The 288,358-nt window shown below is 34.7% G+C and overlaps 3 protein-coding genes and 1 pseudogene across 8 annotated transcripts; 3 read left to right on the top strand and 1 right to left on the bottom strand.

Moving 5' to 3' along the window:
- The first annotated feature begins 16,020 nt into the window (after positions 1–16,020).
- LOC124358120 lies at positions 16,021–44,827 on the top strand (annotated as a pseudogene).
- A 7,563-nt stretch (positions 44,828–52,390) lies between these two features.
- Positions 52,391–62,720, bottom strand: LOC124356700. Its single transcript, XM_046807862.1, has 7 exons — positions 62,361–62,720; positions 58,357–58,413; positions 56,390–56,449; positions 55,335–55,718; positions 55,039–55,257; positions 54,625–54,955; positions 52,391–53,464 (listed from the first exon to the last, which is right to left on the bottom strand). Exons 1-7 carry the CDS (start codon positions 62,478–62,480, stop codon positions 53,379–53,381), a joined length of 1,257 nt encoding a protein of 418 aa, XP_046663818.1. The 5' UTR covers positions 62,481–62,720; the 3' UTR covers positions 52,391–53,378.
- A 26,932-nt stretch (positions 62,721–89,652) lies between these two features.
- On the top strand, positions 89,653–116,661 carry LOC124356699 (sphingosine-1-phosphate phosphatase 1-like). 2 transcript variants are annotated; one of them, XM_046807860.1, is made up of 6 exons: positions 89,653–90,488; positions 94,700–94,863; positions 98,123–98,212; positions 102,256–102,428; positions 106,884–107,020; positions 111,310–116,661. In XM_046807860.1, the coding sequence occupies exons 1-6, from the start codon at positions 89,984–89,986 to the stop codon at positions 111,564–111,566; spliced, it is 1,326 nt and encodes a 441-aa protein (XP_046663816.1). In that variant the 5' UTR covers positions 89,653–89,983; the 3' UTR covers positions 111,567–116,661. The 2 variants fall into 2 exon arrangements, with proteins under 2 accessions (XP_046663816.1, XP_046663817.1); XM_046807861.1 differs by lacking the exon at positions 89,653–90,488 and adding an exon at positions 90,531–90,715.
- A 6,963-nt stretch (positions 116,662–123,624) lies between these two features.
- LOC124356698 (calphotin-like) lies at positions 123,625–276,318 on the top strand. Of its 5 annotated transcripts, none has more exons than XM_046807859.1 (9): positions 123,625–123,775; positions 208,094–208,288; positions 230,655–230,972; positions 267,090–267,152; positions 269,275–269,607; positions 269,839–270,039; positions 270,612–270,725; positions 272,120–272,194; positions 275,411–276,318. In XM_046807859.1, exons 2-9 carry the CDS (start codon positions 208,106–208,108, stop codon positions 275,462–275,464), a joined length of 1,341 nt encoding a protein of 446 aa, XP_046663815.1. In that variant the 5' UTR covers positions 123,625–123,775; positions 208,094–208,105; the 3' UTR covers positions 275,465–276,318. The 5 variants fall into 5 exon arrangements, with proteins under 5 accessions (XP_046663815.1, XP_046663810.1, XP_046663811.1 ...); XM_046807854.1 differs by having other exon boundaries at positions 269,272–269,607; XM_046807855.1 differs by lacking the exon at positions 123,625–123,775 and adding an exon at positions 166,089–166,225 and having other exon boundaries at positions 269,272–269,607.
- The last annotated feature ends 12,040 nt before the right edge of the window (positions 276,319–288,358 follow it).

The raw sequence follows: 288,358 nt of genomic DNA, 5'->3' as shown, positions 1-288,358 counted from the left end.
GCACCACAACAAGTGTCCTTCCCATTTTGTAACTTTGCTATCATTCCAACTTCCATTCGAAATTTATAACCAGATGTTACCAGAAATAAATAAATGCGTCCTGTACTATTATTAGCTAATTGCTATGGAAGAAATGTTATATTGTGGGTACTGCCGTCGTAGTTGTCCGGTCTATGAGTCAAGGCTTCGTCACATCTAAGTTTTTATCAAATGATTATTTTATTAAATGGCTGAGCGTCAGCGAAGGCTGAAAAATATCTTTCTGTATGTCTGACTGTAATCTGTATGCGTCCAGAAGATATCACGAAACCGAACTGACCTATAGACATGGAATGAGCGTTAGCAAATACTTTTACATTGTTTTTATGGGTAATCATGATGGCAACGAAATTATTGTAGAATTAATAAGTGTAAACTAGGTGAGTACGATCATATGAGATTTAAACGTGTAATATATTAACAAATGTAGATTATTCATACAGAAAAAAAAGTCCTCCTCCGTAGACTAGGAAATACAGTCACGGCTCTCTAACTGGGAGATCACGGGTTCAAATCTCGGGGAGGTCCAATCATGATAGGAGTAACAGCCACAGTGTCCAAAAACAAGCCAGCATAGCAAAAGCTGAGGCTTAAAAAAGAGAATTAAAAAAAAAAAATATAAAAAGTGAAAGTCAATGTTTCAAGTCGCTGTCAACATATGATTTCAATGCACTCTTGCGATGAAGTATCTTCCGTACATCATCGGAACAATTATTATTTAAACTCTGCTATGTAAACCTTTCTTCCTGAACAAAAATTTGTTTGATAATGTGGCCAGAGATCTCGATAAAGGTCATCTAAAGGCTTGAATTTGGCATAAACTTCATCTCTACATATACAAGAATGTGTTCTTTGATGATTCATGTCCAACCACGGAATTTGGTCTGAGTGCCAACAACAGACAATCAACAAGTAGGCTGACCCAATTTCTTTTTTTTCATGCCAGGGAAGGGGGAATGTGAACATTTCTTTTCTGTATGATGTGTGTCTATACGATCGTAGGACATCCCGAGAATTGAATGAGCAATAGGCTTGAAATTTTGCATGAAACATCACCGAAGCCTTTTATGTGACCTTGTCATATCAAGATCCATTCATAAATACATATTCTGTACAGGCCAGTGACTTATAGTTAGTATCAACTCTGGATCTTAATATAAACTAAAAAGGAATGTCTTTGGTAAACATGGATAATGTCAAGTACTGTAAAAGATCTTCATAAAAAGTTCCCATTAAACCCTTTTAAATTTGCTTTCACTCTAGTATCTGCTTTGTCTACAATCATATTCAGTATTAATTTTAGGTAATTATATAATGCATAAACTTATTAAATTTGTGTATGTTCTGTCCAATAAAGTCTCAGTTTTTATTATTGGATGGAACTTATCAAAATTTGCCTCATCACCAAAGACGATATGTATTACAATTTGTTTATTTTATAAAATGTGCAGCTGTGTAGATAGGACTTGAACCAGCATTTAATTTAACGAAGATGATTATTGGCTCTAACTTAGATGCCTTAACAGATTCTTTGCTCGGAAGTGAAGCCGGGTAAAGAACTCTGGGGTCCACTGCAATCAGCGAGTTAAATAGATTTTGACAATTTTCTCTACTAAAAGAAATGGTAAATTACTAAAATGAGGTAAAATTGCAAAATTGTTTTTTAGCATTTTTAATTTAGTGAAATTCTGTGTTCCTCTTAACAAAATCGGTTAATTAATATATAACCTTTACTATTTGTTATGAATATTTTCTAAAAATTAAGTATCGTATTGTAAAAAACTTCGTAACATGTACTTTACGATATAAAGTTTACGTCGAAAAAGTTGATCTAGTTACTTCTGTGAACGACCTTTTTTATCTTGGAAATGGTCTAGAAATGTTATTAGAGGTACAATTTTTGTCCGTTTCAAATAAATACTAAACCTTTTTCCTTGAATATAAATGAAGCTAATTTAACTTTTGTAAGAGTTAAATAATATACGAACCGCTCATTTTGAAAGTATCGTTATAGAATAGCTCCAGGTAAGGTTCCGCGAATTATCTTGTTCACATTATTCTTCTGCAGTTACACGAAAGAACATTTCAAAGATAAACCAAGAGAAGAATTTCATAACTTGCAACTTCTTTGAATTGTTAAAGAGTTTTTTACTGACCTTAATTTCATTTGATAGTTTTAACTGAGAATAGCTAAAAGTGTATTAAACATCAGTAGTGTAGTTAATTGCACAAAAAATTAAAGTTAGATTTTCTTTTAGATGTATTTTATCTGTTCAGTTTTCTTCTTAATACTTTGAAAGCTAATTTTAGCTAAATCAGACTTATATTTTCAAAGTCAATGTTTGTGTAACCAAACGTCCACATAGGATGTTCAAGTGGAATAATACAACGCCAAGTTATACTTTTATATAAGATGTATAGAACATTTTATAATGGAAACATCTGTTTACCTGGATTTTCACCATTTATATTATTTGGTGGATAGTATTCTTTAATATAACAAACTTCAAATGATTATACACATTGTACAAAAGGTAAAGATGCACAAAAATCAATTATAGAACGTTATAACCCTATAAGTACATATTTACAAAATTGCTTGTAAGAATTCAATAATTAAATATATTTTATTTTATTTATATGGTATTGCAGGGTGTAAAATTTGAAATTTTAAAAATACATTTATTACATATTTGAACATTTTGTCTTAAATACGCAGTTGAATTACTTTTTTAAATTTGTATGTATGATGTCGCCACGATTGAATATGTAAAATAAACAAAGAAGTCAAAATTTTAAGAGCTTTTACGAATTTTTCTATTTTTCTTTTCTAAAAAGTACGGTTATTCCACTTTTTAGTTAGATCATTACGAGTTCTTCATCTTGATGATTGCGCGCCTAACTGTTTAAATGAAATTATTACGCTACGCTTATGAATATCGCCATAGACGATTTACTAGTGGTCGACAATATCAAATTCGTTGTTGGGGCTAACCAGACTGAAGGAATAAAGCCTCAGGGACCACCGATTTCTACACAGCTGCACTAGATCCCATGGGGTTCGGTGGATTGTAATTAAAACTGCCCAAATGTCTCTGAAACAATCTGTCACAGGATATTTTCTGAGCGCTTTTGAAACCAAGAGAATAGAGATGCTCGGCCAAAACCATTTTCCACTCAACCATACCACATCTCATAGGGGGTTCGTGAATTTAAACCTCAATTAGCTCATGCCTTCTGTGAAACGATAGGCTATATACTCGTAATTGGCTTCGTGAGCTCGTTTGGTAACAATATAGTAGAAACCTAAGGCTTGCTAGGGTACTAAGGATTTTATCTGAAGTTGGCATAACTTTATCCTACTTGGATAAATGTTGACTCACGGCACCCTTTGAATCAAGAAGAGAAATGGAGTTCCAGCACCATAAATGGGTTTCACATACAACTGCGCTGCAAAATGTATGACTGCTTTAATTCGTCCCAAAATAGGTTTTGACTTTCAATGAGACAGACGTTTACACTACTTCATATTCAGCATCTTCACCGGAAGCTCATCTTCCAGAGTTTTGGAAGCTCAAATGAAATCGTCAACCGAATAAAACGCTTTGGATGCCAAAAGTAGTTAGAGATGATTTTGAACTGAATTTGATTGTTTAAATTTCACTTCCAGAGATCCTCTTGATCAGTCTGACACAAAGTTGTCACGGTAGATTTTGGAGTGTGGAAGTTGTCCCAGTCAATAGTTTCATAATTTGTGAAGGCCCATGTATATAAAACTCATTCACGAACTCCAATTAGTGCTGATGATGACTCGGCGATTGTTGATGTGTAGCAGACGGGTCCCCACAGGAAACAACACACCCGAAGAATTAATCCAATTTCAATACTGAAGTGCCCCTAGATTTATTTAAATATGTAAATTGATCCATAATTTAATCACTGCACTGCATTATTCGTCACGCAATTTTAACAAATTTAAAATTTTAATTTGAGTGTCTGCAAATTTTTGGGTTTGGAGGGAACAGTCCGACTCTCATTTTTAGTACTCCATCAGAGATTAGGTATATAACACATTCACCAACTCCAATTAATGCTGATGATGACTCGGTGATTGTCGACGTGCAGCAGTCGGGTCCCCACAGGAAACAACACACCCGAAGAATTAATCCAATTTCAATACTGAAGTGCCCCTAGATTTATTTAAATATGTAAATTTATCCGTACTTTAATCACTGTACTGCATTATTTTTCACGCAATTTTAACAAATTTAAAATTTAATATTGAGTGTCTGCAAACTTTGGGGATAGGAGGGAACAGTCTGGCTCTCCTTCTTAAACACTCCATCAAAGAATCGGTGTAGACACCTGCTTTGATGGATGATAAATTCATGCTGGAGGTCATTGCAATATTATCGCATGTGCTTATCTTGCTCACTGGAAATCAGAAATATGTATAAAGATTAATTCGATCACATGGTGGTACATTGAGGTATCGCTTTAATATAATTTTAATATCTACTGTATTGTTCAATATTGTAATTTAAGCTTAACTATATGATAAACGTTACGAAACACCTCTCACTTTAAGTCATTTGTCTTTCCATTCTTCCTAGGTTTTATGCGTTATTCCATTCAAAACAGTGCTTAGAGAAAGTTGTCCCGCCTGCCACTCTATCTCCTTGACTTTGAGATATGAAGGCGCAGAATCCACTGAGAGAATAAATCTTAGACTATCAGTCTCGGAATCTTGAGAGGTCCAGGATTAATGTGGGATTCAGCAAATCTTACTTTTAGAATATTTACATGGTTTTATTTCACGTGTCACAAGTTTTGTAACATTTCTAACACTGAATGTTTTATAAGCTTACAGAGAATCTCTTGAAATGCATGACTCAACATTATTACAGTATATGGAAATATGAATAAAAATAATTTTTATAAAATACTAGCTGTTTCCCGCGGCTTCGCACGCTCTTCGTAAGCTTTGCCCATATATGTGAACTTCTGGTTTAATTGAATTATTTTTACAACGCCGATGTAGAGTTTGCCTTATTGCCACGATCAGGAAAATCTGTCAAAAGTTAATGGTTTTATATTTGTATCCATACATGTACTTTATTATAAAGTGGTCTTCTATTCAAGTTTTAAGTTCAATAAATAATTTATTTTTAAGACAAATGTACACCATCTTAGCGCCTTCAAATACTTTTTGGCTACTTAATATACGTAATTGTGTCTTGATTGCAGTTTATAACTTGCAGGCGCTTTCAAAACTTTTATGTTCGCAGCACTGCCTGGTGGCAAGTTACATCAATTGGCATACAATATAAACCTTCTCCATGGAAAAATACATGTACATACAAATTTTCATAATGATCGGTCAAATAGTTCATGATTCCATAAAGGACAAACACACAAACATTCATTTTTATGTATACAGATAGATAAATTTCCCGAAATTTACTTAAAAGTTTTAGCTGACTACTAAATCAGGATGTTGATAAATATTTATAAATTTACAAATTTGTGTCTGAATTACTATTTACTTTTAGGAGCAATGTTTAGTAGGTTAATGCTCCTACAACAAGCATGTTCCTACAAACATCCTTTATGCTGTCTTCAATTCCACTGACAGTTTTTTTTAGTCGGTGAATAAGTTGTGTTATATACAATTTTATAACATTGTATCAATACACCACAAAGAATGTCAAGTAATTGTACTTATTTTGTGTCTAGTATTATTTATTTATTCTGGGATTTTCTCGTAAGAACTATCCAAACTCTCAGCCAAATCCCATTAATTAACATGCATCATCAGTTCGATGTTACTTATAAACAAATTAAGCGTTGTGCCAAATTTGAAACCTATAACTCAGTTCGTTATTGATATATCGTACGGACAGACAGATAGACAGGATTAAATTTTTGCAGCCCCTTGAGTGAAAAGACAATTCGCTAACGCCCAAACAATCATATTCGATTTTTATTGTAAATATTACTTAGAGATATCTGTACATAGTAATAATAACACAACTAAAATTCAATACCTACATTTTAATTTTTCATTAATGTTTTGTAACTGAGCCACATTAAGACCACTTTGACGCAGTACCTGGACTGAATGTGTCTCACATACCAACTGGTAAACAATAAGAGAGACATGGTAAAACCAGCTATTGGTATTTCCAAGATTTCCTAATGGCCTTCAGTCAGACAAAGCAAAACCTTTTAAAATGCTATATTAATCATGGTTGCTGATGTTTTTTGATTATTTAATAACGTTTTATGATTTTGTGTCCTAAGTTCTCAACATAGCTAGTGAGTAAATGTTTTACCTGTTTTACAGTAACTTTAAGTGTAATTTAAACAGTGGAAATTTTATAAAAAATTCAAACTTTACTTGGCCACCATTAACTTTACTTAGGTAGAGTAACGTTAGAGACGTCTAGTTTACGCCATTTTTCATCTTTTTATAATACTTTTAAAATTTGCTAAGAATTCCTATTTAAACCATTTAACTTACCCCCAAAATAGTTTTGGGGGAGTCAAAAATTGTCAAAAAAAACTCCTCAGTTGGTCATATAAACAACTCCTGAAGTAAATCACTCCATCTCTATTCATAAAATTATAAATAAGGGGGTGGGACTTTTAAGACACCCTCTTTCACTTTCATATATGTATCATATTTCTGGAAGAAAGCAAACCAGAAAAAATCTTTTAAATATTGTAAAATGACTTGTTTTTTGAAAAAATTTTATAAGTGTGGTATGCCAAAGTTTGTAAGAAATCTTCAAATTTGAACCCTCTCAAATTAAAAATAGTTCAGACTTAAATTTGACATTGAGTAAATCAAAATTACAACGAATTATTCTCAGAAAATATTTGTCATTGGATTAAACAGATTCCCTACGGCTGAGGTAACATTTTGTAACCTTGCAAAATGTTTGATACTTTTTTCCAGAAATTTAACAAAGTTTTAATGATTCAAGACTTTAAAATTTAACGTGTTGAACCACGATTGGCCCCCACTAAACTCTTACCTAACGTCATTAATCTCTATGAATTTAAATTGGCGCGAGAATATAAATCAACTTGAGTGACCGCTATATATATATATATATGCTCTTATCAAAAATTGTTTATGGAAATATAATTTTATACTAAGACTACTGATACTCACATAAAAGTAATATAAATTTTAAATAAAACAATTAATTCTTATATAGGTGTTAAGGAACGTGGAGTAAAATAAGAGCTCCTTTTTATTAGTTTTTTTTTTTTAACAAAGTAATACAATTGCATTTGTATTACTTAAATAAATTTTACATTTCCTCCTGGGTGGAATTGATTAAGTAAAGTAATTTATTACAAATTATTAATTCATGATGTCATACATCATAGCTATCTCGTACATCGGAGTCATGTAGAACTCTCGGTTGCCTCTGTGAGACAACGCCAACTTTACCTAAGTGTTATCTGATATCCTACAACTAATGATGTCGTTTTTCACCGGCAAACTGCACAACTTTGCCCGTTAGTATTCTTGACGTTTCGCTCGTTTTCCCATTATTTTCATATTACGAAACTTTCTATTAAACATACTAAATTGAAAGGCGAGTATATTACTAATACGAGGGACCGATAATTTCTTGTATGAACACGTAATATATAAGATAATCGTTTACAAAGTGTGATAAAATTATGTTACACTAGGACTAGGCAGTGTCCTGCTGGAATTCACAATGACCACAGTTTTGAAATCAATTTACGAAACAGTTTTTTTTTTTTATAATTATTACAGATTACTAATATTTTTTAGTATTTAATATAACGAATTTCTGAAATCAATTAAAAAATTCAATATTACCTTTTATTTCCGTAATTAATAAAATTGTACATTTCTGAAATTAATCATAAGTCTCGGTACCATTTGAAATCTACAAGTACATTTCTAATCTGGAAATTGCACTAAGAGATCATGAATTTTTAATGAATAAGAGTTATAAGTTTGTTGTTGAAACCATGTGCAGGAGAGGAGCCTATAGCTATAATACGTTTATTACTACTCTAGTATTTTATAATTCAATATTATTTATTTCGAAAACTGTCTTTTCAAGAAGGACATAAACTGTTAAAGGATTTTGAAGCCCTTGTGGATTTATTTTTTATATAAAATATGGATGATATAAAACTTTCAAGATAGTCTACTCCAGTAATAAACATTTCTACATTAGAATGTTCAGCGCAATTTCTAGATTAGAAATGTAGGTGAAATCTAAGTAAGTTTATACAATAACAGAAAACCCCGTGTTCTTGTTAAAATTTTCTGGTTCCCAGAACCCTTCAACAAAAACATACTAATTGAAAAAACAAACAAAAAGAACCCAAACCAAGAATTAAAACACATTACAAAAAAGAATTTTAACAAATAAATACCATAAACAACAAGATTCCAATCAGGTGTATGTAGAATATTTGCAAATGTTTACATATAGCTGAAAATTTATATAAAAGAAAATATAGAGAATAACCTTCATTGTGGCATACCTTTAGTGTTCATTCACCCATCTGGTTACCTTGATTTTCAAATTAGTTTATGTGTAATTTCAACATTTCTTAAATTGACCAGATTATTAATTTGGTTGGAATTTGAGTCTAAATGGTTAATTCCTTTTAAGTGGAGGCAATTCTCTAATTTATTTTTATTGTGTTGAATACAGTAGTATGTGCAGATAATATTCATAATTTATATATATATATATATATATATATAATATTATATATATATATATATAAAATTATGAATATTTTATATATATATATATATAAAATACTCAAATGACAATAAAATAGCAAATATAACATAAGCGGCATTTGCGTCCTAAATTATTAAATATTACAAATACAATTTCAAGAAGGTAATATTTAGTTTGATATTTCATTTAACTACTTGGAATGAAGTTGTTAAAAAACTGATTTATTACCATACAGCACACAATATAAGTTCATTAGCGGTAGATTTAAGAATCGTACGATAGATGCTTTTGCCAAGCTGCAATGGAAAATGATTCATTAAATGTAACAATTCAAATGTAATGATTCAAACAGATATTAAAAGTGCTAATAAACGGTTAAGTAATAGTGGTGACGTAAACGATGGAGCAGGAAAAGATACATTTTTCACATCTCGCAGGATGACATGTCGTAACGGAAGCGACCGGCCATGTTTTATCAGTCGTTCCTGTTGCTCTGAAAGTTTACATTAGTTTGCATGAAACTTGATATACCTGTATCTTTAGATTCCTGGTGTCATAAGATTATTTGCGATATAATAACTCAATTGATTATATTAATGACATATGTATTAAATAAGTCAAATGAATAATATGGTATAGAATAATATAAAACATATATGTAAATTCTTCGTAACTCATGTGCCTGCTGAGTGAGAGAGAAACGTGTACACTGAAAGATATACAGGACGTCTCGTAACTCTCTGGACAAATGTATATTACGCCATTGCTCAGGTAAGGACAAACATATTTCACCATGTGAACATGGGTCTTTGATGCTTAGTATCTCATTTGTCTCTGTGTATGTTTTTATAAAAAAATATCTGAAAAAGTAATAAACGAAATAATACCAAATTTGGATTAAATGTTTACAATAACAAGGCTAGTTACTGAAAAAATGTAATGAAATTATCTTTAGTATTTTCAAAATGGCGATCATTAATACTTTTAAATTTTGAATATCTTAAAAACTAGCATTTTCCCTCAAGTATTACAAGAATAACACTTTTAGAGGGGATTTTCACAAATCTAATAACACTAAAGTTATTTAAATGGAATGATAAATCACTCATTTTGAGCAGATTTACTGTGACAAGACATGCCCAACATTGAGAGCTGCCGTTTCACCAGTTTTTGTATAGTCTGCTATTCACTGAGAACCTCAATGTGGGCCTTGTCTTGTTACAGTAAATCTGCTCTAAATCAGTTATCTATTATTCCATTTAAATAATTTTTAGTGTCATTAGATTTGTGATAAGATTTTCTATAAAACCGTTATTGCTGCGTGGTACACTTTTGTCCAGAGAATTACAGGACACCCTTGTATAATACATTTTCCTTGTAAGTTTTTGGTAGATGCACAAGAGAGCCTAAATAAACATATTGACTTTGAGGCACAGAGAGGTTTTATTTTCTGCAGTGCCTTTTGTCCTTTTTATCAACTCATAAAATATAACTAATCCGAAGTTACTCTAACCACCATAACTTGTTGTAATTTTATCTATGTCTTGATTGTGGGCAGGTTAATGAAGGGTATTTGTAGTTTGGATATCGCTAAAAGACAATCTAATATGAATGTTAAAAAAACTTAACTAATCAGAAGGTACTCCAGTCACCGTGACATGTAACTATAGAGACATGTCTATCTTGAAGGTTGACAGGTTCATGAAGGGTATTTTTAGTTTTGATATCGCTAAAAGACAATCTAATATGAATGTTAAAAAACTTAACTAATCAGAAGGTACTCCAGTCACCGTGACATGTAACTATAGAGCCATGTCTATCTTGAAGGTTGACAGGTTCATGAAGGGTATTTTTAGTTTTGATATCGCTAAAAGACAATCTAATATGAATGTTAAAAAACTTAACTAATCAGAAGGTACTCCAGTCACCGTGACATGTAACTATAGAGCCATGTCTATCTTGAAGGTTGACAGGTTCATGAAGGGTATTTTTAGTTTTGATATCGCTAAAAGACAATCTAATATGAATGTTAAAAAACTTAACTAATCAGAAGGTACTCCAGTCACCGTGACATGTAACTATAGAGCCATGTCTATCTTGAAGGTTGACAGGTTCATGAAGGGTATTTTTAGTTTTGATATCGCTAAAAGACAATCTAATATGAATGTTAAAAAACTTAACTAATCAGAAGGTACTCCAGTCACCGTGACATGTAACTATAGAGCCATGTCTATCTTGAAGGTTGACAGGTTCATGAAGGGTATTTTTAGTTTTGATATCGCTAAAAGACAATCTAATATGAATGTTAAAAAACTTAACTAATCAGAAGGTACTCCAGTCACCGTGACATGTAACTATAGAGCCATGTCTATCTTGAAGGTTGACAGGTTCATGAAGGGTATTTTTAGTTTTGATATCGCTAAAAGACAATCTAATATGAATGTTAAAAAACTTAACTAATCAGAAGGTACTCCAGTCACCGTGACATGTAACTATAGAGCCATGTCTATCTTGAAGGTTGACAGGTTCATGAAGGGTATTTTTAGTTTTGATATCGCTAAAAGACAATCTAATATGAATGTTAAAAAACTTAACTAATCAGAAGGTACTCCAGTCACCGTGACATGTAACTATAGAGCCATGTCTATCTTGAAGGTTGACAGGTTCATGAAAGGTATTTTTAGTTTGGATACCGCTATAAGACAAGCTAATATGATTGTTAAAAAAACGTGACTAATCAGAAAATACTCCAGCCACCATAACATGTACACGTTGAATATAGGTTCCTCTCCTATACAAATAAAAATTAGATGTGCTTTGCCCTTCCTTGTTGTTTTTCATTGATATTTAAATTACGAGACATTTTTACCGAACCTTTCAAAAGTCCCATCACTTGTGCAATACTAGTAAGTATGCATTGTGTTTGTCTTTATGGTTTATTTTAATATTTAAGAAGCTTTCATTAATAAAATATTAGCCCCAAAGATATCTACAGGAAATATCCTGTTAGTTAGTGTTTATTATAACTTTTTTAAATATTTTATTTTAAAATTATGATCAATTCAAATGACACTCGCCAAAATATTAGGGACAGTTCCCACATACTAGACTATACTCTTGAGTCTACATTGACATTCAGTGGTCATCTAGTCATCTTTACAAATCTCATAATATCTGGGTACCCGTCTTAAAGGTACAAAACACCAGTTATTTCTCTGCTTGAATGGGGGCAAAAAAATAACTTGACAAATAAACGCTTCAAGATGTAGCAAAGAACAAACTAACCCCATTTAACTTATCCGGGACAGGGAGCTGTTACTTTGCCGCAAAAGATCAAAGAGAATGTTTAGAGAGGTTTACAGCAAAGTTACACAGTTTGAAGAGTATTTGAGTGCCGCAGTGTTTGGATGATTTGAATATTATCAGGTGAAAGTTTCATAGGCGTTATGTTCCTGTAATACAAAGACTGGGTAGCCTACGTATATAATTCGTTTAAACTTAGCTTGGCTTTCAACTTTTCTTTTATAATACTAATGTGTTGAAATAAATTTAAGGAGTATAACAGCTGAGATATGACTTTTATTTAGTAGGCTACTAGCTGTTTCCCGCTGCTTTGCACCCTTTTCGTAAGCTTTCCCCGTGTAAGTGAACTGGTTTAATTGAATTATATTTACAACGCCGATGTAGAGTTTGCCTTGTTGCCACGATCAAGAAAATATGTTTATGTTTATAGCCATTGTGCACGTACATGCACTTTATTATAAAGTGGTCTAACACTCAAACTTTAAGTTCAATCAGAAATGTATCTTAAAGACAAATATACATAATAACTTAGCGCCTTCAAATAGTGTTTGGCTATGTAATATACGCAACTGTCTCGTAATTGCAGTTTATAGTGTACAGGCACTTTGAAACCTTTTATGTTTTGCAGCGCCGCTTGGTGGTGAGTTACATCAATGGGCATAGCTTATAAACCTTCTCCGTGGAAAAATACATATACATAAAACTTTTCATAATGGTCTGTCTAATATTTTGCGATTCCATAAAGGACAAATACACAAACATTCAATATATATATATATATATATATATATATATATATATATATATATATATATAGATTATAACCTTAACTAAAATGAACGGAATGAAACTGGAAAAATGAAGAGGCATCGTTCAGGAAAGCTGTTTACTGACATAATATTATAAGTACATGTCTAGTATTATGTAAAAATGCTAATTATTTCATAATGCAAAACTGAGAATTTTTAAATTACTGTTATCAATGTATATTTAAAATATTTATTTTCTTGAAAATGTTCGATTTGTTACTATTTGTATGATGATTACCGAACTCGGTTTATAAAATAAAGTATAAGGTACGTAATTTAATTAAAGAATATATTGTTGTAAGCTATGTTTTACCTATGTATTCTAAAACTTATAAAATGTATTTAAAATCTATTCCGAGTCTTTTGAGGCATCGTATCGTATCATTATAATAACAAGTATCATTTTAATTTATCTATAATGATATTTTTTTGTATAATAACGCTGTGTACAGTATTTTACCAAGCTATGTTAAAACTAAGAAGCCCCCTCTAACACTTAACCTGGGGACCAACAGCTTTAATGGTGACTTCCGAACCACCACCAATGGCCGGGCAGGCGGGTTGCTTGCAAGGACAGGATCGCTCAGCGATCACCCATCAAGCAGCAGCCACGCTCGACGTTGCTTGATTTTATTTTATCTTGCGATAACCGACGTACCCACTACACTTCACCATTGGCAACTCATATTATGTAGCTTGATTTAACGATTTCATTCATATACAAGAAGCATGAGCCGATTGGGAGTGCCGATGGCCGAGTGGTCTAAGACGTTGGACTTTGAGTCTGAGTTAGAGAAAGCGCAGGTTCGAATCCTGTCTGTGACCGTTGCACTTTTTATCAGTACCATCGACCTTGTACTGTATCGACTCTCCCCCTTATTCTGTTTGATGATAAGATCCTCGCACAGGCCAGTGGGCCATGAGGACGGGCACAGAATAAGGCATAAAAGGAGGATCGGCTTCTCCTTTTTTATTTAACCTTTTAGTGCCAAGCATAATTTGTTACAGTTATACTGAAAGTGCCAGGCCTTCACACACCTGTCTGTACCAAGATTGCCAGCCACTTTTGGCCAAAAATTACTCATTTTCTTTAAAAAACTCTAACTGGACCATTTTTTAAGATAAATCCCTATTTCTTTTTTTATATTACTCCTAGATAATTGTATTTTTTCAAAATTATAATTAATTATACAACCAAATTTGTTTTATTTATTTTTTTAAGGTAAAAATACTTAGTAAAAAAATAAAAAGAATATATATTTTTTGAGTTTGACTTGAAATACAGTACAGAAAAAATCACATTAGCACAACATTAGGTACATGACTCAATTCCTCATTTAATTCTGAACAAAATCTCAAAATTTGAAAATGCTAACTTAAAAAAACATGTAAAATTTTACTTACCAGGAAAATATTCCATTTTGTGAATTAAATGTCAACTAATGTTTCTGGTTACTATAACAATATTAGTTAGTCAACCTTGCAAATATTTTCACTTTTCATTATCGTATCTTGTTTTTTGAAAGAATAAAAATTAATTGTTCACTTATAAACACTAAAAATAACAAGTAACTATTTACATATATGTACACATAGAAAAATCATAAACAAAAAACTCAGCAGAAGTGTGAAGGGTAACACTTTTTGTGCACCCCTCTCTTGCACTTAACACACATATACAAGGATTTTTTTCTTTTTCCTTCTCCTTTAGGGCTCTCAACACTACAAACACAACAGTTTTTTTGCTTGTTTTTTTTACTTTTTTAAAAAATTAAAAAAGTAAAATTAAAGTAAATTAAAAAAAATTAAGTTAAACAAAGTAATAATTGGAAAGATTGTTTTATTGTGATTCCAAAAACACTACTGATATGTTTATTTTAATTACTAAATATATTTTTAATCTTTTTTTTACAAAACGTCCTAAAAATAGGACGCTGGCAATCTATGCATAAACTGCCGACGTCCTAAAAATAGGACGCTGGCAATCTTCATACAATTATCCAACGTCCTAATTTTAGGACGTTGGCACTAAAAGGGTTTTAAAAAAAAAAAAAAAAAAAAAAAAAAAAAAAACACACACACATTATATTGCCTGTAAAATAGCTTACGCTTGATCCATGATTTTCAATTACCATAATATATTAATAACCAGCTGTAGTGAAATGACCGTGGGTTTACCTCATACCAACAATGATAAATCTCAAACTCTTTTATGCCATTATTTTTTATCACAGCGTTATTGGATATGTCTAATTTTAAAGATACGAGTATGATTAGGAAGTATCCAAAGTCTTTAGTTTTTTGAATTGTTATGTTCTTTTTTAATATTCAAACTATAAAGTTTAAAAAGGATAGAATTTTTTTCTAAATAACCTATAAAAATATCGAACAAACTAAAAATCATTTGGATGCATATTAATTATATGTTTCAAATTACACCTCTTCCACAATACTACGACTAAAATAAGGTCACAAAAGTGCATGAGGTTTAAAATTCCTCTTATAATAAATAAATAAAAATGTCTTTATTGGTCGAGCGTTTATCAAAGTACAAACTCTGCTTTTCATGACAACTCCTGTCAAAGTGTACAAAATGCATCATACATAGATCACACAATAATAGACTATAATTACGAGTAACATTTATCAACTAAATATGCCCTAAATAACACTTTTCTTACATTTTAAGAGGCTGAGGTTTTTTATTGCAGTAGGCAGAGCATTATATTTTTTTGGTCCAAAGTGTCTAAATGCCTTTTTCCCTGTCTCTAAACTTGTCCTCGGTAGGTTTAATAGACCATCCTGTCGAGTACAGCGCTGACTCACCTCGTGCCTAAAAACCAGCTTTCTCCTAAGATATTCTGGCCTTCCCGTCTGAAGAACCTTATGAATCAGCTTAACGGTTTGAAGATGGGAGCAACCCTCTAACGACATCACCTCAGCACTTAATCGGTACTCGCTTATGTGATTAAACTTCCTCAAACCGTAAACAAATCTCAGTACCCTATTCTGTAAGCGGGTGAGAACCATCACGTTTTCCCGTGTTAAACAAAAAGCAAAGGTTGGAAGGGCATATGTCATTACAAGCCACCACTTGTAATATGTTATTACTTATGGGGTTACAAGCCACCAGTAAGTAGCCTACATACGACTTAAGGAAAAGATTATATTTAAAATACGTATGTTGAAACCTTTACCTATAAGGATGTAAAATATACAAAATAAAAATATTATGAACAAAATTATCTATTTTACATGCAATTGACTAAGGTGAGAATTTCACACATATATTTACGTTATAGAACCGGAACCGGACACAGGATGTCATTTTTTAGATAACAGCAGATAACCTAAAAGGTAATTTTGACACGGTTCAAGATTAGAACGTTGTCAGATCAAATATTTTGGCAGCTGTCAAACAGCGTGGAGCCGCCTCGGTAGATAGCGTAGGAGTGTAGAGATAGTAGCCTATGTGTCACTATTGAGCTAATATTTGGACGTGTCAGCTTTCTAAGTAAATTTTAATAAGAGTAGATAAAAAGCTAAACAATGTGGTTAGTGTCACATCGTGCTCATCCCGATGAGGAACCTCCCCCAATATTAATTAACCTTGGACCAATCAGGCAACTCAAATATTTACTCTCAAGATTGGTTTTCATCTCCCACGCTAAAAACATACTTTTTTATTGGATACAGCTATTTTGTATCATTTACTCATAGGCTTTTTCACTTTAGGAGATTCTGTCCCCGGCAGGCATTTTTTCTTCAGGTAATTGTAATGAGTTTGTCAATAACGATTGCCAAAGAGTGGATTGTTTAAAAATGGAAGGATCACAATCTTTGCCAAAGCTTCCGACATTAACATACATTAAAAACGATATTTTGAATCAGCTACTGCCATTAATACTACGGAGTAATAGTCTTTGTAATTGAAAAAACATGGAACCACTTCTTATCGGGCAGATTATTGCGAACGTGCTTGCCATCAACAGCACCTATGCAATGGGGAAAGTTGGCGTTTTTTTTCAAAATCAGAAGCGATTGTTTCAATATAATCTTTAGTAAGTTCAAGGTATACACGCTTTCTTCATAACTAACCAGATGGCTTGGCATACTTCTTTTATTATTTTCCTGTGCAGTGGAAATCCCAACTCTGAAGGAATAATGCAGGTCGGTTAAAGGTGCATCCGCTCGCTAGATACCTGAAAAAAATAGTTTAGTAGGAGTATGGTGATTTATGAATATTTTAAAAACAAAAAACTATTATACCGGTGCATTTGGACATTAACCTGGACAATGAAACAACAGCTGAAATTTGGCGATTTTCTACCAAATGAAACGGATTTGTTCGTAAGAGTCCTCTTGTCAGAGAGTATATTTGTAAATGAATTCAATATGCCACATTTCCCTAAGCGCAGTGTTTACATATTTTCAAAGGTCTGGACGATATAATCTTGTGACACGACGCCAAATTATTATAGTATTAATAGTATGTGAGACTGGTGTCTTGCATTTCAACATGGATTTCCTGACATTTAAAGCGAAACAAAACTATTCCTCCTACAATAAGATGCTTCGCCACACAGATGTTTTATAATATCCTAAATCACGGTCGTTGTCCTCGGTGGCTTTTTTTATATTTTGAGTGTGTTGTATTGGATGGTATACCTACCATCTTCACCAAATTTGAGCCTGTTTATTTGAAATCCAGGTTGATGTTTCTTTTGTCCAAATGCATTGGTCTACATTTATATTTTAATTGTTTCAGGAAAAGAAGTAATAAAGAGATGGGGCAATCTTCGGGGACGCATTCTCGAAGTCGAAGAAGAAACTAGCAGAGTGTAAGAAAAGTGGAGCTGGTGCCCATAATATTAAAGAAATACATCTACGCTGACCAGATGCAATTTTTAAATAAATTATACCAGTCAAGGGAAGTTTGCAGAAAGTTTAGAAGTTAGGACAGACAACAATGAAGACAAAGCTGATAATAATCTACCCGAAGCCCAACTACCCCCCAAGAAGCCTACCTTTACGGAGCACAAACCACGAGAAAACAAAAGACGTCGTCAGCCCTGATGAGGTTGAACTAAAAATGATCAAAGCATTAGAAGAACAAAGTCCTCATATTTCTTTTATTCAAGGTCTTTTTCCCCATTTGCACAAGTTCGATGACAGTGAAATTCTTGAATTCCAAATGGGTGTTTTGGAAGTAATTAATAAAATAAACAATAAACGCAAACACACTGCTCAACCTCAACTACTTCCCCCGCAAACATCTTCCTATTATCCGAACTACTATCCCTTTCCACAGTATCAATCATGTCGCACTTCCCCAATTGTCTTATCCCAACCAATTCAGCGTAAATAACAGACAGCTTCCAATCACAGCAACCCCACAACCACCCCAAATCCATCAATCCCCAAATTCATCAATTCCACGAAAATCGAAATCAAATAAATCCACAAAATCCCAGTAAAAGTGATTCAAACCACCAGCTTGAACATCAACAACAAAACCACTGCACAATACTACCAAGATTTTGGCCACACGTCAGCAACCACATCTCCAGAGAAACTATCCATCGGCGAGCCCTTCCCCAGCCGAATCTCCGTATTCAGAAGCCAGTTATGACTTTAATTAATTAGTTACATCAAGTCTTTATCATATTTAAAGTATTCGGTTTCAATAGGTAACATGTAAAAAAATTTAAGTTAATATTCAAAAAATAACTTGTGTGTTTATTTGTTTTCTACAATTTATTGAATCGCTATTTGTACCCCAAAACTCGCAAACTGTAGAGTCCTTGTGATGCGTTTTGAAACATTTTAAAATGATATCTAAAAAAATTGCACTTTTCAATACCTACTTACCTAAAATTTGTTTCCAAAATCAGTTCCAAAATCATAGATAAAAAATGCTCAGAATCTTGGACTTTCTTGTTTTGTTGTTGTAAGAATCTTTTTGGTTTTATTTATTATAGATTTATAAATAAATGTTACAAAAAATATGTAATCACTAATTTTCAGTACATTTGGAAATATCAATGAAAAGTGTCAGGTATATATATATATATATATATATATATATATATATATATATATTAAGTTACTACTTACCCTCAATGTTTAGAGCAAGCCTTTCTCTTGAAGGAACAGAGTTTCTCATTTTAGTATTCTGACGTTGGATTTCATTTTTCCAACTTATCATGGAGTTTGTCAAAGGATTCAATGGACATTCTGAAAAAGTTAAAAAAACTTACAACTATCAAGCCTTAGTTCTTCAAAAAGAGTGTAAAAATGTTCCCGTGTATTCTCTGCTTTGATTGATAGGATGAATCCAAACACTTGCGCTTAATTCTACGTCGCTTAATACGGCGATACAAAACCCACATAGCAACTACTCGTTTAGGATTCATTATTATGAAATAAACTCGTGCCACGACAATAGAGCAACTGATTCTTTGACCGGTAAAGTTCGGTATGCTGTCGATAAAAAGTCGGTCGATTTTTTACCGACCGTCAAAAATCGGTGTGTATGCAACTAGCCTTAATAATACAGTAACATTTGTAACGGATGTGTAAACATCCAACTCTCAAATATTCATTCTTAATTCACTCTTAGTGTAATGCTCATAATTCAAATAATTTATTCGTTTCTACAATAGAAGAAGTCTTTCAGTTGAGTCCGGTAGAATCCAAAACTAACATCGACCTATGGTATACAGTATAGTATTAGTAAACAAAGTTTGCGGCTGAAGGGCCGATGTTTTCTTTAAATTTGCTACTTTTAGCATCAATTCATAATTTATTGAACCCGACATTTGAAAATATAATTAAAATTAAACTATCTGTATATAAATACTAACCAATCCATGAAATGGAAACCTGCATATAAAATTAGTTGAAGATGGTTCAACAAATGCAATCAAAGCAGCGTTCCGTAGACACAAAGAGAAAAACTTAGTCGAGTTAAATTTGAGCAATGTTTACGCTTAATGGAGGTACATGTTTGTATCCGGGATTTAAAAATAATTATAGCAGTTGATAATAGAGATGTAGCCTCGAAAACTGTTTGATATAAATATACAATAATAAACTTCATAACACCTTTTGATAGATTTTATTTTGTAATGTACATTTCGAATTCAACGAATTCATCATCATGAAGTAAAAAAAGTACTTCATTTACCTTAACCAACAGGAACTTGGTGTTGAATTCGAAAGGTAAATTGTACAAAATGAAATTAATTAAAATTTTTAAAAGGTTTATTATTGTATATTTATAGCAGTTGAATCTTTCGTCGTTGCGCTCTTGTTCAAATATCTATGTATACACGGCATTTTCGCTCTCCGAGTCTTTTGGATCTAGAAATATCGTAGATTACTATTATTCTCTTTTTTATAGCATATGCTATACTAAGTTTTTGACGATGGGAGGATTGTGATGGAACAGAATTTTTCCGGACTTGACATCGTCAGTGATACAAAAAGAATCAGTAAAACTACGTTTCGAGATCTGCTATCTGATCTCTTCCTCAGGTTGCAGTTCTCGAAACGTAGTGTTGCAAATTTGTTAGTATCATTGAACGATAAGCATACTCCACCAATCTTCTAACGGAATTCTCAGCACTTGTACCGTATGGACGAAACAAATTTGGTTGGATACCGCTGAGGTTGTAGTAATGAATAATCGATTTTAAAAGTTTACTTATATGTTTAATTGTGGCAAATAAACATAAAAGCAGCACTTCTAAATGTATAAATAATAAATAGTGATAAAGAACTAAATGATATCATGGGTGTTCCAATGTTCTAATGGTTCCACTATTCAATGGGAATTTTGCATACGAACTTAATAATTATTAAGACTTTAGAATCGACTCACGAGTGCGGGCGTCAGCATCTTGGTTCGACATTGCAGCTGTAGTCGGAAAAAAGTGAATATTTGTAGATTAGAAGTCTAAAAACGAAGTTGAAATAAGGGACTGGCAGTTAAATCAGAGACTCGGTTGAACTCGCGGACAAGGCGCGCGAGATGTTTCCCGGCACAGGGAACGGCAGCTACAAAGTTCACGAGAGAAAAAAAATTAATTCGCGTCCCAATTAGGTTATTAATCCGCCAAGAATTTAGTTCCAAGAACATCGGATGTAACTTATATTAGCCAATAACGAGTAACAAGGTTGAGAAAATATGTATTATATCAAATAAGACTAAATAACGGTACACACTGAAGATTAAGGTGAATTTAATTTAGACCCCTCCATGTGCATGGCCCACATGCCGTATACCCCGCAATAAGCTGATCTGCCCGGCTCGTGCCACGGTGTCTAGTTACTGGGCCGCTATTAGCTTATCACTGGCCGGCCCCTTTTGTGCGTTACCGAGGAAGTGGGCCGGGCAAGACATTTGTCCCCTCTAAGGCCCGCTCCGCTTTGTCGGCGTATAACGTATCAGGTATTAGATTACACAACTCACCGATACACCTGGTCTGGACCACCCTCATTGCTACTCGCGATGAATGGCTTATTACGTAAATGCACTTGTATTGCTGCATAAACAGAATTATTGTAATAATAATTTTGATTACGAAGACAATTAAACATTGTATGGTAATCGTAAGAAAGAAATTACTTTTTATGGTAGCGGTATATAAAATTTGCCATACATTATTCCATATAGATCCCTTTCAAACGTACAATTTCTACATTCACTCATTCTCATTAATTCGAATTGTCTCACTTCAACACCTGGTCAGTCTGCCAAGGTCATGGTCGCACTGAAAAATCTGTATGTATGTATGTATGTGTTAATTTACATTGTATGTTTCAAAGTAACCGTTGAAGTTTAAATTTAAAATGTTTAACTTATTTTATATTTAATGACCTATCATTTGAACATTTTTTTCATAAAAGTGGTGCAATATTATAAACCTTTTGTTTAATAACAAGCCTAAGCTTAAAAGGGCAAGTATTCTAAACAAAGTATTCACAAAGTACTCTACAAAGTATTCTAAACTTGGATATGATGAAGCCAACGACATGTTTATGTATTAAAGTAACACAGTGAAAAATTATGTTACATCTTTTTAATCGAGTTACAAAAAAATACACTTCTTATAAGTTTATAAACAAGATGAGGGTTTTTCAAAATTAACAATGAATTTTATAATACTTAAATTTTTAGATAGTGCCCAAAAGGACAGGACAATATTTTTATTAATTTTTTAACATAATTGTACAGCTACTATCCAGTCAAGACCCCATAAACAAAGACAGGTTTTAGACTAGAATAACACAGCATTGCCCATTACTATTATTAAGGTAGCAGTACGCCACACCACGTGTCGCTTAACAGGTTTTGCTAAATTTATAAATCACGACATTCTCGAGATGTCCTTCGGACAGAACATCAGACAGAAAAGAATTTTTACAGCCCTAGGCAGTTAGAAGAGAAAATCTGCAGCCTACCGAGTAATAGACATCAATAAAGCTCAGTCAAATCCAATGAACCTTCATGGAACTAATTGTGATCTGTGTAGAAATGAAGTTTCATGGAAAATGTAATTCTATGTATGGAATCGGTCTACGTATACATCCTGCGGATAGCTGTACATTGTGTATGTAAAAAATGTTCTTAGTTCAATTTATTTTTAACGCATCCAGCGGAAAGATATGACAGACAAATAGGAAGATAGTCATGCATAAGATGAATTTTACCAGAACCATTAGTAATAGCTAAGCAAAACAGTTTATAGCCCAATTCAATTTTGCCATATCTCTTAGTAATAGCTGAGCTGAGCAAAACAGTTTATAGCCCAATTCAATTTTACCATATCTCTTAGTAATAGCTAAGCAAAACAGTTTATAGCCCAATTCAATTTTACCATATCTCTTAGTAATAGCTAAAACAGTTTATAGCCCAATTCAATTTTACCATATCTCTTAGTAATAGCTGAGCAAAACAGTTTATAGCCCAATTCAATTTTACCATATCTCTTAGTAATAGCTAAGCAAAACAGTTTATAGCCCAATTCAATTTTACCATACCTCTTAGTGCTAAGCAAAACAGTTTATAGCCCAATTCAATTTTACCATACCTCTTAGTGCTAAGCAAAACAGTTTATAGTCCAAATTCAATCTTGAGATATCACCTTGGCAAGCTTTTGCTAACGCTCAGCCAAATCCCATAGAATAAAATGCACGATCATTGAACTTTACTTTGTATTTAGACAAATAAACGGATACAATGGAGTATAGATGAACCCAATAGACTGTAAGTATTAATGTAAGTATTAAGTATTAATGTACTTAGGTAAGTATTATCAACCAATCCACCAAACGTCATATTTCAATATGATTGAGTCCAGTCTTCATATAAATTTGTTTATTCAATGATTTTCTCGTTGACATACGGATTACCCAAAAAAACCAATGTAGAAATGTTAGTTAACGCTCAGCCAAATCCCATGGAATGACATCTAGATCTACCATTATGGAACTATAGCTCATGATGTACATCAATATAAAGTGGTTGTTTAGCAGAAATGAATGCTAAAGAGAAAATCTGGTATCAGTTATTATAATACAAAATTCTTATTTTTAGGTTGGGCTTTGGACCTCACTTGATGTAAATCTTACATTACACTTTAAAACAATGTACATATTGAGCTTTGCTTACGTTAAAATTTTTGCCGAACTTCTATTAAACCATCCTATATTGGATGTGAAATGTCACTGACTACCTTAAAAACTATTTCATAAGTCCAGTATTCATTTACTACGTTTAACATTCAAAACTTGAGCCAAGACAAGAATATTAAACCATCTAGAACAGGACCTACATTGTAAATGTTTCAAAACTTTAAACCAGCATAACGTTTTTAAGAGTGAACCCTTTGAGGTCGGATTTGCGGCATTGTAATCTACGAATAAAGACCTTTAATTTGATGTACAACTCGACCCATGCTCTCATTTAAGATTTCTTTCTGACTCCTTGCGGGCCATCCCCCTGACATGACAAAAATATGGTAGTTTACTTAAAAAATTACATTTATAGGTGCAGTAATGATGTGTAAATGAAGATATATTGTTTTATCTGTAATCGTTCGGGAATTATCAAGCCCTTGCGAGAGTTTTTTTTACACTCTGTATAAATAAATTACTATGCAAAATATCAGTTCGTTTTCGAATTATCGTGCGTAGAGACATACAGACATGACACTTACCCAGCCCCTCGAGTGATAGCTTTGCTTACGCTCAATCAATAAACTTATAACTATAAACAGCAGTTTGAATGAACAATACAAACATTGACAATTTGTGAGTGGGTTAAACAATGAGTTGGAAAGTGGTGTTGTGTGTAACAGTTCCAGTTGTGAGCACGTCTCTAGTGATATATGGCTCAGTGTTTAAGTTGTAAATATTGACCCTTGCCGCCTCACCCTTTGACAACAAGGGTGTCTGACATAAACACCGGTGGAGGGAGTGGGGCACTGGGCGACAATAAACAACTGTCCCAGTGTCATAAATCAAACTTTAGTTGCGGGCGTGACTCAGGCCAGACTGTAGGCTGGAGTCTCAACTCACCTCTTTCTCGAAGACAAGGGAAGCGTTGTTTGCATAGTGAAGAAATTAACCACGCGTCGCATTCCTTAGAACAGTATTGTAAATCATATTTCTCAAATGTATCACGTCTTTAGTGATGTTACTGTTATTCCAATCATAGTTGTTATAATCCCATTTTCGTAATTATTACAGTCTATCTTACTGAAACCGTCTTACTTTACGGATGAAAACTTCAAAATCTTCCAGTGTATAAGTTTATTTCCAGACGTTCACATAAAGTGATAAAATATATATTAAAAGATACATTAGGAGATATTTATTGTGAATATGTTATTTAGAATTAAGCACTTTATGGGTAGATAACTCATTTATCCTGACATTCTATGAGCAAATATTTTCGATCCTATCCTGTAAGTTATGTATATGTGTTTTCCACAGTCGTACTCGTACTGGCCCACAGTTTCACATATTTTTTATAATAAAAGTCAGTAACCTACTTCGTTTAAAGAACGAAATGATTTATTATGAAGGTGCCCTGTAATATTTTTCAAATGTACGTAAGTTTATGTCAGGTTTGTATTATTTAAGTGTACATGCTTAAGACAATCACAGGTTAAGAGACAAACTTATATTGCGCGTATCGGAACATTCTGGTTCCAGTGAACAATATTTCTGACGCTACGCCTGAGTTTGCGTTGTTACCTCGATCAAGAAAATATATACATTGGTCTCAGAAACCTACTTTGGTATAAAAAAAAAAAAAAAAAAAAAAAAAAAACTGTTTATTTCCAGCCCTTGTAATCTACTACCAATCTAAGATATTTCCATTGAGCATCTACTCCCAGTAAAAACGGGAAATACTTACTAAGTTCGAGCAACAGTTCAAAAATATTTTGTTTTAATAGATTTTGAGTTATGTGTCTTGTTTTTTTTTGGACTATACTCAAGGAAGACGCCCAGTTGTAAGTAGGCCTACCTTATGTGCAAGCATTCACAACTTTGTTCATTAACGTGGATTTTATATCATTGTTTTAATAGTATTTCCAAAAACAACTTTAGATAAAGTATTTCAAATGCATTTTTTGTTTTTAATTCGTCACTGGCGCAATCTTGTAATAAAAGTTATAGGGCAACTTTGTCTTTTTTTCTGCATTATACTACTGATCAAGGAGTGTGTACTTAAATTATTGAAATTAATTAAAAGAGAATGTCTAATGTAATCGACTGTTCTGTGTAAACATTGTTTATTATTTTCAATTTGTTTACATTTACAGTGAATATATTCCCTAAAGAATAACAAATATTTTAACGCCGTTTTTAATTACAGCGATTAGGTAAGTACTTATCTACCTTACTAAATGTCCTAAAACATTAAATGTTCAGAATTTGTTACCGAAGACTCCCTTTGAAGCAGTCGGCAAGAACTATGCTAGATGAAAGTTCTCTAGACTGTCCTTTTGGACTAATGTACCAATTACAGCTCTAAATTTTCTAATAACGGTTTACAGTTTGTAAAGAAAACACGTAGTGTCATTGTTAATGTAATTTTAACTGTAAATTTTTATTAAATATTAATAATTAGATCTAAAATGTTACAATCTAGCTTTTATTATAAATTTATAAACTGCTATAAATCACATCTTAGTTCACTTTTGACAGAAGTATGCTTCTCTGATCTGTGATATAGGTATATATTTTCTTCATCAGGAAACAAGGAAAACGCAAGTATGGAACAAAACATACAACGAAATTACAATTAAATTACAATGGTTATAAGTACAAACTTTTTGAAGTATTTTCTTACGCAATTGGCCATAAGGCAAACTCAACATTGGCGTCGTAAATATAATTCACTCGAACCATAAATATTCAATTTTCTTTAACGAACTTCAGCCTAAACAATAAAGAAATATTCAAAGCGTCAACATCTGTTTAGTGTCAGTTACATTTTGATAATGAAAAATAAATATTATTTATTTCAATTATATATATACAATAGCCACATATGCAATATCCTTATAGCTATTTTGACATGCTATAAAACTAAACAAAATACAATCAATTTCAGTACAAAGGAAAACAACTTTAAACAAGAATATTAGGCTAAATAAAAATTAATAAATTAAAATAATGCTCTGTACAAGTTCAGATATCTAACCAAACAAAAGAATGTTTTTTATAAGAATACAAAATTAAATGGTTTGTTTTATAATAACTCAACAAACTTTGTCAATTTGGGATTTAAAATCACCAACTATGTTATTAAACACATCTACCTCCTGCTTAAATAAATTTAAAAGGCTTTAAAAAATGAAAAATTATACTGTTGGACTCTGTTAAATGTGGGGACAAAAACTCTATTAAATTTATGGACGCAAGTTGCTTCTAGGAACAAACAACTGGATCTTATTTAAAAGAACGTAACTGTCTATTGAACCATGAATAATCTTGTAAATAAACGTAAGACCAGATTTGTTCCTTTTGGATGTAAGTGTATCAAATGAAAACCTTCTTTTAAGAATCGCCATTGAAAGGTCTCAGTCACAAGGAAAGTTAAATTGTTTGTAATATAAATATCGAAGGAATTTGTCTTGGCCTTGTTCAAGTGCTGTTTATTATCGTTATCTTTCCATATTCTGAAGTGTTCCGGGAAACTTTTCCGATCTTACTCTTGATACAAACCTTTCTTAGGCTTCAAAGAATATTTCAAAAAAATAATTAGCTAAATTGGTCCTTTCTAGATTAACGATTCAGCACGATTCACACATTCAGCAATTTATTTTTATATTTATAAGAAGATTAAATCATTTGTATAGCTCCATAAAAATGCGCACAAAGGTTTTATACATGTGTTTTTATTCCATCTCATTTATTGATTCATCAATGTTTAATGTGTTGACTAATGAATTTGGAAAAATTGTTGACTGATAGTACAATTCAAACTAAACGGTATTACATAAAATACTTTCGAAACCAATAAAGACCATTTAATATAAACCAGATGGAAAGTCTATGTATGAAACAAAAATCACAGAAAGGCTAATAATATATTTATGTCATGAGGAACAAGATTGAGTGAATAAGTTGAGGTACAACAAAACCAATAATCGTATCCTTTGTTGTCACATGAGGCAGTTCAGAGGCATATACCGCGCGTATTTAAGTCTATGCGAAGCTCATTATACAGTATCTGCATTGGGTTTTCATCCTAATAACATTAAAAATTGTTAAGTGTGTTAAGTGCTACCTTTTTTTTTGCTTTCAAGCGTGTAAACTATTTAACCGATTGTCCTGAAATTTTAGATGGACAGTCTTAAGGTTCCTGGTATGAATATATTATCTATTATTTCGAGAATCCTTCCGGGCTACGCCCCACTGATCTCTAAGGTAGAGAAAAATTTCATCTTGGCCTCTAAAGTAAAGAAATGTTAACGAATGAAAATGAATAATAATGAAAGAGCCTGGATAGTGTAGTCAACTGTTTTGTTTATACATATTATTATGACGGCACAACCATATATTTAATTATTTTAACCACTATTTTCTATTATCTGTTTTCATGTGTAGTGTGAAAGCATACAGTAATCTGGATAGTAACAACACTTCTTATTTCAATATTTTCTGTAACTTTCCATTGAGCACAGAGTAAGAAAATATCCAGATAATAAAATTAAAAGTTTTAGTAAAAATATACTTTTTACAGTACATTTTTAACAAATATCAAGTATTAGATATAAAAGAAAAAGTTATTATCTAACTTTTACTATAATTTTTAAGATTAATTTTAACCCACCTTACCTGTCTTTTAACAGAAGTAGGCTTATGAGATTTGTGTATGTATATAGATTTTCTTGATCGGGAAACAAAGCAAAATCAACTATGGAACAAAAAATACTAAGACCGAATTAATTGTAATGGCCATAAATATACACCTTTTGACAAAGTTTCTTGATCTGCGAAACCCGATCTTGCGTGCGAAACCGAGGGTAACTGCTAGCCATAAATATAATATTTTTTAATCCTGTTAGAATACGTTTCTTATTGCATTATTCATAGACTTATTATCAACCAGAAAAAAAGTGGTGATGCACAACATTACTAATCGATCTGTACAATACTAATGAAAAAACTCACAAAGACAAGACTCTACCGCAATGCGATACAATCTTAAACTATTAATTTTTGGACGAAATAAGAGCTATAAATAATAATAAGGATCAAAATCAAAGCATTTCCTTGTAGTAAGAAACATTCTAGTCAGAGTGCACTTATGATGCATCAATATCTGTCCAATGTTATAAATGTTATTGCAACTTACTTCCTATAAGAGAACGAGACTACCTCAACAGCATCGATTGCTTTTTATGCTCCCTGAATTATGACCGAAGCAAGCCAAGGGTTTACGACTGACCCAAATCAACTACTGACCCACTTACCGTGTTTCCGAACTTGCAACAAAAACGACTGTTCGGGAGATTTATTGAGGTATTGATGACGAAGGCCCCACTTCCAACCCCATCAAAACTCAGTTTTCAAAACATGTCTAACCCCGTTCTCCTGCCATAAATTGTTGGGGCTGGAGCTAGTTAGTAGAACTGTCCGGCTACAACAATAGCTTGCTTTCTGCAAAAGTGAATTCCTCCAACGCGTCATGTAAGGGACGGGTTCGTTCCGTTGTCGTTTTTATGTTGGTAAAAGTACAATACAGATATATTGCATCTGTGCCTTTTTTAAATCAAAACATATTAATGTATTGGTGTAAGACAGTCGGCTGTTTACTTTTTAAACGTATATATAATACCATCTAAATAGTGATATAATTTGTTTTCATTTTAAAATCATAAATATAACATCAGTGTTGAAATAAAATCAAAAAAACTTTTAAACATCTGGTAATAGGAATAATATAAATGAGGAACAAAATAATTCAGAATAATTCTATAATTAAGACTATAAAATAATTATATGCATTATGAAGGAAATGTTTAGGTATTAAACAAAAATAATAAGATTAAAATATTTTTAGAAGTGACAAAAAATAATTAAATTGGTAGATTTAAAAGTTAAATTATTTTTTTTATTTCAAAAAGGTTTTCTTTAGAAATTTGGTGATTTCTCCGAGATGACATACTATAGAAACCTATACAAGATTGAAAGGATGGTAGGATTTCGGAAATTTGCATTGTTGTTTTTAAACAAAATGTATAACGATTTTGGATTTTGAAATCTGTCCTGGAAACTTAGTGTTATACTTTTTGTAACAGACAACTATGTCAAATGTCCGAATCCTATTTTCTGTTCAAACCTTCCACTATCAATAACAAACTTTGAACAAAGAGTATACAAAATTGGTCCACGAAGAATACAGTAATATTTTCTGTTATCTTATGTAACATGAACTAGGTTCATTTTCTTTCACAAGACAATATCAGATATGCATGCAGCTGGAGTCACTGTTGCTTGTTTGACCGTGGTCCGTTGGCTTTGTTATGCAAAACACTCAAGTTAGTTTGGGACTGATTCTGAATACAGAACCAGAATCAGTTTACAAAGATACGTAAGGTATACGTAATTTGGCGCTTTCAATTTGGTGCAGGTTTAATGTTTACCAGTGTTTAATTGTGTTACAGAATTTGTATTCCGGTCTCTCAGAATACGTTGGGCAACTTGCTGAAAAATGTCTCACTTATCGTTACAGCTTTTATTTATAAGAAATGAGAAATTGAGAATCCACTGTACAAGTATTTCTGAAGCGTGTAACCGTCTCTGGTGAGCAATATAGATATAATTCTTCCTTTTGACACAGATTTTACTCGGACCTATAATTGTTACAATTTCCAACAAACTACCATTAGCTATAAGAGAACTACCAATTAATTAAGGATTTCAACTTGGCTTAAGACAAAAGCTTTTTACTCTGTTGACGCGTACATGAAGTGCAACATGTTTGATCTGTTACAAAATACATCTGGTTAATGTAACTAGATTAGGCATATAAATTAGTTTTTATGTCAAATGTTTTTTTATGACGAAGCTTATTGTAACTGAAAATGTTATTTAATGGCCAATAAAGATCTTGAATCTTGATCAGCAAATAGCTCTTTCCTGAAGTTCTCGGCAAGTTATAAGAGGTGCTTAAATAATTAAAGAAAATTAAGAAACTTGATTTTGGCTTTAACAATTTAAGGCTCTTCCTGGAATTGTTTGGAGAGTGTTTGTACATAGCGACTAATAAATTTCACTTTCATTACAAATACCGTAACTAGGATAAAACATTATATATATATATATATATATATATATATATATATATATATAGGGTGGAAAAAAAGTATGGAAACGCTTTTCCACTAATTTTGTAATGGCATCACTTATACAAATTAAATTTTGTACATCACCACTTGTATTAAAACCTAGTTATTGAGACCATTGGGGACATTTTTAAAACAATTTCAGGGGGGACGGCCCGTGAGGAATCGGACGAAAATTCTTAAATGTAAGCATAGGCCGAGTGTTGGTCTCAAATTAAAGGTCTAGTAAAGAAAACTCATTACCGCAAACCGCACTTAAAAAGGTTGCTGAACCCTATCCAGAGTAACGGCCGTTTGAATTTCATAAGTAACGTTTTGATTAATTAGTAATTTCTTCTTTCTCCGCAATTTTCATTCACAGTCTTCAAGTAAACTGTTCTGACTGAAAATGACACTTTATGGAACACAATTATCCAAAAGAATTTAAATTAAAAAATTATCTATGTATTACAAAAAATACCAGACCTTTTAAATGAGTGCTCAAACTGCTCTCCGAACACTTGTTGCAATGAGCTAGTCTATTATAAAAACCTACTGCGTCATATTTTGAAGCATCTCAGGTTGTAATTCTTCTTGGCTTCTTCAAATAAAGCGATTTATCAGCTCCTCAATGTTGGCTTGTTTTAGTTTTATACACATTATCTTTTAAGAATCCCCCCACAAAAAGAAATCTAGTGATTAAGATCCGGTGACCTAGCGGCCACTCAACGGTACCCCCTGCGACCAATCCAACGTTAGGAAACATCTTCATCGTAACCAGATTGCGCACTCCGCAAATAGTAATGGGGCGGTGCTGACCATCTTGCTGAAACCATACTGCATTAAAATTTGCCCCAAGAAGACAACCGCACTGCTGGCAAAATGTTAATTGTCAACATATTTCGCCTGTTAGAATTTCCATCTATCACAAACGGTCCTACAATGTATAGGGTTTTATTATTCCATTCCACATATTCACATTTCTGAGGCCCTTGTGGTGTTGGCCTTCTAATCATCCAGTGGGTGTATTATGGTCGGCCCAGTAACGGCATTATGCCAATTTAACTTGTCCTTTAAACAAAGAATGTAGCTTCATCTGAAACAAATATCGAACTTAAAAAAATATGAATTTCGTCACACTTTCTCATTATTAATTTCGCAAAAATTCAGAGTCCTTCTATCAAAATCATCCTCTGCATAGTTCTTGGGTTAGGGTTTACTTTAAACAGGGTGATACTTGTTTTTGTGTAAAACATTCAACACTGAGGTAATGGCCTCATATCAAGATCTTCTGCAGCCACTCTGGCCGAGTGCTGGGATTTATTCAACAAATGTTTGAGTACATCCAAAGATTTTTGTCATTTGTTGCCGATTTAGGCCTGCACCTCTTTCGCGATCTTGGACTGTTTCTAGTTTCTTCAAATCTTTTTATTGTCTTAAAACACAGTTGACTTACTACTTGGGGGGTCTATCAAAAAAAGTTCAAGAAACAAATGCGCTGTTTCTTCATAGGACGAACTAGATATCCATACGCGACTGCCACAACCCTAACCCGCCCCTCACCCCACACCCGCTCACCCCCCTGTACGCCCCCCTGCCCCCCCCCAACCCCCCACACCCGATGGACTCCAACACCTACCCGGCCCCGACCGGAACCTCCCCCACTCCCCCCCCCCCCCCCTCCAACACCCTTACCCCCCCCTCCACCACCTCCCCGACACGCGCTTTGCCATAACCACCCCGTAACCTACCGTCTGCCTCACAACCACGAGGCGCCCATAACATCAACTCGGACCCTCCGTAGTACGCCCCCGTAACCCACGCGCCATACCCCCCACCCCCTCCCAACCCCCCGCCTCCCCCAAAACCCCACCCATCCCCCCCGCCGCCCCCCTCGCATCCGCACCGCCCCGCCCCACCCCCCCCCCCCCGCTGGCCGCGACCCCCTACTCAGCATCACTCCCCCCCCCCCCCCCCCTAAAACCCCCACCCCGCCCCACACAACCGCCCCGGCCCCTCCCCTCACCCCCCATCAAACCCCCCCCCCCCCCCCCAACCCTCTCCCTCCCGCCTGCCGACCCCCACCCCCCCGCCCCCAAACCTCCCCCACACCACCCCCCCCCACCCCCACACCCCTATAACCGCCCCCCCCCCCCCCCCTCCCACCCCCCCCCCCGCCCCCCCCCCCAGCCCGCCCTTTCCACACCCACCCCCCCCCCCCACCCCCCCCTCTCCCGCCCCCACCACCCCCCCCCCCCCCCTCCCCCCCCCACCCCCCCCCACACCCGCCCCCCCCCACCCCCTCCCCCCCCCCCCACCCCCCCCCCCCCCCCCCCCCCCCCCGCTTACCACCCCCCACCCCCCGCCCCCCCCACCCCCCCCCCCCCCCCCCACCCCCCCCCCCCACCCCCCGCCCCTTTATATATTTTTTTAGCCCCCCTGTGCCCACCCCCCCCCACCCCCCCCCCACCCCCCCCCCCCCCCGCCCCCCCTTCACGCATCATAAGCAGCGTGTATTTCTCCTCAAAACTCACTAAGTGACATTGCATTTCTAAAACTAGTAGTAGAAATAAAATGTAAACACTTAAGTAAAAAAAATTTATAACTAACGCAGTACCTTCTAGTGAAGACTTTCACAACTGTTTTATCTTACTGGAAAATTATAACGTAGACTAAATACCTAAGTCAAGCTGATATTAAAAATACAAAACTGTGTAGTTTTTGCTGTGAACAGTACTCTGGGTTTTTTGTATCGCCTAAACCAGTTTAAGGTTTTTTGCCTGAGATAAAAGGGCTAGAGGGACTGAGACCTTGACCTCAAATGTTGATAAGATTACGGTGGATTATAGAAATACACCCTCAGATTCTTAGAAGACAAGACAGGAAAAACCCCTATTTCTACTAGCTTTATCCAACAAATGGTAGAGGGTAAAAAAAAATAATTTTTTTTGTAGGAAATTGTTTTCTCAAATTTACATAACCGACATTTAAAACATACTACTGAAAGTAAATTAGTTACTTCACAAGATAAAATTAACTATTTTTCTTTTGTCATAGAAATTCCCATTAACGGCTCGTACCTCTGATAGGGTCAACCTTTTTAAGTGCGGTTTGCGGTAATGAAAGTTTGTCTCTTTACTAAGACCTTTAATTAGATACCAAACTCGGCCTAAGCTTACATATTTCTAAGATTTTTCGTCCCGACTCCTCACGGGCCGCCGTCCCCCTGAAAGATAAAATGTTCCCCACTGGTCTCAAAAACTAGGTTCTTAATTTTCAATTTGGTGATGTACAAAATTTAATTTGTATATAGTAAGCCATACAAAATTAGTGAAAAGCGTTTCCATACAGTTTTTTTCCACCCTGTATAATATACAGAGTGTCCGACGAAGAGGTTTAAACGTTTGATTTTATATTATTTGGCCATTTCAGCGCCGAACATTTTCAAACTCTACACAATTGATAAAGTAGGTTTTAAAAATATTCTGTGAAAATTAATGCCCCCTAACAATTGTAGAAATGAAATGGTGACATACTAAAAATTTTACCATTTTGCTTTCTATAAAAATTCGATTCTTGAATTACTTCCTTTGATTACTGCGTTGCGGTTTTAATGAACAGTTGTTTAATAACGACATTGTTGAAAACAGCTGTTTGATTGAAGAATATTGCTTGTGCTATAAAAATATAACCTAACCTCCTCCATTACAGTTTTACTGATGTTGAAGTTCGAGAAATAGCTTTTAATGTTGAACAAAAAGTTAAGTGTTGTGAGTGTTGGATTGGTCGTGGAAGTGATTTTTTTAGATTGGCCATCCTGTTCCCCAGGTTTTACTGTGTGTGATTTCTTTCTATGGGGTTACTTAAAGGAACAAGTTTATACTCGTAACTTCAATAATGATGAGGAATTACAACAATCAATAGAAGAGGAACTTCTCTGGATACCGCAGAATTTCTTGTAAGAACTTACGATTTATTTCTTAAGCGCTGTTATCAGTGTGTCGCTCTGGATGGATTAGAGTTCGAATAATTTTGGATTGTAATTGTAAGTTTTTTTATATGCTATGTTCTAATTTTTTTATTGAAATGCTTTATTTCTCTAGAATATGACAATAAATTATTTTACAAAACCAAAAATACTGTTTTTAAAGTTTAGTTTTTTAAATAGCACCAATTTGTTTCAACAATTGCTAGAGAGCTGAAGTTTTCACATAATATTTTTAAAATCTATTTAATGAGTTGTTTGAAAAATGTTCGGTGCATAATAAATGGGCAATTAATATAAAATCAAACGTTTAAACCTTTTAGTTGGACACCACCTTTGTCCAGAGAGTTACGGGACACTCTGTATATATGAATACATACCAAACGTTTGTTTCTTTAAATGAGCTATTTTATGTTTTGACTAACCGCATAAAAAATGTTCAGTGATCAATGTTGTAATAAATATTTTGACTTTGACTAATTTCTCAACCCCTTTGCTCGAATGACGAGTTACGCACATGTGCGTCTGCGCGACAGTAATCGTAACGTCAGTAGTGTATTGATCAAGAATGTTAGTAGAACCTAAATTTCTTGTGTTAAACATGGGAAACATGAATATAAAACAAGGCGGAAAATTAATAGACGAGGACACAGTATTCTCAAGGGAACTAGATTTTTATTTATCCTTACGTCTATACGGAAAAAGAAGTCAAAGAAGAACACTAAAAATGTTGGGGTACAGAAAATATCTATAGGTACAGATAAAATGTAACAATTTAAGTGCGCACATTCGCATAGTATTTTGTTTACAAAGAAGGTGTAATCAACTTCAAAACATTTTGCGAGCACCAAAAATATAATAATTATTTATTAATAAATATTCTCAATAATTAATACAAACCATCGATTCAATTTACTAACAAACGGAGAAAAATCGTAGGAAATAGTGATGTTTAAACGAGATCAAAACAAAACTTGGTACCAGAACGAAGAAGTAGTTTCTTTGTCATTAACCCCGTTGTTTATCACTTCCACGGGTAACTCTGAATCAACCCTTGGTAACCCGGCACGATAAAGCGACAGGGGGTGGGCTTTGACACTGATGAATCCCTAGCTTACAACCAATACAAGTAAGCGGCTATCAATGTGTTTTATCACTTGCAAAGCCAAGCCCTGTATGGGAGAATGATAGCCCGCCATTTCCTCCTCTGAGGGCTCTTTATTTCTTTCCTTTGTAGAGGTAGACTTTATTGCAGCAAACACGTCCATTACTTGGTCTAAGGGCTTCAAATGAAATTGCCTTTTTGTGAATGAAATTAGTTCATAAAGTATGTGATAAAGGTTACTATTTACTTTATAACTATATTAAAACACATGTTTCTAGGACGGTTTTATATATATATATATATATATATATATATATATATATATATATGTGTGTGTGTGTGTGTGTGTGTGTGTGTGTGTGTGTGTGTGTGTGTGTGTGTGTGTAACACATTATTCTTCATATGATACTTTTTATTTATTATTTGTCATTATCAATGGCTGAGCGTTAGCAAAGTCTATCTCACGAAGGGACTGGAAAAATTTCACTTCTGCCTGTCTGTCTTTCCGTATTACTTAATACAAACTCAAGAACGAACTGGCCTACCGTTTTGAAATTTTGCATGAAGATTTATTTCTATATAGGTAACATCCAGTTCAAGGATGGTGCATGTGCCTTCATTGCATTTGAGTAAGCGTTATTGAAAATGTTTACATTAATCTTACGAGTAACCATGATGGCAACGGAATTTTAGAACAAATAAATTTGTAAACAAATTGAGTATAATCATGTGACATTGTAACATGTGCCATAATAACGCTTAATTATCAGAATGACATAAACAACTTCAGCGATGCCTATTGCATGACGCGTGGTGCAACGTACTCCCTACTTTGTAATAGATTAGTAAATAGTTAGATTTCTACAATTTGCTTGTTATGTCACGTATATTTACTCCTAGTTGTTTTAGGGTTTAAGATCTTTAAGGAATACAAAGAATAGAAGGAATATTGCAATTAGTATGAATCGCTATAGTGAAAGTAGCATACAATTTTAAGTAAATTTAAATGTATTTGAAACACACTCTCACGTGTCAGTATATACGCTACTGAGTGCATCTATATTACAACTGCAGGAAAAATGACAAATTATAAAAAAAAAATAAAAATTAATATATTTTAGAGTTTGATGAAATAAATGTATTTAGTTTTCATCTCCTCTGCAAAATTCCAATACCTCACCTTTCGAATTTTAGTAACGGATCTTCATTGGAGGGTGCGCCCCTCTCCCCCTCGCCCCGCAAGAACGTACCTTCCCCGCAAGTATGCTACGAACCATTCATTGCTCAAACTATTTGGCACCATGGTGTGAAAATAAATGTCACCAAGGTATAATTTTAGCACATTCAATCTGGAACCAAGGTTAAAATGGAAAGGTGGAGTTATAAACAACCTATACAAAAAAAACGATGTGAACTCGTAAGCAAAGCAGACCTACAGCTTTGGTTTTTCCTTTAGTCTATATGGTAATTTAAGACTAAGTCTTTCATTTATTCAAATAAAATTAAAAAATCTACAAAAAAGAGTTAACGAACATCGACAATCTTTACGGATCAATATTCAACGCCTCCGATACGTACGTTTTAGGCCTATGACTGAAGGGCTGAAGGAGGTTAAATCTGGCATCAACACATTCTACCTACAGGGAATCCACATAGTTAAACTTTATTTCACTATTCATTATTGCGGATGTCAGACATTAACACCCCACCCTGTCTCTTTTTCTCATATGAGTAATATACTATAGTACGATACATATTGTACGCCTGGCAGTATGGATAGTTACCGCACTATACTTCCCCCACCATGCGGCGTTGCCACATTGTCATATCAGCTGATTCTCAGTGTAAGGCAACGCCACGATATCTCGCTTCATTCCGGTTGTCTACATCCGATTTGTTTTTTGGTGTTCGATTATTTTGCATGTTATATTTTTTTCTCATGTTCTTTTCACGTATTGATTTAGGTCGTGAAAGTAAAGGATTCTGTAAGACAGATCAATCGATTGTTGAATTCAATCGATTATCCAATCACTCGTTATTCTTCCATTTTAACGCCACGACCCAGACTCACATTGATATAGTATTTTCTAAATTGAATAATTTTTTATTGGGGGAAACATCTTTAGTACACGTTTGTAATTACAAACTGCATTAAAACGCGTTAGATATTAATGGAATTAATCACGAACAAGTCGGATGTCGTTGAACATTCGTGAACAAGTTAATGTTTCCTTTATTTCCATGTTCGCCGAAAATATTTGAGTGTTCGGTACTTGGGCCACTCGACGCTGTTCTCAAGGAGAGCGCCACTGACAATGGCCGGATTTCTCTCAACCACTTGTGTTGTCGCTCCACTTCCTTTGTCTTGGCTTCTCGCTGTCTTCACTCCGTCTTGTTCAACTTTCTTTATACCGCTGAGCTCTGTAATGTTGATAACGAATTATTACATTTACAACAAAACGTAATTCTTTACAGCAATAACGGGTTGTGAAATATTCCGTTTGGAAAAATGTGCAATGCTGTGATATACAAATGAAAATTGGTATTTTTTACAGTCACTTTCATTTGCCTTAACCATTTTTTAGGTACTATTATTTTTAAACAAAGCCACATATGGACAGACATTCACGAAGTGATAGGACACTCCTTATTGGATGCTCTAGTGAATCTTTTTGTTTCTTTTGTGTCTACCACTATTTCCTGAAGTTGTGCCAACCTCTTGCAAAAACCCTGCATATTGTACCTCTATTTTTGGCCACAGAATGATTTGGTCGTTCATATAATATAATTATAAACTATACGTCACCTGTTGAAAATGAGAGTATAAGAAATGTACGGTTCCAAATAATAGCATCAATAAGTACTATTTCTGGTTTTTATTTAATATTTGATGAATGATACGAGTAATATAAAACACAACTGAAATATTTCAACTTTTCTCCTTTTACTTCTTCTCTTGCACGCTATAACAATTTTACAACGTGAGCGCAAATTCGTGTTTGTCTTAGAAACAAAACATGTGTTTGATGAAATGTCAATCACGTGTTATCAATAACAATCTCAGCTCTTCTTATTCTATAGTATAGGAGCTAGCAACGTTTTCGAGAGAGAATTTCAGGTCAGCTGAAATTTCGATATGCTGTCTTTCTTGCTCTTTCGGTTGGAGTCCGGGCTATCTGGCTGGCGGTAGTGGTTGCGTTTATTAATGCGCATCTTACCTGCACAGGTAAAAATCCTGGAGCGCTTCGGCAAATGGACAACATGGCGTCAGTCTAAAGTCACATGTTTGTGTTGTGTTTGTGTTATTTGTGATGTTTATTTATTAATTTTTGAAGTGCTTTTTTTTAATTACAGAAACACATTTCATTTTACCACTGGCGATTGTAGCGAAATTAATAAATAAACATCACAAATAACACAAACACAACACAAACATGTGACTTTAGACTGACGCCATGTTGTCCTTTTGCCGAAGCGCTCCAGGATTTTTACCTGTGCAAGTAAGATGCGCATTAATAAACGCAACCACTACCGCCAGCCAGATAGCCCCGGACTCCAACCAAAAGAGCAAGAAAGACAGCATATCAAAATTTCAGCTGACCTGAAATTCTTGTTTTAGAAACGTTGCTAGCTCCCGTACTACTTCGTATGGCATCCAATGTTATTTGCATGTAAGATTGTTATACTGACTGCCGTAACCCACTATTTCAATTGAAATTTATAGTTTTATATACGTATTTTTAATGAAGAATAAAGCGAATCATACAAAGAGCTGTTGAAATCGGTTTAACATTTCCCCCACATTTTATATCGCATAATGCCAAATACTGGCCCAATCGGTGTTTTTTAGATGTAAAATTAAAGATAATTCTTCAATGTACTATATATATATGTCTTCTCTCGGTAACCAAAATTTCCCCACAGCATTCATTTTATTGCTCGATCTGCCATTACACAGCCAAGAAGGAGGTCTTGATTTGCTTATGTTTTATCCTAGTTACGGTATTTGTAATGTAAGTTACAATGAAAGTAAAGTTTGTCCGTCGCAATGTACAAACACTCTCCAAAACAATTCTAGGAAGAGTCTCAAATTGTTAAAGCCAAAATCAAGTTCCTCAATTTTCTTTAATTATTTAAGCAGCTCTAATAACTTTCCGAGAACTTTAGGAAAGAGCTATTTTCTGATCAAGATTCAAGATCTTTATTGGCCATTAAATAACATTTTCAGTTACAATAAGCTTCGTCATGACAAAACATTTGACATAAAAACTAATTTATATGCCTAATCTAGTTACATTAACCAGATGTATTTTGTAACAGATCAAACATGTTGCACTTCATGTACTCGTCAACAGAGTAAAAAGCTTTTGTCTTAAGCCAAGTTGAAATCCTTAATTTAAACTTATTAATTGGTAGTTCTCTTATAGCTAATGGTAGTTTGTTGGAAATTGTAACAATTATAGGTCCGAGTAAAATCTGTGTCAAAAGGAAGAATTATACCTATATTGCTCACCAGAGACGGTTACACGCTTCAGAAATACTTGTATAGTGGATTCTCAATTTCTCATTTCTTATAAATAAAAGCTGTAACGATAAGTGAGACATTTTTCAGCAAGTTGCCCAACGTTTTCTGAGAGACCGGAATACAAATTCTGTAACACAATTAAAAACTGGTAAACATTAAACCTGCACCAAATTGAAAGCGCCAAATTACGTATACCTTACGTATCTTTGTAAACTGATTCTGGCTCTGTATTCAGAATCAGTCCCAAACTAACTTGAGTGTTTTGCATAACAAAGCCAACGGACCACGGTCAAACAAGCAACAGTGACTCCAGCTGCATGCATATCTGATATTGTCTTGTGAAAGAAAATGAACCTAGTTCATGTTACATAAGATAACAGAAAATATTACTGTCTTCTTCGTGGACCAATTTTGTATACTCTTTGTTTAAAGTTTGTTATTGACAGTGGAAGGTTTGAACAGAAAATAGGATTCGGACATTTGACATAGTTGTCTGTTACAAAAAGTATAACACTAAGTTTCCAGGATAGATTTCAACCATCTAAAACCGTTATACATTTTGTAAAATACAACAATAGCAAATTTCCGACATCCTACTATCCTTACAATCTTGTATAGTTTTCTATAGTATGTCATCTCGTAGAAATCATCAAATTTCCAAAGAAAACGTTTTTGAAATAAAAAAATAATTTAACTTTTAAATCTACCAATTTAATTATTTTTTGTCACTTATTATTTTTGTTTAATACCTAAACATTTCCTTCATAATGCATATAATTATTTTATAGTCTTAATTATAGAATTATTCTGAATTATTTTGTTCCTCATTTATATTATTTCTATTACCAGATGTTTAAAAGATGTTTTGAGTTTATTTCAACACTGATGTTATATTTATGATTTTAAAATGAAAACAAATTATATCACTATTTAGATGGTATTTCAAAGATTATAAAATCTTTTTCAAACTATTTTCTATGTATAACGAGTATCAAAAGGTAAGTACCTATAACAAGTGTACATACTGACAGTTATTACATGCCCCATAAGACAACTTTAATTCATAATCTAGTTGCAAACATCGGCTAATCAAGATATACGAGCTTAAAACCATCTCTGTATATAAAAGGCAAAATCATCACTCTCTTATCAGAATTCTCCAACTTCCCGATATATCGAAGTTTGGAATTTGGCAAACGTATGCCTCGTGACTTAAATGGAAAACTAAAGCATTTTCATAAAGATCAACTTTCTAGAAGATTGTAATTAGGTTGCAACTCATAGTTGCATATTTTATTTTTCATTTATGCCCTAGACACTTACGTGTGTTACGATTTTAACAGAAAATAAAAGATTTGTGATGATCGATCATACACTCATAGGGGTTAAAATGGTACTTAAACCTCTAGAAGAACTATACTTTTGTTTTGCAACTTCCCAATGTCCTACTACGATGAAATTTGATTCTTATTTTTTTTTATTTGAGAGCATGCCTGTCAACAGAGCAAGAAAAGATTTTTCGTGCGGATCAATCACCCATAGTGGCCGAGATAGGGTTACAACCCCTAGAAGAACTACATTTTTGTTTTTTTTTTTCTTTCCTGATGTCCCACAAGGATGAAATTTGACATACACGTGCTTTTTGCTGTCAACAGACTAATAAAATCATTTTCTTTAACATCAACCACTCACAAGAGCATAAAAGTGTTGTAATCCTAAAGAACCTTATTTTGTTTTTCCTATTTTTTTGTACTTCCCAGTGTCCTAGAAAGGTGGAATTTGACATAGATGTGTCTTACGCTCGTAACAGTCCGGAAAGTACTTTAGACCGGAAGTAGTAGAAGTAATCTCTTTTTTTCCAAAGAAGACTTTCGCGTGTATATGGGGTTTTCTTGTTCTTTTTTTCGAAGCAACACACATTACCAAAAATACCTTAGACCAGAAGTAGACCTCTCAGACCAACGCATGTATATATTTTCTTGATCGTGGTAGCAAGGTAAATTCTACTGTGGCGAGCAAAATTTAATTGATTCGAACAAGAAATACTTCTTAACGCGCTATTTATGAAACAACACAAATGATACTATGACACCGGATATCACTTAGACGGGAAGTAGATTAAAATGGCCAAAAGTAGACGCTTTTTAATTGAACAATATTTTTCAGACCTATGTATCTTTAAATATTTTTTTATAGGCACATGAAATACTTCAGACCAGATCTACAATGACTAAATGAACACATTTTTGGTTCATTAAAAAGTAGATTTTTTAGCCCCACGTTTGTTTTGAACCCTTTACCAATGGATTGTTAAATAATATGTACCTTAAACATATCAACTTGCAATTCAAAATTATACTACATCGTAAGTGCTTTCACTAAGATTTCTACAGATTATTCCTGATATACTCTGATCTAAAATAGTTCAAGTGTTACTGAACGTTTTGGAGCTCAATTCTCAAATTTTATGAGACGTTACAGAGAAATTTGTATATTTTATTGGTATTTATAAAACTATGTTACCCTCCGACGTCAGGACCCCAAAACATTGCTCTTTAGCCTTAAATTTCAGTCCATTGAAAAAGGATATCTCTATTACGTACATGTTATTCAATAGGAAATCGCGTGCAAAGTTGCGGGTAACTGCTAGTCAGTAATAAAAACAAAAGAAATTTGTTTTGAATAGAAATAAAAATACTGTTGAAACAAAGAAGAAAACTATAAACATTGTCCGGTAAACTTGTCAGTGTTTTATTTATTTCTATTCTTAATCTTTTGTTTTATATTGAATTGACAGTTCAAGTTTTATATTTTGAAAATCAATATTGACAGTGTCAACAATATGAGGAATATCGTGCACGCGTTGTGGCGTTGTAGAGATATGCTAATGCATTTTATTAATCAGTATTGCTAATATTATTATAATAATTGAGTATGCTAAAGTAGACTACGATTTCACCGATTTGAATTAATGAAACTATATTGACCTTATGTTATAATAAATGTAAGTACTACCTAATGACCATGATTTTATTACAAAACATTGATGTTATTCCAACGGTACATTATCATAATGCACGCTTTTCGTACTATTAAATCTCTTAATACAAAAGTAATTTATTAATATAATATGTACTCATGCTATCCCAATAATCTAACACAGACAGAATTTTATCTTATGGTAACACGAATGTATAGAAAAACTATCATGGTTTTGCGTAATGCAACAAATAGGACAAAACTGATATTATTGCCACTGCCAGTAGAACTCTGGATTATGGAACCTTCTTAGATGGTTTCATAATCAAGCGTACTTCCTACACTGGGTTTGGCAAAATTCGATGTGCCACATAAATCTGGTCAACTCTATGGATGTCTAGAAACGGTTCAAAGGTGACCGGAAATATTGTGGTAAAAGGGTTGATCGAAAGGTCTACTTTACTTCGGAGGTTGACTGTGGGAAGGTTGACTGTGGGAAGGTTGACTGTGGGAGTGGGTGGGAATCCCTAATTTTAAAGAGAATATTGGCTCTCACAGGCTCCCTTGATCGTTTTGACTGGAGGAAGCTGGACAGAGCTAGCCTTCTCCACCCTTCATCCAAGGTACGATGATTGAGATAGTCCCCATTATTCCTCCTCAAGTGACCTCGACATGGATCCCAATCCCTAACCCCAACCTTCACTCAGCATAAATACGTGGTATTTCAGAAGAGGAACACGGGTCCTTTTAGGATTAATTTAAATTAGAGGTTTCTCATCTCTTTTTGTCCAAAGAAGACTTTCACGTATATATATATGCTTTTTTTGTATTTGTTTTTTCGAAGTAAGGCAAATTCTACTGAGGCGTGCGAATTTAATTGATTCGAACAATAAATACTTCTTCAAGCGCTAAATATGTAACAAGGCAATTGATACTATGGCACTGGATATCACTTAGACGGCATGTAGATCTCTAACCCTAACCTCATTCATCATAAATACATGGTATTTCTGAAGCAGCGCATGGGTCCTTTCAGGACTAATTTCAATTAAAGGTTTCTCATCTCTTTTTGTCCAAAGAAGACTTTCGCGCGTATGTTTTTTGTTTTTTTTTTCTTTTTTGAAGCAACACTATTACATTATCAAAAATACCTTTGAGCAGAAGTAGACCTCTCAGACTAATGCATAATATCGTTATTAGGTGGCTAATTTCAATTAGAGGTTTTTCATCGTCCTAAGGGGACAGCAGTTAATAAATTTGGAAAATTTTAGCAGACTGTAAATTTAACAGAACAACTCCATTACTGGGTTAGATCGCCATTCAAGAATCAGTCAGGTCAATCAGAGAGAGTAAAAATAGACGCATGCCTGAGCAGAGCCAACTGCCCGGATGCCTTTGTGCATAGCTGCGGGCTTCATTCTTCTCCCCACTGGAGACCCGCTGGGAGCCAGCCAACTGCGAGTGTCGCTAGCGGTGAAGTATGGGGCTGTTGACAACCTGAGGGGAGGGCCTCACTCTCGGGTCTCCAGTCCGTCTAATTGGAGAGTGATTTATATCGCTTTTCAGGAAAAATATATGTAGTCTAATTTATTATTTGGCTAAAATTTGTCTAAAGGGGCCAATCAAATCTTTTTATTTATAGTCAAAAATTAGCACTACTCCACTGTGAGCCCGTCACTTTAAAATGGTATTGAAATTACTGTGTATGTCCCAACAAATTTATTTAAAAAAAAGTGTTATTCCACACTCTTTTTATATATCTACGTGTCAAAAGAAATCGAAAACTATTCTTATAAAAAATAGTGAAAAGACCATTCGAAATATCGGAACTTATTATTGATTAAGTGGTTGATACCCCTCTTAACCACAAGTCTCACACTATAAGCTTATTGATTCAAAACTAATTAAAAACCGAATCTAACTGATAGTCGAATTTCGTTAAATGCTTTGATTGTTGGCAAATTAACGCAGAGATCTGAAGAAATACTACCTATTTATTGAAATAACCAAACCCTGACTTAACTTTGTGTAACGTGTCTATAGTAGGGTTATCTTCTATAAACCAATTACAACTATTTTTGTTTTAGTATAAGAGCGATCAATTGTGTTCTGAACTAATAACCCTTTATTCTAAGAATGCACAAGTTCCAATGGAATTCAATAATTAAACTCAGTATAAAATTAACTGTAATTTTAATAAAAATATGAAATCAATAATACAGCAACGCCAAGCTATCTTTCTTTTACTTTCAATTTATTCTCAATTAAATCTTATTTATAACCCATCAAAAGTTCACAAGTCCAGTCTTAAAATTAACAATCAATCAATCATTCAATAATTGTGTCCTTCAAGTTCTCAGTGCTAATTTTTTTAAACACAAACTCAAAATAAAAATCTTCATTAAACTTCAAAATAAAATAATCTTCTTCAAATATAAAATGAAACAAATAATAAAATAATACTTCTTCTCAAAATAACAAATCAAACAAATTAAGATAATATTAATATTTAATATATGAACAATGACAATGTCCAACCAGTTAAACTCAAAATTATATCAATTTCAAACTACTTAGTTTCTCTAAATTTCCAATTTACAAATTATTGAATTATCCAGAATTATCCGCTTGGCTTTGAAGGTTAAATTTAGGAACTTGTTAAAATATCTATAGAATCTCAGAACATTAAATGAATTTTCTTTTTTAGTAGGCTATTCCTGATTAAACCAAATTGAACAGGAAAATATCATCAAGTAATTTTCTATTTCAATATTAAATTCTAACTTTCACAGTACCTCACACATCTGCTGAAGACTTCACCAAGTAACCAAAAAGACTATTATAGATTAATTAATTTTAACTTGAGACTTTAAATTTTGAAAAGAAATTTTAATCTTAAACTCAACCTTCTTCCCGAAAAATCAATACGGCAAGAGTAGGCTATCACTTCTACACGTACTTCTCTCTCTGAGCACAGAGCAAAGAATCCCTTGAAAACGTGGTTGAATCCACCGGAAGGATCTAGAAGTCCCTCCCACCATCTAATCAACCTAACATTGGCCAATCAAAATTGAGCAAACACAATGTCTGAACTGGATGGTACCTATCCAACCCAGACCTGTAACCTATGCTCAATACCTAGATACAAAAGGAAGCTTCTAGCATTCCTCGAACCCGAATTGACAAGAAATTCAGCACTGCTGGAAGGCTCACAATCTTACAATTCACTTATTATATTAATTTACAATTCTCTTAATAAAAATATAAAGATTCCTATAAATAATTAAATAAATATAGGAAGCATCCTATACTTTGAAAGCTCATCCTATTTGCACACTTCTGATATAATTACCTAATTAAATTTCAAAATACAATTTTGAAGTTGAATCCTCCTCAGGATCTCCATTAAGGGTCATCTCGATCATCCCTCGGTCTTGTCAATCGTAAGCCCTTTTTAAAAGGGCTACGTACTAAGGAAACGCATCTAACTTGGCTGTTCGAGCAAGTAGGACGAGCTATAACGATCTTACTATTTCAAAACCATTTATTATACCTTTTGGATCGTTTGCCACTTTATTTATGTACTATAAAAACGTATGTTGCATTATATTTTCTCTTTTCTCTTTATATTATCTCTAACTTTATCACCTTTTTATTTACTTCATATTGATGTATGATTAATAGATTTTTCCATACAATTTACTACAATCTAAAATACTTTTAACAAAAAACTGCGTAAGCTGATCAGAGCTAATATTTTTTTATTTTGGATCGTATGAAGGTCTATTACGGACCCGTTTACTACAGTATTTTAGCGCGTATTATTTGATGGATTACGAAAAGGCCACGCTTAAACAAGGATTCAAATTTGGGTCTGTAAGGTGACAATCTGAGACCCTGATCATCTAGTTATTAACGACTACAGATCATATGTCAATAAAGTGGAACCCCGTTATAGAAGAAGAGGCAAGACATGAAATCACTCCATTTGTTATTCTTGTTCTTTTGATCCATAACGATTCAATTGATATTGATATTGATAGTTTGATCTTTGGAGCTTTATAGGCTACGATTTAGTTAAATTTTGTTCTTTGTTGTTGGTTTCTTTACGCCAATTCCCTTTTAAGTCTTATTTTGCCTCATGGGCCATTGAACTCTGCAAGGATCTTACCAAAGAGAGAAGAAGAATCGTCAGAGTACAAGGTCGATAGTCCTGATAAAAAGCCCAACGAATTAATTCGTTAGTAATACTCGCCGTTGAGTTTATCATTGTTAAATATGGATTAAGTTTGAACAAATTATAAATTAATAGACCAATTATAAGTAGACTATAGTTCGTCAAACCTCAATTTTATTATTTTTTATCGATTGATGCTCCCTGCAAATATAAACGTTTTTCGATATTTCTATGTGCATCGCTGTTGACACTTAGAAAGCATGTTGAGAAGACCGGTATCTAGTGATTTCCATAACGAATATCGCACAGACGTCTAGACATCATGATGAGAGGGGAACAGAACCCCCTCCCCTTCACCCCCAAGTTCCTGTATTGTACAGCACTCCGGTGCAAACCCCAGCATCATTATATTAAACTCGTACGAGAGATAAGGCCTGTTCTGAAAGTATAACACGATAATGGTTGTAGTTTGTTCGGCGACGAAAACAATAGCTATTTGACTGTCCAAACAACAGGCGGAACAACTGCCCCTGGTATTGCTGTTTGTCTGTCTGTTACTCGATAACTGTCCACGATAACTATCATGAAAGCGTTCAACAACTCGGCGATAAAACAAACTTGATAAAAAAACCAATCAAACGTGCTCAGTTATCTTTTGCATTGTGCAATCTCTCGTTGCGTTGGTACAGCGTTTTGCCATTTCATTCCGGACTCAGTTACTTCCGTTAAGTGATTTCCTAATTTTTTATCACTATAAAATATGTGGTGAAATGGTACAAAGCTTAACAATAAGCATTAGGGACATTATACATAGGTTTATCCATTATTATAAAAGTAATCTGTAACAAAGCAATTCACAAAACTCGAACAAAAAGAACTGTTCAGATTGTTTTTTTACCTTTCTTAGAGTTAGACGGTCTACATTGCGTGTTAAACCACAACTAATTGTAGCTAGTGATTTAAATCGCTAAATAATTAGTGTTATTCACCATAATGACGAACAATGAAAATCTGTGTTTAAAGTTTGTTATTGACGATGAAAGGTTTGAAAAGATAAATAATTTTCGGAAATTTTCCATCGTAATAGGTTATAAAAGGTATAATACAACGTTTCGAGCATTGGAATCTATCCTCTTCGTCAGGTGGGTATGTATATCCTAAAATCAGCTTTTGGGTATGTGCGATCCCTTTTTCCCCTTCTTTACTTTTTTATGCTCTTTATTTTTGTAGGTACCTCCCCCACTTGACGAAGAGGATAGGTTCCAGTCCTCGAAACGTTGTGTTATACCTTTTATAACCTATAACAATGGAAAATGTCCGAAATCCATTTATCCTTTTAATGGACATGTTACTTATCTGTCTCCACATGTCCTGTTTTAGCGGCTAAAATTTCGAGCTTTATACTCAGACATTGCTTATTATTTTAACTCTTAACCTCGAGACCTGAACAAAGATCCGATGCATAGTACACCAAAACCATGGAAAAGTATTAAAATTCCAAGATTATATTTTTAACAAAAAGACATGACAGATATATGTATTTTGCCATCACGAAGATGGAACAAACTAAATTTTAAGTCAAGTCTGATATGTATCTGCATGTATGTTTTTATAGTGTAGCCTACTTAAAATATAATAGCTGAATAAGAGAAACCATTAATAAACGAAATCAAATGTATTGAAATGAGTAAAATAATTTATCCTGCATTCATAAAAATCAATAGACCCATTAACATTGTACATACATTTTCTAATTGTGAAATTGAATAAATACAAAGATATTTATTTGTACTACAATTCAAAACCAAAATTGTGAGCCGTAAGTGATAAATCATTGAGGCATGAATGTACAAAGATTAAAATTCCAGTGCCCATCGACACTCCTCGATTTTCTACATCTGCAGCATATTCATTGGTTGAGCGTCAGCGAAGCCTATTATTTAGAGACTGGAAAACTTTAATTTTTGTCCCCACGGTCCCCGGTTTACTGTCCCCACGGTTCTCGAAAGTAAAATGACCTACAGACTTGCATTTTTTATAGGCAACATCATACTAAATGATTTGGATTATGGTGCACGTCACACCATAGGTTTGGCTGAGCATTAGTGAATATTTTTATATTGGCTTTATGGATAACCGTGTAATACATATATTTGGGTACTTTGGGATTATACCGACCACACCAGTATGAAGAACACAAAAATATAAATTTATAGAAACAAACATGATAGAACGAAAAAAACTCTTTAATTACAAAATTACAAACTTACAACGCTTATCAATTGTTAATGGGGTCAGATTCCGTTATATGCCCCCAACGCTTAAACTTTTTTCAATGAACTTAGAACGTTATAAAACGATGTAGTTGAGTAACAGAACTAACATTCCATCAATCAACAAGCATTTCCAGGTATTTTGATCGGTATCGTTGTCGCTGTTATCTTATCTTTCTCGAGAATCCCGATTACTGTAGGCCGCGTGGCATCACATGATTATTTAAGTTTTTTGCACGGTACATAATTGCCTTTCCATTACAATTCAATTTATATTTTTCATCAGCCCCTCTAGAATTTGATATTTTACTGATAGGTACTATCTCGAAGGATGTTTTTCTTTCGTTTCCTTCGGTGCTGCCCCGCGCTGATAGCCGGAGGCACTCGCATTTTGGGTAGCGGAGTGTGATCAAGAATAAAAACAAGTTTTGTGTGTTTTTTTTTTTGTTTTTCAATAAAGGGTTTAGTTTTTGTTTGGTAATGTTTGTCTTTGTTGAATTTTTGTGTTTGGAGAAATGTAGGGGTAAAACACGGAAGTACAACAAAGCGACGCACCACCTGAACGGACTCTACAATCACGTTATCTACTAGACCGCTAGACTTTGACCTCTGTCTGAAGATGGGAAGGGGTTTGCGATAAGACAATTCCTGTTTTATATTGACCGGAAATATTGTTCTACGCTAATCTAGTAATCAGTAGAAGCAAAATGTCAAAAAATAACGATTAATGTCTGGGTGTGGTCGGTACAATCCCAAAGTAGGCTACCTATATATTTGTAAGGATAAATTTGTAACTAATACAATTATTTTAATATATGAAAATTACCATATGTAGCCTAACTACCCCAACACATACAACATGATCTTTTGGTGACTTGCTGTGTAGACTTTTATTGTTTAACCATAGCTATGTGACCCAACGTAATGATCTAAATGTGAATTTCTAGATATCTAAGATATCTCGAGAAAGATTTCTTCTTGTGTTACAGATTTTTTTGTATCACTGAACAATTGCAAATGGCTGGAAAAATCCTGTTTCCTTAATTTCATCTAGACATTAATATTGATGGAATTTCAATTCTACATATATAAGAATACGTTGTATGATGATGCATGGCCAATCATGGAAATTGGCTGAGAGTTGTTGAAGTCTATTATTCAGTAGGTAGGCACAATTTGTCTTTTATCTGAATGAAGAAATACACAAAAATATGTTCTGTTTGATTGTATGTCTTTCTTCAAAACATCTATAAAATAAGATGAGCAATACATTTTAAATTCTGCATGCAACCTTAGAGAAGCCTGTTATGTGACACTGTGGCAAACTCTTACCTTTCATCTTTTAAAATTCACTATTATAAATTTTATGTGCTTTTTAAATGAAATTATGAATGTTTCTAAATTCAAAATATATTATATACCTCTTTTAGTCCATTTTTAAAACCTTTTAAAATCGAATCACGAAAACTCACCATAAATGACAATGAGTCATTTATCTTAATGGCAGTAAGTATGCAACTTTATTGTACTTTACATTTCTGTATTTATTTATTTTCATTGTATATCTAAACAATGTCAGAAGTTATGTCAACTTAAAGATTAAAATCTAATGATTTTTAAATGATTTCATCCTGTTTTGATACGATTGCCTATTTTAGTATTAACAATTTTGTTGTTGTTTGTATTTGAAGCAGTGTTAAAAGCGGAAAAATAACAGACCTGAGAAATTTTTTCTAAAATGAAACCATTATTAATGTGTTCAATACATTCTAGGTCAATATAAAAACATTAAAATTGAATTGAAGAATTTTAATGAGCTAAGAGATCGGTAAACTAATGAATTCCTGTTTTAGCTCTTGTTTCATAAACATCGTTGATTAAAAAAAAAGAAAACATTCTTTATAGTGTTTATTCTAATTTCTTTTCTAATAATTTTTTTTTTTTTCAAGAAATTTCATGAAAAAAGCGTCATATTTTCTGATATCTATAAAAGCTCTCACAGCTTTTAAACGATAACAATAAAACAAGAATATAATTGATTGAAAAGTAAAACAAAAAGTAAGTAAAGTGATAAACACTTTTTCCACATAATTAACATTGTAAATATTGACAGTAAATAACACTTACGTAAATAAAAGTAAATATAAGTCCGTATCTTTAAAACAATAATGTTCAAATCGTACGTTACAGTTATAGCTATCAACGAAAACTATCTCATTGAAAAATAATACTATATTTAATATGTGCAATAAACTAATTATTTGTATTTTTTATAAAATAATTAATGGTGTGTATTCAAAATTTGTATTTTGTGCAAAAACTGAATAGTTTTATATAAAGACTGAAATAAACGTTGTCATATATAAAAAAGCAAAGCAATTATGTTTATTGTATCTAAACATATTTCGATATTTGAAAATATTTAAGACACTAAGAAAGTATTGGCTGATTCACATGTAACTATTTAAAGTTTCTTTAAAAGAATAACGCTGTATTACACCATACCTTTGCGTGAATATGCATAAAATATGATGTGAAACACTCATGTAAGAAAGCTAGTGGCAGCATAAATAATGCTTAAACATCCAATTTTATAAAACATCTTTATTTCAACTTCCTAAAACAAAATAAATAAAGAGTATATAAAAAACTTCCAATTCTCATAATGGTACACCTATTATAATAGTAACATTGAAGGATAAATTGTTACTAAAATGTACACAACACATTGAAAATTATTTTATAATGACTAGAAACACTGACAATTAGGATAAAAGTACAAGCTTAAATTAAATACAACGTAATAATAAAATAGTAAACATTCAGTAATAGTAACTTAAATTTAAGTAATGACTCTAGGTTTTAGTAATACTGTAACACAGTATTACTTGTTTATACAATCCCCATTACAGTAACGATTTGTTGTACAGATTTTAATTTATTTTGTCTTTTGGCAATTTTTATGGATACTAATTGTTACGAAAGCATTCACAAATGTTACAGCTACAACATAAAAATCCACAAATACAAGAATTTAGATGTTTCACAGTAGTTATTGTACAAAGGATTCAAATATTTTGCAATTCAAAAATAAAAACAAATTTATTTTACCACGCACAAAACAATTTATCCTTTGTCATCGTAATTTGCATTACAACTATTTTTATTATCATTTATATGCGGAGTAAAATTATTCTTAATATTAGCGTTGATTACAAAGAAATATTAAAGATTTGGAATACTTTCATTGTTATTGATGAAACTGTTTGAACTTCGTGTAAATATGTTTGTTTAATTGAAAAACTAATTTTAAAATATATTTCTTCACACCACCTGCTATCCGCGATTAAGTACTAAAGTACTTTATGCAAAATACTTCTCTATAATTTGCCCAACACACTCGTCAAGTAGGCGATAGTTGTGTAATTTAACGTTAATCCAGGGGATGAATTAGAGCTACCCATATACAGATTTGGATCTAACGTATGGACTTGGATTTTTCGGTACTAATATGCTAATTTTATATAAATATGTCAACGATGAATGCAAAAATGTGGACAGTCCCGGTTTATTTAGTCTTGAAGAAGGCTGGTTGTATCTGAAAAGATGTGTCTGGAATCTGCACGTTCTGCAACCAGCCTGATCGCTGGTGGGTAAACTGGAACAAAAACGTCATCTCAAAAAGAGTACAACCAAATGTATACCAATTCATACATTGAGCAAAATTAATGTAATAAATAAAAAAAAAATGTCAGAAAAGGGCTTCAGGATGAAGTTTACTTTGATAACTATCCCTTATCCTACCCACTCAATGAGCTATTGGGGGTGATTTTCTGCAAGGTGTAACATGTCAAACTTTGTATCTGATAATATATGGCATTGGGATATATCCTGCCTGGACCTTAGTTCTAGACCAGTAATGTCCATTTCCTTCCATACTGATCCTTACTCATATTTTGCTTTTATAACAACCTTCACAGGCTGAGTCAGACTACAGCCTAAATAAGGACACCAGCCTGTCACCAAAAAGTGTAAGAAGAGGTAGTTAGTAGGATATTTGACATTTACCATCGTTATTTGTTGCAAGAAATTATAACACTAAATTATATACAAGAAAAGTTGTCGCCATATAATGATTTGTGCTTGGTTAACCTTATGTATTGTCTTTTTACATCTAAGAATGTTCCTCTGAATCCTAAAAAAATACAGGCTCCAGAATCGGCTAACATCTGAAAATGTCTAATAGTAAATTTCATTTAGCATAACTGCATTCATTGCATAGAAAGATAAAACAGGATAATGGGATATTCTTGCAATGGGCATCAATAAAATTACTATCCCACTTTCGCCTGTGTTGGTGTGATGTGTGATTGTGATCCTCGTACTCGTGACTTGTGCTCGGGACTTTCATTCTGTGCAGTTACAATGACTGGACTAGACTCCAAACAGCTTTTGGGTATGTTTGAACCCTTTTCTTCTTTCTGTTCTTTATTTTTATATTTTTGTAGCTCCCCCACCTGACAAAGAAGATAGATTCTTCATCGAAACGTTTTGTTATACCTTTTGTAATATATAACGCTCGCAAATGTCCGCAATCCTGTTATCCTTTCAAACCTTGTCACCAATAACAAATTTCAAACAAAGAACTGATGAATAAATATCCAATAAAAACGTTATAAAACCAAACTAAAAATGTTGGTGAAGTACCACTAACTAATGTGCATAATATCAAGTGTATCTATTTTCAGGCTCTCTAGTTGTTAATTATTCTTCAATTCCATTAAAGCGTTAGTTGTCTAGCTAATCGAGTATACTAACCTCTATAAATATTAGGAGTCACTAAGTCTTCGTCTATCAGTTTCGTGTGAGGCAGCGAGAGCCGGTGACGCCACCTCCAGGTAAGGCTGAGGGTCAAAACTAGGAACACGATGACTGCTGCTGCCACCCCCACCACGAGCTGGGTCCCTGGGTCTGGCGACTGTGTCAGACTGACGTGTTGTCCGTGGTGTGTCAGAGTGACGTGTTGTCCGAGCCCTAGAGTGGTCACGTGACTCGAGAGGACACTGGAGTCCTCAGTGTGGACGAGGTGTGTGTCTACAACTAAAGGCTCACTTTCGCCTTCGTGAGATCCTGGACTGAGTAAGGCCACCTAAAAGGAGTATTCTTGTTAAAATGTTTGATATCATTCTTTAAGTTTTAAAACTGCTTTACTTTGTATCAACCAACTTTTACCTGTACTCGGTAGATGGCATCGGGCCGCAAGGACAGAGTGGCGCATGAGGAGTTGGTGAGGAGGTTCCCCCGCAGAATCCCCTCCCACAGCTGCCACGTGACCAGGTACATCAGGGAGTTCGTGGCTGCCTCTCTGGCCAGCCAGCAGATCCGGGTTATCGCCAGAGGAAACTGCTGAGTCATCGATTCCACCCTTAGGTTCCACGATGATGTCACGTTCTGTAATATTGTTAATAAGTTTAACTGTGTTCCTTACTTGCATACTTAATCATCGATAAGACATCTGTGATCATCACCTGAGGTAATGGTGTCTCTGAAGTTTCCGTACTCGCAACGATCATCTTATCGTCCAAGCCTAAACTGCGGAGTACGGCTTCCAACTGGACAATGGGTGACTCGGGTGGCGGACTGTACACCTTGGTGAGTCCCTGCCATTGGACCTCCAGCACCCGCACTGACTCCAGATCCAAGTCCGGAGGTATGGGGGCGCTGGAATCCAGGGTCTGCAGCAGCTGAGTCCAAGGTCGCCCGCTCTGCTGACCCATCACCACGTACACGGCAGCAGTACTTGGCCACGACACGTGTGAGTCACTCAGCAGCAGCGCCTCTTCGTTCTGGGGCAACTCAGCGCTTGAGCGGCTCAGCAGTGGGAAGCGGCAAGCTTCCTTACAACCCACACCCTGAAAAACCATGATCATTGAATTAACATTAACATAGGGGTAAAGAGTGTACTTTTCACTAATGCAGTGGTGTATTTAAAAAGTAAGCTCAGTTATTTTGCTCAATATCATACATCACTTAGAACAACAAAACTAAAAGTCAATAACGCTACGACATGTACTTCTTGAAATAGTGATATTGTCTGTCTATCGTTCCATGTGATAGAAAGGTCCTACAGACTTAAAATAAGTACAAAAGTTCGTCTTAGTACAAAGTAAGGTCACAATTTTGGGTTACAAAGATCAAAATCTAAGGTAATAACAAAACTGACATTTTTACATTCTTTGTTTGAAGTTTCATTTTGACGATGGAAGGGTTGTAGAGTGAACAGAATAATTGTTTGTATCACTGAACGATGGCAAATGCCCGGAAAACTCCTATTTCCTTGATTTTTATATTAGCTGTATGTGTAACTACGATGGTAATGAGAACTCACATTAACTGACATCACATCACATGACATTTAATCATACGGAATAGTAAGAATTAAGTGATGATTTTACTTTGTAGGATTGGTTGGTAACACTTTCGTAACGTTCTAGCGGGTACTTTGATACTACGTTACATCGATTTGTTGTGTTATATAATAATCGCAATTATTTTAAATAAATTAACCAAACTGCAAACTCACACAGTGCTTCTGGTTACAAGGCGATCTGTCCCGTAGCAACACCTCACAGGTCTCCCAACACTGAAAACACATTAAATCGTATTTTACATAACTTAAAATACTCGTACATACATAAAATCTACGTTGGTATAAATGTCTTGCTCGTTACTTGAAACTATATCAGAACACATAGGGACAGTATAAATGCATCAGTCTCTTTATAGCACTTTTTGTATCTGAGATGGCTCATGTTTATAAGTTATTTACCCTTTTAAGACAAATTAAATTATATTACATGAGTCACCACTATAAAACATTCTTGTTATAAATGCAGCCAAATGAACTGCAGTAATTTCAATTTATAAAACTCACTGAGGATTATAAGCACGCTTTCCAATAAGAAAACAAAATGAGTAATCAATATTAAGACTTACTAGTATAAAAGGCTCTCGCACCTACTAAAAGATAAACCGCTCGCAAAGAAACCTGCGCAGAATCAAATATCTGAGCAGCCACGCGCAGGAGGGCCCCCCTCCAGTGGTGGGAAGTGGGATAAACATCTCCTCGTCTCTGTTTTATCATATGTGTGGATCGTGTCTCGCTCGCGCCATTTTGTTTACGTTACAGCTACTTTTATATATTCTATTAGTATATTGTATTTTTGTGTGTAGGCCTATACAAGCATACAATATTGATTGGAAAGACTTATATAGCCATAAATGTATCTAGGGAGCTTGCATTTTGGTGTAAGATTAACCTCTAAGTGGCAGTGGTCAGGTCAGGTCAGGGGATAGAGCAAGCGGGCGAGTGCCGAGCAGTGGTGGGGGAGATACTGGGAGAGAGCGGCATCACATCGGCGGAGGGCTTTATTAACCCACCCAATGTCTTTTTGTAAGTGGGTTACCTATAGTAGTTCTACTTGATGTTAGGGGCTTTTATACGGCAAGTTTCCGAAAATCAAATGAGAACAATGCGATTGAGTAATAACGAAACAAAAATATTAAAATAATTGACTGCGTTTCAAATTGAAGCATTTAAAGTTGCTGGGGTGTTCATAAAGTTCTATTCTACCATGAACAGTATCAATTAGTTTTTTAATAATGCTACAGAAATATTTGTAGTACTATTAAGCCTACTTTGAATTGATAATGCCAGTAAACTACACTACATTATGTACATATAATACGTATGTTATGTTTTCACCTTTTTTAAGGAGAGGCCCTTTAGACATTATTCTGCCCGTCCTCATGGGCCACTGGCCCGTGCGAGGATCTTATCAAACAGAAAAAGGGGGGACTTTCGATCAAAAGTCCGACGTCTAAGACCGCTCGCCATGACTTCCTTAGCACATGTTCTAAAATAATTGTTTTTAAACTTTACACACTCAGTTTTAAATTCACCATAAACATTTAAATCTACTAAGTTAAATCAACAAACGGGGTGTAAAAAAGAAATGGTTTAAATTGTTTCATATTTGTTTTTCAACGCTACTGGGCGTGTTGTGCCAGATAGTGCCATAGGCAACAGAACCGAAGAGAGTAAAATGCACTGCTGTGTTGACATCGTGCCAGAGGTGAGCCAGGAGTGGGGAATAAGTTGTGACAACAAAAATAGCTTTTGGTTAACGAGAGCAAGTTGAAAGATTGGAGGAATGGGCTAGAATTGGCACATGGGACCCGGTTCACCTTTTTACGCATCTTATTCACAACTAGAAAATTAACTTTACACAATATGTGACATCTTTGAATTTATTATTAGACATTTTTAACAGGTTTATATTTTTTATAAAATAGTTTTTAATCGTATAAATTGTAGCTTCCTTTATAAACTTTAAATCCATTTGCTATTATTTCTAAACTGTGTCATATTATTAACTGATTATTGTGTCATAAAATATCCTCCTTAGTTTTTTTGGATAAGTTAGTATTCCTTATTATGTTTTGTGTTTTTATATGAGTGTGTGTTAACATTAAAATGTTTATACTAACCTGTGTGCAATTGAAGGAAGACCGGCAGACCTGGTCTGAAGTGATAGTAATTTGAATCTGAAACAGGATTTTTCATGTTAGTATTCCTAACTATAGTGATAAAGGAAACAATGTTATAAATAAATTTACTTTATCAAGTCCTAGGACTAAAAATTCATTATTTATATTTGTTTCTAAGCAGTTTTTTAACTCATTCTTAAAATACTTATCACCAAAGTCTTGCACATAACTGATTACATAAATAAATCTGTCTGTCCGTCCTGTAGATGGTTCCAAATTCAATGTGGGGGAATATGTTATTTACTTGCACATTATTAATCGAAATTCATTCAAATTCACTGAGAGTGGGTGGAAACGCGTCTAATAAATTCACACTATTACTATTAGCTGTTTATATTCCCAAAATTATACAGTTTGAAAGCAAACCAATCCCCCGTAAAAATGCTCAAGCCCTGTTTCCTCATTTGGTTGCAACTATAAATTTGATAAAACAGTCAATTTATAGGTATTGTTTTCAAACTTGGAAAATTAAAAAAAGTAATTTCAAATTTTCTCATTAATGAAACCAATCATCAAGTCACTTAAGTAACAATCTCTAAACCGAACTTTAGAGATTATGTCTGTACAAAATTCGTTAGAGATAGTGGATAACAGGTTTACAGAGTTTTTCCCAGAAAAACAGAAACGCAAAGTTTCGTAAGCTAGTATCTACTGTCTTCTCCAGGTGTAAATCAACGTTAAGCATGAAAAAAGAGTACACATTTCAAACAAATAGAAATGGATCCACCAAAGTCAGGGGTCACAACGAAAACGCTGCACGTTAAAACCATAAACTTTCACTTGTAATCCAGCACCAAATCAGAAGAAACACAAACGAAAATTTACGACAAGGACACGTTTACCGGTGAAACACGTTGATACACAAATCAAAGCAGACTAGTCTCAGTTTATAATGGGAAGGTAAGTGTGTCCATATACAATGCCGTACACAGATTATGCCCAATTACAACTTTAGTAGCTTTTATTGGCTGAGCGTTAGCGAAGCCTATAACTCGAGTGGGTAGAACAATTTCATTTTTTTCTTTCTGTCTGACTTTCCGCACGATATCTCGAAAAAACTTACTTATAGACTTGAAATTTTGAATGAAACCACTACTGAGTTCCATGATGTTGCATGTCTCAACATGGGATTTGGCTGAGCGTCAGCTAGTATTTTTACATTAGTCTTATCAGTAACCATGATGGCAACAAGAAAATAGCAGAATGAATAAATGTTTAACACTCTGAATACCCTCATATGGGATTTAACATTTTTATCCACATAATAAAAAGAAAAAACCCATAGCATCATAGCTCGCCTTTTATTATATTAACACCGCTATGAAACCTAACCAAATGAACAAAAATTAGAAAGTGACGTGTTGTAAGATATCTTGACGAAGATTTTATCTGTATAATTTACATTTTGTATGAAACTACATTTCTAAATGAACAAGAATACGTCCTATGATGGCGTACGTCCAACCACGAAATTCGGATAAGCGTAATTTTTGAGTCAATTTCTTTTCTGTATGAGTGTCTGTCTGTCTATATGCCACCAAGACATCTCTATAATGAAATGAGCAAAATGTTCGCAATATTGCAGGCGTTATAAGCGAAGCCTGTTACGCGACAGGTAATGTGGCGTACTTCTACGTTCTATAATACTAAATATGTTAATTGCATAGCTCCAAATAAGGCCGTTCTAGCTTTCGTTGTATTTTCTTAGTTGCAATATCTCATAAAATAGGCATTTAATTTACTAAACATTTTATAAAATAAAATAATTGTTTAACTAATAAAAACAAATGGAGTTAAATACTTTGAGGAATTGCTATGGAGTGTTTTATAAATTTATTTTGTTGTTATATTGCTCTGCGTTTTAGCTTTAATGCGTTCTTAGGGTATCAGTTTTGTTTACAGATTTTATCAACAGAATAAGGAGATGATCATTATTGATCATAACTTTTCTGGTTACAGACTGAATTTATACCTGCACCTGCCATCTCTAACTAGGACTCAATAGTCCGGGGTAAGGACCTAGTACAGACACTTTATAAGGGCAAAACCTAGGATTTCGTACTCTTGATATAGTTATGTATTACAAAAAATATAACACAAAATATAACAATGAACAGTGACCTATTATCTTTTCAAATCATTTATCGCCAACAATAAACTTTAATCTAGAACACAATCTAGTTTATTTGCCGGAATAAAGGAATTTTCCTTAAGAAAGGATCCGTTCGTCTGCCGCGAAAAAAAATTGTGAAGGTAAAAATGGAAGGGTTACGAAAGGGTTAAATAACAGGAAAGGGTTAAAATCACAGTTTTCAGTCTCTTTCAGTGTCAAGTTGGTTAATTCAGATTTAGTTAGTTAGTAGTATCTACGGTTAGTTTAAATGTATCAAGCTAAAAAGTACAACTTTTGTAAAATATAACTCTTATTATGTTTAATTCTGTATTTTTATTAGACCACCAAGAAACTAATTTACAGTTTTTAGCAAAGGTTCACTATTTCAGTAATGTATTAAAGCTAGTTTTGTTGCTATGTTTTAACCGTGTATATATGTATTCTAATTAAATAATTAAGACACTGAATAAAACAAAGAATTACTTGTGGCAAGGATTAAAATCCAGACTCATTGTTTAGAGAATTAAATGCGTAACACAAACCCGTAATCCCTAAAGCAGTATTTATGATGCATAAATTAAAATTTGTTCATGCCCCACTCTATTAGTTTTGCATGTTTAGTTTCAAACCAACTACTCTCTGAAAGGAAAACACCTTAGGCGAATGTATGTTGAACTGCATCACTTAAAACTTGAGAAAAACATGAACATTTTAAAGCCAAAACCAAGAAGTTGGGATAAAGTTGAGATCGTATTATTCCCTAAGGAGTATAAGAAGTGTACATTATAAGTGACTTTGCTAAACATTATACTCTCACAAGAAAGCCACTTAACTTGAACTGTCTGCCTGTTCGTCCCTGCGACCTTTTGACTCCTAAAGACTTCAAACTTAGAACATAATTTTGGGTTCAGAAGGCAGCAAAGTTGATAAGAACTACTAAACAAATGCCGTGTTACATTTTGTTAGGTTATGTACTTCGACATTCCACGGCTTCTTAAATTAATTATCGGTTTGAAGTTGTAATTTTACTGAAGACGTAAACAAACCAATGCAACGTTTTCACCAGTATATTTCTTTTGTGAAATTGTAGAATCTAAAAAATACTTTTCCTGTAATTTCGAGATGAACCATATGAAATCATAACATTTCTATTGTTATTAGAGGTGACTTTATGTAAAAGATATAATTTATTAAACGCAGTAGTTGTGTACCATAAATGTATATAATAATATTTTACATATCTAAGTCTAACGTGTTAAAGAATTACTCTCCTCTGATATATGTAACCTATTATGATAATAAAAAGTGAAAATATTTACGCAACAAAAATATGTAAATAACGAAGATTAAATTTGATGACTTAAATAGACTTTATGGTTTTAATTGAGAACTTCGGTTTATTGTGGAACTTAATTGCCAGTAAAATTCAGTACTTCAAGAGTAATATAAAAAACCGTCAACCCCCTCCCATAATGTTTACAATAAGCCTAACCTGATGATTTAGCCTTGCTCGATTTTAACTTCCATATCGTGTTGTACCCTTCAACTGGAGTTTAATTCAAAATATTTTCTAAGCGACAAACTGTTGGATGATTCACCTTTTTGGTAGGTTAAATATTATTCATAGCGGTGATTCAAACAAAATCTGGTAAAGATTAAGTTATAACAAATATGAATAATTTTTGCCACAGTATTTTTATTTTTTTAATTAGGCATTTAACTCCCAATACTTAAATAGGTTATTCATAAGATGTAGAATTCGTCGCTGATTGTCTTAACCTTTAGTTTATAGGTTTAATTCACAGGTGAAATATGCTAAAATTTAATTTACCTTATATAAACAAGTAGCCCTGCAGTGAGCAAGTCTGATAGGAGAGTCCAGGTCTATATTGCTGTTAACCACCGTCCAGTTGAGAATAACCACAAACAAACAATTTAAACTCCTGCTCATTTCACTACCGATAAAATATCGTCATTTTAGAAATTAACTAATAATTTGAACTTGTAATATATTACATGTGTTCTACAATATTATACCTACAAATTTTTTAAAACCATGATCTGAGAACCACTTAAACACTATTTATCTCGCGCCAAGAGAGTATTGCAGCGCGGCGGAACACCAGCTGATACTGAACTGACGAGAAACGGCGGAACGCCGGAACGGACTGTTCCTGTCCCAACCCTCAGCAGACTGTCTCTGAGTTAGTTTCAGACTAACCGCTAGACAGCAGCACCGCCCGTGTCGATTGTAACAATAGAGAAGGCGGAGCTTGTTCACAAAATCCCATATGCAACCCTACCCCTTTATTCACTGGCCACTTACGAAAGAGACTAAAATAAAGTAGAGGGGGCCGTGAATTCTCAGAACGCTGTTGAAATTATTTTCATTGAAGGCAAAATTTACTACGTTTTTCTATTGAAATACCACAGATCCTTGGGCAACAGGAAAATTTTAAAACTCATTGAGGCTTTTAAAATATTTTTTACCAAATATTTACTAACTGAAACCTTATTATATAAACGCTTACAGGCCTATATTAAAAACTGCTTGATTACTACCTGCATAATTCAATATTGTTTTATATATCGAGTATTATTTTGTGTTTTGATTATTTTGCAATTTCTCAAAATATGCTTCAATTTAAATCGTTAGGATTGTTCACATCAGAAAAACGTTTGTGCTATTAAGTTCCAGGAACAAACTGACCTGCTGGACACACCAGGAAGAGTCCCGGTGCTTCTTCCTGTTACTTGGATGCCCCATTCTTCCTGAACATTATGTGTTATTATTAAAATATTTTTTATCATGCATCATAGAATGACAAAGCATATAAATAAACATACTTATTCAACTAAAATACACAATATGCATTACAAATGCTTTATTTTAATACTGAATAGCACAGTATGGTAAATTCATTACTCCCATAAAAATATGACTGAACACATTACCATAAATAAAGCAATAGTAAATCATATAACCTACAAAACACGTATCACAAATCCATGTAACATCCTTTTTGAGTCATAGACTTGGGCGAAGTGAATAAAATGAGACTAGACTCCAATCAGATGTTTTGCGAGAGTAGACCCACTGTTACTTGAATAAAAGGGAGACTACACTACTCACGTGTTTTGCAAGTGCAGACTCAGTTTATTGTATAAAAGTGAAACTAGATTCCACTCGTGTGGCTGCAAGTGCAGATTCCCTGTTTATTATATAACAGTGAGACTAGGTTCCACTTAAGTGTTTGCAAGTGCAGACTCAGTTTATTGTATAAAAGTGAGACTAGATTCCACTCGTGTGGCTGCAAGTGCAGATTCACTGTTTATTATATAAAAGTGAGACTAGATTCCACTCGTGTGGCTGCAAGTGCAGATTCACTGTTTATTATATAAAAGTGAGACTAAGTTTTAATTAGGTGTTTGCAAATGGAGACTCAGTTTATTGTATAAAAGTGTGACTAGATTCCACTTAGATGTATGCAAGTGTAGATTCAATGTACGTTGAATATAAACTGAGACTAGACTCCAATCAGGTATTTTACAAGTGTAGACTCAATGTTTGTTGGTATAAAAGTGAGACTAGATTTCACTCAGGTGTTGTGGAATGATGATGATCATTATAGCATCTTAGATGCTTACCAAGAAACTTTTCGTCCTTCTGGCCTTTAATGATATGTCAAAATTTTCCCAGAATCGTTTTAAATATACACCTGGCACACTCGCCGGTGGGAAATTTGTTTGGCAGTTGTTGGTATTACCCTCGGGGAGAGAATGTCTGTAGTGTTGGTATCGCTCAGTTGCCATTGTTTACTTGTGGAGAGTATTTTCGTGTTTCCGCAAGTTAACTTTCTAGATTTTATAAAATGGCAATTAGTTAACAAAGATCGAACATTAAATACTGTTTCTAGCTTCAAAAGTCACCTAGTGAGGCTCTTGAGTTTTTTTTATTTATGCTGACTTAGATGAGGTGATGAATAAAAGTGAAGTTTATGAATGACTCAAACGTTTTTGTGAAGTTCGTATAATCACTGAAGATGTGCCTCGTAGTGGACGACCTTCAACTGCAACCAACGATGACCCCTTGTACAAGTAGACTATCTGTACCAGCAAATTGAAGAAACTAACGAGACTAACGATTGAAGAAATCGCATTTGAGGTAAATTACATTGCCATTTGATCATGCATCGAATTTGTTTGCGAAATAGTTCCAAAAATGTTAACTGATAACTAAAGAGAAATCGAATGTTGCTAGCTGGTGAGTTAATTAATATGGACGATGCAGATCCGGATTTTCTTAAATGTAACTGGTGACGGAGCGTGGTGTTTCCTCACCACTTAAACAAAACGTTAGTTCTCTAAATGGAAAACGAAATAATTTCCAAGGAAAGAAAAATGTCGCTTAGACAAAAGCAAGGAGAAAGGTTATGTGGAAGTATTTTTTTACAATAATTTTGATTTAATTCATAACTAGTTCATTCCAGAATGACAAACAGTGATCAAGATGCTAGATAAAATAATAAGGAAGCGATAAATAGGCGGGAAAATTATATTTGCTTCAAGACAACGCCCTTGCAATTTGTTAGTGCGTAATTATCTATCCAAGAACAGTGTTGCCAACCTAGAAAATCCATCCTACTCGCCTAACCTTGCGCCAGGCGATTTTTTCCTGTCCCGTAGATGAATATGTTGTTGAAGAGAAAACGATTTTCAGACGCTGGAGCTGTTAAGGAAATTGCGACGAAAAAATTGAAGAAGTTTCAAATAATGATTTCCAAAAGAGTTTTTAACAGCTGTATGAACTTTGGAGCAAAACAGATTGTATTTTTTTAAACTTTATTCAATATATATATATATATATATATATATATATATATATATATATATATATATATATATATCTAATTCCACAAACTTCTTGACTCATGTGTATGTATTTATAGTGAATAAATTTAATAAAGTTAAGTAAAGTAAAGACGTCTTATTTTACCAGGCGAAATTAGGGCTAAGGAGCCCTCTCTAACACTTAACCAGGGGACCAACGTTTAAAGGTGACTTCAGAACCACCACCAATGGTCGGACAGGCGGGCTGCTTGCAAGGACAGGATCGCTCAGCGGTCACCCATCCAAGCAGCAGCCACGCTCGACGTTGCTTAATCCGGTTATCTTGTGATAGCCAATAGCCAATAGCCAAGTATTTATTGCGGAGACAAATAGTACATTTGTATAGCAAACGTCAAGTATCTAATAATTTTGACACACATGTTACATCGAACTCTCATTCATACATACATTTTGACACTCACTCTGCTCCATTCATCGCCAATTTTTACCCACCTCAATTCGAGAGCAAGTCTTCTGATTGTGCGGTCTCCCAGTTATATGTCATAAACTCGTTCACGCTATAAAAAGCGTTGGACACTAAACAGCGTTTCAAACGAGTTTTAAATTTTTTATGCGTAGGTGAATTTTTAATTTCATCTGGCAAGCTGTTGATGAGATGAACTCCTGCTTGTGAGGGCAAACGTTCATGAACTACCGTCCTGTGTCTCCTAGTTCGGTAGTTTTCTCTGCCTCTTGTCTCGTACGAGTGAACATCCCGTCCGTTGGTCAAGGTGCATTTAAGCATACAATATGACGTCGTTTCTAAAATGTAGAGACTTGGCAGAGTCAATAGTTGCAATCTTTTGAAAGCTGGCCTGCACGACTCTCTTAATTTTAATTTTGCAATGATGCGTATCGCTCGTTTTTGAAGCTTGAACGCTCTTAAAAATTGGTTACTTGCACATGCACCCCACAGCACTAGTCCATAGTTGAGATGTGGGTAGATCAAGCCATAATAAGCCGTCATCATAACCTGAATAGGGCAGTATTTAGCTAGAGACCTCAGCACATAAATGCCTGAGGCTAATTTGGAGCAAACGTAATCGATATGAAAATTCCATGTCAAACCTTGATCAAGGTAAATTCCAAGGAATTTCGAGGAACAGACCTCTTCTAATATGGCCTCATCCAACACGATGGCCGGGCCATATTCGCAGTCTGTCGAGCGCAAAGAAAAATTTATAACATTGTATTTTGAAGAATTTGTTTTTAGATTGAGGCTATGAAAATGTTGCACACAACTGTTTACTGCAACAAAGGTGTTTTGTTCTAAAACTGATTTTGTTGTTTCATTAAAACATAGAGTCGTATCATCCACATACTGCACGATTCTTCCGTGTGGTAGTGATGAATCTATGTCATTGACATAGAGCAGGAACAGAATAGGGCTGAGAATTGATCCTTGAGGGACTCCATAAATAATTTTCATTGAATTAGAAACATGGTTTGAAATTTGGACAACTTGAGATCTGTGGCTTAAAAATGAACTAAGCCACAAGAGCGGCACGCCTCGAATGCCATGGGACCCCAATTTGTCAAGCAGCGTAAGATGGTCAACACAATCGAATGCTTTAGATAGATCGAGAAACACCCTTAACGTGTGATTTCGACTCTCTAGCCCCTCTACAATCGTCTCAACAAGACTCACAATTGCGTCTATCGTTGATTTGCCCTTTCTGAATCCAAATTGTTCATTTGAGAGCTGATTGTATTTGTTAAGAAACTGAAGCATTCGTAATAAAAAAAGCTTTTCGAATATTTTGCTTATTACAGGCAAAATCGAGACAGGCCGATAACTATTGATGAGTGTGGGATCGTCTTTTTTGAAAATAGGGATTACTTTTGAGATTTTTAGGAGCGAGGGGAAAACTCCTGTGCGAAATGACAGATTAACTAATACAGTCAAAGGCCTCACAATATGCTTAGAGCACTGCTTGATGAGCCACATTGACATTAAATTAGTATCATTGGACTTTTTCGATGGAAGCTGCTGAATGATTCTATCCACCTCTTCCTCAACGACAGGTGTTAAGACCATTGAGGTTACTGGACTTTGTCTTTGAATAGGTTTTACTTGATGTGATGACGGACGAGGGCCCTGCTCACAGGCTACATTAGCAAAAAATTTGTTAAATTCATTTGCCACCTCAATCTCATCATCCACAATTCGATCCCCAATTTTAATTTGGAATTTTTTCGAATCTTTGACTTTATTGTTAATAATGCCCCAAATGGTTTTTGAAATGTTTTTGGAAGACTTTATCGAATTTAATGTATCATATGATTTTGCCGCTTGAATAACTTTTCTATAAATCTTTTTATAGTTACGGAAAAAAACTTTAAAGTTATTGTCTTTTGTGTTTCTGTTAATTTCGGAAAAAAATTTAAGTTTTTCTCTCGAAATCAGGATGCCTTTGGTAATCCAATTATTTTTCATGTTTTTATGACAAACTTTGACAGTTTTTGTAGGGCAGCAGACATTAAGATGAAAATTAAGACAATTGTCGAAAATTTTGAAAAGCTGCTCTACAGATTGAGAAGAATTTAAAAATTTCCACTTTTCTTTTGCAAGTGAAGCATTGAGGATGGCGATATTTTCTGGCCTTGTGTCTCTTACTGTTTTAACAATTTTGGGCTCGCGTTTGAATTTCTTCCCGCTGATTATAGCTTCTTGACCATAGTGGTCTGAAATCGCTGTATTAACCACAGACACTGCGACATTGGGAAGGTTGGAAATGATATTATCGATAGCCGATTGTGACGTTGCTGTTATTCTTGTGGGGGTTTTTTATTAATAATTCAAGATCAAAAGACCTTAGCAAGTCGGCTAGACGTTTGGTGGATTGGTGGTTGTTGTCCAAAGCGTTAATATTGAAATCGCCCATCAGGACGAAGTCAAGGTCATGGTGAGTCAGGTCCATCAACAAGGATTCTAATTTTGAAAAAAAAATATGTCTTCGTTTCCACTGGGAGACCTATAGATGCCGATGACGACCAATTTTGAATTTTGGGTTTGAAGTTTAATGCCGGCTGCTTCAAAATGTTTATCTTCCGTTTCTTTCATCGTATACGTAACTGAAGTGAAACTTTGTTTCAAAAAAATTGCAACACCCCCACCTTTAGAATAATGACGGCAATATGAATTGGCCAATTTAAAATTTTGAATTTTGCATAGCTCAATGTTTTTATTGTTAAAACCGTTTTCGGTTACAACAAGTAGATCTGTCTTTAGATCTTCACACATGAGCTGGATTTCTTCCAATTTATTCGTTGCGAATTGGGCGTTTTGGTGGAGCAGCCTTAATACAAATTGATTTTGAAATTTTGTATTTGTTTCGCCAATTTGGATTGAGTGTATCAACTTTGCTCGTCGCCTTGAAATGGGGTCCCTAAAAAACATGAGGAACTTCCGTCATCAGAGAGTGGGTCTGCTGTTGTCGTGATGGTGTTTGGAGGTTGGAAGCCTCCGATGGAGGAGTCTGCAGGTCAGCTGGACTTGGGCTCAGCATGTCCAGTTCTGGCGGCAGCGAACGTGGCGCTTGAGTCGATTTTTGTCCTCCATCGGATCGAACGCAAGTCAACAGCAGACGCGCGAGGACTTTCTTCCCACGAAACGTAAGATGCATCCCATGCCTTGTAAAATGCTGTCTTGAGATGCCAGCGAAATCGAAAAAGTCGACACGGGGATGTCTCTCACATAGCTCCTCGATATATGCATTTACCAGGAGAATGCGCTGGTTGATAGGATGGCATGGTGGCAAGTCATGGCGGTGCGGAAGGGAAGCGATAATAATCCTAGAGGAAGACCCCAAAAGGTTCACCAAGCGTCCTTCAAGATGCTCGTAGATGACTTTATCACCTCCCTCCGCCACATCGTTGGTGGCGGCGATTAATATAACACAGGATCCCGAAGATAATGTACCACCGGATCCAACCGTTAGCAAGCCAGCTCCTGGTTTGCAAAACCCCAGAACTTTAGTTGATGGTTGCACCAAGGCTCCAAGGATTCCTGCCAGGTGACGGCCGTGGCTATCGCTTTCTATCTGGATGACAGGGTAACTGAGGGACTCCTTACTGTCCGTATCCACCGCAGGAGTTGTTCTCGTAGAGACTTGAGCTAAGCAATTAGCTTGAGATCCGGACTTTCTCTTTTTCTTCCTATTTTTCCTTTTCTTGATTTGAACAGATTTTGTATGCTCTTTATTCATTTCTGATTTTAACTCCCGCGAGTCGATTGCCAACGGCTCAAACCTGTTGCTGACCGATATTGTGCGGCCTCCACCAACGACAGTCGTCCACGTATTCTCGACAGTAGTTCCTCCACACTCATAGGACTTGACTGCGGCTCGCAAACTCCGCACCTCAGCCTCAAGAACCTCGATGGTAGTTCTCAGACTATCGACGACACTACGAATCGCAGAGCAGTTTTCTTTCACGCATATTGCAGATTCTGAAAAGTCACATTGCACGGCGCAGTCAGTCGTGGGTGCACACTTCGATACCTCAAGGCGTGATTTCGGGGCAAAGAGTTGGTCCGTAAACTGCATCAGCCGTATGTCTGACTCGATGGAGTGGTCGAGTACAAGTTCCTCTTCCAATCGCGTCACCTCGTCCTTAAGATTGGCATTTTCTGCCATCAAGGTTGCTGACACGTGCGAGGTGAGTGGGGTCGAGAAGCAAACGGACGGCGCGGACGACACGGCAGACAGAGTCATCGAGGCATCCTCCTTCGGAAAGCCTGCGGGAGACGCGTGCAGCCCGAAAATCTCCTGGGACGCAGGAGTCTCCACATACAGCTCTAGCGACTCAGTCGGCAACGGATCGTCAACGACAAGCGCGGGTGGTGCGACAGATGATAAGTGATAAGTGTTGTACCCGCTACACAGCGCCATTGGCAAAAATTTAATGTTTGCAGCTTAAATTATACAAATATTTGACCTCACAAGAATTTCTAAAAACAGTTTGTAACATACAATAATTATGTAATAACTTGTTTTTTATATCATGCTGGTTTACAATGAATGGTTTACCAACGACAGTCGTCCACGTATTCTCGACAGTAGTTCCTCCACACTCATAGGACTTGACTGCGGCTCGCAAACTCCGCACCCCAGGCTCAAGAACCTCGATGGTAGTTCTCAGACTATCGACGACACTACGAATCGCAGAGCAGTTTTCTTTCACGCATATTGCAGATTCTGAAAAGTCACATTGCACGGCGCAGTCAGTCGTGGGTGCACACTTCGATACCTCAAGGCGTGATTTCGGGGCAAAGAGTTGGTCCGTAAACTGCATCAGCCGTATGTCTGACTCGATGGAGTGGTCGAGTACACGTTTGAGTTCCTCTTCCAATCGCGTCACCTCGTCCTTAAGATTGGCATTTTCTGCCATCAAGGTTGCTGACACGTGCGAGGTGAGTGGGGTCGAGAAGCAAACGGACGGCGCGGACGACACGGCAGACAGAGTCATCGAGGCATCCTCCTTCGGAAAGCCTGCGGGAGACGCGTGCAGCCCGAAAATCTCCTGGGACGCAGGAGTCTCCACATACAGCTCTAGCGACTCAGTCGGCAACGGATCGTCAACGACAAGCGCGGGTGGTGCGACAGATGATAAGTGATAAGTGTTGTACCCGCTACACAGCGCCATTGGCAAAAATTTAATGTTTGCAGCTTAAATTATACAAATATTTGACCTCACAAGAATTTCTAAAAACAGTTTGTAACATACAATAATTATGTAATAACTTGTTTTTTATATCATGCTGGTTTACAATGAAAATGCTGAAACTGTACAAACTAGAGAAGCAAATACTAAAATAGGTACCAACCTAACCTAGGTTAGGTTTTATATTTATCTTAACTCAATCGGAAACATTTGTGCGTTCTGATTTCAAACTTCGCTCCAGTGGTTCTTAATAGTTGAGGTACTCAATTGGCTGAGCGTTAGCAAAGCCTATCACTCGAGAGGCTGGAAATATTTTTTTATTTTCATATCTGTATGTCAGTCCGCACAATATCTCGAAAACAATCTGACCTGTAGACTTGAAAGTTTCCATGAAATTTCATTTCTGTTTAAGCAACATTGATTTAAATAATGGCGCTTGTCACTTGTTACCAAATATTTTTACACTGGTATTATGGCATGCTTTAAAAATATTTACTATATCAAATGATTTAAAAGGAAAACAAACATTAATATAATTTAAATAACGTTCGTATTATAGTTTTGACTTTACGTACAGTAATGTACGTGATATGTATTAAATGTTTAATTAATTTATGTTACTTGATGAAGGATTTAAGATGAAATTTAATACTATTTTATCCATTTACAGACATTAAAAATGATTTTGTTAGCACACACACAAAAACACACTAATACAGAAGATTATTTCAATTCACTCATATACACTAATACAATTTATATATGAATTTAACATATAAAAAGACATTCACTCACATATAAGAAGAATTTTGGAACATTACATAATATTTGAACTATTAGTTAATATTATCAAACTATGTTTATTTGAAACTATCCTTATTTACATTCCAATTTGAGAACTTAACACACACACACACACGTCACACAATTAGTAAACTTATTAGTTTCACGGATCAGTCGTAAGTAATAATGTTAATGTGTTTGAATCAATACTGGAGGAATGCTAAGATTAGAACTTTTGAAAAAGAAACTAAAGATTCACCATGATGCAAAGTCAAATCCCTTATTCTTAATTCATATTGCAAAACATTAAACTCTTAAATTTCAATACTAAAAATGCATTGAAAATTGGATACATTATATCATAATATGACCAATCACTTTGATAATGGTAACTATAACAATATTACACATGAATTTTATATTTAAAAAATAACTTCATTGCGTAACTTGGGATATTTTAAAATTTATTCAAAGACTCTTCAGTTTTCATTAGTTTGATTTTAAGATAGTTTAATTTTATTAAGTGACTGAGATGTTCTTCAATGTACTGGAGTATTACTGATTATCTTAAAGAGTTCAACATGCGAAAAAGGTACGACTACACATCAAGATACTGAAGAGCTTCAAGAACTTTACTCACGTAAAATACTCGAACAATCAGCTACCAATGATGTAAATTATTTAAATTATGATTATGGCGATATATAATAAAATGTGATATAATTTGACCATGGAAATTTTAGCCAAGTAAACTGTAAAATGTATACGACTAAAATGTGGTGAGTAATGAACATATTATCGTTCCTTAGAATAATCAATTTATTTAATATGATTCATTAATCGATTAATTGAAGAATATCTCCAAATCTTATCACCAATATTTATTGCTTATCAAGATTGATTTTATTACAGGATAAAAGACTTCGAATAGCCGAACAACACCAATGGTAATTGTTTATACACCACGAGCTAAGGCGATAGAAAACACGAAAATTTAAAATGGCTATTTTATTGTCACAATTTAAATTAATTCTTTGTTTAATATTTTTTATTGGTGATGAAAAGTTTGAAAGGATAATAGAATTTAGGACATTTGTCATCGTTATATGTTACAAAATGTATAAAAAAACGTGTTATAAATTACGTGTTATACATTTTGTAACATACACGTTTTATACATTTTGAAGTTATACGAAGTTCGTTCAAACTAACCTATAAACGTTTTGAACTTACACTGATTCACTATAGAGCACTGTTCACCTTTATAAAGGAGTGTTAAAGTATTTAGAATAAACCATGCTAATAGACATAACACCCAATAACACGTTGCAAATATAACAAATTAACCGTACGTTTGAAACGTTCAACTCATATCCTTATGTTAAGTATGGTACAACCAGGTACAACCGATGCAGGTTGCTTTGTAATTTGTATATACAGTAGTACACGATCTTCACTGGGAGAAGCGCTAGTTGTCATCAGTCCTATACACGGTTGCCAGGTAGTTTTAGTTAGTACGGTGCCAGGTCTTTTACACTACTAATCGTTGACTCAACGATTCTTTCTGAGAAAATAACAAATAAGACAGAGTCATTTAGTCTACAGCTCGTTGAGACAACGACCCTATTTTGGATATTTTAAGATTTTCTACATAGGTCCGTTGTGACAACGACCCAGTAAAATGAATGAAAAGGGTCAATTTACTCAACTGGGTTCGTAGCAACAACGCCACTTTTGCCTGTTTAGTTGAATATTTCAAAGATGGGTCGTTGTCTCAACGACCCCTAAAATTATATTAAATGCTTATATTGAGAGAACCAGGTCATTTACTCAACCATTCTTTGTGTCAACGGACCAAAATGGAGAAATGTATAAGCAATGTGAAGAAGGGTCGTACGTAGCGACAACAACCCATTTTTCAACTAAATGGATAAAATATAGTAAGAGGGTCGTTGAGACAACGACCTACTTTAAACTGTTCAGAGGTTCTTTTAGTCTACTAGGGTCTATGTGTCAACTGCGTGCTGCCGGACAATGTGGCGAGATGTTGCCGGCGCCAACAGTCGTACGGCGCTGAATGTTGCGCTCGTATTGATGTAGCGTACATTATTCTCTTGCCACTATACATTTACAAATGTTATAATTTGTATTTTATGTATTGTTATGTTTTGTATTTATTTTTAAAACTATATTAATATAAACCCCTTTTATTACAGATATACTTTATAAGCAGTAATGATAACACATTACCAAGTAAGAGAGATAAAAATGGAATACAAATAAATATAAAAAATGGAAATTGTAACGATAAATAGCAATTCTAAATATCAAGAATATAGATCAAATTAATAATAGTAGATAAAAATTACATATAATTTTTGAAAGCAATCAGTAATTATTTAGCTTATATAAAATGAATTATTAAAAAACGTAAATGTTCATAATTTAAAAACTTACATTACATGCTTTACGAATTAGTTTGATTCTCTATATAAAGTATACAATTCATGTCAAATAAATATATCATTTTGTTAAATTAGTTTATTTGTAATATTTAAATAAATAAATAGAATTTTAGTGCTGTTCACAGCAAAATTGTTCTTTTATTTTTTCGTTCACTCCTCTTCTAATTTCAATACGTTATTAACTCTATCTATATCTCTTAATTTATGAATAATTTACTTTGTGGATTGAATAAAGTTGATAATTGAAGTTTTGTAAATGCTTCTAATGCCTGCACGGAATATTGATATATACATGTTCATACACATTTATGCTTATTAATAATGTTTTGAGGTGAAAAAGAAGTCATGAAGAGTTTCTTTTAGAGGATTAAGATTTAATATATTAAGATATAATCGTATCTAGTAGTCTAAGGAGAATCTTAACTGTAAGAATAGGTTAAGTAGCTACATCATTTAACCATTCTTCATTGTAGAAAATGAATTAAATGAGGAGAATTACATATCGAACTATGCCGACAAAACGTGTCGCCAATACATCTTTTAAAAAGGAGAATTGAAAATAATCCCTATAAAGTTATATGCTAAATGTATGAGAATGTGACTAAAAATGAATTATGGAAGCTAAAAATATGTTTAAAAGTTACGTCATAAAAACTTCTTTTTCCGTTTCAAACCACCATATAGAAATCATGTGGTAAAAATGTTATTATAATTTTTAAAATGCCCTTCTAGCATTTTGTTATTCTTCTTTGCTAGTTTGTGATTCTCTAGCATTAAGCTCTTAAAATTATGATTCGATGTAATCCCTGGGGTTTATTATTTGGTTTGTCAGTTTATAGTTAAATTAAAAGATATAAATACTAAATACTATTTATTATTTTCAAATCACCTGAGATCTAACCATATACTTAGTCTAAAGAACAAATAATTAAAGAATTACGACATGTTTTATATATTACCGTTCCAGCTTTAATTAAGGGCTCTGTACTACAAGAGTCCACTGCAAAAGGGCTATGGACTTAGACCTCAGTATTCTACCCATTGACCTGAAATTATTTATTAACAATTCATTAATAGTGGAATCTTTGAAAACTGTGTGAAGCAAAGCAAAATTTCAATTATTTTAATAGTGCAAATAGAAATGTTTCACTTCCGACTTCAGAATTCTAAAAATCTTTTACTTTCACATGTAATTAGTGTAAAATGAATTTATAACGTGGAATTTTCTTTCATAACACCATTTATGTCGGAAATGCCTGCTTTGCCATTAAAAAGGATGTATAAGTGACGCATCTGTCATGCGAGCAAAATTGCGTGTGAATCTAAGGGTATCAGTGAGGGTAGCTAGTGTTACATGCAACCAATTGTACTCATATGAGGAGTCGGGGGAAAAACGATGAAGGTGCAGTTTTTTTACAATTTGAGTTAGACACGGGAAGTTGTAGGTTGAAGGCAATAGAATGTTGTTAACGAGACTTTGGCGCTAAAACAGTGAGGGTGCAAAGATATTAGCAGTTGAAAATATCCATGCAAGCGGGAATAATGATAAACGTGGTCGGCTCAGGCGCTAGTAACGATGAACGTTCCATCTCACTGCTCCCCACTCCACCTCCTCTATCAGCTGTTTATTGTTTCTGCAGACGATCCTGATGTGGACAGGAAACTCCAGTAGCCGGTGCTTGCCATTATAGTGTGTTTAGCTGTATTTTTGCTTGGTTTTCATTGTGGGAGGCAGTTGTTTAAATGTGCGTATGAGTGCCAGTTTAAAACTGAGTGGTGTGCTGAGTTGTTTATAGTTAACCCTTAATGGATGAAGAAGGTGCTGTTCCGGACAAAACAAAAGCTAAAAAAGGCAGAGTCTAGGAAGAGTGAGCGTTGCTACAAGAAAATGAGGAACCATACCCATGAAAAACAGGTGAAAACTGTAATTGTAAGGTATTTTGTTTGCTTTAGTAATACAACTGAAGACGAACGTAAGAAGATTATTTTGGACTTTAATGGCCTAGAAAATCGAGATAGCCAAAACATTCATTTAAAGCGTTTAATTACTTGCAATTTAGTGAAGCAAAGAAGAAGAAACAGGACAGACGCAAAAAAACATAAACTTCACTCTTACGCATATCGTTATAAATTACGTGTGACACGTGATAACGAAATGATCGAGGTTCCTGTGTGCTACAAAGGGTTTCTTGCTATGCCCCAAGGCTCCTACAGACGATACAGCAACAACTGACCGAATTCGGGAAAGTATTACCCAGATAAACGAGGTAAACACTTGAATAGGCCTCACACCTTGCCGGAGGAAGTTAACCCAATAAGATCCATGAACACATTCAGTCTCTCAGGGAGAGAAAGGCTCATTATTCTCTCAAAAAGACTAAACAATATCTATTTGCCTGATGAATTAAACATTACTAAGCTTCATGAATTGTATAATGGAAAAGTATCACCGAATTTTCCAGCCTCTATGATACTTATCGCAAGATTTTTGGGACAAACTACAATTTTTCTTTTGGTTATCCCCGTTCGGATACTTGTAGGTCGTTGTGATGGGTTAAATGCCGAGATAGAGATAGTAAAAAAAAGAACTAATGAAAAGTAATTGCCCTAAACGTTGCTGACCTTAATAAAAAATTGTGTGAAGTTCAACGTGATCTAGAGTTACATAAAAGAAAAGGCGATACATTTATATGAACGAAAGAAAAACTGCAGAATAAGGTGCTCAAAACTTGCAGAGGAGGAAGCTATCACACGCTAGATTATCAGAAAAACTTATCAGTTTCCAAATATTGCGACAAATACTATGTATTATAAGAGGCAACTTACTGTGCATTTATTCAACATTCATATCCTGTCTACAGGTGATTCTTTTCTTTTATGTTTATGACCAAACAGTTGCTAAGAGAGTCTCAAATGATGTTACATACTTGCTTCATAATTTCATACTTGAACAACTCTCTCCCAGCGTAAAAACTCTTCACATATTTTGTGATTCGTGCGCTGGACAGAACAAGAACAGTACTCTACTTCAATACCTTCACTACATTTTCACTACATCAAACGTTTAAAATCCGTGACTTTAACATTCCCAGAGCGATGACATTTCGTACATGGAATGCGACCGCAACATGACTTTAATTCCAAAGAAACAAATTGCGGAATTGCCTAAAGACACTTACAAACATAATAAGAGAGGCTAGGGCTAAACGAAGTTCCGTTCAGAGTCATGGAGTGTGAGCGCACTATGTTTAAGGATTGGGACCCACCTTCTTCAAAACCAATAATGAATATGCAAAAAAACTTGCTATGCGAACGCACCCTATAAAAGGAGCTGAAAGTTGAAACGGATCACTTCAGAACGATAAGTCACAGGTCCTCCTATAACGGATACTGGGAATCTTCCATTTTCATTGCTACAAAGAGGACTTTGAAGAAGAAAACAGAAGAAGAAGCAGAAGCTTTGTCTACAGGAGAGTTCTTTCTGCCGAGCAATGCCTATGATGCAAGGCTCCTACTTCCAGAGGCCAATGGAGAGATTTGCAGGTAATACTTCACATTACTAGGCATATTAATGTGCTTATTTTTATGTTTTATAACGTAGAAATAACTTATGCAATCGTACATCCTGACCCAAATTTACAAAAAAGCAAACGAGCCATAGAATACTCCTGAACACTGTGGGTTTGAAAACTAAAATAAAACTTTTTAAATGAGTTTTGTGATTTAACTTTTCATCATTTTCAAAATTAACTCCTATACGATATAAACTTGTGTTTGCACAAATATGTTCCTTTTACAGGACCTAACTCCGTTCCTGACAGTACTGAAGCGAGAGAGTTCTACCGTAACTTGCCCCACGGAAACGTGATTGACGAAGACGAATGAAGTTGATGTCTGATGAAAAGCAGTTTAGGGACTATTAAAATAAGTTTTTTCATTTATAAAAACTGTAATGTTAACTTTGAAACATGAACTAAGTACTCAATAAAAGGCTATTAGATTGTAATCTGTTGTTAATATTTTCCTGCTAAATTGATGCACCTTCATCATTTTATCCGCAAAAATTATTGTACCTTCATAATTTTTTTCCCATTAAAAAAGTAACAAATTTTTACTAAAAAATTTAATTAAAAGATTACGTTTTTAAAACATTAAAATGATGTACTTACTTCTTATAAGTATCTAATATTGGTGATAATAACTAATTATTACAATTTTTACATCTATCAGAATAGATTTCCTGAAGAGTTCTAAAATCAATATATCATTTTCCTGAGATTCAAAGAACATTACACCTTCATTCGGGGGTTTCCCCTCCGACTCCTCATATTTTAATAACAGCCACTAAACGTGAAATTGTTAAAAGATAACTAGCATAAATAACAAATAAAATATATTAATTGACAACAACAATTAACATTAAGTATTGAGTATTGATACAATTGTATCACTTAAATTATTTGAAAAAATGCAGTAATAAGTATTGAGCCTTCTTAAACCGTTACATACATATGCGGTTATTTTAGTAATTGAGCAGGTGAAAAACACGTTTTGGTGTGTATAATTTAGTCAGTAGGTTTTTATTTCAGTCAATGCAATTTAGTAATACAAATAAAGCGAATTTCTCTCTCATCAACTACGAAGTAGACAAATATCTGGCTATATCTCGCCCATACCCGTTATTCGACCAGCTTCCCGAACGTTAAAATATTAATTTTAGAAGTACGGTTTTCAATCAATATTTTTCTAATTACATTCTCTTTAAATTAGATCATGTTACTTCCCTTGATACACTCGTCATTTCCATACACAATCACCAAAATGTTAAAATTTGTACGTTTAAAAGTTATAATTTTAATGTTTTGTACTTTAAATTATTTTATTTTTTTACGAATTGAAAAACACTACATATATACAGCATGTTCAGCATATTTTATGAAAAATGTTTTAAATATAACTAAACCTATAGTATTATGTAAAGAAAAGAAGTTAGAAAAATGGCTAGAAGACGAAAATATCCCTCAATAACATAAAATTTAAAATTATTACCTTTAACACCAGTTTTAACTTACTCTCTGCAGTTCCCTCGACAGTAGTAAAAAAGTTGACTAAATAGATACACATTTCAAATATTTTTGTTTTTAATGTTGCAATGTTAAAGGCGTTTTAAACAAATAACTTTTCCTTTCTTAAAAATTTTACTGTTAATAACTATATAAACTAATTATTGTCAGATAGTACATATAAATTATTTTTATTTCAATATTTAATCGAAAATAACAAGTGTTTGTTTATAAAAAAAAGCTCATGCTAATGGCTAGTTTGTGAAAATGCTTATGTCTGCAGTTTGGAAAGTATGTATTAAACAGAGGTACACATTAATTTAATACTAACAAGTAATCCGTTATACTTTTCAAAATAGACTCTGTTATCATTCGCAAACAATATTGTAAATAACATGACAATAATACATCGACTTAAGAGAAAAATTCCTGACAGATGATCCATATTTTTTAGAATTAGTACCCATAATTAAATGGCAGTACCATTACAACCAAAATTTTATATAGTCTGGTAGGCATGTCAGTACTTATAACGATTATACAGCTACTATGTACCACTTGTTCATTACAGAATATACATTTGGCTTCGTTTGGTAGTCTAAATTTTTCAAGTGGTCCCAGAAGAAATAGTCTAGAGGATTTGAAGTTAGGAGATCTTGCTGGCCATTCCACAGTTCCCCTTCGACCTATCCACCTTCTTCGGAAAGTATTGTCAAAATATTGTCGCACATTCCGGCCATAATGTGGAGGTGCACCATCTTGTTTGTAACCAAATGTTGCCGGGTCTCCTGTCCAAACATGTGCAGGCATAGTCTGATTGACAAGCATTTCTAAATATTTTCAGTGTTTAAATTTCCATCAATTATGAACGTTTCAACTAACGTGGTGTTAATTTGATTATTCCTGCCAAAATACAACATTTTTACGGATATTATATTATGTATGAGCTTCAATATACCAATGTGGATTTACATCGGACCAATACCGAAAGTTATGCCTATTTACAGTACGATTGCTTATGAATGTGGCCTCATCACTAAACAATATTCTGTTTAGTAGTTCCCGGTTCCGTGTCTAGTTTATTCATCATATTTGCAACAAAACTCACTCACGATCAAAGTCATCTTCAAAGTCAAGCTCTTGTAATAATTGAACTTTAAAAGGTTTTTTTTATTCCCGACGAGGATTTGTTTTTTGCAACATTATGCTGTTCCCAAAAGATAAATGGGGATTTTCTACGTAATATTGCATTACATCTAATCTTTTAAAACTTCATGAATTGTGGGGAGCCTATCTGAACTTGGCCAGTTTTTAAACACCATGTGCCTCATTCAAGCGGTGTACTATCCTCGCCACTTCACACTTTGTAATAGGAATGATGCGGTCTGGAAACTCATCACTGAATAGGTTTACAACATCACTATATGATCTCAAACGATCTCATCATCAAAACAGTCACCCTCTATATCAAACTCTGAAAATTCTATGCTGATAGAAATAAAACAAACACCTACAATAAATAGGTCTAAGTTGACGTGGGTTCGTTATTTTAAGGATAACATCCCAAACGTAGTGTTGAAATGTGAAATATAAACAGCTGAGCATTGATGGACAGCTGAGCGTACGTTGGCAGTGCTTGCGATTGCATTTTGTAATGTTGTGTTGTGTGTCGATGTGGTATTGAATAAAATGTCTTTAACAATTATTGATATTCTGGTCGTTGGTGACATGACTGACAGCCAGATAACATACAGAAAGAAATTTTTACATCCCCCTGACATACAGAAATCAGTGTGCCAGTCAGGATACAACTAAATGACAGGATACAATGACGCTCAGCCGAAAAGCATGAGTATACATGCGCCGAAATGGAGCTCCTTCTTGTCTATGTATAAATGAAGATTCATATAAAATTTAAAGCATACAAAAAATATATTTTTAGAAATATCATGCGGATGGATAGGGTACTTGTTGTTACCATGGCACATCTAAAAAATTTCACATGACTGTACACAGTTTGCTTACAAATTTATTTCTTCAGCGATTTTTCCCGTCACTGTACGGTTAACCGCAATAGCAATTTAAAAGTAATCGCTATAAATCAATAACCATATTTAAGTCAATTCGTTTTCGATATATTGTGTGGTCATACAGACATACAGAAATTACATTTTTCGTCTTTCTTAGATGAGTGGCTTCGGCACTCTCAATCGAATTCCTCATAGTGCATGTTTGGAGCTTTAGTTGTCAAAATCTAGTATTAGTGTTTTCATTATAACTTTAATTTGAACGTTGGGTAACGTGGTTTGATTAACCATTTAATAATAATTAGAAACCTCAACTTGTTTCCGACAGAAGTAGAAATATGAATGACAGTTACATTAATTTCAGTTTATGTACATAATTGAAATATATTTTGAATACATAAGCAAGAAATGGGAATCATAACCAGAAATGTATGTCTTAAAATAATATTTCTTATATTTTATAAATACAACTGTTACCAGACTTTAAATCTAGTTCAATAATATACACGTATAATAAACAAAATATTTACATATAATACTTATACAAAGTATTTAGGTACCCTTATACCAGATTTTAGGACTAAACTCGGCACAGACGCAGCGCCTTCATGCCTACCGGGCCAGAAGTTGACTGATTGACCCTGTTTCGTTTTTAAATTGCTTGTTTGGGACGGAGGGGCGTTGAGACAACGATCAGTTGAGTAAACGCCCTAGAATGTCTTATTTTGAGGTTAGATGCATTATAGGGTCTTTGCGTCCAACGACCCCTTCATGCATATATTTCAACTTATTCTGAAACTAGGTTGTTGATTCTACGAACCTTTTTCTACTTTTCAACTTTTAATTTATATTTGGGCCGATGATACAAAGATCCGTAGTGTAAACGGCCCAATTTAATGAATTAGATAAAAAATATGGAAAAAAAGGTGTCGTTGTGTCAACGAACCCATTTGTAGTTCTATCCTTATATTCTGCATATGGGGTCGTTGTGACAAAGAACCTTTTGATTGAAATTTTAGTTTTCTTTGTAAATCGGGTCGTTGTCACAACGCTTCTTAGAGTAAAAGACCCTCTTTTATTTGTTATTTTTTCAGAAAGGGTCGTTGAGTCAACGATTAGTAGTGTAAAAGACCCAACACTAATATTGCCAAATATAAAAATAGGGTCGTTGAGACAACGATTCGTAGAGTAAAAGAGCTGCCCCCGTTAGTACCGTTAGAAAGCGCTGCTTTATCATCAATTGCTGTGAAATGTTACGTTATAAAATAACTGTAAATAAACTCTAATGACTTAATGTGGCCTATTTAAAGATTTATATAATAGATAAAATTACATTTTTCACTTTCGCTTTCATTGTCTTATTTTAAAATAACGAAACAAAAAAATATAAACTACCTTATGTATGTGAACATCTCGTTCTTGAAAAAATATCATAACCTAAATACTATTTCGTAGTATTCCTTTAGTATAGCAAGTACACAAGGTTATTTATTACTATTATTTGAAAGCTACTTAGTCTTATGTGACCAGGTGACTAATTTTATATATATATATATATATATATATATATATATATATATATATATATATATATATAGTATTTCACTTATTTAAATGAAAAACGAAGATATAAATCTGCTATATTTCGTGGGATTTGATGCCCGCATCTTCAGGAAGCAAAATACAAATATCAAAAGAACAACGACTGACAAAACAGTTTTACCTAGTGTTTTCTAGTCCGCTATTTTCTTCGAATTGTTTGTTCAAAAGTTTTATTTAAGTGTTTTTAATTATTGTTTTTAACTTTTTACCGTGTTTAGATTGTATTTGTTTGATTAATTCACAAGATTCGTTCACACAAGAAATTTGATGTTCAATTCAAATATTGTAAACAAAGGCTTAACCTAAAATGTTTTTAAACCTACTCCTACCGCTATGACAGCCAGCCAGGCTAATGAATTGTTCCCGCTCGGACAAAGTTCGACGTTAGACATGAATGAAATGCTAACTGTTCCTCTTCCCCGATAACAACAACGACTTCGTGAATCCAAAAAAGCGACATATTACTAAAACTGCAAATGCTTCTCCACCTCCTAAGAAGTACTACCTCGATGTGAGTGAGATTCATTCAAAAAACCAATTCAAGATACTTGAACCAACCCATACCAATGTTGCAGATCATAGCTACTGTCTTCCTTCCTCACAACAAGGACATGAAATGGAACAAGGATCTCCTGATGATATAAAGAAAAATAAATCACGATCTAAGATCCCACCAATATTTTTGCGTGACGTAAATAACCACCAAGAAATAATAAAAGGATATTAAGTGTAATGTAATATCAAGTTTCACAACTGAAATCAAAGCTAAATCGATCAAGATAAACCTAACAGAAATAAATGACTACAGGAAACTAACTAACTTTTATGAAACAAATCAAGTAAAGTTTTTTCACGTTTAAACCTTCCCAGGACAAAAACCTTGAAGTGATCATTCGTAATGTTCCCTACTCTCTAACTGACGAAGAAATCAATCAAGAGTTATGTGACATGGGTTACCCGACCATTAAAGTATCAAGATTGTTCAACAAAAACAAAAGTCCAATGCCACTCTGTTTTGTAGAGCTGGAGAATTCGGAAAGTGGTCGTGATATTATGAACCTTGAACAATTGTTTCACGCCATAGTTAAAGTGGAAATTAAAAGGAAGTCAAAAAACATCCCTACAGTGTCTGAGATGCCAAGACTTTGGTCACACAAAAAACTTCTGCAAACTGGACCCTCGCTGTGTGCGGTGCTCGGGATCCCATCTCTATTCAGACTGCCCGTCAGTAAAGAAACCAAACCAGTGTGTGTTAACTGCGGCGAGGAACATACTTCAAATTACAGGAGGTGTAAATACTACCAGGCATCAAGCAGAAATTGACCGGTCGCAAGAAATCCTCCGTAGGGAACGACCAAGAATCTCGTCCACAAGTTACAACGACACGACCCCGAAAACTCAACGAACCTAGGGAAAACTCAACCAAAATCAATCTCCACCTCGATCTCCATTGAAATATGAACTCCCCCAGCTATGCTGAGGTGGCTCATCCGTCGTACATTCCTTCAACTGCAAACTCCGTAGAGGATCCACAATCTCTGGAAGCAGGTAACATCTCAGGTCTTGATGAAATAATAAGCAATGTAGTAAAAATACTCATACCCCAGTTGAAAAAGGTTATTCAGCAGGTTATTGCTTCTTTCTTTTAAAAATGCCCGTGACTAACAATCAGGCCCCAACTCTCTTTAAAAACTTAATTGTTCTCAATTGGAATGCCAATGGCTTGAAAGACAAAAAACATCTCTTTACAGATTTCCTAGTAAGACATAATATAGACGTTGCATGTGTCACTGAAACTCACTTCCTGCCCAATGATAAATTTAAAATAAGTGGCTATTCTATTTACAGACAGGACCGAGTGGCCTCCTCATGCCTCTGGGGGTGTCCGCAATTTTGATCAAAAGAAACATAAAACACCACGAATTTCTTGCTCCCCAGTTACAAAGTTTAGAAGCTGTTTCCATAAAAATAATTTTACAAAATGGACTCAACTTTTCATTAGTATCAGCATACTTACCTCCTAACAAACGTTTTGTTGATGAAGATTTTAATAGGATTCTCTATAATAATAGTCCTACTATTTTAATGGGAGATCTAAACAGTAAAAACACTTTATGGTGATGTCGCACTAATAACCCAAAGGGTAAATAAATTGAATGACTACTTGATGGCGTACAACTATTAATATATCTGCTCCTGTAGAACCAACATTTTATCCGTGGCAGAGAAACCAGCAACCTGACATATTAGATATTGTTTTTGTTTAATAATTTCAATGAACCGATAGTACAGCAAACCTTATGCGAGTTAACGTCTGACCACTTACCAGTAATTGTAACTTTTTCAATTAAACCCGATTTTACCAATCCTCCATTGAAACTAATAAATGGTAAAGTTGACTGGGCTGTATTTCATAACGAATTAGAAACTAATATTATCTTGCCGAATTGTTTACAGTCTTTCTCGAAGATATTGACAACTGTGTACTACAATTCACTGAGCTGATTAAAAATTCGGTAAAAAAGCAGTCGCAAAACAATCACAAACCATGGTTTTGTCCTAATCGCCCTCCGCAAAGAATTCTTAATTTAATTAAAGAAAAACATGTTTTTAGGAGACGGTGGCAGAGACACAGGCATCCAGAAGATCGCATGCAGCTTAACAGGCTCATCAGGAAAATAAAATCAGAATTAGATATTTTCAAAATTAATGACTATCAGAAATATTTGAGTGAAATAAACCCAGGCGATAGTTCAATGTGGCTGGCAACCAAAAGAATTCTCAGAACGCCTTCTACGATCCCTCCCCTTCAACAAGGCCAGGAGACGTACCAGAGTGACTCTGAAAAATGTGAGGTTTTTGCGAATTATTTTGAAAATTGCTTTTTCCCCTAACCCTAACTGTTAATTTGCAAACTGAAGATGAAGTCAACAGGTTTTTAAATAGCACAATCTTATCTGCTGAGCTTCCCACTCAGTATATCTCAACATCTGAAATTAGAAATGTTATCCAATACCTACCGTTGAGGAAAGCTCCTGGGTATGACTTGATAACAAACTTAATATTAAAAGGAACTCTCCGCCAACAGCCCATCAGCTATTAAAAACTTTATTTAATGCATGCCTACACGTTGGTTACTTTCCTAAATCATGGAAACATGCTGAAGTTATTGTTATCCACAAGCCCGGTAAGCCTGTTAGAAATCCCTCTAGTTACAGACCCATCAGCCTACTACCCACTCTGGCAAAAGTATTTGAAAAGCTAATACAGAAGAGACTATGCAGATTCATTGAAGATGCTCAATGTATTCCTCCCCACCAATTCGGTTTTTAGGGCAAAACATTCTACTACGCAGCAACTTGCGAGGTTAACACAAACAATAGTGCAAGGGTTTGAAAATAAAAGACACTCTGCTGCTGCTTTGTTTCTGGATGTTGCTCAGCCTTTGACAAAGTATGCACAAAGGCCTTCTGTATAAGCTATTTCAAACTGGACTTCCAAATTACTTGCAAAACATCATCGAATCATTTTTTAGAAAACCGGACTTTTTCAGTAAAAATAAATTCTACTCATTCCACTGTTCGACAGATCCGGGCTGGTGTGCCACAAGGCTCAATTTTAGGACCTATCCTGTTTAATATGTTCATGGCATGACCTACCCATTCCAGCTCATTCTACGCTTGCTCTTTTCGCTGATGACACTGCCTTGATTTCCCAACATCAAGACATTGACACAGCAGTGACATGCTTCAGACTGATACAGACCTACTGTTGGATTGGTTCGTTAATTGGAAAATCGCACTTAACCCTCTAAAATGTGAAGCGAAAATATTTTCGCTAAGAAAATTCAATCCCTTAAGGAATATAGAAATTCAAGATAACATCATACCATGGAATGAAAATGACAGAACTGTTAAATATTGGGGTGTCTTATTAGACTCTAAACTTACTTATAAACAGCACATAAATTCAAAATTAAATCAAGCAAACACAAGATTGGCACAAATGTACCCAATTATCAATAAAGAAGATCATCTCTTAAACTTAAATGCGCTCTTTTAATCTACCAAGGAATATTCAAGGTACCCCTCTTAACTTATGCTTGTCCAGTTTGGGGTCCTTGCCTCCATAAATCAAAAAATGAACAAACTTCAAGTATTCCAAAACAAGTTTTTGAGAATAGCAACAAATTCTCCATGGTTTGTTAGAAACCGACAGATTCATAATGAATTAGAAATTCCGACCATCTGTGACTACATCCGAAAAACTAAGTGCTACATTTCTAGAAACTCTGGACCAATCAACAGGTGCTGTCCATTTTTAACATTGGCCAAAGAACTGTCAACAGAAGACTGAAAGCACGTCTTGTTCAAGACATTTTATTATAATTTTGAAACTTCTCACTTTCAAACTATTTTTTTTTTTTATTTTTTTTTTTTTTTTTTTTTTTTTTTTTTTTTTTTTTTTTTTTTTTTCCTTACATTGTTTGTCAAGTACTAATTTTTATATTGTTTATTTTCTGTTAACTGTATTATGTTATAGGGTGTCTCCATTGGAGCAAACCCACTAAATGTTAATATTTCTATGTTCTTCTGTTCTCTATGATTCAAACTTCTGTGTATTAATTATTTACTTGTAGTAATTGAACCAGAAATAAAGCTTTTGAAAAAAAAAAAAAAAAAAAAAAAAAAAGAACAACAAGAAACACAACAAATAGGAAGAATATAACCAAAAATGTAAATACGCAACTAAAACATTCAAAGACCCAGCTGTTATATCATTAATGGCACAGAAGAAAATTTTGAAAAGTTAATTTTATCTTAAATTTAAATCATTTGGGTATTTAGATTATAGAAGTAACTGATGGGCTTTTAATTTTAATCTATTTAAATTTTCTTCAGCACAAGGGAAGACCTTACTAATTCCTTTAAGCTCATAACACTCTTTAATTTTATCTTTTTTTGTGCTCAGCAGCATGTTTGGTTATATTTGGTTATGTATATATTTAAGGTTATATACTTGCTAACTACTGACATGACAGTAACATTCGCATCGCACTTAGTGGTTCGGATCATCTGGCTTATCCGGATAAGCCGGTCTCCTTCACTGCCGCGACCCAGTGCCACAGGTCCACCCATACCTGTCATCGTGTGAACGAGTAAGGATTCTCTTGCAAAGAAGTGAACTAGTAGAGGAAGAAATAACACATCACACAGTTAATGTACATAATGTATCATACATAACATTTAGTGTATTGTTTCCGGGATATGGTAAATGTAAATGTTGAGGGGTTCCTGGTATAACCATCCAAATCCACTTTTGCTAAAATTGAGATTTCCACCCACATGCTAGCAGAATTTTAGATGTACAAGAGCCAAACCACCTATGTATGTATCTACAGCAATAAAAAATTGAGAGCCAAAAGCTGAACCCAACTCCTTTTTATCTCTAATTAGAAGAAGTGAAACAAGCCAGGTTGTCTTATTATGATCTAAATCCCATTTAGGTTGTTTTACCTCTAGAAGAAAGATTGCTTCTATCTAGCCTAGTTCAGTGTACTTAGTTCATTCGTGGAAAGTTATTAGTTTATTGCTAAAATTAACCATTCTGGGTTAATGAGTGCACTAGCTAGGCGCAATGAAGTGTCTAATAAGTTAATTGATTAAAACATAAACAAACGGAATGTGAGTAAAATGAGTGCCAATAAGTTGGACGTTGGCAATGGAAAACAGTCTGGATAAGTTTAGGTGAGTTTTTATTGGGCAATCAACCTTTGCAAAATAGCTCTACGGAGGTGACTTACATACACTGTAAATCATAAACCTGAGAGTAATAGGCCTAAAAGAAAAGCAGATGTACTTCAATCTAAGGTTACTGAGGAAAATATGCATAGTTCATAAGACAGTGATTCAGACTTGGTATACGATTCAGATGCAGATTCAGAGTATTTGCCGACAAACGAGGAGTCTGATAAAGGAAACAAGATTTTAAAACTATCGAGTCACAGAAATGTGATTAATAGAAGGAAGTTCAGAAGGAATTTACTGTAAATTATTCTATTAAAGTTAGATTTACCTGGAATACAGCTTTTATTTGTTTGTGTTAATCACAATAGAGGTTTTTCTGGAATGATATAAAGTTTGTTCGTGCTTTTCTAAAAAGTTTCCAAATTGTGACTAGGGTGGTTTTATTAGGAACCCCTAAATATATGTATCTTAGCAAATTTACTTCAACCATGATCGGGATAAGTATGCCTGATGGGTCTTTAGCAAGAAGCAACCCAAATCCTCATCAGATACCCCATTCTCATATTAACGTAGATTCCAAAATTCCCGACTCACAAGTAAATAACAATCCACGACAGATTATGTCAATATATTTTAGATATTTTTAAAACCAACTAATAAATTTTACCTAGTAACTAATAAATTCTATTCAACATAAACTTACTATTTTTGTGTTTAATGTGATTAACAGGACAGCAACGTTAAATTCTGTCAAACTTTGAGGCTGCATTGATTATCCGAAAGCCTGTTTTGTTTTTGCAAAAATGCAGAACAAACAAAAAAGGTAATATCATTGGTCTGGTACAGTTACAGTTCTGTTGGAACGTTCTAGGTTTCAGATGTTTGATTTTTTTGTTACCGGTGGATTGGTGTGACTGTGACTGTCAGGATGTGATCTCAGTGATAGTTACTCACTGCCCTAATTCAAAATATTGAAGGATATCATTATAGATAACACAAATAACTTGTTTTTAATATTCACAATTCTATATCAATTTGTGAATTGTGATAACGATTGATTATTTTATAGTAATGTTGTCCTAGCCTCTACTCATATGTTCATAACATATCACAAGTTTTCCTCTGAAATAGATGTAGGTGTCAGTTCTAACAAATTGGTGATTTGATCTACCCTAGTTTATAATTGTTTACGGGAGTGATAAATCCAGTGATTATGGTGTATGTTTGGGGACTCATTGAATACTTAAAGGATCCAAGTTTGGTCTTGCGTTTCCAGAGGTATTTTGGTGTGTATAGTGTTTCAGAGGCAAGAGAAAGAAAGAACAAATTTCAGTCTAAAGTTGTTCCTGGAGTTCAGAATAACATAGTTGATGGATTAGATACTAATGTCATTCACCTCAAACAAAGGACTTCAAGTAACAGCAAGACCTTTAAAAATAATAAGCCTTGTGTGTCTGTAAAGTCTAAAGAGAATACATCAGAGGTAAATGGTGGTATTAATTCATCAAACTTGGCTGATGATACATTTTCATCTGAATCAGATGTAGAAGCATTGCCTTATGTGATCACCATAAAATTCTGGTATTATTTGTTTTTGTTTGGAACATATCTCGGTGATGAAGTTTTCTATGCATCTTTCATCCCTTTTTGGTTTTGGAATATTGATGGTGCTGTGGGAAGAAGAATCGTAATGGTGTGGACTATTATCATGTATATAGGTACAGTATGCTTAGTAAACTTAGTTGATATTATTTGTAAACAACCCTCTTTCAGTTTTATTAGTATCACACTGGAAGCTACAATTCAACAAGAGTGGCCCAAGCTAGATCCAAAATATACGTACAATGCTTGAGCCAAGGGAATAGAATGGTGAACATTGATGAAGTGGATATATTACTTATTACAGTAGATTTACATCCAATGTACCAATTGAGAGAAAGGACAGGTAAATATTTACTTTAGCCACTTCATATTATTTAATTTGGGTAGACTTTAATTAACGGCCTACACTCGTTACTCGATTGTTATTAACAAATGGATTGATTGTTTTTATTCAAATGAATAATTCAATATTACAATTTTTAAACATATGATTTCAACTTAGTTATCATAATTTTTAACGTAAGCAAAAACAGCAAGTAACTAATTGTTGGAGAATTTAAAAATAGCGATCAGTATGAGGAAATTATGTGAGATATTTCGGTACTTTGGGATTATACCGACCACACCAGTATGAAGAACACAAAAATAGAAATTTATAGAAACAAACATGATAGAACGAAAAAACAACTCTTCAATTACAAAATTACAAACTTACAAGCATTTCCAGGTATTGTGATCGGTATTGTTGTCGCTGTTATCTTATCTTTCTCGAGAATCCTGATTACGGCAGGCCGCGCGCGGCATCACGTGATTTGCACGGTACATCATTGCCTTTCCATTACAATTCAATTTATATTTCTGATTAGCCCCTCTAGAATTTGATATTTTACTGATAGGTACTATCTCGAGGGATGTTTTTATTTCGTCGACATCAGCGCGGGGCAGCACCGAAGGTGCTGTCGAAGCCCGCGCTGATGGCCGGAGGCACTCGCATTTTGGGTGGCGGAATGTGATCAAGAATAAAAACAAGTTTTGAGTGTTTTTTTAATAAAAAGTTTAGTTTGGTAAATGTTTGTTTTTGTTGAATTTTTGTGTTTGGAGAAATGTAGAGGTAAAACACGGAAGTACAACAAAGCGATGCACCAGCTGAACGGGCGGCGAGACTCTGCAATCACGTTATCTACTAGACGCTCGACTTTGACCTCTGTCTGAGGATGGGGAGGTGTTTGCGATAAGACAATTCCTGTTTTATATTGACGAAATATTGTTCTACGCTAATCTAGTAATCAGTAGAAACGAAATGTGAAATAACGATTCATGTCTGGGTGTGGTCGGTATAATCCCAAAGTACCGATATTTCTGTATACACATTTGGGTTTGGTTGCTGGTAACACATGGGGAGAATTCGGGTAGGGTACGATAAGCGGACCCGGTTTTTTATATCGAAAAATATAGTCATCGATACCTAATATTCGCATCTCAAATCCTAGACTATCAATTGATATAAAAGTACCTATTATAATAGTCCTCAATAACAATCATGTTTTAAATTAAAATATGAATTAAATATTTACAGTGATCAAACAAATTATTATAACCAAAATTAAGAAAACTGAAGACGACCATATTTACTCCTCTCACAGTTACAGTTGTTTCTTTCCCACAAATTTCACATAATGGGTTTTTCGGTACGAGTCCAACATGTTGAAGCCACGAAAAAGCAACGTCGTGTAGTTTTCTAAGATTGACAGCCATTTTTAATAATCAGAATTCCTTATGTAAAATTGAAATATTATCCTACGTGTATTATTTTAGAGTGTTTATAGTTGTTGATATAGATTATTTGTTAATAGTTCAAAATAATTAATCAGTATCGATTGATTAAATCGATGGTTATGATTAAGTAATATCGTTTGCCAATTTCGATATAAAAAACCGGGTCCGCTTATCGTACCCTACCCGAGAATTCTTTCCTCCATTTCACTAAAGTGGTTACTTATTGATATCATGCTGGGCAAGTTATAAATAGGTCATTGTAAGGTTTCTTTGATATCTAAGTCTAGGCCATAGTTGATTTTTTTGTTTTGTAATGTTATTGTAAAATTTATGTTTTCAAAATTGTAATGTACGAGATTATTCTTGTTACGGTAATTTATTATAACTTATTGTGTACCATTTTTACGTACATCAAAGTTGGATGATATATCGAATTGCTCAATAATAGCAATCAAATAACCAGTGTAGGCCGCTTATTAAAATCTCCCCGAGAATACTTTCCTTCATTTCACAAAAGCAGTTGCTCACTGCTATCCGGGTAAACTGTAAGTATTGAAGAATTATAACGTTTTTCTGATATGTAGGCCATAGTTGGTTTGTTATTATGTTATTGTTAAATTTATGTTATTAAAATAGTAATGTATTATTCTTTATTTTAATGTATTATAACTACTGTTAAATACAATTATTATGCAATATCGAAGTTTCGTAACATATCGAATCGTTTGATAATAACAATTGAATTATGAGTGTAGGCCGCTTATTAAAACCTCCCGGTACTCTCTGATTAAACGGGGGCTACCTATTCAAAGCACGCTGCGGCTGTTGTGTTGATTTAGAAACCTAAATCGCCTAACCTAACTGTTAGTATTTATTTTGTAACTGCCCACCCAAAGTTGCTAAATCTCGTTTATTATTGGTGGCCTCCGTTTAATCCGAAAGTACCAGCCTCCCCTTTATTTTTTCAAAAATAAACTGCTTATAAACTAATTTACTAAATAAAGAACAAAAAACAAGAAAATTAGGAAAGCCCTACAATTTGTTTGAAAAACCTTTTTAAAGGAACTGATAGTTGAATTGGGTGATAGTAATGCCTCTGGCCATCGTCGTAGGGCAGCACCTTGGCGTTGTATGAAAATCATCGGCTGCAGTATAATAAGTGATCACCAACCTAATCGAATCATGATTATAGAATCATTGATATTCATAACTACCTAAAATACTGAAAACAAAATGTCGTACCAAATTAAGTAATAGGTATTTAAAATAACTATAGGTCTGCTCGGTTTTAAATCAACGATTAACAAAATTGGTCAATGCTATCTATATTTATAAAATATTTAAAAAAAAACAATAACTTTCACTTACCATAATACTAGTTTCTATTTATATTTTTCTGGATAAACATCCAAACTCCTTGTGAAAATAAAAACACACATACATCGCCATTTGTCAAACACCAAACATGATTTTACTTTGAATTAATTAAGAATACTTCACAAATTTATATGCAATAGTCTGTGGTTTGTCAGCACCTAAAAATTCTTTCTAGGATTGAACTATTTAAACAAAATTTGTTTAATGTCGGGTAATGTGGCTAAAGTAAATATTATCCAAAAGAAATATATGGATATAATTAATGAATATCTTAGTAACCCCTTAGTTGTAGACATCGGCCTAGATGTAATTCACCAAATAAGTGGATCTTTTTTAATGAGGATAGTACCTCATCTAGGCATAATTTACTACATTTGGTTCTACATAAACTAACTTCAAATTTTGTGTCATTTACTACTTCTATTCTTACATTTAATTAATGTTTTGTAAGGAAAATGGCAGCCATATAATGTATTAGTGCAATAAGCGTAACATATCATTAATACAAGCAAATTAAGATAATTATCGTATCACAAAAAACCTTTTAGATGTTCATACTTGCTGTATCAATTTAAAGTAAAATAAAAATGTGTCTTATTTTACCAGGTGAAGTTAGGGCTAAGAAGCCCTAATTAAACGTTAGTATTGGGCATTAGGAGGTTATTTAATTAAACAGTTAAGTTTAATTTAAACAGCTGCTAAATTAATTAATTTTAAATTTGGCAGAAACTAAATTATACATCCCACAATTAAAAATTTAGTTATATTCATAATAAAAAGGTACAACACGCTTATGATAGAAAATTAAATTCTTATATTACGTTATCCTTCAAATTCGCTAAGTGGCATCTGGCCGCAATTGTGTCTAGGAGCAAACCCACAGGAAAGTCCGCCATTGTGTACTGTTGTGATTGTATATCGTACCTACTTAATTTAGGCCTACTTATTTTCTTGGTTGCAGGCCAAGATACAAAGGACATGGCATGTTGGCCTCACCCCACTAGCTCTCCTGTGTTTTGTCTCCAGAAAAAATTATGACTGGAACACGGACCGTCCTCGACTCGTGCAATGGGTGGAAATCGTGCCTAAGCCACCATAAGAAAGTCCGCCAATGGGTATAGTTGTGATTGTGTTGTCACCTCTAATGTAGGCCTACTTATTTTCTTGGTTGCAGGCCAAGGTATAAAGGACGTGGTGTGTTGGCCTCGGCCCACAAGTCCCCCTGTGTTTCGCCTCCAGAAAAAGTGGTCTCTGGAACACGGAATGCCCTCGACACATGCAATGGTCGGAATCGCCATTCCCTTCTCTGTCATCATCTACACCATGACTAGGTATCAGGTAAATCACCCCACTACATTTTGCATTTTTTGTTTTATTCATGTAGTGTTGTGTACTATCAAACTTCTGATTGCAATCATGATTCATAATGTATCTACTATATAAGGCGAGGGTTCCCAAATGATAGTACACAAACAAACGGATAGTCAAAACACCTTTAATAAAATACAGAATTCACCCCTTATTTCAATAAATTGGTTTTCATACTAATACATCATTAATCTTGAAGATTGATTATATTCAATTTGTAAATATCACTTATTTGAAAATCACAAATAAACCAATAATATACTTTTTGGTTTGTGAGGTCTTATGAAAGCAAGGCTGTCTTCATCTGACGTTTCACAAGAAAAAGATGTGTAGTGAAGTGTCTGATGACATCATTGCTGTCAAAAGGCCTCAATAATTAAAAGGTAAAATTATTATCATTTGCTTGTAATTTTCATTAAGTGGTATTTACAAATTTACTACAATATTGAGAGATCTTATAAAAATGAATAACATTTTTACAATAATAGATAGGTCAGTACTCAGTAACAGAATAGGTGGGTTAATTTACTTTTAAATTTACTTTCTCTATGTTATATACATTGTATCAAGATCAGTGAGTATCGTCCTGGCCCATCTCCATATGATACTGTCAACCTACACTGTCAGGCGTGATTAGTCCATCTCTCTTTTTTATGTAATTTTCAGTCCCAGTTTCTGTCTTGAGTTAACTAAGTACACTCTGTCAACTATGATGAGTGCAGTCTTAACACATAAAATACAACCTAACGGATCTATACTGTAAGTTATTTACAATTTCATGAAAGTTTGCTACTGAAACTAGTGTTTACCAAATTATCAAATGTATTCAATGTTTAGGAGCCCTATCTATAAATAAACCCTTTGAGTGCCAAAAGCTGATTTAGTTGGCCGAAATGTAATTATGAGAAGTAACTAATAAGTTAATAAAAGTACAAGTAAAGTGTCAAATTAACACTAGTATTCGTGAAAAGTGCACGTGGCTGATTAGATCGGCTTTTAAATATTTATTATTCTGTTACTAAATGTTGACATGGCATGGCATTTTTAATCCTATTTAATGAATTGTGTAGAGTTTGAAAATGTTCAGTGCATAAATGGGCAAGTAATATAAAATCAAGCATTTAAACCCCTTTCTGGGACATCCGGTATACTAATGTACACAAAATACTACATTTTCCCCTTTACATTTTGAATGAAACTATTACTATAGTTATCATAATAGCTCATTTTAAAGGTCTTTATAAAAAAGACCAGTAATTTACTATTATTACTAAATTACTTTTTTATTGTTTACAATGAAATATTTTTGTAATATTTTAGATTTTGCCAGTTGTTTTTGGTTAGCGTTTTATAAATATAGCCTTCCAACTCATAAAATAAATAGCAGTTACAAATTTTATTATTTGAATTAAATCACTTAAAATTGTGGCCAAGACTAAGTAACTACAGAACTCTCTAAAACCATTAGATACTTATTTTTTATCGTATTTTCACTGGTAATGCCTGTTCTGCACTTAATATTCATCACAAAAGCTTTTTGTACCTTGTACATGTATTCATAAATAGCAAAATATCTTTTAAAATATGTCTTATAAAACGTTTAAGGTTGTTTTTTTTTTTTTCATATCACATGACAATTTGTGAGGCTACATCAAAATGAGAGTTTGATTTTAGGCTGAAAGCTGTATAACTATGTTTTTAATCACTGTAGTATGATGTTGTAAGCATACAGGAAATGCTCCAACACCTACTTCCTGTACATGCACAAACCATATACTGTAATCACACACAACAGATATCTCACTGATGATAAGACATGTCTCTCCCTAGGTCTGACTGTCCCTGTATCTTGGCTGTTTGTAAATTTGAGTATTCATAATAGACTGACCTTTCCTTAAATAAAAAGGCAGTAAATACTGTTACTTAAAATTCTTTTTATTATCTTGCTGTAAGATGGTCAATTATTAATAATCTTAATTTCAAATTGGTTTATTTAATTTTTATAACAATAAACACTGATCCTCCATAACACATATTTAAAAATCATAATATTAAATATTGTTGTAAACGAACTGTAAACTTTTTTATGTTAATCATTTTACATTCAGATAGAAATAGTAATAAACGTAGATGCAATTATGTTTTAATTTTTTTAGTTCTAGGTCCCATCAAAGCAAAATATGAAAGTGAATTAATTGAGTCCAAAGAAATATCAGCTGGCTTGTTTCAACATCGCAAAGTGCGACATTGTGTAAATTTTGTATATGGATGAATACAACATTTAGCTCTCTATCTCAAATCATGTGTGTATTATTTATGGCCAGCCCAATATTTTAGATTCATTTTCAGATGAAAACAAAAAGTCAGCCTAAATATTTTAATTGATGACTACATTTATTTATTACATTAAACACACAGTGTTCTGCTGCAATTAAATATATATATATATATATATATATATATATATATATGGAATTAACCCTTCCCACTAATAGTTAAAGTTATTTAGGATGTTGATTAATGATGAGAGAGAGAGGGGAGGGGAGAGAAAGTTAATCATATTCCTGCGTATAATGTATCTATGGTGGGAAGGATAAATTCAATATGAGTGTTGAGTTCTGCATCATTTCACCTTCTACTTGATGGCATCGGAAATATAATTCACTCGAACCAGAAGTATTCATACATGTACAAGTTGTGTCCATACAATGGTTTTGATATCTTGTAAGAGTCTCAGATGGTTATAAGATGTTTAATTTACATAAATAGTTACGTAGTGAGTTTATTTAGATTGTCGTATTTATTAATATATGTATGTAAATTAATGTAACTTTTAGGTTTATCTCATTCAGTAATTAATTTTAAGTAATTATTTTTAATGCAAAATTCAATAAGATATTAAATCTTGTATATTAAGGTTTCGAGATTCTTAATTTCTAGTTTTGAAAGTATTATATTCACATATTAACCAATAAAGAGTAGACACTCATCATTGTATTTGTTTACCTAAATTCATAACACATCTTCAGTTTGATAATTCAAGATGGCAGACAGCCAAATATGAAATATACCTTTCTCACATAATTCAGGGGTACATTTACTGAAAACAGTGCATGGATGTATATAACCAACAGGACATACACCAATGAGCATACATATGCTCAAAGCACACCTCTATGGCATTCTGACCTGTATTCTATTTCTATTGATCTGTATTGTTGTGTTCCAGTATCCAGTAGCATTGGGCCTAGCAGTTGCCGTCACATGGTGTGCGATCATTTCACTCAGTCGAATCTATCTCGGCATGCATTCCGTACTGGTGAGTAATACAGGGCTAATAGCCGTACTGGTGAGTAATACAGGGCTAGTAGCAGTGAAAACGTTTGAAGTGCAGCTTGATAAATTTTTATCTGAGGATAAGTTAAATTGATCAAAGAATCCTCTCACCTTATGCAGCCAAGTGTTGATAAACTCTTCCACTACATCATCGTAAGACAAGGACCTTTCACCAAATTCTGCTGTAGTTGAGTGAACCAGTAACAGTCACTAGGTATGAGATCAAGACTGTGAGTGTAATTTACAACACATCCAAATTGTTGCACAAGACGATGTGCCAATAGTTTGTTTTATGTTCATCAATTACAATTTCTGACATCCATCAAGAACATAGTTTTCTCTTTCCTGAATGATTAGAAATAGGTTTGTAAAGAATAGTTTATTTCACTTCAGAACTCATCTTTTGCGAATCTTAAAGAGTCTGGTCGAAATTTAGTGTGGAGAAATTTCCTTCCACTTGTTGTGTCAATTTATAATGAATATTAGACACCCTGGTCTCTCTCATTATTCAGAACCTGTACTTTTTCTTTCTTAACCCTGAATCTCTCTGAGTTCAAAATCACACTGAACATTCTTCTAAAATCTATGTTTTTTTTTATATAACAGCAATCAAAAAGAGTGTACATACAAAGAAAATTACTCATGAAAGTATTATCTTCATAATATATGCTTTATATTCAGTTTTTAGAATATATTAGTAATAAGAGAAAAAGGAAACAAGCATTGATTTACATAAAACAGTGTTTGCAGCAAGAATACTTTATAGTAAAGAATACACTCAAAATTTGTGTATGTGTGTAGTGTTTTAATTTATCTTTCTAGTACCATCTATTGTCTAACAAAATAATATTTTAGTGCCATTACTATGAGAAGTCAGAAAATTATTCGAAAATATTTTTATTTAATGAAATGTTTTGTTTTGGGGCTATTACAGTCCCAGGCTGTAAAATTATTATTTTAAATTATGACATTCAAATTAACATACATTTTTAGTACTTTGAATATTTATGTTTTGTTTCTTGTTCATAGAAGATCCAAAAATGTAGTCTTAAAACATTTAAAAAATTTTGTTTTGCATTACAAATCTTACGTTTTGAGGTAATACAAGATCCTTTTATGTTAAGGTAAACATATAAAAGTCTGATAAATACAAGATTTGATCAGATTAAGCTATTTTGTCCTGAAAGACTCATTTCAGCCCTCAAATACCACATCTGGCAATAAACAGTTATTTTGTAGGTGGGGTTCCAATTATCCCAGCAATTTTCTTCTTGGGACAATTAGACCCTCCAGGAAGTGATAACTGTCCCGTGCTCAGATCACAAGTGATGTGGTACGGAGAATACTGATCATGAATGCCCCAGACACATATCCCCGTGCCCCTCTAGCCTGGATATTTTTGTTGCCCTCCTGTTCAGAAACTGACAAACTTTACAGTCAGGATACTAACATTGAGCAGTTAACTAGATTGATATCTGCCAAGGTCCTCTCAATTTGTCTGTCTGTTGTTACTAGTTTGTCACTCACTAGTCAGTAGACTCGCTGTGAGCCTTTTTGTGACTTAGTATTTTATATGCCCTTATTAATTATCTTTCAACTAAGTTATCTAGAGTGATTTATCTTCTCAGACGGCTTACACTCTATGTTAATACAAATTATATGAGAACAGCTTATTTTGCCTTTTTTCAATCCATTATAAGGTACGGACTAGTAGTGTGCGGCAATGCAAGTAAAATTAATAACATTCTTATCCTTAACAAAAAATCTATAAGAATTATTACTAACTCACAGCCACTTGAACATTGTAGACCTCTTTTCACTATTTGTAAAATTCAGACCATAATAAACGTGTATCTTTTTTATCTTATGAAATATATCATTCAAAATCCTCAATTAGTAAAGCCTAACAGTATAAAACACTCCCACAATACCAGGAATAAAAATGCTGCATCTATTAATTTTAATAGATTGATCAAAACTCGTGAAAGCCATTCTGTTATTGCACTGAGGGTGTACAACCATTTGTTACCCTTAGTCCAAAAGTACAATAAAAAAATATTTTTGAATAAATATTACTTATGGCTGTTAGATAACCCATTTTATGCACTGGACGAGTTCTTCCGATTAAAAGACATTTTATTTTAAATTCCCCAATGCCACTGACTGTATTTGAGTATTGTGGTTTATGTTTGCATAACTTCAGATATAATTAATCTAAGTTTTATAACTGACTTGTCTATATTCATAATGAAAGCTGTAATGAGCTGTCAATGATCTTTATTTTATGGCAATAAAAAATGTTGATTGATTGATTAATATTAAGCTATTCTTTGCTGTTACTGCTCTTCTCATAAAATAATATAAGTGCACCTGTATTCGACATGGCACCTAATTTCAACACCTTCCGAGATTTAGTTTTGAAACAAGTTGAATATTGGAAAATTGTCAGTAATTATTTTAATATTCCATTTTTGTCTCTGGTCGTTCATATTTTTTTTAAATTTTTGACATGTTTCTTTACATTGCCATATTCATTTAAAAAATAGGCTTGCAGTGTTATATAAATTACTGGAAAGGAAACCATAAGATTGTTATGTTTTAATTTTGTTATCATTGCAAATTAATGAAAATTCTGGCAGCCAAAACTCATAATAGAAAGTGTACAGAGGGAAAATTCTTAGTGACAAATAAAATGCTGACGATGTCTGGGCGATATAACGTGGTGAACATCTGCATTTAAACCAAAAATTCAAGACGAAATACTTTCATGAAATTAATTCCAGGCAATAAAATTTAGCTAACAACGCTCAATTTCAAGAAAGGCAAGAACAAAGTAACACTCATTGACCACACAAAGGCAATATAATTTTTATAGGCAGGTAGCAAGAACAAGAGAGGCGAGAAATAAGCAACAAAGTTTTCACCATCGATGAGTACTACCAAGGATAACCTAGATTATCTTTTATTCTACCTAGTGAGAAATATTAGGCCTCGTTTTCAATTTTGTGCTATACTACAGTAAAAATTAATGTATTTTTTCTCTTTTTACAAGGGCTTGGATAAATTTGTTTGGACAAAAAAATAAAAGAAACAAAAGTTGACATGAATTTCATCAAGAAAAGAAAACAAACTTCTACTTAAGTCTGGAAAATCATGTTAAAAAATAACAATTAAAAAAACAACCTGATGGCCGAATATCAAACCTGGACATGTTAATGGGTTCTTTCTGGACATTTGCCATCGTCCAGTGATACAAAAAATCAGTAACACTACGTTTTGAGATCTGCAATCTGATCTCTTCTTCAGGTAAATAACTAACCTAACACATAATTACAAACTAGGTTTAAAATAAACAAATCGTTCCAGAGCGTTGTGACACGCGTAAGTCAGGAATCACAACCACCATGTTGTGTGTCAACTTCACTAACTCTAAAACATGCACTTAATAAAAAACTAAACACAACACTAATTATCAAAACTTAACAACAGAATACAAGTCACAATAGGCCTGCATTTGCCGACTAACCATCCATGGCTGTCCAGAGCCCAATAACAAATAACGATCACAGCAGAAGCAAGATGGTGGCAAAAAAAGGAACGATCAGATTGCAGATTTCAAAACGTAGTGTTACTGATTTATTTGTATCACTGAACATTGGCAAATGTCTGGGAAGATCCTGTTTCCTTTACAATCCTTCCATCGTCAAAAACAAACTTCAAGTAGAGAATGAATGGGTTAATAGTAAATGATTATGTTTAAAAAAGTACATACCACCCATGAATTTAAGTAGAACAAACAAAGTATTTAGCTGCAATTTCAGTCATTGATATGGTAGATAAGATTTAAATTTACAAAGTAGTTTCACATGTTTACTTGATGACTGCGTCACAGAATAAACTTGGAAGAAACCAAGATCTATCTCTAAAATTTATTTTTTTATAATTCAGTCTGGATAGATCATTCATATGTTTGTATACTGAAATTCAATACAAAAATGCTGATAGACACTATATGTTTTTATTTAGGATGTGGTGGTAGGCCTTATTCTGGCCATGTTGCTGATGGTACCAGTAGTGCCAATAGTTGACTCTCTCGACGTCTTCCTACTCACCAACCGATGGTCTCCTCTCATTCTCATCACTGTTACAATTCCAATGATTGCTTACTACCCCACAACAACTCACTGGACCCCAACAAGGTTAGATCTTTAAACTTAACTAAATATTTAATTCTATATAATTATTATAAATTCAATACTAAATAATAATATAGTTTAATCAATAAAGATATAGATATTAAAGCAGTGACTTTCTTTTGTAAAAAATGCATGCTCAACCATATATAATAACATATCAATTTTTCATATATCATTCTATAATTTATTTTAGATTTTAAAATCCATGTCCTGCTTTGGCAGAGTTGATACCAGCTAAAATTATTGTGAGCACAAAAAATTATTTGTTTAAAATATTCAAACTTCATGGCTATATGTTAAGGCATAAGGAATGTTTACATTTGGCACTCTAAAGCCAAAATAATACTGTACTTACTTAATATTGTAATATTCTATTCAAAGAATGTTTTATTATTTTATTCCTAAAACTAGCAATTACCTGCAGTTTCACACACAATTCTCAAAATAAAAGGGTGTAGCCTTCTTAGTGAAAGCATTTATGATGTAATATGATCGTGACTTATGATATTTTTCAAACAGAAGTGGACATATCAGGTCCATATTAATTCAGTATCTGTGTATGAGAAATTCAAAAGTTAAATAACATTTTGATTTATTCCATTTTATACTTTTTATTGTACGAATATAATAAAATGTCAAATTGATATAATCATATATATTTTCATTAAATTTGTATAAGTGGCAATAGCCTAATTTAATTTAATTTCAATAAACATTGAATCACAAAAAGTACTTGCTCCACCGGGAGTCGAACCCGGATCTCTCACTTGCCGGGTGAATGTGCTACCATTACACCACGGAGCCCTTACTTTTTACGATTCAATTATTTTGTATTTGGCTTTTTCTTTCACATATATGTTTCAATAACCAAACTAACATATGATCGGAAGACCAAATGTCAGTCAAATACCTTTTTATTTATATTCATTAAATTTGTATGAGTGGCAATAGCCTAATTTAATTTAATTTCAATAAACATTGAATCACAAAAAGTACTTGCTCCGCCGGGACTCGAACCCAGATCTCTCACTTGCTGGGTGAAATATATATATACATATTTCTCTCACTTATATATATACAGGGTGTATATTATGTCTGGAAACACCCAAATATATCCTTTAATAATTTAAATATAAATTTGAAACCTCTTACAATCGTGATAGAGATTGGGCATCTACTCTTTGGAACAATGTTTTGTTATGTCACACCAACGGGGGACGTCCTGCCGAGGGTATCGTGAATATTCTTAATGGAAGCCTATACCTTGTGATACATAATTTTAAAGGTAATAGCTTACTGAATTGAATGCCACAAACCGCATCTCAAAGGAATTATTCTATCAGAAAATAGAGCATTTTTAGTATTGAAAATTTACTGATGTTCAACAATGTAATTTTAACATGGTTCTTGCCACAAAATGTGTTACACTAATTTTTTAGCATTTTTTAAATGTTCAATTAAAATAAAATAAACAATTTATTTTTAAGCTGGTTTCATTAGTACAAATTTACCAGTTTTTATTACAATGAATAAAACTTATGAGTCACTTTCTCTGATTACTTATGAATCTGTACTTGGTGTTTTCCAGTCAGCAGGAAGGTTTAAAGAGACAAAGGTCACTAGCCTATGAGAAACATTATTGTGTTATTAATCATCTGGTCTACAGGTTTCAGTTTGTTGAGCATGGAGCTTTCACTAGACAGGTCTAAGCTTGGGTATTACAAATGGACAAAGGTCATATCATTCCTGTCGAGTTAATCAGTGTCTCTGAAGCATTGCTGTCAACAAGTTATCTAATTACAGTAGTTCAGTTTTTATTTGGCATTTTAATGGAATTGTCTGAAAGAGAACGAATTACTCTGTTGATGATGCGAGGATATGGCGATCGTCAAAGATCTTATCGGGAAGTTTGTAATTTGTTTAATGACACTTTCCCAGAAAGGAATCCCATAAGTGTTTCAACAATATCAAAAACTATTGAGCGTTTTGAAATGACAGGGAGTGTACGTAATCGGCCAAAGTCGGGTAGGATACAATCTGCAACAGATGAAGAACATGCACTAGATGTTTTGCAAACATTTATTGAAGACCCACATACATCGCTCAGAAAAGCTGCACAGCAACATGATATGCACCCTATGTCTGTGAGTAAGATTTTGAAAATTAATAAATACAAACCATTTAAAGTTCATTTAGTCCAACAGTTAAGTGAGGATGATTACGACAGAAGAGTTGAGTTTTGTGAACTTGTGATGCGCAAATGTGATGACAATAGAGATTTTCTGACCAACATACTATTTTCTGATGAGGCAACTTTTTTCCTAAATGGCAATGTTAACAGGCACAATTGCCGTTACTGGGCTAGTGAAAACCCACATTGGATTACTGAGTCCCATTCACAGCAACCACAAAAACTGAACGTATGGTGTGGAATTTTAGGTAACAAAATTGTTGGACCCTTTTTCATCAATGGAAATTTAAATGCCGAACTTTACTACAATATGCTCCAAAATGAAATAATCCCAGCTATTCAAATTGCATCAGGAGAATACTTTGATAATGTATGGTTTCAGCAGGATGGTGCTCCACCCCATTATGGGAGACAGGTAAGAGAGTATTTGGATTTAAGGTTTCCTCATAAATGGATTGGCCGAAGAGGAGAAATCGAATGGCCTCCAAGATCTCCGGATTTGTCACCAATCGATTATTTCCTATGGGTTCATTTAAAATCCAATGTTTATAGAAGAAAGCCTCATAATTTGGAAGACCTAAGAAACAGGATTATAGAGGAGATTGCTTTGATAACTGAAGAAATGTTAGGCAACTCTGTCGAATCATTTTACACAAGATTGGCTCATTTTCAAACCGTAGAAGGAACACAGTTCGAACAATTGCTTTGACACCAAATGCAGGTAAAACGTTTGTTGTAAGACTTTTCTAACAGCATACATTATTTTTTATTTGTAATAAGAAATCAATAACATAAGTATTTCCATAATTGTACTGTAATAAAAACTGGCAAATTTGTGCTAATAGAACCAGCTTAAAATGAAATTTTTGTTTTATTTAATTGAACATTTAAAAAAAATGCTAAAAAATTAGTGTAACACATTTTGTGGCAAGAACCATGTTAAAATTACATTGTTGAACATCAGTAAATTTTCAATACTAAAAATTCTCTATTTTCTGATAGAATAATTCCTTTGAGATGCGGTTTGTGGCATTCAATTCAGTAAGCTATTACCTTTAAAATTATGTATCACAAGGTATAGGCTTCCATTAAGAATATTCACGATACCCTCGGCAGGACGTCCCCCGTTGGTGTGACATAACAAAACATTGTTCCAAAAAGTAGATGCCCAATCTCTATCACGATTGTAAGAGGTTTCAAATTTATATTTAAATTATTAAAGGATATATTTGGGTGTTTCCAGACATAATATACACCCTGTATATACATATAAAAGCCACAAAACTTAATTTGATAAAAAAGTGTTAACTTCCGTCTGTTTAAATTTACTTTCTGTTTAAAGTATTTTCATTGTCATAGTCGAGTTTGCCTTGTGCTCCAGTCAAGAAAATATATAGAAAAGAAATCAACATTGATCATAAAGCGTCTAATTCCGCTTATTTAAATTTACTTTCTGTCTAACATATTTTGCCTTTTTGTTCCGATGAAGAAAATATATGACTTGCATTCGACTTAAAAGTTATTGCGGTCAAAAAGAGTTAGTTCTGGCCGTTTTAATTCAATTCCGATTAAATTTATTTACGATCCCACAGTTAATATTGCCCTGATCAAGAAAATATATACATATGTTAATTTTTAAGACCTACGGATCCAAACGCATCTACAGCCAGCACCTGTAATCTAGCTCCGGTCTAAAATATTTTAAGTGCCATAGCTAGAGTTTACCTTTTTGTCCCAATAAAGAAAATACGAGGGCTATCCAGAAAGTAACAGACGTTTTTGAATGGTGCGGCATTGGGCGGGGCTACAACCGCCATCTTAATGTCAAAACACTGGCGTTCAGTACACATCAAGCTATACACATGTGCGATCTCTATCTCTTTTTTACTTTATTTATGGTTCCACAGTTGACTAAGAAAATTAATACACATGTTGGTTTTGGAATCTAACTTAGACTAAAAAGTATATTTCCAGCCTACAATATTTCTGGAGCTATAAATTACTAACATTTTTTTGACCTCAAACAAGAAAATGTGTACATACGTAATCTTTGACCACTTTGGTAAAAAAATCATTCTGATTAGACAAAACCAGTTATAGTCTATAATTTATTGACTATTAACAATGTATTCTGCAGGTTGTAGCACAATGTAATTTTGTTTATAAATTTAAGAATTGTGACGACGCCATGCGTGTTGTTGATTTGTAATGGCAATAAAGATTTGTCTGTCTATGTAGAACATTTATAACGTGATCTGGTGTTCTAGAGGTGACACTACAACAATTGTAGCCTTCTGTGTGGGCATCTACATCGGAGCGTGGACAAACTACCACCAGGGGGCCATGGCTGAGCCGTCACTACCCCCACCTTATGTCATCATCTGGCCTTCTTGGGCCATGTGTGGTGAGTGCAGCAAAAAATATTAACCCTGGTAGTGGTTGTCATTTCACTTGTTAATGGCAGTCCGTTTTTGTGTGTTGCGTAAGGTATTTTTCTTTTTATTTAAAAAAAAATACACAGATAACAGCAATAAATTATGGTGTATTATCCCTATGTTTTTTTCTGGTTTCCAGATATAATTGATTCCCTTGTCCATTGGCTTTAAAAATTTTATATCAATTGTGTTTGGAAATTGTAGCTTTATAAATGGGTCTGCTAATACAATCAAATAAATGTGTATGATGTCTGAATAAAAAAATTAAATTATTTCTCTACGTATTGTACAGAGAGCCATTGTCTGGAAACTCCTTAGTAACTTTTTAGTGGTTATATTTATAAAAATGAAACTTCACATCAATTAAGTCTAAAAAATACTTTTTCACCAGTAGCAACTTCCTCTCCTCAGGGGATTGATCTATGGGTAACCTGTAGAAAATCGTAGAGTCAAGCCTCTATATAACTTCATATCAGGTCTTTGTTTGGGACAAAAAACTAATTTTAAAAAATTTGGACAACTCTGAATGGTGATTATTTAGTTTTATTGAGTACTAAATATAACATATGATTTTTCATTTAAGAGTTATCAACCCTTTAACTGCTATAGATAAGTACTCTCCAGCAGGATCACTTGCAATGGCGGTGAAATAAAATTATTTATAAGCCCAATGGAACATTATACAGTTATAAGACTCATCAAGACGTATAAAAACACTAATTACTTAATAACAATTAACCCATTGAGGAACCAGTTAACCTAGTCAGCCTAGGACTGATTGTTTGAATTGATTTTGGCAAAAATGCATGCGTGTACTAAAATATTAATAGAATGAATTTGGGATACAGATAAATTAGGTCAATTTTTTAGGACATTTTAGTCTGTTTGGTTGCTCTACAATAGTGTTTGTTGCTTTCTCCAAATAATTTTTTATAAAATTTTTAGTAAGAAAAACAAAAAATCAAAAGCAACTGCCAATTTGTTATTACTTTTTTGTTTGTCTGTTTCAATAATTTTTTATTCAACAAAGCACAATGTAAAAAACATGGAAAACCATTTTTTATTGGATTACTTAATTATAAAGCATAATAACAAAACAATCAGAATTCACTTATATTTTTTCACTTTTTTATGATTTTATGACAAGCTCCTGAATTAATTGTCAGGGAGATGAGATAGAACTGTTTGTTACATTCAATTGTAATTATTAAAATGATAATTAAAATAAAAACTATTTTCATTACATAAAATCACCATTCATTTACTTTTTATAATTCACTTTTGTGTCAGTCTTTGAGTATCTTTGACATCTCAATATTACTGTCCCAGTATCTGTCTACTTCTGAAGTACGCAAATCGTCTTCTTCCATGAAGTAGCGGAAGATCAAAAACTCATTCAACTACTATAAACATTGAGAACATTATATATAGAATGTAAGTAGAACATTGAAGTAACGAAAATTAAACTATAATATACAAACATAATCTCTGACTTTAGTTACCATCAAATTCTTCTTGTCTTCTAATTACGCGAACACATAACTTAACTGTTCTACGGTATCTATTGATTATTATTATTATACACCACACATCAATTGGCTGAGCGTTAGCGAAGCATTACGACCCGTACGATTCTCGAGAACAGATACATGAAATTTGGAAACCTCATGTCTGAATTTAACCAATCACCAAATTCCGCTTATCCCCGAATTTGCAAGCGTACATCATGGGGGCCTGGGGGCATGGCCCCCATCGAGCCGAAGACGAGTAATTGCTTATAAGGATGCATGAGGGCACAAAATTACGACCTAGTGGAAAAACAAACAAACACATGATCGTTAGCATCTAGAAAGAGCACAACAAGTGTCGCTCGGGAAAAATTATTGAGTCCCGCTTGGCCGCAACGAGTGACGCTGGGGCAAATTCCCAAATGGGTTAAAAACACAAGTAAACCTAGCAGCTAAAACTAGGTGAAGATAATTTTCACATCTTAATTATTTTGGGATGAATTCAGACAAAAATCATCAAAAGTATAAATTATAATTTCAAGCATATATTCTCTAATGCTCTTTTTAAATGCTTTAATGTAGGAGTCTCCCCTTATACTAAAGGTAGTTTTAAAAAAAAGGCTGACTGTTGTAAGAGAAAGTTGTTTTAAAATGGGTATTGACTGTTACGTTTTATGATGTCGTGATATGAGATAAAAGGATTGGACTGTATACTTTTATAACTTTGATTTAAAACTTCCATTATATAAATACATCTAACTATCAAAATTTGAGGATAACAAAATATGGCCTCTTCACGATTAATTAAATTTTTAATTCCTGAGAATTCAGATTACTCCTTTTTGAGTTTTTAAAACCTGTTCAATAAATAAATGGTGAACTACCCCAACAAACAGTGAGTGACAGGATATTCAGGATGGGTAAGGTTAGGGAGTAGGGGCCGCGTCCTGTCCAGATCCACGGGGGAGAATTAGGGTACTACATCTCAAAGTCATGTCTCCCCGGAAGAAGGAGAGGCCAGCTCTGAACCAGCCTCTCCAGTAAAAGTAGGCAGGGGGTGGCACACCCTTGTTGAGGCTAGCAAGAACCTCTGAGGTTAGGGAACAAACTCCACCAACTCCAACAGTCATCTCCCGCAGTGGACTAGACCTATCAAATTGCCCATGAACCCCAGAATCTTGACATTTGCGGTTAGTGATGTCCCACTCCTGGACATCCATAAGGTTGCCCAGATTTAAGTGACACATCGGTTTTTGCTGTGCCCAGTGGAGGGTTCAACTGGAAGGTATAAACCACCCAGAAGTGATCCCTGCTGAGTTTTCAACTGGATTACTCTGCTATTTTCTGGTTGGTGTAATCCTAGGTTGGGTTTTGTTTTTAGATCTACTAGAGTTGAAAATTAAAGTTCTTATGATACTACAAACTCCATCTAGATGCTGCCCTCAAGTACTAGAAAAGAGTTCTTCAATGGTATTGTAAATGTTTTCTGTTTTATGTCTTCATCAAAGTTTCCTTTTTCATTTTTTCTGGTAAACATGTTGGTGATTGTGAATAGGAAAACTGTGGGTATTTTTATTTAATAATTTCATGATTTCTTCATCTTTTTGAAGGACTTCCATTTCTAGGTTATTGGTGTGCACCTTGAGTTGTTTGATTTCTTTATTGGCTAATGTAGTCTTTATTGAAACTGTGTACAACTAAATTAAATGTTGTGTTTCCTTTAGTAGTTTTAGGTACAAATTCATCATCAGCATTATCTTAATCAGAGTTAACTTCCAATAATTTGGATATTCCATAGTCATCAGATGTACATTGTTATTTTTGTTGTGGGTACACATATAACAGCTCCAGTTTGATTTGATTCTGAAATAGTTTTAAATTAGGATAATCCATGTCAAGTGATACCATTGAAGACACTCACTGGAACTTTTTATAGATGGTTTATATTTTACCAGTTTTTTACAATTTCCACAATTGTAAGACTTTAGCTTTCTTTTTATTTTTGGATTTTTTATTTAATATTATAAAATGAAATAAATAGTAAAAATATGGAAAAAATGTTCAAAAGAGAGTATGACAAATCTTAATATTTCAAATAAGGGAAGATAGTAAATTATTTTATGACACAAAAAGTTTAAAGATACAAGTATGTCATTAAACCTAATGATTTCACTAGAGGAGAAAAAAAAGAGACATGAATCCCACTACAAGTGTGACACTTTTTGTGTAGCGTTTTGTAAAATTCCATAAACTAAACTTCTAGTATTATATTGTAAAAAGTATACTGTATGAAAGTTTATATTTTATAATAACTGGATACACATCTAAAACATCTTTTCTGTTTTGTTGTCAAATTAATGTTGTTGTTTAGTAAAACAACTGTGGAATGAATTGTCTTATTTATATCTTAGTCAAAGTAAGCCAATACAATCAGTAGATTATTTTACATGGGTGAAATAAAAAAACACAACAAAATAATTAACAAATGCAACAATACTGCTATTCACTGCAGACAAAGGGTTGAAAAAATGATCTCATAATTATGAATACATATTTATTTGAGTATTATCAAAGAAATTTAATTTATGGTAAAGCAAAAACAAATTATCAAACTGTTTTTTGAGACAGTGTGTAGAAATTATATAGATAAAATCTGTATTTGCAAGTATTTAAAATCTTTTAATACAAAATCAATTACATTAATTTAATTTCCTAATTATACTTTGTTACAATGTAGCGTGTTTTAACAGGCACAGGAGCACTGCGCACTGTGATCGGGCTGTGCAGTATCGTAGCAACTGTGGCCGTGTGCAAGTCAGCTCAGCATGCAGTGACACGTGTGTTTTTGGGCGGTGACAATACACAACATAGCCGTGCAAAAAATGTTGTCGAGCTCACATGCAAGTACATCACCTACAACCTGCTTGGCTTCAACGTCCTCTACCTCATGCCCAACACTTTCAACATGTTGAGCATCCAACGGCCTACATTCTACACAGAATTTTAATCAGATTAAGGTGGCTAGGCTGTCGTTTGCTTTTAAATTGTTTTGGTACACTTTATTTATTTTTCCACTCCATTGGTGTCAAATTTTAAAAATATTCATGAACAAAGTTGTTGCAATTTATAAATATAAGTATTAATAGTCTTTTCGTTTTGATGAAACCATCATCTAATAAGTTACCTTTACAGTGTTTTAATTTATTTGCAAAGGACATATCTTGAACAAATACCATTTAACATATATTAATTATGTTTAAGTTTTTGTAGTACAATTTTTTGAATCCTTTTTTATATACTAAAAGTTTATAAGTGTTGGTCTTATAATTGCTGTAAGTTGTGAACAACTATATTGGTTGTATTTACTTGAGATACTTTTGTATTAATTGAAGAATCTTTGATGGATCTAATTATTGAATTAATTGTTTAATGTTTACAGTAAGACAATTCTATGCTACCAATAATTACTTGTTCTTGATTTTAGTGTGTTTATTTGTAAAAATTTGTACATTTTGGTGTATAGTATTTACTGTAGTTTAATTATGTTATGTTAATTATGATACAATAGCTTTCTCAATATTAGTGAATCTCTTGTGAAATTGGGCCATTGTCCAGAAAAGACACAATTTCAGTATAATTCAGAATCCACTACAAGCTTCCATATAGATCTTTTAAATTAATTGTACTTAATAAAACAGTGTCCAGAGCAACAAGTTAAATCCTGGCCATTGAGGAAGGAGTAACAAAAACGGATCAAGTTTTTGGACCATGAATTGTAATTGACCAAATTGTTATCGATAATCTTTTATAGACAATGTATAAAATTGCAGCTTTTTAAATTTTATTTTTTATGTATATTTTTAATAAAAAAGTTGCAAAATAAAATTTAAAAGTAAAAGCTAGTACTGAAAAAATGACATTATGGCTAAAGCACATTTTATTTTACATATGCAATTCCCCACACAAAAATACTTTTCAAAATCACGATTTTTAGTTTTACAAGTGAATCGCTTGATCACTTTGCAAATTATTTTCTAATAAGATGTGAATCATACGTATTTATACAAATCATAATAATTTACATTTTCTGTTACCTGACTGTTATCAATTTGATCAACTGACATTTCATATTCTAAATCAGCATCTTGGGACATGCTTGTCACCTATAACGAGTCTGAATTTATCTTCACTTTCATAACACTCATCTTCACGTACATCCAACTGTAATAAGCCTATTCCTTCTCATCGCAACTACAAACACGGAACATTACAATACATTAACACAAACACAGTTTACAAAAATAACAGTAGTCCGGCTTGCGTGTAGCGTATTCACAATCACGAACTGCAAACAGCCGATGTCACAGCCATCAAGGTGTCAGCTGAGAAAACAGCTGATAAAAGCAACATGTCAGTTACTAATTTTATTTGTATGCATTGATACGTAATAAACATATTGTATCACTACGTTTAATACTTTTTATTTGTTTAAAAAAAAATACTTATTTAACCCATTGCCATACCTCCCATATCTGTCGGTACTGGGTCCTGTTAGGCCAGCAAATATTACACAAATTGTAGTGTTTTAGATAAATAACCGTACAAATAGTAAATATTAACATATTTACATAAAACTTTTACTAAATTGTTCAGATTTACACTGACTTTTATATTACAGACACATTTACAAATTATTTAAGAAAAATATTTGTTTTATTTTTAATAAACAATTTTACAATTATATATTTTGAAACATAAATTTTTAAAGCAAATATTTTTTTTCTACATTGGAAATTATTTATGCCCTTTAAAAACTAATTTATTTTATAAATTAAACATACTTTTATGCAAAAATAGGGCACAGATGTTAATTTTGCTATATAAAATATTTTTTAAACATGAAATAAAAATGTTCGCGATTTACAAAAAATTTAGCCTACACATTATTTAGTATACTAAAATTTACCACTCTTATTTACATGCCCTATATACAAAACATTATTAATCTCAAAACCACTTCTTATACGTTTTTGACTCACTTTGAAACTCAAAATAAAATGAACGTAAACAATAAAGTAACCTTGTTAGCACGAACCGGCAACTAGAGCTACTGAATTGCGACGTAGACGGCAACACAGCTGTCCGCTGCTCTCAGCTGACCTCGGCTGTTGCATTGTTTATTGTTCTCATCAATGACGTAATTTATTTCATTTACAAAACCTTTTTTTCAATAGATAAAGTAATGTAGATTAACAGACAAACATTAATTTTTATGTTTTTGTTTGTGTTCATAATATATATTGGATTTTATTAACGTATTACACGACTACGAGATAACTCGTAGTTGTACATATGGGTCCTTTTTCCATACTACGAGATAACTCGTAGTTGTAGGCCAATGGGTTAAATAAATAACACACTATTTAAAACCTTATAAAATACGAGTTATTTCGGGCTTCATATTAGGACTAGAAGTATAGTCAAATTTCAGTGTGAACGGGTTTAATAGCAGTTTGTTACGGTATGAACTTCGGTAAAATTCAGACAAAACGTTAACAATTCAAAGCCATTATGCAACTTGACACTCTAATAATAATAATAATAATTGTCGTACAAACAAAGACACAATTTGGCTGTGTGACAATCACGCTGGAAAATGGAGCCTTGTCAGGAATAAAGTGAATGAGACATACGTCTGTACTCAGAAATATTAAAGATATGTAACATCACAGCCATGTAATCGTTTTGTAATAATTTCTAGATTATATTGCTGCTGTTCAAAAACTGAATGCTCCTAGTTCTCACTTGAGATATAATCTGGTAAGACTGAAATCATACACAAGTACTATATACAGAGAACATTATTCTAAACTTAGATGCATTAATTAAAACCAATGTCCATAGTTCTGGTACTCTTGCTGGTATTTAACCCTCTTGGTGACGGTTCCCAAATCCTACATTTTTAGGCTTAGTGGCCCAAGACATTTTACAGAGATAGGTGTAATTTCCAATGACATAACTGACTCCAGAAACACTTGAGACATTTCTTCATGTAAGTGAGGCAGCTGTATTATATTCTTCTTGAATATGAAAATAATCATTGTTCCTCCCAAATTTGTTTTTGACCACTTGAATGCCTAAAGATTCAAACTAGGCAGAAAGATCTTCAGATTAACATTTGTTATGATGACCATTACCTACCATCGTGGGTTCTTGGAATCTTTAATGTGAAAGTAACGAATACATGATAACAATCACTTTAAAAGTTTACATGAAATACAAAAGTGCCATGTCCATATATCATTACTTTGATTTAATCTGTGTAAATAAAGTATAAAAACGGAATATAATATAATGTACATGAAAAGAAAGTGTTATAAGCATACATAATATTTTCAGTAAATGATTCAAAATGCCTTTATTAGTCATTAAGCAACATAAGAACTTACAATGGACTTTTTCAAAGTATTAGGTGTAATTTGTGAAAAATATTTCACCACTACAGATTTGTTTTTAAATTACCAGAAATGTTGTAAAAGCCATGAAAACATAAAATTACGAACTTAGATAAACAGAGAGTAGTCATAAAAAAATTATTCTTCTCTAGTAAACAAATATTGATTTTACATTACATTGTTTTAAAACAACTTTATCTGAATTTGAAAACAACTCCATGAAACGAGGGAAACATTTTCTTGGACAGCTAGCAATGGAAAGAAGGCTATGTCATCCTATCCAAAATTCCTTAAAAACTACTGAATCACATAACTATTACTTTAAAAAAATCATCATTTCACTAGAAATAATTTATTCATTCTGTTCGTTTTGGTTTTCATTTAAATTATAGTGATAAAATTTTTACATAAAAAATGTTTTACATCATTGTTAAATATAAAATACAATGTAAATTTGGTACATTGGAAAGACATATTTGTTGAAAGTTCACTTAAAGAACAGTAACTAAGGAACATTATATTTTAAATAGACTACAATTAAAGAAGTTGTAAAGAAAAATAAGTGACTTCATGTTTAAAAATGTTATATTTATTAAAGATAGAGTAACCATAGTAAATAAAAATACACAATCAGATTATAGTTAATAATAAGTACTTCAGTTGTATTTGCAGGAGGATCATGCAATACAGAATGTATAAAAGTCACCACACAGCTATTTAAAGAAAATAAAAACATTATTTACAAAAGATGAAAACTCTGTTCGGATTATAGTCACTACTTAGCGAAACACACTGCATGGCATTGTTCTTGGCATTTAGGGCATATCAAATGTAGCATGCTGAATTCAAGAGCAATAAGTAACAAGGAATGTTACTAATACCACTCTATCAGCTTACTAACTCGTAATAAGTACGCTTGTTTGTATAAATCTGCTCATTTGTAACAATGTCGATAGCACTCTATAATACCATGGACTATTTGGTCCATTGTTCCTCAAAGGATTAAACCAATAGCTTTGCTATTGATTTTACTGTGATTTCAGTTACAGGTACTACTTGCCTGTAACTATGGCGTAAGAATGATCTTTTCTTTTGGTCCATCAGTATTATTATGCAACATTTCAGAATCTCGCAATGTAAAAAATTTTGTATTGTTGGCAATAATGATTAATAGATGTCTCATTTGTGTTTTTATATATGTAAACACAAATATCTGTGTAAAATGTCTACGTAATGTATAATTCATTGGTATTCTCTAAGATTTTCTAAGGTTTTTTATAAACAAAAGCTATTTGTATAAATGTGAATCTCCGACAAGACGGTTTGTTATTGCTAAGTATAATTAATATAATAAATCTGTTTTTAGTTTTTTTTTTTACTATAAGCTTAAAAATAGTTATGAAAGCACAAGTATTAATTTTAGCCTGTCTACTTCTTCTGGAAAACTTTAATATTACAAATATGTATTGCTCTCAAATACATTTTATTAATGTATTATCTTCATTCGTTGTACATGCTGTTAAAATTTCCAACACTTGGCAATTTAATATTGTAGTTAATTTGTATATTAGCTTATAATTAGACTAAAATAAAATTTTTCAGAGAAACATACATTCCAAAGATAAAAAATAAACTTTTTAAACATTGTATTGTACTAGTTTTTTTCATCCTTTATTACTATTTTATATAATTCCAAAAATTAATTTATTTCTTTGATGTCAGTTAAATGTAATCTAACAATACACACAAAATCATATTGTATAAAATTGTGAAAAAGTAAGAAAAGTCAATTTTTTAAATTAATTTGTGGAAGAATCTTTTCTTTCCTGACATTACTATCTCTTATACATCTATTCTGCATTCCTGGTGTTATGATGAGTTGATCCATGGTATAGATGAAATATTTTACCTCTCTTTAGAATTTGTCAGCTTCTTACCTCCATTATTAAATGTACATACTGTCATATTTATTTTAAATTTTAGTTTCGTAGGCCTACAAATATATTTTTTTATTTTATCCTAAATAACGTTAATGACCTACTTATTTGGGTTTTTTTATTTTCCCCACAGATGTATTTATAACCACCTCATGTCTGACAAGTCTTTAAAATGAGTTTAAAGCAATTACATTGTGCCATGATAGTAAGAATAATAATATATATTGTTTTGAGAGGGTAAGGTGGGCTTTCATTCGAACAGAAAAACCACTGTTGTACTTATAAAATATTGGAAACATAACCTTTCAGGCTAAAAAATTTAAATAAAATAGTGCACCAAACATCTTTATCAAGGTTGTTAGAGAAGGTGTTTGATCATCCTCGTGTGTGTCTACTTCCAGAATTCTTTGTGTGTGTTGTTTAGATGCCAGGTGCAACCATCTGCTGTTAGTTTGATGTTTACATTGTTAAAGAAATTCAAGTCACCCACAAGCTCGATTATTGTGTTTCTGACCAATACAGGTGAACTTTTGTACATCAGTATCACATCTCCATAATTCCCACCTTCTTCAAAATCTTTGAGAAAATTGTACTGAAAAGGCTCATAGACCATTTAACACAACTTGACCTCCTCACTGACTGCCAATACCATTTTCTAAAAGGCAGATAAACAGCTACAGTTCTAACAAACCTGGTGGAATTTATTATTGATCACGTTGACAAAGGCAAATATACCACTTCTGTTCTCCTTCACTACTCAAAAGCATTTGATTGCCTTAGCCATGATAACGAGTATTATTCTTAACAAGTTAGAGGGACTAGGAGTCCAGGAAACTGGTTTGAAAACTATCTCAAAGGACAGAGCAAAATGGTAGAGCTTAATTATATGGAAAATGGTGTTACTCGAACAGTCAAGTCAAAATTACATTTGATTGTAACAGAAGTACTGCAAGGCTTGGGTCTGCACTATTTTTACTCTTGACAAATTACTTCCCTGATTACATCAAAGATTATAGCTCAGTGGTGACACAACATTTTTGCTGAAAGGAGACACCAGAAGTCCTAAGTATCAGTGTCTACATTGCCCTAAACAAGACGTACAACTACTGCCTAGCAAAGAACCTATTACCAAACCCTTCTAAAACAAAACAGATCAACTTCAGTAGAAGAGGTGAACAAATCCTGGCTCTTACTGACATTGATCTTATAGACCAAACATCCTTCGCTCTTGATTGCAATATGCCAAGGAGAGGGGATAACCATGAACATTACATAAGGCGTGCAAATGACTGCCTTGCAGTGCTAAGGACTACCCTCTACATCAAAAAGCCCTCCTATGCTGGTGCAAGATTCTTCAACCTATTCCCTCTCAACATCAAAAGCGGGAATCAAGAAACTACTGGCCAACATGCTTGTAGAGAAGTCCACCTACCTGTACACTACAGAAGAATTTTGCTCTATTACTACCTAATTATCCTTATAAATTGTATAATAATCTTGATTCTTACATTAATATTTTGAAATATTTTTTACATACATCAACCAATGTAACAAATATGTATAATGACACCAATTGGATGTCTTGTAGATGTTGAATAAAGCTTTCTGATCTGATCATGGTCGATTTTGTAGCTTCCTTGCTGGAGGTAGCTCACGCCATGGATTCCAGACCACTGCTTTTTGCTACACCTTTGGGCATCTGACAAGACAGCTGTAGGCAATCATTGACGTAATGATGGGCTTGTAAAATCAAACAACCATCTTAGGCATAAAGCAGCTATGGTGGAAAGGGCTGATTCAATGCGAATGTTGAGTTTAGCTCCAGTTCACCTTCCTCTTACGTGCAACATCTGAAATCTGATGCTGTTACACATTTCTCCTGAAATCTGGAGTCATTTTCATCTGATGGGATCCAAAATAGTCGTAATGAAGAACTTCAAAACGAAACCCCCTCCACCCTGCATCGTTTCAACTTCAGAGACACCCTGACTACAAAAAATGGTGCAATTTAGGTGAAAAGTACTCTCATCAGGTGCACAATTGAGCGTATTACGATGTTGACTGACAAGATCCCAAAGCACGGTGGAGCAACTGAGTCTTCTAAATATAAAGCAGCTATGGTGGGAAGGACTGATTCAATGCGAATGTTGAGTTTAGCTCCAGTTTGAGTGCACTACGATGTTGACTGACATGATCCCAAAGCATCGTAGTGCACCTGATTAGACAATGAGAAAACCTTTTCACCTACATTCATTGACTATTTTGGGATTCCTTCAGATGAACATGACTCAGATTTCAAGAGTCAATTCAGCAACAACATCAGATTTCAGATGCTGCACGTAAGGTGAACTGGAGCTAAACTCAACATTCACATCAATCCATCTTAGGCCAAATTCGCTTTGTCGTACTACAGTACTGTCGGCTTGTACATAGTGACCACTGTAGTAACTACTTCAAATGAAGGTTTTTATTGAACACCACGCCCAGTTGTTTAACTTCACTGAAGAAGGCTACACTAGCAGTTACCTCCTAAGGATAGACTAAATTGCCTCTTCTGTGCTTACATATTCCGATTTATCCACAAAACCAAATAGAAGAAAGTGGTGACGAAAGCTCTGAAAATAGCGTAGCAGAATTTGTAATTTATAACAGCTGGAATACAGAAATAAGTGTAAAAGAAAATGCAACTGATGAAGTGAACCAAGCAAGGCAAAAGGAATTAGATAAAATATTTATAAAATTAATAGAAAATATGAAACTATGAGCTGTTTCATATTATTTTATAATAATATAAAGATTAACTATTTAATAAGGACTTTTTCTAGATATATATTCACAGGCTGTTATAAGAAGTAGTCACTTCTGCTGGTCAGTCCTGCTGCGGCTGCCTTACTTGCATTAATTAATCCCCCAACCAGTAGTACGTGTTCCCTCCTGTTGTTGATTTCAAGTGGGCATTCAGCTAAATTCAGTTTAATAAATTAATTCTTATTGTTTTCTAATACTTTCATAACTAAAATTAAAATGAAAGTTTGCATCATATTTTTTTTTTTTTTATTTTAGCCTAAACCTCTATATTTGGGTTTTTTGTGTTTTTAAAGGAGGAAAATATGGCAATCCTATGCCAGTTAGTTATCAATTTGGAATTTCGAGTAAATAAATGATCTATGATTTACTCTATGGTGTAGGTAAGTAGTTTTTTTTTCTCTTGATTCAGTTTGTATAATTTTTTATTATAAAATAAAAACTAATTTTTATTCATTGTTTTGAAAATTAAATTTGAAGTAAATGTACTTGATACCATTAAAAATTACAATATTCGTTTAAAACATAACCAGTTTACAAGTGACATTGATTTGATTTTGAATCCACAAAACAAAAAGTCAGTATAATAATCTATTCCTTTTTTTCTCATTGTCAAAAATTAGATAGACAGGATTCGGGATAACCCATGACGCCTCACGGTACTATGTAACTTTCGGCTGTGCTTGCCCTGGTGTACATTACTTTAACAATTATAATTATAAATAATCAAAATACTAGAATTAATAAACAATATCATAAATAATAACAATCAGATATTAAATTAGTGGGGATACAAATATGTTGATTTAGTCCTAGGCCTCTAGTTTAGTGTGAGGTTAATTACTTCACTGATGGAATCACTTGAAAACCGACATCTGGCTAGAGACTAGGTACCAACCACTCAATATCAAAACATTGCAATTTATAATATGTATCATAATATGCAAGTGCTATTCTCGTCATTTTCACTGCTCAAACAAATGCTGTTTAAAAACATTTGTATGTGCACTTGGGACCAAACACGAATATTAATTTACGTTATTTTTAAAAGGGATCTAAGAAACTGACATGTTAATAGAGAAATTTCTTACAAAATAATATTTATCAACTAATTAATTGCCGGGGTTCGAGTCCCGGCGGAGCAAGTTCTTTTTTTTATTCAATTTTATTGAAAAAATTAAATTCGGCTGTATATATATATATATATATATATATATATATATATATATATATATATATATATATATTACATAATAAACTTAACTTACTCCAATTCTGTAACCAAACCGATCCCGAACCCTTCCAAATTACCTAAACTATAATTATAGAATGAATTAATATTGCCGACTCGAAATGTATAATAAATCATTCATGTTAACAATCAAACAGCGAAAGAATGTTCCTTATTATATTACAATCTGCATGTAATAAGAGTCTACAGATGTTTTAAATATCTATGCAATCTAATGCAAACTGTTACAAAATTCATTGTAGAGAAAATACAAAGGGAAAACAACACTAGAGTATGTTTGTTTTCAGTACGATATGGCTACCAAAACACTGTTCTGTGGAATCACAGAGTATTCAAGAAAAATGTTTTGAATGATCTAAACACAGAAATGTAAATACTATCTTAGGAGCATATTAACTTTTGTCTTTGCTTTATTTACTTCTTAAATTATATTTATTTTGCAAAAACAAAAATAAGGGGTGAAAACTATAGACCAAAGAGATACAACCAAGAATTCTATTACAATCAAATACTTACTAACCACAAACAATCTTTTTTAAATCTCATTTAAGCCTCAGCGTCAGCTATGCCGGCTTCGAAGTGCACTGGTTTGAACCCGTGATCTCTCGGTTAGAGAGCCGAGAGTATAACCATTACTCTACGGAGGAGGACACGAACAATCTTGTTATTCAAAGTAAGTGTTGATTGTTATTTGTAAGTTCTGGGAGGTACAACATAATTACAATGAGAGAGAATTACTGGCTTGATAATAAAGTGTAAACAGAAAACAGTTAGAGAAAAATTTTGTTTTTATGACACAAAGAGGTCAAGTGATTAGAGGCGGATTTAATACAGTGCATACATTTCAGTACAAATGCATCACTTCCATAAAATAGAAGAGATATTCAAAATGAACATGGAGGAATATTGAATATGTTTAGGAATGAAGAGAACAAAGTTTTAACATTCAGTTCTTCGGCAAGGTATAACTGAATGCCGATATATATTGGCAAATGTCCAACAATTTGTTTTTTTGTTCAAAATCTACTCCGACTTAAAAGCTCTGCATTTCATCTTTTTATTTCAAGCTTTTCCTCGATTGTCATTTGACAGCTAGCTTGGCTGATATAAGTTAGTTTATAGATACCACAGTTGTATCTCTTTGAAATCTTCCCAGATAAACCACGCCCTTTACACCAACTAGTCCCCTTTAACACATTTAATTTTTTGCATATCAGAAAGTATATTTTATCTCATGTGTCTGGAATAACTATCATTTTAAGGAGACGAGTTAGCACACAGGACATGTGTTGTAGAGTCGATGCATGTCCTTGATTAAATGGACTTAATGTAATTTGTAATACATTTCTTTGTTGTTTTATTTGTGACTACGTTCAATTTAGACAGATTCGTTCCTTTGGTTTACATGGCGAGGTGAAGGGCTATTTTGGGCATCCGATTTCTTCTCAAATTTGGAGAAACAGATTAATGTAGTCGTCTTTACTTAGTTCTATTTAGTGGTTTGAACCTACTTCAGTATACGACCTTTTAGCAATCGCAGTATTCAGTTGATTGCTCGTTTGACGATTAATTGCTTGGCGATGGCGGAGTGAACAGTGAATACGCTTCGAAATTCGAAGTGTTTTAAATTCCTATCATTATTTACATCTCCTATAGCTATTTCTTCATTTTCAACCGATTGAGGCGATCATTAAACACAACCAAGTTCCTACTATTCCTTTCTAATTAATCTAAAATTATTTTTAGGCACGATGTTAGCTTGTTTTCAAAACATTTCACTTTGCTATCACTACTTTACGATCTTTTTAAGATGCCCATAATCTTTTCGTTATTTGTATTAAGAAATACAGAATCATATTGATGTTTCTTTAGATTATTTACCCTTTCTAAATAAAATGTTGTACAATTCGAACTTTACATAATACATTTTCTCATCAAAACCTTCACATTTCAAACTCATTTCCCTCTTGGCATGCTACTTTCACACGCAGCACATAACGAACCAACATAACTGCCCGCCGACTTCTTTCCAGCCTCTGAATAGCCTACTTCAAGAGGAGACATATCCTGAGTTAACACTTTATTTTCCTCAGTAACGAACTTTCTATCAGAAAACCGAGCAAGATAATATTCTTAAAGTGTATTTTCTGCCAACATGACGTATACAAAACTAAATCGTTATAAAACAATCATGAACAGTTCAAGTTTAAAGCAATTCTTCCTTCTCAAACATTTAACGTTCTTAAGATTTCCCGTTTAGTATTATTCTTAACATCTACATTATTATTATTTATACGTCTTAAAAGCGTTAAAAAGGTGTGCTGGTTTATTTTTCAACCAAAGCTCAAATCCAACTCAACAATGAAAATCAGCTGTCTTGTTTTCTGTTACAAAACATGCCAATCGCGAAGTTTGTATTTTGTTCTTTGCGTGGTTTATTGGTAAAATGTATATAGTACAATTCAAATTGATATAAATAAATACATACAGTTATGTACATCAATCTGTAAACTGTTTTTTAATAGTTACCACACCCACAACACCAACCCTTAGAGTATTTTTTACGTTGGCACCCCTGAGCAAGGCATCTGGGCACATGAACTATAGCCCTATCTGATTGGTTGTAAATATCACGTGACTCCATAGGGTGGGGTTGAACATCTTACAACGGAACGCCGGCATAGTGCTTGAAGTGTTGTTTAGTGTTAGTAGTGCAAACGTGAATTTAAGGATTTAAAACGAAATTCAGGATATTCTAAATTAAAAGGTATGTTATATTTAACTTGGAATATTCTGCAACAATTAAAAATGCCACGAGAAATATTTTACATCGTCCTTACTTGTTTTAGAGTTACTCATATTGAAAAGTTTCACATCCGCGCGCAGTTCTGCAATGTGGTTTTTGAATTTTAAACGTTGTTACAAGATTTCATACGAATCAATCAAAGCCGGAATGTGATTACATCAGTGTCATTTAATAAAATTGCATTCAAGCATTTTATAGAAACACACACTTTCCAGCATGATCATGACAGTAAAGTTGTTAAAAGTACAAGTTTACTTTTTTAAGATAAATAAAATTACTGTATGCAGTTCGAAGGCACTCTTTCAACGTTTCGTTTGGTTTTCTTTCGATTCAATGTAAATCTTCTTTTTAATACAACTTAGGCCTCTTTAATGATAGACCCTAGTGTAAATGTTCTAATGATCAATAAATACTTGAAGATGATGTTTATAATATTAAATTACAGAGTAATATTTTTTTATACAAGAATTTATTTTTATTGCTAAAACTTATTGCTAACTTCCATAAGCAAAATGGCTATAGTAGCCTTTTACAGTTGCTCTCTTAGTATCAGTCTGGGAGTGTAAATTGTAAACCTTCAAACAAATAATTTTTTAATGTTGTTTTCCCGTAGGCTGTCCTTGGTAAAGTAAGTAGACTTTCACAAGTGGTTGATTTATTGATTTAAGATATGAATATATCAATGTATATGGTCTGATGGGTGTACTTTAATAACCAGCTTACTCTCGTTATTCCGTTGTTTTTATGGAACATTTAAATTGTTTCAGTCAAATGAATTTGATAATAAAATATATTTGGGAAGAATACGATAAGCGAACCTGGTTTTTGTATCGCTTATTACTATCATCGATACTTTATATGTCGAGTAACAGAAAACTATCAGTCGATTAAAAGTCATTTGTTTTAAATATTAATAAAAATAGTTTAAATGATTATGTAATGTTATAAATAATAAAGGAACCATAACCATTAATCAATGATCAAATTAAGACAGGTGACAGGAAAAATGTAATTTAAAAAAAAGAAAATGTAACAATAAAACAAACATCTTGAAACCGAGAAAGACACGTAAAATCACCTTTCAATCTTATTTGGTTTAGTTTTCTAAAGTTAACTATCTTTATTTATTTAAAAGACGTTACGTGTAGAACAAATTGTGTTTAGAATGAAAATTTGTGTACATTTAGTTGGTTTAGTTATTATTCAATGTAATGTGATTTTATTTGATCAGTTGGTTGATTATATCGATAATAATTATATATCCGTAAGTTTTCATAATTTCGATTTAAATACCGGGTCCGCTTATCGTACTTTACCCATATACTTTAACTTGGCTGTTTAATATTAACTATAATATAATTTCAATTCGTTAATTATAATAGGGCCTAATGTTTAATGTAAACCACAAAAGGTAACAATTTTTTTGAGAATTTGTAATTTGCATGAATATAATAAGGAAATTGTGTGAGATTAACTACAGTCGACTCTCGATAACTCGAACCTCAATAAGTCGAATTCTTTGATAGCTCGAATTTTTTTCCGTTCCCTTGAGAAAACCTGCCTAAGTCGGAAAAAAAACCATGCGTAACTCGAATTAATTTTGCACTCGAATTTTACACTCAATAACTCGAAGTGATAGAAAAATTACCTCTATAACTCGAAGTTCAGTAGATAAGTCAAAGTCTTTAAATACATTAGCTCTACAACTCGAAATTTTGTTTTTTATGTACGTATGAATTGTAGGCATACATTGCAGTTTGAGAGTAAGTACAAACATTAGTTTTGTAAAGGATGTAGGGAATAAAAAACATAGTTTATTTGTATCTCTATAACTCAAATTTTATTTTGTTTACCTCTGTAAGTTGAATTACCTCTGTAAATCGAATTTAGTGAAATATTACCTTTAACTTATAACTCGAACTATTCATAAGTCGAACTATACGTAACTCGAAGAAAACAGCCGTTCCCTTGAAATTCGAGTTATCGAGAGTCGACCTGTAATTTAAGTTCTTGGCGAATGGTTCAGAGAAATTTGATGAGTTAAATACCGGCAGACTGTCTAAAAAGCCATCTTTATGATTTTTGTACTGTGTGAATGTGCACCTACCTGTACAGGGAGAATGCTTAAATTTACCTCAATCTCACAAAAGTGGTTAAAGTTGAATAATATATTAAATTGGTTGATAATAAAAATTGACTAACGAGTTTGGTCCACTTATAGGCTATGTTACGTGTCCATTTTGACTTTGTTATGTAGCCTTCACATTGCAATTAACGTGATTTATATAGCGCTGAAATCAAGAAGAGTCACTGATTATAGTGGTAGGTCCATGTTTTGCTTTGTTGCTATATTTGCAGTTATGATAAATGTTGGATAGAAAATAAAATTTAACTGATATTTACTGCTTCACAGGTCAAAACCTCCAAGACTTCAAACTTTCTCATTTTAAATTATTTTTGATGAGTTCATTGAATGCTGTAATGAAATATTTCTAGATAAGAGGGCTTTTGGGATGATGTAATTTATGTACAAGAATATTAGTTTTGTGTTTATTCTGTTGTTTCAGGAAATTTGTTTTTAGTTTCCATTAATTAAAGAATTAAATAATTTCACCACTTCAAATATTTTTATTAGGGATGTGTCTGGGCTGTGGGGAAATTGGAATCATGAGTAATCGTTATTACAAACAGAGTATCCGGCACTGGCATCAAATCGTTATTATTAACAGAGTATCCGGCACAGGCACTTTGGTATTACGCATACTAGATGTAAAACTGGCTTATCGTAGAGCCGGTGTAATGAAATGATCTTAAGTTTTACTCTTTAAGATTAATAAAAATGTATGGCCGAATGGTCCAAGATGTCGGGCTTTGGACCTGATGTTTGTGCAGGTACAAATTCTGCCTGTAACCGTTGCACTTTTTTCAATACCATCGACCATGTACTGTATCTCTTCCTCTTATTCTGTTCATTAGATCATTGCGCAGACCAATGGTCAATAAGGACAAGCAGTATAAAGCGTAAAAGGGGATCGGCCTCTACTTTAAAAAAAAATTAAACTTCAAATGTTCAGGAAAAATCTCAAATTTTGATGTAGTTTTAATACTCATACCATTTTTTACCTCATTAGTTGCAATGTGTTAAAACATCAATGATAAATTTACAGATGTGTTTATATTTTATACAATTATTTAGCTTTTGGTTATTTCTACGCCAATGGCAATTCAATTGAGCTTACGAAACGGAAAACGGTCCAAATCCACACAAATATTTATTGACCTCCCCAGGAATCGTAACTGTGACCTCTCGGTTATAGAGCCGCAGCTGGACCTACACTACGGTGATGGTTTGTTTGTTAATTTCCTTTCATGGAAGTAGTTATATTGTCCACCGCATCATCAATAAAATAAAAGTAGGCATAACTAGTAAAGGTAGCTCCAAGAAATACTTAATAATTTATATAACACTCAATCAAATTAATGCCAGGTATATAGTTCTAATAGACGAAAGTTATAATTCGTACGCAAACTGTAAAATGTTCACATTTGTCTTCAGCCGGTTTTCCTTGGTTCTGCTTTTGAAATTTTTATTTTAAATAACTATAATTTTTTGTTGAGTGTTCAAAACATTTTTTTTGTGTCCTCAGGAAAGTTTGTTTTTAAAAGGTCTGTAGCTATGAAATTAAAATGGGGTAGGGTACGATAAGCGGACCCAGTTATTTATATCGAAGAATGTAATCATCGATACCTAATATTCGAATCTCAAATCCTAGACTATCAATCGATATAAAAGTAACTATAGTCCTCAATAACAATCATATGTTTTAAATTAAGAAACGAATTTAATATTTACAGTGATCAAACAAATTATCTATATATATATAAATGCGAATGTTTGTTTGTATGTTCCGTGATAACTCTGGAACCAATGCACGAAACATCGTGAAATTTTGTACAGTGATTCTACACGTTCCTGGAAGTAACATAGGCATACTTTTAGAGAGGTGGCTGTTTAAATAGTTTATTTAATTAATTTTTTAATTATAAATCGTTGTTGATGTTAGAGTGTTTTATATTGGATCCGACAGACTGCGCTACGACACATAATACAAAGCGAACTGATACTTAACAGCTGTTAATACTTTCAGCGAAGTTCATCAAAGAGGCAGAAACATTTGTTTACATTTAAAATTTAGAAAATTTTTATTGTAAAGTGCTTGATCAGTAGTGTAATGCAGGTTGCATAGAAGACGTCATTGCCTAATTTTAAATTCAGATTGCACCAATGATCAATAAACTATCTAATGCAATGAAAATACTATTAAACGCTATTATGAAAACAACATCATTGTAAAAATCTGTGAATGTTTGCACATAAGGTAATCGAATTTGTACAATTGCTATAAACATATACTTTTAACAGATTTTCTTGAATGTGGCAGCAAGGGAAACTCTACATCGGTGTTGACAATATAATTCACTAGAATTAGTCGCTCTTAGACACGTGCTTACGAAAAGCGTGCGAAGCTGCTGGAAACAGCTAGTTATAACCAAAATTAGAAAAACTGAAGACGACCATATTTGCTCCCCTCACAGTTACAGTTGTTTCTTTCCTACAAATTTCACTTTGTAATGGTTTTTTTCGGTACTAGTCCAACATGTTGAAGCCACGAAAAACGTGTCTTATCATCTTTCAAAAAACAATGTCGTGTAGTTTGACTGCCAGTTTTAATAATCAAATGTTACTTATGTCAAAATTGGAATATTACCTTACGTGTATGTACTATTTGAAAGCGTTTACAGCTGTTGATTTGGATTGTTTAAGTTAACTGTTCAAAATAATTAATCAGTATCGACTGATTTATCAATGGTTATGATTAAGTAATATCGTTTGTCAATTTCGATATGAAAAACCGGGTCCGCTTATCGTACCCTACCATTAAAATGTATTAACCGAACCAAAAACTACCTTAATTCCAACTATTGAAATCTTATAAACTAGACACTTAATCAACTAACTCATTAACTAATTTAACTCAGAGAATCAATGACTCGGAAGTGGATCCAGAGATGGAACACCGCTACTAAATCTCAAGTATTCTTGGTATGCCTTTAGCAATTAACGTACTATAACGAGTCTACTCTGTCTCAGCACGAGTAAAGAAGGTATGATAGTCTTGTAATATTACTGGAAAATGGTGGTAACAGTTAAGTAACTTCTGTATTATAAGAATTCTGACATCGTGTCTAAGCTGCTAGATGGATTTTTAAAACTCCTAAAATTTCACATCTTTATCTAAATTCTTCTGATTTGTTTTGTGTAGTGTGTATTTTAGTGCTTAAATTAGGTGTGTTTGTATGAATTATATGTATGTTTTAGAGGCGTAGCGAATCAGAGTGAACAGTTTGTTGGTTAATGAAAAATGCTCATAGGATTTTCACTTTTAGGATTAATGCTGTTCTTTTGTGTATAACAGTGCATGTAATCCAGACTGTCAATTCAGCATTAATTTTTACATTGGATCTCCAAACATTTAGACTCAAATACGAGATAACCTTACTGATCTGAAGAAGCTTAGTTACCAACTTCTGATAATATGTTACAAGAGAACTGTCAATTTGCTCCTATCAATATTAATGATCTGATTAGTTTCTGATGACCCCTGAGTTACTCAAAGTTTTTGGACATACGGTTGTTGCACATGAACACTGAAGTTTTAAACAGGATTTTTTCAGAATATTTGCCAACGTTCAGTGATACAAAAAATCCGTAACACTATGTTTCGAGATCTGCAATCTAATCTATTTTTCAGATGAATAATTAAATTAACCTAACACATAACTACAATATGTGTTAAAATAAACAAATCATAGGAGAAGGTTATGACGTGCTTAAGTTAGGAATAATAACAACCACGTTATGTGTCAACTCAGTGTTACAAACCAACTCTAAAACATGCACGTAGTAATAACAAAATACTAATTATAACCGAACTACAAATACAGGTCACAATAGGTCAGTACTCACCGACATATCACATAAAATACAGGTAGACCAGAGGTGGTGGCCAAAAATGAAGGGAACTTGAAGTGGGTATTTTTTAATTTTATTATTGATTCATTCTAGATGAACTTCATACAACGTCATACTGTTACTCCGCACCGGTTTATTACAAATCTCTAATCTGTTTCACGTTAGTTCATATTTTAGAATTGGCCACCAAAGCAGTCTAATTTCGACTGATGGTTGACTGATTGATTGATGTGCCAATTTAATGTATAAACTTCGATTAATTTCCTTTTAAAGAAAAGGGAATTAAAGGCAATACATTGGGGGGGGGGGGGAGGTTCCCCCGAATGTGTTGTGTGGACTTCACCCAATTTGTACGATGGTCTGATGGTCGGACCAACATTTATTGAGTTACATTTTGGAGAGACATGTTTAAAAATTTAATTCAAATTAAGAGGCTTGTTCAGAGTGCTATTATGTTGATGTTAAGTAGTAGTAAGTTAACTCATAATAACGGTATCATAATATATTTTTTTCTGGTATTATCAAAATTTTATGTAATATATTTCTCTTAAAGTTTTTGCCAGGCCAGTAACATTTTTATCAATTACAATAAACATTTTTTGTGAAAACTGTCCGAAAAATTGCAACTTTCTTTTTACTTTTCTGGGAATTGGCCTCTCTCTTTGACTTAGCTAACTATATTTAAGTACAATAAGCACAAATTATCTTTTTAAATGTCACTTTTTTCCTTTTAAACACATATTAATTGGCATTGTAAGTTATTGTGTTTTTGTTAAGGTACTTTTCAGATTTTGACTGGTTGAGGCAGGATTTTTTAATTTAAGAAAAATTTACTAAAAGTGCATGTATTTTACAATAGATAATAATTTGTCAAAACATTCCATGCTGTTAAATTGTTGATATCAATTTAAAATATTTTAACAGTGGTAAAATCACCTTCAGTGGTTTAGTGCTGCACAACCTGGCAAGGCAAGGTTTCAAAGGTCTCTGATCTCTTGAGAAATGACTGGTTTGGTGGGGAGGGGGTCAGCTCCCTTTCTTAGATTTTTAGCTAACTATATTTAAGTACAATAAGCACAAATTATCCTTTAAATGTCCTTTTTTTACTCTAAACACAAATAAATTGTTAAATTTTCAGATTATGACTGGTTGAGGCAGGACTGTTTAATATAAGAGAAATTTGCTAAAAGTGCATATATTTTACAATAGATAATAATTTGTCAAAACATTCCTTACTGTTAAATTGTCGATATCATCAATTTAAAATATTTTAACAGTGTAGTTTTTAGTAGATGTAAAAGAGGAAGAGATTAAAAGCTGAAATATGAACCTTTACTGAAATAATGAAATGGACTGACACAAAAGAACAATGAGACCGATATCACCTCCAGTGGTTTTAGTGCTGCACGTCAACCTTGGCAAGGCAAGGTTTCGAAGGTCTCTGATCTCTTGAGAAATGTCTGGTTTGGTGGGGAGGGGGTCAGCTGCATTGCTAAATATTCTGTGCGGTAGTGCATGCTGGCTACAATAGCTGGTAACTTCACTTAGTCATTGAGTCAAGGCTACACAGCCCGGGGCGGTGTTCCGGGTCTTTGTGTTCTACTTGGGGTAGACGAGTAGAGGCTCTCAATGCTCTCGAGGCCGTGGCTTTATAGCTCTGATCGATCCTAAGATAGAACTGTACGAATATATCTCATCTGTTTATTGTTGATTTGCAGTGCAGTTGGTTCATTATTGATGGGGTAACTTTTTTCAGCAAGGGGTTCTTGAAAATATACAACGTTAATGATTATTATAACTTAAAAGTTGTTTTGGACTCGTGCTTTAAAAATATTGTAGGAATTTGACTTTTAAAAGAGCAGTACAATTACTTCCATTGTGCATACTGGGGAAAAACTAGAACCATTTTTCACGTTATAATCCAGAAACGTTAAAACTGGTATATCTAAGCCTACCTCAAACGCTTACAGTCAACAAATTACGGAAATGATAGTGAAATTGGGCTAAAAATGAAATATTTATATATAAATTATAAATATAAATTTACATAATTGTTAATTATGTAGTTTTATTAATTTATTGTAGGTTGAAGAACCAGACAAAAATTGGCTATAAAAGTATAATCTCAACATAAAAAAATAGAGTGCAATTAGAAATATTTTGTTTTTCCTTGTTGTAATATTGGTTTTTAGAGAAGTGTAAATGTATGTGCCATAATAGCTTCCATTCTCTTCTGACAAAATTAAAAATGTTTTTTTATCATTTTACTTATTGAATAACATAATTAATAAGTAAGCGATACAGTATATTACACCAGTTAAATATAATTTGTACCATTTTTAATTACTGACTCATCTCATTTGATCAAATGAGGCTGTTTTAATGGTTTCAAAATGTTTAGTTGGTATAGTTCAGCCTTTTAAGTACCTGGCTTTCAATTTGTTTTTGGATTTTATCAGACTACAAATGTACAAGCCCAACAACGACAAAGAATTTGCAAACTCCCTAATTTAGACTGCAACTTAGAGATGGGCGGTGTTAACGTATTAGTGTCGTAACATCGTTATTCAGTGGTAACCTATTACCAGGATAACGTGTTACCAGTAAAACCCTGTTATTTCAGTAACAGGTGGGCTAAATGATTTGGCGTTATCGTAACGTCTTTCTGGTATTGTTACTCAGCAACCCCGTTACTGAGTAACAGCCGAGGCTGTTACCGTACAAGCAATGAGGCTAGGAACGGAGTTCTGGTAACGTTTTTTCGGTATTATGTTACTGAGAAACCAATAAAGTAATGGAGTGAGCTGGAAGGTTCGAGGGGGGGGGCAGGGAATAAAATATCAGTTTGAAATAAATAAATAAAATGTACTTATCAAAATAGAAACGTAGATTTGTTTCTGGAATAAATTAAATCTTAAACTTATTTTTATACAATTGTTTGTTCTCATTTATCATTAACATATAAGTACCGGTAGTCTATTTTAAAGTAGCCTACTTATAACAATATTTAAATTGTAGTGAGTTAGTTAATGTTTTGTATACTAAACAATAATTGTATTGTGCAGTGGAAATTTTAAATAACCCGTTTATAATTAATTACATTTCAAAGTAGTCTAAGATTACGTTTTACTAACTTAGTTAAATTTTCGTATCATTTATCAATATAACCCCACGCACGTAGATTTAGTCTGACTCATACTTGCAACTTAATAACGTCAATTCAGTAACATCCTGATGATAATACCGAGCTGGTAACATGTTACCATGGTAACAGGTTACTGGAACGTAATATCAACTAACCACGTTAATTCGGTAATAGGTTATTGACAAATAACGGTATTTCACATCTCTACTGGAACTAGCTTGCAGTGTGATAGACATTATACACTTCACGCCGCGTCTGTCGGTCCCCAGTTGGGGAGTCATCGTCATCGCATGTCCTGGACTACGCACCGGAAGTGCTCGTGAGTCATGTTCTCTCCCCCGCGATCGATCACCATCCCGCTCCCTACTGCTCCTTTACATAATTATCGTTTACGTTTCCACGTTTCCCGTTTATCAGCGAGCACGGCACAGTTATGGAAGTCTACTCTGGGGTATTTCGCCGTGTACACGATTTATAAGTTGAGTTATGTTTTCGAAAACTTTATTACCGACTGTTTTCATTGTCGTTTGTAATATTTTTGTCCTCTAGGATACTGTCCTCAATAATGAATGTCATATTATTTTGTTCAATGTGTGAGAAAGCGGAAAACCATAAGTACGAGGATCGTTAAATAAGTCCTTGGAAAACCTTGAGTACGAGGATCGTTGAATAAGTCCTTAGAAAACCTTGAGTACGAGGATCGTTGAATAAGTTTTTAGAAAATCCTAAAGATGGCGCTCGTAGGGTGGAAAAATCTTCTGTTCGTAAGCAGCATCACTGACTAGAGAGGTGTCAGAACTTCAACTAGATCTATCGCGTAAGTTTGTTGCTATTAACGATTGCAGTGAACAACTTTTGTTTGTTCGTAATAAACTTTGAACATTTTGTCATGAAGGAGGAACAGAATCTCTTGATGGTGACAGCAGAAAAAACAATCCAAGCCAATAGGTGTGGCTGTGAAAGATTAATCTCTGTTATGTAATGCAATAAACATAAAACATAAAGTATGAAGAGAGATAAAAGCATTAAGCCTTAGAGTAGCGTATTATATTTACTCAATGATTAATATTTCCTTGTCCACTTATTTCTACACACTTAAATCGTGGTTAAAATCGTAACAATTATTAATGGTGTGGTCCTTCTGGTAGGTCATTATTATTCTTATATTTGTAGAAAACCCTCCGTTTGAATCAAAGTTAAAATTCTAGTGACAATTGATTTTGCTTCTGACCATTTAATAATTATAACCCACCTTGATTGGAGCTCAATACACAATTCTTTGATGCATATTATTCCGTTATTTGATGTCTTCATGGAAGAAATCCGGAACATTTATGGCGACCCTCCGGCGATGCGTGGTCGTGAAAATAATCCTTAGAGGGGTCGGTCGTGGGAGGGGCAATAGCTGCGGAATGTAGGAGCAGTATTGTGTCTGTCTCGACGGGGTGTCTTCTGATGAGTGGGGGGCGGGGGGGGGGAGCTGACCCTAGACTAAAATGTCGCCCTCGAAACTATCTCCAACATACCTTGTCATTGTTTACTCTGGTGTCGCGTCTGGATCAGCACAACGAACGAATGGGCATAGACCATGTCGCCAAGGATAGTCTCGCTTGTATTGCTTCTGGGAAAGCCTAAAGGCGTTTCACATAGTCTTCCACTAATAGTTTTTCTAAAAAATATTTTTAATGAATAAAGTTCATCGTTACGAGTTTTAAAAATATATATCCTATTGGACCAAACAAATAGGACATTGCAGAATTACAAATTCATGTTGGAGAATGTCCTCGCCACGAATCAAGTCACACCTTGATCTGCAGAACATGATCACCTCTAAATTCACCTCAGAAGGAGAGCACCAAGACAGCAAAATCTTAAAAGGATTTCTTCAAGACTATTGCTCAAAAATTGTTTTGATAGCCTTTTTTTAATCTGAAGAATCGTTCATTTTGGTTTTTTGATCACAACCACCCTAAAGTATCTTATAACATGTTAAATGTGGAAAAACGTGGCTATAACAGGCCATTTTTAAAAAACCCTTAGAGAATGGAATTTTGTTAGGTGGCACAAGGACTTTATCAGGATGATCTATTCGAATAAGCCCTTTTTCAAGAAACGTTATGAAGTTAGTGTTCTTTAAAAGAACATCATCAACAAAGATAGAAAGCCCACTAACAACCCTAGCTGATGATGATAGTAGTCAATGATGACACAGGAAATATTCAAAGCCTTTCGTTGTTTTTATAAGATATATATTCAGTGAAGTTTAATTGTTGAACGCGCAACTCATTTCTTGCCCTTTATCGCAACAGGCACCAGAATACACTTTTCTAGAAACATTTACTGTAGATGTAATTGGTGGGACATATCTCAAGGATTTTGTGTAAAATTAAGAGAAAGCTGTTGTGACTGGGTACAAGATAATTAGATTATGGGATTTATTCACTTTATAAATTTATTTCTCTGGAATTATTTCTCCCCTCTTGTGTGTCTACTAATGTAGGCATTTTGTTTGTATTTCGACTGAGTTAGAAAAACTTTCTAAGTAGTAAATAATTAGCAAGGTTCAGATAGTTGCGGGCGTCACTCCCATTTCCGGAATTAATTAGAAATCAGGCGCAATGCGTGTATAAAATACAGGTGCAGGACTATCTGATTAGTGCGCAAGGCTGGGGTTAGCACAAAAAGTTACAAGATTTCAGGATTTTCATCGCTAATATACGGCGTCCTACTTCTAATGTTCTATATGTGTCCTACACAGGTTTGGTTGTGTTGTTCTCAGTTATTGGCTGCCCATGCAACCCAAATGCCAAAATTCATGTACAATCTGCTGCCCATGGACTGTACATTATAAACAAATGGTTTTAATCTGCGATATTTGTACATGGCCTGTATACTATTCTGATATTACTGGTGGTGCTGCTTTCGAAACGTTCTGCTAAGTTGAAATAATTCCAGAACAATTATGCATATGTCGAGTTAGAATTACTGTTCATTATTCGGTAATAATGATTAGGTATGTTTTCTGGCCAAACTTAATCAAATAGAAACAATATTTGACCTTGATTCGTTTTTAATACGTGTCTCTCTGTAGTCTTGTAGGTTGTAAATAACCCCCCCCCCCCACTGACCTCGTATTTTAGTGCTGTATTTTGCTCGTTTTCTGCGCACAGTTCGCGAGGATCCATTGACTCCCGCCAGATCACCACTGCTGGCAGTGGTCCCTGACGCGGGCAGGTGTCGTGTCCCGGGGAACTGGTCGCCCGGTCTCTGCCCCGACCTTGGGCGGATGTTTTCAGGACGGCGCGGTTCAGGGGGGGTCGCGGGAACAGATGTGCAGCGCATGCCGCCCGGCCCTTCGCCCTTCCAGCGAATCCTTTCCGTTTACAAATACTGGCCCGTAAATAGCACAAGACCATCCCTGGTATCACGCGGTGCCTAGTCTTCCTGCATTGTTTTACAAGTGACGCGTTTGAAGCTGTACGGCTTGGACACGATGCTGGATCTTGTTTCCTCCAGTCATGTATCTTTGAGGTTGAGTTCCTGCATTGTTTTACAAGTGATGATTTTGAAACTCACAGCGAGGTCTTAACGATGTATGCGACTTGAACACGATGCTGGGCCATGTTTTAAACCATATTATCTTTGAGGTTGAGTTCCTGCATTGTTTTACAAGTGATGCTTTTGAAGCTCACAGCGAGGTCTTACAATGTGCGACTTGAACACGATGCTGGGCCATGTTTTAACCATATTATCTTTGAGGTTGAGTTCCTGCATTGTTTTACAAGTGATGCTTTTGAAGCTCACAGCGAGGTCTTACAATGTGCGACTTGAACACGATGCTGGATCATGTTTTCATATTATCTTTGAGGTTGAGTTCCTGCATTGTTTTACAAGTGATGCTTTTGAAGCTCACAGCGAGGTCTTACAATGTGCGACTTGAACACGATGCTGGATCATGTTTTCTTCATTATTTTTGAGGTTGAGTTCCTGCATTGTTTTACAAGTGATGCTTTTGAATCTCACAGCGAGGTGGTACAATGTGCGACTTGAACACGATGCTGGGTCATGTTTCCTCCAGTATTTTTGAGGTTGAGTTATATCTTAATGGACTTAACGAGTTTGGCTGTTTTAACTTTGGAGGCATTAAGATGCATTTTGTGGTAAATACTAAAGATTTTTATTTTTAATTATTATTGGTCAGAATTAAATATTTACAGCAATTTCTGAAGAGCCTAATTTCAATGTTAAATTTTTAGAAAGACTCAAAAACTGATATATTTATATTATTCAAAAAACTTTTGCTTTATGAGAAATCAATTTGGACGTTTTTTAAGGTCTGAAAATTTCAGCGATTGCCACTTTTAGTTGCTTTTATCGCAAAAATGAGCTCTTTAACTAAAAAATAGCTTTGTGTGTTTTCCATACCCGAATTCCAGCAATGAAACACGGTTAACGGTGTTAACACCCAATTCAGTGATGGGCGTACTGAAGTTATGTACTGGTGTAACCATTGGCAGTACTGAATATTACTCCAGATTCACTCTAGCAGCTTTATATAGAGTTTACAAGGTGTCGAGTAGAAGGGTAACAGACTGTTCCCTCAGGCCTTAGGGGAAAGCTCATGCAGCTAACCAACCGTTGACGAGGCTTAAAAGCTTCCCTTCTCAATCTTGCTCCACCCCTTCAAACACATTGTACTGTTTAACTCAATTCGTTATATCGAGGTTCTAAACGTACAATGCGCTCTTAGTAAATTACTAATTATTATTAGTTATCAATATTGGTATAATTGAGGAATTATCAAATTTTTCAAAAAAATTGTCAAAGGAGTTAGCATAATTTTTTACCTCGTTATAGATTTTACAGATTAGGTAAGTTCTCATGTACCTTATAAAATGTCGTAAAACATTAGATGGTCGGAATGTGACTCCAAGACTCCCTTTGAAGCAGTCGACAAGAAATATGCTAGATGAAATTTCGTTGGGCTGTTCTTTTGAACCAGTGTACCAGTTCAAGCTCTAAATGTTCTAAAATATTGTAAAAAGTTTTACTATAAAATTTAAAGACTGATATAAAACCCATCTAGTTCTCTTTTGGCAGAAGAAGGCGTCTCTGATCTGTGATTTATATTTTCTTAATCGGAAAACAAGACAAAATCAAGTAGGAAAAAAGCACTAAGAATGAAATTAATTACAATAATGACCATATATATACTTTTTCACGTATTTTCTTGATCGTGGAAACAAGGCAAACTCAACGTTGACTTTTGAAATATAATTCACCGGTCATAAACCTGTAACGCCTACTAAATTGTGTGCAAAGCAGCGTAACTGCTACTAGTGCAGATAGAAGAGGCAATGTAGGCCAACTTTTGCTATACATTTAAAAACTGTTATGAACCTTAAATTGGTTATCTTTTGAAAAAAGTAGCCTTCTTAGAGCTGTGTATGTATATATATATTTTCTTCATAGAAAAATTGGCAAAATCAGCTGTGGAAAAAGGAATACTGAGATCGGGGTAAAATACGATCCATGAACGTACACTTTTTAATATATTCGTTAAAAAGGATCGTGGAAATAAGGCAAACTCAATATTGGTGTCGGAAATTTAATTCACTCGAACCAGAAGTGCTCATACAGGTGCAAAACCTACGAAATCGCGTGCGAAGCCGCGGGTAACTGCTAGTAGTAAATGTGTTAATTCATTTGTTTACAAGCTGCGCGCTCCTCAAATTTGAGTTTGCACGCACGCCCGCTGTTGCCTGATCCATTAAATAGATTGAGTGTGTTCTGAATCATTAAAAACTCGAGTGTGTTCTGAATCATTAAAAACTTGAGTGTGTTCTGAATCATTACATCTGAGTCCTGGCCAATCGGAGATAAATTGATCGAACTGATTGCACAAAGAGTGGCGGCGGTATGTCTCGTGTAATTTTCATATGCCATCTCAGATTCCGAGAACGTCTGGCTTACTTCCGCCAGTGGGCCGAGATAGCCTATTGTATTTTTCCGCCCACGGACCCACTGGCATTGGTTAAGTGTCGGTGTCATTTGTCAGTGGCGTCTAAAATTTTAGAGCTAGTAATAATTTCTTTACTGTGTCATCAACTTCTGTGAATTGCCCACAAATGTCAAGTCTCAATAAAATGTATTCTGAATAGAATTAAGTCACTCGTTCATTCATAGATACATTTAGTTCAACCAAGCTTCTATATTCATACATCGTTATTGTACGAGCGTCAGACAGTGTCATGGCATTCTTATTGGACATCAGAATAAATATACCATAACATTTATTAATGTGATTCTTATGTCATAATCTGACAAATGAAATACTAAATCCGTGTAATTAGTCAAGAAAATTCAACACCCGATTCTGTCCATGTGTTGTACACCTGCTCTGACTCTTGTAGTGCAAAAGGTAATCTAGTGGTTGTGGTGTAGGACTCGTGATTCCCATTCCTACTACTGGAATCAGGAATAGTTGCCGATTTTAATGGTATATTATATTGTGCTGTGTCATCGACCATTATGTGTCAACAACATAAGGAATATAACTGCTTGGTCATCTTTCTTGAAATTTTAAAATAGTAACTTTTAATATTCTGTGGTCACTTACACATACATTTTCAGTACAGTTTTTTTTATTATCGTTATGTCTCTAGATGATTGTTGTACAAGTTTTGAGAAGTATACAATAATATTGAATAAATAAACGTGAATAAGTTTAGAAACATGATTTTCAACCTAGGGTCTGGTATGTTTAGTTTACTGTGACCTAGGTTGTAGTCATGTATTAGTTTAGTCATTTACCTGAAGAAGAGATCGGACTGCAGATCTTGAAACGTTGTGTTACCGATTATATTGTATCACTGAACGATGGGAAATGTCCGGAAAATCATGCCTTATTCATAATCCTTCCATCGTTATTAACAAACTTCAAACAAAGGGCATCGTAGTTGTCTATAAGTTTTTGTAAAACAAAATCAACATTATCTATATACTATTTTGATTTATTGTAACCTTTATAATTGCATTTTGCAATAGTTTTAGCTCATGTTACGAGATTGAATTTTTATTAAAAACTCTTTATACTGCAAATTCGAGGGTTAAATTGTGTTTTTCAGTTGTTTTGAAGTTTTTCCAAGATTCGTCCTTGAAATACCTAAGACTATGTAATGATTGAATGTTAAAACAAAATATGTGGATTACAAAGAGGAATAATGCTGTTAAAGCAAAATTGTTAAAATAGTAAAGAGGAATTTTAAATTTCTCAAATAAAATACGTAATGAAAGGTGTTGTCCGAGGGGTGGGGCAGGGCCGGGTATCTTGTAGGGAGGGGCTTCAACTGTTATTTTAGCCTAAGGCTTACATCCGGCTTCCCCCTTCACCGTTTTATAGCGAGGCGTCCCAAGTGTTTGTGTGTTTATGCTATTAGTATCGTTAGTCATTCATGTTAGATGGAAAGTTCGTATAGTTTGTGTTTTGTTAGTTCTTACTTTTATTCATTACTAGCAGTTACCCGCGGCTTCACACGCAATTTTCAAAATTGAAGGACGTAGCCTGTTTAGTGAAAGCTGTTATGATATAATATGATAGAGCCCAATGAATTCTTCAAACATAAGTAAACACATATCCCCGGTAATGAAAATATATGCATGCGTAAGCTTAAAAAATCTACTTCGGCCAGAAAGTTGGTACTGTACTTCTGTCGCTTGTGTTCTCCTTCCGGTATAAGGGTAAGAGTGTGCCGCCCCCTTGTGTTCCTTAAGCTACAGCAAAAGTGTCATGCACAACGCCAAGGGAACCAACCAGTTTCAAGTACCGTATGTGCAAACATTCACAGCTTTGTTCATTAATGTGATTCTTATAACTGCGTTTAAATACTATTTCCGATGCATTATATGGTTTTAATTCATCACTGGTTTTAATACAGTAAAAATTCGATTGTAACTTCGTCTCTGAAATATAGGCTACACTACACTAATGATCAAGCACTGTACATTTAATGTATTATAAAATTCAAATGTGTATACATGTTTCTGCCTCTTTGGTGAACTTCGGCTGAAAGCGCAACAGCTGTTGTTTGTGTCCGTTAGCTTTACATGAAATTTCGTAAATATTATAAATTATATTTTCCTGAATTCTCAAAAATATCAATGTTTGCATTATGCAAACGTATCTCCGCTGTTTATGATTGAAATATTTATATATCATACTTAGAAACCTGCCCTAGTTCATAAAAAATCCGGCAGTAAAAACCGTATGAAAATCCGTTTAGTAGTTTAGAAAATATCGATGCACACACAGATAAAAACAAAAACTAATTCAATTTATACTACGTATAGATTTTTATAATTCCCGGATACCTGCGATCAACGAAGTGTTATTTAAATCTTCAATTTTTTCAGGTTTTATACAATCTGAAGCGTAAGTAAGAAAATGATGACAATTTAAGCTCGGCAGGTGATTTTCGTTAAAGTTCTGATCTACTAAATATATTTACCATTACATACAGATTATGTACTATTTTATATTAGTACATAAATTTGTTTGTGAAATGACTTTCGTTTAAAGAGTTCAGGCATAGTGAAAACGTAAATTCTATATTAGATTAATATGTTATAAATTATAATGGTGTATATAATCCTTTTTGATTTTGTGAGCATTAAGGATGAAAGTGCAAATATTCGGTTTCTTCAACATTATTAAAACCATCGTCACCAACCTGATATGTACGCGTTATCATAATATTTATTGTATTCGTTCTCTGTCATTTCTTGCCCGATTTTTTTCTCGTGGTGGTAAATTTCTTGTGGTGACACTGACAATATTATTGGTCAGGATTATTAAACTAGTATTGTGTTAAGATACTATGTTGAGAACAAGCTATACATGTATAATTTTGAAACGAATTCACGTAATGAATGGTGAAAACTGATTTGGTAACACGCTAAAAGCATGCATGTTGCCAGAATTTTTTTCTCATGATGGTAAAGTTCTTGTGGTGACACTGACAATATTATCAGTCAGGATTATTAAACTAGTACTGTGTTACGATACTATATTGAGAATAGGCTATACCTGCAACATTCTGAAATTGACCTAATGAATGTTGGAAATGATTTGGTAACACGCTAAAGCATGCATGTTTATCACCACATTCCTGAGCCACGTGTCACTCAGTACCAGCTGTAAGATAGTGTTACTGAGTCACCTCTGCTCACTTAGTAAGCTAAAGAATTCGCGCTGTCATGACTCCGCACTTCTGTGAAAGCCTAATCGGAAAGTCGTATCCTGGAATCTGCAGGCTTGCAGGGTCTTACTTGTCCGGTCAGTGGATCAAGGGTGGTCGCTCCTCGAGATGGAGAGGTAGGTCTGCATGTTCGTGCAGGCCGTGTCGCCAAGGACGCCTCCATAGATAGACTCACTACGACAAGAGATGCATTTGGTTATGCGGTTGTACAGGGTCGATCGTTGAATTGTTTAAACAGTTGTGTTGCCTACTATGCCTGTCGTTAGTTTCGTCTTGTGGATATTCCTAGGAATTCCTAGGTATTTTGCAATCATTGCCAAATGAGTAACATCTAAAGGTGAATGTGTAATAAGTGAAAGCGGCAGGTTAGGTTGGGCTATATTACGAAAAAAATAGTTATATAAAGTTTAAAAACAGTGAAGAGTATATTTTACAATACTGTTCATTCTTCACATCTGGAGCTCGAGTGTTAATAGTTTCCAGATGTTGACTCTGACTCAGAAGATTCTCGTATCAATATTTATGAAAAGTGAAATGTATTCCTTGAAATAATGTGATTTATAGTAGTTGACTCTTAGTTCTCCCCCTTCAGCCTAGAAGTATTTTATTCCTTGTTACTTTTTTTTAAACAGTTAAGAGGGATTACTGTTAATTCTTCACAACATCTGGAGCTGGAGTGTTAACGGCACTCTACAGTTTCCAGAAGTAGATCCTGACTCAGAAGACTCGTACCAATACTTATCAAAAGTAAAATGTATTCCCTGAAATTATGGGATTTCTAGTATTTGTCCGTCATGTTACACTCGAGATTCTCCCCTTCAGTCCAAAATAATTGCATTCCCTATGACTTTTTTGTACGCCTTGAATGATTTATTTGTACTCTTATCTCGGTCCAAGAAAAACGTGGATGCTTCATGTCAGTTTGACCGTATGCTCAAAAATTTATATTTTTCGTTTGCATACATGGCACGGTTAAAGAACCCCTGCTCGCAATCTAGTAAAGTTAACTAGAATTTACAACAAAGCTCTGGTTTTGAAGGAACGGCTGTCGAATGACCAACGAGATCTATCTCTGTGTCAATCCCCTCGCCATCTAGTAGAGTAGAAGACTTGCTCTAGTTGAGTCTGCGGTGGTCGTATTTACCCGCTCCCGAGATTACACTCTACTACTTGAGCTCTGGTTTTGAACAACGGCTGTCGAGTGACCAACAGGACCCATCCCAAGGACACCCGGTGTCAATCCCCTCGCCGCCCCCCTCTCGCCCCACTTGGGATAGATTGAGGATGACAAGTCTATTCATAACGAGGGGAAGATCGGAGATCTAGGTATAACTATTTTCTTTTCTTCTCCCAGGAATTCAAGGCGGTTTTGAACTGAACCTATTTCTACTAGTCCAGCTCCTATGTTTGCATAATATACGTTGGATTCACCAATCATTTTACAAGAGAAAGTATCGTTTATAACCTGCAACTCAACACACTTCATATGGTTGAGTTAGTTTTGTGACACTTCATATCAATTCCGGCATGTTAAATTCGACACATTGGTGAATTAAAATGAAGGTCGTTTTATCAACGACCATCTAGTGTGTTTATTAGATTCATCTTGTGTAATCGTAACGCAATAACAAGTGTGTCGCATCCATGTCAAGCAGAATGAATGCCGTTTTAATATGATAAAAATTAAAACAAAAGCAAATCACAAATAAATGTTGGCATCAGCAATGAGCGAGTACAGCCAGAGTCTGCGACAGCTGCAGCTTTGGCCTTCAGATTCCCGCCACAATCTCGCCACGATTACTCTCAAGAGTACTTGAACTACAAGGAAAAATATTTCAGTTACAGTAGCACTGTGCAGAGTTCAGACATTGTTCATGCGCGGTCCTGGCGGTGCAGTATTGCCGTTTTGAAATCTTATGGTCTTATGCTTGACAGAAGGGTAAGCTCAACCACATCAGAGAATGCGTGGTCTTTTCTCACATGCACGGCACTGACAGTCGTGGTCGTCGTACATTCGGCATTGATTAAGTTCACCTTTAGTTTGTTTAAAGTCAAAGCTCTTCAGGATTACTTCGTTTAAAGACAGTAAAAATGGAATTTTTAAAAATTTCTCATAAATGCATTTTTGTAACTAGGCCCATTTAAAATAAATGGACGAAAATAATGAACTTAATTGTTGTACATATGTGTATAGAAGCTTTTTAGGAATTGACATTTTTTTAATGATTCATTGATTAAGAACATTTTTTTAGAAATAATATTTATTTCCAGTTATCTTTCAAGTAGACACTGTAAAACGTTCATATCCTTATTTTATTTTATTTTTTTATTATCCTTATTTGTTGTACTTATTTTAGGAAAACGAAATTGGTTTTAGATATAAACGCATTCCAGGATATATACGTTAGGAGACATCAACGCCTGGTTGGCTTGAAGTCGTTTTGAAATTAGATTGCGGCACAAAACAAAAGCCAAGATTGTTGGACTCACGTGTTTGTATAGTGACCAGGATAACGCTTGGTGATATGTGTATCAACTATGTGTCACGCGAGATCGTGATTTCGAAAGTACGCATGTTGACACGTTGTGTTGATAGTTGGTACATTACTGTACGTGTGTCATCGAGTGTTGGGCGTCAAATACGAACAGAGTTATCACGCTGTATTGATCATTGCCTCAATAGAACATAATCTAATTACATTGTAGTAGCTCCTTTCTTTGTTCATCAGAATTCTTTAACTAATTTTGTAAACAAACACTCCAATAACTCCAAAAATATAATTTTTATTTTTGTAAAAAAATTGTATTATTGGAGTGTTTGTTTTTAACATTAATTATAATATAATTATATCTTCAATTCTTCATTGGTTGTTTGAATCTTATATACAGTACTGTAGTATGTTCTTTTTAATTTTATTTTTGTGAAATAGTTAAATTAAGTGTTTTGTTTTGATTTAATAAAATAAATATAAAAAATGAAATTGTTAGGTTCAGCTATTGGGAAAACATTCTGCTAGTACTTTTTATCATTGATATTGGTACAACATGATAAAATAACATAAGTATTCATAAAATAACTTCTTTATCGCTGATATGCGACCTAACGCAATTTAAATATATTGGTCTACATTAGCAAAACTGTATTGTAACTATCCCTTTACAAAACCTCTACGTACTTTGTACTTTATACTCAAATCGTCAATATACTTTCTTTTGTCAAAATGTGTATTAATGCACATTGATAGCATTATAAAATATAAAATAAATAAGAGTTTAGTTAGTTTACGCCAAGGTGTTAAAATATAAATTTTGGCTCCGCTTGACGTGTCATTAAAATGTAGGATTTTGTTACCCACCTTCTTAATTGAATACAGAGAACCTCCAAACTACATTTTTCCTGTTTCATAGTATTCAGCCGTAGCTGAACCCGGGTCGGTGTGAATTAACTAGTGTGCTCTCGAGTTACCTGTAATTAGCGCAAGCCTTGTTAACTTGACAGTAATTGAGTACTAATTTGCGTGGCTGGATAACTTCCCGCCACATCCAGAGTTACTTGGTTCCGACGGTTCTATTGGGTGTGTAAAGGTACCATTAGTGAATACTTCAAGGGAAACGTGTTATCATTCTTCATAGTTCGCAGTTGTTGGTTGATGGTTCACTTGGCAGAGGCTAATTGGTAATAATAATATCGGCTTACATCTGGAATAGGCGTAGTGAATTATCATGCATTATTACTACATTGTTACTATATTAAATATTAAACATTGTTTTCACTCCAGCGTTAGGTTATTATTACTACTGATAGCGTGACAGAAATATCTCGGATTCTTCTAGAAATCGTGCTATTTCCGAACACGAAGGACCGCCTGTGGTCCTTGACTTTAGGACTACGCCCCATTGGCCTTCATTGTTTCGATGGTGACCACTGAAAACTTAAGAATACAATTAACGAATGCAGTGTAAATACATGCAAACATACGTTCTTGTTACAGAATAATTGGTAATAAGGAAATACTTAGCTATGATTTCTTTTCTCAGAAACTAAATAGTAAACGACAATGTAGTTAATTGTCGTCTACGACAAACTCTGCGTTATGTATTAAGGTTTATTGTAAATACAATTTTCGAAATTGATGATATCTGTAAACCCATGTGGTAAATAAGAACCTAACCTTCTTTTTAATTCTAGGAACAGCACTTTTTTATAACTATGCTTATGGGTTTATTTTAAGGTGGATATGTGAAAAATAACAAAACTAAAAAATTAAACAAAAATACTGATGTATCTTTAGTTTGCCTTATAAAATTTAGTTTACCATGCATTTAATGGATAATAATAGATCAGATAGATGAAAAGGCTCTGACCATGGCTGTTGGATCATATCCGAGATAAAATATTAGTCAGATTTTTTCATGACCTATTTGATTTTTACGCAGGCCTCATAGTGCAAGTTGTGGTCAGGAAATAGAATTTGCCACCAAATCCATGAAATAGCAAACTGTGCTTAAACGGTCTGGAATAAGCAGGTAATTGTAGAAGCCACCAGACCATACGAGAAGGCAGTAAAATCTCGGTTCACGTAGGCGAAGTGGTCACGAGACAAGGGCCGTGGCCGTTATATCCGGTCATATAATGTCTTAATAAGTCATCTATCATCTGTGGACAGTCGGAGCGTGTTGTGAGTGTACTAACTTCCTATGTCTTATCATCAGTGTTGATAGCTCCATGAATTTCACTCATCTGTGGACAATCGGAGCGTGTTGTGAGTGTACAGGATTTCATATGACTATCAGTGTTGATAGCTCCACGAATTTCACTGATCTGTGGACAGTTAAGCGTGTCGTAAATGTACTGGATTTCCTATGTATTATCATCAATGTTGATATCTCAATGAATTTCACTTATCTGTTGACAGTCGGAGCGTGTTGTGAGTGTACAGGATTTCGTATGACTATCAGTGTTGATAGCTCCATGAATTTCACTGATCTGTGGACAGTGAAGCGTGTCGTAAATGTACTGGATTTCCTATGTCTTATCATCCGTGTTGATAGCTCCATGAATTTCAATCATCTGTGGACAGTCGGAGCGTGTTTTGAGTGTGCAAACTTCCTATGTCTTATCATCACTGTTGGTAGCTCCATGAATTTGTCTCATCTGCGGACAGTCGGAGCGTGTTGCGACTGTACTAACTACCTGTCTCTTATCATCAGTGTTGATAGCTCCATGAATTTATCTCATATGTGGACATTGGGAGTGTGTTGTGAGTGTACTAACTTCGTATGTCTTATCATCAGTGTCGATAGTTCCACGAATTTTCTTATCATCTACTGAGATACAAGTCTACAGATGAAGCTGTATATTACGGATTTGCGTTGTTATTTATTTTGTAACAAAATTTCACTGGAACCCCTCAGTTCCATCTACCGCTGGCCCTTGACTGGACGATTTGTCCAATTGAAGTAATGGTCGTGACTGCAGCGTGCTGTATGCAGCTGGCAACTGTCAGACAAAGGGCAGTAAAAGTGAAAGTGTATGCTGCAACCTACGGTGCTCTGCGCCGGCAAGCTTCTTACGACACCAGGACTGCTTGCGCCCTCCATTGTGCTGATATACTGGAACGTAACTAGGTCTATTTTACGATCGCTATGTCAAGCTATGCTGAAAATTGTATTCAAAGACATAAACAATATTATTTCCGTATATTTACTTTTATACACGTTGAAATAACCCAAGGCGAATGGAAAAAAAAATTAATTATTGTTTCACAATCTCCATATTTTTATACGTCCTTCTAAAGATAGTATAATGTTCGCAGCTCTAATTCGTTGTGCTGCCATATGAATTCAACTCAGACACGGTTGCCTTTGCAAAGGTATTACATGATTATTTATATAGCAAATCAATTTGTTGAATTGTAATGCCTAATTTTGGCGTGTATGCATTTTATTGCTTGTGTGAATGACCGTTATTAAAATATTCTTTTAATGAAGTAGGCGTTTTCATAGGATTTGTCATGTATGAGAAATATAATAGACTTTTATTCTGTTCCCAACAATCCAGCTGCAGCACATAAATGGTTATAGGAGCCTACAGGTGTCAGATGAGTACAGGTGCGAAACTGGTTTGTCCTAGTGACGAAAGCTCTTGTTCTTTTGAGTTGGCGAAACGTGATACCCTTCACTATTGTCGTCAACAGAAGAAGCCGTCACGTAATGTGCATATTTTTATTGCAATTTAACGATGTTCATCTTAGTAAATTTAATGATAGTACCGTTTTTCCTACGACAAAGTAAAATATATTAACAAAGCTTTAAAACACCCGTTTTGCATATTTTATAATACGGTACATACATATATGTTAACTAGGGTCAATGTCCAATTATCAAGTACAATTTCAAAGCCATCAAAATTTCTTGTTTAAGAGATACGCATGCACGGTGTAGATTGATTTCTATAATAATTTGTTTTATATGAAAGTTTTTAAAGACTTATATTTGTGTTACATTTTTTCAAAGAAGTTTATCGGAAATAAGAAACGAAGCAATTGAGAGGAACAACTCACGTCACTAAGTTGTGAGCATACACTTGGGAGTTCTCCAATTTGATAAGTTTCCGACGTCAGTTAAGTTTCGTACCTTTCTCACGGCCAATTGCTGTGGGCCGTGCTCAATAAATATGATGCTGTAACGGCAAACAACACCGGTTGCTTCCAACCCGATTGCAGTCGTGCCGGTAGAATCTCTACACTCCGCCGCTCGTGAAATTTATGTATCAAATTGTTTGATTTTCGCCGACACGGTGTTTTACTGTTTTACACGGCATTGTTTCTCGGCCCGACGCGCTTTTGTTTCCTGGCGCTTCTGGCTTCTTGTAATGGACAGGATGAAATCGACCGTTTGGACAAACCACGGACTTCCTGAGGTGAACTTACAGCTTAGTAGGATTGTCATCGTACATCTGTTCCGATTCCACCTGTTCCCCTTGTCAGATCCAAGCAGGATATGGACTGAATGCCGCTTGGAACCTATTGCCTCGGTATCCGGCATTGGATCCAATGGGCTACTAAAGATAAACCGCTCGCAAAGAAACCTGCGCAGAAGCAAATATCTGAGCAGCCACGCGCAGGAGGGGCCCCTCCGTCAATGTTCTCACCCATCTCCTCGTCTTGTATTATCAGTTGTATGGATCGTGTCTCGCTCGCGTCATTTTGTTTTCACTGCAGCTACTTGCGTCTTCTATAAGTATATTGTATTTTTGTGTGCAGGCCTATACAAGCGTAAAATATTAATTGAACAGACTAATGTCGCCATTGACGTGTCCAGGGAGCTTGCATTTTGGTGTGAGGTTAGCCTCGCAGTGGCAGTGGCCAGGTCAGGGGTTAGAGCAACCGGGCGAGTGCCGAGCAGTGGTGGGGATACTGGGAAAGGGCGGCTTCATAGCGGCGGAGGGGTGCGAACTAAAATCGCCCAGTGTCCTTTTATAAGCGGTTTACCTATAGGGTTTTAAGTAATCGTGTATTACTGAGTGGTCCTCAACAAGCGTGTAAAATTTGGAAATTTCATTCAGATCTATGGGGATATCGCATCAATGCATGTACTCGATTCCGGCCAACAATTGACTAACGAAAGTAATGTGAAATGTGAACATTTTCCATTCGAAATTATGGATATACACGAAGGGTATCTATGGACTCATCCACTATCCAGTTACGTAGGTGTACAATTCCTTTCCTCAATATTCGGTAATGACACAATCATTGTTTTGAGTTGTCATTAGGTTTTATCGTGTCTTGTACTCTAATTCCACATTTTTAGCAATCATTGTTGTTTTATTTAGTCAAAACCTTAAAAGAAACCCTTACATTCTTTTATGATGCAAACGTTCTGTAACTTTCAATGTGCTTGAATGCAATTACCTGTTCTTGAAAAAAAAAAAATAAAAGTTGTAGATTTCAAAGATCATACAAGTTTACACTAGAGGTAAGGATGTCTATCTTGGTAGCTTTTGTACTGTGTCAAGCACGTTAGGAAAGTGAAAAGTAATCAAATGATTGGTTAGAATTGTTTGTGCTGCCGGATTGATCTGATGTCTACTATTGATATTTGCTAATTGGCATTTATTAATATACTTACTTATTAATTAATCAAGCAGACAGTGTTATTAGCAAATTTTTAATGATGTAGTCTAATGTATCATTCATTACTTTTGCGTACTTCATATTATTACTTGGGATGAAGATTGCATAATTATTCAAACATATTGCTAGAGTGATTACTGAAATACGTATAACTTGTATACCATCCTGGCCCTGTGTTGGAGGTAGTGACCGCCACATATCACTCACTGCTAGTGACGGTGAGGCTGATGATAACATTTAACAATAGAGCGGAACCCGACTTCCGGTCACCGTGGGCAATTTCCGCCAAGGCCACCGCAATCCGCGCGAGGCGAGTTCTTTCCAAAGTGAGCATAATTTCATGTCTCGGACTGTAGGGTCCAGAAATGTATCCAAATATTAAACACGATAACTAATCTTTAGCTGCTAGAGAGTACTATTTCACCGTGTCTGTATTACCTACTGGTTGCTAGAGAGTATTATTTCAACGAGCCTGTATTACCTACTGGTTGCTAGAAAGTACTATTTCAACGAGCCTGTATTACCTATTGGATGCTAGAAATTCCAAACCACAATGTCTGTATTGCCAACTGGCTGCTAGACAGTTCTATTCTACCATACCTGTACTACCAACTGGCTGCTAGACGGTTCTTGTCCACCATGACTGCATTAGCTACTAGCTGCTAGACAGTTCTATTCTACCATGTCTGTATTACCTACTGGCTGCTATACAGTTCTAGTCCACCATGACTGCATTAGCTACTAGCTGCTAGACAGTTCTATTCTACCATGTCTGTATTACCTATTGGCTACTAGACAGTTCTAGTCCACCATGACTGCATTAGCTAAAAGCTGCTAGACATTTCTAGTCCACCATGACTGCATTAGCTAAAAACTGCTAGACAGTTCTATTCTACCATGCCTGTATTACCTACTGGCTGCTAGACAGTTCTAGTCCACTATGACTGCATTAGCTACTAGCTGCTAGACAGTTCTATTCTACCATGCCTGTATTACCTACTGGCTGCTAGTCAGTTCTAGTCCACCATGACTGCATTAGCTAAAAGCTGCTAGACAGTTCTATTCTACCATGCCTGTATTACCTACTGGCTGCTAGACAGTTCTAGTCCACCATGACTGCATTAGCTACTAGCTGCTAGACAGTTCTATTCTACCATGCCTGTATTACCTACTGGCTGCTAGACAGTTCTAGTCCACCATGACTACATTAGCTACTAGCTGCTAGACAGTTCTATTCTACCATGCCTGTATTACCTACTGGCTGCTAGACAGTTCTAGTCCACCATGACTGCATTAGCTACAAGCTGCTAGACATTTCTATTCTACCATGCCTGTATTACCTACTGGCTGCTAGACAGTTCTAGTCCACCATGACTGCATTAGCTACAAGCTGCTAGAACTTTCTATTCTACCATGCCTGTACTACCTACTGGCTGCTAGACAGTTCTAGTCCACCATGACTGCATTAGCTACAAGCTGCTAGACATTTCTATTCTACCATGCCTGTATTAGCTACTAGCTGCTAGACAGTTCTATTCTACCATGCTTGTATTACATACTAGCTGCTAGACATTTATATTCTACCATGCCTGTATTACCTACTAGCTGCTAGACATTTATATTCTACCATGCCTGTATTACCTACTAGCTGCTAGACATTTATATTCTACCATGCCTGTAATACCTACTAGCTGCTAGACATTTCTATTCTACCATGCTTGTATTACCTACTGGCTGCTAGACAGTTCTAGTCCACCATGACTGCATTAGCTACTAGCTGCTAGACATTTATATTCTACCATGCCTGTATTACCTACTAGCTGCTAGACATTTCTATTCTACCATGCTTGTATTACCTACTGGCTGCTAGGCAGTTCTAGTCCACCATGACTGCATTAGCTACTAGCTGCTAGACATTTATATTCTACCATGCCTGTATTACCTACTAGCTGCTAGACAGTTCTAGTCCACCATGACTGCATTAGCTACTAGCTGCTAGACATTTCTATTCTACCATGCTTGTATTACCTACTGGCTGCTAGACAGTTCTAGTCCACCATGACTGCATTAGCTACTAGCTGCTAGACATTTATATTCTACCATGCCTGTATTACCTACTAGCTGCTAGACATTTCTATTCTACCATGCTTGTATTACCTACTGGCTGCTAGAGAGAAACTTTTCTCCGTCTCGCGAATTACACGAACAATTACATTTATATATTATGTTGAACAAATGAACATATAATATTTCATCACCACCATGTGAAGGCTCGATTAGAACTTGCACTCAAGAATTTTGAATCAATACTCTAGACCACACTAACAAAATAGCAGAAACGTTTCTGCAGCACTCATATAATACTGGAATATTGAAACGAAACGGATTTAGAAATTCAAAACCTTCATAATTTTATAACCATCTATATCTATAGTTACTTTGGTTAAGAAAGAAGGTATTCCTATTGTAACGTGGTAACGTGTAAAATACAACTAGAACTGGATTGCTACGGTAGTAGCAGATTCTATTGGGTTCTTCGTAGAATACCATACTTGCATGATTTTATCGCTTACAGGCTAAGTGAGGTATGTCAGATATACGATCATTATATTACACGTCAACTTCAACTCTGTACTTACAGACTGTCTATAAGGGTTTTAGGGGACTTCTGTAATCTTAGTATAACTTTGCAGTACGAGTCATGATATATTTATAGGACTGTAATCAAACTGACCGTGTTTATAAACGGTCACCGGTCATGTTACAACCTTTTACGGTGTCGCAGAGTGTTATGAAAGGTATGTTGGTACTTGGCAAAGAAATTTATGGTTGAAAACAACATGCTATTGTGGCGGTTTCATTTCCGGTGAATTATTGGCCATTAATTTATAAATACCCGTGTATGATGTGGAATTTCCGTGCCATGTTGTTACCTGCTTCGTTATCAAGAATAGTCTGTTGACTCACAATATTTTCTTGTATTAATTCATTCTCCAATTAATTCAATCACTAATTTATTCATTCAATCTCACCTTTTATTAGTTTTTATGTAATGCTAATTTGTTTGTATTTTCTATTTCCAGGTAGGAGAATTACAAGGATTTAGCGGTGTTTCGTAAGTTTTTTGGTTAGAATACCTTTATATTCTTTACCATTATCACTTGAGGAGTTGGACAAATTTCATTTCTGTCTCTCCTTGGATCTGTCCGCATTATATATTGAGTAAGGACAGAGCTATATACTTGAAATTTTGCATGATTCCTCATTTTTATACAGGGTGAATAAAAAGTCAGGACACTCCCCCCCCCCCCACTAAAAAAGGTTTATATAAGGAGATATGCCCTTTGGGTAGTGGTGCAATGTGAAAAGGAAGTTTTTCATTTGATGATTTTGAATATTTGTTGTGTCCCTTAAAAATGCGGGATTTTGGGGACAACTCAAAAACTTTTATTGTAAATCCCACCCAGGTAACCTCTCATTGTGAAGAGCATAAGCAAACCTAAAGGATGGTAAAACCAGATATCGCTATCTCTTTCCCATCCTGTTAAGAAAACGGTAAGCGGCAGCAAATAAGGAGTAATATGCTTGTTTCTAAAATACAAAAGAAATGTTTGGTATAAAAAGTATTATATAAGTGTGATATTCATTGCATCATATTTTTTCAAAATAGAAATAATTTATTACTTTCATTTTAAAGGAACTTTCCAATTTATAATCTGGAAGATACTGTGTTGAGTCAATTAAAGGTGTAATTATTTTTAATATAATAATTTGGATGAATTCTATGAAGAGATTTTCTAAAATTTATTGGATTTAGCGCTCTGTATGTATGGTACAGACTGTTAGGTTATGTATTAGTTTAAATACAGTAAAACGTTTATTCAGAGGCTTTTCAATGTTTAGACAGTGAAATTTGAGCCTACTTTAAATGTTTTTACTTTCTGCTCTTAAAGTAGGTTGCAGTAGGTGTACTATTTATTGTCTTATTATTACATAAATAGCCTATCTTAAGTTTAAACGTCAATAAAATAACATAGGTTTAGGATCCAGAAAACAAAGTTGAGATATTTATTACCACACAGGCAATCAAGTTTAAATTAAATAGTATGTACTCATGTACTTTTGGTTAAAAATTCTTTTATTTATTAATTGCTGTAAGTTACATTACCAACGGAAATGCAGTGCAGATAATGTAGGATTGAGTATGGTTGCCCTCGTCGGATCCACTCTGTAGTTGAAGAGAAATGATCCGTGAAAATTTACTCGTACTTATCAGTTCGTTGTTGACTCTCGACCATAACCGGGTAGGCTTGAGTCGACCAATTGCAATTCGGATAGTACTGAACCCGGGTAGGATTGAGTATGGTTGCCCTCGTAGGATGCACTCTCTAGTTGAAGAGAAATGATCCGTGAAAATTTACTCGTACTTATCAGTTCGTTGTTGACTCTCGACCATAACCGGGTAGGCTTGAGTCGACCAATTGCAATTCGGATAGTACTGAACCCGGGGTAGGATTGAGTAGATTGCCCTCGTAGGATGCACTCTCTAGTTGAAGAAATGATCCGTGAAACTGGACTCGTACTTATCAGTTCGTTCTTGTCTCGACCATAATCGGGTAGGCTTGAGTCGACCAATTGCAATTCGGATAGTACTAAACCCGGGGTAGGATTGAGTAGATTGCCCTCGTAGGATGCACTCTCTAGTTGAAGAGAAATGATCCGTGAAACTGTACTCGTACCTATCAATTCGTTGTTGACACTCGACCATAACCGGGTAGGCTTGGATCGACCAATTGCAATTCGAATAGTGCTAAACCCAAGGTAGCATTGAGTATGGTTGCCCTCGTAGGATGCACTCTGTAGTTGAAGAGAAATGATCCGTGAAACTGTACTCGTACCTATCAATTCGTTGTTGACACTCGACCATAACCGGGTAGGCTTGGATCGACCAATTGCAATTCGAATAGTGCTAAACCCAAGGTAGCATTGAGTATGGTTGCCCTCGTAGGATGCACTCTGTAGTTGAAGAGAAATGATCCGTGACACTATACTCGTACCTATCAATTCGTTGTTGACACTCGACCATAACTGGGTAGACTTGTGTCGACCAATTGCAATTCGGAATAGTGCTAAACCCAAGGTAGCATTGAGTATGGTTGCCCTCGTAGGATCCACTCTGTAGTTGAAGATAAATGATCCGTGACACTATACTCGTACCTATCAATTCGTTGTTGACACTCGACTATAACTGGGTAGACTTGTGTCGACCAATTGCAATTCGGATAGTGCTAAACCCGAGGTAGCATTGAGTATGGTTGCCCTCGTAGGATCCACTCTGTAGTTGAAGATAAATGATCCGTGACACTATACTCGTACCTATCAATTCGTTGTTGACACTCGACTATAACTGGGTAGGCTTGGGTCGACCAATTGCAATTCGGATAGTGCTAAACCCGAGGTAGCATTGAGTATGGTTGCCCTCGTAGGATGCACTCTGTAGTTGAAGAGAAATGATCCGTGAAACTGTACTCGTACTTATCACTCCGTTGTTGACACTCGACTATAACTGGGTAGGCTTGGGTCGACCAATTGCAATTCGGATAGTGCTAAACCCGAGGTAGCATTGAGTATGGTTGCCCTCGTAGGATGCACTCTGTAGTTGAAGAGAAATGATCCGTGAAACTGTACTCGTACTTATCAGTTCGTTGTTGACTCTCGACCATAACCGGGTAGGCTTGAGTCGACCAATTGCAATTCGGATAGTACTGAACCCGGGGTAGGATTGAGTAGATTGCCCTCGTAGGATGCACTCTGTAGTTGAAGAGAAATGATCCGTGACACTATACTCGTACCTATCAATTCGTTGTTGACACTCGACTATAACTGGGTAGACTTGTGTCGACCAATTGCAATTCGGATAGTGCTAAACCCGAGGTAGCATTGAGTATGGTTGCCCTCGTAGGATCCACTCTGTAGTTGAAGAGAAATGATCCGTGAAACTGTACTCGTACCTATCAATTCGTTGTTGACACTCGACCATAACCGGGTAGGCTTGGATCGACCAATTGCAATTCGAATAGTGCTAAACCCAAGGTAGCATTGAGTATGGTTGCCCTCGTAGGATGCACTCTGTAGTTGAAGAGAAATGATCCGTGACACTATACTCGTACCTATCAATTCGTTGTTGACACTCGACTATAACTGGGTAGACTTGTGTCGACCAATTGCAATTCGGATAGTGCTAAACCCGAGGTAGCATTGAGTATGGTTGCCCTCGTAGGATCCACTCTGTAGTTGAAGATAAATGATCCGTGACACTATACTCGTACCTATCAATTCGTTGTTGACACTCGACTATAACTGGGTAGACTTGTGTCGACCAATTGCAATTCGGATAGTGCTAAACCCGAGGTAGCATTGAGTATGGTTGCCCTCGTAGGATCCACTCTGTAGTTGAAGATAAATGATCCGTGACACTATACTCGTACCTATCAATTCGTTGTTGACACTCGACTATAACTGGGTAGGCTTGGGTCGACCAATTGCAATTCGGATAGTGCTAAACCCGAGGTAGCATTGAGTATGGTTGCCCTCGTAGGATGCACTCTGTAGTTGAAGAGAAATGATCCGTGAAACTGTACTCGTACTTATCACTCCGTTGTTGACACTCGACTATAACTGGGTAGGCTTGGGTCGACCAATTGCAATTCGGATAGTGCTAAACCCGAGGTAGCATTGAGTATGGTTGCCCTCGTAGGATGCACTCTGTAGTTGAAGAGAAATGATCCGTGAAACTGTACTCGTACCTATCAATTCGTTGTTGACACTCGACTATAACTGGGTAGGCTTGGGTCGACCAATTGCAATTCGGATAGTGCTAAACCCGAGGTAGCATTGAGTATGGTTGCCCTCGTAGGATCCACTCTGTAGTTGAAGAGAAATGATCCGTGAAACTGGACTTGTACTTATCACTCCGTTCTTGACACTGCCCATAACCGGATAGTCGACCAATTAAAGTTCGGATACAGCAGTTCGGTTCGGCTTCGCCGAGTCGGAGGATTGCCACTCGCTCTGGTTTGTTACCAGTAGTTACAAGCTCTTCCAAGCGTGCATCTTGTTCCTCTCTCATTTACCCTCTTGTGATTCAGTTTCCGGTTGTTGACGAGATACCTGCTGTAGCATTTTGTTGTTCATTACTCTCAGTTGGTTTGGAGGGTTCAATTTTAATCGCAGTTCTCATGCGATTTTCTCTCTGAAACCTATTCATTGCAATCACGGAATCGTGCAATAACGGCCATCGCAGTCAGATTTCATATTATTAACAGCAGTTAACTCATTAATAAACTGTCTAAGAAATAAATACGGATATAAAAATGTAATAAGTTTATGGAAAAATGTATCAGAGATAAATATACTTTTGAGGGTGAGTTTCATTCCATGCTTATACCTTAGTTTCTGTTTGTGAGGGAATATTCCAAAATTGTTAAGATATTTCGTTGTAATTGTTGTGATAAAGTCAATGATACATTGTGGGCTGTAATTGAAATTGATCCGTTTCCGCATTTATTTTCATGGCCGACCACAACATAGGATGACTCTGGGAGTGACCCTAATAAATTCGGAGTCATCCCATAAATCTAGCGAGTTCGGAGACCCACCATTATCCCGCCGTGTGGGAGGGCGTCGGAGACAGACACAGACAATGGGCAGGCCGCAGTTGCCCAGTGACCTGGTGACCTAGGGCTGTCAGCAGAGCGGTCTTTGTCCATCTGGTAACGGGACGCTGTGGACAGTCTAGCGCCATGTGTGGGCAGAGACAGACTGTGTGAGTTGTACCATTGTGAGAGTGAAGTGTTGTAGGACGAATAAATTTGAAGATGGTATCCCACTAATCTTACCTAGAGGTATGTCCAGTTCCCGTTGCCCACTCAATATATAGTAAGTTTTTACCACAGTTACAACTAACATCTTTGTCCCACCACAGTTAAGACCACCGTATGACTGTTCAGGGATAAGATAAAAGGAGAGTTAGAGGACATCGAATTGAGACGCAATATTATAAGGGCGGTGCTGGATCGACCGTCTTGAAGCTGTGTTATATCACCGGTGTTCAAGGCCATTCTGTAGAACTTCATGCAAACTGTAAAATACAAGAAACATGTCCTGCCCAGATAACGCTGATGTAATTTTCCCTGAAAATTTTACTGAAGTAAAAACTGACGGTATGTTATAGACAGAGAACTGAAATAAATTTGAATACAAATGTTAAAATGGGTCTTGTTATATTCAAATTTGAGTTTATCTGTTTCTGCTGTTATGGTTGATCGGAAATCATGATTATTTTAAATATAATGAACACCTTGATAAAGAATGTTGAGCGGAATATGAAGAACTCGCCTGACTCAACAACATTCCTGTGGTCTAAGACGCCAGACGACCTGCAAGTCACAATTCTGCAGTACTACAATTTATGCTCAGAAAATTTGAATCATCTGAACAATCCCGGTCGTTTTATAACGACTCTTCCCTTAAACTGTTTAATTCATACCTTGTTCACGCGCCAGCGTCTAGTTGTTCAGCTACTATTTCCATAGCATTCAATTTTATACGCAAACATTTAATTTACTCCCCTGGTGATAGAAACAAAAACGAAGATAAAACTGAAAAGAGCGATATGATGTGCAATATTATTTTGTAATTGTATATAAAGCCAATAAGGTTGCCCCTGTTGCTCACCAAATTGATAAGGAATCTGGGTTGTACGAGATCAGGCATGAGATAACACCTCATGCCCGTCAGAAATGGCATGTTTGGCACGGTGCAAAGTGTGCCAAGATATGTGACACGAAGCCACACCATAAACGTTGTCACCGCAACATTGTTGGTGACCGTATTCTGTACGTCTGGTTAGAAGACTACTGTTGATTTCCTTCCCTAAACGTTCCAAACTCACAAGGATCTCAACAAGTGGGTACACTATTCGGGCACAAAAATGATGAAAGAAAGCGTGGAATCAACTCAACCAGATATTGATGCGTTCTTTAACTCAGTCGTTATCCTAATCACAAAAACAATGGATGGAGAGTATTGTAACCTGCTGCGATAGCCGGGCAGGTAAAGTGTACGGAGCTGCCGAAGAAGTTATAGGAAGAAGGAGCGGAGCGGTCATCGACTCTAGTCCGCGACCAATTGCTATTATCCTACATAACGGCCTCGGTGTCCGCCGCGCGGTTCGAGTCCTTGCATCTGGCCTATATCGTCGTCACAGTGGGGCCCAGTTTACAATATGCCAGCAGCTTAACATTGTAGCTCGACGTGGCTATATACCTTTATTTAAAGAAGAGATGTGGGCATCAGTGACTCATATTTCGTTCATCATAGCATAATGTCGCTTCGTAATAAAGTTACAAGCAGATTTTTGTTTTGAATTAAAAAGAAGACCTCTTTCCCCTCGTTAGCTGATTTCGGAACCCCTGGTTTCGTGGGGCAAACGGACTGTAGGTCAACGACGAAAAATTGTCGGGACCATTTCTTACCAACTTTGTAAGGAGTGGACAGTGGGTCCACGGTCCCAATTCGTAATCTACTTTATATGTGACAGCTTGAGTTCTGGTTTCAGTAAATTTTTGTTAATATTTTCTGCCTAAGCAGTACGCTGTGCGAATGTAGTGGAAGAATCACTGATTAGAATGAAGGATTGCAGGTAGAAAAACTAATGCACGGCCAGGTCAATTTTTAAAAATAGGACACCCGTGGACTAACTGTCCTACCCTGCAAAAAGTGACGTCAGCCACCCTCGTCTAAACTAGGCATGGCCCTACAGTCCTACAATCGTTTCGTAGACAGTATTTATCTAGTCTAGCCTTTCTATTTGCATGGAACTTATGCACAGAAAATAGAGTTGGTACGGTCCGAAGTGGGTACTGATAATATATTGAACCATCGATTTAGGTTTAAATTGATAAGTAACTCTCCAAATCTATCAATCTTTTTACGGTATATGAATAAAGCTGTTTCAAAGACGAAATATACTGATAGTAAATAGTTAAATTCATATGAAATCATACATACAACAACAACAAAAAAACATAAATAAATCATAAATACTAGTATTCAAGATTGTATTCGAATGTTGCTACTTTATCGTTACTCGACTTTACCTTACTATTTATGACCATCAATAAAACATATCTAGCGCTGGAAAAGAACTTAACAATAAATTACTCTATGAAAGTAAACAATATAAGCTTAAGTTACCGAAATGTGGGTATGTTAAATTACGTTCCTATTAAATTCCAAGATACGGAAGCAAGATGAGTCAGTCGCTATAAACATCATCGTTGAGGAGTTGATCTGATGTTGGCATATGTGTTGTTGTCACATGACCACCATATGTGCGGAGATGTGGCAACGTCGCACAAGTCGTGGTGCTTTGCTTGTTCGGCTGTCTCCGATACTAAACATTAATTAATGTTTCTATTAAAAACTTGATTGAATGGTGTATGTCAATATTTCAAGTTTAACGTTTAGTAACCAAAATGTGAGTACTTATTCTATAAAACACGTAACTCCTCAGAGATGAATTGTCTGATTAGTTAACGACTACAGTACTTTATGGAACCTATTCATACCGTCATACAGGGTGTTCATTTGAAAACTTCAAACTCGTATTAAAAGACTTATAGCCCAAGTATCAACATTCTGTAAACGGGAGTGTATAGTACTAATTGGGGAAACAAAACAAAAATATTTTCAAGATGGGGGTGCTCACCCCATGCCCCCCCCCGTACCCACAGCCAAAATTTTGAAATAGCATCTAATATACCTTGTTACCTCTAATAGAAGTTTTTAAAAACACATCCCACTGGTGTCAAAGACTTGAAAAACAGGATCACTGCTGAGTGCGGACGCTTAACCAGAGAAAATTTTCGAAAGGTTAGGCAGGAATTTGAAAATAGGTTATGTTTTTGTATGAACAACAATGTCTACCAATTTAAACATTTGATTTGAAGTTTACAAATGATTTACAACAGTATCCAGTGAGTAATTTTGTTATTAGCAAGCAGTAGTACAGTAGTTCTTACACTAATAATTGTGTAAGAAATTACATTATTGGCTGCTGATACCAAACGGCATGGCCGATTTCAATTTGTTTACCAAAATACAGCATTTTTATGAGCCTCAATTTGAGGTGTCACAAGGTATTAGTTGTCATTTCAAAATGTTGACTTTGGGGTGCATGGGGGTGAGCATTTTGAACATAATTTGTTTTGTTCCCCCAATTAGTACTATACACTCCCGTTTACAGAATGTATTTAAGTCTTTTAATACAAGTTTGAAGTTTTCAAATGAACACACTGTATATCTAAGCTCAAATTGTTTTCATAGAATAACCATTCTTGTCCAATAATATTTACATAAGACGTAATGTTTGTTTTGCCTGCCTCACCAGTCTAGATTCGTCTTGTGTTTTTTCTAAATGGGAGGGAACTGAATTAATTAAAGGGCTTGGTATTAAGGTCAATTTAAAATGATAAGTAACCAGGTCCATTATAAATGGTAAGTAACCAAATGACCGCATGTTTCTTTCATCACAAACTAATTCCATCTCTCGGCCTGCGTGGATTATATTTAACCTACAACAGTTAAATTTAATCGTCCGTCGTATTATTTAATGCAACACAAAAGCGTGAAATTGTGTATTTGTGTGCAGCCCAAATTTCACATCCGACATAATGAGTAAATAAATTAATAATTTCGTCAGGTCGTTAATTTAATTCTACCACCAACAGATAGAATTCTGTAGAAAGTATCTGTATAAATCTTAACAGAATCCTTTTGCTCAAGCACATTAAAAATAGCCTTTCATTTTTCTGATTAGATTAAAACTTTTTTAAATGGAGTAATTGTATGAGATTACAAATGAAGTAATGAATAATTTTCGTGTGCCAAGGATCCCTCAGAAGTGCTATGAATTACGGTATTCCGTTTTTGTAAAAGAATTGGCAGTCAAAATCTCGACACTGTTTGAACACCCGAGAAGGTAGTAGTCTATAATGGAAAGGTTCAATGTTGGCATACTCTCACTTACCACCGTTCAATTTAACGTTTTGAATAATGGGGTTCACATGTAATTCTTTGGGAATGCCTATACATTAACTTGCTTTGGGGGAAACCATTTATATCTATGAAAGGCTCTATAACCTTTAGTTCAAGTAATAAAAGGTACAATTTCTTCAATAATTGCACTTTAAACTTTATTTGTGCTCAGCAATTTAACAATTTGCATGAAATTTCAGAGAGGTGATCTACAAATTGTTAGATCCTTAACAATTTTAGATGAATAGAGCCCCGGCATGACCTCTCATCCTTGTAAACAGTCATTACGGTCCTGTAAGTCACGAAAAAGGGTGGATCCTAGTCCAAACTTAGACTGGACATGGAGGAATGTAATGCTGTATAGAGTCCTGGCATAAGTATCAGACCTGTTAAAATCATTATAAAGTATGACCATCACGTGCCAATTTAATACAGTTGTTAACATTTCAAATAGGAATAGGAAAAATAATTAGTAACTTTAATATACAATTTCAGTGGCAGGGCTTTCGTAAAGTAAAACATTGATATTAACAACATGTACTAATAACTTTAACGAAACTTTACTAGTGTTGATATGACTGTGCTGGAATGTGTGACACCTGACTCATCTTGGTTAGTCACCAGTAGTGTTCACCATGTCAGCAGAATATAATAATGCTTGGGTGAGGTGGTTTTGTATAGTTCTATATATCTTCTGCTTATTAAACTTATTATGTAGACCAAATTAAAATATTCATACTTATACCTCAGTACCCTCATTCGAGTTTGTGTGTGTACTGTTTCTAGAATTTGTTCACTAGATGTCGTGGATATTGTTTTTACTTTCTTTTAATAAGGGAAATCTTAAACCTTCAGGGCCTGTAAAAGTGTTTTACCATATTGAATGGTGCTAAACGTGTATATAGCCTTTGTGTTCAGGAAATATACTTGGAAGGTATGTTTGGGGAAATATTTGATTGTATTGCAACAAATTTCAGAATACATATATATATAAGTAGACTAACCTAGAATACATCCGATATCTCTAAATTGAAAATTATCCAGGTCGATTCAGATATTTTAAAATGTTGATTCATACAACAAAGATATAAAAAAATGAAAGGTCTTTATACAAGAGCAACTCCTCTCCCTGTAAGTTTAGAAGTAAACCTAAATTCTCAAAATCTTGTCACCATTTAAATTTTTTTCACCCTACATCGGCCTCCCTAAGGGTGATATTGTAAAATACTGTAAAACTTATATTTTATGACATGCTTAGGTACGGAAAATTAAGTCTCAACATTCCTTAAATCAAACTTAGTGTGTACTAATGAGTCAACTAGTACTACTAACTAGGATTTCCGATTCATATTATTTTGTTCTAAATTTCTGTTTAATTTTGAAATAATGTTAAACATTATCTATACTATTATAGATAAAATGGTGATCTATATAGATCTAAAAAGCTAAATGGCGTCTGTTTGTTTTACTCAATCACGTAAAAATTACTAATTTAGGTTTGAAATTTTACATGTACATTCTTAGGGTCCTTTGTTACCATATAGGCTTATTCCTACTTTGAAAATCCCTCGGGTCTACGCCCTATTGCATTGGTCTTAAAAATTCCCTTAACATTTAATTATACATTACATTTATGGGCATTACTTAATCAGCAGATAGTAAAATGGGTTTTAATTGCCTTTCATAGTCAAGAATAATAAGTATAATAATGTATACAAATTTAAACAAGTGATAATAAATGTTTTTGTCATTCATCTGTAAAAGTCAGTTACGCTTTACAAACGCGTGTTATGTGCAAGGAAAAACTTGCCTTTTTCTGGGTTTGTTTTTATTGGGATTTTAATCAACTATAATAAAATGCCATCATTTATTACATTACAAGTGTGAACTGAAAAGCCAAGGACTTCGACTTCAGTCTCCCTTTACAAGTAGACCTAGGAATTCTTCACACTGGTCTAAACTAGTGTCTTACTGAACTCGTTAAAGCAATAAAACATAATGGAATATTGAAGAGAAATTCAAGAAATTTCAGAGGTACTTACAAAAAACACTCCGACTTAAGGGAAGGGTTTCATTTTTCAATTTACATCTAAATTGGATCAAGAGATTAGAATATCTTTCAGTGACTATCACTTATATCAGGATTTATTGGAATGCCATTTAAAAATAATAGGTTAAATCTTTAAAGAATGTTATAGTGTTTCTGTTTTCAAAATGAAAGTGTGCGTGAAGAGTTTAAAACCTAAACTACCCAAGTAACTCTTCAACAAGTGGCAAGAATGTTATCAATGCAGCGTGTGAAGCCCAATATTACGTAGAGAGATGCGATAAAATCGTCTGTGTTTGTTTACCTCATGTCATTTTTTGTTTACTCCTTTATCTAGACATTTGTGACAGCGATGTTGACATCGGAATTCCGTACAGGGTACAGATGAGTTTGGGAAGGATGGCCACGGATTCTTGGAAACTTTAGAGAATGGACTCTAATCATGACATCTCGTAATTGGTGATAGTGATTATTATTAGTGTTGTTGATTGCATTGTAAACAATAAGTGGAATGTATTGAAAAGTAAAAAAAATATTTTTTATGCCAACTATAGTAATTTTATCAATAAATATGTAGCCATGAAAGGTCTGTCGATTTATTTTTTAAATACAAAATGTCTATTAAAAAGAAAATAAACGTAGTGTACCTGTCATTAAATCCAGAACGAGTAAGGCTAACGCAACGAGATTAAAAGAAAGTGTTTTTACAATGGCTTCTATAATTTGGGTTTTTATGGTATTAACTCTTACGTAATGTTGGAAATAAAAATTTGCCATAAAAACTCAATGCAAGAGTAAAAATCTTTGTTGCTCTTCTCACAGTGTACATTGATTAGTAGTCGTCACTTTTTTATGCTTGTAACTCTTAGATAAAACGCTCACTGCCAGTCAAAATTCCATTTTCGCACATTCGCTCAACATATTCGCGTTGGCCTCAGACCGAGCTTTTCCTGCAAATTATACATCACAGGTTCTCATAATTAACATAATAATATACTAAGGACACGAAAAGACGAATTTTTAATTTGATCCCGTTTTAAATTTTGTTGTTATTTGGCAGTTTCTTGGTTAATCTGACACCTACTGTTTTAAATTGTATCTAAGTATGTCATTGGAAGTATATCTTGGTAACACTTCCAATGACACTGAATTGAGGTTTTGGGAATTTACTTTCTCCATCATTCTTGTTTTGCATGTTTTAGTAGCGAAATTATTGATAATGTTACATACTTTATTTTCCATATTAAAGTAATGTTTCAGAACCATAGGCTGAAGTTGTAATGTGCTAAAAGTGTCACATTCTATTGTAATACGTTTTCAGCCAATCAAATAAGAAAAGAACTAATAGATTTGAGTAGGAGATAACAATTTAATGACAGTAATTTGACCTTGAATTAACTCTGAACAATAACAGTTTCCCGTAGCTATTTCGAGATAACCAGTAATTCATTTATTCAACTACAAGAGGACAATATAGGCCTACCTTGTTTTGTGAGAGTCACAACGAGTTCGGGTTGAGTCGGGGGCGATCGGCAAAGTTCGGCTGTCTGATAACGCTCCAGTGTCAGTGTCAACCAGTCGCTGGTGTTGTAGTAATTGCGTATGGTCGCAGTGCGGTCGCTAGTGCGTGCAAACTTGCCACCGTGTGGTCTTTTTGTGTTTACTGCATTTTAGTTTGTATTACTTTAAAGGTCAGTGAATTACGTTTTATTTAGTAAATAAGTATAATTTATTGTTGATACAATATTTCTCACTGGATTTTCGTTAATCGATTTTGAGTTATGTAATTTATGTATAACAAAGAATATTTTCGTTTTTTGACTTTTTTCCATTAGGATTCATTATACTTCCAATTGGTTAGTTAAATTTTACGTATCTAAATTCAAAATTTTAAACCGTTACTGCACATTTTCGTATTGCGTTTTCATTGTATATTTTCATATTTTAGTTGGTTCTGTAATAAATTAATTTGGTATTTTTACAATTATTAATCAGTAGTATTTATTACTTGTAATTTACACCTTATTGCTACATACTAACAATTTCCATTTTGTCTTTTACTCCAAGAAAAGTGCTATTTTGTACTGTATTTTATTGAGAATTCATCAAGATTATTGTATATTTTAATGCCATGCATACACTACGTGCTGAGTTATTAAAAAACAATATTTGTTGTGTTGTTAACTTTGCTCAACAACACTTGAGTAATCTGTACTTAATAAAACAATTATAATCTTTATTTAAATATAGAGCATAGGTTTATTAATAGTTAAAATATTTCTTCAGTACACGATATTTAGTCAGCGTTCTACTAAAGGCCCAATGTGAAACCGGTTTAGTGACTAATTTTAACAATTAAAGTCATCAATGGTGGCCGCAAGTAGAATATAATGGCGGTTTATTGTAATCTCGTTAACAACGACGTCGCTGGTGAGAGAGCCTTTCTGTTCCGATTGAACACGAGGCTGTGATTCATTGAACGACGGAATGAGTCAGACGGCCCGTTCTCAAGAATTATCTCTATTCTTGTTCTGATTCACTCATTTCTTGTGTTCGTATTTGTCTCTTTCTAATTGTGAAGATCTACTGTAGTCTTGTTTGTGAAATAGTCGATAGTATTCTTTCTTATGGTATGTGGCAATTTTTGTCTCAATGAAAATTATTTATGAGTTATTCATATCTTTGAAAGTTTTCTTAACATATGCATCGTCATGTCATCGTCTCTTTTCATGTCCATTCTCTCTTTGTATCACGTCAGAGCTGTTTTATTGTCTAATTAAGCTAAAAATAAAAACTTAAAAATATAACTATATGTATTTCATAACACATTTTATGGTAGTTTCTTCCAGAGGTTCCTTTACCTAATTTAGTTCTACCCAAAGCAACGGAATTCGGTTGGGCATTTCATCAGCAGTATGTATATAACTGCAGATATGATGGCTATGAGTGTACAAATTTAAGTAATAGTAAATAGTCCATGGTTTGCTCTAGGCTTCACATTAGTTAACTCTTCAACAGCTAATCAAGGAAACATTTGAAAAAATGTAATGTATAGTGTAATAGATGTACGTAAATCTAAGTATGGTTATTAAGAGTAGACTGCGTTTTGAAACTAAATTTTTCGTTTCCATTCTATGGGGTTTCTTGAGACTGAAACTTAAAGTTTCAAAAAACATCAATTCTGATCTGATTCTTCCATATCTGACATGTTTAAAAACAGTTCTAACGAATTTAACAAATACGCGTCAAAACTTGATCTAACGTACATGATAATTAATCTTTGACTATTTTCCGGAATAATTAAACTCTATACGTTTTTTGTAGATACGTGTTTTACAATTTTACTTCACAGCTTGTAAGAAAGCATTAACATAGTTCATATGTATACATTCAAAACACGTTATAAAAGGTTGTTTTCATAGTTTAAATAACTGATTTAAACAATAAATAAATGAAACTGATTTAAATAAATGTATTTAAAAAATTTTCATGGTTGCATGGGTTTACCCTTTTGAAAGAATAAAGTAGGTAAAGGGTAAAACAGAAAGACTTCCGCTGTGTCTAGTTTTTATTTGCACGGTTTCTGTCCTATCTCAAAGACAACTCTCCACAAAGGCAGTTTTAGGTAAGAATCTAGAATGTTGGACAATTAGCAATGGTAAAAGGTGACAAGTTCTCACAGCAATTAGCCCACGGTGTAAGTAGCACAGGTTTCGCATACTTCGAGGAATTGTTTCCTACAGACGTGTTTCCCACCAATGGTTTTCCTTGTTAAAAAATGTGAGTGCTTGGCATTATTCATGTGTTTAGTCACATTAGCTACCTTTTCACCGAACATACTCCAAACCCAGAGAAGCTGTAATTGCTTACTTACGCAATATTTTACTTTTTTGGAAATCTTGCTGAAAATGTAATATAACCATAAAAAAATGATAAAATTAATTTTAGGCTATGTACACACAGTAGTTCTATAGCGTTATTTTGATGTAATCAATTTTCTGTCTTTTTTTCAAGAGTATTCAATGAGCTTAAATGCTGTTCTGGCCAGTAAAGTTAGGTTTTGTTCGACCGACATTTGTAAATGTATGTATTGTTAAAGTCATTTTGCTCCTAATGTTGTGCTCAATAGTTATATCAACCTTTGATAACAAATTTTATGATGCACACGGCAAACAAAATAGCTCAATAGTTATATCAATCTTTGATAACAAATCTTATGATGAACACGGCAAACAAAATAGCTCAATAGTTATATCAATCTTTGATAACAAATCTTATGATGCACACGGCAAACAGAATGGCTCAATAGTTATATCAATCTTTGATAACAAATCTTATGATGCAAACACGGCAAACAAAATAGCTCAATAGTTATATCAATCTTTGATAACAAATCTTATGATGCACACGGCAAACAAAATAGCTCAATAGTTATATCAATCTTTGATAACAAATCTTATGATGCACACAGCAAACAAAATAGCTCAATAGTTATATCAATCTTTGATAACAAATCTTATGATGCACACAACAAACAGAATGGCTCAATAGTTATATCAATCTTTGATAACAAATCTTATGATGCACACGGCAAACAAAATAGCTCAATAGTTATATCAATCTTTGATAACAAATCTTATGATGCACACGGCAAACAAAATAGCTCAATAGTTATGTCAATCTTTGATAACAAATCTTATGATGCAAACACGGCAAACAAAATAGCTCAATAGTTATATCAATCTTTGATAACAAATCTTATGATGCACACGGCAAACAGAATGGCTCAATAGTTATATCAATCTTTGATAACAAATCTTATGATGCACACAGCAAACAAAATAGCTCAATAGTTATATCAATCTTTGATAACAAATCTTATGATGCACACAACAAACAGAATGGCTCAATAGTTATATCAATCTTTGATAACAAATCTTATGATGCACACGGCAAACAAAATAGCTCAATAGTTATATCAATCTTTGATAACAAATCTTATGATGCACACGGCAAACAAAATAGCTCAATAGTTATGTCAATCTTTGATAACAAATCTTATGATGCACATGGCAAACAAAATAGCTCAATAGTTATATCAATCTTTGATAACAAATCTTATGATGCACACGGCAAACAGAATGGCTCAATAGTTATATCAATCTTTGATAACAAATCTTATGATGCACACGGCAAACAAAATAGCTCAATAGTTATATCAATCTTTGATAACAAATCTTATGATGCACACAACAAACAGAATGGCTCAATAGTTATATCAATCTTTGATAACAAATCTTATGATGCACACGGCAAACAAAATGCTCAATCTCATAGTTATATAGCTCAATAGTTATATCAATCTTTGATAACAAATCTTATGATGCACACGGCAAACAAAATAGCTCAATAGTTATATCAATCTTTGATAACAAATCTTATGATGCACACGGCAAACAAAATGGCTCAATAGTTATATCAATCTTTGATAACAAATCTTATGATGCACACGGCAAACAAAATGGCTCAATAGTTATATCAATCTTTGATAACAAATCTTATGATGCACACGGCAAACAAAATAGCTCAATAGTTATATCAATCTTTGATAACAAATCTTATGATGCACACGGCAAACAGAATGGCTCAATAGTTATATCAATCTTTGATAACAAATCTTATGATGCACACGGCAAACAAAATAGCTCAATAGTTATATCAATCTTTGATAACAAATCTTATGATGCACACGGCAAACAAAATAGCTCAATAGTTATGTCAATCTTTGATAACAAATCTTATGATGCAAACACGGCAAACAAAATAGCTCAATAGTTATATCAATCTTTGATAACAAATCTTATGATGCACACAGCAAACAAAGAAGAGTTTTATTTATTTCTTAGTACACGAAATGTAGCATTGCGAAAATTGTCACCACTGACCTCGTTGATGGGACACAGTGCTGGACGACGCGATCTTGTCTAATCAGTGAATCATTGTTTATGTTATGTGATTATGTAAAACGTAATCATATGTGGCGCTGGAATGCGGTTACAGAACAATCTATGTATTATTTACTCGCATGTCGACTACTGACATGGGAGTACATTGAGTAGTAACGTCGCGTTCTGGCACGTCGAGTCGCGTAGTGGCACTGGTGTACGGCACGTGCCGGGACGTGCCAGCCTTCCACTGGTGCCAATGCATACCTTGGACTAAATACTTAGGCAAATACCTGTCCGCTGTACGTTAGTGTACGGTGATGTCTAGCCTACGTACGTTCGGTGGCTCCTCAAAGGTTTCTTTCAGTGACTCCTCGCCCCACCCTTTGGTGTTGTAAACACTATCGTTTGTGTCAAGGCGGCGGCGTACCTATTGTTTGGCTATGTGAGTTCAATACTGACTGTCTTTGTTTTTTTCAGGTAAGAAGATCGGTTGTTTACCTCCAAAAACCAAAGTTCGGTAAGACAATTTATTGGTTTAATATATATTCCAAAGCTATTAATCCTTAATACCCTAAATTTTATTACTCGGTATTTTTCCCGTTCTTCATAAGATCAACGAAATTCTGAAGGTGTCTTATCCCATTTTGGAATCTTCCCCTGAAAGTAGAAATTTATTTTCTAAGCCCCCGAAGTCATCTTAAAAAAACCTCTAAATTTACAAAACGTTCTCCGCAGACCGAAATTACACTATGAAGGCAATTCAAGAAGTAAAAAAATTGGCTGTAACAAGGTAACAAGCCAAGATGTGGCATTTGTATGATGTTGATAAATTCTAAATCTTTCAAGAGCAGGACAACGGAAAATGAATGTTCATTAAGGGCAACATTGATTGCACCACATAAAAACGTAATTTATCAACTAACCTGTAAGTTTTATCCGAAACAGTAAATTGGAAAAACCATCACACCAATAAGAGTGAGAACGGCAAATCTGTTGTTTGATGTTGTTCATCTAAATTATGAGAGACCATTGTCTACACATACGATTCAACCTAAAAGGAATGTACCAATTAGAACCAAATGCCAACCAAAGTACTAATCTCATTAATTTAAGAAATGTTAAACTCGCACTACAATTAATTTTAAAATCAAGGCAAGCAGATGGGTTGAGTAGTTAAACAAGTTGATTCTCCTTTTCTTCTTTTATATACATTTGTAGTTCTTTGTATTTATTTTTTAAATTCTTTTTTGGGTATATGTTATTAATTATTGGTTTGAATTTTGTTTGTTTCTTTCATTAATCAGTGTGTTCCTGATGACGGGTTGTGGGAACCCAAAAATTAAAACATAAACATTGATGTTTATAACTGATCTATTTGAACAAAAGAATATACATATACACACGCTCGCACACATGCACAGGTTGTAGTAAACAATGCCACGTGCGGATTTGATGATTCCTGAACGATTACAGGTAAATCAATAAAACCTTGGTACATTATCAATGCATCTATACACTTTCCTTTTTAAGTAGCTATAATTTTTTTTCATGTCAGGTTGATAACCCATATGGTGTCAGAAAAAAATCTTAAATCGGAGCATAGATCGAGTAATACTTCAAATTAAAGGTACAAGAGATTAAAGAGAACAATGCCGCAAATCCGACCTCAAATGCTTTACTCTTGAAAGAATTACGCTGGTTTAAAGTTTGAAACATTTAAAATGTAGGCCCTGTTCTAGATGGCTTAATGTTCTTGTCTTGACTCAAGTTGTGAAAGTTAAAACTTAGTAAATGAGTACTTACTGGACTTATGAAATAGTTTTTAAGGTAGTTAGTGACTCAATTCAGATTCAATGGAGGATGGTCTACAAGGAGTTCAGCAAAGAAATTTAACGTAAGCATAGCTCAAGATGTACATAATTATAAAGTGGTTGTTGAGATAAATGCTAAAGGAAAAACCTGTTATCAGTTATTATGAGAGAAAGTTCTTATTTTTAGGTTGGGCTTTAGACTTGATGTACATTACACTTTAAAACTATGTTCATCTTAAACTATGCTTACGTTAAAGTTTTGCGAAACGTACATATTAATGTACAAATTTGCATCGTAGTCCTTCTTAAAGAGAGAAATTTCAATATTTGCATCCTTCAAGATTTTTACGGTACGTAGCATCCTGGACTAAACTCATGAAAGATAAATACAACATCATTAGAGGTTGACAGTTTGAATAGCAGCGCTCGCCTAACTGGACGCAGGCGTACTCGCGCATTTCTCATTTATGCGCACGGCGTCGTATAACTGTCATGTGCGCAATGCTCCCGCAATTTGCATAATGCATATATCCAGTTCCTTATCCTGCATGCCGATAACCGCTAAATATGTCGCGGACATTGCCGACTGCCGCAAACTACTGATGGATTGCTGAGTACACTATCACTTGTGTCACTTTCCTACGGGAGAGTTCTAAGGAGGTGGGTGTGGACAAAATTAAGTATCTTATCGCAATTTTATTTCAGGCCTTGAATCACACTGTATTTGAAAGTCCAAGAAAACCCTTTTATTGACGTGGATAATACAACAATTATGTGGCAAAAGTCATACCGGATAAATCTATAATTGTTACATTCGTTCACAATAATTTACATTCAGACATGCAATCTTTACATTCATGCATGCCACTCACTCGCCAATTCTCTCCACCGCTAACGGCAGTGTCAGGCTTCTAGTTGGAAGTCCCCCAACTATAATCCAAAAACTCGTCGACACTACGGAATGCCTTAGACGCTAAAAAGCGCTTCAGACGATTTTTAACGCCTTGGGCGTTTGTTCGTTTTTCATGGAACCCGAGTCTGTTGATGAAACGCACACACTTACCGAAGAGGGTAGGTGTTCATACAACCGTTCTGTGTCGCCTAGTACGGTAATTGTCTTTGCCTCTCGTTTCATATCCATGGACGGATCGGCCCCTAATCAGGGCACATTTTGACTTACAGAATAAAACTGCTTCCAAGATATATATAGCAAGGTCAACAGCTGCAATTTTTTGAAAGCTGGTCGGCACGACTCCCTAAAATTCATGTTGGCGATTGTTCTGATCGCTTTCTTTTGAAGCCTGAGAACTCTCAAAATTTGATTGTTTGAACAAGCTCCCACAAAATCACTCCGTAGGATAGATGTGGGTAGATCAGGCCGTAATATGCCACCATCAAAAGACCTTAAAACATAAACGCCAGATGCTAATTTTGAACAAACTGAATCAATGTGAATATTCCATGTCAAACCTTGATCAAGATACGGAATTTGGGGAGTAAACTTCTTCTAGGGTGGAGACTCCCAGCGTGATGGAAGGCCCACACTAAAGTCCATTGGTCGCACGGCGAAATTCAAAAAATTAGATTTTGCGGAATTTGTTGTGAGGCTGTGGAAGTAGGTATTGAACAAAGTTGTTGAGATCAACAAAAGCTTTTTGTTCCAAAACTTATTTTGATTTTTCGTTAAAACAGAGTCGTGTCATTTACAATTATATATTGGTTATTTGATTATTTCATTTTTGACCGTGCTGGCGGATGCTTCCAGAAAAGGCGGACAGAGAGTCCAAACACAATGAAAATTGGACAATCAGCTCCGGCACAAAGACGAGCTGGCTGCAATTCCAGCCCATGACTGTTTTACATTCTACCGTAATAAACCTATTCCCCCAATGACGATGATCACAGTTCTGCCAGTTAGCATGACTGGGGACAAAGTAGTTCCGGGCACGAGGGGGTTGGACACCACTTATCTCGGGCCCACGCAGCTTGTCTCCGCTTCCTCCAGTGCCTGGAGCTGGAATGGAATGTCCAGCCATTGTGGTGTGCCGGCCACTGGAGTTCCGCAGATTTCCAGATAGTGGTGAGCGTGTTGAGTGTTGCTTCCGGGATTGGTATCACGATTCCTGCAGACTCGTGTTTGGGCAGAACTAGTGATGGGAGAATGGAATACATAAAAAAATTCGGTGTATTCAAAAGCACCCTTGTGTTCGAGTACTTTATCTCCGTTGAGTATTTCTAACAGTTGGAATTGCCCTGCGGAAAAGGTGGGGGAATCCTTTGCCTTTTTGTGCCTCCCACAAACATGTCATACCCGTGATTTATAAAATTCAGAAAAATTATATTTGTTTACTTGCTACTTCAGTTCTGTCTGAAAGATTGTTTTCTACTGCAGGTTATGCCACCAATGATCGTAGAAATATATTAAAGCCAAAAACCTCAACCTATTTTGAACACAACAACATGAAATAACCTTTCATTTTTGTCCTTATTGTTAACAAATAGAATTAATTGAATGTTTGTACAAGTATACATTCTTTCAGGTTTGAAAATTTTTAATTACTTATTTCAAATTATGAATCTCCCCTTACTTATTTTTTTCATTGTCCAGATACATAAATGGAAAAACCCCTTCAGTGAATAAATATATAAATATATATTGCATATGTAAACGAATACAGTTCCTGGATACTTTATTTGGATACTATTAGTCCAAACGAGTGAATACTGTAGGTTTGAACTCAATTATTCCAGAGAAATCTTATTCATTTCTAAAGTGTTCGAATTAATTTTGAGGTATTCGAATATGCCAATATCCGGGCTGTATTTAAAACTGTTCGATTATATATTCGATTCTCCCATCACTAGGCAGAACTCCTCCTACAGCCAGTGTGAGGGAAATTAAATCATAATTGTTTGCTTTATGTCCTTCACTAAATCCTGAAGATTTTTTGAAAATAATGCGTTGTCGGTTGCCAGTGGTAATACCCAGAACGTACTAGCTCTTTTTGAGCGACTGTTAGTTCTTTCCTATATATAGGTGCGGTGATAGCTGTACAAATCATGTACAATCTATAACCTTTCGTCGATTTCCTAATGACGAACTGTACAATTCTCGTGTAAGTCATCTATAATCTATCTGTTCAGTTCAACGATGGATTAATGACAACACATTACAATACATTTATTTACTTACATACTGTTTTCCACGTACTTTCAATGCTAAGAACATATCGATATCGATATCGATAGAATCATTATTTAGCTGTCGAAGTTTTAAAAATTGTTAAAAAATGTAATTTCTTACTTTGGCCGTTGATGTTTCGTGATTCTAGATCATCACAATTGATTTACTTACTCAAGCAGTTTTGGAGTATACACGTATATACCATCATTGTTCATATCATTTACATATTAGGTGTACAACTCTCATGTCTGTCAAAGATTTACAAGATCTGTCATGTCAGCCCATCTTTCATTTACGTGAAGTTCCACTTATAAGTTACATTGAGTTCAACAATACAACAATTGTATGAAATGAGTTTTTTTTACGAATTGAGTACAACAATGCAATTTCCAATTCTGTACTTGATGAATTGACCCGTAAACCATTTGCATTTAATTTATTATTTAAATTATATAATGAGTTCAGAATAAATAAATGTCTAACTTTATCTTGATTTCCTACAGGAAAACGTGTGACAGTAAATTTTAAAGTGTTCGTAGCAATTTAGCGATTTTGTTATACCAATTTTCAAGGTCAGCCAAATTTAAAAAAGTGGCTATGTAAGTTCAAAGGGTTACAATTAAACAAAGTTAACACAAATATACATTTTGGAAGTCTTATCCTAGCTGTTTATTTAATTTTTGACCTTTAAGAAATAATTTTTAGAACTATCAGCTGGTTCAACGTATCCAGAAGCAAGTCACGAAGTGCAGAAGGTAGACTGATTACCTCCAATAGGGCGGCCGATCTGTGCAGCAGAGCGATGTGGTGACGGTAGGGTGGGGGGCAGTGCGGGGGTCGTTTGTTTGCGGTACGGTGCAGTTGCAGTGCGTGTATTGATCGTGTGTCTAGACACGACACGCTGCACGGTGCACGCGGCAGGGGCGAGGGGACACGCACTCGGTCGCCTCTTCTTCACACTAATCACTGAAATATATACAAATTACTAAGGCGGGGTCTATTCCATATCAGTGTTCAATGTGCGAGATATCGTCGTTTCCTCCTGTAGCAATTCCAAAAGTACTGGCACAGCTGTGCATAAAGTTGGAGTACATAATTAGAAAGAGATCTTATAGTTGATATAAAGACTTAGGGTAACGGGGAAGTGCAGTTTTTGTCAGGAGTAAACTCCTTAAACCCCATATTCGTTATTAAAGTATTCCATAATAATAATAATAAGCAGTTTTTGTGGTAACAAATTTCAGAACTATATACAAACGTCGGTGTTTCGTGTTTTTGTATACAGAAGTCATCGCTTAAAATATTCACAAATAACAGCCATTCATTTACTCACGAAGACACAGTTTCATTCATTGATGCTTGTCAGCCGTGCTTGATACTCTTTATAGACGGCGATACCATAGAATATAGACGGACCATTGACGGAGCTACTCGTATTACAATTAATTAAATGCTTACTATAACGTCTGAGATAATATGCGTGAAAAGTGTGAAATTACAATTAATGAACACCGTAAGAGATATTCAAACAAGGCTTTCCCTAAATTACAATTATGTATAACTGCACACAAGACTTATTAGAGTAGGTTAGATAGAAATTAATAACTCACACTCTTTGATTGATTAATGGAGGCAACGGAGAACACACGTGTTTTAATATTTGCAATTTCTTTCTGGAACATGTTCAACCAACGAGAATATTACAAGATATAGTTTGTATACAAAGTAAAGAAACTTCCCTCCTTTTTTCTTGTTGACACAGTTTTACAACAGTGATTATTCACTTGATATCTAGACTAATATTCTATTAAGTGTCGGTCAATAAAAGGCGGATTCAATAGCCCTTAGGAGAGATATAGCTGAAACCCTTTCTACAAATTATTTAAGTTCATACATTTTGTATTTTAAACACTTTACTAAACACGTGGCATGTAAAACCAATCTAAGCCTATTTAATAGTAATAGCAGGCCAATAACGTAGTGTAGGGGGTACTAAGTGTTACTCCACTCTACTACTGTATTGTGATGTGTCTGAAGAAGATAGCCTCGCTATCGAAAGGCCTCACAAAAAAATAAAAGTATTAAACATTGGTTTTATGTTTTAATGTAAGTTAACAATAACCAATAGAAGCTCCATCTACAGTATTATAATATGTGTAGTAATTTAAGTCCATTATTGTGTACTTTAGTAACTATATTATTGGCAATGAAAACAATTGTAATAGGCTTAAGTATTTTAACCAATTATTGGGAATGGGACATACCATGTAACGACTTATAAATGGCAAATAATTTAATTAATGTTCTACAGCAATCAAAATAATTTATTCGATACCTCGAGAGAATCTTCCTGGATTAAGACCCAAGACTATGTTTTAAGACTTTTGTTATGTGGTATAATAAAAAAAAACATAATTTATTAATGATGTCATTACCGAGTTATTCCCGCTTTCAAACCTTTCTTGCAGTTCAGAGTAGGCTTCACTATTTGTCTCGTTTTATAGTCTATGCTAGCTAAAAGATCTGATGAAAGTTTTATGTGCGTGCTGATAAAATAAACAATCCAGCTCATCAGAGCTATCACGACTTCAGAGTGATCCCCCGGGATATAGCACTTGAGATAACGTCTTCACTTAATGCTACCAATAACTTTCCAAACGGCAGTCATATGGGAATATAAACTACAACGAAACAACTATTAAATTATAATTTTATAAATACGAAAAAGTAGAGAGTTTCTTAAATGTTTTTCATTTTTTGTAAACACTTATTCACATGAACACATATTATTACTATTCAAATTTAAACTCTATCTAACCAAACGTGACCTCTGAAACATTATTATGGATTCTTAACTGATACATTCCTACATATGGCCGTTTTACCTCTGACTACTTACTGAAGTGAGTCATTATTTGTTGCAATAATTGTAATCCGCAAGTTTCACAAATTCCCTTTAAATAATTTTTTTATTAGTTCAATTGCACTCAATTATCTTGTTTAAATTGGTTAATTAATTAAATTTTTTAGGATAGATAGGCAGGAGAATAACTTCTCAAATCACATTAAAAATTGTTTACTAACAGCAGTTCATTAATTTGGACTTAAAATAACAATCATTGTACTTGTCATATATTTAAATTTTAATTCCCAACAACTTACACAACCACTTTTTTTGTAAAATCTTTCTCAAGAAAGGAGTTTTTTCCTTCAAATAAAATAAACTAAATTAAAATTAACTTCTTGCTTGTAAAATAAAATCGAAAAACTTAACTTTTTATTAAACTTAAATAAAATAAAATTCGTAATTTAATTCAAAATTAAAATGTACTTTTCTCTCTTATAAACTAGGCTATATAAAACTGAACTAAAAATTTGCTGAAAACTTCTTTGTGTTGAATTTGAAGTGGAATCCTCCCAAAAATTGAAGATTGTTTTGTAAGAGAAGTGAAATCCTCCCAAGAATTGTAGATTGTTCTGTAAGAGATGTGGAATCCTCCCGAGAATTAAAGATTGTTCTGTAAGAGAAGTGGAATCCTCCCAAGAATTGAAGATTTTCTGTGTGGAATCCTCACAAGAATTGAAGATTTTTCTGTGTGGAATCCTCACAAGAATAAGAATTGAAGATTTTTCTGTGTGGAATCCTCACAAGAATTGTAGTTGAAGTGTAAGAGACAGCATGGCACATAGTTTACGTAAGGTGTCCGGCGCTGCGGTGTGGCCCGTGACTCAAGGCCTAGGCGGACCCCGGCTGCATCGTGAGCAGCTGCCCATTGTCCCCGGGACCTCCCCGGCATCGGTAATCGAGGGTCCAAGGCCCTCCTGACCCCCGTCCACTGACAAATGATTCTTCTAATCTGTCCTGTATAGTAGTCTTGAGCTATCGCCCCCGAGATCGTTCCTGCTGCTGTGGCCAGGGATATCCTTATAACGCTCCTCTGTTTGAAGTTTATTTTTGACGATGGTAGGATTGTGATGGAAACAGTATTTATTCGGACATTTGGCATCGTTCAGTGAAACAAAATATCAGTAACACTACGTTTCTAGATCTGCAATCTGATCTCTTCTTCAGGTAAATAACTAACCTAACACGTAAGAACACCTGAAGAAGAGATTAGATTGCAGATCTCGAAACGTATTGTTACTGATTTTTTTTTTTTTGTTTCACTGAATGATGACAAATGTCTGGAAAAATCTGGTTTCCTTCTTATAACGCTGCTACTGTCCTGTACTTCTGCACGTTCAAGAAGACTAGGAGCATAGCTTGACTTCTTAAAGTTATTGCAGAGGTCTTGGATATCATCAGGTAGCAGATGTTCAAATTTTGCCTGTGACAAGAGCTTTCCACTGGTACTTTCGATCTTTACCGATTATCATTTAACACTATTTGATAGTTCACCTAGTCCAGTAGCCATGTGTGTGTTGGGAGGGGGAGGGGGAATGTAGTTAGAAAGGAAGAATATACGGTTTTAGTGTTTGAATATTTTGGGCCCTCTTTGACCTTTTTTTATTTCGTATTTATCTAATCTCAAAGTTTAATAATTCGATAATAAGTTTCAGAAAATGCAACATGCGATTTGCTGTAATAAATCAAAACGTGCCAGGAAATAATTTTAATTGTAGTTTAATAATCAAAACAAATAAAAAAGAAGGGAAAACCTAAATCCTATAACTACTACAAAAATAAAATAAATGCAATCAATTTTTGAAATCCTATAAAACTAAGAAACTACACTAACAAGCCATCTACAACTTAATGTATCTTATTATACATGGAAGGAACTCCAAGTTTTTCGCTATCTTATACACAAGCTCCTTTTATCTAATCAGCGTTTGTATACTTGGAATAATGAGATAGGGCGTAGATACGCGTAGATACCACGTACAAAAGCTTGTAAATAGAAATCATTAATATTGATAATGTTATCGTATTTAGATAAAATATCAGACATTTTAATGTGAGCACTCACTGTAAATGTAACAGTTGAAAAACTAGCCGCCAACATAGAGCCTAAGTAAGGGGAAGTTACAGTTATAGGTGGCACGTGGGTCACATTCCTTGGTATCGGATTCACATTTGTCCCGACCAAAGTATTCCCCTGCCTCGCGGGGCACGGTTTGGGACCCTAATATAATGTTGGTGTATGGGTATATATATATCAGGGGAATGTGTTGTACACTCGTACCCCTGCTGTGAACTGGCGGCCGTCCTTTAGTTGTTTTACTCCCAAAAGTCAGCACGCAAAGCATTTCCGGGAAATCACGCGTAACTTATATTTGAATTATCTATTTTTCTAAACGCGGATGTCTAGTCGCACGGTACCTATGAGTTCTGAGATACTGGTATAACAAAGTATCTGATTTGTGCATAACTATGCATTATGTTTTCATCAAGGCATAAATTGTCATAAAATCAGAGTTTTCTGTTTTGTTTTTATGGCATTGTCTTTGAGCAGCGTTGTATTGTACCGTTTAGGTATTATCTCAGTATTTAAACAGCATGTTGTAGTATTAAATAAGGCAAAGAAAAAAAATCCTGTTAATATTGTTATTACGTAACTCTTTTTATGTTACCAGATTAAAGTCATATAAAGCATTAAAATTAAGATAAATATTGAAATCTCAGTGGTGAAACATATTTTCTATTTGTTCAGACAAGACATCATCAAGTAAATTCCATTTTATGCATGCCCTCTTTTCCTTTGTATGAGTTCATAATATTCACCATGATTATGAAGTTAGGGTTAAAAATGTCGTTTCAGTTTCAAAAAAAGCCATTGATGGATAGGTAATGGTAAGTGAAGTAATGGTAAATTATGTACATACGATTTATCATTCTTAAATTTAGTTTTGTTATTGTTCATAGTCTAATGACCTTTAACCTGTCATTTAAAATTCAATGGAGCTGGAAGCAAGGGGACTTGCATAAAACGTGATCTCTGACCCACTTTTTATTAGTCTTGGCTAACTGTCATATATTATCAATTCATAACTGTCATTTTGGCTGAGGTCCGGTTAACTCAGATACCAGAGTCATCTTGCACGTGGGTCACATGTAACGTATACGGTTGTCTGTATGGAAAGACGCCCCGTAGCTTTTATTTCCATCCATCTGATGGTACGGTACCCAATCTATGGGGTGGGTGGTTTCTGTTATGTAGCCAGCAGCTGCTGTACGCTTGGGCGCCTCCTCCCCCATCCATCTGCCCGTCTGTCTGCTGCCAAAGGTGGTTAGTGACGTCACCAACATATTCTCTGCCAAGCCAATCTGTTTATCGGTCCGTTTCTTTCACTCCCTCGCCCGGAATTTTGTGTCTCGTCTATGCGAACTCTTCTGTAGTTTCGGAAGAAACTATGCATAAATCAACAAGAATCTCTCGGTACTTACCCTCTCAAGTAACTTGTGTCGTCTACGCGAACTCTTCTGTAGGTTCGGAAGAAACTATGCATAAACCATCAAGAATCTCTCGGTACTTACCCTCTCAAGTAACTTGTGTCGTCTACGCGAACTCTTCTGTAGGTTCGGAAGAAACTATGCATAAATCAACAAGAATCTCTCGGTACTTACCCTCTCAAGTAACTTGTGTCGTCTACGCGAACTCTTCTGTAGGTTCGGAAGAAACTATGCATAAATCAACAAGAATCTCTCGGTACTTACCCTCTCAAGTAACTTGTGTCGTCTATGCGAACTTTTCTGTAGTTTCGGAAGAAACTGTGCATAAATCAACAAGAATCTCTCGGTACTTACCCTCTCAAGTAACTTGTATCCTGGTGAACTGAAGTGTATTCTATGATGTAATTTTGTAAGAAGACCATATAAACTGTAATTTGACTAGACTTTCTCATTGCATTGCGGTGTTATTATTCTCGATAGCTTACTCTAAGAAAATACCGAAACCGGGACAATCCGGTGGCAAGAGTAGGAGAATATGAAATGGGTGTTTTAATTAATGAGCGTTGATAACAACACTAAATACTGGTGCGAATGTTACGACATAATTTCAGAGAGATAGTCTGGAGAAACAGTACCACGACTATGATCTCGTTGCAGCCGCTTCCCTAGTAGTGCCCATGGATGACCGTTGGCAAATTGTCCGACTTGGCATTACAGTTTCTTTATACTTCCGGTGATGCGCCACTCCCTGGGAACTGACTTCCGGTCGTGGAAGTTACTGCGGAAACTGACACGACGCTCTGTCCGCATCCGGTAACCGTATCATCAACGTTATTATTTGCAAAGAAAATAATCAGTACGTTTTAAATAATACAAAAATTGAATTTCGCTTGTACAATAAATAAACAACGTTGAATAAACATGAAATTTTCTGAGACATTGATGGCTTGTGTGTTCTAATCAAGGAAACCTTAAAAACTTGATCAAATTATTTCTTGTTCTATTAATACTTTCTTATTATTTTTTAAATATATATCATGAAATGTACTCTTATAGAATACCAAACCTACTCGAACCATCAACAATCTTGATAAACCAGACACATCATCAGCATTAGTGGCTCAGCATACAAACATACCAGCAGATCTATTGTGACCTGTATTCTGTAGTTCAGTTTTAATAAGGAGTGTTGTTGTTTTCTTTTTATTATTATTAAGTGCATATTTTAGAGTTGGTGAAGTTGACACACAACATGGTGGTTGTGATTCCTGACTTATGCGTGTCACAACGCTCTGGTATGATTTGTTTGTTTGAACCTAGTTTGTAAAATTATGTGTTAGGTTAGTTATTTACCTGAATAAGAGATCAGATTGCAGATATCGAAACGTAGTGTTACTAATTTTTTGTATCACTGAACAATGGCAAATGCCCTCCAAAATCCTGTGAAGGACACAATCCTTCCATCGTAAAAACAAACAATCATTTACAATCTCCTCATCAAGAATCTTGAGAAACCAGACAGATAAGCGTTAGTGACTCAGTACGTTCAGTAACCAGTGTTTGCTTGTCCCAGTGACCCAGAGTGTGCAACACTTGGCGCATAAACATTAAACGCAAATTATAGGAAAACAGATCAAATCCCATAACAGCAGTGCACACATTTGCTCGCTTTATCTCGAGTGTTTGCCGGGACTATAAAGTGCTGTAGATAGTCAGTGTCGCGTGTACTAGATGTGAGCAAACAGTGACTAAACAAAGACGTACTGCAGTAAGTATGGGATTAAATCAGATCTGCGACTTTGGTTCGATCTGGCGTTACACAGAATATAATTACAGGTTTGTTTGGGTAATCAACTCTTAATTGGCTAAATTTAAAGAACATATAAATCACCTCGCTTTTGAATTGATTTGTTGAGATCAATAGAATTATTTCATTAAGATTTAATATTTACCTTACCAAACAAACTAATGTATATTTACGCCTAATGTAAGATTCGAAAGTGAGAACTACAAGGCATACCGGCAGAGTTTTAGGGGAATGGCCTGTGTTGCAGAAAAGAAATGGGCCATTTCTAAGCAGGGGGTGCAGTAATTTACCATACCAAACAAACTAATGTATATTTACGCCTAATGTAAGATTCGAAAGTGAGAACTACAAGGCATACCGGCAGAGTTTTAGGGGAATGGCCTGTGTTGCAGAAAAGAAATGGGCCATTTCTAAGCAGGGGGTGCAGTAATTTACCATACCAAACCAACTAATGTATATTTACGCCTAATGTAAGATTCGAAAGTGAGAACTACAAGGCATATTGTCAGACTTTTAGGGGAATGGTCTGTGTTGCAGAAAAGAAACGGGCCATTTCTAAGCAGGGGGTGCAGTAATCCTTACTGGACACCATCAATTTCGGGTCAACAACAGAATCGCGCGCTCATTTGGGAATGTGACGCCCTTTCTGGTCAAATCCCTCGCTGTATTCACACACGTCACGTGTCACGTCCCATGTTACATTTGTCTTTCGCCCGTGTCAAAGCTTCTTCCTCTGTTGCTTTCTGAGAACAGGTTCCGGCCCTAACCGCCGCGCCGCGCCGCGAAGACGGCCTCGCCCGTGAATCACCGACCGCAGCGCCAGTCGCGGTCTCAACTTACCGACCCCCCGCGCGCCCCCCTCTACTCCCTCACTACCGGGGAGAGATGAACGTGAGAACGGACACCAGAAGCTGTTGCAAACCTTGGACACCTTCTCTTGCCGAATACGTGTTTTACCTTTGTGCGGTGCGTTTTTACTGTTTACACCATTTCCCTCTAGGTACGATCGTATGTCCAGTTACAAAAAATAGCTTTGGTTCTGGCACTATCGTAACAATTCAGAGTTTCTTCATTTAAGATATATAAGTTATACTTGGTAAAAGGGTTAAAATTCCAAAACACGAAAAACAGTTCAAAACACAGTTCAGTGCAAAGTAAAACACTGTAAAATCACAATCAATAGGAGATTTTTACCGGATGTTACAAGAGCGGTCATCCACAGAAAGGATTTATAGAAAATCAATTAGTTGGCCCATTTGGTTTGTTAATAATATTGAAGTGATAAGTGGAGATAAAAGATAAGAGGGAGAAGGCCAGTTGTAGGGAAGTGGAAGTCTCATGTATTCTTTAGGTTATGTATAGAGCGTTAAACATATTACAAATTTAAAAAAGTAGGCTAAACAATTTTGTTTACATTGATAAATGAATCGATCATAAATATAATATATGTAGTTATTGCTGTAGTTTCCACAGTTAAGGGTATTTATTATTAGTCTAATAAGACATCAATAGATTATTGTATGAACTAAAATATCGTATAAAGTCTTGGTTACATCCAATCAGTTTGTAGTAACATCTTCGTCCTGTCAGTTTACATCAACTCATGAAAGATGGAAGTAAACTCTTGTTGATGACGGCAGCCCAACGCAAGTGATGATTGATGACTGATGATTGATGACGGGTCGGTGCCTCTGTAAACTATCTCGTTTCTGGAGTGTTCTTTTTACTATACTACTATAATACTACACCATGCAGGGATTCGTTAATAAGAGTAATATGTTTGATTATGAAAGTATGCCATGGTCTTCACACTGCTCTTTATGGAAGACTAGCAGTTACCCGCGGCTTCGTGAGCAATTTTGTATTTTTTGCCTTCTTGCCACAATCAAAACAATATGTTTAAACATGTATATTATTATGGCCATTGTAATTTACTCCGGTCTCTAATTTTTGGTTCCATACTTGATTTTTACCTTTTTCGATCAAGAAAATGCACAGCTCTTACATCTGCACTGCTAGCAGTTACCCGCTGCTTTACACGTAATTTAATAAGCGTTGCACGTGTGTGACCACTGCGGGTATCTAGTCAGTTATATTTCCAACACCAATGTTGAGTTTGCCTGGTTGCCAATAAAATACTCAAAAAGTATATTCTTGTCAATTTCAATTTATTTTGTCATTAGTATTTTTGTGCTATAATTGATTTTGTCTTGTTTTCCCGACCAAGAAAATATATATCACAGATTAGAAAAGCATACTTCTGTTAAAAGACAACTGATGAGTTTTATAACAGTATTTAAATTTATAGTAAAAGTTAGGGAGTAACTTTGTGTTTTATATATAAAACTTAATATTTTCTACAAATGTACAGTTAAAAGTACATTAACAATGGCACTATGTCCGCGTTTGTTTGTTATAAAATGAAAAATATTTTAAATGTTATATTAATTTTAAATGTTCTATTATTTATTTAGATCAAGAAAATACACAGCTCTTACATCTGCACTGCTAGCAGTTACCCGCTGGAATAATTGGTACAGCTCAATAAGCACAGTTCAGTAAAATTTCATCTAGCTTAGTTCTTGCCAACTGCTTCAAAGGAGTAATTGGAGTCAAATGTCTAGCATTTTATGTTTAATATTTTTCCTCTAAGTTTTCCCTGTTACTAAAAACACTATTAACTAAACCACTTTAGTTATAAATGTTAATAATTATTATTCTAATTTTTTTATAACTAGTTTGCCAACTTTTTTTAATTGTTGACAGTGAACATAGTTGAGTTGTTGGTTTATTTTATATGGTTTTGCTATTACAATTTTAAACGAGTAAGAAGATTTTAATTTATTTATTTAACGTATAGTTTATTTAAGAATATTTAACCGTATTTTAATTGTATTTAGTATTAATTTAAGAGGATTTTTGGCATCATAAATTAATTGGCGAAAACCTGCATCGCATTAAAAAAATTCTATCTTCAGAGCGTTATTTATGGTATACGCTAAAGATCTATTTTAAATAAAAAAATTTAGAATAACGGTTTTTCAAACATAGATCTATCAACCATATATTACAATTATATTATATTTATACTGTTGTTACGTTTGTTACAACTGTCGGTTATGTATTTATGTTTTATTTTATTTGCAATACATCCGAATTAACGGCGAAACTGTTGATATTTAGATCTCATTAATAAAAGACTATTCGTACCACCAAGATCAGATGCCAGTGCGAACTCCACAGCCAGGGTTCGGTACCGTTGTGTGTGGGGTTGAACGCACTCGGGCAGAACGCTGCGTCATCGGACTACTACTACATGATTACTGCGCCTGCGCTAACTCTGCAGCTTCTGCGCTACGTATCGTGGTGGATCTGCGCACCGCCTCGCCGCGAGTCTTTGTCCTGGTCAAGGCACAACACAATACCACAGTCTCGATTTTTGGCGTCGAGTCAGTTCATCATTATGAAATGAGTGTTATCTGCGCTACGTATCGTGGTGACTTTGCGCACCGTTTCGCCGCGTGTCTTTGTCCTGGTCAAGGCACAATACAATATCGCAGTCTCGATTTTTGGAATTAAAATATTTCATCATTATGAAATATTCGCTTTGTGCCGGAATTCTTGCTAGGTATACTTGTTATGGAACCTTTCTGTCGAAAAAACGTCACAATTTTGGTTTTTTAGCAAAAACTGAATTTTATATGTCGTGAAACGTGAATCATACATTTATTTCTCGGCGTTTCGGTTAGTGTAGAGGCCCGTGAGAACTGGACCGTTGACCTCGAGCAATCCGTTGCATCTGCCAACATTGCGCGGGTCACCGCCGGCTCAGCGGGTGCATCCGATATCCGGCCGGTCGCTAACGGATGTGCGGATTGTTCGCGTATTTCCGGCCACGGCATCGCCTCGTGTCTGGTCGTCTGCACTGCATATGCATTTCACCGTTTGGAACTCTGGCCCTTATTAAATTGTAATATCTCCAGTCCTGCGTTGCCGCGCTTCTCTCTCATCAAAATAGGGGTTTGTCCCCCCCCTCAAAATAAAGGTTTCAAAATTGTGGTTTAGTTTTAAGATTTACCATTGGTGGTTAGACTTTCGCTGGTAAACTAAAGAATCAGTCTTGAAGTTAGTATATATTAACTATATATAGCCGATAGGGTGTTACAAATCTGATTTATTTGATGGCCTCGAAAAAAGTTGTTATGGTTCTTATCTTGTACCATATGATTAGATTTACAGACACTGAGTCATTAGGTTTTTCCTTACGAAAGCTGGTTGAGGGAATATGCACTTAAGGGTGTATCATATGTCTACTGTTGAACTGTTATGGTTGCAATTGTCTGTTAGATCTGTATATTGTTGCATTTGGTACTGTCGTATATATTTTATACTAAATCCTGTGTGGTTGAACTTTTATTTAACTTAATGTACCTTCGATTTGTTAAATTTGTACCACTATCTGAATATTGATTTGTTACATTATTAATAATTAATTGTTATTAATCTTCTAAATAAATTTTACCATTAAATGTCTACTGCCAAGCTAAAGTTGTTGAAATTGTTGTTAAATCACTTAACAAATTTGTTACAGTTTGTTTCATTTTTGTATTTAATCAAGTATTATTACTGACATAGATTTTTAATCTGCCTAAGTAGTCCTTAAATTTGTTAAGCATTTTACTATTAATTGGTTTTATTTGAATTATGTAATGATTTATTTATTTATAATATCTAAAAATTTTGAAACATGTCATTTATTTCTATTTAAGTTCACCTCTTCCAAAAGGTGACTGGATAGGCTTTGCATATACTTTGCCAACTGTAGTATATAATGACAATAAATTAAAAAATAAATTGTTTTTCTCTTCCACACGTGCTTTTATAGCATATGGAATTGTATTTTTTGTAAAATATTTGGAAAATAAAGTTTTTGTGAACTGAACTGAACTTAAAATTGCTATAGCATGGATTTTGTAGAGAAGCATGGATTTACCAAATAACACCCGTTATTAAATTCCAGGAATAGAAGATCTGTTCAGTTTTACAACGATAAATTCTGAACATCGACCGCCAAGCTAGACCGCCTAACATTACTGTGTATAATAAATGCGCTCGTATAGAAAGCTGTTGTAGAACACACCAACACGTAATGAATGATGTTGTCTTCGTATCAACTTTCACTGGCTATGTACAGCAAGGAGTGCTTTGGAATATGTTATAGTTTAAACAAATACAACATGCATAGTGTTGGAAAATCAATTTCTTCTAAAGAAAACGTTCTGACGTAAACTTCCCTGCTGCTAATAAACTTTGTATGATCTTCAGCTTTTGAAGCATTAGGCAGCAGGTTTTATGTACTCTCTTCTACGCTAACAGAATAGCCACAGAACAAAATGTGTAAACTACCAGTCCTAGAAGACTACTAGTAGTTAAATGTTCTTCTTCTAAATTTGCAGACAAAGGATTTTCGTCGAATGTTGTAGGAAGGGGATAAATATAACCCTTTTATAACTATCTAAATGAAGCGGATCGCCCGCTGTTTCAACTTTTTGTCGTACAAGAAAGCGTACGTTTAGTTTTAGAAGTCTATTTTAGGAGTTTTTTTTGTTGTTGTTGTAGCTTCACGACAAATAGGGGAAGAAAGATTTAGCTCTGAAACTGGCAATGATGAACCTATTTATACTATACTGGGTAGGCATTTTCGAGTCTTTGCAAGCTATATTATATATATATTCATAAACATACACTTCGATTAGTTACCCCATCATGTTACATACTGTTTTATTCGCTTAGAAACTTAATTTAATATTACATTTTAATTGTGAGTTTTACCTATTTCGGCACAATTTCTATGTGTGGAATGGAAATAAAAGTGTGTTGTTGGGTTAAAATTCCACGATTAGCCTTTCGAAAAATAGTGAATTGTTGTATGTAAAATGGTATGTATGTAATATACAAAAGATACTCAATATGTACATCTATAAGAGTCACAATTAAAATTGTATGAGCTTTATATGATAAAAGTAACATTTTAAAATTATTGCCAGTCTACCAAATTACCCAAAAATGTTAATTGACTTACAACAGTCAAAACGTAAGTTGTTATTATTATTGTTTAAATATTGCCATTTAAAGAAACTAAGTTGATCTACATGAATCCTAATTGTAATAGTTTTACTGAATAAAATATTTTATTATTGTATTATTACTGTTGAATCAGAAGTTTGAATTCTCTTTAAGAAAATAGCTCAAATAAAAACAGTTGTACAGATTGTGGACAAATAGAAATAGAAGACAGTGGTGTAAACTCAACCTTCAGAAAAAATGTTCAACTTCAATAATGAACATGCCAGAAAATGACGTACTATATATTAAGTAGTGTATATAATTCTATAAATCTTGGTATATTTTGGAACTTTTTATTGTAAAAATGTTATTTTTTTCTTTAATACAATCTGGACACCATTATATATTTTCTGAATCTAGATAAAATGAAGAATAAATTACCTATCTCAGATTCGAATATGTTTAATATTATCACACTTTACTAGGTGCAGTCCGGCCACAAAAAATAAATCAAATACTCAACGTTCAGAAAAAATGTTCAACTTAAATAATGAAGCCAGAAAATGACGTACTATATATTAAGTATTCGTCATTTTTATCCTGCCGCTACAATTGGTTACGATCTTTTGATAAAATTTAATAATTTATCATAAAGTTGTTAATAATAAATATTTCAAGTATTAACAAAATACTCAGCATATTATTCTGAATTTAGTGAGTTATAGATTACATCATAAGTTTTATTTAGACGCGAATAAAATACCGTTTTAAAAACAGTTTTCAAAAGACTCGCCATGAGTAGCCTATATGGTTTTTTCTTTAGCAATAAAGATTGTAGGTGTAGAATGAAGTTTTAAAATATATATATTTTGTATGAATTTTCAAGTTACTACAGTTAGCACGGCTTTAACATTTAAAATGTATTGTTTAGTTAATAATGTTCTAGTGCTGTTCTAATAATTTTGTTTTTTTTTCTAGGTACTTCATTGGCCAAACTGATATCATCCGTGCGGTTTAAGATCAAGTAATTATTTAATGTAATTTTATTTTAACTATAGAATAATTCATATCTCTCTTAGCTCTCTCTCGTGTTAATGCCTAATACAGATTCTTAGAGTGTGTTATGGAATGATGTCCGCTTTTAAAACAAGTGAAAAGTATTAAAAATTTGTTTTAGCCAACTGTCGCAATTATTACATAAATGGTACTAAGAATTTAAAGAATTATCTTCTAATAAATATTTTGGGGATTTATTGTCTACTTATAATCACGAATCATGAATGTCGCAAAATACGATTACAATCAAATAATTTTCGGGAACTAGATCTATTGACTTTCTATTCAAACTTAAATTTGCCAAAATGTAATCATAGAAGTTACTCAAATTAGTTAGTTCTCATGAACAGTTTGTACTTGGTGTGTTAACGTAAATAATATGTAACACAAAACGCAAAACCAGAATTTGTTTTAGAACTTCAATGTGTTATTATTGCTAGGCTAGTTTTCCGTAAGTTCCAACAGCATGGCATTGTATATTGCGCTGCGCACAGAACGTCGCATCACAGTTCCAGGCATCTTATCATAAGCAAAACGTCCAGCTGTTGAAGTACTGTCTGGATCCCTTGGTCAGCAGAGTTCCGGGAACTAGAGATAAACAGTCGCAGTGCGCACAGGATGTGGGGTGACGTCACAAGCGCGTAACGGTGACAAATTCTCGGTACCTCTTATCTACAGAGCGTAGTAAGCAACATGCACGTTTAAAGAATGTATTCGACAGCGTGTTCAATTATAGAATGATGGTTCTCGGTAATTGTGCAATATCTGTTATTTTGCTAACCATCTCAGATACTTAGGTAAAAGTGCTGAAATACGTATATAGTTTAACCTTAGAACTGGCAATTGACATTACAACACGCCCGTATTTTGACAGTTCTTATAGTACATAAAGCAACAACAAGCACTATTTACATACCATTTCCAATAGAAAGAATCGCTGATTTGGCAACAGTAATGTTACAGTGGCGTTATAAAACTTGCAAGAAAGACGTCTTTTTCTAGCCATTTTGAAAATTAATTATATGTAAAGAGTATGGTTTATTAGGTTGGTTTATAGCTTGTTACAGTTTTGTTTTAGGCTATTCTACGCTAAGTTTTGATATATTTTGGAAATACTTAGTGTACGAATTATATTATTTGTGTCAATTTTTATTGAAATATTCGTACCCATGGTAACAATTTTAGGGACAACCCCACTAATTTTCAAAAATAAAAATTTAGAAATTGGTTTTTTTATTTTTTGTTTTGTAGTGCATATAACTCAATAAAAGTTTTTGTTTATTTTGGAAATATTTGGCGTAAGAATTATATTTTTGCTTCAAGAGAATCATACCATTATATATTATCTGAAACTAGATAAAACGAAGAATAAAACACCTTTTGGAGAGTCATATTTTTTAAGATTTATACATAATGTTTTTATACCATCGTTATTAGCATATTCTCATAAAAAAATTAATGTATAACGCATATGGATGTTTAGTACAAATGTAGATTTTACAAAATGTTTAAAGTATGGGTACAAAACACAACAATGGGCTGCCATCTGAGGAAAAAATAACCGCCTGTTCTAGCCTTAAGATTGCAAAATTGTGATTTTTATACGACAGATTTGTGCATACGGGATGGAGTTTGGGTCTTGTAAACAAGACCATGGTCACCTATCTAAAGCTAAACTTCTTTTTCTATAAAAAAGAAGAGATTTAAAATTTTATTTTGTATGTGATTGTTAAAAATTCAATTGTACATTGCGAAATCAATTTTATATCTGCGCCAGATCGAACCAAAGTCGCAGATGTGATTTAATCCCATACTTACTGCAGTACGTCTTTGTTTAGTCACTGTTTACACACATCTAGTACACGCGACTGACTATCTACAACACTTTGTAGTCCCGGCAAACACTCGAGATAAAGCGAGCAAATGTGTGCACTGCTGTTATGGGATTTGATCTGTTTTCCTATAATTTGCGTTTAATGTTTATGCGCCAAGTGTCGCACACTCTGGGTCACTGGGACAAGCAAACACTGGTTACTGAATGCACTGAGTCACTAATGCTGATGTGTCTGGTTTCTCAAGATTGTTGTTGAGTAGATTGTAAATAATTCTTTGTTTGTTTTTACTACGGAAGGATCGTGAAGGAAGCAGGATTTTTTTCCGGACATTTGCCGTCATTCAGTGATACAAAAAATTGGTAACGCTACGTTTCGATATCTGCAATCTGATCTCTTATTCAGGTAAATAACTTACCTAACACATAATTACATACTAGGTTAAAATAATCAAACCATACCAGAGCGTTCGTTGTGACACCATAAGTTAGGAATTACATTCACAATGTGTGCAGGTTTTAGAGTAGTGAAGTTGACACACAACACGGTGGTTGTTATTCCTGAATTATGCGTGTCACAACGCTCTGGTATGGTTTGTCTATTTTAACCTAGTTTGTAATTACGTGTTAGATTAGTTATTTACCTGAAGAAGACATCAGATTGCAGATCTCGAAACGTAGTTTACTGAACAATGGCAAATGTCCGAAAAAATCCTGTTTCCTGAAGTATTTATTTTTATTGTTTTAAACGTGTTTTATAGAGTCTAATGGCTAGTTATGTGGTTTCAAGGTATGTTTACTCTGTAAAATATTACAATTACTTTTCGTTTATCCAATATTCGGAGTTTGTAATAATTTGTCAGGTTAGTTATTTATCTGAAGAAGAGATGAGATTGCAGATCTTGAAACGTAGCCTAATGTTACTGATATTTTTGTAAATTATTAATGTTTTCAAACTGCTATCAAGAGGACAGGTGAACATATGTTCTATATAGTAAAAAAGTAGCTAACAGAGTCAGATAGGTTATGTCGTTTGTATCGGTCTATTCGCGGTGATAACAAACTATCCACTGTTTCAGTCAAACAAACATTGATTTATTTTGAAGTGATACGAGGATTTACAGACCCAACCACCCCAACAATCGTCCTATACAGTAACGTTGATTAATTCAAGTTATCCGTAAATCAATGTATATATATGGTTTGATTTTTGGAACTTTGTTTAGATAATAAATTGTATGTTTCAGAAGTGGTTTTCGGGATAGGAAACTTGCAACATTTTTTAGTTATAGCAGCTCTTTCTTTAACACGCTAAACAAAATTGTATCATTTATATTTTCATGAAAACTGTGGTAGAAAATTAAAAGGTAGTTCAAAAGAAGGTAGTCTATGAGGAATTACAGAGGTGTACAGTAAAATCACGATTTCTTACAAGTACTTGGATCTCTAGTTGATGCTAAAGCTCAAAACACTGGAATAATCTGGAAGTAGATTTTTAACGGACGTTAAAAACAGATTACAGATTTTCAATATATATTCTTCAATTTACGTGAGAATTGTAACACTTCGATAATTGCAGTGTCTTGTGTCATACTGTGTGTCACTGAAATGAAGTATGATACTGTCACTAAAAGCAAAATCTTGACTAAGTGTAATTATAAAATCACCATGTATTCTCTAATTGTCGTTATACCGTATATGGTCATGGGACCTTCCTAGTAGACCTACTGTATTCATAGTTTTCATGATAATAACCATATCCTCCTGGCTCAATAACATATTCGGTAGTGGTTGTGAACTATCAACACTTGTGTTCTTCATGAACAAGAATTCTTCAAGTTCTGGTATATGGTTCTTAACTATGATATCGCAATGATTCAGTGAACTCATTATAGGATAAATCAGGATTATATTCGGTTTGCTCTTGTAGGAACTTCCAGTAACAATTCCACTTTTTGGATGGATAGCTGAAGTATCCACCTCTGGAAGGTTATAGATTTTCTGCTGACTAGTTCTTCCCCTGAAAGGCTATTAATCCAGGAGTGCATCGATTCTTCTGAAATGCTGGCAATAGCTTAACAATGTTATCCCAGTTCGTTTGTAGCCATATGCAAGACGGTCTAGAGACCCTTTGGTAGCTGTTTCACTTTTGAATATCTAAGGTCTGAGGCAAGTCAGTTCAGGTTAGATCACCTCACCCATCTTCACAGTATTAAATCTCCAAGGAAGCAGTGTGAGAGTATAACACGTAGTTTGAACTATTAGTAGGTTGTGTTTAGTCGAATTTATGTTATGATTCCCATTATTAATCAAGAAGGGCGGAGATTAATCTAGACTAATCGTGCTTTCTAGACAATGCTTTTAGAATAAAGGTATAAAAAGAGTAATAATTTCATAGCTATATTTAGCCCTTAGAATATTCAGCGGCGGTAGTGAATCGACCTTGAGGTTTCCATTATAAGAATAATGTTAAGTATCATGCACTTTTTTACTCTTATTTTTGATCGTTATGTTTTTGGATATGTCTCATTTTAAAGTTATACTCCTACTTAGTTCTACTATTTGAGTATTTAAACTAATGTTTGAAAAATTTCGAGATTATTTTCTGAATAACCTTTAAAAATATCGTAAAAACTAAAATGAGTTTGGATACGTACCTATTAATTATATCTTAAAAATGACACAATTCCCATAATTCTATGACTATAAATAAAGTCGGAAAGATGTATGATGTAACATTGTTTTTGTGGGGTTACAATGAAGATGACCACCAGTATAGTCAGTTCTTAAGGAGAAGAGACTGTTCTCATTTGCCTGTATAAACATGTACATAGGACTCTGAGACATCGTAGTGACTGTGGACTGGTATATGTCATATCGGAGTGATTCACCACAGATAGCAATTATCTGTCTAGTAATCTGTATATATCCGTGGTACAAGCATTCACTACATCGCTCAGTCTTGGTCGACACCACTTCGGACATACTGTGATATCACTTCCGAGTTTCTATTTCTGTGATCAAGTGAGTTAAATCTTCGTATTGTATTATTTTTAGGTATTATTAAATTTACACAAATAGATTCCTCAAATACTTCTAATACATTGTTTGCAGTAACTAAATCTTCATTCATTGAATAGTGTTTAGTAAGTATCTATGAATAATTCTTTGTGGTATTTATTTAATTATGCGTGCACTGGTCTTTTGGTGAGGATCTCTTTGAAACGAGTGGGGTAAATTAGCCTCATAAAAGCATACATTTATGTAAATTTCCTAGAAACCTTGCATATTGCAACCACCCGCATGACTGAATTTCCAGGAATTTTTTTGCAATTTCTTCTATCATGGTCCACAGAACCCAAAACCGCCATAATCCATATATGCGGTAGTTTGATAGTTTTTTATTGATTAAAATTGACAATTAAATAGAATGTTTTATGTTTCTTGAGATTCTAAACTGAATGTCTAAATTGTCGAACGTACATAAAATACTAATGAAACTGTAATACTAGTGTTTACTAGTTTTTTCGTTCAAGAATTAGTTATTCAAAAAATAAATTGAAATTCCCTTTTTGCAATCAGATTGGAGATAATTACAAAATAAATTCCTTGATTTAAATTTATCTAATAGATCAGAACTGAAATAATAGTTTTCTGCGATAAACGTTCTCGTATGTTAATGTAATTTTTGAAATGAGTATTGTTATTATCTGTATACATAATGTGTACAGATAAATTTGTTATAACATCGGAAAACAGTTATTGCAACTTACTTATTTAAATGTAACGTTTTTAAGTTTACAATTATTTTGAAACGTCAATGTGGAACTAGTTCAACAATAGGTGGTGGTACTTTTTGTACAGCAGCTGTCGTATAGTAAATTTTAATGAAAATATTAGATCAAGGACTGAAAAGTTGTTTACCTAATGACAGACTCAGAATTTTGTACTCTCCACAATATAATTTCCAATTGTTAAACGTTGATTGAATGTATACGACAATCAGCAAATCGTGTGTTATTTTATTTTAAATTGGAATGAAAGTGACATGGCATGAGGATGTCATATGAGCTTATGTCATTAAAAAAAAAAAAAAAAAAAAAATAGCTTTGTTGGTATGATTCGTGAATTAAACCTCGGGTGCAATAGTTTTCACAACTGTTTATAAGGTACTTTGAACTATACATACACACATTAAGATTTGTGTAACAGTATATTATTTGTTTATTACAAAATGATGATAAAACAAACTGGGGATCCAAATTTTTTTAAATATTATTATTACTGTGGATTTAGTAGCACTGATTCTAGTATAGACTATCAATAATAATTCATCACTCCTTAAGTAAATGGAGTCCATACCACCATAATAGTAAATAAACTAGTATTACTGCTCATCTTATCTCGAAGCAACAAATTTTAAAGGTCACAGCTAGCTATTAAAAGTATTCGTGTCAGCGAATTTCATGTTTTTTAGAACAACAGTGATCTCTAGACACTGCTATAAAAAGCGTGACAACTTCAGGGATATTTTCGATCATGCTCGAAGTTATCTTGACTTACCCGTACCAGACGGTAAACGGACTGTAGGTCCACGTCATAAAACTGCCGGAAGCATTTCTTACCTACTTCTTAAGGGGTGGACAGTAGGTCCACGGTCCCGGCCTGGGACCCACTGTCCGACTCACGGGTTTCTTTTGACGAGGGGTTGATAAGGGATCGTCGTACTCACACTGCAGCACTTGAATGGATGTTTCGAGATCTAAACTCTATATCTGCTAAATAATTTTCAGTACACTACATAAGACAGCTGCAAAAAGAATGAAACGAAATTATATACATAAAATAAAGTCAGGTTAGTTACGCCATTTCTAACTTAAGAATGTCTGTAACGATTATAGTGTCTACTGGTATATACAGTATTATACAAACGATGGTCCAATATAAGGAATAACTAATCCAAACTTACTGTAGATGTTTATGATTCATTAGGACAATGCCAACCAAATTAATCAGATAGTAATATAATGCTATATGGAATTCGTTAAGATATAATCCCTATTAGTAATCCACTTCATATGTGATAGCTTGAGTAAACTGTTGGTAATATTTGCTGCTTTAGCAGTACGCTGTGCGAATGTAGTGGAAGCATCACTGACCAAAATAAAGAATACGTGCAGGTAGAAAAAACTAATGCACGGCCAGGTCAGTTATGAAAAGTAGGACAGTTAGTCCACAGGTGTCGGCGTGGACTAACTGTCCTACCCTGCAGAAAAGTGACGTCAGTCACCCTCGTCAAACTAGGCGTGGACCTACAGTCCTACAATCGTACCAGACAGAGCCTATCTGCTGTATAAACATGCACTACGGACCCGAGATAACGTAGTGACTGTGGACTGGAATATACAATATCAGTGTGATTAGCCAGTGTGATTGTCCAGTAATCTGTGTATCTGTGGTACAAGTTTTCACTCTATCGCTCAGTCTTAGTCGACACCACATCGGACATTCTGTGTCTTTACTTCCGAGTTTCTGTTTCTTTGATCAATGTAAGTTAAATTTATGTACTGTATCATATTTTAGTATTAGTAAGTTGAAGCAAATGTCTTTCTAAAATATTGTTAATATAGTAATTGTATGACTTGTATAACTATAACTGTTTTTGCTGTTCGGTTTTCAAAAGTAGTCGTATATTATACCATTTGCTTATTTATTTTTGTATGGGGGTGTTATGGACAGTGAAGTGTATTTTATCATACTTTCATAGGAATTCCCAATGCAGACAATATTATAACTTTATGACCTTATTACTTAGCTGCAAACTGTACATGTACGGTGTACTGTATCTAACTCATGAATAGTAATCTAAAACTAATATTAATGCTCATCTTCATGATCTATTTTTAAGGATCACACTGTAGGTTTTTGGTATTAAAAGTATTAATTTCTCGAACTTCTATCCCGTCTTTGACCGAGCTCTTTTGACCTAAAGGGGGGTATTTTAGGTCACGTTTAAAGTTATAGATTTAGTGCTAGTCTATCATCTATCAGTTGTACTAACAGGAACTTTAGATCCTGAAATAGAGGGGAGTGATTCACCACAGAGATAGCGAGTATCTGACCAGTAATCTGTGGATAGCCGCATTGCTAGTAGTGTTAGTACTCACTGTATCGTTCGGTCTTGTCGGCACCAGTTTGTAACTTTTTAATCTTACAAACAGGAACTTTGGACCCTGAGATAACGGAGAAGCCGTGGCCGGAATTTACTATATCAGAGTGATTCACCACAGAGATAGCGAGTATCTGACCAGTAATCTGTGGATAGCCGCATTGCTAGTAGTGTTAGTACTCACTGTATCGTTCGGTCTTGTCGGCACCAGTTTGTAACTTTTTAATTTTATCGACAGGAACTTTGGACCCTGAGAAAACGGAGAAGCCGTGGCCGGAATTTACTTTATCAGAGTGATTCACCACAGAGATAGCGAGTATCTGACCAGTAATCTGTGGATAGCCGCATTGCTAGTAGTGTTAGTACTCACTGTATCGTTCGGTCTTGTCGGCATTAGTTACTAACTTTTTAATCTTACAAACAGGAACTTTGGACCCTGAGATAACGGAGAGGCCGTGGCCAGAATTTACTTTATCAGAGTGATTCACCACAGAGATAGCGAGTATCTGACCAGTAATCTGTCGATAGCCGCGGTGCTAGCTGCTCTCACTGTATCGTTCGGTCTTGTCGGCATTAGTTACTAACTTTTTAATCTTACAAACAGGAACTTTGGACCCTGAGATAACGGAGAGGCCGTGGCCAGAATTTACTTTATCAGAGTGATTCACCACAGAGATAGCGAGTATCTGACCAGTAATCTGTCGATAGCCGCGGTGCTAGCTGCTCTCACTGTATCGTTCGGTCTTGTCGGCATTAGTTACTAACTTTTTAATCTTCCTCAAGTGATAAATGTAAGTAAAGTTATTTATCCTAGTGTTTCTAACATTAACAAACCATTCTCTGATATTGTTTTATGTACTCATGCTGACATAAACATACAAATTAATACAATTATGTTCTTTTTTTGCGGTATTGTTGACAATACGTTAGCTTTTCATTCTTAAATATAAAATATGTTAAGAAATAAAATATGTTAAATAAGAACATCGGAGTCAACTAGTATATACGTACAATTATCGTATTGTATATAAAACTTGTATAGTGTTGTAACTAAATAGCTTCATTAACTCACCTTTAAGATCTATATAATATTTTGTTTTAACATAATAATCTTATAAATTAAAAATGTTTTTTTAAGAATATACATTATACAATATAAAAAGCCTTTTATTTATAAAATTGTTCTTTTAGGAGACTTGCGTTCTCCTCATTTCAATTAAGGTACCAAAAAATAGTTCTTAGTCTTGAGAAATAATAATTATTATTTGTTGAATTCCAGGACTTACGATTTATGTACCATTATTGTATGTAAACTATACAACGAATACAATAAACTCGTATTTAAAAAATAACCTTTCAATTAAACCATCAAATTGTCAATAACATACTTTAAACGTACAATATATATATATTTTGGTTGTACGAAAAGTTATGTGGTATTTTGTAATAAGTGCAGGGCATTACTTTGGAATTCTGCAGTTCCCACAGTATCGTATACTGTTGTCGTTTTGGTTGATTTATACACCGTTGTTCTGGACGTTTATAATATTTTAACGTTATTAAATTCCGAAATCAATGCTATAACTTAGAGATTAAAATGTCGTATTTCCAGGAATACAAAATTAACTTGGAAACCTTTTGAATAGTGCGGATGTTACGTATCATATAGGGAGTAGTCTCAGTATCTTAATATTGCAAACAAATCGAAACTGACAGTTTTTCTGCCTGAAAGCTGTATAATGTATTTTGTCCCCTCTAAATACACTATAGATTTGTAAAACAGCAATTGGTTTCATTATAAAAAAATCGCGCTATTTAAACTTTTTAATAAGTCATATATTCCTGTATTGCATTTCCTGCCGTGTCATTGGAATTACCCCTATTCTGATAATACCGAAAATCGTTAATAATACGGAAAGCCAGTAGTTATTCAACACTCACGTATGATACCGAGATTTAAAATTTATCTACTTTTACTAGTAGCGTTCTCGTGTCAGGTGATTCTGTGCACCTTTATTGAGAAGAGAAGAGGGCGCGGGATAAATACTCATATTCCAATATTGAAGAATCAGTTTCACTTTTGAAGAGGGCCCCTCTATAGTCGTTGCCAGCTTTTTGCAACCGTTGCAAGCGTTTTTCACGCACCAATAATTTTCAAACGGTGGAAATTAATTGAATCCAAACCTATATCACCATTCGGCAGTGTTTTTAATTTTCAGTATAATTGATCCCCTACAGCTCCCACCTGACATGTCACCTTTTTGTGTTTAAAACTCTGAAACCGTGATATATTTTTTATCTCGTCACAACAATAACCTCGGCTGGTATATTTTTCCGAAAAATAAAGTGACGTTAGGATTTATTTTTAGCCATTTTATAATGTTCACTTCTGTAATTGCTACAGCATACCAATTGAAATGCTTATGCATTAAAACTGACGGGTTTTAAATTGTACAATATTCGTTAGCGTGTTGCAATATCGCAGTGTATTGCTTTATATAAAATATGATCGTATTATGTTTTTGAAGGCTTGCGAAAAAAGAAGACGATTACGATTTAATCGGATGTTATTATATTATGTCCGTGAAATAAATTACGTTATGCTATTATCCAGATATTATTACGAGATATGAAGTAATTTGAATGGACTAAATGCGTCATAAATATGTTTTACTTATTGTACTTTACAGAATTTAAATATATGGCAACAATGTAGTACTTTACACAGTACTTAGGTGAATAATAGTCGCCCGTCTAGAAAAACCACGTAACTTAGATAATCCATTTGGTCGATAGTAAGATAATCATAATAATAATTATAGTAATTACGAGCGCCTACACAGTTCGACAACTATTTAGTCCGGTAGTGCATAGTTATTTAGTTGCCGATAACATTTAAGTTTGGTTTGTTATCAGGTCCCAGTTATAATTACTAAACATATCACACACGTGTTATTCGAATTATTGGTTCTTTACCTCATGTCTTATTCTAGAACACAATCGGTTGGTGTTGACAAAAGAGCAAGGAGAGAACGTATTTTTTCCACAGACATTTGAGACGATTGTGTTGCCTTTTCCACAGACAATTGAGACGATTGTGTTGCCTTTTCCACAGACAATGTGAGCGATGCGTTGCCTTTTCCACAGACAAATTGAGACGATTGCGTTGCCTTTTTCCGCAGACAATTGAGACGATTGTGCTCCATTTTCCACAGACAATTAAGACAATTGTGTTGCTTTTTCCACAGACAATTGAGACGATAAATTGTGCTCCATTTTCCACAGACAGTTGAGACGATTGTGTTCCCTTTTCCACAAACAATTGAGGCGATTTTGTTGCTTTTCACTCAGGCATTGTTACAGTAAAGATCATATTAAATTAATTTTAATGCCGCCTATTCTATTCCTTATAAAATATCTTATATATACATTATGGACTTTTAGAATCTAATATATGATTAAATCAGATTTAATTTATGTTTAAAAAGTTTAATTTGTGTGTAGTTTCTTCAACTCAAAATAGCTGTTTAAAATGTTTCTCTTCAAATTAATAGTAAAGAGATGCGAAAATAAATACTAATTAAACCAGAGAATCTTTGCTAACCAACTGTCTCCTAAATGTTATAATATAATGTAAATGAGAGAATACGGTTTACAAATTATTATAGAACCAGGGCGTAGCACCGACTTAGTGAGCTAACACAAAACTAGAAACGTTCCCTATATTTGATCTAAATTATGTCATGTCTCTTGAACATTGTCAACATTAGTTTAAGGAGTGAGCGGTGGGCGGGAATAGGGAGCTTATCATTGCCAGACTTATCTGTAAACCCGGTTACCGCTGCTGACTCACCAGAGGAAGAGTGAGTCGTCATGTTAGACGCTGACTCAGACGACATGTCGAATGTTCTTGTTTGTCGTTAACAAGGCTCGTTTTATTTAGTTGGAGTAACGATAAATCTATATGGAAAATGTTTTCTTGATGAACTAAAACGCGTAATTAGTGTACTTTTTTAATCTTTCCTACATTGTCACCATTATATCATCATCCATCCTCTTTAAAACGTTTTTGTATATTGTATATGCCAATGACGCAGTGTAGCGGGTACGGCTGTTATCGCAAGATAACAGGATCAAGCAACGTCGAGGGTGGTTGCTGCCTGGATGGGTGACCGTTGAGCGATCCTGTCCTTGCAAGCAGCCCGCCTGCATTGGTGGTGGTTTTGAAGTTACCTTAAAGATGTTAGTCCCCAGGTTAAGTGTTAGAGAGGGCGTCTTAGCCCTAACTCTGCCAGGTAAAATAAGACATTACGACATTACTTTACTATATTTAGCTTACTAATTAATACTATTAATGGTAGTTTTAGTAGCTTACATTTCCACCAAGAGAGCCCATGACAGCTATGTTTTTCTATAACTAACTACCGATAAACACCAATTAGCCTAGCATAGTTTAGATGTTATTTTCTGTTACGCAGCTGTGTAAATAGTTCACACATGTTATCTCGGAAAGTCGGTGAACCACACAGCCGAGTCGTTGCGTGTAGACGAGCGCAACATTGTCTTGCTTTGTGTCAGTATTGATGCAATCAGACGCAAATTCCTAAAAAGAGGACTTTTGAGAGTGAAAAATGGAGACAGTAGTGAATATTCTTATAAACATTGCGAAAAACGTTGATTTATACATGGTTAAAAAGCATTATTTGTTAGTACTATATTGTAATGCAAATAAAAAAAACTCAAATCAGATTTGTTTTAACATATAAATGGAAAAATCAAAGGGATTCATATTGTTAAAGGGTAGGCTATGTTGATGGATATTATCTGAGGCTGTTATTTCGTATGTGGATTAAGATTAAATTAATTGTTATTAGACATTTTATAAAAAAAATATAACTGATAAGAACTCAAATTTTAAAATGATATTAAAAATAAAGTGTGTGAAATATTGTGAAATATTTATTGCATTGATTTATTACATTGTTAGTAAGCTATACTAACAAACACATAAGAAATTATCACTATAAATTATAATGTATTACAACAAAATTGACCTATTATTCGTTGGATATATGAGTTGTATATAATAGGAAATCAAGGGGTAGTAGCGCCAGTGCAGCTGAGGGGATAGAAACAACAGTGAACCAGTGACACTACAGACAACACTCAACATACAACTGAATCTAACAGCAGTTCACATGCAATGGCAATAACTTATCATGGCCTATCTTCGGGACTTAAGAATAATGTTTTAACGTGGTGCTACTATTTTTAAACATCTGTTCGACGAAAAGCCGGACATTTTGCATAATTTTAAAAAGCCGGGAGGACAGTATGACATGACCTTCTGAAGCCGGATGTCTGGTCACCCTCTTCCGGAAAGAGTTACACAACACAACCTAGATTACGTCGTACAAGTCCGTCATAAAAATCAACCAGTAAAACAAACACACTAAATAAACTGATGATGGTACAGTCATAAAGCTGATGCTACGAATATCTTAAGAAAACTGTTTTTCTCGTATTATAATGAACTAACAAGACTCGAATGTTGTTACATAATTAATTTAGTGCTTCATATGAGTCCTCTCTTAAATAAGCTTAATCGAAACTAAGTAGCGTAGGAAACGTGTTAAACACCGAAAAATCACGAGAAAGCTACAATACAGTGTGTTTCTTCTAACGCTCTTGACATTTATTCAGTGGATATCCGACCATCGGTCGTGTCGGGCTGTAGACCATAAATTCAATTACCAGTGTTTTGATAGCTTTCAGCTCCCAAGCCTCTGGCTGTCTTGCCCACTCGTCTCTTCTCTCCCGTCCGCTATTTTCTCTTCCAACACGGTTTATTTTTACTCAATAAATGTGTGACTTATTGATGATGATCTGTAGATAAGGTCCGGGGTCTATATAAATATGTCTTTTTTGAAGTTGTATTTTTAAACTTAAAAACCATTAATATCAATTATTTATTTGTAAATTGTATATGCCTGTACGATATATTATATTAGAAACCAATTTAACCCCACGCGCAGGCTTGCCTATGTGGGTACTTTTTTCCTATATTTTAAGTAATGTTTATGTTTTAATCATACTTGAAAATTACTATAGTATATATTAATCTATTATGGAATTGTAATTTCTTTATTTGGAAATAAATAAGGTTTTGAATTTGAATTTAACCGGTCACTCGGTGTGACTGTACACTTTCTTTGCACCATAGTTACAATTAATTATTTATTAACTGTCAATTATTTATTATAAATAGCTCAGTTTCAAAAATCTCGTTTGAGAAATTTACGTGGCGAAGAAAACAAAAAGATTGCTCCAGAGAATATTTTACGAGGAAGTAGAAAAGTTTGTTTTGGGCGGGACGCTTGGTTTGTTTTAGCGGGTTGAAAATTCATTAGCGACTGAAGTTTCTGCCCGTAGATGGGGCCCGCGAGAATTACTTACTGGCTGGCTGCCCGCAGCATCATTCTAACTGAAACTGGAAAAGTTGCAAATCAAAGTGGAAATGTTTGAGAACAGTATAGAGTTTAGTCATTGTAAAGAGAAAATGTTTTTATGTGCTCTTCAATTAATTTTGGTCGCTTGTTTCCTGAAAGGTTTTGCACCGATAAGTATGTTATTTTTTGCGTGTAAGCATTTTTATAAAAGAGCGTGAGGATTTCAATGTTATTTACTTCGAAATCTAGATCGCGTAACTTTTCCTATGTAGCCTATTGTCATTGTTATCGCGTGCTACAGACATTGTAATATTTATATTTTTAATTAAACTAACTAAAAATTACGTACTCCTGTTCTTTTTGTGATGAATTTGATTTGTGAAATTTTGCTGTACATTGAACTATTAAAGTAGATACCTCTACAGTAGGGCTCACCAGAAAGTGAAGTTCAGGGAGGAGCCTATTTGGCGCGTGACCTTGGAGCTGCCAATGAGGACTGAGCAACGTTGCCAAATTTGTTCCGTACCGTGCTGCAGTTGACGTGTTGTATGGCAACGTTGGCAACGTCGCACGGGCCTGTCCATTCTATTTTTTGCCACCAACTGCACTTCTTTCGTGGTCCCTACTGTAGATTTTATCGTACTATCGTTGTCACAGTAAGTTGTAATGAAGGCAGGCAAACCACGTGTTGAGTTAATCAATAATTTGACAAAATTCGTGTTTAAAATCCAATAACTCCATTTCCAGCTCATAAACATTCATACTAAAGATATTGATAGTTTTATTTAGGAGCTTATTTGTTTTTGCGTTGAACTCTCTACCACTCTTCCTTGAACTTATATTTTATTTTGGGCGTCTTTATCAAACTCCTCGAAGCGCTTATGGTTACGTCTTAACTATAATGAGCTTTCATCGTTCTGGGTCGCCGATTTTGATAATGTTGAATCAAGTGATTTGTTTTCAGTGACTGGCTATGTCCAAACAACGTGTTATCTCGTGAATATTTTTTAGATGTCAATGAAAATTTACTAATTGCCAATTTACCTTAAACGTTTGCCTAGTTTCTTGCTTTAGCTTTCTCTTTTTAGGTGTGCAACCAAATTCTGGTAGACAGTTAAATGTTTTATCGGCGCAACGGCTTCCTCAGGTCTTCAGTCATCTTAACGAATCGCTGTTAAACTTAATTAGTTTTATTACGATAGTTAGTTCACATGCTTTCGTACTTATGCAATTTCACAAAGATATCTTGTATTTTGGAAATGCGATTGGCAAGAAAATGTTCTTTGAAGTGATAGTTTGTTGTCTACATTTTAATGTTGATATTTGACACAGGATATAGGTCAACAATATTCTACATGTACCATTTTTTATTTTATGCTTTATCAGAATATTACAAATTCCGTTTATGTCTGGATCTCCACACTCAGGCTACGCCCATGTGGAGATCATTTCCTGTTTTATATGTGTGATCTGTGTTTTATATGATGAAATATATATTTATTCATCCATTGAATGCTAAACAAATTAGTATTCATCTTAATTGTTGTTTGTTCTTTCTCAAAAAACGTGCTAAGCATTTTCTTGTCGGAAAAAAACTATAAGTAATGTGAATGAATCCATTCTTTGTAAAATGGATCACTGTGTTAAACAAATCTATTCTTTATTTTTAATTGGCTAAGCATAGTTGTGTATTAATCTATGCATAACCTATTCCCCAGAACATTCTGAAATGCCTTCGGACCCTATTATAATGCATAGACGGAGAAGAATAGCGCATATTCCAGTGACTTGTCACAATATGTTTTTCAAACGGTAAGGCTTAATCGCGTAAGTAATCAAATGAAATTTTCTATAACAATTTAAAGTCCTCTTTTAGACTTTTTTAAGGTTCAACGTAAATCTTATGAGAGCAATAATAACAATAATTCGAAACCAGTTTCTAAATAGGATTTAAACCTGTAGGGCAAATTAACCATTTAGTCAGCTACACACGTATCTACCACAAAATTCATTCTATACGGCAAATTGGTTCAGATTGAGATGTGTAAATGTTAAACACCTTAAAGGATCCACGTTTATGGTTGGACGCAGTCATCTAAAGATATTACCACTTGCTTGAAACCTATTAGATTTGCTACGTGGAGTATGAATAGGTCGTTACTACCGGATGCAGCATTTGACGTATTTGTTACTCTACGGTGAGGAGTGCACACGATGATTGTAATGTGGATGGAGGGGTACGGCGGGGGGTCTATTGTTACTCCTTTCTCGGTTCACCCCCTTGTTTACACACTCGACCCCCTCACTCACAACCCTATGCGATTTAATAACACCGCATCTCTTTATACATGCAGAGGTCGCCTCGTTCTGTAATATTTTTCAGCCCCGGGTAGGTTATGGCTATTGTACATCAGACCAATCGCGTGCACTTAATGCAGTGAAGAGATATAATGCACAAGACCATCTCTGAGCCAGTCCCTCAACCCTCAACACTTGCTCAGATGCCCAAATGATTCATGTGCAATTGATGCAGTGAAGAGATATACTTGGCTCGTGATACCACACAGTATTCCATCCTGTGTGAGAACCTTACATGCACAAGACCATCTCTGAGCCAGTCCCTCAACCCTCAACACTTGCTCAGATGCCCAAATGATTCATGTGCAATTGATGCAGTGAAGAGATATACTTGGCTCGTGATACCACACAGTATTCCATCCTGTGTGAGAACCTTACATGCACAAGTCCATCTCCGAGCCAGTCCTTTACCCTTCAACACTTGCCCAGATCAATGTGCCTAATTATTTAAGATGTTGTAGCTAATTGTGATGTTTGTTGTTACAGAGGTAGTGCAGGATGGGTGCGCGACAGAGCAAGAGGTCGGTGGACATCTCAGGGGCGACCAAGAAAGGTGAGCTGGAGGCCGGTGTGGAGGACGGGAAGCTGGAGCGGCTGGAAGAGGGCGACGTAGCCCCCAAAGCGACCCAGAACGGCACCACGCCTCACGTGGACAAGGAGGCCTCCTCACCCGTTACTGAGGTGAGTACTGATATACGATACAACCAGACACAATGCACATTAAGTACTGGGAGTTGTTACAATGATGTATCTACAAGGACCAGCTGCAAAGTAAAATGATTTCATGTGGTGTATGAATTTCTTCACGTAAAAACTATTTTGTGTTATTTTTTCTTTCTTGACAAGTTGTTCTGCTGTCATAATACACGATAGTACTTTTTTTATTGACTAAATATAATATTTTCAGTTCTTTAATTCACGAACCAAAACAAAGCAAAGATAGCAGCCAGTCTTTTATTCTTTCAAAAGAACTAATGTGTATAGTAAGAATTTGGGAATGTGTTTACGTCATGAAATCATTGTAATAAATCGATCTCTTTATTATTGTATTATATTCCGTAGCTGGGAATGTATTCTTATCGAATTATTTTGCTTTATCTGAATACAAGCAATACACAATACTTTGGCCCATGGATACAGTGCAAGAAAAGGTAAAATATAGAAGTTACTAATTGGAATTACGTTAGAAGTTACTAATTGGAATTACGTTAGAAGTTACTGATTTGAATTACTCATTAACGATGTGAAACCATGGCCAGGCCTTGTAATTGCATGCTCCTAGCATGTTTTGTTGACTTGTTGCTATCCTCATGCAAACATTTAGTTTGAATTGTCAGGAAAAAAGGGTTTTAAATAGGAATAGGTCAAAAGCTGTGACTTATTTTTTAAGTCTGTCTTACAACATTTGTATATATTTTTCTGGTTTAACTTAGATGTGCTCTTTAGACCCTTCATTAATGAAAAGAAATTCTTAAAGGATTATTAAACTTTTAACACCGCATTATACTTTATTTCATGCGCTGGGGAATTTTCATACATTCCTTTTTACTTTTATCTTACTGAGTTTTAAGATTCCTTTAGTTTTCCTCCATTGCAATGATTAACAGTGGTGTTTTAATAAATCCTAAGGCCAGTAGACAGGTTTTGTTTGTGTTCTTTTCTTGGTTTCTAAGGCAAGTTATTTTTATATAATTGCTATTAGTTATACTTGTTCAACATTAAGCATTTTAAACTATATATAGTTTTTCAAACATACCATGATTTGACAAACCTCGGGTTAAAATTACTCCTTAGTAGGGCAAAATGAAATGAAATTTGAACCATAAATATAATATACACTTTAATACATAAGTGTTTACACTCTTCGATGTTGGCTATAGAACTAATGAAAACTATTAGATCCTTTATTAATGTAATCTACTAGATCAATCCATCCTTTATAGAAAGCTATAATAAATATTATCAGATATTGCCTGTGTAACTAATTTCTAGTGAAACATATCTTAGGTTAGAGTTATTCAACAGCTAAATGCTCGCGTATGGCACTGAATAAGTGGCTGGATAAGTGTGTTCGGTAGGTGTAGGAGTTGCACACTTAAAAGGCTTCCAGCACAGACGTGAGATTGAATTTCGCCGAGCAGGAAAAGTTGGTTAAACTGCCTGAAAGGAGTCTCTAGCCAAGTCCAATATTTGCCGCAGTTATTGGCTGCCCCTGAGGGGTCTCTTGATTTTTACAATCGGAGACGTTTACCGTCAATGATTTGAGTTTGGAGTTTAAGATATTAATTTAGTTCCGATATTTATTTGTTCCAAGCCATTATAGATTTCATTCAAGCGAAATAGATAAATTGGCAACTGATAACTGATTTAATTTAATTTAACTACAACTTTTTATTATTTTAATGATTTATTATTTTGCCCCAATACATGTTCGTGTATACTATTGAAAAAGTCTGCATAAATTCCCTATTAAAATTTCCCTAAATTTTACCGTCCAGTAAATGATGCCCCGTCAACCTTCACAATCTATGGAGAATAAGGATGAATCGGTAGAATTTACACGGTTATTTCCCTTCAACATATACATGACAAGTGAACAAAAAAACACTATAATAGAAGTATAATTGAATATCTCTTATTTTTAATGGCCTGACAAATTGTAAAGCAACCGAAGTATGATAAATTATAACGTGTTCAACAATTTCTTATTTTTTAAACACATGGTTAAGTATACACGGACACGAAACGTTTTCTTTTTTACTTTGTTACACCTACTTTAACATCAGTCAGAAATTTTCTTCGCGTGTCATTTGATCAACAATTAATTTAGTATTCAATTGCAAAAAGTACAATGTATGAATGTCGTACTTATGGAAAACAGTATCGTACGTAAAATCATATTATAATAATGTATACATTGCTTTTTGTGGATTTTGTTTGTCCAGTAATGAATGTATAAACATTTGTTTCTGTTCGTCGACTGTTGATTTTTAATTGACTGTAGTGACTCAGAAACCCTTCTATATAAGAGTGAAATTGGTTTGGGTGGTATTAGATTATAAACCTTAAACTCGTCTTTAATATACCCTTTTCTATTGTATAGAATATCTTATTACCGGAACTTGTAAAATGTGTGTGTGTTGTTGAATAAAACGTGAATCGTTAAACTTGAATTTTTCTTTATTTTTGACAAAACCCCACATATGGGTAAAATACAACAGTGGCGCAACGTTATCACCAGGAAAGTGCCAAATACAAATGTAAAGATAACACGCGCTGACCGCATGTAGTACTAAGAAGCCTGATAACAGTATTCTCGATGGGCACAGAGACTGTTTAGGAAACTCGAAAGACCGATAGGGAAGACGGTGTGTTGCATCCCATAATGGGAAAAGTTTCACAATAAACGTTAAGTAGCAGAGAGGCGAAGTGGGTTGGGTTGTCCATCCGACTATGGTGAATTGTAAATAACTTCTTCACAAGCGATGCACCTTTTATTGATAGTACTTAAATATATATCGAAAAGACGTACTTATGTCACGGTACTTAAAATTTAATCAAAGTGAACGTGAGTACTTATTGCACCGTTCGTGAATTACAAATTGTGCAATCATAAATTATTAATAATTTATTCGAAATTTTAAAATTCTGTGTATGTTTTAAAGAATATTAAATTAGCCATCAGATTTAGTCTCAGAACATATTAATATTAGTGTTATGGCATTCGGTGGTGTTATGATGATGATGATGATGGTGATATCTAATAAAATTGTGATATGCAAATCATAAAGCATTACATTCTACTTGGGATTTGAATTAATGAATCTCACAAGTTTTATGTTAACTGATTGTTATTTTCTTATAGTTTATTAATGATGATAGACAGATTATCACGTTAGTAGTAATGTACAAATTTTTTATTAATACATCTTAATATTTTACATAGTAATATTTTATAAAAACTCAATTTGCGTATTTTTGTAAATTATATGTATTCAGTTGATCGTTAGCCATAATATAAATAATATCTACTTATAGTATGAATGTTTGTACACATAAAATCAGTCTGTGTTTGTACATCAATGTTTTACACAGCGTTAAAATACCGTTAATTTGATAAATTTACAGATGATCTGTGGTTTAATTTGAATTGAAATTTCGAGATTGTACATGCTTAAATAAACAATCTCATCAATATATAAACAGGGTATCAATATATTTTCAATAGGCCTAAGTGAACCTGCAATGAGGCAGATTTAAAACACTTGTTCCGCAATCTCCCAGAGTGGAAAAGTTTAGTCAGTAAGTCGCAACCCCGGGGTTGGCAATGTGCGAACTGTCTCAGTTGGGCGTTCCCAGTCGCTGCCGGCGCGAAGTAACTGAGACTTATCTGATTCCGCCGGAGGGTATACAGTGTTCTGCTACTTGAAACTCGCAACCCAGGGATTGGCAACAGAATAGAATACTTTCTTGTTCATAGACATATCACAATGTTTCGAACATAACGTATAATAAATATTATGTTATAAACTCTACTATTAAAAGCTCTTATAAATTATGAGAGACTATGAACAGGCGTTAAAAAAATGTTTCTGTTGGGCGTTCCCAGTTTAATGTTTTGGAACTGGTTTATACAATATATCTTTATGTATTAATGTATACTTTATTACAGTAAACTTGTTAAAGATATATATTTGCTATAATACCTACAATCATATTTTTTTCGTTAAAATAAAGACAAGCTTCTTTCGGCTTCAATGCTGGGGAAAATCAATAATTTCTCTACTGCTACTCAAAGATTTTGACACTTAACAGCACATAATTAATGATGAACATTGCCGAGACATCATATATTTATATTATTTGTTATATATACAAAAGTTGGAACTAATCTAAAACCTTTACTAACTAGGAAAATTACTACTTGAAGGTAAAAAGTTTCAAATGTTTAACTGTAGTTTTTCCAATTAACTTGTTTTAAATAAATTAAGGTTAGTCTAATGTTAATTGGTTGTAAAATATAAATTCGTCCACCATCTAAAATGAACCATTGTTTTATACCACGTTGATGTTATGAGTTTATATCCCACGGTTAAGAGCCGACTAAATTGGCGGCCATCTTGTTTTGTGTCGCACAATAAAAATTATTAAATTTAAATTAATTCATTATTTTATTTTTGCTCGTTAATAGTTACATTTCTTTAAAGTTTTAATTCATAGACTTTTAAAAGTTTTTGATTTTTTCTTGAATTTGTATGATTGTTTAAGAAAATCGAGCTGAATTTCAGTAGAAAGCTTCAATCGCAGTAAACAGTATATATACAAAATCCATCCCTATTAATCCATAATAGTGGTCTCTTTAAATGATTGATCTATTAAAACTGAAAAATGAAAGCGAGGTTAACGTTTTGAGGTATATTTTTCTTACTGGAGTAACGCGGTGTGACCACCAGTGCAGCGGGTTTCGCGTGCATTTGGATGTTTGTTGTGGATAAATTATCAGCAGTAGTGATGATTACATAACTAACAACTTATGAAAATATAATCAATTAGCTGTCTGACCTCAATGTATGTTCTAACTTTACATAAAGTTATTGTAAAATCGTGAAATAATTATTGACAGTACGGAAACATACAAAAGACAACAACATTTAATTTTATAGAAATAAACTGATGTTCAGATGGTCAATGGGATATAATTAACTGCCTGATTAATACGTGGTTTAGCAATTAGTTGATTTAAAATAAAAAAGTAGCTACACTCTAAAGAAAAATCAGAGATCTAAAATCTAAAAGAAAAATAATTAATCATAACGACCTAATTTAAAAAAATATAGTTCTAGCATGCACATTAATTTTATAACAAACCAAATTAATTTTCGCTGAAATTAAATTACAGGGAATGTTTGTTGTTTCAATCACTAAAAGAAGAAGAGAATCCCATAGTTTCAAGTTTAATATCTATTATAATAGATTAGGTTCCTTCTTACGAATGTAACCGCTATTCCAAATACTTAAAATTCATTGATATTTAATATATAATTATCTGTATACATTTATGGAATTATAACAAAATGCGGTAATTTCTGTCCGAACGTACACTATGATACATACGTGGATTCAGTATTCATAAAATAGCTTAATATTGTAATAGACGAGACTCCTGTTCGAAGAAATATTAGTAAATGTCGGGAAAGCTCCCATAATTATGCAAGTACTGTAATAAAGAGTTCTGATTTTTTATTATTTCCTTAAGCATTTTCTTATGTATATTAATTTCGAAAGTAGTACTTTAATTCAAAACAGTATTTTTTAATTAATTTAAATAGCTTATACTATTTTTGTGATCTTTTATGTTAACAGTTCATTGTTTCATGCTCCGATATAAGTATAAAAGACAATAGAATCATAATGGCTGTTAAAAGCTCGGAACGCAGTTTCGCTTCATATCTTATCTGCTATTATCAAGTCCGCGATAAGTGACCAGTAGCTGTGGCATTGTTTTGTTCGATAAGGCAGCCACTGTTTACTCCAGTGCCATTATCGCAGTGGCAGTGTTCTCAAAACGTGCTGATAGCGGCAACAAACTGTGTATACGTGTCAGATACGGTGTCAAGTTCATGATGTCTTATTTATGTACGTGACTATAAGCTTTGGAGCCTGATAACCTATGTACAAAATAACTAGAATAAATGTTACTACAACTAACTATAGTTTAACTAATTTTGTAGACGAATAGACGTTACAAATGTCAGTGTTTATTAAATATACCACAAACTCAAAACAAACAAACTGTAGGAATCCGAGCCTTTACTTACGATAAATGGTACAGGTAGTGTTTCTATCCTAGGAAGTTTTAAGTATCTTTATTCTAAGCATCTGAAATGAAGTATTCATGCTGAGAAGGAAATTTGGGTTTGAAGAGTATTTCGTATATTCTTAGAAGTCCAAATTCTTAAGGGAAACGACTAGAGTAAAGTTTTCCTACATAGGAATTTTAAACCTCATTCACTTTACGGCCTTATTTTTATCGTAGCTTTATGGGAGATGAATCGTTTGAATGTATTGTGTATAAGTCCCCAAACGCTTTGTAGTTTTTCAATTACACTGTATATTTTGAGTGATTTAAACTAAGAAATAGAAATGTGTTTGATATGTTTCCAAATACCCGATAAAAATGTCCAACACATCAAAAGCGGATGCGTATTGACCACATATTGAAAATGAGACATCTCCAATTTATTGTACGATAGATTCACACTGTTCCTATCATGCTGTAATCAAGATAGCTGCCAGTATAGCCGGCTCGAGAAGGAGATGGACGACTCTTTTAGGCGCATACTTTACGGAGTATCTTATTTTAGGCGTGTACTTATGGAGTATCTTATTTTTGAACTCGTACTCATGGAGTATGTCTCAGTTATTTATAAGATACAAAAAATATAGGTACAATCGCTTATCATACTTTTTCTTGTAAAATGAATTCATTTTGAAAATTGAAACCAGATAAGATAAAAGTAACCAATAGAAAATATCTATATACAAAACAAAAAAGAGTTTTTGATTTGTATGAAGGATGAGACATCCCCTCCAACGAGCACAAACAGGGCGAAATGATGTTTGAGGTTACACCTCAGTTGGTCTTTTAATCAGTTATGCAATTAGTTGTCTTTAGAATTATCTAAAGACTTGTTTGTTCTAAGAATTATGGGGAGGTTGCCTTGACATTCCTGAGGACTAGGGCCCCTGCGGCCGGAGAGCTGTAGTTGCAGTGGTGGAGAGCGGGTATGTGGTAAGACGATCTGCGTGGCGGGGCGGTGCGGCTCATATCGGGTATCCCGGCCCGGACCTGGAGAGTAGACAGTCTCGGCGCCGGCATGTATGCAACGTGGCGAGGTCACACTGACAGTAACAGTGGCAACATGGATAGGTCATACAGATAGTCACATAGGTACTGGTTAGGTTATACTGATGGTTAGGCTTAATGTCTGGTAAGGTCACACTGACAGTAACAGTGTGGCAACATGGATAGGTCATACAGATAGTCACATACTGGTTAGGTCATACTGATGGTTAGGCTTAATGTCTGGTAAGGTCACACTGACAGTAACAGTGGCAACATGGATAGGTCATACAGATAGTCACATACTGGTTAGGTCATACTGATGGTTAGGCTTAATGTCTGGTAAGGTCACACTGACAGTAACAGTGGCAACATGGATAGGTCATACAGATAGTCACATAGGTACTGGTTAGGTCATACTGATGGTTAGACTTAATGTCTGGTAAGGTCACACTGACAGTAACAGTGTGGCAACATGGATAGGTCATACAGATAGTCACATACTGGTTAGGTCATACTGATGGTTAGGCTTAATGTCTGGTAAGGTCGCACTGACAGTAACAGTGTGGTAACATGGATAGGTCATACAGATGGTCACATACTGGTTAGGTCATACTTGATGGTTAGGCTTAATGTCTGGTAAGGTCATACTGATAGTAAAAGAGTAACATCACTATGATAATGTGATAGATTATTTTGTAGAAGGCAGTACTGGTTAGGTCATTCTGATGGTTATTATATGTCTGGTAAGGTCATACTGGCAATAACAAGAGTAACATGGAATATTGACTGCAAGTCACATACTGGTTACGGTCAAGATGGTGTGGCTATCATTGCGGATGGTAAGTGGTTAGATCATGTAATCATTGCAACATGGATAGGTCATACTGATAGTAACAAGGGTAACATCACTTGATAATGTGATAGGTTATTTTGTAGAAGGCAACATGGTTTGATCATTCTGATCTTTATTATATGTCAAGGTCATACTGGCAATAACAAGAGTAACTATGTAATATTGACTGCAAGTCGTGACGTAGTAATTTTTACGGTAAGGGTGTGGCTATCATTGCGGATGACAATGTGGTTAGATCATATTAATCATTGCAACCCGGGAGGGTCATACTGATAGTAACAAGAGTAACATCACTATGATAATGTGATAGGTTATTTTGTAGAAGGCAACATGGTTTGATCATTCTGATCTTTATTATATGTCAAGGTCATACTGGCAATAACAAGAGTAAATATGTAATATTGACTGCAAGTCGTGACGTAGTAATTTTTACGGTAAGGGTGTGGCTATCATTGCGGATGACAATGTGGTTAGATCATATTAATCATTGCAACCCGGGAGGGTCATACTGATAGTAACAAGAGTAACATCACTATGATAATGTGATAGGTTATTTTGTAGAAGGCAACATGGTTTGATCATTCTGATCTTTATTATATGTCAAGGTCATACTGGCAATAACAAGAGTAACTATGTAATATTGACTGCAAGTCGTGACTTAGTAATTTTTACGGTAAGGGTGTGGCTATCATTGCGGATGACAATGTGGTTAGATCATATTAATCATTGCAACCCGGGAGGGTCATACTGATAGTAACAAGAGTAAATATGTAATATTGACTGCAAGTCGTGACTTAGTAATTTTTACGGTAAGGGTGTGGCTATCATTGCGGATGACAATGTGGTTAGATCATATTAATCATTGCAACCCGGGAGGGTCATACTGATAGTAACAAGAGTAACATATTGACTGGAAGACGGAACATTTCTAGTTGTAGTTGATATTCAGAACGCATTAAAGTAAAACATGATTTATTTCCCAACAAAAGCAAAGTTTAGAAGAGAGGTGTTACAGCCAATCGACCCTTGCGGCAAAAGTTAAGGCAATTAGGCACAGTTTTCCTATTAATTATTCGGCCCTGTTAAGGGACTAGGGTGGAGGTAAACTTGTTAAAGATGTAAGTCGGTGGATTAATAAATGGCCTAAGCCTTGTTTGCATCTCCAGTGAAAAGTTTGTTTTATAATCCCTGGATTAAGAGATTAGTTTAGTCCAGTTCCTGGTGGTTGAAATAAGGAAGGGAATCTAAAAAAGGTTGTCAGTTTAAAACAATTTTAAGTGGATATTCTTTTAAATTCACATCGCTTATTATGTGGTAAGCAACTGAAACTTTAAAAATTTAATTATTATACACTTTTTTAATTTGATTTTATATTTTTACTCTGTCCGCTATTTATCATAGGGTTTATACATTCAATTTCCATCATGTAGCAGTTGATTTAAGTCAAACATTTGCTTCCATCTTCAATGTCTTTTTACTCCAGTTTTTGCATTATTATTTAAAATTTTCATGTTTATAATAACAGTATTACACACTGGTTTCGTGTTCATTCCTGGTATTCAAATTGTAAGGACAGGTGATACAGACTGGTATCCTATTAAGTGAAGTGCATCAGGTCACAAACTGCTACTTCAGTTACAGTACAAGTATATTCAGTTTACATTACCCTACTATTGCTCACCTCCTGGTAAGAGTTTGTCGGTTACACAAGGTGTTAAGAAAGTCCTGCACGAGCTTGAAAATTTCTGAATGATTACATGTAAACCAATAAAACTTGGTACATCAGTACTGCACCTATAAATCTACGTTTTCAAATAACTATTATTTTTTGAGTCATGTCAGGGGGATGGCCCGCAAGGGCTCAGAAGAAAATCTTAAATGAGAGCATAGGTTGAGTAGTACATCAAATTTAATGTATTTATTAGTAGAGTGCAAAGCCCCAAATCTGACCTCAAAGAGTTCATCCTTTAAAAAGTACGCTGGTTTAAAGTTTGAAACATTTACAATATAGGTCCTGTTCTAGATGGTTTAATATTCTTCTCTTGGCTCAAGTTGTGAAAATTAAACTTAGTAAATGAATACTTAAGAAATAGTTGTTTAGGTAGTTAGTTGGTGACTCTTCAGATCCAATGGAGGATGGTTCGGAAAAATTAACTCAAGAATTAAAAATTAGTTCAAGATGTACATCATTATAAAGGAGTTGTTTAGGAGAGATGAATGTTCAGGGTTCAAGGGAAAATCCTGGCATTAGTTATTATAATAGAAAGTTCTTATTTTTAGTTTGGGCTTTGGAGTTCATTTACATCTTTCATTACACTTTAAAACTATGTGCATATTGACTAAGCTTTTAACACCTGTATATGCTCAGCATTGTGCAGGATGATGGGAATCGTTTTGGCTCTTTTTATTGTTGATCAAAACGGTTTATACCGTTCATCAGGTCATTTGTGCACTTCCTACTAAGCCTGTGATTGCTCAAGTCATGCCAGCCACAGAATGTCTTCGCCATGGCAGACGAAGAGAGTGCTGAATCCAGTGAGGGGCTCTACACCACTCGTCTGGACAATCAACACACCGCTTGTAGGTGTATAAGGCATATGATGGAGGGGGAAGAGGAGTTCGTGAGTCAGCCATGTGGATTCAGGACCGGGGTCATTATGCTTTCAAGACTTGTCGCCATTGACGGTCTAAACGACGCTCCACACGCACATCTTCTCCGCAGCCAACATCTCGGTACCGCTGGCGGTCCTACAGGGCGTCTCATCTCAATCAACACGTAGTCCTGTTCATTAGCAATTGAACTGCTTTTACATCTAGTGTTAACGACTAAAGAACACAAAGTCTGGTCAAGTAGGACGTCTGATCAAATCTGATCAAGTCTGATCAAATTTTAAAATTGAAGATTATTGATCCATCCGATTTCGGAGTAATATTATTTGAACACTTCTCTGGAGTCGATTGGCTACTACTTAATCATGCACATACACCTTTGGATCCAATATCGTTATCACATTCCTCCATCTATGGTAGAAGTCTGCTCTTCACAATCCATTGGTATACATGTTGTTCGTGGGTTGACTTGGAATTAGCACATTGATCAAGTTTGCACCAAACTTTCCTCATGTACCTTTCTGAGGTTTTCAGCAAAATACTGCCCGAGCCAGGTACTGATAACGGCGTATTACGGCTTGAATTATCCCCATCTGTCCTGCGGTTTGGTACTCTGTGGTGCTTGCGCAATCAGTTTCAGGGAGCTTTTAAACTCCGCAAAAATCAGTGTTAGGGAGTTTTGCAGGCCAGCTTTCAAGGAATTGTGGCTGGTAACTTTGCCTTGTCTACATTTTGAAAACAACTTTGTTTTGTTTGTTCAACTGCGCCTTATCCAGTGGCCAAACCATACACATGCCATGCACGAGACACGGGTCAGAGACAACTACCGTACGACCCAACGGTAGTTTATGAACACTTGCCCTCGCATGCAGGTGTTAATTTTCCCAATAGACTGTCCATTTCAATAAAAAAAAAACGCCTCAACGCTCAAGGTGTTAAAAAATCGCCTTTACGAATTTTTGGGTCACAGTATTTTTTTGGAATTAAACTGGGAGGCCCAGTTTGAATGACGGACTCCCTGTTTACAAAGTGGGTTATATTTGCAAGATGTAAAAGAAGTGTGTTTGTAAAACTGTATATCTGAATGAGAATGATCTGGTTTTAATGTTCTTGAATACAATAAATTTATGTTTGCTATGCAATAGTAAATAATTGTCTGCACAATAAAAATGATTTGATTTGAGACTGTAGTATAATACTGGATCATAATCAACTCCTGTATTGTACCATTAATGTTCTTATCTATTCTATTCGATGATATGCAATTATTCTACTAATGTCAACTTGGTGTAGAGGTTTTCCGTTGATAAGAATATAACAGTAACACACATTTACTTCGTGATTGTCAGTATATAATTCTAATAGAAATACAGACCGAGTAAATAGTGTACAACACTGTGTGTACAGCGCTAGTAGAAGTTTCCACCTCGCGCGAGACGTGACACGGCAGTGAATTAATTGGTTCTGCCGATGTCTGAAGGTGAACAATACAGAACGTTTCGAAAGCGCTCATCCCTGCCGTCGTCGTCAGGTGACAGGTGAGATTGACGTGTTGGGCAAGGAGCAGCTGATGTAAACAAAGACGGTTGTGATTGGTCCACAAGGCCATCTGTTGGCACGTGCCCTGTCCCCTCCCCTCTCCTCTCCTACTTCTCCCTCGGGATGTTTGGGTCCTGGACCGGTAGACCGAGTGTCCTTGGACAGTCGTAATAGTCGTTCTTTTCCACACGTAATATTGACTGGTCGATGTTTTTGTTTTCACATATAGAAATACAGAGAGAATTTGAACAATGATTTATAATAAAACCTTAACTTTTTGCACTACTTTGATAATTCAGTTTGTGGCAGACAAATTATTTTGAAGTATCTAACTTATATGAAAAATCGAAAGAGTAGCGGTGATATTTGATGGAAACACCGGAATTTGTCCAAATTTACTCGCCAAACTCATGTTTTAACAGTTACATTATTTTTATCCTTATCTGTATTTTATAAGAAATATATACACTTTTCCAAGTATGTCAAAGTCATTAACAAATAGAAAATCAAATGTTCGTTTTATAATTCTTGGGTTCCCATAACTCTTTATCAGAAGCACACTCATTAATGAAAGAAACAAACAGAACTCATACCAATAGTTAATAACGTAACCATAAAAAGAATGTAATCAGCTGTGTGTAGAATATTTGTAAATGTTTATATAGAACTGAAAATATACAAAAGAAGGAAAAGAGTATCACGTAAGGTGTAACCCATTTGGTTGTCTCGATTTTAAAATTAATTGATGTGCGATTCCAAAATTTCTGAAAATTAATCAGATTAATACTGTGGCTGTAATTTGGCTCTAAATGGTAAATTCCCTTTAGGTTGAAAAGGGTAGTTGCATGTAATTAATGAGTAATTATTTCAGAATTTGGTTCAGGACATAAACACAAAAAAGTTCGAAAATGTTTATTTTCCGATTACTAGTATTATGTGTTTTATAGAAACAAATACTGTTTTTAAAACTTTTTGAATAAAGCGTGTAGGGCAGGGTTTATATTCTTCTACCTGTTGACCCACTCAAGTGCATATTTAGTGCTTCTTTTTGTAATTTTAATGATGCATTATTGTATAATTATTTGGCTTTTACCTGCTATGATCCTAATCAGCCTAAACGTCAGGACAACCAAACCAGGGTCAGGTTAACTTTATTGGCAAACTACACGAATTCCAGTAACACCGAGTCCCAATTCCTTTACTGTCATATAAAACTAATAAATAAATGATCCTATTGTATTCCCTGCCGTGCAAACCTCAGCTGTGCAACCTCCACCGGTGCGTGTTGGTGTGTCACGTGGTGGTGTGACACGCGTGTCCACTACCTCCAGGTCTGGTATGTACCACAACAATGTGGGCCACCAGGTCACTTTCAACCCTTCGTTCGTAACACATTCTTTGCTTTTTTGTCCCTGTATGCAATTGTGTCACTTTTTATGCATCCATGCAAACATTTTAGCAGTTGACCTAATAACTGTGGGTTTATAATTAACCCACAGTACGTGTACAACAAGTTGTACATTCCAGAGTAATGCTGTTTAATTGTCTTCTTCCGTAATATCTGCCTATTGAAAAAAGAGTTAAACAAAGTCAGTTTATAGAAACGTATTGATTTCCGTCTTTGAATAACAGGAAAATAGTTCCCGGGTGTATTAGACGGTGGCTGTGAGGAAAACGTTAACTGTAGGATAATCATCTGTGCAAATATTAAAATAAAATTATAACATTCTTTTCAAAAATTTTCAAAATTTACGACTAAATTATTGTAAAAGTCACTAAATTAAGTAGTTTTCTCTGAGGTGAATAATTATTAATTAACATTAGACCATTTATTGTACGAGTGTTATAATGTGTAATCTACCGACAGTGACAGTGATGCAGTGGTGTTACTGGGTTGACTGTTAACTTAATTAGGATCTTTAATTAGGGTGTTGTTCATATTCATCTGATATACAGAGATCCTTTTTCAGAATTTTGGCATAATGTTGTATGACATAAAAGCAATTACAATTATTTTAATATTCCTTTTATCAAATAGGTTTAACTTTAGTAATTTTATCAAAGAAGCGTAAAACAGTCCTAACGTATTTCCGTCTTTGAACTCTTGGAATCCAGTAGATTTCGTAAGAAATTAATAGCTTCAAAGTCAATAAAGCTGCAGTGTTATTATTTCCTTATTATTTTTGGCGATACGAATGTTGTTTAAATTTTAATTTCGGTGTTGGGTAAAAATTATTTAGGAATCCAACGAGAATTTGCTTAAGTTTAAAGAAAGCTTGTACTCGTACACGTGGAGAATGTAATGACGTTATAGAAATGCAAATTGAAATATACGTAATAAATTAGCGTCTTTCGTATAGTTGAAATCGTTTAAGTTGAATTCCTTTCAGGACGCTTGGGAATTGTACAGTTTAGAAGCCCCAAACATCTGCGAGTGACTCACCGCTTAACTAATTAATTAGGCGACGGCGCCTAACTAATTTAGAGCATTCATTATTCAATTGAATGCATCAGTGAAACGCTCTTGACGCGTTTTATGGTTAAATTTCGTACAGTGTTAAGTAGAAAATAAAAACTACGACAACAGTTCTCAAGTTAACGGTCTCAGTTCAAATGTACTTTGAACTGTACAGAAAGGTGCAAATTGTCGGTATAATGGAATGAGAAAGCTGACGACTGTAGCTTTATACAGTGCTGGACTGGATGATGGAGACTGTGTGAGGGTTTTAGCTTTATACAGTGCTGTACTAGTTGATAGAGACTGAGTGAGGACTGTAGCTTTATACAGTGCTGGACTAGGTGATAAGACTGAGTGAGGACTGTAGCTTTATACAGTGCTGGACAAGTTGATAGAGACTGAGTGGGGACTGTAGCTTTATACAGTACTGGACTAGGTGATAAGACTGAGTGAGGACTGTAGCTTTATACAGTGCTGTACAAAGTGATAGAGACTGAGTGAGGACTGTAGCTTTATACAGTGCTGGCAAAGTGATATACTGAGTGAGGACTATAGCTTTATACAGTGCTGGACAAGGTGATAGAGACTGAGTGAGGACTATAGCTTTATACAGTGCTGGACAAGGTGATAGAGACTGAGTGAGGACTGTAGCTTTATACAGTGCTGGACAAGGTGATAGAGACTGAGTGAGGACTGTAGCTTTATACAGTGCTGGACTAGGTGATAGAGACTGAGTGAGGACTGTAGCTTTATACAGTGCTGGACAAGGTGATAGAGACTGAGTGAGGACTGTAGCTTTATACAGTGCTGGGCAAGGTGATAGAGACTGAGTGAGGACTGTAGCTTTAAAATTGTAGTGGAGCGTTATTCTACAGTATAACATTTTCGGTAGCTTTATTGGCTATATTCATCAATAAAATGTTTTAACATTTAATTAGGAGGTTACAGTATGATAAAACGAAAGTAGTTTTGCCACAGATATGTATGTGTTAGGTTAATATTAACCAACAGTGAATCAAACGTGAATTTTATACGTTTGTCGCGTTGAACTGTTTAAATTCCTACGGCCTAAATTGAATTTTTATTCAAACAACTGACCAAATTTAAATGCCCGTTACACGATCTATCGAGTATATTTTGTAATGGTGTTCAGTAACTTTGATAGCGCACTTCCGTTCCTTATCGCTGACACTGGCGCTGGCATTGACCTCTTTGTCTTATCGTTGGTTATGAGTGCGCCTTAAATATCCAATGACATTTTAATAGCGTAGAGTATTAGTTTAGTTTCGAGTTTGGATAAGTTGATTACTGAGGCGTGATTAACAGTAGAATTTAAATTCTGACGCATTGTTAACCTAATGTGGCTGTATCACGTGTCTTACAAAACTGGGACAATGAAATGAATTTTTTTTTCGAATTCAAGCAATAGTTGTTACAAATGCGTAAGTAATATAAATGTTGATACATAATAATCGGTACCATAAACATTAGATAATCTTAATAATATCTTTGCTGACAAAGTGCATTATACCTATCGCCGTTTAGGCGAGTGGGCACTATATTTATTGTACTGAGACAAATAAAATTAATTTTTAATCTTCCTCCCCACACGCCACAGTAGAGACATACTGAATTACTGTAATTTTGAACTAACTAACATTGAATCATCACAATCTCGTATGGATCGATGAGAAAGTGTCCAGGACGAAGCATATCACCACCACACGTTTACTTTAGCGCTCTGTAAACCGAGAACTAATTGGAATGGTACAGTGTTTACATCGGCAAAGATATCTTTCCCGTCAAGAGCACAGAATTAAGTTTTAGAAAATGAAAGAGAATTGTGAAAAGAGAGAAAACAATCTACATTTCCACGTTATGTTTATATACATTATTATCTGGAATCGTTATTGAGTGGCACTATTCAAAGATATATTTTTACGTATGTATAAATTCTTAGACAATTTAAATTTCACGTTTTTAGATCGTAGACCAAAACCATAAACGGGTATATGAAAATTTTAGCTTGAAATAGAATAATACAGTTTTTTTTAAATAATTATATTAAATTTATTAGTAATATTTTTTGAAATTTGTTAATAATAGAGTGTTCGCTTATCCACCGTAGACGTGATAGAGCTCCATTGCAAGTCACGTACCGGGTATGAAGTCACGTGTCTCGCTCCACCATGCGCTCAGATTGCTTTCTCCGATAGTGTAGATACAGCGCACGTCTGCGAGCGGAGCGAGCGAGTACTCGGCACGTATTAATAAGTCATAAACTGTTAAATTGTTCTCGAGATATACTAAATGATAAAAACTATTTTGTTTATACTTTTGTCATTTGAGTTTTCTTGTTTAGTTTTGTAGATAGTTTCTATAGTGTGGAAACTAGGCCTCAGAACAATATGGGAGACGATGGCCCTAAAGTCAAAAGACGTTGAGTTTTGGGTATGTGTTATAGATAGCGCAATAGCACTTTTTACCAGTACCATCGAACTATCGACTCTCTGCTTATTCTGTTTGATAAGATCCACACACTGATTAGTGGCCTATGAAAGCAAGCAGAGAAAGGCTTAAGTTGACCCACAATACTGTTCCTCATGTCGTTCCGAAAGATACAATCTGGTGGAATATTTACTACAGTTATTCCACAATGCAACCAACAATCTTGAAAGATAAAAGGGTGAATTCGATCCGATGAAAGCATTTACAGTTGTTAACCCACAATACAGCCTACAAACTAAAGGATACAATGATGAATTCGATCGATCCGATGAAAAGATATACAGTTGTTAACCCATAATACAACCTACAAACTAAAGGATACAATGATGAATTCGATACGATGAAAAGATTTACAGTTGTTAACCACACAATACAACCTACAAACTAAGGATATAATGATGAATTCGATACGATGAAAACATTTACAGTAGTTAACCCACAATACAACCTACAAACTTGAAGGATATATGATGAATTCGATCCGATGAAAATATTTACAGTAGTAAAACCCCACAATAAAACCTACAAACTGAAGGATAAATGATGAATTCGATCCGATGAAAAGATTTACAGTTGTTAACCCACAATACAACCAACAAACTTGAAGGATAAATGATGAATTCGATCCGATGAAAAGATATACAGTTGTTAACCCACAATACAACCTACAAACTAAAGGATACAATGATGAATTCGATCCGATGAAAAGATTTACAGTAGTTAACCCACAATACAACCAACAAACTTGAAGGATACAATGATGAATTCGATCCGATGATGAAACATTTACAGTAGTAAACACACAATACAACCTACAAACTGAAGGATATAATGATGAATTCGGTCCGATGAAAAGATATACAGTTGTTAACCCACAATACAACCTACAAACTAAAGGATACAATGATGAATTCGATCCGATGAAAAGATTTACAGTAGTTAACCCACAATACAACCTACAAACTGAAGGATATAATGATGAATTATATCCGATGAAAAGATTTACAGTAGTTAACCCACAATACAACCAACAAACTTGAAGGATAAATGATGAATTCGATCCGATGACAACATTTACAGTAGTTAACTCACAATATAACCTACAAACTGAAGGATATAATGATGAATTCGATCCGATGAAAAGATATACAGTTGTTAACCCACAATACAACCTACAAACTAAAGGATACAATGATGAATTCGATCCGATGAAAAGATTTACAGTAGTTAACCCACAATATAACCTACAAACTGAAGGATACAATGATGAATTATATCCGATGAAAAGATTTACAGTAGTAAACACACAATACAACCTACAAACTTGAAGGATAAATGATAAATTATATCCGATGAAAAGATTTACAGTAGTAAACACACAATACAACCTACAAACTTGAAGGATAAATGATAAATTATATCCGATGAAAAGATTTACAGTAGTTAACCCACAATACAACCAACAAACTTGAAGGATAAATGATGAATTATATCCGATGAAAGGATTTACAGTAATTAACCCACAATACAACCAACAAACTTGAAGGATAAATGATGAATTATATCCGATGAAAGGATTTACAGTAGTTAACACACAATACAACCTACAAACTGAAGGTAGTATAGATCGAATACAGTGATGAATTTGATCCGATGAAAAGATGTACAGTAGTTTAGCCCATGTGGGATTTATATATAAGTTATTAATTGTAATTACTTGGAAAACATAAACTCATCGTTGCTTATCTCGATGTTGTTAATATAATGGTCATTAAACTTGCAGTTCTTCAGCAGTTCGGATCGATGTCAATTTCTAAGTCATTATATTTTTTTAAATTATAAACGTAGTACATTAATATGATGTTATGTTTTACAGGTGCTATATTATTGGCATTTTTGAGCTCTTGAGCTTTTATGAGCCTTAATTAAAATACTCAGTCTGGAGCGTGCAAGAATCCCACGCTTTTTGGAAAGAACATCTGTAAAATTCCATTTCATGTGAATAACGGAATAATGGACAATAACCTAGTCGACACTGTGCTTGGAAACAACCGCAAGAAGTTGGCATTCCACCAAATCAGAATCATTGGCTATAAAATGTTATGTTTAATGTTCCGGAAGTTAATCGGTGTTTTATAACTTTCCCGCTTCACGATTTATTGTTCCTCTTGGCTTTGTTAAAACTTTACTGTGGACCTTCAATGTCGAAAAATTTGATTATTAAAATAGTCTTTCCGGCTCTGTCAGAAGTAGGTAGATTTTATGATGGCAGGAATAGTTATAGTTTGTCTTACAAGCTTTAAAAATCTACATGTAATAGATATTTCGAAAACCGATGGCAATAGAAACGTTAAAAATATTCCAAGCCATTTTGTTTTTCTCTAGGCTCATAAAACCAAGTTGTGATTTTGTAGTAGTGAGGACCGTTAAATTGGAACTCAATTCGTACAGAAATAGCCAACGAAGATATTTAGACACATTTTTAGGACCAGATTTCAATTTGTTTCGGGCAGTTTTCGTTTCAACAAGTCGGTTTTGGGTTATGGGGATCATATATGGTGAAGTTATGTGGAAATGTTTCCTAAGTACTATCGTGAAGTACTAAGTAGCCTACTATTCGCAATTACAAATGTCGGATTTTATTTAAAAAAAATTATGTGTAACTGATCCTTTATTGCATTGTTTTTCTCTAATTCAGTAGACGATTTTTTTAGTCTTTTAATAGAAGAAGTGCCTATTAAATTTGAATTTAATCTTCTACTGTTCTATTGCCTGTATATCCTTGTCGTTATTTTGGTTTAAATTATATTGTTTTGTTTTTAAAGGGGATTTTCAGTTTGGGGATTAATACAAAAGTTACGATATTTCGTTATTGACATTGCTTGAGTGGAAGGTAGAAGAAGACTATAGTTAATAGTCGAGATAAATGCTTGTGGGATTTTGGGCTTTCATATAAATTGTTAGTCCTTCATTATCATTATTTACATTTCTAGACAGCATTGGTTATTTGCTATGATATTTCGTATTCAACAATCGAGTGCCATTTCAGAAAAACCGTATTTTGTCGTTGTAGTTAAATAGAAAAAAAAACAATGTGTAAACCGCACATTTACTTTCTTCAGTTCAAAGCAATCTGCGTGTTTTCTTTCTGGACAAATACAAATTGACCTTGCATTCAGCAGAGCAGAAACGATTATTTGCATGTGGGAAAGGCCGCCGGGAAGCGTGTAGAGTGTCTTGCGGCTGTGGTTGACAGATAGACAGACAGACAGATACTGCAGACAGACGGTTGCGGTCATGTTCGCGGTCATGGTTTCATTGGCGCGGTCAAGGATGGTAAACAACTAGTGGAGAAGATCTTGTTCTCGCTTGTACACCGCAGACGCCAGGAGACTGGGTTTTTGTCGTGAATCAGATAATCAGGAAGTGTGAAGAATTTTTCCACCGGACTTCACAAAATCCTATGATTCAATGATGAGAGGTGTTTCAACAATCAAACACGTGGGGAGGCCGTTCAACGATGGATGAATGCTATGATGCTGTAAAATAATAAAGCTTTCGAGGAGACCTCGAAAGTGCCATAAGTTTGAATTACGTTGACAAATTATGCATTCTCAGAAAGAAAAGAAGTGGATGTCTAAGTATACCCAAGACAAGTGGCTGAAAAGGTTGATATATATTTAAACAATGAGCGATTTATTTTGATTATTAGGAGAATGGTTTAGTATAGCAGAGCATACTTCTGAGATATAATCAATATCAAAGGCTTTAAATGCTAATAAAAAGTTGGTATTATTGGTTCTTTTTCATTGTCAAAGGAGTTTGATCCCATACCTTCGCCGGAATAGGTTTTGTTACACTGTCTTAGTAGGGTAATAGTAATTGTTTTAAATAATAGTGTAAAATATAACATACTAAATACTATTAGCTGATCCGTGACATTTGTATCTGAAAACCAGCCTCTGTAAAGAGTTGATTGTCCTGTTCAGCCAGCACGGTGGGAAATGCCGTGGCCATTATCTGAAGATGCGCGCCTCCATCTGTCATCGGTGAGGCCGAGTCAGTGTGACCACTCTAACCGCGATAAATAACCCGAGACCGTTTATCTCGTAGAGTAGCACTATATAAAATGATGTCACGCATCCGTCGCCAACCGTTGTTTGAGATTGATGATAAATTTATGGATATGTCAACCGTAAACTAATCTGACTGTTATGACTTAAACGGGGGTGTTTATGAATCAAATTTAGAGTGCGAATGCTCGTAATATACAGCCGAAATCCATTGGTACTGTTCCTGATATTTTTAATTCGAACTGGCCGGGTCTTTTTCGTTTAAGGGCCAGCATCTTACAAACATACTATACCTGACTGACAGTGCATTTAATAGTTTTTTTTTGTGTTATTAGTTCGTAGGGCAGTAGTCCAGGTACTACTTCTAGTATAAACCCGTCTTATCTTATCAGTGATAACGCGCGCCGCTTATCTTTTGCCTGTAATGAGGTCCGGGTTGTACTGTAGAAATTGTTGAATTCTGTTTCTGCAGGCGCAAACATCAAGTTGGGAGAGTATACCCACAACTGTGGGGTTTTGGTGGTATTTGTCGCGAGACTCAAAATTGCTTATTGTACGCAATACCTGACAGAATAGCTGCAACATTGGAGTTTTGTATTAGAGACTCGATTTTGCCAGGTACGACAATAAAGCGTGGTGAGTTGATCTGGACTTGGACTTTGCAAGCTCGAGTTAATTTTTTTTTCTAAAAGAGCAAGCGGCGCAAAGCGCTGCGCAGCGGGTAAGCATCGCGTGATCTGAGTTTTTAATAGGCAAGCTAGGGTCTTTTGTGCTGGCCCTTAAACGAAAAAAGACCCAACTGGCCTAATTGTGTAACAAAATAAAGATTTTTTTGCAAAATGTTCCTACTATTCCCCACTATTGTCATTAAATTCAACCCATTATGGTAATGAGTAAAGTTGAAATGTCGTAAATTATGACTGTGTCTTTCTAGTTAATTTACCCCAGTGTGTATTTAATAGTAGCGCGTGATCTTAGCTGTTTTATGTGTAACTGTGGTTATACTCTTCATCTTAATGTTATGAATCCTTTACACGGGAAAACGCTAACTCATCGTTGGTGGTTATTCCGTAGCTGTTGATGTAATAGAATGTAACTACTGTTCAATGTTCTGTATTCGATGTAATTAACATAAATCATTAATGAAGTGTGGTTTTCAGGAGGCACAACCGGTTGTAAAGGGCGAAGAAGCGCTTGCGGCAACAGAAACGGCAGAAGAAAAGAAAGAGGAAACGGCGGAAGCGGAAAAGAAGGACGACAGCCTAGCGAACGGTACTCCAGAAACCCCAGAGGCCAAGGATAAATCTACGGACGAAGCGGCATCCACACCCGACAAGGATAAGAAGAAGAAGGAGAAGTCGAAGAAGAAGTGGTCCTTCAGGTCGATCAGTTTCTCGAGAAAAGACAAGAGCAAACCCAACGTAGCCAAGGACGAGGCGAAGAACGGAAACGTAACCAAAGAAGAGCCCGTTGCTGAGGTAAGATTCTTTGTTGTGGTGTTTATACAGGGTGTTCATTGGAAAACTTCAAAGTCGTATTAAAAGACTTGGAACAAAAATGGGCTACTTGAAATCAGTAGTTTTTAGAAACACATCCCACTGGTGTCCAAGGCTTGAAAAACAGGATCACTGCTGAGTGCAGACGCTTAACCAGAGAAACTTTTAGAAAGGTTAGCAAGAATTTGGAAATAGGTTATTTTTTGCTTGAACAACAATGGCTACCAATTTGAACATTTGATTTGAAGTTTACAAAGGATTTATAATATTTATATATATATATATATATATATATATATTTATTTATATTTATAATTAATAATATTACTCACAATATTCAGTGAGTAATTTTGTTGTTATTAGCAGTAGTACAGTAGTTTGTAGACTAATAATTGTTGTTTAAGAAATTACATTATTGGATACTGATGAAAAAAGGCTTGGGCGATTTCAATTTTGTTTTTACCAAAATACAGCACATTTTTATGAGCTTCAATTTGAGGTGCCACAAGGTATTATTTGCCATTTCAAAATTTTGACTTTGGGGTGTACGGGGGTGAGCACCCCCATTTTGAACATAATTTGTTTTGTTCCCCCACTTAGTACTATACACTCCCGTTTACAGAATTTTGATACGTGGGCTATAAGTGTTTTAATACGAGTTTGAAGGTTTCAAATGAACACCTGTATATTGACTGTATATAGATTATACCGTGCATGTTATGTGGTTGAGGGAATTTATAACGGCAGAATGTTGACACGTGTCAAAGATTAGTATATTTATTTAAAAAATCTTAATTTCCAACAATATTATTTTAAGTGTAATGTTTTTAGATATGACCCTGCAAAAAGTTTGAATTGTTTAACCTTTTGTAAATGGGTGACAGAACGCCATCAAGGACGTGAAGAACTGGTGGATATTTATTTGTAAAACGCAAGTTTGAATAGCCGAAGCACGTTATACGTACCCTCGGGTTGCGGCGTTCAGACAATAATGAAGCCCGTTGAGTGAAGTGCCTGTGAGTGGACACCGCGCCGGGCCGCTGGAATGCCAAGGCCCGGTCAGAGAGCTATCTCCCGCCATCTGCACCGGAAGCTCGCGCCACCACGCGACTTGCCCGCCAAAAAGCGCGGAACATCAAACTGTCGCGTTCTTGCTATTAACGTGATCGCAACTCTGACTACTGAGACCTTTTGCTGATTTGTCTTCATCTTGTAACTCTTCAATTACAATAAAACCTCCCAAAAATGTTCATATTATTTATACATTTTATGGCAATCCAATAAATAGCACTTTTCAGTAAGTCTCTTAGGGGTCCATCTTTATTTTACTTGAGATGGAATATCCATATAAATACGTTATCGAAGTAACTAAGTTCAGCTATATTCGCCCTTGAGGTGCCTTTCTACATTTGCCTCTGAAGAAGTTCTTAAACTGGGTTTCTTAGATTTATTCGAGTCATAGTTGAGGTACGGAATAATATTTTAGGGATTTTCTAGTGTCAGCAACTTTATTAGAGTATTTACTCTTCAAAAGAGAGCGGTGAGGGTCATCTGGGGAATGACGCAGTTGAAAGTTGTACAGAGCCTTTCCGATCTGGAGGAACTCTAACCATGGCCTCCCCTTTCATTTTTCATTCAACAATATTTTTTCACATCTTTTTCCTCATTTAAATCATGATCATAACACACAGTACAGAAATGAGTTTCAGGCAGATTCAAGACTTTACTACACTTTTTAGAAATTAAATTTTCATTTTGGTCCTAACCTGTACGATTTGCTTCTAAATGTAATCAGAATGCTAGCAAATGTAAACAGTTTTTAAAAGTATTTATATTCTTACTTGATCGGGAAAGCCTTACAAAGTCTCCAAGATAATGGTCTCCATACGACTGATAGTGTTTTGTATTAGGGATAATTGTAATTGTTAAAATTGTTACAATAGTGTGTTAAATTTAGATTGTATGCTTTATTGTAAACAGTTCTGTGCTATTGCTTTTGTTTAATTAACTGGAATACTGATGTGTTGATGCACACAAAACCTTTGTGTCTATTGTATAAATAAATTGTTATTATTTTTCATTTTTCATAGGGATAGGACTCTCGTATTATAGTATTATAGAAATGCTAATTCTGCTGGTTCCCTATCATTATCATTTAATATAATTTTGACACTTCTCGAGTATAGTATAAAAATTATAATTTATCTGTTTAAACTGGTCGACGGCTTCAATGACAGATATAATATAATTGCTCTATAAGCAATTCAATGTTTTTTCCGATCACGATGGTAGTCATCTGGTATTAAACTGGGAAAGGCTCAAAAGAACCTATACTTGAAGCTAGTCGTGTTGCAGTTCTTATGGGAAAACGATGTTTATATATATATATATATATATATATATATATATATATATATATCGTGCTGAAATTCTTTCATATCTTAAAAAAAAATACTTTTACATAGTGTTGTTACTTTTCAAATAGGAAAATTCAGTGTCAAACATAAAAATTATATATTCAATCTATTATTTATAATCAATGTTGTATTGCAAATTCTTATTCTACAAGTAATTCGAAGGCTCTTACGTATTTCTTATGCGTTGTACTCCCGGTCAAGTCAAACATATTTCACCATATAAATACTGGTCTCCGATGCTTAATTTCCCACGTCTCTGTCTGTATGTTTTTTTAATAAAAAGATAATATCGTAAAAACAAATATATTATACCAAAATTGGCTCAAATGTTTACGATAAGGCCAGTTACTGAAAATAATGTGATAAAATTATCGTTAGTATTTTCAAAATGGCGGCCATTAAAACATTTATTCTTTGAATATATTAAAATAAAAACTAGCATTTTTACATTGTAAATGCAACTGTTTTTTTCATTTTTTGTAGAGTTGGCTATTCGCTGAGAACCTCAACGTCAACATAGAACCATTCCCGTCCACCTAACCCTTCATAAACATGTCACTTTTACTTACGACAATTCTTGTTTTAATTAAGTAAAAAATCGGAAAACATTAAAAATATTGAAATTAAATTTACTTGTCTTTTTTGACAATGTATACATTAAATTCCAAACGTTCTATGCTCAAAGGAATCAACAATATTGTCGTTTAAGAAATTTAGATAATGGCTAATTGGAAAGACTCAAGAAGTCATATAGACTACTGTTAATAAGACGGGCTGGAGATATGTGTGGCTTCCTGGCTTCCATTGGAAGTCCTGAAGCTGATCTCCTTACACGAGCAGGAACCAGGTCTATTTTATCGGCGGCTAGACCAGTCCAGAGCCGCAGCGGTCGCCGCAGGACACCCGATACCGTGAGCCAGCCGGCCGAGGTCAGTCAAGGTCAAGTGCCTGCCCCCGCCTCACCCCCGCTACCATCGTAAACAACTTTCTCTGGGACACCTACTTCTCGAAATGTATTTTGGGAATTCGGTCGTTTATACATCATTGTCCAGTTCTTCCTAAATTTCGTCCAATTGTTCACCATGAATTTAAAAAAGGAAACGCTCCAAAAAGAAACTTTTCTTAATTACTAGGACAAACTAAATGGAGTCAAAGGGGAGAACACTTGATGATGTAATTCTTGGATTTTATCACTGGCTACAGGTTTTCATGAGAAACATTTCGTTTGTTATGGTATACATGGAATGAGAAATGACTGCACACAAAATAACCATCGCTATAACACCTGGGGGTGTGGACTCTCGTGCCATTTTGTTAGGTATATGGACTAGCATGAGAAAACCAGCCCCGGTAGCATATTTTATCAAGTAACTCGCCCAGTGAACTTGCTACGTGGATACTATGTCAACAAAGCGCTGAACACGTAACAATTTTGGTTCCAAAAATATTTGCTTGGATTTTGAATAATTTAAAATTTTGGTGCAGGAACTCGCTAGGTCGATAGTTGGCCGCAACAAAGCCGCAACCGTGCCGTGGCGATACAGTTATAATTTGGAAGCTCGGATCTGGCCCGCGCCAACCGCCAATTTTGGGGGCGTTCTAGGCTACCAAGGAACGTGACTGGGCCATCGGACCCTCAGCTGAGGGGGCAGTGATCCTGTGTGTACATGGCATCCCGACTCGACTCGTGTAACACTCAACAAACATTTCGTAAACTAAAATTAGAAACTTGTCAAAAGTGTATGTCTCTAAAGCGATACATATTATAGTCTCTATTCGTCGGTTTTCGATAGCTTGCATAATAGACTGACATGTACACCAGCAGGTCTAGCTTTTGCTCAACTAAGAGACTAGTTATTAATTTAATGTCATAGAAGCCTCCACTACTACCTACAATATTCACAAATCTGTATAATTTATTAAATCTAGTATATATAAGTTTTTTTTTTCGTAAATACATCTCAGCCAAAACCAAAAGGAAACGGGGAAACAGGATTATTCCGGACATTTACCTTCGTTCAGTAATACAAAAAATCAGTAACATCACGTTTCGAGATCTGCAATCTGATCCCATCTTCAGGTAAATAACTAACCTAACACATAATTAGAAACTAGGTTAAAATAAACAAATCGTAAGTCAGGAATCACAACCGCCATGTTGTGTGTCAACTTCACTAGCTCGAAAACATTCACTTAATAAAAAACAAAACACAACACTAATTATTAAAACTGAACTACAGAATACAGGTCACAATAGGTCTGCATTCACCGACGAACCACTTACTAGTACTTTGTAATTATGTGTTATTTACATAACGTTAAGTTATTTACATTAGTTATTTACCTGAAGAAGAGATCAGATTGCAGATCTCGAAACTTAGTGTTACTGGTTTTTTTGTATCACTGAACGATGGCAAATGTCTGGAAGAATTCTATTTCCTTCAGAATCCTTCCATCGTAAAAATCAAACATCAAACGAAGAAAAGAAATGGGATGGAAATAGTCTTCACGTTTTGAAATCAAGAATTATTGGAATAGTAATGAGCTTTTTGACACGAAAGGACAAAAAAAACATGTAAATACTATTCCCAGTGTTCCATGTAAAGTAATGTTGGAATGAGATAAGTGTGACGCAATGCCGATTGGACATTACTGAGATACCAGTGTCCGGCTGATAAAGAGATAACCCCGACCATGACCTCAGATCATCATGCGCCGAGTCGCTTCTCGAGATGTCAAATTATCAGACCTTTGACCCCTTGGATTACAGGCTTTTGGAAATCATTAGGCAGCTGGACATTTTGGACCAGAACATGAAAACAAAAATTTTAATTTGCGGCCCGTGGTCTCTTCAGAGGCAATTAGGTCATGGCTGTCGGAAATTGATAAAGTTTTCAAGTAAATATTGCTCCATATTCCCGTGAAATGCTGAAATAATATCGAAGGAATTATGCTTTTGATAGTTCAGAGAAATGTTTAAAGAGAAGGAACTTTTATAACAATCTTATGAGAATAATGAAGTTGTCTTAGCTTCAATACTTATTCCTGATAGCTCTCTATTATGAATAATTATGTTAGTCTGTAATCAACACGAAACATAGTGTCAATAGTTTTGTCTAAACAGCATTTTTAAGTGACTAATTTGAAATATGTTCTTATTATGTTTATTCCTCGTAAGTGATTTTTACCATCCGAAATATCAGTTCTCTTTGGTTTGCAAGCAGGGTGACCAGATGTAAATTCCTAAAAGGATGACTTTTGGGAGTGAAAAAGCAGGACAGTATTAAATATTTTTTAAATCTTTGCGAAAAAAATTACGTGTATATTATTAAAAGAGCATTATTTTTCAGTACTGTACTGTATTGCTTGTAATGCAAAGAAAAACTCAACTTGAATTTGTTTTGACGTATAAATTGAAAAATAAAACGAATTCGTACTATTGAAGAGTATATTGAAACATAAAATTATTATTTAGGCTATTATTTTGTATGTGGCTTTAGATTGAATTAATCATTGTAAGGATTGCCTCTTTAACAATTATTATAACTGATTTTAACCGAAAGTTTTAGAATTTTATTAAAACTAAATTTTGTTAAATAACTAAAAATCATTCATTGCATCGATTCATTACATTATTAGTAAGCTGTACCAACAGACATATATAAGAAATTGTAACTATAACAGAAAAATATATAATGTATTACAACAAAATTGGCCTATTGTTCATAATATACATAAATAGGAAATCAAGGGGTAGTAGCGCCAGTGCAGCTGATGGGATGGAAGCAACAGTGAGCCGGTGACACTACAGACAACATACAACTGAATCTAACAGCAGAGTTCACATGCCATGGCATTACGTGTGCGCTGCAATGATGTTTTATGGCCTATATTCGAAACTTCGGAAATCGAAAAAAGATTTTAACGTGATGCTACTCTTTTTGAACATTTGTTTGATAAAAGTCGGACATTTACATAATTTTTAAAATCCAGGAGGACATGTCCTTCTAAAGCCGAACGTCTGGTCACCCTGTTTACAAGTGAACAGACGTTAACAGTTGGAATGCTATACACAATAGAGAAGGAGAGCAGTTGTCTCTCTAGAGTCTAGAGTCACGGGCGCCGTCTGGCCAGGCTGGGTGGCCGCTGCCTAATGACAGAACAATGTCCAGACGATGGACGTTTCCTACTCATGCTCTTCGACGTCGCCAACAGTGGTAGGAAATCCGATCTGGCAGGTCGTCAACGGCAGGGCCTACCTTCACTCACTCCAGGACCTGTCATATCTGGAGTCATCACCACATCGACGCATATTGTGAAATTACTGAAGACGGTACTGCCGACAGTACTAATCTAAACAAACCGATGGAATTTGACGGTGTCCGGAGCGCACAATTTGTATCACTTGTACACGTACGACATTTACATTCAACAAGACTATGCAGGTCATCCAAGAACATTCGCTTACACCTCCCTGTAACTGGGCGCGTTGCATGATTTATATTAGAACATTGAAAATGAGCCTGGTTTTTTGTGTACAGGAACATATGAGATGGGCTAAATACGGTAGAGATACGCCACGGCAAGTGTTCCGTAACATACCGTGTTGATATGTCACGTGTTAACATGTAGTTTGATTAAGTACTCGGTGTGTTTACAAGTACATTCTGCCGTTTTCTCGTTGCCGTAATGCTTGCCTTCAAGACTAATGCAGAAACATTCGCCAACACTACGTTTGTCTCGATATAGAAATGAAACTTTCGCAAAATTTCATGAGTTTCATAGGATTATGAAATCGCTTAGATCGGTTGTGATAATTGTATGCAAAAAAGTGAGTTGATGAAACCACTTGTGTTTTACGGCTGCGAACGTAAAAGTCCATCCACTGAGAGGCACTTTCCAAACAAACCTTCACTACCTCTGTCTGTTCTCCCCTCTCTGCTTGGTTATGGAAATTTTCCAATAAAGTTTTACACAACCTACAGGCCGGGACGGACCGAGCCAAGTGTGAACTATTGATTCAGCCTCAGCACTCCCGCGTGCTGCCCTTCGTCTGAGTGGTTACTGTTCTGACTTTGGACACTCAATATTCGCACAATTTACAGGACCGGGACCGAGCCAAGTGTGAACTATTGATTCAGCCACAGCACTCGCGTGCTGGCGTTCGTCTGAGTGGTTACTGTTCTGACTTTGGACTTACTATTCTCACAATTTACAGGCCGGGACGGACCGAGCCAAGTGTGAACTAGGTATTGATTCAGCCACAGCACTCGCGTGCTGGCGTTCGTCTGAGTGGTTACTGTTCTGACTTTGGACTTAATATTCTCACAATTTACAGGCCGGGACGGACCGAGCCAAGTGTGAACTATTGATTCAGCCACAGCACTCCCGCGTGCTGGCGTTCGTCTGAGTGGTTACTGTTCTGACTTTGGACTTACTATTCTCACAATTTACAGGCCGGGGACGGACCGAGCCAAGTGTGAACTATTGATTCAGCCACAGCACTCCGCGTGCTGGCGTTCGTCTGAGTGGTTACTGATCTGACTTTGCACTCACTATTCGCACAATTTACGGGCCGGGACGGACCGAGCAAGTATGAACTATTGATTCAGCCACAGCACTCCGCGTGCTGGCGTTTGGCTGAGTGGTTACTGATCTGACTTTGCACTCACTATTCGCACAATTTACGGGCCGGGACGGACCGAGCCAAGTGTGTGTGAACTATTGATCCAGCCACAGCACTCCGCTTGAGTGCTATTCTGACTTTGGACTGTTGTACAAACTTTTTGGTCCATCTGTAGTAGCAATCTTGAATGACCTTTTTTACCTATTGTTATTTCATTTACAAATAAGATTATGTAATATTCAATTTACATTTTATTTTATACTTTTTACTAAAACCAAATGTTGTTACGTAATATTTTGTTGCTAAAGTATTAACAATATTCTAGTAATCTAGCCATAAACTATCTTGCTGACTACATATCAGAGAATTAGCGTCTTACTTTTTTTAGGTTAAACGGTACTTGATGTTTTTTGCATGCAGAAATTTGTACTTACGAATGTTCCTGCTTACTCAGTATTAAAAAAACTGAGTCTATATATATATTCAGAGTCAGCGTGAAGCCGCGTTGTAACAAATTATTATGGAGAGGGTAGGTTAAACCCACAAGGGTGCGAGAACGGAGGGTCGGGCGGGCTAGACAAAGTTTTCGGAGAGTAAAGTACCAACTCGAGTACGCCCCTTCAGACTGAAGATACCTCACACTCGACTGCAGCGAGTTGAGATTGCCAGTGCTTTTTCGCAGGCTGTAATTTCCGTAGAGTTGCAATATCGGCGACCGTGTAGAATCTTGAATCGTAAAGTGTTATGCTTTTATATTTGGTTTAAATTGTTCGTATATATAACTAAAAATAAGATGGCAACTTGAATAACCTTCAAGATTCTGTATAGTATACTACAAAAAGTATATTAATTACAATTGTATTATTGGTTGAGCGTTAGTGAAGTACATCACTTGAAGGGGTGGAGAATTCATTTCTGTCTGTCTGTCCTTACGATAGCTCGAAAACGAACTGCCCTATAGTCTTGAAAGTTTGCAGAGCTTCTTTTCCATACAGACATCATTGAATTACAAGTCCTCCCTCCATTGGATTAGGCTGAACGTTATCGAACTTTCATCACTGGACTATGGTGGTAACAAGAAGTGGCAGAACAAACCAATTTGTAAACCAACTGAGTTGATAGAGTGGAAAGTTAATGGTGCAAGTCGGCGACATTTGCTATCACCCTTGCGATGCAGTACACTCCCCAACGGAACTTTTATTATTTGAACACTTCATAACATAACATAGTGAACAAAAATTTGAATGTACCATGCGACAAGATATCGAAAGAACAATTTAATCTGCATATTTTACATTTTGATTGAAACTTCATTTCTAAGAATGAGTTGTAGAATGGTTTATTTCCAGACATGGAATTCGTAGAACGTCATTGAAGCATATCACTCAGTAGGCTGACATTTATCTTTATAGTCTGTGGGGAGGGGGAGGGGTAGGTGTAAAAACCTTTGTATGATTTTCTGCCTGTCTCCAGTGTGTCGCTGGGTTCATTTAAGTTCCAAAGTTGTGATCAACAGTTCGTTGGAAGATAAGATAAGAACATTACTTGTTTGCAATCATAATGTCTTTTTGCAATTGAATTTTGAGAGTTTCATTTAATTTGTGAGATGTTACACTTGATTTATTGCTGAAACATTTCCATAATTTACGAGATTGTTGCAATACTTTTTCTTGCATATGAGTTGATTGTTCTAACAATGGTGGGAATTTGTTTTGCTCTTTGATAATTACAATGAATGTTTTTACTGTGGGTTTTTAATTTTTTTAGGTAATGTATTTTACTATAACTACTATATTTGACATAAAAACGTTATAATTAGTACAGTCAAGATTTTTATACTCGTAAAATATGTGGTTAGTGTTTCTTTCCGAGCACATGAGTTTATTATTTCATCGAATTGGTAAAAGACTTTTTCTGTTTGCAAAATTTCAAATCTATAGATTTCGGAGAAGCCTGTCAGTGAATATTTTCAAATATTGTTCATTATTGTAAGTCTGAAATAAAATAGTTTGTAAAGTTTTTAGATACAAAACCTGCAGGAGAATGAGATGGCAGAAATGCTGCTTTGTTAAACAGACGAAAAAATCATCCTCAGTTTTAAGGCGTTAAGTTAAAAAAATATTGATCTACGAAGTAAAAATTGGAAGACAGGTAGCTAATTGCTGATAAGCTAGTTTCGATTTATTTAAATAATTAAATTGGCTCTGTAATTTGTTTTTATAAATTTATAATTATTTTAATGTAGATAAGAATTTGTTGTTAATGAACAAGAACAAGGATTTACTCATGAGCAATTCTTAATGCTGATACAGTCACTAAATACCGACGAATTGTTATTATTGAAGAGATAATGCTCGTCTTCTCGAGATGGGAACGGTTTTAATGACGTCACCATAACCTAATTTTACATTATGCATTGAGAGCGTACGTACTTGCTAACCTCTGCGGGTAACCCTTGTTGTCACTGATCGCGTACACAAGGTGAGGCCACAGATACAGTGGTCGCGACCTCTTTACAAGATTAGTCAGTGCATGGAATGCAGTTCGGTGTACAGCGAAATCAACACATCGTGGCATTTTCTGGGAATTCAAGTTTCAAAGTAGCAATCAGTCTTTTTGAAAGATAAGATTCTCTTATCACAAGATAATCTTATCTTATCATAAGATAAGAATATCTTAGGTTTTTATTCACTAATGATAGTTACTAATCATTAGTGAATAATGGTTAGTAACTATCATTATTCACTAATAACTATCATTATTCTTAATTAGTGAATAATTATAGTTTCTTGATTCTTTAAAATTCCAATCAAGAACATTATTTGATTGCAATTTATTATATTGCTGTAGAATTCGCATAATTAACGAATTGTCGCAATACTTTATTTGTGGGTGTTATTTACGGAATTATATTTTAACTATAACTGTACTTTATTTGAAAAAAAGTTATCATTCTGTATTAGTCCCATGATTGTTACTATCAAAATAAAGCTTTGAAGGCAAACAAAGCCTTCAAAATTTCCCTTACGTTTTGTCAGAATCAAGAAATTATAAACTTTTTTAAGGATCTGTTAGTGTTCACTATCGTTACACGATCTATGTCCGACCCGTTTTAATCGGATGCTAGATTGATTGATCGGGAGCAGAAAGGAGTAAGGACTGCCCTAGGCCAATGATTTGCCCACTTCCGGTCCCAGTGAGTGACACTCATTTCCGGTCCGTCGCTTATCGACACCAGTCACCACTTCCAGTTGGCACTTAGCGCACCACCAGTGTCATACATAGCCAGTTTATCACCATGCTGCATAGTCAATCGATAGTCAAGTCGATTACCACCATACAGTATATTTTGTATTTGTTCTACATATTACGTAATCGCCATTAATATCGGTGATTCTGCATAGTCAGTTATCACCATAAAGGAAAATTTTCGCTTGGCTTAGTTGCATTAAACTTTTTTTACACCCCCTAAAGAAAAATATTTGCAGACAAAAATTTCTTTAACCATACGCGTGCCTTTGATGTAGACATTTGGGCCACCATTAAATAAACGTTTGAATATGAAATACTACAGTAGGAATTACTTTTTATACAAACAAAATATATGATTTGTTTAGTTACATTTCATTTTTAAATTACGTTTCCGTAAGGCATAATTCGTACGCGTTCTGTACTGTACAAATATGTATCCATATGTTTATGAGATTTTCTTGAATCTTGTTTCGAAATTAACCAAAATAACTGCTTTATGTAGATCCCTTTTAACGCCTTGGAGTGGCGAAAACCAAACTTTTCCATTTTCGCTGCCTTTCTGCAACATGGGCTGTAATTAATAAATTGTAAAATAATCAATTTACCCAAAAATTGATTGTATTCCTGAAAGACTGTAAGATTATTGAGTATTAAAAGATCTTAAGACTTATGAACAGTTATACTATAGATTTATTGGCAACGGTTCTGCTTAATACCATGTGTGCGAACTGACAATGAGTTAAGAGCTGTATATAACTGGAGTGGAGGTTTTGTGAGGGGGAACTCTCATTCTAGTATTTTCATGGAGGCTGTAATCAAGATTCAATGTATGATTAAGGGATAAATATGCAATAGAATAAATAGAAAGTGGCGAGAAGATCAACTTCACCGCTTGCAGTCGACACCATACTCTCGCATTAGTTTGAAAACACCCATTCACATTATCACATGAATACACACGGTTCGTTATGTGTGAGTTTCATTATTTTCTGTCCTCTTTGTTTTATTCCTCATTTTCCCATTTACTTCGTTCTGATTATGCTCTCCCTCTCTCTGTATTAATCCGCGTTGTTAACATTGATTGCACAAAACATGATTTGCCACGCGTATTCTGTCATCTCACATTCACTGTATGTGAATATGAATTCAACCCTAGTTTCACGAAATATTTGCTGCATTCCATATTCATATTCAATGTTAAAAGTGTATTTATATGTCCATATAAATGCCTTCACGTTTTTATTGTACACTATTAATTAATGATTGATTGATTGTATTTATTTCCAAAATTTACATACAGGGTAATGAAAATACTCAAATGTGAAAGATTGGGGTGATTCTATTTGTAATTAAACTGGAAACAACAAATTTGTTCTTATCTTAAACACTTCTACAGCTTCAATCACTTAGCGATTTTAGTTGCTTCTATTTTATATGTCATTTGACTGTTTGTAGTACCGTTATTTTAAAATATACTTTGTTTGGAATATATGTTACATTAAAGTTACCAGTACTTATGTTTGTGAATAATAAATGAAGCTGATTTAATTTGTAAAAAGTTTAAAATACTTTTTTACCCATCAATGCCATAATCACCACCAAACCGAGTATTATTAATGATTTAGAAACATTATTTTTTCGTCAGATTTCAATAAAAGTCACAACTGACTCCTTCAGCTAATTCCTTCCCTACGAAGGAAGCGAAGTGGCCTGATTCAGTAAAGGCCAAGAAAGAGCCTGCTGGATAACGTGAAAAGACGTTTTTGAGGGGGTTATACAAGAACGTATAAAGACGGGCCGGGCAGATTAGATGGAATTGGCATTAATTGTAAGTGAAAGTAAAGTGTAGTGCTAGTGCGGGAGGGTTTGTAGGGGGTGGGAGGGGGGTGCAAGCAACAGGCCCGGTCCAGGGAGGTAGGTTTCCATGGTAACCGTCAGGGGGAAGCATTGATCGAGAGCAACCTGAAAACATCGGCCAGCACCCCGCGCCCCGTTCTGCAAACATCAGCCCGTCTGTTGCGAGGCGTGAACGATCCCATTGGCGCGTAGGAAATTTAGGAGAACAATTTTCAATCTTTTTGTTGAATAATTATTTATTTACCAGGGTTTTTCAGAATATCCTTAGAGCTGTGTGCACGATTAGTAAAATATACTTGGTCATTATTATAACGATCGCACTTAAGGAATATGTTCGTATGATGTAACAATTGGGGGAAATTGTACATTTCCGGTATAAAAATTGAACACCACTTAACATTTGTAATGGCTCGACCTTACAAGTTTGATCACGGGTTCAATCAGACAGATTAATTACCTTGATGGCTAAATTTTGTATTTAATTTATGTATGAGAACTATTTATATTGTTTAAAAGTTTACCAAATAGGATTTTTTTGTTCAAAGATCTTTGTCATTCGATAATACATTAGGATTAATTTAGGCGCTTTTATAAATTTCAATATGTTCTGAAGTTGACTTTTTGTGTAAAATCTCAAGATTGTTTTTAATGTTTGTATGTATGGCCGGTTTTATTTAAATGGAGAGAATTGGTTAATTTGGTTACGTTATTTATTTACTTCATATCTTAACCTACATTACCTGAAGATAAATTCTTCGAATCCGAAATGTTCATTGCATAATAAAACTATAGAGTGTTAACAGGTGTATTCTTCTTACTTATAGGCTATTAAACACATTTAGAGTCTACACTACTAATTAGCATACAGTTCATTTGTGTGTAGCCATATTAAAATTATCTAGATAGAGAGCGTCCTAACTGTTGATACAGCCGTATTTTATTTTCGATTTCATTTACTTGTTATTTTCTTGATTCAGTAGTTTGTAACAATTTTAATTTCACATGTTACCATACTACATTATTAAATAGTAACAACCGTTGCTGAGTTGACACAATACACTAAAACTAGCGATAAGGACAATATTCGCGACACAAACATTAATTGGAACCGCTTTCTCCATTAGCGCGAGAAAACAAAGCGCCGCCCGTAACCGAATGTTGGTCTCCTTTTGTGTAACACAGCTTTTAGTCAAAGAGCGCTTTCTTCACTCGAGAGCGTCTCGTTGTAAAACTTCGTTAGGGCAGCCACTCAGTCCAACTTTAACTAAACCACTCCGTCTGCGCTTTACACTGTCGTTTAATCGAGCGTTATTAATTTTAAATTAAATCTACGGTATTACAATCTATATTTAAATAATGTCGTGGTTATAACATTTTATTACAGAATTTTGTCAAATTAACCGCAATATAGAAATATATTATAATTCTCTCTGGTGTAACAAAGTAACTCTTTTTTCAAAAGTGGTCCTAACATGATCATCCATTGTACTCTAGACTACAATTTTGTGATACACAGCGGTTTGGTAAGTTATAACTTGTGCACCAACCTGTGTAAGCCAACTTCAAATTTAAAGATATCTGCGGTAGTCACTCTTCATCTTAAACATACATGCTATACAATGATATATTCACGTGATACGAATTGACGAATAAACGAGCACCGAAAAACCTAGATTTCGGAATAAGAAAATTTTTACGCTCCACGACCCTTGTGAGCAATTTAGATTATTGATTGTATATTTTAACTTTTTATTTTGTTCATTATTCAAGATATATTGTACAATTAAGAACAAAGCGTCTGTTTTATAACTTAATACAGTAAACTTCCGTTAATCCGGCACGGTTAGACATGCCGGATTATCAAATTTACCGCATTATTGGATATACGTATATCAGATAAATAATCTAGACATCATAAATTAACTAACATTCATAATATAACAGGTAGATCTTGTTATATGTGGATCTGTAACTATTTTTTAACCGGTATATTTACGGTTCGTAGTCTACGCATAGTAATAATTGGGTAGAACACAGTCAAGGCCGAGGGCGCGTTCTTCCCGGATCATCACAGCCCCGTACCGTAATGCCACTGCCAGCCTCAGTCGTCCTTCCTTCACAAACCTGTGCTGAGCACATTAACTGTGAAGATGATCTACAATTACTAGACTCAATTGAATTGATACGAAAATACGAAAGTTCAACTGGTTACACAGGCTAACAGCCGACGAAGGCTACGGTTAGTCACGTGATTCATTCGAGTCTAATGGATATCACCCGAAGTCGGCCGAATATGATGCCTAGCTTCTTCTCCACGCCCGCCTAAACGCTGTGTCCACCACGAACTAAAAAAAAAACATCGTGATGTTTTGCGTTGTTCTGGACAATTTTACTTTTTTTCCAAAAAGCGTGCCGGATTATCGAGCGTGCCGCATTATAGGATGCCGGATTTAATGGAATTTTACTGTATTTGAAATTAAATTAATGATCTTTTTAAGGTGATTTTACAGTACTAATTTTTTATAAATTTACCTGGATATGAAATTTAATACCCAATGGAAAATATGTTGGTTATAACCACTGCATTGTTGAAAAGCATGGCTATTTATAATATCAAAAAGTGATCTCTTAAAATCTATATGATCGAGAGTTAAAGATCTAATTGCTCTAAACCTGACACCACTGACCGATATATTGTACATTGTGAGAAGTAAAAATACAGTTAAAGTACTTAGACAGATTTTATTTTACACTAAACGCCACGAGGAGTGATGGCAAAAATCTAAGATTAAAAAAAATGTACTAGCAAACAACTAAATGTTAAGTAATTGAGACTGAACACTCATTTGCCTTGCATATAAGCATATTTAAAATGTATGTTCTTAAGCTTTAATTATATACTTAAATAGGTTTCTTACATAAGTTTATATTCTTTTACCCGTCGTTGATGTAAATAAAGGTATAAGAACTAAGAACAACCAGATTATTAACTGAGAGTGGTAAAAGCTTTCCCTTTGACTCCTTGTTGGCCATCCCCTGATGTGACAAAAAATAGTAGTTACTTGAAAAAAGTAGATTTATGGATGCACTAATGATGTACCAAGTTTTAATGCTTTACCTGTAATCGTTCTGAAATTATCATCAAGTGTTCCATTGCGGGACTTAAGTAACACCCTGTACATCTAAACTAGTGTTGGGTTACAACGTATGTACTCGATTGATGGTTGTTAGCCCAAGAGGCCTACAACAAAGAGAGCCTGATCAGACCCAACTTCGGCAGTAATTGCTAGCCCATTGTTGTTGTCCTTAATGTTGGAATAACGCAATTTCATCCCCCTCCCCCTCAATCGTACCCTACCCCCAGTCACTGCCTCTCTCTTTAGAGTGAAAGCGCTGCTTTAATTGCACGCAATCGTATGGTTGCGAGTTTTTTTTGTTGTGGATTTGTCTTCCTTGATGACCCTTTTTGTTTTACTGAAAGCTCTTAATACATTCTATAGTCGTTATTTTACATGTTTCGTTTTTGACGTGACAACGTCTTAAATTAGGTTGCGGCTCGGAGTCACTCATGAAAAAGTGTAACGCCCGGTAACGTTACGATGCCCGTCCAGTGGGTCCGCCGCACGGGATCCGCACGGGATAAAGCAGATAACTGTGAGTCCGCCGCACGGGATAAAGCAGATAACTATGTTTATTCGTGAAAATGTGGAGTGCTTAGATTCGTCATTTACAACAACTACAACAATAAAGGTAAATAATTGTACACTGATATTTCATTATCGTAAACTATGATTGATTGATTAATTGTTAGATTGACACAAAAGTTGAGAAACTGAGTTTATAGGTTATGTCATACTATTGACAAATGTTGATAGTGTTAAGTAAATTATTAGTTTAAATCACTCTGCAATCAATCGTAATTCAGTCGATTGAGAAGAAACAGCGCGTATTGCTAGTCAAACATTTAAAATAACAAATTATAACCTCTAACCTGTCATAACAGTGCGACCAAACAAACGAACTAAACCGACCAATCACCACGCGCGGAGTAAGAATTTAACTGTGTTTAGCAAGAATTTCAAATTCCAATTTTAGTAAATGTTTTATTCAACTTTACCATTTACAATAACAAATTTTAATTAATTTCAAATTATGTACAATGTTTTAGTAAACAAAATATATTTCTATAGTTAAAATTTGTGCAATTCTTATTTTCATTCAATTCCTTGTTCCTATTGTGCAATTTAATAATATTCATATCAATAAATATTCTACCGAGAAAAAGACGTTGTCACGTAAAATCTTCGCCCGTAAAACCGACTTTACAGGCAACCATAATTTTTTTAATAGGTCCTTTAATTTGTGATAAATGTATCTCTAATTTTATTTTAAACACGTTTCTGTTAAAAATACGAGCACAATTCAGTTTGCAGGACAACTAAATTGCCTTCCTAGGAGGTTCTAAGGTCGCATCTTTGAAAATATTAGCCCTTCGTGGTGGCTAATGTACATCAAACTATACAAATATATGGATTTATATGAAATTTTCTATCTCGTGTTTTAGACCCTTGTGTGAAACTTAACGTACCTCGTTATTTTTTTACGTTTTAATATGAATGTAACATATTTTTATTCATATTCTGTAATGCACCATAGTAAGTACAACCGTAGAATTATCAGACATCCAATTGTTAAAGCCTGTTTTCATAATTAATTAGAAGTAGAAACGTATTTAAACACTTAGCTGTGAGTAAGCGTGCAGGTGTCAGCATGTAGCTACATGTCACACGCATGGGAACACTCCCCCCTCCCCACCACGACACTCAGCATCGTCATTAATTAAAGTATTAAGGACGAGTTTAATGTTTCTCTCCTACGTATCTTAAATATCGTTAGGATTCATTACTTATTACCAAAAATTAATCCACTACTTGTCACTTAATCTTTCGATAGTTAACTATTGTTATGTCATTTTACAACCTGTCTTTCCATTTGTCAGAGTAGGTATATCAGTTACATTTCCAATCGGGATGGATGGAAGAGTTGAAATCAAGTTCACGTTTATGGACTACTCTCGTACTTTTACACAGTAGACACATAGTTACGCCTTACCCTCAAACGTCCTCCTGATAGAAGGTCCCCTAGTAAAATTGTGCCTGTTAATTCTTCTACTAATGTGGAGAAATGACCTACATACATGTACAAGTCCCGGCTCTTCGTCCTGCCATGTCAATAAAACTCCTTTTCTACGCGTTGTTTGACGAGTTGAGGATTTTTAGTGTCGCTCAGAAATGGAGGATCGTGTAAAGGCAATTTTCCTGCGGCTTTCGTTTTGAAGCTCTTTAAGAAGTAGAGAAATGATCGAAATTAGAGATCGCCATCTCCTCCTTTATGAAAATGGCGGTAATTGGTTGATTTTATCTCTGTATGTTTTATCAGTTTTATTTCTGTATGTTTTCTCAAAAGTCCAACGTTCAGCCAATTGACCTTTGTTATAACTCAGGAATTGTCATTGTAGATCTCAATGGTTTATTGGACAAATGAAATAACTTTTGATGAACTATCTGGTTAGATTCAGCTTGCGAAGCAGTAAATTGCAGGTTTTACAAAGACCCCAAAGTTGTTCAGTGCCATCGTTTTAGCATTAGCGATGTCAGTTTGATTTCGGTTGTTGTCGGTATCTTCTAATATTCTAAATGTCGTATTATAGTTAAATTCCTGTTAAAGATCTTGGATGAAGAATGTAATTACTAAATGTAAAATGTATCTTTCGGTTGTACAAATCCTAAACGGCAACCTAAACGGCAAGCTCTTTTCCTAAAGAGTACGGTTGTTCTGTCCTGAGCTCTAAGCTACGCAGTATCGGGGTGGACAGTGAGGACGGCGATGTGAGAGATAGGGCATGGCAGGGGTGGGAGATAAAACCATCACTTTATGTGTGGCCCCGGCGAGATCAGAGGGTGGAGGACGTAAAAACTGCACAGGAGTTACAGTACAGGGGGGAGTGGAGTACATTCCACGGAACCCTCCAGTACTTAAAAATTTGTTGGTTCTTGTCTGGGAAGCAGATTAATGCTTCAATGCTCATTTGTACTTATTTATGAATCTGTTTAGGAATATGCTCCTTTTTGGTTTTAAAATTAATTTCCTAAAGGCGACGAGTCTTTATCGGGAGGAGTTTCTGTTCCCATATCTGAAAATACTAGTTTCTAAACCATTACCATTAATTGTGTAAAAAATTGTTAGCATACTGTACACAAAATTTGTGTGTCAATGTTCGTAAATGTTTGTAGCATTATTTCAAAAGTCAGTATACGATTATTTAAAAATATCATAGCCGTGAAAACTTACAATTCAAGTCTATAAAAATTGAAACAAAAAAGTGTAGATTACGAAAGTATTTCCAACTGTTAAGAACTAAAGGCAACTCGTTGAAACGTACAAAATACACGAACACAATATCGTACGCTCAGAATCGATGTCGGTTCCTTCTACGCCAAGTGAGATTAATTTGAAAATCACGCCGGAAGCACTACAATCAACAATCAATTGCACACGTCCGTGGAAACATCAGACGATTGTCACATTTCCTGTCTGCACAGGAAGTTGTCAGTGACAATTAATCCAATGTACACGTCGCGTCGCTGCCGTCATAATTTTATTGTTGCTGTAGGATGTGGTGGCTGACGCTGCATTTTGGTCTGTAACAAGTTCTCGAGATCAAGTTGAAATACTTGATCATAGTTCGTGATGGTTTTTGAACAATATTTCAATATCTGGATATTCGACAAAGAATTTCGAGAAATCTTAAGATCTAATACTATAACGAATTGACTGTTCATTGAAATATGCTTTAAACTGAAAATATTTTATCAAAGGTTTTATTACGTCTTTGTTAAACATTGGGGCAGTTCATCTACAACTGTTGGGTGACTAATGATGTATTATTATACCAAATTTAGTAGCTATTCTATATCCATCCGAGGAATCCCCTTGCATTAAAAATTATTAATTCTTTGCCTTTTCCTAATGGAGCATTTACATAACTCTGTATGGTGTCTTCGGTCCATCCATTGTCTTTAGATATGTTTTCATTAATTCTTGTTTTTTTTTTTTTACTTTTAAAGTCCGTATTACGATGTTTTCTTTAAAAAACGGCATCTGGCTAGGGTCATTGATGGTTTCTCCACTAATATTTTTCTATCATCTAGTTTGTACCTTATTCTTGTAAAAACTCTAGCTAACGTCCCTATGCACCCATGAAACAAATCAGCTGTGCCTAAAAGCTTGTTTTTTGTTTTTTCGGAGGGTATGCGCTTCTCGGCGTTTACAATAGTTTATTACGTGTTTTCTGATGCAGTATTTTACAAAACGATCTAGCTCTGTTACAATCGATTTAAAAAGTGCTTCGGAGCACACGGCTCAAGAACATTATAAGAGCAGAAGCTTTTGTGTTTACAAGTGAATTTAAATCCAGTGATCTGCAACCTTATATGGTTCAAACTCTTGCCCACCTTTTTAACATTTAATTACTTGTTCTCTATTGTCCCGTCGCTGCTCCAGTCTTGCAGTACAGATCGCCTTTGCACTGATAGTTGTATGCTGTCCCAGTATGCTCAAAACTTGATGGTGGCATATTCGGAAATACAAATTTACAACAAGAAAATGTTATTTATGTCACATTACATGGGAAAATATAAATGGAATACATATTTAATACGAACACACATAGGGGGAATTGATCTAGTTTAAATATTCACTGCTTAAACTTAACATGATGTCACTCTGGCCAACACTCCACTTTAAATAGACTTCCGCTACGGAAGTCCGATGATCCAACCTTTATAACAAAAACACAAGTTTTCCTTGAGACACTCTTTATGTAATAACCATGTCACTCAATTTTGTCATGTTGTTATAATCGATTTTATTTGTACTACAAGCTTCAAACGGACTAAAGTAAAGTAAAGATGTCTTATTTTAGCAGGTGAAGTTAAGGCTAAGAAAGCCCTCTCTAATACTTAACCTGGGGACCAACGGTTAAAAGGTGACTTCCGAACCACCACCAAATGGCCGGGCAGGGCTTGCAAGGACAGGATTGCTTAGCGGTCACCCATCCAAGCAGCAGCCACGCTCGACGTTACTTGATCTGGTTTTCTTGCGATAATCGCTGTACCCGCTACACTGCGCCATTGGCTAAAAACTGAAAATAGGACTTCCTATTTTTTGTTTGGTCGTTTATGAAGGTTACCATTTTTTGTGTAGTTTATCTTGTTTCTTTATTTACTTGTCAAATGTTTAACCAAAGTTCGGAAATTATGATTCGAGTAAAAAAGTTAGTTTATTTTGTGGAGAAGTTAGTAGGTGGAATTGGCCCGGGCCTGTCCCAGATAGCCGACGGTCCAGGAGACCGTCTGAGGTTACATCACACAGACTATATATAATGTGCAAATGGTCGCTGTCTGCGGAGAATGACACTGAGCCGTCTAATCTTGGTGTAACCTGCTACTTGGAAACTTCTTGTATCCGACCACAGATGCAGCCCACAGCTCCACCTCGACCTACCTCAACCTCAGGTCGTGTCGCGCGCGTGAAAAACACTGGTCCTTTACAGAGCTGACACTCACACCGTTGTTGGGTGTGTTGTTAGTTCACGTTTAAATACAAAATTCTTTAAGTCGACCTTTATAGCCTATTCTATTTGAAAAGTACGAATTGTTGGACATATATATTACACGAGTAATGTTAGAATAGAAAGCTTCACACTTGTTTAAAAATACATGAAGTAGGCCTAAACGTGTTAATTGTCAGACATTATATAAGAAGTATCTGGTACATACAATGACCTTACAATTTAAAAATCTACGAACTAATTACACGAACAAACTAAAAAGATCTATGATATATCTAACACAAACAAACTGATTATGTATTATTTAAAAATTCTGCCACAGAGTAAAACGCCCTGCTTATGAGGTGGTGTCTGCGGGAAGCCCTAAAAGATCTCACGCTGCATTCACGCTTCAGATGCATTGGGAGGGCATTGAAAAGTTTCATAGCGGAGTAATAAGCGCCTTCCTCTTATAGTTTGGGGAAATATGGTAACATTATTTTTTTTAGAAAAAATAGACATTCAAATATGTAAATCGAAGGAAGTGTTAGAATTATGTTTGTTTATGAAAATTTGTTTAGAGGAATTTCTGAGTTTCAGGTTAAAGTTTGTTCTTACGATTCTTCTCTGAATAAAAAAAATGAGTTAGACTCAACAGAATTTCCCCAAAACATCACCCCAAATCTCAAGTGCGAATATGCATAGGCGTAATAGACTGTTATGGCAGTATCGTAGTTGGCTGACCTGATATGCTTCATACATCCTGCTAGTAGCTTACCATTGCAAATTCCAACTTTGTTTTCTCAGTCTCTGATAATCCGTTAATTTTAGACAAGTATTTTACAACAGAGGTATTATTTTTGGGACCGCAGGAATAAAAATGTATTTGAGATGGTATTTGGGAGTTCTGTACGCGGCTCTTAGTTCTCTGCTACCGCAACAACGACATAAGTGCGATAGCGTCTGGGGCGTGACCTTGGACCGGTTTCAAGGTCACCGCCCCAGCTGTCTGCCAGCTGCTCCGTGGTCGCTAATTAATTACTCCGGCAAAACGCTCCCCGCGGCCCCGCGCCATGCCGCCAAGCTGTTGTGACGTTTCGTTGTGGTAGCTCCTCCCATCCTCTTGTCCTCTGTACTTCCTAGTTGGGTCGTGTCGTGCGATTTCCGCAACGATGATTCTAATTGGAATTCTAGCGTGTTTTTCTCATTAAAACTTAGCTTTCAATTTATTTAGCTTTATATCGTTGGGTTTATTGTTGTTACAAAACTATAAAACGACTTTATTACAGCAGACACTAAATAAACGCCGTACTATCGCACCGTGTAGAGTTAACTAAAAGCGGATTCAATGAATATCTCAAGCGTCGTTGAACACGAAGACTGCGCTTCCACGCTGCTTGAAGTCGGAGTTTTATGCGGTTTTAACGACCCGCTCCGCGCGCTAGAATTGAGATCGAACATTTAGTACTTCATTAAAAAGAGAACTCGTTTTACCGTGAATTTCAGTACGCTTCTTTAATACGTTACTTAACAACAAAAACGTGGTATAACTTGTACATTATGAGTTCCAATAAATTCGGATATGTTTCTAAAAAACGAGAATTAATGAAATGTTGCATGTCCAGAAATATAGGTAACATTCTCTGCCAAGCGTTCTCTATCCGTTACTCAAACAATCAAATATCCGAGATGATCGGTGAAATTGTTACCCCACCATTCCCATTGTACAGGGGGCGAGTAAACAAGATTCCCAGGCCGGGCGCAGGGTCAGGGGCGGGAAGTAAGCCCGTATAATCCGGCTGTCGGACCCCATTTGAACCCCATTGTCCGGCCGCCATACCAATTCTTCTGCCGCCCCCATCGTTTCATACTCCACGTCCGATTCATTAGACTTTGTAGCAGTGAAACATCAAGGACGGCCCTGGGGCGGCTCTGGGAGGATAAACCGTTTGAGTAGGTCAAGACAGATTTCTTGCCGCCTCTTAAGACGAATGGAATGATTTGTTTGGTTACTTAGGAGTTTTTACTGGAATTTACGGATATTCTTCAAGCGTATTTATTTCTTTGTTGGAAGGATTGTGCAGGAAACAGGATTTTTCCGGACATTTACCATCGTTCAGTGATACAAAAAATAAGTAACACTACGTTTCGAAATATGCAATCTGATCTCTTCTTCAGGTAAATAATACCTAACACATAATTACAAACTGGGTTAAAATAAACAAATCATACCAGAGCGTTACCTACGAGATGGTTGGTCGGCGAATGCAGACCTATTGAGACCTGTATTCTGCAGTCCAGTGTTGATAATTAGTGTTGCGTTTAATTTTTATTAAGTGCATGTTTTAGAGTTAGAGAAGTTAGCACACAACATTGTTGGTTAAGATAGCACACAACATTGTTGGTTGTGATTCCTGACTTACGCGTGTCACAACGCTCTGGTATGATTTGATTATTTTTAATCTAGTTTCTAATTACGTGTTAGATTTGTTATTTACCCGAAGAAGACATCAGATTGCAGATCTCGAAACGTAATGTTACTGAACGATGGCAAATGTCCGAAAAATCCTGTTTCCTTAAATATTTATTTTCATTGCTTTGTTTTAAACGTGTTTTAGTATGTCTAATGGCAAGTTATGTGGTTTCAAGGTATGTTTACTTTGTAAAACATTGAAATAATTTTTGGTTTATCCAATATTCGGAGTGTTACACACTCCATTTATAACCTCTAGTCTTTTGGGTACCGACCCAATTTATAATTACTTCTCTCTGAGGAATATCAGTGATGTCTACTTGAGGACTATCAAGGGGTGCATGGCCCACTGTAGGCCCTACAGCACCTGTATACATTGTTGCCTGTATGTTTCTTATTTTGTGGGAACAATTCATGACAGCTGCCTATCAATACCGTCTATATTTGGGCTAAATAAACAACGAAGAAGACATAACTGTATTATTATGTGTAATATATTCTTAATCAGCGTTTGTTTCTTGATCGAGATAGGTACCAAATGTTGAAAAACATTAATAACACAAAACGTCCGTTTAAAACGGACGTTATTATTTCTTTGACAGTCACGGCCACGTCAGATAAATGGACAGACATCCGAACTTTAATACCCTAAGGGCTAGCAGAGCTAAACAGCTCAGTTTGGAATATTTGGAGTGTTACCACACAATATACCAGTATTTCCAAGTATTCAAGTGAAGTCCTCTCAAATTTATTCGTAAGCTTTGACCAAATTTAATCGAAGGACAACATTTTGAGACATTGACAATCAGTCTGGCGTATAAACGGGATCTGCGGTCATGTATGACTGTATGTGTTGTGGTTGAGTAGCTTAGGAGGAAAATATGCAATGGTAGACTATTGCTTATGACCATTGCGATATAATTGTGTGTATTGTTACTGTGCAATGGATTAATTGTTGTTATCACGAAGAGGAGAAGAGGAGCCAGTTCGCGTACATGAGTTGAAGGACTCAAGTGATTTTGAAATCTCATACTGATTTATACCCAAAGTATATAAACAAATATAATTTGGAGTTTGTGACGCCCTAATCCCAAATGTTTGAAAATTTATAAGCAACTGTGATTGTATGTCGGTTGATAAGTGATGGTTTAAGTAATAGTTTTAATAATATGTCACTAATATTCACTGATACAATACGTTTACATAACTGTATTTAGTGCGATACCCTTTGCCGATCTTTCTTAATCTGTATTTAAAAATAAAAACAGCACATTTCACTGTAATGAAATTTTAATAGTCGGATTCTTTTAATAGTCCGACTTTAGTATACAAACACGTGGAGTAATCATGCCAAAACTGTGGAAATTGGTTACTGTATTTTGACGCACTAGTAATTGGGACTATAACCGATAATAGTAAATCGTTCTCTCTCAGAGAGATGGTCTAACACGCACGTTTTATTCATATAAGTGGGTCAAATATTTATATGGACGTGTCAAAAATGTTGGCACTCTGTGTACGGCTTGGGGATGGAAATCACACGTCGTTCGGTAAATAATACTAAGCGCTAACTTGGCAGTGCTCGCTGATTTCTCCCACTTCAATATTGCAAAGCATATCACGTGCAATTATTCTTTAAGAGCTTGTGGTACGTCGTAGGCAAGCAAGGAGGTCTAGATTCAAGGTGTTAATGTAAATAAGATATTTAGGAGCAAGTAGCAGTAGTATAAAGTTGTATTAACTTGTAAATAATTATAACACCAAAATATCATCTGTAATTGGCTGAGCGTTAGTAAAGCCCCTTACTTGAGGGTCTGGAGAAATTTTATTTCTGTCTACCTGCGTACAAGATATCTCGAGTACAAACCTAAAGACTAGACATTTTGTACAAAGCTGTAGTTATGTACGAGCAAAATGAGTTCGACGATGGTTAAGTTCGAACTTTGGGATTCGACTTTGCCTGATTGTCATTAAAGTCTATTACTCACAGATAATGGTTGGTAGAATTTTTCTCTTTATGGCGGGGATGTAGAATTTCTGTTCTGTCTTGTCTATTCGTTCGTTGACTGTCCCAAGGTGTAATTTTGCATTCGACCTGAGTGAGACCTGTTATATGGCACAATGTGATGTTGGGTACTCCTACCGTGTGATACATATATGGATTAACTAACATTGTATTTTAATGTAGTGAATTGAAAATTTTATATCCTGCTCCGGTTTATATATAGGTCTTCCCTGATATCCATTAGTTCAACTCGAGTGAACACGTCCTGAATAGTATAAAAAACTTGGAGTATCATAAGAAATTACATATTTTAATGTAAGCCGGTGTATATTCCAGTTGTATCCTGAATTCACCGAACTGATTATTATCGAGTGTAAAACCAAACCTTGCTTTCGGAGGTGTCGATTTCAGCAGCCACTCACACCCAAAGGCTAGCCGGTGTTGTGGGCACGGCATCCGCTCGCTCATCACGGTGGCACCGATCCGTTTCAAACAGAAACAGAAAAAGATGAACGGTCCGAGTGCGAATCCTTGGGGCTCTCCTCCGGAAGGTAAACAAGACGTAGTAGGCCGGGCAGCAGCCAGCGCCTGGCGCGACCGCCCGGTTACCCGATACGTCGTCACCGACACCCAACCCTGGGTTGACCGCAGGCGGCTGTTTACCCGCCCTCGTATATAAACTGTATCCGTAACTTGGTGCTGCATAGTTCAGCTGATCACTCCGTCCTGTCGACATGGAAGCCAACCAGGTACGCGATCGTTAGTGTGACAGTTCAGGAGGAGTTCCTTTGGAGTTAGTTTTTTGTGATTTATATTTGATCAAGCGGATATACATTGTGATCGGTGTTCCAAATGATGGAAGAATGACGTTTAAATGGGTTTAATTCCGTTTGGTGTGAATATGATGTATAATTTTTGCAGTGAAATTTAGGAAGGTTCACTTGTGTTCTTTTAGATTTCTATTCATTTTGGGTAAAATGGAAAGTGGTAACCGAACAGATAAATGATTTTGGGTTAGCTTCTATTTCATAATTCCTGTATTCAATTTGTTTTGATATTTCAATTTGTTTATTGCTGTACTAAAACGATTTTATATTTATTAAAATATTTTTTTATTAAAAGCCAACCGTGTATGCGATAGTATCAGTATTTGGAGAGCCAACTTTTGTACAGCCATAGAAATAATCTTTTGTTGATATCTGCAAGCTATGAACTCGCTTATTAATTGTCAGGTTAATTTTACTTCTTTTTTGGGTTTTTACTCTTTTATATTACCTGAAATGGTGGACTAGAATTATATTTTTAATAGTAACGTAGCCCAGTAGCATAATAATCAACTAGATGCTAGTCTGACGTTGAGCGTATACTGTTGAATATTTGGGGTTAATGCGATAGCATCAGTATTTGGAGAGCTAACTTTTATATATAGCCATAGAAATTATCTTTTGGTGATATCTGCCAGCTATGAACTCGCTTAGTAGGTTAATTTTAGGGTTTTGAAACTTTTATGTTAAATGAAATGGTACATTAAAATAAGATTTCTAATAGTAACATAATCTAGTAGAATAATAATCAACTAGTTGCTAGTCTGACGTTGAGTATATACTGTTGAGTAGGTATGTACTTCGGTGGATCTTCAAATTGGATAGGTATCCAATTCGTGAAAGTGCTTGAAACCGAAATTTGATAGTCCAACGGAAGTTTGTTTGATTTAGTGTGTTCTTTTACTTCGACAAGTAGGCGTAAAGGAGTGAAATGTTATTAATCAAGCTTCGCTGGCACACCTTTTTGTTGTTTTGTATTGCTCGTTTTCGTGACTTTAAAACTTTGGATTGGTGCACTAGAATCTTATTTTACAGAAATAATTTAGTACGGTATCTATATGGTTGAAATTACCAATACAATTTTCCATGGAGTGTTTAAAATCAAATCGTTGTTTAATTTTCAAATGAAGTCTCTTTTAAAATTGCATTTTTTTCAACTAACAAATAACAGACAACACATTCCAAGAATCATGGTATGCATAAAAGGTTTACTTGATCTTTATGTTGTTTATTTAACTTGATGAGTATTCGGTTACAAGTAGTAGATTTAAGTAGATTCGTTTTATAATAATTCTGGATATTTTATTGTGGATATTTGTTCACTCTTAAATAACCATGTAATAGGCTTCTTTCAGAATATAAACCCTGTGAAAGAAGTGCCTTGAGCGTTTTTTGTACTGGAATGGAGTCTAGTAGCCGAGGAATGCTTATCTCAATTTGTTATCGCAACTCAGGTACAGACCGGGAAGGGTTGTTGTTGGAGTCAGGGATGAAATGATAAGGGCTAATTGGTTTGTGGATATATTGTGACACTTCGTAGGCATGTGTGTATTTTATGCGCTTTCAGTTTAGATAAGAGATATTCAGTGTTGAGCTAATATGAAGAAAATACTTAAATCATATCTGGTTTTAAGATTTGTTTCGTTTTAATACATTGAAACTCATTTACAGTACGTACTATAACAAACAGACATACTATAACAAACAAAGTGGCTTCCTGAAAGTATTGAGATTGGACAATAATATTGTTTTTGGCTTGCAAACTTAAGCGTATTTTATTTCTGCGTCTTAAATCCTGCTCTTGGTCCAAATCCTGTGGTCCAGATTTCCACATTTATAACACAATATGAGTAGCAGATTTCTCTGTTTATAATCCATTGCACTTGCAGTGTGGACGACGGTTACAGGACCTAGTAGGTAGTGCGTAGCTGTATTATTTGCGTACATAACTCTGTTATATAAACCAAGGAATAAATTAACTTATGTAAGATCACAACAAACAACACATCTATATCTCACGTTTTTTTTATTACTGGCATATCTTTTATAAAAAGCTGTTGATATAAAATTAACTAAACACTTCTTTGATTAGTTTTCTTTTTCAAATTGAATTAAATTAATGGTTCAAGGATATTCCTTTAATATTCCTTTAATGGAAGTGTTTGCTTGTTATTTTTATAAAAGTTACAACAATTTATTTTTATTTACATTATAAATGAATGATGTACGTTTGTGCATATGTTTAATAAAAAGTTCATTGTTTCCCTTGTGTTTTCTGGCCATAACATAATGAATTACACATTAGACGTACAAATTAGATATATTAGGTACAGTTGAAAGGTTTAATGCAATTACTGAAGAATTGTCGATATTATTTATTTTTATTTTTTTGCAATGCGTTAAAACATTATTGAGAATGCTTATTTTAGCTGTTATATGCTTAGACACCAATCAAATACTGCTAATAATTCTCTTTAGCACAACACATAAAATGTTTGATCGGAGGGATTATATGCAAATAAACAAAGAATTTTCATGCAGAATAAAAAAAACAGTTTTCTAGAATCAGTCGTCATTGAGTAAACCACATCTAGTGTTGTACGTGCTGTGAAAAATATTTTAATATATTGGAGATTTCTTTTTAAATTCTTGTAACTATGGGAATTTAACTGAAACTGTGTGAAACTTTGTGTGTGTATTCCATTTTAGTGCTATTTTGTATTGAAATCAAACATTTTGTGCTTGGGATTTCTTTTTTTGAAATGTGTTTTTGAAGTCAAACAGGAAAAACATTTTTTGTGTTCATCTCATTTTGAAATTAATGAAAAATAATATAATTTTGTATCAAATTCAGGAAACATGTGTTTCTAATGATTAAAGCAATAGTTATTTTCTGTCCAAAAATAAGGTTTTTACGGCCCAATGAGTACAATGGTGCGCATAGATCTAAAAGGGGTCCGGTATTTTTCACTAGTACCTATAGGACACATGTCGGTATTTCTCATTAAAAAGTTTTCTCCAGGTACCGAAATGGTTAAATAGTATTAACATAGTTAAACACTTGATGGATAAAAAAATTTAGTTTAGTTTTTAGACATGATATAACCAAAAGTTCCCGTTAAAAAACTGCTTATTGCAATAAAAAAAAGGCATTGGAGATAGTATACATCATAATTTAAAAACAACTTGGAATTTTTATAAGTGAAAAACACTTTTCAATCGAGTAGGTAGTGTCTTGGTGGGATAGGGGAGACCGCAGGGTACAGGGACAAGGACTCCGGACGGGGAGAAGTACGGTGGAATGCTGACGTAGGGAAGGGCAGGGCTAGGCTAGCGACACTAACACTGCAGTAACGCTCTGAGTGCGACCTTCACGGGCCGATGCGGTGGCGAGACTGTGTGTAGGCATATTGTTCAGGTAGCAGGTCTCACGGTTGTCCCTAGTCGGTGGTCAAGGTCGGAACCCGAAAACGAGGTCAGACGATGTTTTAACACAAGTGGTAAAGATGGTCCTTCCTAATGATGAACCTAAATTACAATGTCAATATTTACACCGTGTTATTTTTTATTATTTTACGCTGTAACTATGTAGGTAACATTTGTCTTAGTATACAGTCTTGTGTATTGCTTATAGAAGTATAACGGAAAGATTGCACAATAGGGTTAATTACTACAGTTATTGAGATTAAGTGATACATAATAACATTCGGCTTCCTGCTGGAGCCACAAATCGAACATTGTACGTAATCAGTGCACAACATGGCGGGACATAATAGCGTACTCGGCTTCCTGCTGGAGCCACAAATCGAACATTGTACATAATCAGTGCACAACATGGCGGGACATAATCGCGTACTCGGCTTCCTGCTGGAGCCACAAATCGAACATTGTACATAATCAGTGCACAACATGGCGGGACATAATCGCGTACTCGGCTTCCTGCTGGAGCCACAAATCGAACATTGTACATAATCAGTGCACAACATGGCGGGACATAATCGCGTACTCGGCTTCCTGCTGGAGCCACAAATCGAACATTGTACATAATCAGTGCACAACATGGCGGGACATAATCGCGTACTCGGCTTCCTGCTGGAGCCACAAATCGAACATTGTACATAATCAGTGCACAACATGGCGGGACATAATAGCGTACTCGGCTTCCTGCTGGAGCCACAAATCGAACATTGTACGTAATCAGTGCACAACATGGCGGGACATAATAGTGTACTCGGCTTCCTGCTGGAGCCACAAATCGAACATTGTACATAATCAGTGCACAACATGGCGGGACATAATAGCGTACTCGGCTTCCTGCTGGAGCCACAAATCGAGCATTGTACATAATCAGTGCACAACATGGCGGGACATAATCGCGTACTCGACTTCCTGCTGGAGCCACAAATCGAAAATTGTACATAATCAGTGCACAACATGGCGGGACATAATAGCGTACTCGGCTTCCTGCTGGAGCCACAAATCGAACATTGTACATAATCAGTGCACAACATGGCGGGACATAATCGCGTACTCGACTTCCTGCTGGAGCCACAAATCGAACATTGTACATAATCAGTGCACAACATGGCGGGACATAATCGCGTAGTCGGCTTCCTGCGGGAGATTTGAATTACAGTAAAGTTAAAATTTACCTTTCTCCAGCATTAATTCTTTATCATTGCCCACAATGTTTCTTTAAGGAGTTGTAGGTTGGAGAAGGATTTGCGCATTTGATTTTGCCAATCATTGAAATCAACGACTCGATCACGATAGACTTGGTAAACACAACAGAGATATTCGCAACTAAACAAACATTGTAATGGAGCTGTCTTGGTAACCTGACGCTTCTGTGTTGTCGGTGTAAAAACTGCATGAGTCATCATTCTGTCCGCGAGTAACAGGCAAAAACCGTCGGTAACGCCGCCGTCGTGTAGGCCCGGTGTTGGGGTTTGTGGTCGCAATGGAATCCGCTGCGGTCTGCGGTACCAGATGTGGCTTCGCCGTTTTAAACTACGTAATGTATATGGTGAGTGTGTTTTGTGTGTCGGTAGTTGTCGCCAAGTAATGGGCGTGGTCGTGGCTTGTAACAACAAAACTATCTGCCCGTGACCTGCTACTCTTGGCTTGTAACAACAAAACTATCTGCCCGTGACCCGCAACTCTCGGCTTGTAGCAACAAAACTATCTGCCCGTGACTTGCAACTCTCGGCTTGTAACAACAAAACTACCTGCTCGTGACCCGCAACACTTGACTTGTAACAAAACTATCTGGTACACTCCCTGGCTATGTATGAGACATATGTCTGATAGTATTGACTCATTGATAAGACAGACTTATCTGTAATTTACATCCCGTCTAGAGAATATTATCAGGCTCTTCTGATGTAAGCATAAAATAACATGGACTTTTCAGTCAAGCCAGTACTGTATTGTTTAAATAATACGTTTTCTCAATTAAATTGCATCATCAATGCGTATATGTACTTCGTATTCATTCATCTTCAAATGAGCAGATTATGTTTGGTCATTGTCATTGATTCTGCCACTAAAAATCCTTATTATTTTTTTAGGAATATTAATGAGATACCGTCATTAAATACATTGTATACGGTTAGTAAATCACGTGTTTTTGGATTTCCCATTACGCGAACACTCATATGGTTCTCGGACGTCCTGTTTATTGATTCATCAATATTGGTAATATTTTACTGCAAAAACAACAAAGTCTTTCAAGTTCATTCTAATTTTGTATTAGATTTACAAAACATGTCGAAAACCATCTTTCACATGGGAATCGACAATAGTTTATTTAACTCCGTTTATTATTAATAAATTATTCTAACCACGAATAATTTTATGTTCGTAGATTTAAACTGTTTAGGACTACAAGAACCCACTTGGAAAAGCATCTGGAAAATGTATAGCGTGGCCTGTGACGTGCATGGCATATCCCTCATCTGTCTTCTATATTGGGAACATTTTTCACCCCTCCCTCCTACCCCATCGTATTTTCTTGTCAGCTAAAATGTTTTATCATAACGTCCACTCGTACGCCCGCTGCTGTTTGCGTGTAATTCACGTTCGTTAGCGTAGTTTGTAATGCGCCTTTGCGAATGTTATCTGTAACGGTTTATTTATGTACCGAACCGTTCTACATATTTATGCGTTATCAGGTAATTCAGAGAGAATGGACTGTACCATAATGGGAGAGAAAAGGACCATTTTGGATACTATTTCACAGTTTTGTTGATTTTCTCTTTAATGAAAACGTTATTAAAACATAAATTTCATTTGTAATATTGTTTGATTGTGTGACGATAAATTGCACTTCTATCAATTTAACAGAGCGTAAAGATCGTTCAAAAATATGGGAGTACACATATTCGACTCCTCTGTAATCGTTTAAAGTACATACGTACTAAGGAGTGTTCAGTTTTTATCCAAAAAGTCGCATAACAAAGCATGCCCTAATTCACTGAACTAATGTTGTGAAGGTGCTACATTTAGCGCAATCTACTATAACTGTGCGTGCAAATAGACGGGCTGCACGGAATGTCACGCGGCTCCCACAACTATTGAGCTAGTTTTCTCACTGTATGAGGGGGAAGGGGGGGAGTGAAGAACGGTCGAGGAGGGTGGGGATCTTCAAGATGAACTGTGCTCAATTGGTCTATTTTGATCGGGAGTCCAATTGTGCCCGCACAATGAGTGTATCGCATTCACACGCCATCAGTCCACTTCACGTGTCTCGTCCGTCTCCATTTGTCTCGTTTAGCGAAACCGAGTTGTCTACCCCTCCCCCCCCCCGTCCGTTCTGTCCGTTGAGCTGTATTTTACTTGGAATTGTTCTCTTACAGTAAAAAGCGATATCCAAATCAAAATCGCTTGTACTGTATACCTGCTTTTCCTACTGAATTAGAATATACTCAATACATTATTGATAAACCAATTATAGTCCATTGAGCTGTATTTTACTTGAAATTGTTCTCTTACAGTAAAAAGCAATATCCAAATCAAAATCACTTGTACTGTATACCCGCTTTTCCAACCGAATTAGAATATACTCAATACATTATTGATAAACCAATTATAGTCCATTGAGCTGTATTTTACTTGAAATTGTTCTCTTACAGTAAAAAGCGATATCCAAATCATATCAAAATCGCTTGTACTGTATACCCGCTTTTTCCAACTGAATTAAAAATACTTGATACATTCTTAATAAAACAATCGTCCTGTATTTTACTTGGAATTGTTCTCTTACAATAAAAAATAATATCCAAATCAAAATCACTTGTACTGTATACCCACTTTTCCAACTGAATTAGAAATACTAGATACATTCTTAATAAAACAATCATAGTCCGTCTGTATTTTACTTGGAATTATTCTCTTACAATAAAACCAATATACAAATCAAAATTGCGTTCAAACTGAATTAGAATATTACTTAATACATTATTGATAAAGCAATTATAGTCCATTGAGCTGTATTTTACTTGGAATTGTTCTCTTACAATAAAAAGCAATATCCAAATCAAAATCGTTTGTACTGTATACCTACTCTTCCAACTGAATTTGTTTGTCCTCTTAGGACAAGAAGCTTAGAAAATTGCTCCTAGACCTATAAGGACCATTGCGGTGCTTCTGAATGACAGGATATTCTGGATGGGTAAGGTTGGGGGCTTGGGGCCGCCTCCTGTCGAGATTCATGAGAAAACATTTAGGGCACTAATCTAAAGTTATGTCCCCTCGGAAGAAGTGAAAGCCAACTCTGAACCAGCCCCTCCAGTCAAAGCAGCAGGGGGTGGCAAGCCCTTATGTCTAGGCTGGCAAGAACCTTTGATTCTTAGGGAAGGAACACTACCAACTTAACAGTCATTTCCCGCAGTAGACTAGGCCTATCGAATTAACCTTGCACCCCAGAATCTTGACATTTGCGGTTAGTGTTGTGCTGCTCCTGGACATTCATAAGGCTGCCCAGATTAAAGTGACCGGTTTTTGCTTTGCTGACCCAGCATGGGTTCAATTGGAATGTATAAACCATCCAGAAGTGAACCCTCTGGGGTTTTCAACTGAATTATAAAAAAACTATACACATTCTTATTAAAACAATAATAATGGTCTAATTCTATTCGATGCCATGACCGTCTCTTAAAATTTTCAGTTCACAGCATCGATAAATTGCGAACTCAATAAACTATCTTATAATACTTTGACCTTGCTTTAGAGATCCAAAGCAACTTCATTCAGGATTTTTTCCGGACATTTGCCATCGTTCAGTGAAACAAGAAAACAGTAACAGTTACTGTTTTCTTGTTTCACTGAACGATGGCAAATGTCCGGAAAAATCCTGTTTCCTTCACAATCCTTCCATCGTCAAAAATAACCTTTAAACAAAGAACTTCATTCAGTCAGTAGATGTTAAAACTAGATTTCAAACCAGATGTGATTTGAACCAGAAGTAGGCCTACTGTAGATGATAATTATATTCGTATTAGTTCATACTTATAATTGTTTTCTCTTTACTGTTTTTAATCAAAGAAGAACTTTTAATTTTGAAGCACACATCAACTTTAATTTAGCATTTCTGTGACTGACACATGTATTTCCCATGTGTATGTATAATTCTTCTTAGTATTTTATCCTAAATAACAATTTATTGCCAATTCATTCGACAGGTCAACAAATGTTAATATGTTAATCAAGTGTTTCACACGAGTAATGTTTTGGATGCCATAATTCACTAGGTGTATGTAGGTGGACAAAATGACGAATCTGGTATAATGTTGGATTACTCTTTGTTATGAGCTCATTATGGGCTGTTCAACAGTACTCAAGAATTAAAAATCCACTTTTTCTTTTACTCTTATTAAAATACAAGAGTAAGTTATAACAACTTATACAATGTTTTGCATGGTGTGCCAAAGCTGAAGTGCTTCTATTGTTGCACATACTGAAATAATAATAAAATACTTTAATGTTTTTGTAAACTTCTAAGATTTGATTGTAACCGAGGCTATTTCTGTTGTAGGTTGTTGAAGCCGAGGCTGCAGCAGTCACAGAAGCCATTCCGATCAAAGATGAAGAGCCCAAGGTAAGAATTAATGCTTGGTTTGATTGATTGTGTGAGGTCATCATATATAGATATCTTCCTCCTAGTGTTGATGTTCAGTAGAGAGAGAGGAATGGACAGTATTTAGCACATGTTGAGTGATTGTTGTTAGCAAAACCAACACCCTCTTGGTTCATATTAAATTAAATTTAAGATTGCTGATTTTCTCTTTGCTCTTTTGATCGTTAGCTAATAATTAATTGTGTTCTTTTTTTGTTTAGTTAAAGTTGTTTTTATTAAATTTGTAGCAAGTAATGAACATATTGTGCACCTACTCAAATATATATATATATAATGTAGGCTACGCTATAGAATCATCATCCTAAATAACTGATGATATCAAAGCGTATCATCTGAACACAGAGCTCTGTCCCAAAATATAAATTTTAACATGTTGACCATTATACAACAATTTACAATTGTACGTAGTTTTGTTAGAATAATAAAATATTTATTAATAAAAATGCACAACATAAGTGTTAAAAAGAAGTATAAAAACAAAAGATTGACCAAAAACTACAATGGTAATCACCCATAACAGGTTATCTATTATTGTATCACCCATTGTTGTTGTTTCTATCTCCTTGTAGTTGTGCATAAAAATCTTGTATCTGTGCAAAGGACATATATCTATATATATAAATGCGAATGTTTGTTTGTATGTTCCATTATAACTCTGGAACCAATGCACGAAACATTGTGAAATTTTGTACAGTGATTCTACACGTTCCTGGAAGTAACATAGGCATACTTTTAGAGAGGTGGCTGTTTAAATAGTTGATTTAATTAATTTTTTAATTATAAATGTTGTTGATGTTAGAGTGTTTTATATTGGATCCGACAGACTGCGCTACGACACATAATACAAAGCGAACTGATACTTAACAGCTGTTAATACTTTCAGCTGAAGTTTATCAAAGAGGCAGAAACATTTGTTTACATTTAAAATTAAGAACATTTTTATTGTAAAGTGCTTGATCAGTAGTGTAATGCAGGTTGCATAGAAGACGTCATTGCCTAATTTTAAATTCAGATTGCACCAATGATCAATAAACTATCTAATGCAATGAAAATACTATTAAACGCTATTATGAAAACAACCTCATTGTAAAAATCCGTGAATGTTTGCAATGAATGTAATGTGAATGTAAGGTAATCAAATTTGTACAATTGCTATAAACATATACTTTTAACAGATTTTCTTGAATGTGGCAGCAAGGGAAACTCTACATCGGTGTTGACAATATAATTCACTAGCATTAGTCGCTCTTAGACACGTGCTTACGAAAAGCGTGTGAAGCCGCTGGAAACAGCTAGTCACTGATAAACTTGAAACTATATTAACATTAATCAATGCAATATGTAAGGCGATATATTACACAATTAAGTATTAAATACCTCCTTTTCTTTCTTTTTGACTTTATATCATGTAAATTATAGACAAGATTTCAATTCTGTATATTTTATTAGTAAAAGCCTGTAATTTTTCAAATTAGTATTAATTGCAGAAAATGTTTTTAACAGATTTCATAGAAACATTGTCAAAACAAATAACAGGTGTATTGTTTAATCAAAGTTAATTATACTCATCAGTTGTGCAGAAATGTGTAAACAACTGAGTTTGTCAGATAAGACGCAAGCAATCAGTGATAGTAGTTGTAATGATTGAACAGTAATGTCAAACAATAACACAATTATCAGACCAACTGATTGTTGGCCAATCAACTAATCAGTTGAAACCCTCTGTTACAGCACTCATACCCTCTCCTTCCTATGAACAGATTTCCAGTTCTCTAAGTGTTTGTTATCTTTTCATTCACATATATTGTGTTCAAAATTATAATATCTTAACTGCAGTTCTAAAGAACCTTAAAGTACTGATTAAATTTTTTCACAGGGTATTCCCTTAAACTCTCTGAACCAAAGGTATTTCACATTATTGCTGAGACCAAATTAATCAACTTTTATAGAGCTTTCAAATAATTGTCTTATCTAAGTTATTCACTTTCTCATCTACAAGACGTAGGGTATCCACATGTTGCTGATACTTTATATGTATGTGTTTATCCTTTCTCAACTCCGGAGGTTTTTTATGTTCCAGAAGGAAGGAGATGCGCCTGAGAGGACTGAAGAAGAAACTAAGGAGAAGACAGAAACGACCACAGAGACTGAAGCACAAAGCACTGAACCCGCAAGTCCAGCTCCTGCCCCTGTAGAGCCTGCCGCAACCCCCGCACCAGCCCCAGAGCCAGTAGCAGAGCCTGCCCCTGCCCCAGAACCAGCCGCCCCTACCCCAGAACCAGCCGCCCCTACCCCCGAACCAGCCGCCCCTGCCCCAGTTGAGACTCCTGCCCCAGAACCAGTGCCTGAACCCGTTGTTGAGGCTGTCCACTCACCTCCCGTTGTTGAAGCCACGCCGGAACCTGTTCCAGAAGTGGTAATCATTTGTCTATTCGCTGAATTTGTGTTAATGAAGAATTTTTACAATTTATATGTGTAATTTTAAATTTAAATTTTTGAGATTCATTTAATTCTATCTTTGGTAATATTTTTCTTCATCTGTGTCACAACAAATATTCCAAGAGCCAGCTATACTGATTAAGAATGTAAAATGTCTCGAATTTGAAAAATGAGAAAGAGAAGTTAAATGTATAATTTGGTTTGCAAGGTTGAACCAGTAGCGGTGGCAGTGGAAGAGCCAGTAGAGGAACCAGTTGTGGAGGTTGTCACTGAAGCTAAGGTGGAGGAGCTGCCCCCACCCCTGCCCGCCAGTCCTCCACCCACTGAAGCTCCGCCACCAACCCCTGTCGCTCCAGTCCCTGATGTGTCCCTACATGTTGAATCATTGTCTGACACACAAGAAGCAGAGGTCAGTGCACTACAAATATTATATGGGGTTGACTATTATAGAATATTTATTTTTACATGATTTCTAAACAATAAGGTTTTATGTTAAACAGTGGGAAGGGGTAAAGTAATAGATATGGGGAGTGTTTTCCAAGTTGTTCCCATAGGAAAAAAGAGATATTTTGGTCAAAACAGCAGAGTCTTAACATCAGAGGGTGTACTGTGTAGCATCTTAACATTTAACTGATTTCTTTAGTACGTATTAAACATTCTTCGATTAAGAAAACGTGTAAAAAGTTACAGGTTTTTATAACCATTGCAAAATTAGTATTGTACTCGAGTTTATATATTATATAAATGAGAACTTGGTAATTCTGAGATTTTATACAAAATTATTTTTTAAGTACTTAGAAAAAGGTATTGAGTATTAAGATTATAAAGACAAATTGTATTTACACAAATATTACCGTAATCGAATCTTCTTGAGTAACTAATTCAAATACTTCCTCAATACAATTAGTATTGATGTTAAATGATCTTATAAATTACTGGCGTGTAGTGGAAACATTGTCTGAGTGTGAATGTGTGGTGCAGGTTGTGGGAGGAGGAGAGAGCATGGCTGAGCCAGTCGATGTGGAGCCAGTGTTGGTGGATGACAAACTAGATGATGCACCTCTGGTCAACGGAATCAGTGAGCACACTCATCAGGTAACTCACCAGCTGTCCATAGACACTCATGGATACTTAATACAAGTTTTAAATGGGCAAAATATTATTGAAAAATTTGGGGTGTCTGCAATTCTGTTAAACGTCTGCTGTAGTGGAATGGTCTTTAGTTTTGCTTAATCGTAACAATGTTAGGCCTCAAAAACTTCTACACTCTTTGGTTTTAGATTTAACAGAATATTTGGTCAAGAAATTTAATGATTAGGATATGCACATGGTAATATTACATCTTTGACGTGAGATATTAAGTTAAAACATTCAATTCAATTGGTTTATTGCCGTTAAATAACATATAAATTACAATAAGCTTTGTTAGATAAGTCAAATTAAATGGTAGCGCAATGACACAAATAAAGTAGTAGACATTTAACTTCAGTATAAATTTTACATAAGATAATTTGTTGTGTATCAAATGTGTTTTAATTAAATATAACAATTAACAAAAATAACAAATAATAATTAACAAACTTTAACAATAATTTATTGTATATAAATATTACTCCTAATATATTATGTCGTATAATGAAACATTGTAGAATTTGTCTAAATTATAAAAAGTTTTTTTTAAACCATTTCTTAAGAATTAATTTAAAATTATTTACAAAGACTTTACATTTAGAGGTAATTTGTTCAAAACCTTTATGCCAATATGTATGTAACTTTTTTCATCTTACTTAGACGTACAAATTGTTCATGAATTAGGTTTTTATTTCTTGTGTTTTATATATATATATATATATATATATATATATATATATATATATATATATATATATATATATATATATATATATTTACTACTTCTTAAATTAAAATCTACATAATGGTCTTTAACATACATAATTGACTGAAACATGAAAAAACATGGTAACGTTAGAATACTTAGATCAATAAAATGAGGTCTACATGATTCAATGTCCCTAATTCCCACAAAAAATCTAATTACCTTCTTTTGCCATATAAAAACCTGTTGAGCTCCAGAGTTGTTGGTGGAAACAACCCATTGGCTTATGACATAAGTGCTATTGTTCAGTTTTACCAATATGCTTATTATATTTTCATACCATAATTTATCACTTTAATTACTGTACTTACTCAAATAAAAATCCTCAAGTTGTTTTACTATTTAGACTCCCCAGTGTTCACATTTGCGATTTAAATCAGATTTCTGATTCTCACAAATTCCACCACTGTAGATACTACTACCAATATTTCTGTACTACTCAACCAAGTAAAAAAAGAAAGAATAATCATTTATTTAAATTAATGTTTTAATCAGTTGAATATACTAAAAGCTATCAATGAATATTTGTTCTGTATTAGCTCTGGATGTTATCCCAGAATCTGTATACTCACGTGTGTGTTATGTTTTCCAGTTTGTTGAAGAGCTCTCTGAAAAGGTAACGGAGAACTTCAAGACGATTGTGACGGACAGTTTAATTCCAACCCAGGTTTGTAATTTTGTAGTTTTATTTTTAACTACGTTAAGACAGTATGATCTGTTCAGGTTTCGTACAAACTCGAATGTGAACTATTCACAAACGTGTAAATTGTTCAAAAGTATCAAAAACAATGTTGTTAACCAGATTAACAAAATTAAAGTTGTCTGGGTTTCCATTTGTTTTATACAATGCTTACTGTAATACAAAATGAAAAATATTTAATTTGTGAATGAGAAAAATTTTCACTAGTTATGTAGATCAGAATTGTTAAAACCATAGTAACTAGATGAAATTACAAATTTTCATGTTTTGTTTCTTATGAAAACATTTGAATTTGAGTTCTTTGTAGAGTACTATGTGCCAGTACAAGTAATTTACGATTATATCATCTATTGCACAGGGGTTTGTTAAATAAAATAGTTGGGTGATCCAAATTTTTATTCATAGTTGCATATAATTTTCATAACATTACAAATCATTACAACAGATGAAACTGATTCTTTTTAAACGTATGCAATGTTTTCTAAACTATGTAACAGGCCTTAATACCTAATTACTAATTTGTTATATAATACATCAATACTAACAGTAAATTATTAATTGAATCTCTTATTGAATTTGTTATAATTCAAACAAACAATCAACAATATAATATAATATGATCAATGTTGTTAAACTGTGAAGTTTAAATTATTACATCAACAAATATACTTATTATGGTCATAATGACAAATATTAAACCGTTCTGTATTTTTTTTAATTTACATTATGTAGTACAATATATATACAGATATCTCACTGATTATCAAGTTCATGATCTATCATATTTTTGACATATCTCAAAAATTGTCTAAAGTTTTGATTTCCTAAAATAAAAACAAAAACGTTTACAACTTTCTAAGTTGCTCAAAAATTAATAAGGCAGGATTACATATTGTTAATATTAATATAAAAGTCAGTTATATCATAATTTAATAATATAAAAAAACTGTAAGCCCAAATGGCACTGTTTTATGGTTAAAAAACTTAGAAGTTACTATACTTAATGAATTGCTGTTTACTCTGCATTCATGCATATTACAGTGTTCGCTTGTAAGATAACTTATGTTTTATATATTAAATTGCAGCGGTTTTTTAATATGTTAGGTTATATCTCTTATGTGCTATTGTTCGTTTGCACAATCAAGAGAGAGAAAAAAATAGGCTAGGTATTCTCATAAGAGAGCCATTACAGAAGTGATGCCAAACCATGCCCCTATAGTGGTGATTTTATTGAAACAATTTTCAAAACGGGTGCTCAGTTTTAATTCATCATATTTTATTAACCTTCAAGTGCCAAGTTTTCCAAGGTGCTGCTATAGGCTACTGCTGGGTTTTTTGCCATGCTGTTCCACAGTCAGTGCAAATGTAGCATGTTTCTTTGTCACCATGATCAATTTCAGTGACATCTTTATTTACCAAAGAATCTCCTAATTTGTCACAAGGTCATGGTTAATAAGTTGAGCCTGTATCCTGATTGTCACCATTCTTAGAAATATTAAGGGCTCGGATTTATTTTGTATCTTTTTACCCACTGTAAAGCACATGCAGGCAGGGCTTGGTTTATCAGATATGCTATCCAGAAGCTTATCTTCCAGATTAAGATAGTGGGATTTCTTTACATTCAGATTAGAACCCTTTGCTTCAATAAGATTATAAACCATTATATTACATGCTCTGCGAGAATGATCATTTATTTCTCTGATCAGGTTTTCGTGATTCAAGGCAACGCTTTTTACCATCTTTGACTAAATTATTTCAACGTGATTCTCCGTGATATCGATTTTCAAATAAAGATACCTTGGCAAACTTCAACTCAATTTCATCAGCTTTCTGAGATAAATCGCGCGAATTTTATTGAACTTTACTTAGCTCACACATCTTGTCCATAAGAGTTTTCAGTTGAGTAAGTATTGTAGATTGTATATCTTTGGTTGGCACAGTCACCACATAGGTAAAACCAATTAATGTTTGCATCACCAATAAAGGTGATAATATTCAACTTTAGAGATCTTCACACTATCTTCGTGAAACCACTTGTTATAGATTGGGCTCCATGTTGCGAATCTTTAACCTCTTTGAAGTATACACTAAACGGATTAGGCACGCTCGGATTAATGTTATTCAGGACATATTATAATTTTATTACTCTTAAGAACGAGGTTGAGAAGATTACATCAATGAGCACCAGCACTGATTCAAACGCTATAGCGGTAGCTACTAAATTCATCACCACTTGTATAGGAATAACAGTTCTTTCAAGCGCTCAAGCAAATAAAATTGGAAGTAGAGTATGAAGCAGATTGTACATACAATTAACTGCACTGAATGATTATGAAGCTTTATACATGAACCATGCGTAACAGCGAGCATGTGGCAGTATATGACATTAATTTATACAGCAATCAGTTAACAATCTGCAAACAAGACAACTCTTTGCTTGTAGGTCTATGCAATGTCAGTAAAGAGAAAGGCTGTTAGCTATGATGTAGTGTATTTTAGGCTTAGCACTATCATTATTACAACTAATTAATGCAGTACCGACTAAACCGCAATCAAATAGAAAATATAAAATACTTGCTGTAGCGACTTCAAAAGCACAATTGAAAAACTAGAAAACAGTTATGTTTTGTTTCTAAAAGATCAGGTAAAACTTCACTATGTGCTTTTCTTATAGTCCTTAGTTGACCGTCAAGAGTGTAGTAGCAGTTAAACAGCACTACTGTCGACTTAAGTAGTTCAAATAAACACTACTAGAGGCCAATGTGCCGTACATGTTACGGCTGCCAGGTGTAGTGTAGCGTAACAGCTGTTTGGAATGTGTTAACAATGTTGAAGTTGTAATACAATTCTTAGATTTTTTTACCCATGTACACAAGTATGTAGGCATGATGGACATTGTAGAAAGTCTAGTTCACTTTTAATTTTTGTTAAATTAAACTGTAAACATTATTAACAAGACCTTTTTAGCTGCAAAATATTAAGAAGTCCTTATATGAAAAAGTTGTGAATATAAATAAATAAATAGTAACTTCAAAATAATGGTAATTAAAGTAATTATTAAGTTTTGTTTACATAAAATGTTTAAAACGCACCATTTTACTATTGTTTTTTTAAGTGAATTTATAACGTGTTAACAAGTGTAAATATTTGCATAAGTGATGACATGCTGATTGTTGTGTTTAGGTAAACGAGAACTCAGAGGACAATTCAGAACAGACTGCATCCGCCGCAGAATAAACAAGATGACGTCAGTGGAAGCTGGACTATTGCTATGTGATGGATTCTTAAAGTGATTCAAGCATTTTACTACAGCAAAATGAAAACTAAGACTGTTTGTTTTATATTAATATTATTTCGGAGTTGTGCCTTGGGAAATGCCACTGCCCAAGAAATGAAGGCCTACCAGCCAGCTAGGACCAACTGCTCTCGGCTTAGCCGAAATGGCCGCACATGTTTTATATGATTAAAGTATTAAAATAGTTAAAAAAAAATAAGTAAAGACTTTTCTCCAAACAAAACCTTACCGGTGATAATAGGTTAGGGTATAGTTTAGATGATAAAAATATTATTATTAATTATTATCACGATAGTTCTTGTATGAAAGCTACTGAGAGACCGGTAAAGTTTTGTTTGACAGAGATTATAATATACGGACACTTTGTAAAATAATTTTGAATAAATTTACTGTAATGCTTTTTGTATTATTAGATGTGTAGATTGCCGATCATCACAAATAAAAGGAGCTTTTTAAGGGCGGGAGGGGGGTTGTATTTTTTGCAGAAATATTTTCTTATAAACTGTTTTTACATGTAGTCATAGGGGACGTCGGTTGGCAAAGGAGTCGGACACTCGGGGGTGGACTGTTGTCGGCAGCTTAGCTTGGTACGTAACTGTTCCGTTCATTTCGCAACGAACTGTTTTTGATGTTCCATTAAAATGTTTTTGAGAGATGTTTTTATGAGACTTGATATTGTTGTAGCACTCTGAATGTATAAACCGACCTTAATCTCAAATTTATATAAGGCCCCCTCTATCTTATAATGTCATGTGTGAATGTGTTTATAAATTAAATATAGAATGTTCAAATTTTACTTTGTTTTTCATTTGACCCTTACCCTTGATTTTTAGTATATGCTTATGAAGATTAAAATAGATTGTGTTGTCTGGTCAATAATTTATATGTATTAACCCGTTGACTGGTGGATTTGTTCAATTTAGTATTAGTATTTTTTAACTACTTTGTTAATTCAATGTTTTTAGAGAAATATGTTGTAGAAATCAAAACTACGAAGCAAGAATAAAGTTTTTAGAATTTCAATGTTATTCATTTGTATAAAAATAAATAATTATACTACTAATATAACAGTATACTGAAATAACTTCAGATAATACAGGAGATTACATTACAAGTAATTACTTTTCCTACTTACTGTTCTGAAATGGATGGCAGTCCAAGATGAAAAGCAAGAAATTATAAGTGAAAAGTTTGGAAGAAACAAGCCTCTCCACTCTTATCAGGAACAATGGAAACTACTGGAAAGTTTTTCCGATTCTCGGCTAGATTCAGCGAATAATTACAATTCATGAAACTGCTTAGGGAATATTGTTTAGCACCTTAATTCCACTCTTATCAGGAACAATGGAAACTACTGGAAAGTATTTCTTATTCTCGGTTAGATTCAGCGAATAATTACAATTCATGAAACCGCTTAGGGAATATTGTTTAGCACCTTAATTCCACTCTTATCAGGAACAATGGAAACTACTGGAAAGTTTTTCTGATTCTCGGCTAGATTCAGCGAATAATTACAATTCATGAAACCGCTTAGGGAATATTGTTTAGCACCTTAATTCCACTCTTATCAGGAACAATGGAAACTACTGGAAAGTTTTTCCGATTCTCGGCTAGATTCAGCGAATAATTACAATTCATGAAACCGCTTAGGGAATACTGTTTAGCACCGTAATTCCACTCTTATCAGGAACAATGGAAACTACTGGAAAGTTTTTCCGATTCTCGGCTAGATTCAGCGAATAATTACAATTCATGAAACCGCTTAGGGAATACTGTTTAGCACCGTAATTCCACTCTTATCAGGAACAATGGAAACTACTGGAAAGTTTTTCTGATTCTCGGCTAGATTCAGCGAATAATTACAATTCATGAAACCGCTTAGGGAATACTGTTTAGCACCGTAATTCCACTCTTATCAGGAACAATGGAAACTACTGGAAAGTTTTTCTGATTCTCGGCTAGATTCAGCGAATAATTACAATTCATGAAACCGCTTAGGGAATACTGTTTAGCACCGTAATTCCACTCTTATCAGGAACAATGGAAACTACTGGAAAGTTTTTCCGATTCTCGGCTAGATTCAGCGAATAATTACAATTCATGAAACCGCTTAGGGAATACTGTTTAGCACCGTAATTCCACTCTTATCAGGAACAATGGAAACTACTGGAAAGTTTTTCTGATTCTCGGCTAGATTCAGCGAATAATTACAATTCATGAAACCGCTTAGGGAATACTGTTTAGCACCGTAATTCCACTCTTATCAGGAACAATGGAAACTACTGGAAAGTTTTTCTGATTCTCGGCTAGATTCAGCGAATAATTACAATTCATGAAACCTCTTAGGGAATACGTTTAGCACCTTAATTGATTCCTTACAGCAATTGGTATTACCCCTGTGAATCAAGAATCAATAATTTTTTTCAGTCTTTAAACACAAACAGTGTAATTGATAAAGTTATAGGTTTATAATTATTTTGTTCATATCTACTAACATTTACAATTATTGTTTGTTTTACAGACAATATTATCACAAATTAACAATAAAATGAGATTTAAAAAACCCAGGCCTAATTAAAATATATTATAAACTTTGTTGTTTTTTTCTAAATGTGTTATCTGTAGAACAATGTGATTTTAGATTTAAACACTAATACTAAAACAAAATTTACAACAACAAAAAACATAATAGCTATTAAATTGAGATACACATAATTAAAATTCAGACGTTAAAAACTTAATGTACTAATATCACAGGCCAAAAATTTGTCAATGGAGTAAAGAAATATTATCCTTCAACCATCTATCTATTATTTTTTGAACCATTTCAAGGGCACATCCCATGCATTCTTATGCAGTTTATTGAATAATGTAATCTTCATACATAACAACTACTTCTGGGTTTTTCTAATCTTACTAATGTTAAGTCAAGAAGATGGTTTTCTTAGTAAAATAATCATGAGTTTGTTTTCTTGTAGGAAGGATAATTAAAGATTCCTTGGCATGCAGACAATACTCCCGCGTAACTTTTGGGGTTACTAGCTGAAGGATTAAGTTTATGCTCGTCATCGGTTTTGTAACATTGTAAGGTTTTATTTTTATAAGAGTGAGATCATTATAAATATTTTTGAAAGAAAATGCTTTTCACCATTTGTGCCTCCTTTACTTGTATTAATGTTCAAATCTAAGTCTTCAGCAAAGAGAAATTAAATTTATGGGCTCCTATTCTCTAATGTCCATTAGGCTCAAGATCTAAGTTCTAGAAATCATCCTAGACGGCCTAAAATAACAATGGGTTCTGATTTACCATTTGAGATCTTGAAAGAATTGGCAAAGTACATTATGAAGACTTATGCACCTAGTTGGTTCAATTTCAAATGTAACCCAAAACAGCAACTTGGTGTAACATATTTTTGGAAAATAATAAAATTTTTAAGTTACATGAAAGAAGGAACACAAGAAAGCAATACACAAATGCTTACAAAATAATATATTTTGCCCACCCAGAAAACATTTTAGTTGAAATGGTAACATAACTATACGGATATGAAAATACATTCACAAAGTGAATTATTGCAGCACGATAAGAGTGAAGCAATACAGAAACAGCTTCTATTACGAAGTTGACACTGTGATATTGCATTTTAACAGTGGCTTATGGAAAACTGAGAAATGAACACTAACATGCCTCAATGATTCATTGTTTCCCTGGCTACAGTCCAAAAAGCAAGACTGGTATAACGCAAAACTTTAATAACGATTATTTTGGAATGTTGCATAACCATAATAAGGATTTCCTCCTTATACCGAAAGTACATAAGAAGTAGGTAGGACTTCCTCCTAGGTCATAATAGGCTTTTCAGTCCTAATTATGTGTGTATTTTCTTCATCGGGACAAGGCAAACTAAACTATGTCAATACGATTTTGAACAAAATAGATTTCCGAGAACTAGATAATCGAACGTATATAGTATTTTGATGGAGGCAATATGACAAGCAAAACTGTGACATAGTAGGTAAGTGAATTTAAACGGTCTTAAGTAGGCACTTTTTAACCGAAGTAGGCATCTCGGTCCTATGTAAGTATATATACGTTTTCTTCGTCAGAACAACAAGGCAAACTCTACTATGGTACTGGAAATATCTTAGACCTGAAATATATGACAAGGACTGGAAATATACGCTTTTTGACCGAAGTAAGTTTCCGAGACCTGTGTGATCTGAGATTTTTGTTTTCTTGATCAGGATGACAAGACAGATTCAGCTGTGACGTTATGTATATAATTAATTAGAACCAGAAATACTACTACACGTACTATACTACTACATGTGCCAAACATGATATAATAATTAAGTTAAAGTTAAACTTAAATAATATTTATCTGATGTATGCCTACTTACATTTTAAAATTTTTATAGGACTCTCATCATATTACATCATAATTGCTTTTACTAAGTAATGTAAGGACTTCGGTTCTAAAGATTGCGTGCGAAGCTGCGGGTAACAGCTAGTAGCCTCTTAAAAATAATCACTTCCAAGAAAGTGAACTTTTTTTACAGATTTAGTTTTGAAAAGCTTACTGTTGTATTTTCCCTGTCCCTCCCACTACATTAAAACTCATAAATATGGACCTTAAACTAGTTAAAAAGACCATTAAAAAATTGGCACAATCGCGCCGGTCAGACCTGTAAATCATTGGGGATTCAAGCGAGAGAAGTAAGGTAAGAATAACCGAGGAACTTCGTTCTGCTGTGGATGAAAACATCATTGTCCATGCGGAACAAGTTGTTTTAGAAAAGGTTGGAAAAAGGTTGCTTCAAAAGTTTTAACCCTTTAACTGCAGTGTTCCTGGATTCGCGGTGACACCCGAGCCCAGTGGATTAGTTACACACTAAGACCCCCAATGCTGAGTATTTTTTCCCATATTTAGGAGTTTTTGATATAACATGTTATTTAAAGTTTAATAAATAGAATAAATAATTAACAATGTTTACAAACATATCAAATAATATCAACCGAGAGTTGGTAAGGTAATATAATTATTTTCCAAGGAAACAACTTAAGCCTATGCACAGGCTTTTCTGCCCATGTAGGCTCATTTCCTAGGCCACTTTAAATTTATGTGTATAATATTTTAATGTAAACATTAACTAGTAAAGAAATAAGATAATGGAAATTTTATAATAAATTAATGTCCAATTAGTTATATAATTTAATTTCATAAAATGTGTAGTAACTAAATTTATAATTACTTAATGTGGATTTGTCACTACATTTTATTTTACATTTTCTCAAGAAATTTTATCTTATTTTAAATGCTGCATGCATGTAAATATTTTGGAAATAAACTATAATTCAACTCAATTTATTTTATCTTTGGGGTGGGATAAAATGTATAAAAACTAAAAAATATTGTGTAAGAAAAACAGTTACAAAATTCTTTTAGTGGTCTTCTGTTAATAAAAATCAAAGTTTGGATGAATGTTGACTATAAAAATATTATATACACAATGTACAAATAAATGCCACTTTATATTCATTTAGTACTTCTTCAGGAGTATGAAACTCCCTGAAGCAGAGCACACAGGCAAAGCCGCAGTTTTCGCACATATACTGCGACTCTCGTCTGGCTTGTTTCCGTCTTGTATGATTAAAAACGTGGCACTGTCGTGTAGGATACTTTTTTTTGTCTGTTGAAGGAATACATGTAGGGAAATGACGCCAACAGAATCATTAACAATTACATGAGTACGTAGCTCAGTTATCATATCTTTTCCCCCAGTTTTCTATTGAGGCCTCACCCATTTGTTGTCATCATGTAATTTCATTCACAGGGCCCAATTGTGTAATGGGAAGTTCTAGTAATTGTAGTAGACCCTCTTCATCCATTGATGTTCCTGCTATTACAACATATTACCACTATCAAACAACTATCTACGAATAAATATTGGAAAATACCTCACAAACTATCAATGTAACCTTTCACGAACTTGTGTAAAATACAAAGCACATGGTGTCCACTTAGTTTGAGTAATGTCCAAAAAAATTGCATCACCAATAGGACAGCTATCTTATAGATGTTTCTAACGTAATAGAACACCAAGTAACACAATATAACAGCTGATGAAACAAAAAATAAATAGCTGATAATATGAAAACGAGTATACTCAGGTGTGGTGCTTGTTCGCAAAACTTGAGTTGCAAAATATATCTTGGACGTGGCAGTTAAGGGGTTAAAAGATATAACTGTTTCCCAAATAAGCTTGTGTTAAAGTAAAAACATCTTTCTGAAATAAAGGAAGATATTATTCCTCTGATTCCACAGCTAGCATTGATGATGTTTGTGGGAAGCCGATTTAACATAACGGCAATAAAAATATAATAATAGTGGAAAACAAACTCATAGTGATTTTGAAAAGTATAAATCTGACAATACACTTAAGAAATCAGAAGTTTTATTGTCCATTAAGTACTCCAAAGGTACAATAAGCTTCATCACAATAAAAACGTTCTAGCCTGATTCAAGTCATATTGTATAAACGTACACACAACACATTGTACATAAACTAGTACAAAAAAGTTATATCTGTTATATATAATAAATACTTAAATCTACTCGAATAAATAAAACATTAAAAACACACAGAGACATGGAATTAAAATTTTAAATAAATATAATAAATTATATTAACATTAAATGGGGAAACTTAACCTTTTTTGTAAGTACTAAATAATTTTTAAGACACATGTTTTTGTATCGGATGAAGTTAACTTTTTTCAGTAGCCAGCCCTCCTTTGTACTCCATTCATCTTTATTTTATATGGAGACATTGTATAGTTTATCAAAGGAGTACTTTACCACACACTCTTTGACACATTATAATTTCGGCATCAGGAAGTTCCTTTATATGTGTCTGAGGAAGCAGGCATAATCACCTTTCTTTTCAGGAGCTTCATTACACTTAATGCAGCTGCTTTTTAACGAAACAGTATCCTACTATCAGTTACTTAGGATTGAAATCTCCATTTATATCAGAGTTTATTTACAAGCACCACTCTTAGATACTTAGTCCCATTGGAATGCAATATTCTAGTTCTTCCCAGAGCAGATTGAGCCAATTCAAAATTCCTTCTTCTGGTGAAGGTTTACTATACTTGTTTTAGATGGGTTAATCCTTCAGACCCTCCTGTAGCACCAGTCGATTATAAAGTTAAGGGTAGGATGTCTTTGAGTGAGATGCTGCAAAATACTTCCATACCTAGATCATCCATTACTAAAGCCCATAAAATGGAGAGACAAAACCCCATAGAGACAGCAACTGGAAGAACTCCCACCTTTAGACTTGTCCAGTTACAAATGGAAGTACTTGGTATTTTGGCTGCTTTCTACAACAAATTTAAATTCAAATCTTAATTTTTAATACTACTATACAGTTTGCAATAATAGCGTTAATAATATAATTATTCAAGTAATTTAACGTGTAAGAAAATCAAATTAAACATTCTAATAACTGCAGCAAGACATTCTATTAGAATGAGCAAACATTATTTCAACAATAAATAATAATAAATATCAATCAGCATCTCTCTCTGAAAAATCTATTGAAGGTAAATTTTCTCTTAGCCAAGCTGATGAATGCAGATTTTAAGAACATTAAAATACATTTGACTGGTACTGAAATACATGATGAATACAAAAAAGAAAATAAAAACACTAATCAATAGGTTTTTTCAAAAACCTAAGATAGGTAGAACGAATTAAGGGCAGTACAGAATACCTTTATGTTAAGTACATAATGATAGATGTGCTTAGATGCATTAGATGCTTGGTCTAATAATGGATTGGCAACATACGAGCATGTATGATTATATAAAGATTTATGTTATGAGTTATGAAAGAAATAAAGGCAAGAAGTACTTTTGTCATGCAATGATATAAAATAATTACGAATGTCCTATTATTATCCTTCTAAATCTTCTGCTCTTAATAATTAAGTTGAAACAAAGAATCCATTTTATTAAAAAATGTTATTTTGAAAATATAAAAAATAGGTATAGCCCATGCTTGTATAAGGCGAACTTGTCAGATCACACAGTCCAAACTTTTCACAAACCTGGAAACTCAAAGTGGAGCTGTCTTCCTAGTTTTCAGAATGTATTCAGAATATGCAGGCTATTCTAGCTGTAGCTAGAATAGCCTGCATCAAAATAGTCCAATGATTGTGTGTTTGTTTTCATTCTTATACTTTGTTTATAACATACAAATCAAACGGACAATAATCCATTCATGGTACACTTTTCATAAACTCACTATTACACCTAGGTAAACTAAATTCCATTATTTTAATGTTTCCTGATGGAAATCTCTATTCAATTGAAAAACGAGATACAAACAAATTCGTCCGTCAATCCACTGCATGGAAATTTCGAGTGTAAGGTAGTAGTCCGTGGACGCCCAAGACATAAAATCCGCCCACCAGATGGTTTGATGTTTATAGTGAGATGGCCGTAAGTGAGATGATGGATGGATTACTTGCCTTTGCAGTTCTGGTGATTATGTTATTCTGCCTGAAACTCATTGTAGGAGTGGATGCTTCAAAAAACCTTAGATTATCTTGAGGAACCAAAGCATGAAATTTATACTGATTAAGAATTCTGTGCTTCGAGAAGCTTAAATATAACTTTCAAGTGGTTTGCAGAATGTAAAGATAAAATGATTCTAGGTTGTAATTAGATGCACACGAGTAGGTTCTTCTGCAGCAGTTTAATAATTCACTAATTCTTCTCTTTAATACAAGTATCAAATCTGTTTCATTGCATTTTAAAAGAATACTACAATGTTCGAGAATACCTAGAAGAGAAAAGAATGTAGAACCCCATAGTAAGTTTACCTTATTTTAGTTTTCATGGATAACTCTGTATTGATTTATTACTTTTATATACTACATTGCATGTACGTGTACGAGTATTTTGATGATTGTCCATGCATTTTATGTTTTTTAACAATAAATGAATTGAGTTGCATGCATAAAAAAGGAATGTTTTGACGTTTCAACCAAATAATTAATACTCAAATTTATTTTGAACCATTAATTTCTGAGCATATTCATAATGAATCACTGAATAATATATATTCAATTTGATTTCTATTGAACATGAAGAGATATGAAATAGGTTGATGTATTAATATTGGGTAATATATCCATTAACCTTAATTACATGAAAATAGTAATATAATTACAAACAGTTTAAAGTTCATAATTTATAAACTCTTACCTAGTACCTAGTAATACCATGTTCTGAAAGTAGGGATCTGGTGAATAAATTCATCTTCTCCTAAGGTAAACGTATGAGCTGTAACTACTTGGTTTTCTTATCTTTTCCATCTGAGGTAACACAGTACATAGGTGAATTAAAGCAAGACTCTGTGTTGCCACCACCAACACTGTTTTATTCAGTGTTATTTAAATAACCTACTTCGATTCTGTAAGGAAAAGATAATCATCACTGAAGCTAAAGAATTAATGTTGGTCCTGAATGTCAAAACCCATGTTTTGAGACAAGGCCATCAAATCTGAAATCCACAAGGCAAAGTAAAATCAACAACAAATCATCCTGCCTTACACACAGCCCATATTATGAACTTGTGACCTCTCTCCTGCATTTTCAAAACACTCTAAAATTTCTCATTTATGCCCGTTTCATACTCTTAAAACCCATTGTCACTCTTTAACCCTGTCTTAATAATAGCATTGGAAAAATGACTCACACTGAAAAATACCTTTGCAACATCTAAAAGAGTTGAAGTGAAGATGATGCACAATCCATGCTTCTAACAAGAAATGTGAAGTTTTTCAGCAAAGCTTACATAAGCTAATTGGATTTGCTTTGAAATTTTCTGAGCCAAAATCTTATGGGGAGTGATTCCTGGACGTCACTGGGAGTGATGCTCTATAGATTAGTCACTTGGCATGAACACAATTTTTACTTAGGGTTAAATAGTGTAACTAAGCAACATAGCAAAGTCTCCAGAGCTTAAAGCAAGGTTGAAAACTGCATTGCTAGGAAGTTGCAATTTCATTGCCAAAGTCTCAATGCTGTATATCCATACTGGAGGACAAAAGAGAAATGTTTTAGAAACCAACAGCCTCCTCATAGGTAATGCCAAATCCATAGAGATAAAGATACACGGCCCCCAAATTCAGTGGAAAAAACTTGCTATGACATGGTGAGATATAAGACTTAATAAGATGTGTTCTCACTGCCCCCTTCCCCCCATGATACTTCTTGTCTCTTTGTTGCTACATCTCCAGTTCTTCTATTCAAGAACATATCCAGGAAAAGAGTTTTGTGGGGGTCCAGACCAACTGACATTTTGCCACATTAGTGGGACAGAGAGTAAGGCTCCATGTTTGTTCCTATTAAAAAGTTCCTTGGACCCGTTTCATTACTGAAAATGATTTTTCAGCAGTACATTTCAGTAAATATTGTATTATTTTAAATAATAATAATTCATTAATGTAAAAAAAGTAATGTTGAAAATTTCGGGTGGGCTGGAATACCCCTCGCTGACTTGTCCTTGCTTAACCTCCTGCAATTATGTTTTATATCATTACCACTAAAACACTTTGGTTTGTGCTGCATATTTACATTTCCCAATAATATGCGTTTCTTTGTTTTACGTTTGTTATTGAGGATTATGAAACAATTATAGTATTTTCGTAGCAATTGCCTACACCTATATCACTTAATTCCTATTACTCTTTTAAAAAGTGTTATTTGAAAAGAAATGAGTTAGTACTTTTACTTATACAATACATAGTTATATAACTTTATAGAACTTATATTATATAGTAATAAACCAAATAAAACTATTAAAAATGTTACAACATAAAGATCTCTGAAAATGATTAAAAAAGTAAATATTGTTTTTACTTTGTTCTTGTTGGCATGCTGATATAGCAGATTACAATTATTTTTGGTTATTGGAGTGTAATTACAAATGTAAAATACAAGATTCTGAGCGCATTTAAAAGAGTATGTTTATTCCAGTGCTTGCAGTGGTTTTGATATTATTCTCAATTGAAAAGAAACATAATAAAAAAATTATGGTTGCCTGGTAAAGTAGGTTGTTTCGGCGCGTTGATTTTACGGACAACGTCTTTTTCTCGGTAGAATAATTTACTTGATATGAATATTATTAAATTCGCAACAATAGGGAACAAGGAATTGAAATGAAAATCTAAGGAATTTGCACAAAATTTTAACTATAGTAAATATATTTTTGTTTACGCAAAACATTGCTAACATAATTTGAAAATTAATTTAAAAATTTTTTTTTATTTGTAAAATGGTACATAGTTGAATAAAACAGTTAACTAAAATTCGTAATTTTGAAATTCTTGCTAAACACAGTTTAAATTCTTAACTCCCGCGCGTGGTGAATTGGGTTCGGTTTAGTTCGTTTGTTTGGGTCGCACTGTTATGACAGCGTTAGAGGTTTATAATTTGTTTATTTTTAAATGTATTGACTAGCAAAAACAACGCGCTGTTTCTCTTCTCTCAATCGACTGAATTACGATTGCCACCATTGCAGAAGTGATTTTAAAAAATAATAATTTACTTTAACACTTTCAACCAATTTGTTCCAATAGTATGGACATACACCTACAAACTCAGTTTTTCTCAACCTTTTGTTTATGTCAATCTCAAACAATTAATAAAATCATCAATCAATAGTTTGACGATAATGATATATCAGCTGTTACACAATTATTTACCTTTATGTTGTAGTTGTTGTAAATTGAACGAATCTAAGACACTCCACATTTTCACGAATAAAACAACTAGTTATCTGCTTTATCCCGTGCGGGCGGAACCCAAAGTTAACACTCTGCTTTACTCCCAGTGCGGATCCCGTGCGGCGGACCCACTGGGACGGGCATTCGTAACCCGTTAGCCGGGCGTTCACCTTTTTTCATGAGTGACTCCGCAGGCCGCATCCTAATTTAAAGACGTTTCTCGTCATAAAAATGTTAATAGTTTGTTACTAATTTATGTATCAGCAACCAAAGTTGGTGGAGAAGAACATTAATGCGTGGTGATGACATGTTTATTTCCACAAGTCCTGATGGAGGGAGGAACTGTCTCTGATTTCAAGGAATAAAAAGGGCGTTGACACTTTATTCCATACCACCCAATGTTTCATTATAATGGTTCAAGTTAAGTTAGTGTATTCCTTCCATTTAGTTAGTGGTTATAGTGCGTTATTATGTTAAAAAATGACAATCATATATTTTTGTAACAACTTTATTAGTTTGTTTGAGGACAACCTCTGCTCCTTGTCCATTCTTTTTCTCAATGTTATTATCTATTAAACAGAGTTTTTTAATACTGCGCTCGAAGGTTTCTATATTTTGTAACAACCATTGGAGTTTTCTCTATTCATATGCTTGCTGCGTGAGCTTGTTAATGCAGTTGAATGAAAGTCAATGATAAATTGACTTGAATCATAGAAAATTTAAAGGTGTAATGTATGATCGTACGGTGTTAAATATTACCTAACAAAAAATCAAAGACAGTGTAAATTAGAGCCTCGGTAGTGATATTAGCTCTTGGGATGTTTAATTCTGTTGTTTTCTACTGTTTATTAATAACTTTTGTTCATGGTTAGATAAAAAAGTATTTTCGAATTGTATTGAAATGCATTATCTCAGTGAACACTTACTGTGTACTGGATAGTCCTATAACCTTTCTTTGAACAATATTGTTGAATAAACACTAATTTTATAATACAGATGCTTGAATGAAATTTAAGATCTTTGTATATTTTTTG

This window comes from Homalodisca vitripennis, chromosome 3 (genome assembly GCF_021130785.1).
Source record: "Homalodisca vitripennis isolate AUS2020 chromosome 3, UT_GWSS_2.1, whole genome shotgun sequence".
In the NCBI taxonomy this organism is placed as follows: domain Eukaryota; kingdom Metazoa; phylum Arthropoda; class Insecta; order Hemiptera; family Cicadellidae; genus Homalodisca; species Homalodisca vitripennis.
Note: the sequence above shows the minus strand (reverse complement) of the source record. Positions and strands in the feature narration are given on the sequence as shown.

Excerpts from the sequence above, each read along its gene's own strand:
- LOC124356700 (XM_046807862.1), bottom strand. The coding sequence starts at position 62,480 with ATGAGCAGGAGTTTAAATTGTTTGTTTGTGGTTATTCTCAACTGGACG. Across the intron at positions 58,414-62,360 it reads GGGCTACTTGTTTATATAAG|ATTCAAATTACTATCACTTC; the intron begins GTAAATTAAATT and ends ATCCTGTTTCAG. Across the intron at positions 55,719-56,389 it reads CTTGTAACCAGAAGCACTGT|GGTGTGGGTTGTAAGGAAGC; the intron begins GTGAGTTTGCAG and ends ATGGTTTTTCAG.
- LOC124356699 (XM_046807860.1), top strand. The coding sequence starts at position 89,984 with ATGGTGTATGTTTGGGGACTCATTGAATACTTAAAGGATCCAAGTTTG. Across the intron at positions 94,864-98,122 it reads ACACCATGACTAGGTATCAG|TATCCAGTAGCATTGGGCCT; the intron begins GTAAATCACCCC and ends GTTGTGTTCCAG. Across the intron at positions 98,213-102,255 it reads TCGGCATGCATTCCGTACTG|GATGTGGTGGTAGGCCTTAT; the intron begins GTGAGTAATACA and ends GTTTTTATTTAG.
- LOC124356698 (XM_046807854.1), top strand. The coding sequence starts at position 208,106 with ATGGGTGCGCGACAGAGCAAGAGGTCGGTGGACATCTCAGGGGCGACC. Across the intron at positions 208,289-230,654 it reads CCTCCTCACCCGTTACTGAG|GAGGCACAACCGGTTGTAAA; the intron begins GTGAGTACTGAT and ends TGTGGTTTTCAG. Across the intron at positions 267,153-269,271 it reads TCAAAGATGAAGAGCCCAAG|AAGGAAGGAGATGCGCCTGA; the intron begins GTAAGAATTAAT and ends TTTATGTTCCAG.